The 288,358-nt window shown below is 37.0% G+C and overlaps 2 protein-coding genes across 15 annotated transcripts; both read left to right on the forward strand.

Annotated features, from left to right (window-relative positions):
- The first annotated feature begins 16,774 nt into the window (after positions 1–16,774).
- Positions 16,775–175,605, forward strand: LOC134530761 (bromodomain adjacent to zinc finger domain protein 1A). 2 transcript variants are annotated; one of them, XM_063365909.1, is made up of 25 exons: positions 16,775–17,289; positions 20,956–21,094; positions 25,696–25,835; positions 32,244–32,330; positions 34,017–34,203; positions 40,311–40,708; positions 43,080–43,233; positions 49,567–49,747; positions 56,310–56,411; positions 60,669–60,858; positions 61,501–61,616; positions 64,074–64,239; positions 64,500–65,289; positions 74,162–74,329; positions 84,649–84,744; positions 86,315–86,357; positions 96,089–96,247; positions 104,482–104,592; positions 109,220–109,359; positions 116,813–116,937; positions 121,131–121,306; positions 124,056–124,163; positions 135,518–135,711; positions 149,135–149,298; positions 166,309–175,605. In XM_063365909.1, the coding sequence occupies exons 1-25, from the start codon at positions 17,177–17,179 to the stop codon at positions 166,418–166,420; spliced, it is 4,359 nt and encodes a 1,452-aa protein (XP_063221979.1). In that variant the 5' UTR covers positions 16,775–17,176; the 3' UTR covers positions 166,421–175,605. The 2 variants fall into 2 exon arrangements, with proteins under 2 accessions (XP_063221979.1, XP_063221980.1); XM_063365910.1 differs by lacking the exon at positions 124,056–124,163.
- Positions 175,606–216,459: 40,854 nt separating this feature from the next.
- Positions 216,460–267,996, forward strand: LOC134530762 (uncharacterized). 13 transcript variants are annotated; one of them, XM_063365914.1, is made up of 14 exons: positions 216,460–216,557; positions 231,689–231,836; positions 233,972–234,054; positions 238,374–238,425; positions 238,510–238,567; positions 241,052–241,224; positions 242,338–242,393; positions 249,390–250,049; positions 255,708–255,744; positions 255,834–255,876; positions 256,697–256,818; positions 257,367–257,509; positions 265,075–265,208; positions 267,545–267,996. In XM_063365914.1, the coding sequence occupies exons 2-14, from the start codon at positions 231,752–231,754 to the stop codon at positions 267,792–267,794; spliced, it is 1,896 nt and encodes a 631-aa protein (XP_063221984.1). In that variant the 5' UTR covers positions 216,460–216,557; positions 231,689–231,751; the 3' UTR covers positions 267,795–267,996. The 13 variants fall into 13 exon arrangements, with proteins under 13 accessions (XP_063221984.1, XP_063221981.1, XP_063221983.1 ...); XM_063365911.1 differs by lacking the exon at positions 216,460–216,557 and adding an exon at positions 216,652–216,842; XM_063365913.1 differs by lacking the exon at positions 216,460–216,557 and adding an exon at positions 216,652–216,775.
- The last annotated feature ends 20,362 nt before the right edge of the window (positions 267,997–288,358 follow it).

The raw sequence follows: 288,358 nt of genomic DNA on the forward strand, positions 1-288,358 counted from the left end.
GGACGATGTGATCTTCTGGTCAAGAACGTGGGAGGAACATGCACAACACCTTGCCATGGTCCTCGAATGGCTGGCCAGACACGGACTGACCTGCACACCCCACAAATGTCATGTCGGTGCGACGGAGCTGGAATACCTGGGCCATATTGTGAGCACGAACTGATGTCGGCCTCTGCCAGCGCAACTTGATTTAATAGAGGCCAAAACCGTACCATGCACCCGCAAACAGTTGCAACAGCTGGAAGGCCTGCTCAATAGGCTAAGAGGCTTTATTCCCCACTTCGCCACAGTCACTGCGCCGATGACGGCCCTCCTGTCTCCCAAAACCAGGTTCCGGTTCCTATAATCGAAAGTCGAACTTCGTCAGCGAGAAGTAAAATAAATTAATCGATTATAGAGTATGACAAGTACGATGGAGAACCTCCGATTTTTGTCCAAATCTCACAAAATGCTCAGCAGTGAAAGGATCAAATTTAGATATAAGCTCAATAGAGCCAAGAAAATTTCTGTTTAGTGCAGATTTAAAAATTTCATTTTGACCGTGAAAGGAAGCCCACGAACAGCTAAAAACTTAATTGTTTCTATTACACGTAGTAATACATTTCGCCAATAAGTTATTTCTTCAATATATTGTTTGACTATTTGGGTATCCAATCGTTGTAAAAGTTTTCCTCTACATACATATTGTCCCAAACATTACGATGATCCGATGAATCTTTTTTAACAATATAATCTCGAAATAATCGTTTACTTGCCACAGTGCAGGGTCACTTGACAGAATATATGGCTTTTCTTCTATTAGAATTTCGTCTTCATTGTAGATCGTCGGCATCGTCGCTATTATAGTGCTAGTGTTGGGCGAAGATACTTAAGAACAGTCCGCGGTAGAGGGACCAGGGCAAGAAATCGCTGGCGATAGTGCAGCATTCGTCACTGTTTTGTTCCTTTCTGCAGAACTCGTAAAAAATGTTTCTAGTTTAAGAGTATGTTTTAAAATATTTTCAATCTTCTTTTCCTTTTCTTTTGCTTTTTTTCTGTATTCTGCTCCACTTGGCTTTTTTACTATCGAACTACTCTCATTACCACTCATAGTCTTAAAAAAAAGCACGGAAACACTAAGGAAAGGACAATAAATATCAATCACCAAATACGAATTTACTCGAGCGCGTGATATGACGGACGAACGACGATTAACGAAAGAGATAAGACAAATGAATGAAGCGCGGCAAAGTATACTAACTTTTAACCACCGGGGTGTTGATGTGTATCATCGCGTGTGGCAAACTGCACTGTTGCCAGCTCACTCACTCGCTCGACCACCGACTTATTCGAGTGACAAGTCAGTGTTTGTTTTACGCGCGCTTTTTATAATTTCAAAATTTATTGTTTAAATCAGTGAGTCGTAAGCTTTTTCAGTTCACAGCACATTTAGTTTTATTGTTTTGTCTCGGTCTAGTTGAAATATGTAGGGTAGATGCAATTATGCTAGATTAATAGTGCATGCGAAGACACGATTTCAGCACCCCCCCCCCCCCTGGCCCTCGTCAACTGCGTAAGGTAGCAAATAAGCATTACCTTGTTGGGATACAACAATAACCTATCTCGCAAACTGTAGTAAAGAACATGTCCAAACCCAATCCCTGTTAAGTAACGAAAAAAACAACTTTTTTTAATCAAACTGTTCCCTACTTCAGGCCAAGAAACTTATATTAGTCCATTAAAGTGGACATTTGGTAACCATCGATACATTTTATATGCCACATATCCTTTAGATAGCAGAAATATAATGCTAATTAAGTTGTGTAAAATTAATTTTCTCAAGTACTTTTAAAGTTGCCATTATTTGTGTTAATGAGCCTTAAATTTGTCGCGTACCCATCTCCGTAGAATACGTGGAGACGTGGCGGACGTCTCTGGGCCGTTTTCTTGTATTGCCCGGCACCAGCTCTCTCGCGTAGAGCAGCCTCCTGCGGGGAGGCAGGTGTGGACCGTCTGGCTCGTGTAGCTGCCGAGGGACGTCTCGCGCGCTGGAGAAATGTGCGGTGCAGGCTAGTTATGTTAGTCCATGTGTTTTGGCCTGTGGACACACCAGATACAAAACAACACACGCACACGGTAAAGAACACGATAAAAGAGATAATAATAAACTATAGAATATAAAACAAAAGCGATAAAAGCGGCGAGTTTATGGAGCGTCTCGCGGCCGCGTCTAGCCTCGAAAGTGGCTCGCACGGGACTGGAGACCAGGACGCCGGCGCACTGCTCTTGCGCTCACAGAGTAGAAATGACGACATTCCCAAAGCCGCGGCACGCTGCGGACAGGGCTGTGATCCAGGCTTTAACCCAGAGGCATGGAAGTACGACGTCAGACGCCCCCCCCCCCCCCTGGATAAGCCCGGGTCTAGGCCGTCCGTGCTTCCACCCGAGGCAGCAGGATAGGGACGCCCTCTCCCGCGGCGGTCGTCGGGGTTAGGGCCGCCTCTCTCGCCCCGTACTCGCCGGGTCGTCGTCCACAAGCGCGTCCAGCTCCGAGCCTGTGACATAGTCTGCCAAGTAACGTGGAGCTCGGCGACGTAGTCGGTTGCGTCTCGGGGTCGTCTCAGCCGGCTCCTCGACTGTGACTCGGAACTCTGCATCGACGAGGGAGCCACCATGTCCCCATCCGCCTCGGGTGGGGGAGAGTGGCTCAGCTGCCTCCTCCTCGTCCAGCTCGGTCACCAGAGATTGTTCGTCCACCCCATCGGCACCCGCCTCGGGCATCCCGGTGACGTCACAGATCTGTGTCCGCGTCGTGCGTCTCCGACGGCGTCGCCATGGACTGGTGGCCGAGCTTCCTGCTGTTTCCAGGGTCGCTGTTTCTGGGCTGGGGGTGGCATGGAACAGGCCCCGCATGCCTCGGGGCGTGATAGAGTCGTCTGATGTAGGTGTTTCGTCCGCTTCTACTAGAGTGACATCTTCAGAGACCAAATTTTCTCCTGGGAATGTTGTTCTCCGTATGGTGTCTCGGTGCACTTTTCGCAGCCGCCGTCCACCCATGCAGACTAGGTAGGTGCTCCTACTTGGCCGTTTAAGGATCGGGTGTGGTCCCGACCATCTGGGGCTCAACCCAGCACTGTAGTTCTTCGGCGTGCTGGACAGAGGCTGCGTGCGCACGTATACCAGTTCTCCAGGTTGGAGTTCCAGTGGCATTCGGGTCGTCTGCAGTGTTATCTGGCGAGTATAGGCCCTCTGGTGTTCGCATGCTGTTGTTATTTCTACCTCTCGCTGTTGACGGTGCTCCTCTGGGTCTTCTTCTTCATCGGCTACCCCGTGGGCTGTCCATTCTCCTGGCAAGGGCAAATTGTTGCCTTGGACCATTTCCGCCGGGGTTATTCCTGTGGCTGCATTGGTTCTGCGATGGATGCAAAACAGAGCCTCTGCAAGATGGTCGTCCCACATAGTATGGTCGCTACCCAGCCTTATGTGCATCTGGACTTTCAACTCTTGGTTTCGTCTCTCCGTCGGGTTGGCTCGGGGGTGGTAGGCAGGTGTGGTCCGGTGTTGGACGTGCCACGAGTTGCACATCTCCCGCCACTGCCTCCCGACGAATTGGCTGGCGTTGTTCGTCAGCAGGTCTCTCACGTAGCCCCAACACGGGAAGAATTCTGTTTGCAATATTGTCCCAATGGTGTTGGCCCGAACGTTGCTGGTGGGGTAAGCTTCTACCCAACGGGTGAAGAGATCGGTTACTACCACCAGGAATCTCTTGCCCCGGGCTGTGCGGGGATATGGCCCCATGACGTCCAGCGCGAAAGACTGGAAAGGGGTAGTGGAAATGCGAGGCTGTAGTTGCTCTGTCCCGTCGCTCCACCGCGCTTTCCGCTCTTAACATGTCTCACAAGTCCTCACGTACTCCTGCACGTCCCGGCCCATGCCGGGCTAGTGGTAGTGCTGACCGATCGCCCGCCGTGTTTAGTTTGCCCCAGGGTGTCCAGCCAGGTCGTGATCATGCATAAAGCGCAACACCGCTTCACATGCCTCCGGTGGGACATAAGTACGCCACTCCTGAACAGGTCCCATTCCTCGTGTGTAGAGCACGCCATCCCTCGTAGTCCAGGTCTCACATGGTTCCGCTATTTGCTTCGGGCGTCTGCGGTCAGCGTCCTGAGAGGTGCGTTGGGCATCGTGCACCCGACATTTCAGCTCGACCAGGTCCGCAGGAGGCGGGTCGTCGTCCACACCTAGAGCAAGAAGGTGGCAGGTTGGGTCCCTTGGGTGGTGGTGATCCATCTCACGGCCAGGTGGCAGTATCTCGTCCCAAGATACCTCGTCCTCCAGGCACAATCCCTCATCAGGGTCCCGTGACAGGGCATCCGTAAGCTTGTTTTCTACTCCTGGAACGTGCTCCACAACGAAGTCTAACGACTGTAGAAACAGCGCCCACCTCATGAGTTTGCTTTTCCGCCCCTGGAGGGTCCGTAACCATGTGAGGCATTGGTTGTCTGTGCGTAATACAAATTGCCTACCCTCGAGGTAAGGACGGTACTTCCTTAGTGCCCATACCACTGCCAGGCAATCCTGTTCATTGCTGTGGTAGTTTCGTTCAGCACGGCCGAACTTCGCACTGGCGTAGTCGATTATGCACCTGTCCCCATTTTCGTCTCGTTGGTAAAGCACCGCGCCCACCCCGTCTGTGCTCGCATCCATCTGAATGTACAGCGTCCTCTCGGGGTTTATCCGTGACAGAGTGTGGCATTGGATAAAAGCCGCCTTCAAGCTGTCCAGCGCCTTCTGTGCAGCCGGTGTCCAGTGGTAGCGCTGTCATGGTGACAGATCTGTCAGGGGGGCAGTGAGCGTGGAGAACTGCGGGATATAGTTCCGCAGCCAGTTGGCGAGGCCCAAGAGCTTCTGCAACTGCTTGCGGGTTCTAGGGGGTTCAGCTTCTGCAATTTTCGCCATGTGCATCGGGTGCGGACGATTACCCTCAGCATCCACCACATGCCCCAAAAACTCCACATCTCTCCATCCAACATGACACTTCTGTGTGGCACATGTCAGGTGGTGTGTCTCCAGCTGCTCCAGGACCAGGGAAAGGTGCCGCACATGGTCCTCCCAGGTCTTGGAGTACACGATCACGTCGTCGAGGTAGGCTGTCACGAACTGGCCAATGTACCCTTCCAGTATGCGGGCCATCATAGCTTGAAATGTGGCCGGCGCACACTTGAGCCCAAACGGCATGGCACAGAACTGAAAGCGTCTACCATCGGGCACCGTGAACGCAGTCTTTTCTCTGTCACCTGGGTGTATTGGCACCTGCCAATAGCCCGAACGTAAGTCAAGGGTCGTGAACACTCGTGCATTGCCCAGGCCTGCCAAGGCCTCGTCCACACTGATCTGCGGTGGTGGAGAACTGATGGTGTCTCTATTCAGGGGACGGAAGTCCACACAGATGCGCATGGTCCCATCCTTCTTGGCAGTAAGGACAATGCGGGAGTTGTATGGGCTGTTGGAGGGTTCAATGACACCATCTCGCAACATTTCGTGCACGTTGCTCGCGGAAACCATATCCCCTGGGGGCCTCAAACACTGGTTGGTCGTGCATAGTGGGGATTCGGTGTTCTGTAACCGTTGTGGGCCTGAGTGGGTCGGCAGTGGCGAAGATGCTCTGTCTTTCCCTTATGAGACGCCGAATGCATTCTGATACTCTGGGGGTACATCATTATCCACATCTTCTAACTTCGTGGGTTCTCTCGGGGGAGCTGGTGCTCTACCTAGTGCATACACTGCCAGGCGCTTATGTTTGCCGACATTCACTAGCCCAGAGGCTGGTGCTATCACTGTGTCATGCTCAACCAACCAAGGCTGTCCTCCCGGAGTCCCTCTTCTACAACTGCTGCTGTCTGTGTAAACATATCCCTCACATTTACCGTTATGATGGCGTCCCCGATGGCTGTCCTAACTCCGGTGCTTGTGGCCAGGCGCAGCGCGCAGCGTCTCGGTGTGACGTCCGCTGGCGGTACCAAATGTTGGGCCACAAACACGTGGCTCGCACCTTTATCTACGAGAGCGGCCGTCGGTCTCCTGTTCAGAGTGACGGGTACCCGCATCAGCCGGTCGCCTGGGGTGGTGAGCTGTCCCAGTGTTATGTGTGTCTCGGTCGTGGCTTCGGGAAGGGGGTTAGGTGATGTGGGGGGCAGAACTGTGGGTTCTACACCCCCTGCTGCCCGTTTCCCGCCGGTTGTCATTGGTGTTGTTGTTGTTGTTGTTGATGTCGTTTTGGGCAGTCCTGATGCCAATGGAACGTGTCCTTGCGGACATCCAAGGCGACACTGGGGTGGTCGGCCTCCGTCCCGCCGATTCCGCGCATTCCGCCACTCTGGTGCGGTGGTCTGTCGGCTGCCACTCGGTGGGCCTTCGATTGCCCGTGCTGCCATCTGCTGTGGACGTTTGGACTGCGTGTCTCCCTCTGGGAGAGCGGGCGCTCTGTACTGGTGTCTGGGCTCTCGTCCAGGAATGGTCGTAATTGTCCGGCGCCTCAGAAGGCGCTGCAGGTTGCCCTCCGTGGCTACGGCCTGTCGCACATATTCTTCAACAGACCCGTTGCAATACGGCCTGAGGAAGGGTTGTAATTCTTCCCGCACTAACACGGCCATGTCCGGCAACGCCTGCTCCGGCGCCTCCCCTGGGGCTATGCGACGATAAAGCTGCAACTTGCCCGCCAGGAATCTCTCCACCGATTCCATGTTCCTCTGCACCTCACCGTAGAAACGGGCCTTGCAGCTCAAGACTGCCTGGCGGTCATCAAATCGCTGCATGAGACGCGTGGCGAACTCCCGCCACTGCATATCGTATCGCCCCCATAGAGTCCACCACTCACGAGCTCGCCCACACAACTGTTCGCTCGTGCGTTGTGTCCACTCCTCTACTGGCACACTGCACTGTAACATACGCCTTTCACACCATCGCACAAACTCCCGTGGGTCAACCATGCACAAGCCCGCTAAACTCTGGCAACACTATACGCCCGGCCCCTGTGGCAACCCGCACAGCGTACGCGACTGGCAACGCTGCCGAGTTTGTAGGCATGTCCCAGTAAATTAGGTTCGGCGACGGTGGATTCTGGTTCGGTAACATCGACCCGACACGGTTGACCGAGCAGCCTCTACACACGTCACATTCCCCTTTTTCCTGGTACACGGCACTCGCTGTGTTCGAGGCTAACCTATGCATCTGCTCTGATGATGTATCCCTGACCCACAACAACACACCCTCAGCAGCTTCTGTCTTCACCTCACTGCACCTCAGTGGTGCGCACGTGCACATGTTCCGACACTGCAACTCTCCTGTCACAAGGTCCATGCCTTTCGGTAGATGACACGTCGCGCACGTAACTGTCAAACCGCGCGGCAGCATTGTTTACAAACACGGGGCCACGTGGCCGCTCCGTCTGCGCAGCCTGCCCGCGCAGGCTATCACCGCACCCACCCGAACAACGCCGACGCCCCACGAAGATCACCGATGGCAGAATGGTGAAAGGGGAGAAAAGGAGGGGGTACCACGGTGCGTTATCACATGTAAGGGGGAGGGGGGTGAATCAATGGGAAATATAATCCGGTTGCAGGACGGGAGACGGCGATGCGTTATCAGCTGAACCGTGAAACTGATAGGTATTGGATATGTGGGAAAGGAATGGTTGCGTCCTTGTGTTGATGAGATCAGACATACTGTTTAGGTGGATAAGTGAATCCATCCATTGTCCCAGGTGGATTTTCACGCTGTCTGATCACTTACTGTACACTCTTTTCCCGCACTGCACGCACTCTCTTGTGGACTTGAAGTTTGCCACACGTACGGGTGCAAATGTCGCATACCCGTCTCCGTAAAATACGTGGAGACGTGGCGGACGTCTCTAGGCCGTTTTCTTGTATTGCCCGGTGCTAGCACTCTCGCATAGAGCAGCCTCCTGCGGGGAGGCAGGGGTGGATCGTCCGGCCCGTGTAGCTGCCGAGGGACGTCTCGCGCGCTGGAGAAATGTGCGGTGCAGGCTAGTTATGTTAGTCCATGTGTTTTGGCCTGCGGACACGCCAGATACAAAACAACACACACACGGTAAAGAACACGATAAAAGAGATGATAACACACTATAGAATATAAAACAAAAGCGATAATAGCGGCGAGTTAATGCAGCGTCTCGCGGCCGCATCTAGCCTCGAAAGTGGCTCGCACGGGACTGGAGACCAGGACGCCGGCGCACTGCTCTCGCGCGCACGGAGCGGAAGTGACGTCATTCCCAAAGCCGCGGCATGCTGCGGACAGGGCTGTGATCCGGGCTTTAACCCAGAGGCACGGAGGTACGACGTCAAATTGTTCAAAATGTATTCCGGGATAGTTATGTCTTACGATTATCACAAAAATGACTATATACGAGTGTTTATAAATCTGTCAAATTGTTTAAAATAAGAGAAATTAAAGTTATTTTCTTTGTCATGTTTAACATTTCACAATACATATATTACATCGATTAGTAAAAATACTTTTTGCGAAACATGTATAGTTATTCTATTTTATAATACCTTTACTTATAAGTACATCCGACAGACTGGGTTGGAACTCCATGCCCAATCCAAAACAAAATCAGTTACGAACGTTTTTCAAGGGACGACAGCTCATTGCCAAGAATTCTATACTGGTCCGTGGTTTTGGAGGCATAAATTCATCTGGACAATCCTATGAGCATCGATTCGACTGTGCAACACCTCTGGATGAGATTTAAGGCATAATATGATCACTTAAGACCTTCATTGTGTACAGACATGTGCCGGAAATTTGGTATTTCGACACTTTTTTTCCTTCTTATTTTATATAATTTTAAATTATTTTTGGAAATTTTATTTTTCTTTATAATTTTGGTTACTAAAGGGCGATTTACACTTTTTTAGACTGGTGTACTCCCCTAAGTTAAACTTTGTGCCAGTAGTCTGAAGCACCTTTCCCAGAGACCTATAGGATCTTTTGCAGATCTAAGAGTTTGTTGGCTGCCAGTTTAAAATTTCCCTCGCTTACAGGCACGCCCCAGGCCTGTAACGTTACTTCACTTCATGACTAAAACCGCCTACAGCAGCTCTGGACGAGCTGTTACCATTTCTCATAGGCGAGCTGACCATAGCCTTTACTGTCACGAATACGCATTAGGTTCTCTCCTCGAAAAGTACGTCATAGATGCTTGTTCCCAGCGTCGTTGCGTTGTCTGCCCTACCTAACTCCATTCCCCCCCCCCCTCCCTTTTCATTTCCCTTTATTGGCCTTTTGCGCCATTTAAGTATACTGTCTGGAAACAGGTCTTATTCTTTGGAATTTGGACTTCTGTTTCAGACAGGGTTCCAAGTTTGGGGCAACCAAAATCCTCTGCCAGTATATCTAGAGTTGGATCCTGAGCAGAATCCACCATCTTTAGGCCTACTACCTCGATCACCGTCAACCTACAGCCCCGGGTGATACCCGCTTCATTCCATTATTTTCTTTGCGAACTCAAAAACAGTGTAACCCAGTTAATACAGCGGACAGTTAAAGCAGTTCAAGGAGAGGAAATTTATATAATGTTTTGCAAGGACTATATGTACAACCTGTAAAGTTGGCGATGTTAATTTCAGTCCTGTTTTTAAATATTGTTATTTTTGTTAAACATTTAGGGCCGGCCCGATAGTAAATAAGTTCAAAGAATATAATATAAGTGTAATTGTGAGGAATTTAATTAAGATCACTTATTCATGAAAAACAGACGTTACAAAAAAAATTTAATCTATAAAAAAGAAAGAACAAGGATTAATAAAATAAGGAAGTCTATAGACGTAACGGTTATTTATTTTTTTTTTTTTTCCTAACCTAAGTTAAAACTAAGTGTGTTTGGGAGGGGTCCGGGTTAGGGAGAGACTCTAAGTGCGTCTCAGGCCGAAGCCTATACGCTCTAATCATGCAGGGGGTACCATGCAGAAAAGGGAACATGCATCGTGTGCTAGGAGGGGGATTGGCCAGCCATGGCAGCGATTGGCGCCATGACTAACTCCCCTCACTGACTATTCTAGACTAAAACTAGATAAGTTGGGCCCAGGTAAAACCTGCATAGACACAGGGAAAACCCTGGGCACTTACATGCGGGATGCAACATTTCATGCATTAATTACATGCGGGTTGGCTACGGGAATAGAAGGATGGCTCAGGAAGAAGAGTTGGAAGAGTAGAAAATATCTACTAAGCAAGGGCGGGCACTTGGACATTTTTGTCCGCATTTGGGTGTTTGGTCATGACTGGTTTTTAGGGGGCGACTTCGTCGTTTCCCCCAGGCTGCCAGCCAGCCAGGTGAGCTGAAAGAAAGAAAGGTGCATCTTACAACTATGAGTTATATGGCCGCAGCACCCAGGTTGCCCCAGTTACCACGGCCATGTATGCCCGACACAATGTGCTGCCAGCCTGGGCATGTCAATCATTGGCTAGTCCAATGTTGATTATTTGCACCGCAGGACGTGGTCAGACACATGGTCGGACACCTATTCTTCGATAGTGAGTCTACTCACTTAATAATTAAAAATAAACATTCCTATGAGAGTGGGGAATTTGTGTGTTGGTGTATTCATTAGGGCCCCGCTGGGCCAAAAAATAATTAGGGCCCCGATGGGCCAAAAAATTCATTTTCATTAGGGCCCCGCTGGGCCAAAAGCATGTGTGTCGCCGGATTCGCTAGGGCGGGGGGGGGGGGGGGGGGGAATTTAATTCAGTCACAATGTGCTGCCAGCCTGAGCATGTCAATCATTGGCTAGTCCAATGTTGCATATTTGCACTCCAGGACGTGGTCAGGCACATGTTTAGAATTTTATTACTTAATGCTAATATTAGGACTTAAAGTTATGTCTTAAGAAATTAAAATGCTTAATACTAAGTCTGGAGCTGCCAGAAATACGAGTGTAAAACTGCGCGATTCTTAAGCAGAATTTTCTCGCCAGTCCGCAACCACAGAGTTGGGGTCGGGCCTCGGCTGAGCGCAGGTGCGCTGTGATTGGCCGGAGCCTCCAGCCAATCACGGGCCACTACGGTGGTCGATGCGCCAGGATGGATTTCGGGCGTTTGTATTTTTGTGTTTCGTCGGGATCATAATTTCCGAGTGAGGAAATATGCGGATTTAAACTATTTACGCATTTATCGTAAAAAGTTTGTGTTGTACGAGTGTAAAAGTCTTGCAAAGTCTCTGACTCGGTTTCACGATGCAATGCTTCTACAGGGCAGTATCGTGGGGCGTCTGTGGCGATTCGAATGCACCTATTCTGAATCCTCTGCAGTTTTATTAGGTGTGAGGGGGCAGCTGTTGCCCAGACTGGGGCTGCATATGTAATTATTGGGCGTATTAGAGCATTGTACAGCAGTAGGCCGGTTTTAACCTTGCTGCCGCATCGTCTACTCATTACTGGGTATAGTGCACTGATCCTAGCCTGCGCTTGCGCTCGCCTAGTGTCAATGTGATTGCGCCAGAGTAGTTTTCTATCCATGTGAACACCTAGATATTTCACTACATCCTTATGCGGTATTTGTTCGTCAAACAAACGTATTTGCGGCCTGCGTTCTACAGGCGGGAGATTTTTACGAGTAAATACAATAGCCTCTGATTTCGTTGTATTTACTTTTATACGCCAAGTCGTGCACCATTGTTCGAACTCAGTGAGCGCGACTTGCAGTCTGTTGGTAGCTAGCTGGAGGTTGTGGGACCTGCTATACAGCACTGTGTCATCTGCATAACAGCCCAGCTTTACTAGTCGGTGTGCGGGGCGTGGCATGTCACTGACATATATATTAAAGAGTACAGGGCCTAAGATGCTTCCCTGTGGTACACCTGCTCTTATTTGTTTTATGTCTGACAGAGCTCCTTCAGTAGATACTCTAAAGGTTCTGTCTGCTAAATAGGACGCGACTAGTTTAATATAACAGTCTGGAAATCCTGTTTGGTAGAGTTTGTAGATTAGCCCCGCATGAAATACTCTGTCGAAGGCTTTTTCTACGTCTATAAACGTAGCGACTACATAATCCTGTACATTAAATGCGCTTGTGATTTCTTCTGTCAGGCGCACGAGCTGATGTACTGTCGAGTGTGTACTGCGAAAGCCGAACTGTTCATCCGGCAGTATGTTATTCTCGTGGATGTGTACATTAAGTCTGTGTAGTATAATACTCTCCACGACTTTAGACACAGTACTTAGCAGACTGATAGGTCTGTAATTCTGTGGCAGTGTTTTATTTTTACCTGGCTTGTGAAAGACTATAACTCTAGCCTCTTTCCACTGTGAGGGAAAAATATTTAACCGAAACATTGCATTTATGCACTCAGCTAGATATTCGAGTGTTTCGTTCGGGAGTTGTTTGAGAACAACAGCCTGTATGCCGTCATTCTCGGGAGCTTTTCGCGGCTTCATTTTCTTGATAGCACGCTTTATTTCTTGCGCCTGTGTAAGTAGAGGCTCAGAGGTTGTGGGCAGTCGCAATTTAACACGGAGTTCGCGGTAAATTTGCGCCGTGAATATCCTATCGCAGGGCTGCATGTTGGGCTGGAAAGCTGCTTCCAGTGTGTCGGCGAAAGCTTGTGCCTTATCACAGGGCTGAAAAACTACACCATTGTTTGTTTCAAGGGGCGGGATTTTTTCCGATTTATTTAAAATCCGCTTCGTCATTGTCCAGGCACTTCCGTCCTGGGTGTCGAGTCGCGCGATTTTAGTTTCCCACTGGCTGCCTCGCCAGAGTGAGATTTCGTCTGAAATGATTGTTTGGAGTTCATTTATTCGGCGTATCGTCTCTTGTGTACGACGCCGTGTGTATTCACGCCGCAGTCGATTTTTTTGTGAAATCAAGCTGCGGATGTATTCTGGCAGCTCGTCGTGTGCTAACCTAACCTCCTTTTCTGGGTTGCACTGGCTAATACCATCCTGGATTTTTTCTGTTAGGTCTAATATCGCGGAATTTAAATTATCGCTGTTTTCAATAGTTATTTCGGCCGCGTCGGGGAGATTTACTGTTAAATAGTTTTTAAATTGTTGCCAGTCCGCGTTTTTATAGTCCCTGATTTTTCGTGGCTGGTTGGAGTCTATATTTGCGTCATCAAATTTTAAATGAACAGGGAAATGATCCGATGACATGTCGTGTACAACCTCGAGTTCGAATCCCGTGTTGACACGTTTGTTCAGGGCGATATCTAAAATATCAGGCATGTCGTTCAGTCGACCAGAGTCGTGTGTGGGCTCTGAGGGAGCATGTACAGTGTAGTTTTTGTTGAGTTGGTGAGTGTAGAGTAGTCTGCCGTTCGCTGTAGCGCGCCTGCAGTTCCACTCTATGTGTTTGGCATTAATATCGCCTACAGCAAGGAAGCTCGGGGCCGCTCCATATAAAGTATCCAGGTCTGCCTCACTGAGGGACCTGCCGGGTGGGGCGTACATCGCAATTAATTTAATTTGTTGCCGATTTATGTTTAAATTTATTCCTATAGCCTCCAGTTGTTGGAAATCAGGGAGCTGGCAGGCAGTGTGTTGTACACTAGTGTGTACAGCAAGGGCTACTCCACCGCCTCGTGCGTCTCGATCGCGCCTATAAATGACATAATTTAATATTGTCAGCCTGTCTGTCGGAGTCAGATGCGTTTCGTTTATCGCAGCTATTTTTATTTTATATTTATCCAGGTGGTTGATGAATTCCGGTAGTTTATTTTTAATGCCGCGTGCATTCCAGAAGAGGAGGGAATGTAACTTAAGACTAGTGGCTGCGTGTGTGCTGCAATTCGGTGCCGAATTATTGTAGGTCATCGACAACGACCCCAGCAAGCGCACACACGCAATCCATGGTGGCTCGTATTTTGTCGGCCATGGATTTGGACGTGTCTAGCCAGATGACTAGAAGCTGGCACAGAGGGCCGATGGCACTCCGCAGTTGGGCGTTGCCTATGATGGCCTGGTGTGAGTGGATGACCGCCTGGATGTCCGCGAGCTGCGGTGCCTGGGCGCTGGTGGACGGAGTCTGCTGGGCAGTTGGCAGCTCTGGTGCTGCATCGACTGCCATTGCTGCCACGGGTGCGGCCTGCGGCTGGGTGGGGGCTGGCGTTCTCTTCGCCGGTGTGGGAGCTGGCTTGGTGGCTGTCAGCTTGTCCTGGGCGGGCTGTCGGGGCCTGTCCTGGGCGGGGCGCGGGGGCTTTCCTTGGCCATTTTTGTGGCCGGTGGGGTTCTTCTTGAACCCCTTCTTCTTCTGCCACGGGTTGTTGGCAAGGACTGGGTAGTCCAGCTCATTGTGGCTGGGCTCCCAGTGCTGCTGCAGGGGCGCAAACCGGCTCCCGCTGGCCTGCGCCAGGTAGTCGCCGAAGCACGGCGGCGGTGGGCCCCAGGGGTTGTGTCTTGGGGGGGCGTGATGTCCCTGCGGTGTCTGCTGTTGAGGCTGGGGCTGGTTGGTGGCGCGCATGTTGTCGCGCATGTCGCGGCGGGACTGTAGCTCCCGCTTCTTTCGTTCTTGGGGGGGAAGGTGCCTCCGTGTTTCCTTCTTGTATGCACTGCACCCCTTGAAATTGGCGCAGTGCGGTTCCTCGCAGTGAGCACACTTTTTGTGCTCCTGCTGGCCCCCGTGCGGGCATTCGATGGCGCAGTGCGGGCCACTGCACCACCTGCAGACTGGTGCTGCACTGCAGCCTTTGCCCACGTGATTGAAACGTTGGCAGTTGCTGCACTGCGCAGGTCCCTTCGGTCGCCTGTAGTCGTCCACGCGAATCCGCATTCCAGCGAATTCGCGCAGAGCCTGAATGGTCGCTGAGTCGCACGACTGCGGCACCTCAATGACGAGGGCGTCGCACTTCTCCCGTCTCCGCCTGTTCTCCAGGAACCAGTGGTTCTGGACGGGCAGGTTCAGTGCGGCGAACTCCTCTTTTAGGAAGTCTGTTGGTGTGTGACGGTTTACGCCGCGCAGTACAAATTTTTTCGGTACTTCATGCTGTTGCAGAAGCACCGAATGCTGCGCACCAATGGCCTGAAGGGCCTTAACTGCGCGCGTGTAGTCCGCGATGGTGGCGGTGTGGACCATGATTTCGTCCTTCCCGCGGTTTGTGCATGTGAAGCGCTCGGTGAGGGCATTCTTGAGTGTATGGTACACTCGCGGGTACTGGTGCCCCTGGTCAAGGAACACGTAGAGTGGCTTGACGCGATGGGCCTTGGGCGCTGCCGCAGGTGGCTATTGGTTGGGGGGGGCGGGGCCCGCCTGCTCGGTTGAGGAAGAGGCCGCCATCTCGTGGTGCGACCTCTTCGCCTTTTTCGTGGCGACTGTCTGCCAGTCGCCATCGGTTGCGTCCTCCTGAGGGGAGGGCATTGAGTCGTCCATCTCTGTCATTATGTCTTTAAGTCGCGTCAGCCTCACACTCGTGAGCACCCACTGACCGTCCCCCGGGGCTAAGTTAGCCGGGTTCAGGCTAGGCTGAAGGGGATCTAACTCCCCGGGTGTCTCAGAGCTCGTTGGTCGTAAATATTACCTTTACCTGGTACCGTTACACTCTACCTGCCTGCGCACTCTGGGTGCACAGGCTACCTTTCAGGAAAACACTGGGTAGCACTGTGAAGTGCTACACACAGCTTTAGGCGCAGAGCTCCTCTCCGTACGTCCGTCCTCGGCCAAGGCTCAAGGCAAACTCCCAAAAAGAAAAAAAAAATGTAACGGTTGTTTTTATTTAATTAATCTATAATAACGATCCCTTTTTCTCCCTAGTGTTCGTAGGGAGTCTCTAAATTTGTTTTGTTTACTCTTAGGCTGTATCCGAATACATAGGGATGCGTCCTTAGCACACACATCCCTACATCCGTTAGCAAATGCAGCCACAATGTAGAGGACGCATTTCTAATGGATGGATAGTATCCGAATACTTTTACTACTAGCACCACCTGTTGACTGTCAGTCGTACTAATGTTCACGCAGCCATTTTGTGTAGGGATATCTACGAATATTCAGCAAAACGTAAATAATAAATACCTACCAATTAAAAAATAATGTAACGTGTATGTTATATATGTTAGCGATCCAAATAAAATACATTTTATAAATTGTAAACTTTAAAAATACTTATGAGTTTTGAATTATCCTTTAAGTTTAAATTCGTATTTTTATTATATTTATTAACGTCTTAATTTGTCTCTGTTTAAGTTATCACTTTCGCTTATAATGTTTTAAACAAATATTTTGCAGAAAATCTGAAGTAATATTATACACAAACAAAATAAAACCCAATTCCGAAGCTAATGGATGTAGGGACGCGTTAGTGGATGCGAGTGTCGCATCCCTAGAAATCTCGAATTAGTGGATGCGTGAAGGGATGCATCGGCATCCCTTGTGAGAATTCGGATTCAACACAAAGATGGCCGCGTCCACTACGATGCACTTTTAGTGGATCCCTTAGCTAAGGGATCCATTAGGCCAGTATTCGGATACAGCCTTAGTGTCGCCTCTGTTGTTGACTTTTTATAGTTATTAATTGAGGGCCCCAGTATTCAGAGTTTCCAAATCTTTTTACCTTCTTAATTAATTATTGTTTAAGAAACTTGGGGTATTACAGACACTTTCAACGAATTCATTCATCAACGAATATTGTTTGAACCGTACCCTGGAATTGTTTTTTTCTCACTGAGCGATCCTATTGAATTTGTTTTTTTTATAATCTTTCATCCAAAGAGAGTCCAAATGATATCGGAAGTGAAGCGAATCAAGCCGGGTCTCTGCTAGGCAACGCTTAGAAAAATACTCTTCTAATTGTCGGAATAATATTCTTGATGATTTATCAAACGCAATAAATATGACTACTTTCATTAAGGCTCAAAGCCTAAATTAGTTGACTTTTGCTTCTTATCCTCTATTTTGTATATTTAATTAAATTTCACATCTATTGACAACCGTCATGTCTATGATTCAAACGCCATTCTTTTTCATTTACCCGCTTTTTGGCACTAGTGCAGACGAGTTGTGTTTTAAGATTTTGTAGATTTATTCTTTACATGGCATTGTTTAAGCATTGCTGTTACGGTGTTTGTATACATTTTATGTTTTATTTGTATTGCTGATTGCAGTTTCAATTTTACGGATAATTTGACAGGTTCTGTGTTTTCCCTCCAACGAATTCTGTTGGTGCTTGGTGTTTGTATGGTGCATAATGCCATTGCTGCGAGGTAAACCTTTTGAGGTCTTACAGCCTACAAATGATTTCAAAGATGATGAAGAATTATTTCCATGTGAAATGACTGATGAGGTATTCAGGACATATGAGTAAGTATTTTTTCTTTGATTTCGAAACTATTGATTATGTTTCATTTGGGCAAGCATGTTTCTTTCACTAGTACCTAATTCGAATAATTGCACAAGCTTAACTAATTATTGCAGTAGGTTGCGTGGATGAAAGTACTGTCAAACTGCCTTTCTGAAGGTACCTATTACAATGACAAGGAAATGTAAGTACTTATTCGAACACAGATAATGGGATGACCTTTTTATGTTTTACGTCCGTCCATGGATTCCATACGGAAACGTAGTAACTGCCGAGCAATGAGTATTGTTAATGTGACCCGACACTACTAGAATTGAACAAAGTTTGTTGTGTACATTATATGAACATATATTTGGGTACATATACTACAGGACAAAATGAACAGACGTTTTATGTTTGAATACCAAGACTCATTTACTTGTGTAATTTAAGTCTTACTATCATAGTGAATTTGTAATGCATTCTAAGACCATAGTCATTTGTGATTTTATATAAGTATTTCGATAACAACATTAATTAGTGATATTAACTCCATGTAGGATATACTGGTACACAAATATAAAAAAATAAATTTTTATTACATAACACTTAATATATGAACAAAAGTTAATTAATCTTTTTGGCAAATATTGAAAAATTTTGTTGATAAAACTGTTTATAATTTCAGACTAGTTGATTGCACAATATAAAATAGACTACAATGACAAAGAGTACATATTAAAAATACATTATTTTATTGATTCATTCAGCATATTTATTGTAAAGAGAGGTAATTCTGTAAATATCTTACTTCATGTCTTGTCTGCATAGTAAAAATAAAATTATGAAAATACCATTTTGCAACACTAGAAATGTTCCTGTATTTACCTTGAAAACAGTGTTAATAAATTCCTATTAGTTTCTGAGCAATCACAAGTTTTTATCTTACATTTCATTACTTGTGCATTGCCTCTGCTGTAACCATAAATTGTTTACCGCTGTTAGTTTGTGTGTTTGTTTTATTAAACTGTATACAAATATTGTGAATGGTTTATTATGTAAGATTAGCTACATTAAAAATACGTACTTTCAAAAAAATATTGGATAGTTGGTTGAGTTAGTTTAGCTAAATTAAAAAAATATATGAAATGGTTTATGGTTGCTATGGAATTACCAAATAAAGATTTAGCTATCATAACCTAAACAATGGTTCATATGATTTTACAGTAGGTACCTATTTTTAATGTCGCTATACTAACCCAACCAACATTCCACAATAATTTAAAGTATTATTTTTACATCACTAACGTGATGTTACTACGTGATGTTAAAGAACACTACTTTAAATAAAATTAAAAAAAAAAGGGTGGTGCGAGACTGTGTGTGTGGACAGGCGCGAGGTAAGGGGCGACCCACCGTTGAGCCTAGCTCCAGTGAGGAGTGCGAACTGTGGAACTTGATAGACATTGAGTGACTTGAGAATAAACATTTTTTTTAGTGCCAGTGATTTGTGATTGGACTTTTGAAGTACAATTATTTATTATTAATGTAAATATTTGTAATTAATAAAACTGAAAAAACTTAATTGGGCTATCCCTTACAAACCCAGTTCTCCCCACAATATAAATTGTAACAATATGTAGAGAGCACTGGTGTTTTTAATTTCAGATTATCCGATGAAAATTTGTAAATTTTTGCTGCTGAAACCACTTGGAGTATAGTTTTTTGCAACCAGTAAAAAAAAGGTTAAATGTTTTTTGTTGGGGGGGGGGGGGGGGTGGAGGCTATATCACATGGTTATCGGTAATGGGCTCCAATAGTAGATGTGGACCCGGTGAGACACACCACACACTCTCTCTCTCTCTCTCTCTCTCTCTCTCTCTCTCTCTCTCTCTCTCATATTCTCTCTCTTAGTGCCATTCTGTCTTTCTCTCATTCTATCTCTCTGTCTGTCTCTCTATCTTTCTCTCCTATCTCTGTTTCTGTGAGTTTCTGTCTCTCTGTGTGTATGTGCCTGTGTCTCTGTGTGATGTGGCCTGTGTGAGGATGAGAATTGAGATCCCCACAGTAAATTATACCACAGTCAACCAAGATCTGGTCCACTCTGCATGTCGCACGTGCACCTCATGATGAACTACTTTGTGGGCTCTTAAGGTGTTCCACACGCCTGGTATGTACTAGTAGGTTGCCACCATGCGGTCAGTAACAAACACTGGTTTGCATGCCCGTACTGCAGAATTTATTATATTAGGTTAAAATTCCCTGTGACACAGGTATCATTATAGTAGAGGTTCGAAGATCCTCAGCTGAACAGAAATTGTCATGTTTATTTTAAAGTCACATAAACAGGTAAATATTATTTATTTATTAAGCAGTTTTCCACCCGAGACAGTTAACTTGGATATTGATAAAAAAAATTTGGTGTTAATAATGTACAAACAGAGTTAACAGATTAGAGATGCAAAGCGATGACCTCCTCGGGTGCGGAGAGCATCTTGCCTCGGGGGATGGTAGAATCAGACTTGCGGATACACAACAATATGGCGAATGGTCAGTGCCTTAGCATTATCGCTTATAACCGTTAAGTTATATTGCAATCGTGCTGCCTATGAATCCAGATAGCAGCTAATTAATAAAACTAAATACATATTAAATGTTTATACATCCAATGAAAGAACACTACCTTTGAGATTGAGAAAGGAGGAACAAATTATAATATTTATTTAACACTTTGAAGGTTACGTAGCACTGAATCTACTGTTCTCTTCCACCCTTTTCAGGGTTGGTGCGCTATCCAAAAGTGACTTGCGCACACGTCACTAGTTACACACGTCAGTCACCATAAAACAAAGCTAGGAAGGGTATAAAGGAAGGAGGAATGGGAAGTTGCATTGGGCTCTGTGGCATTTAGTTCCTGAATTATGTCATGTTGAAAGTCATAGCTTAATAGAACTGAGTTAAATTAACAAAACATTGTATCTACATGTAAAAACATTACCACATTTTTTTTTACTGGTGTGGAGATTTAAATATTAAAATTTGTTATCCAAAAGTCGAGTTCATTAATAACACCAAATCTTTGTTAAAACTATAAAGTAATTTATAGAGCAGTGGCATCATGGAAAAAGAAGGGCACACAATAACTTAAGTGAAATGTTTGTTAGGTTTTGTCAGCTTAATTAATAATACATATTTATAGATAGTTATATATATATGATACAATACCTACTGTAATGTATGTTAATTACATATTAATGTAGCTGACTTACCAAACTTCTTTCTTAAGTTTGCCTTATTTCCCAGAAGCAGTTGCTGGAACTCTACAACATGTACAAAAATGTAAAACTTTTTCTGGTATTTTAATGCCCTTTTCAGCCAAAAAATATTAAGCCATGGTGTGATAATATGTATTTAGTTCCTTAATTTATCCCACTTAGATTAAATAAACATTGACTTTGAACATTTATCAATAAAAATATATCTAATGCTTCTTGCTGCTAAAATAATAATAATTTATGTATTTAAACTCCATTTATCCCTATCTGTGGGGGGTTATACATGTCTTTGCAGTACAGAAATGAATGTGATATAAATAGTTGTAATTGGGTGTTGTGAACTTTCTAGTGTTAATATCAGAAGTAGATGGAAAACATCTCTCCAGAGGTTATGAATAATTGTTGTGTTCCCAGGGAACTGTGCGAGAGAATTATCTTGTGCAACTCTGTCGACTGGTCGTGTGCTGTCACTGGCAAGTCGGGCCTCACGTACCTGGAAGCTTTGGAGAGTGAGGAGAGTGCAGCCCGAAGCCTGGAGGATGTTCCACGTCAGGTGAGTGCTTTGGGTTCTGGACAGTTTTCAAGTGTTCTTTGTTTCAGCTACAGTAGAGTATATTGATTAACCTAGCTTCTGTTAACCAAGGTTCCATATTATCAGAGCTGCCCTAAAGCACCATTACCAGCAAAGAATGTTAAAACATTTTTTGAGGACCTAGGAAATTATACAACTGTTGTTAAAAGCCTTAAGAAAATTTATCTCAAAAATGAAGATTACTTGTTGGGCGGATCACGGAGTTATGTGAAAGAATCTAACCTGAATTAAATCTGAAAAACATTACCCCAAAAAATTATATCACCGAGCCTACTGAAAACCAAGACAAATTTTTATTGTATCTGTGTTATCTGAGATTTTGCTTATCCAAGGTTGCTGCAGTCAACATTAACTTTGTTAATTGAGGCTTGTAACATTGCAAGACCTGCCCTCCTCAGCTCTTGTGGGTGTTTTTTTTAGAGGAATAAATATTATATTTTGACATTCACAGGGATCAGCTGATTATGTAGGTTCAAGGTCATGGTACCTAGTTTTCCATATTATTTTTAGTTTATCATTCTTGTAATTGTGTTTATATTTATTTTATTTAGAAAAGCCTTTGAACTTAATTTTAATGGGTGTCACTTTTTGCAAGGTGAATAGGTATGTAAATGAATTTTTTCAGTATTTGATTCATTTTGAATATAGTTTCTATGCCTATATTTTACAGTGGTAATTATTTGCAAGTTCTTGTATGGTTCAAGAACATTTGGTATTTTCTTAGTGAAAGAGAGGCAAGAGGCAAGTGCGCAACATGACAGTGCCAAATATCCAGACTTTTTCCCAAGAAAGACTGTAACTTTATCACATCTGTATGCCAGCCAATCAGAAAAGACATCATGGTTTTTCATGTTTTATTTTTTGCAGGAAAAGCCTCGTTGCAAGGGTTAGGAAATTTGTGTACTACTTTGTCCTTGTAAGAGCTGTGTTGTGTTAGGTTGTTGAGGTCACGTGACTGCTTATTCCCTGTATGGTTGCGGGCAGTCATATAACCTCTTTAATAGTTGACCAAGTACTGTGCTGAAAGGACTTGCGGGGGCAACGGCTTACCAAAGAAACAATTATTGAGATTGGAAGGGCAGAGATTTCATGTCTGGGTGCTGGGACTGTGCTGTAATTAATTATGAACCTTTGTTTTATTCTCTTTCGAACTGTATTCAACTAGATTTTTATTATGCTCCAGGCTTACGGTGCAGGTCCTGGTGGGTCCCTTTTCCTGCGTTTATCCGTGTGTAAAGAGACATTATTTCGTTGAGGCACAGGACTGTGAATGGTGATCTACGAGAGTGAGCGAGAGTTTTCTTTCAGACATACTTAGTAAAAGACATGTAAGTTTTGATGATGTGATATGAATAAATTACCTAAATTCTTCTCAATTGATTTATTTAAAATTTCCGTTCACAGTTTTGAGTCATTTAACAGTCATAGCCAGAACTTAACACCCCACTACTTGCAGCAGTCAATATTATTTGTGAGTGAGTGTGTTTAGCCGGGCACAATTGTGACTTGTTACAATTGGCGCCCAACGTGGGGCACCATTTCGTAACAGTACAAACCTTCCCGGCTAGCTGTAGCCCAAATTGCATACACTTGAATAATTTGTTGGGTTAGAAAATACTGTTCAAATTTCATACAGTTGTTGCTCTAAATTATTCATTATGAAAATAAAGTCTCTTGACAATAATTACTTATTTGACAGCTATTTATTTCTTCTAAAAGAAATTTTACACTAGCACAATAGCTGCCATCTTCCAATCACAACATAGTTTTCATAGTTTTTCAGATTATACACAAAACATCACAAAAGGTTTGTTACTTAAAGAAAACAGTTCAAACTGCTAATGGTACTGAAATGTCAGATGAAACTGTTATTTATCACTGCTATTAAATTCTGTGATTGCACACGAAATTTCGCTTAAAGCCAAGGACTCTCCTTGGAACGACAACTAAAAACAAATTTTAAAGTCTAGTTGTGGCCTTAGAACAGATGACTGCAGTAAACAAATTCTAAATAAAAGATCCAAATATGTTAATATTTCTGTGCTGTCCAGACTGCAGCCGTAAAATTTGCTTCTCAATTACATAATTATATAATTTTTGAGCCCTCGCCAACCGCAACCTTTTGGTACCACAACCACACCACGACTAGTGGCCAACCTGTCTACCTCCATCCACGATTGAGGGAAGTGGTCACGTGCCCCCCACAACCAGTCATATACAAGCTTAGATACACTTTCAAAAATCAGCCAATCAAAACAAAAGTTACAAGCATACATTTAACTAGGAACTTTTACTTCCTTACAATTTTGATGATACATTTGTCCTTCAGTTCCCTCACTCAGCGAAGAACTACCATTTCTGCCTCTCTTTCTCACTCTAACTCAGATGTAATTCCATCACTTGCATCATCATGCTGTCAGACAAAGGATAATAGCAAAATAAGTAAAGAAAAATATATGACCATACATGAAAACTCAACCAACCAGCCAAATGAAGAATAACTTTTAGCAGCTTTAAAAGTTTACATTAAGTAAATTAACAGACATACTTACAAATATGAAATAATGAGAAATAAGAGCAAACAGCACATTGCTAACATAGGACTACCTCTGAAACATATAATCAGTCTTTATTTACATTGAAACAGAAAATCTAAACAAGTACTGAAAATGATTAAAAAAAAAATCATAAAATTATTTATGCCAATGTTATATATGTTGAAATGGTAAATGCCTGCAATGTTACAGACTGATATGTAACTTGGAAAGACTAAAGTCACCAGAAAAAAGGTTTGTGATTATTCTGTGTGTTTGGTACAGTGGCCATAATAACTCATTGCAGTACCTATCAAGTTAGTCTGGTGTAAAATATATATTTCTGATCTTGGTTGATAAACATATTTATTAAAATTTGTATTAATAAATTTAAAAAAAAAGTGTATCAAATGACAACAATTTCTCAGGGAAACAGAACAAGTTTGTAGTCATGCTAAAATAAATTCTAAAATGTGAAAAGTGTATTATTATGTTCTTTACTTTCTACAACTCTCCCTCAAGATTTTGTCAACAGATGTTGCAAAATTCACAGTAGTTTATTAGCTGACACAAATGTAGTTTACTGCTACAGTAAACACGTTTAATTTTTATCACATTAAATCACTGTGTAACAGCATTTGTTATTGGAAGTAAGTGTACCAGTTTTCCAACTTGTAATTGATTAATTAATTAATTAATGTGTAACAAAGTTTGGATGATAATTTTATTTTCAAAAAAGATTTTGTATCAATACTATATGATTTTATTAGGGCTTAATGTTCAAAAATGTTCTCATTTATTCTGTATTTGTAATAAATTTCAGTGTTAGGAAATTGCAGGTTTGTTATTATTTACACTTTTTTATCTAGGTACTTTATTTCTTTGGTTTTGTTGTTTTGTTAACATTTATGACTGTGCATTTAAACTGTTTTGGTGTTAGATATGGTTAAGTTGGTGAGGTCGAAAACATTAAATAATTTCTGCTTTTGCAATGGTTGAGAAAAAACCTAAGTATTTTAAGGAATATTTAATTGATTTTGTAGGGGCAGTTATAATTTGGAACTTTATAGTTACTAGTGTTACAGTGAGTTTTTTTTGTGTACTTATGTCATTTTATATTGGCGTATGTTGTGATAAATTTTTAGAAATGGGTGTTTACCATTCCCTGTATTTCATCTAAATCCTAAGTTTAGATAATAGGGTTTTGTATGATTTAATTTCTGAGGATAGGTATTGCATTACATTTTTGAAGTTAGGCTGTACATTAAATTTCCAAGGTTGGTTTTGCACCTGTTGAGGTAGGCCTAATAAAAACAAAGTAATAGGTTGGTTATACTATCAGATACACCAAAAATACTTGAAATTTAAAATAAAAAAGGGCAAAACTGGTAATTTTATTTTGATTGGATTCTAGAAAGCTCCAGAACAGTGCTATTATCTTCAAAAAATTTTGTGCTTTAGCAAGTTAAAAATGAGTAATTAATGATGGAAAAACAGTTAATTCACTCTAAACATGTTTTGTAAGACCTATATTTACAAAATTGTGTTTCATTGCTTTATTTGTCTTAATACTTCTATAACTTCCTAAGGTATGGAGAAGCATATTGTAAATCATTTTAAAACAATATTGTTACTTATTTTAGATAATTTTTTATTAAACAGTTTTGCTAGTCTTTTTTTTTGTTTGTACTGCTGAATGTTTCAGAATCCAGTATAGATAATTAAAAAAGCTCTTCTCAGGAAACATCAAGGAACATATGTAGTACTCTAAAACATTTTTTTTCTTCTGATTTTTGTTTTAGGAAAAAGAAGCACTTAATTGGCTTTACTGGTTATTGTAATATAATAAAAGCATGGTAATATGCTTTTATTTTTTACGAACATATTACTAATTTATTGCTTTTATTGTCTGCTAAAGTTGTCTTGAATTCATACTTAAACATTTACTATGTCTTGTAAATAATTTTTTTTAAAAGATCTTTAGTATGTAAGTGATTTATGTAAAAAAAAATTTATAATCATTTTCAGTTAAGAGTACCGCTCCTGTACCTGACTAGCTTCACTCAACGCACTTCTTTCCTTGACCTTGCTGAAGACATTTTCAGCTATGTGAGGGACAGGTACTTCATTGGAGAGTACGTCGAGGTCTGCTTGAAAAATGAACTGTGGTAAGCATGTGGTATTAGGTAATCAAAAGTCTTGAATTTATGTCAGTAGTACAGGGTTCATATGCCTCCTTAATATCATTGTCTTTAATTGAGTAAGAGCTCTTAAAAGTTCTTAAATTTATTTAATGTTCTTTTTTTTCCTGATGTGGCAGCAAATAATTTGTGCATGCGCAGTACAATAATTGATGAATTTTAATAATTGATGAATTTGATTAGAATTTATTTTATATACAGGTTAATTATAAAGTCTGTGAAACATTAAAAAAAATTGTTACAGTGAAATGGCCAAGAATTATGTGACAAATTATATACCATGTGAAAGAAAAACTCTCAAAGTTTTTTTTTCACTAGTTATAATGTTCTATGTGTCCACCTAGCGTCACACGACACACATCTAATCGATAGTCCAATTCTGCCCATACCCGACCCAGAATATCAGGAGTGATGGTAAGAGCAGCTGCTACGATGCAGTGTCTCAATTCGTCAAGGTTCTGTGGCAGAGGTGGAACATAAACACTATCCTTGATGTATCCCCACAAGAAAAAATCGCAAGGTGTCAAGTCCGGTGATCGTGGTGGCCACAGGAGTAGGACTTGGTCAGCGGCCGCCCCACGGCCCATCCAGCGATGTGGCAACATCTCATTCAGATAATCTCGTACCACATTGTGGTAATGAGGTGGAGCACCATCTTGTCGGAAGATGCAGTCCCTGCTATCAGCTTCAATTGCAGCATGTCGAGGTAGGTGATACCAGTGACAGTTCTCTCAGCGAAGAAGAAGGGGTCATAAACTGTCTTGTTTGACATGGCACAGAACACGTTAACTTTTGGCGAATCTCGGACGTGTTCGAGAGTTGCATGTGGATTCTCTGTCCCCCATATGCGTGTGTTGTGTCGGTTGACTCTTCCTGAGAGATGAAAAGTGGCTTCGTCACTGAAGATTAATTTGCTTGCAAAGTCATTGTCTTCAAGACGGTTCTGCATGGCAATGCAGAACTGCAGTCGGAGCAATTTGTCATCGTGGCTGATGGCTTGCAGAAGCTGCAATTTGTACAGCTTCACTCATAATCGCTTACGAAGAATTTTCCACACTGTTGGCTGAGGGATGTTCAATTCTGCACTAGCCCGATAAGTTGACTTCTTGGGACTCCGCACCATCACGTCCCGTACACAATCCACTGTCTGTTGTGACACGCCTGGCCGACCCGACCATTTTGCGTCGCACAAACAGCCGTTTTCCTCGAATTTCTTGTACCACTTCATTATGCTATTGTAAACTGGTGGTGTTTTGTTAAACTTGCTATGGAAAGCTCTTTGGACACTCCCTACCAATTTCCTATGGGCCTATTCAAGCACACAAAAGGCTTTCTCTGCCTGGTTTGCAGCCATTTTCAGCAACTACATGCACTAGTGCCCCTGTCGGTTGTTTTTTAAAATAGATTTTTGGTGCTACATTCAAAAAAAACTTTTGAGAGTTGTTCTTTCACGTGGTATATAGTTTGTTACGTTATTCTTTTCCATTTCGCTGTACCGATTTTATGAAATGTTTCACTGACTTTATAATTACCCTGTATATATAAAAGTTAAATAGTTTTTTGTATTTTGAATCTCACCTTAAAACCAAAAAACTTCAATGTCTTACTTTGACTTATGAAGTAAATGTAATTAGTGATTAAATTAAATGTTAGGGCTACAAATTTTAGGTAGACACTATGCTTGGGTTAGTGATGTATTAGAGAGATAATTCTGGACAGTAGAGGCTTATCTGTAAGAACTGAACTAACCAACAAAATTATTTTTTGTTAATTTACTGTTTAACATTGTTACTTTGTTGAGGGATTTTGTGATATTACAAATTATTGAGGAAAGTCCTTGAAAACTCCTTAAATTTTGATTGCATAAGAGGGTAAGAACTATGTAGTAATTTATTACTGAATAGTAAAATGTCACACATTAGACATTCTGTCATGGCCATGATTGGTTATTTTGTGTGTCATTTTTCTCAAGGTTTACTTGTGAATGAATGTTGAGTTGGAGTGAACCCTGGGCCATGCAGAGAATTTATGTGGCCAATATTTATGGTGCATACAAACAAATGACCTGCTTTGCTTGACCACTCAGCATCAATGATACACACTTAAATATTTAAATGCATTTTTAAGAAAACATTATAACATATAGCAATCAATTTAATTAAATTAATACTACTTATAACATCTATATTCCATCTTACATGTACGTAATTTCATCACTAGAGATGATATCTACAAAATGACACTATAAAAAACTTACAAGCAAACCTAGTTAATAACTTAATTTATCATATTTTTACTGAAATTTCTATTGCCCAAGTAAGGAAAACTGATGTTTTGCCTACTCTGTGGTGTATATATTGGCACAGTGAGAAGAAGCCAAAACTCTCTATATTTCTCACTATGGTGTAAAGAGTATTTAACCTTCAAATGCCATCGTACTCATATCTTTACTGCACAGAGAATAGTGGTGATTATGTATAAAAAACAAAATGTATCTTATTGGATAACCTTCATAAAAAATGTGATTAGTCTGTAATTTTTTAAATAATATCTTAACATTGCACTTGCAAAATTATTTAAAGAATATTTAAAAATAGTCTTTATAGCCATTTTGTAGTTGCATATCATGATTTGTGAAATAATGGTGATGTTTTAGGTGTATATTGACATCATTTGGTCTCTTTTACTTTCAGGCTAAACACAAGGTTTGCTATAATATAATGAAGCAGAATGAAACAGATGTAGGAAATGCTAGTTTTAGGGAAATTAAAAAATTTGTCGTGATATTTCTTATTGGAGCTGTTCACTACAAAAAACACATGGTTGGTAAATTCAGTTAAAAAACAAACCGTTGTTAATTCTAAAAACACATGGTAACATGTGTGTCTGATATTAAAAGTTGGTTAAGTTGTTACAAGAAACAACATTAAGTAAGGAACTGTTGAATTCAGTATACAGCCACCAGGACTCCTGTCAGGGTTTCTGCAGGCAAGGAAAATCTGGAAAACAGGAAAAACTCAAATAATAGAAAAGGCATCATTAAACCTAGAAAGCATTGGGAAAATGACAATATCTTAGTTATTTAATGGCACCAAATGTAATGGGGCCATTCTTTTTTATCCTTCACCACTATGTTTCCACTGGAAGAAAAGGGATAGGGTGGAATGTGGCATTTGGTAGGGGAGGGGTTCGAGATTGTATTGGGATGTGAGTTTGTGATTCTCACACTTGTCATTTAAGTAAGGCCATTTATTCACTTAACACTGTTCTGACCTGTACATGGATGGGTTGCTGGGTGCTTTTACTCTATCAGAGACTTGAACATAGGATAGAGATGTTCGATATACATCGATGCATCGAAAACATCGATGTTTTCTATTTGATGCATCAAACCCATCCGATGCATCGATGACTTTCGATGTTTAACGATGCATCGATGTATTTCTTTCGATACATCGAAAAATACGTTTTTTTTTACATTAAAAGAACGGTTTCGGACTAGGAAGGAAGGAATATTCTATGAAGTTTGTTTATATTTACTCAAGGCCCCCGGTTGGCAGGCTAAATGAAAATCCATTAGAAATATGGTCCGATTATAAACAACATTTTCCAAAATTGTACAAAGTAGCTTATAAATATTTAACTTTGGTAGTTATCTCAGTAACATCTGAAAGACTTTTTTCGAAAGCTTCACAAGTTTTGAGTCAACAACGTAACAGAATACAAGGAAAACTGGTCGGTAAAATACTATTCATGCAAAGTTTGGAGAAAGAGTACTGGACTAATTAATTTCTAATTAAATAAGATTTCCAATAGTGCAACTCTTTCAGAGAGACCCCTTTTCCTTGTATTATATCTGTTCGGAATTTTGCTGAAAAAGTGACATGTTTGATTAAACCTTATGTTCTACAGGTACTGCAGGAAGATTATGTACATGAGCATGAGGATGGAAGTAAAGTTTTGTATCCAGGATAACTTATATATCTTTTATATGATCCACACGTTTAATGATGATGATAGTTGATAATAAATTGTTATTAGATAATTATTAGCTTTCCTTGTAAAAGTAATACAAAATATTTTGTCATAATTGAGATTCTGTTTTCAGAGCACCATGCCTGAACAGCTGAGATATCTTGTTGTATGGCTATACAATTATCATGGGTGTTTATCTTTTTGTACAATTTAATGTCATTAGCATATAGTAGGATCGTTCAGTTTTTATTGATCTTGTAATGTAATTCATAAAGACATTGAATAGTAGTGGAGATAGATTACTGTCTTCAACAGTGTCTTGAGGGACACCCGACGTAATGTTAAAGTACGATGATAATGCATTAGCAACTCTGACTGATAATTTCTATTAGACAGATAGTTCGACAACCAGTCTAAGTACTGTTTGTCAATGCCTAAAATGCATAATTGTTTTAAGAATAAGATTATGTTGGCATGTAGGTATGTATTAAATGCTTTGCTCATATATAAAAAAAAAGACAGCATCAGTTTGCTGTCTGGATTTGGATGTTATTTTACTATAAGGATAATTTACATAACTAAATAAATTTGTGAGAGTGGATCTTCCAGATTGAAATCCATGTTGATTTTCACTTTTTCAGTAATCTTATTTTTCAAATGAAATTTGATGTTTCTAAAAAATAATTTTTTTGGAAATTTTTTAAAAACTACATAATAAAGAAATAGGTCTGTAATTTGTTAAGATATGATTTTTCCCCCATTTTTAAATACTGATATCACAATTGTGTTTTTCCATGTAGGTATAGGGAAAAGAGGCATTACTGAGGCTAGTGTTAATATTTGTTAATAATTGAGTGTATATGTCACTATACTTTCTTTAATTATTATGAAATTTAGGATACCGTCAGATCCAGTAGCTTTATTTGACTTCAGTTTCTTAATGACCCACCTAATCAAACTCTCCGTAATCGGTGGCACAGATATGTTAATAACATTATTATAATTATCTCTAGCTGAAATTTTTAAGTCATCGGTTAGAGTAGAATTTCCTGAAAATTTTTAATATGTCTTAGCAAAATGTTTACTAGATAGTTTATAAATATATAACTTATTTATGCCAATGTTTCTTTACGATTCATCGAAACCAGCAATGTTTTTGTTTGATACATCGGAAAACATCGATGCCACATTACAATGTATTACATAGTAAAAAACATCAATGTATTTTCAGCATGCACATCCCTAACATAGGACCTCGGTTGTGAGTACCTGTCACCCGGCACATGACTAGGTGAGGTTCATGGCCTGCTGTTCTCTACTTCTGCTGGTCTCTTAGTGACCAAACATTATCTCTGCGTAATTACTAATGACTGGCTTAACATCTGAGAGTGTCGTTAGAAGGGGGGAGGGGGAAGAACAGCGACCTGGGTGCTGCGTCAAAATGTTCACACTCTAAATAAATACTCTAATCTTATGTTCTCTTACAGTTACAATTCAGTATCAGTAATTTTTCACAATACATACATAGTATTCTATTTTCTTAAAACCTGCATTAATAATCTGTGTTCATCACTAATATTAATTATAAATTATAGGTCTACCCTGTCTACCCACCATTCAGATTTTGCATTTCAAAAGCTTCATTCTTTTCTTTTTTTGATTTTCAACTTTGTTTAAATTACACCTGATATTGTTTGTGTTTGATTATGTAATTAGAAGCACTTTTCATTGCAGTTTTGCAAAGTTAGGTCTCATCCAATCCATCATGCTTCAGAGTTTCACAATTTTTTCAGGGTTAAAAGATACAACAAATAGTTTTTTTTAAATTTATAAACTCTCAGCTATAACATAAACTTAAAGTAATACTACTAGTACAAAATCATCACCATCTATTTTATTATAGTAAAATTTCAATTTTATATATAGTCTTTATTTTATCTTTTTAATTAAAAATTCTTACAAAGAGTTTACTTGAAGGGAAAAAAAATACAGTAGCAGGTATTTAATTTACCTTATATCATTATTATTCAGTAATTTAGCATCAATTTTGAACAGTAAAATTAAATATTACAGTGATGAATTTTTTATGAATCATTATTTTACATTTTACTCATGTTTTACTTCTTTTATACATATGTAGTCTTATACAGTGTAACATGTAAAAATGTATAAATTACCCATCCCTGCGATGCATACGCACACATACACAAACACATGTGCTCAGCTAATGGCTATCATGGAGCTGATTGCATGCATTATAAATAAATTTGTGGTGTCATCGCAAAGTTATTCAATCTTTATGCCATTACCTAATTTTTTTGCTGGCATAGCTAGTGGGTAGTGGATATTTTGGTCTTGTAATTTTTTTTTAAGATATACAAAACAATTTTTATATAACAGGTTTGATTGCTGCATAACCAGAGTGATTCCACCTTCATCTCTTCGCCAGTCAATCATCCATTCTCCAGCTCGAATTGAGTATAACAGGTAATGCTTATGTTAGTTGTCACTCTTCAATGTACAAATTTAGCTCATGCTGAAATGTATACTACATATACACTTATAAAATTAACATAAATTACTTATGAGCCTTTGGGCTAGTGGTCTTCAGCCTTTCGTTAATCAAGGGCCAATTTTTTCTTAAGCTGTAGTGTTGTGGGCCGACTGAATCGTACATATAATATAGCTATTATCAGTGTGATTTTCTTCCAAGCGTGTTTGTGATTATTTTGCAATATTAAAAAGTAACAAATAACTACTTATATTTAAATAAAATATGTTTCTATATCAATATTTACTTTGGAAGTTTTGAATTTTAACTTAAAAATTTATATTAAGGAAGATAAAGCCATTATTCAAACCTAAAGCATTTAATTTTAATGGGACACTTGGCTGATTTTTCTAAGCTTAGATATCAATATCTGATTTAATGAAATTCAAAGATAATTTTTTTTTGTGTAAAGCTTTTTTCAGATGTATGTGTTGTGAAAGAGTGATGCTATGAACAAAAAATGATTTCAGGAGTTTGGAAATTGCTCTTTTTCAATTTATCTCCAAAAAATGTCAAAATATTTACATTTACAAATTTTCATATTATGTATTGGTGCTTTTTTAATATTAACACTAATCGGAATGGAAAATATGATAATAATGCACAACTAAATTGGACCTTTGGTTTTTATTTGGTCATAGAGTTCATGCAACAAATAGTTTCTACATTGCAATTGTAAGTTAAAGTTGTTGAGATACATAGAAATATTGAAGAAGTATTTAAGTCTGTAAACTGCATGCGACAACACTCACAAGTGAATGAAAATATCTAAGTTATACAAACTAACCAAGGTCTATCGTCTCTCTATGCTTGAATCAATTTTTGTTTGTATCAAGTTTATGTTACTGGCATTTATAATCTCAGAATGCTGTATAGCTGCAACTTCATAGATTATGGTTTCAAAACATTTTTATGCAATTGCATGTTTTTATTAACATTATATAATTGTTTACATTTACTTCTGTTATGCTTCATTCAAATAATATGATACCAATAAACAAATGATAACAAGGCAGTCACAAACTTGTGACTAGACATCTTTCTTACACGTAGTTCACCTCATAATTGTGGTGGTTGTAAGAAAAGTAATGATACCAAAGCATTCTCCACGGCCTGCAGAAAATCACCTGTAGGACCATAGGTTGTAGATAGCTTCTTTGGGCTCTGCATAACTGTGGGATGCAAAATCCTGCCTTTCTTTGCTTTTTTATAGCCTGAATTTATAACCTATTTGTTACCAGCTTTCTGATTTTGAAAAAAAAAAAAAAAAGGTTAAATTGTAATTCAAATTATATATACGTATATATATACACACACACACACACGGTATTATACACATTATTATAGAAAAAAAATTCCTTCGCTTTATAATTTGGCTTTAACTCCAAAAAAATAACTGAGGACTCTTATTTGAAGTGAAATTTATGTAAACTTGAAAGTGCTATTTCTTTTCCTAACTTAGTTTTGTTGTATTTTCATCAGATACACTTAATGTCTTATTTAGAGCTAGCTATCACACCTTACTGCATTTGAGCCATTAGTTTAATCTCTTGGGAAACTAAATGCAGGTTGTGTGTTACGTTGAAGATAACTTTCATTTAAGATGTAATGTCTATTCTCAGGAACATGGCAGCACTGTTTCGCTATGAAGTGCGGAAACTAGGCCGCGGCAGTGACGATGTGAGTGAAATTTTTGAGGTTGGCAGTACAAATGTAAAACGAAAGAAGAATCAGTACACTCGAGACAAAAGTAAGATGTTCCTGAAGCTACAGACTACTCAGGATGAGAATGGGATGTGGATTGTCAAGGTTTGTTTGGATTTCAAAGTATTTTTAGAATTATTATAGTTCTTTTCTAAAAGTGTTTGGATTATTAACATATTCTGAAAGTATTTGTATTATTCACATTATATTCTGAAAGTGTTTGAATTATTCACATTATACAAGATGAGTCTGATTTTGTCAGATAAATTATAGTTGCAGGTTCATCACGACAAAGTAAGTTGAAAATCTCTATAAGATTAATGGTGTTAAGGGCTTCCCAAGTCTGATATACATCTTTGAAGTTGGGTTTTAACAATATTTTTATTTTAAATAATAGGGTATTTAAGTTCGAACTTTGAGCATCTGGATTTTTTAAACGAATGAAGTTCTTAAATTGCTAGGAATTTTGTGGCTGTAGCAAAATTATTTCATTGAAATAATTGGGTAACACCTTTATGTTCCACAAATATTTTGGGAATTGTTGCTACTCCCAATATTTCATTTTGGGACTTGTTACTATTCCCAATTTTCAATGAAGTAATTCTGCTACAGCCGCTATTATTTACAATGAAAAATGTTCAGCCCCAACTTCAAAGGTGCACACTAAACGTGGGAAGCACTTTTTGACAATAAGTGTATAAGATTTTCAACTTACTAGTCATTATGAACTTGCTGACATAGTTTGTCTGTCAAATTCAGATATATCCTTATAGTCTTAAGGCCATGTTACAAGTAGACAAATATTCATACTTGTAAAATCATACTAGGAAGTGATTTCAGATAGTGCAGTTCCATGTGGTTAAAGTGCAGGTGGATATTGAAAGGTTTTTGGTTATACAGTATAGTCTTGATCAACTGAGGTTCCATATTATCCAAGCCCACCTAAAGTAATACTGCTGGAGAGGACTGTTGAAACATTTGCATGATAACCTAGAAAATATCTAACTGAAAGCATAAATATAATTACCTCAAAGATGCCACTTATTGGTTGGGCAAATCATGGAGTAGTGTCAAAGAATCTACACTGAAGAAAAGCTGTAAAAACATCACCCTGAAAAATGATACCACTGAGCCTACTGAAAACCAAGATAATTTATTATTCTATCAGTGTTATGTGAGGTGGCTGCGGTCTACAAGTTAATCAAGAAATTGCTGTATTTACATCTCTTCGGTTGGTCTGAAATCAACAATGCAAAATTATAAAAACACAAACCCATTATGTGGAGTCCAAAACTGTTTACAGGGTGTCTACCGGTCACGAAAATCCCGAAAGTCACGAAAAAGTCACGTTTTCGTGAAGGTGGTCACGAAAGCCACGAAGTCACGTTATTGAAGCAGTGGACACGAAAATCGGGGAGAGAAAAAATATTTCATGCAGTCATAAATGTCAGTACTTAATACATGCTAGAGATTTTTTTCCGGATTTGGAAGCTTTAAAAATACTGTACTCTTTAACACGTGGAAATAATTGAAAACGCAGTCAAAATATGTTTACAAACAAGAATGGAAAGCAAAAAGCCGTATTGTGAAATGTTAACTACGTCGAACCTCTTATCTATCGAACTCGCATGTATCGTTTGTCCGTGTTTATCGTATACTTGCTATGGTCCCGGCGAAACTGCTATGCAACTAAGGTTAAAAGAGTCCGCTTGTACCAATGATCAAATTATCTTTTACACGTATTGATCGTACAAACTATATGTTCCCGTCACTATAAATTATAGTCAAATATAGTTTAACCATTAGATTTTGCGTAAATATTCATATTTTAAAAAGAAAACATGTTTATAAAAGTAACGATAAAATTCAGAAATATTAAAAATCTCCCTATATCTGTAGCCATTTTGTAATAGCGACGAGTGAACACCAGTAGATGGGAAACATTGGTGCCATATCCCATATTTCCGTGAAATCGACTCGCCACGAAACGTTGTCACAGTATCAACTTGTATTTATGTATGTATGAAAGTTTTTCAAGTCGGCTAAAATGGTAATGTAAAAAACGAGAGATATCGAGGGCGGTTGAGATATCGATTCAAGGGTGGCATCATGACCAGTGTTATTGCTTGTTTTTATGCGCGGGAGAGATAGTAAGTTTATTAGGTGGAAATTATGTTAGGAGTACTTGTACAATGTCATCGTTTTGGCACGTTATAGTACCATCAACATAATTTATTGTGTCCAACTTTTTAGAGAATCTGTTTCATTACCTCGGGTAAAAAATATGTTAGTGCAACGTTTTCATCTGCATTGTGAAGTGCGTCAACTCAGTAGCTGTCAATTATGCCGGGGAAGTGTCGATTTCAATCAAATTGGTAAAAATTTTCCATTCGCAGGACATTGGAAAAAATGGTTACGGCCCGTGAATAATGATATACATCGTGCCATTTGCAGTGTATGTTGCACCGATTTTGACATTGCGCATGCTGGGGTTAACAGTGTTAATATTCACGAGAATGGAAAACATCACTCGAATTTAATGTGTCAACTTCTAAGTTCTAAACAGACGGTAATCAATTTTTCTCGTGCCAACGAAGGAGAAAAAGATGTTTGTAAAAGTGTCGCATCTGTGGAGACTGAAACAAACCTTGTGGACCAAAGATGTAGGTCTAATGTTCCAGAAATAAGTCCTGCATTAGATTCTGCTATAGTCTCAAACATTGAAAAGGAAACTGTGCGTGAAGTACCGGTAACTGTTGAACCATCATCTGCTTCTGTAGTGCCATGTGGAAGTACAGGTTTACAAATTTATTCTAAGGGACGAGGTCACAAAAGCTGAAATTATTTGGGCCCTTCACAATGTGATGAGTCATTCTTCTGCTAGGGGTGGAGGTGCAAGTAGTGATCTCTTCCCGCTCATGTTCCCCGATAGTATTGACGTCGACCGGGGCTACACCCTCCCTAAGCCCGATGTGCCTCATGCCGTCACTACCCCTCTCCTCCCACCACCACCCTCTATTTCAAACCTCCCGCCCCGGGTGCAGGTGTGTGTGTGTGCGCGTGTGAGGCTACCGACAAGAGGCGAGAGTAGTCTGTGCCACGACCCCTTTTGTTTTCTTATTTAATCTTAATGTTTACGTAATTTCTACATGTCTTTTCTTTAAGTAATATTCCCCAAGGATTATATATATATTTTTTTTTTGTGAATAAATCCATTCTTAGACATTGATATAACAAATTATTTAATATAAAAATTCAGCTTTTTTGTTGAAAGTAGTACTGAGCAACATTTTATAGTAATTATTTTTAACTCTGTTTTATTTTATTAAAAAAAAATAATGTTAAAAATAAACAGATGACACCAGAATATTTTATTTTGGAAATTAAACTGAGTTAAAAATTAAACTATAAAGTTTTGTCATGATTAATTGGACATGTTTACAGGTGTACTTTATATGCAAATCAGTAAATACTCATTAAGGCTTGTAACATTGTTTTATGTGTATTATGTGTATTCATGTACACAGCTGGGTGTAGGATTCAGAATTTTTTTTTAGTTATGGGATTATATTCTCTGCAGTCTAATTTTTTTCAAAAGTTCATATTGTGTTGTCACGGGGTCCCCTCGCGGTCACTCGTTCTGGATTGGGGCGCCACCGTGTGATTAAGGGTGCACAGACCTGGCTGAAACAACTATCTCAGGGTGCAGTGTAGCACATGTGGGAAAATGAGACAGGACCCTTTAAAAGTAGTGCCTTGTGCACGCACAGATCTGATGTTCTCTAGGCATTGGGCATGGTTGGTGAAGATAAGTTCTCGCGTTAATTTCTGAACTCCCTCACGGAATACAATTATTTAAGTGGCCGACCTTCCGAGAATAAATAAGAGTTAAAGAGTACAGTATTTAAGGTTAAAAAAAGTGAAGAGATCAGAAACATGAAAAATTAATGTCCTTGGGTGCTGCACATGTCCACCCTCTGAAAGTAATGGAGTTTGACTGGGGAATGTTGACCACGATGGCAACTGGGTGGCTTCCTCACACCATGCAAATCTATTTGCTAGTTATGGAACTACATAGTATTTATTATATTTTTATTACGAAGCAAAACAACTAATAACCTGTCTGTAATAAGTATCAGCATTTCATACGATTAATACCACTTCTGTAACAAGCAGGTAAACTTTTGTAAAGTACTGAGAATAAATATTAATCCTGAAATTTATTTTAGATTTTAAATATTTTTGTAACCTTAGGCAATTATTTAATTAATTGACTGTAAAGAAGTTTTAATTATTTTGTAGAGTCTAGTATTTGACATAAAGTTTAATAGGTTTGTTTTACATGTGTTTTTGTATGCATTATTGAGATTACTGATGGGTGTGCCTGGAAGTTGGTAGCACTGATAAAAGTTATTTTAAACCGTGTTAGTTTCGGGAGTGCTGGACTCCCATTTGGGTTAAATTAGTCCATCCTCTTAGTAAATATATTTTTTATACAACTAAAGCATCAAAATGTCTGTTTGGCCAGGAGAGAAGAAAGAAAGAAAATATTAAATGACAGTTATTGTGGAACTAAGTAATCAGGGGTGCGAAGCACTAATTCTACATTGTTGCCTCCCCTCTTCCCCGGTTGGCTGATGCGCTATCAGAAAATGGCCGTAAGCACACGGCACATGCATTCACATGCATGTTGCCGAGGATGGATGCCAGGAAAGTTGGTGGAGAGGTAGGGGGTAGGAGTTGGATCTGACTCTTAAAGCCACAGCTCCTGGACATCAGGGTGTTTTGTTTTTGATCTTTCGCCTCCATTTTGCAAGAAAACATTAGTAAACCATCCTGTCTTGTAATATTTTGGAGAGCTGCTATGGACATCCATGTGAGTTTCTGAGGGTCTACTTGAGGCTTAGCTTGACCCGCCATGTTGATTTTTTTATTGTTACTTACAGAATATTATGAAGAATGGTTTTTGTAAATGAGACTATAGAAGTTAATTTGTGTGTGTTGCCCAGCTGTGGAAATCCAGTGACCTCGATGCAGTTAGCCAAGCAAAATTTTTAATATGCTTGACTTTTTACAAATAGCAGATAAAAAGTAATGTACATACTGTTACGATTTACCGCGGGTTCGTAAAGGATAGCCCAATTAATAGATTTTACTACACTACACAGTTTTATTGATTGCCACTACACTTACAATTAATCAATAACACTTAAAAATTTTGCTTCCCAAGTCACTCGTTTTCACACACCGCACACCTCGCTGGGCCGCACCTCTGGTGCAACTCTCGCCGCAGCACCCCTCGTGGGTCTCCGCCGCGGGACTCCGTCGCCGCACTCCGCCACCATCGACGCACTTGCCTTCGCCGAGGATCCGCTCGGAACTTCACTCGGGACTCCGCCGCGCCCGCGATACTATCGCCCGGAACTGAACTCTTTGCCCTGGAACCTTCGTCCAGGGACTTCGCCGCTCTATCACCCGGAAACTCAGGCGCGGGAAAAGTCCCGACTACACTGAACTGACTCACTCCCTGCCCTGGAACCTTCTTCCAAGGACTTGGCCACTCTGCCACACCCGTGGCACTATCGCCCTGGAAACTGCCGCGGGAGAACTCCTGACTGAACTCTCCCTGAACTCAACTCCGAGGCAGCCGTCCTCGTTTTATATATCAGTCGCCATTTCCAGAACTCACGAGCACGGTCGGGGCCAGTCCCGTCATTCCGTGCCGACACGCTCTCGAAACACGTGTCGGCAGCTCGTGTAACTCCGCAGCTGTCCGGTGTCAGTTACGTGTCAAAGGCAGGGCGTCGCGCGGGGGGGGGGGGGGGAAAGCGACAATCCTTGTAATCTTCCAGGCGTGTGGCGCATCTCATGTTGCGGCGGCCGCCAGCCAGCTCTGCACCTGCACGTGTCGCGGCCTTGATCACGTTCGTAACAATATAATGACTATAAATTTGCTTTAGAATACAAAATATAATGCTTATATAATGGAAAATCCAAATCATTGTGAATTAAGATTTATGGCATCAAAATGCACTCATCATAATACGACATGTGAAGCTAAGATTTTGCATGTAACTTTTTTTGCATTAAATTTTTTTATAGAACTGGCAAAATTTTTCCTCAAAATTATATTTCATGTTTTTTTTTGTTTTTGTACATGCAAATTTTTTTCCAAAGATAACCTATCTTTTAATTTTTTTTTTTTATCACAGGATGAAGTTGTCCAAAAATACAATCTCCACAAAGTGAAATTTAGTGACATTTTTGGAGGGCCTCTTCCCATGTTTGAATGCTCTCGGAAAATCCAGAAGCTCCAGCCAAATGGGGCGGTCCCTACAAAACATGCAAATGGTTCGTTCAAGAAGGAAAAGCGTCAAGAGAAAATAGACAAGTACTTCTCGCCGAACAAGGAAATGAAGGGGGCAGTTTCCCCTGCCAAGCAGCATGGTTCGGGCAGCAAGATGTCGCCAAGGAAGTACAGCCAGGATGGCCTGGTGCTCTCGCCACAGAGCAAGCTTGCCAAGAAGTTGAAGAGCAAATACATAAACAACTCTTTAAAGGGTTCCGTTAAGAAGAACTTGTTACAAAACCATCAGCTGAAGAAACATACGTGAGTAATTATCATTTGTTTCTGGTAGTGTAATAAGATTAGTTTTTTTTGGGTAGGTGTACTAAACTAAATTGTTAATGTTTATCAGTACATGAAACACTAATTGTTTACTACAAACATATTTGTATTGTTTCCAGTTAAATTGTCTTAAACATATTAAGATTCACCTTAATACAAGATCCAATAATGCTAAGAAAATTCTGCCAGCCAATTGCAGCGTTCCTATTCTTATCTTGTCTCATCTTGTGTATAATATACATATTCTAGAATGTTCACTTTTATGAGTTTTTAGCATCATCTTTTATGTTAAGTAATAATCTTGAAAAAATAATAAAAAAATAAAATTATCTGTTTTGTTTGGAGAAAATTATACATATAAATTACTTAAAGGCGTACCTGAATAACAGCTTAGTTGATAGGACTTTCTATCAATTGCCTATGCTTATCCAGCTATACCTTTTCTGCATGTTTGTATCTCTTTTAATAGTGTTGCAAATAGGTACTGCTATTCTTAAAGCAAAACAATAAAGAACATAGAAAATTAAATGAAATAAATTTCTTCTTTTAAGTTTCACTTATAATGAAAATTTCTGGAATAATGGATAGTCCCATGTTCTTCTGGAAGATGATTAAAGAAAGTTACTAATTAAAATTCTGCAATATTGATTATTGGAGTAACTATTCAAACATATTTAGAATTAAATCTACATTAAGTGGCAAATTATGTAACATCACCTGTGTTTGTGCAACATTTTTCGAATTGAAAATTTAAAAAATTATGAATTTAAACTAACTGTTAAATCATTTTGATTTGCACATTTTCTTATATTTAATAAATAATTTTATTTAAGGTCCTTGTACATTTGCTGTCATATTATATTTAAATTTCTGACATAAAAATAATTTACTACCGAGTACAGTATTTACATATAGTTTTAAACATTTTTTTATGCAATTGAATACTCATGTAGCTCAATTATTTTTTAAAATTTGCTTTCAGTTAAAACGTTAAAAGGCTTTATCAAAATTTAAGAAGAGTCTAGCGACAGCAACTACCTTCCTGCAACTGCGGCACCGCTTACGCTCGTTCCGGGGCCGGCTGCCGCATCGCTCACGCTCGTTCCGGGGCCGGCGGCACGATCATATATGTCATCTGAAACTTCTATTCGTCAAATATGGCCTCGTGGCTGAGCGCTTAGCAGCACTATCATCTAATCGAAAGGTTGCCGGTTTGAATCCCGGCAGGTGCGAATTTTTTTTGTACTTGTAAAAATAAATACGAGCACGTATAATTTCAAAAGTAATAAATATATTTGAATAATGAATGCAAATAAAAGTAAATTTATTAATTAAATTGTAATTTTCAGATAAGGACATGATAACTAATGGTCAATTAGGTTAGGTTAGCTACGTTATAAATACTTTAAAACTTTGTGGGCGGTTGATTTGGTTAGGATAGTTACATTAAAGATACTTGGAAATCAAACATCCAGGGGGTAGGCGCTCCCGATCGGCCAACTTCGGAGAGGATCGGCATTTGCTGCCAGTTGCAGGACGGTAGCATTGCTGTCGCTAGACTCTTGTAAAATTTATGATGACTTTTCAGAATTGTTTTCTATATACTATTCACACGGACCTATATTATAACTTTTCTGCAGTAACTGGTTAATAGAAGTTCAAAATTAGGTATTTAAAATATTAATTTTCAAGTTTAAATGTTGATGTAAGTTCATAGCATTTAAAAATATGAATAATGATATTGAGATTTGGCATTTCAAAAGAAATGTAACTCCAAAATGAACTCCCTCATTTTATATAGCCGACCAGATTTATAGCACATAATTGTTAATTCACCAGGCACTTTAAAAAGTTTTCTGCAGTGATTTTTCTCAGTTAACAAATAAATGCCAAACTTGAGCTGTTTGCTATTTCTTAGACACATATACATCATTACTCTGAAAGTTTTAATCTGTTTTCAAAGACATGACTGGTTTTCTTCCTGTTATATCACAATTGGTCAATGAGTGCTAATTATGTCCCTGTACTACTGTTAAAAGTAAACTTGTATAATGCTACATGTGTTTATATGCCTTTGTACATATTAGTAAATAAAAGCTCTTTTTATCAGTGTAATTGTGATAATTTACCCTATTGTTGTTGAAAATAGTCTCAGAATGTTTTTCAAGCTTCCATAAGCAAGTTATTAAAATATTTTGACTCTTTGTTTCATATTTAATTTTCATGTGATGGTCATATATAACTTGAATTTTCTTTGAGGTTTGAATTTAAATTTTATAATGTTACAACCCAATTGTTTGAAGGTAAAAAATAATACTGTTTCTTTCTGTTTTATGTGTGTGTGCACGCCTAGGTCACCTCACAAGACAGCAGAATCCATGCTTTTGGATGCAAAGCACAGACAGCAGGAGAAACGGAGACTTCTCAGACAAGAGAAGTCGAAGTTGGCAAATTTCATGAAAGAATGGAATCGTGAGAGAGAGGACTTGGAGTGTGATGACTTAAAGGTATGTGTGTATGTACAAGCATTATATATAAATGTATTACATGTGCACGTGCGCGCACTCACATACACACACACACACAGACACACATACGAGATGGGCTTCGATTCTGATTCCGATTCTACTATTTCTCTGGATTCCAGGTTTGATTTGGATTCCAATTCCAAATTTTACTTTCTTTCTGAATTAAATTTTGGAAACTCAAGCTGAAGGGTAGTTTTAAGAATAACGCTTTAGAAGTCTAACTGCACCTACTTTTTTGACATAAAATGAGCATAATGAGTTCTTCCTCTTGGAACAATTTTTTTATTTTTTTACTTACACAATTTACCTCATTACCTCACAAATACAAATTCAGATTGCAACCAATGAGGCTCGAGTATAGTCATGGCACCACACTAAACAAGGCTCACAGCCAAACAGTAAATTAATCTTAACTATAATTTGGGCGGTGAAAGCCGAAACAGTAATTTTGACAAGATACAAGTTAGTCAAACTACGTTAAGGGCGTGGTCACCTCACACTATCACAAATAAATAAAAGTTACAGGTTACCATGACTCACCTCGTATACCTTGCCGGTGCATTCGTCGGAATACTTCTAGCAGAAGTGTACATGACATCCCAATTTATACCCCAATTAGGGCACTCTCGTGCGAGGACGAGAAAAGGAGGGGAGAGTAAGATAAGGGAGAGGTGGAAGTAGGGGAAGAGACTGACAAGGTGGTGTGACGTCTTCAGCGACTATATCAGTGAAGGTTGAGCAGTTCACAGTAAAACTTAGGCATTTCATTTAATGACTTTATGTATACGAAAATCCAATTTTTAACTAACTTATCTTTAAGTGGAAGATACGTAAAAATTTCAAAAATTCAAAAACATAATGATATATTAGTTTTAGTATGCAAAATACAAAAAAAAAGTGTTTATGATTTACAAGCAGTTGCAAGGAAAGTCTGGGATGAAGGGCAAGCACTACTTGCCTTAGCCAACTCGATAGTGGAAGAAGCGTTGAAAGCGACCAAAACAGAGTTGTTCGTGATAGTATGGGTGGAATCATTTCCTGCAATTTGTATTGTAGCTTGCCGTAAAAGTGGCTTATTACTTATTAGTAGAGACATGCATATTTCGCGATTGCGATAAAACGAATTTTTACGCGAATTTGAGTACATTTTTAAGAATAACGCGAATTTCTCACATTTTGGATAATAACGCGAAATCCTTGAATTTTCGGCGAACAGTCAGAACATTTTCCTCATTCGAACACGGCAATTCAATTTGTAAATACAGTAACAAACGTGAAACAACAAAAAACCAAAGATAACTACCCACACAGTGTATTTTATAACATGAAAAGTTGCTTTTATTTCTAAACATGTAAAAATTTAAGCCTAGGCGTGTAAAAGTCCGAGTAATTACAGCAGGAGACAATCTAAAATGTACTAGGGAAAAACGTAAACTCACGAATATAGAAACGTAACGGAAATGTCGGAAATGTCGGAAATATTACGTGGCTGATCGTAACATTGTAAGTGCTGATACTGTATTTATGTCACAACTTAGCCGAAATACTGGTACGAGACATGAACTTCACAAGATAAAATGAGTGGAATCTTGGTAACTGTTTTATACGTATTATATAATTTCGGAAGTATTATACTGTTGACGCATATTTTTTAAACTAACCATTTATTTGTGGGGATCGTAAATTATTAATTATTGGTATCAAGACATCAAGATGAACGTAAACTTGAACATGTCACGGCAGCGAGTAAGCGGGTGCGTATACCAATAAACTGGTATTAGAACTGGACAAAACTGGTACACGGGAGGTGGAGCTTATATTTTTTTCCGCTAGGCTCGCTTCTATTGGCTGGCTGCTGATGGAAGGTCACGAGTCTGGGCGGAGCATTGAATGAGTTATACTGCGCATGCGCAGCTCAGAGAACAGACGCCGCACTGTAACAACAGATGATTGAGTACAATGACCTTTCTCCGCGCAAGGCGCGCAATTGACGGTAAATTTTCATCAATTTGCGCCCCTTTTTTATTTATTTTTACTGTGTAATGTAGCCCGTTCTGAACGCGGCAGGATGCGACTGTATTTTAATTAACTTTAACGTATTTCTTACTTTTCCCTTTATTTACACTTTCCCGCTTTTTACACTTTTTTACTTTGTCCCCATGAAAAGTGCAAATAAGGGGTTTTGCTGTATTTTGATATTCGGCTCGCCTGGACAGTCGATTATCACGGTGTTTACAGCAGGTTGTTTCTCGAAGCGTTGTTCTCTTATATAGTCTTTAGCGTTGTTTGTCCATTGCGTCCATTTTTATTAACCAAATACCAAATTTAAAATGCAAACACGGTGACGATTCGTAACATTCTGTTGTGCGCAAGTTAAAGTTTAACGGGTCGAATTTTGTTACAGATAGTTTTCAACGTCTGTGAAATAAATTAAAGGTGTACAATTTAAAGGTCGGCTAAAACATTAGGCCTATTAAAATGCCTAAAGTGCCGGTAACTGCAAAACAGCGAGCCTCTGAATTTTCTCAACACGGACTTTATGCTAGTGATTCAACCACACTTTTTTGTCGTCACTGTAATGTCACCGTCTCTTGGGATAGGAAAGACTCATGTGAAAAACATGTAGGCAGTGAAAAACACAAGAAGCGTCTCTCTTCATTGCAAGGCTCATCTAGTGCGTCTGAACGCCAGTCGTCAATATCTTCAGCGTTTCAGACAGCAAAAAATAATGTCCAAAAAGACAAAAAGTTGGAATTTATAAAGGAAACAGCAGAGACCTTTATAAAGGCAAATATACCCCTTGAAAAGCTTGATGATCCTAATATCAGGGCATGGCTGAACAAATACATCGAAGGTGCTGGAGACATGCCACTTGCGAGAACAGTCCGTGAGAAATATGTAGGGGACATAGCCAAATGCAGAATTGAAGATGCCAAAACTGCATTAAAGGACAAAAAAATTGACATACTGTGCGACGAAACAACAGATAAAATGGGTAGGTGTGTATTTGTTGTTTTATTTAGAATTCTGAATCTTCAACAGGATAAACCAGAAATATTTGTTGCAGGAGTTCACTTTCTTGAAGCTGCTAATGCCACAAACTGTGTGAGGGCAATTTTAGATTCACTCAAAATGTACAATGTACAGTATGGTGATGTGCTCTCAGTAGTAACCGATGCTGCTCGTTATATGACCAAGGCTGTTAGTACTCTCGAAGTAATCCTTGGAGACCAGTTAACGCATGTCCAGTGCTGGGCACATAAGTTAAATCTTGTTGGCAATGTCTGGGTGAAAGAGTTGCCTGAGTTGAACAATGCTATGAGCAAAATAAAAAATGTGTTCAACAACACCAGGAAAAGAAGGCACCTGTATGCTAGCTTTCTTGAAGAAAAGCATGGAGAGAAACGTCCATTGTTCCCACTTCCTGTTGTTACTAGATGGAATTCCTGGTTCAACAGCGTTTTTTATGTAGCAGACTACATACATGACATTGTTGATTTCTGCAAAACAGATGAACTAAAGGCAACACAAAATTCAGGGGTTGAGTTTCTGTGTTCACTCACAGAAAATGACATTTCTCTCATTCTTTGTCAAGCTGTCTTTGTGAAAGAGCATGCCAAGAGCCTTGTAGAGCTAATACAGAAACTTGAAGGTTCTTTGTATCCAACTGCCCATTCACTATATGGGGACTTGCAAGGTATAAAAAAAAAATTTGAAAACATCACTCGTGGCATTTATTTTGAGGCAACCAGTAGAGCTTTGTCTAACATGCCCCCCGCTAAAGCTGCTGAAGCTAAAGTGTCCATCACAAGAACAGCAACACAAGCCCTTTCCAAACTGAACTCTCTCATGACAACTGACCCAAGTAGAAAGAGATTTGAAGCAATTCAAATTTTTAGTCAGGAAAGTTTGTTGCTTGCTAAATTAAACCCAGAAATGGTGCAGAAACTGAAAACTGTCCATAGTCTCTACTCCATAAGCACTGAAGAATTAACAGCTGGTTTTGGTCAGCTTCAGGACATTGTTACAAAACAAATGGAAACAGACAATTCAGTGGACGTAGTGAAGTCATTGAATGTAGTAAAGCTGTCACAGCCATTGTTTGCTTCCAGCTGCCTTGAAGCCATCTGGATGCCTTCTGCAAACGTTGACTGTGAACGATTTTTGTCCTCATATAACACAGTCTTAACAGACCGCAGGACAAATTTAAGTGAGGCTAATTTGTGTATCATGGCTACTTTTGCTTTCGAGAGCTAAAGTTTGAGGATTTTGTTCCATGTGTTTATGTCACTATTTTAGAGACTTCATATTTATTCTTGCTGGTTTAGGTACTAAAATATTTTCAATTACTGTATGTAAAAAGTGATGTGTAAATTCGATTGTAAATTACTGTTGCTAGTGCAACTGTACAATGCAAGAATGTGTCCAAAATTTCAAGGTATGCTTAGCTTAATTTTTTTAATTTATAGTGCTAAAACTATTTAAAAAATAACACCGCTTTTGATGTATGATAACACCACTTTTAAGGGTAAATAACAACGAATTTTGCTATAAAATAAACCCCAAAACTGCATGTCTCTACTTATTAGGCATCCACTTGGCCAGAACATAAAAGGAAGCATGCAAATTATACTTTGTCCATAGTTTAGCTACTTTAACATGGTTTAAATTTAGCTCATTGGAGATAATATTAGACAATTTCTTGTCTTGTAGTGACGGATCCGGACCTGTGACTAATAAAGCTCTGATTTTTTTTCAGTGTGGCTTCCCTGCAGTTTTCAGTGTGGGAATGTTCCTGATTCCCATTTGCATTGTTTCTTTTTTTTTGCACTCCTGAACACATTTCACATCAGGGTTTGGATTTGGCCTGGACTTTCAACTGTATTGCACGACAGTGAAACCATCCGGATCATGGTTGGCGTTCTGGATGTTGACACCGCTGTTAATGGCGCCATTTTTCGCACTTGAGACAGAATTAGGTCAGGGTTGTTGCTCATGGCGGCAGGAGTTCCGACACGTTCACGTACAACATTCTTGCCTTTCAAGCCACTAGATGAATTCATGACAATTTCACTATATGACCTAACATTTCCATTGTGCAAAATTAAATTTTATTTAATATAGTGAAGTTTTTGCTTAATTTCAGCAGTTTCAGATCGTGAATCAGTATATAAGGTTTTGAGAATAAAGTTTTCATTTTTAAGTTCATCAACCTTGGCACAAATAATCTCTACGGTCTTTAAAAGATCTTCTAATTTGAAAGCTTTAGGCTGAGAACTTCAATCAGAGGTTATTCATGAATGATGGACTGACTGGTAACTGTTTTCTTGGGCGATGATTTAAACATTTTTGAGTGATCAAACTGATTTGTTTCTAAAGTTAGAGCTGGGGTATGCAAGTCGAACCCCAGCAAATCTGACTGGATTCAAAAGTGACACATTAATGTTGACAGCTCACCATACAGATAAAATGTTAGACGGACTGATTCAGGCTGAGTGAGGTATGCACACGCACTCGTCCGTTGGCTGTGAACGCTCGGCCGCAACTGAATGCTCGGCCATGACTAAAACGCTCAGAAAACCAATTCAAATTTTACAATGAATCTTTTTGGCTTCATTTAAATTTTTTGTGAATGAGCCTCACTTGCCTTATGTATTGGTAACAAAAAAATAAAAACGATTATTTGATTTGAAATGTAGAGTTGAATATCAAGTTATTCACAAAAATCTAAAATTTTTTGAACAATTGCTGACCTGTAACAGTAACCAAATGAGTCATTTGTAACTGGAGAAGCACTAATCAGGAATTTAAATTATGAAATAAGTGATAGTGTGCTTGACCCATCTCTAGTTTTCTCTAAAAAGTATTGAAATACTTAGTCTAGTTAGTAATATTTTCTTGATGTGAATGAGAATCCATTGCTTCCTGCTAATTTCTGGGAACGAAGTACTGCATCAGCTGCTGATGTTTGTACCAAAATTACTTTTTATACCATATTTCTTTGGCTGGTAGGTGAGAGTGTGTAGGTATGGGAGGTTGCTAACGTCACTGTTTGTGCATCTTGTGGAGGGATGCAGCTGAGGGTTAATCCAAGCATAGTTCTTGATGTATGCTGGCTTACTGCTTGTTGGTCATACCTGTGTGGACCTCGAAGTTTGAAATTTAATGTCTGGTATTGTGGTTACTGGTGGCAACATCAGCCAACTTTTGCTGTGGCAGTTTCTCAAATGTGATGCAGATTGAAGGATGAAAAATCCTTTTTGGGTCATTGACCATTTATTCAAACACTTTGGTTGTGGATTTATTTTTCAGGAATTACCATTACCATCTATTATCAACTGTGGCATCCCAGACGAACATTTTGGAGATGTCATTATGATTTTGGAGTTCTTTAATTCTTTTAAAAATGAACTACCCGCAAAGAAGTACTTCCCTTACGGTCAGGTTACGTTTGACCTTGTGAAACGAGCTCTGCTAGCAAAGGAGGTCGCAGGTAATAGTTAGCATAGTAACTAGTGATGGCCCAATATCCAAAAATCCGATACCGATTCCGATATTTCCAAATTTACCGATCCGATACCTTATTAGAGATGTAAAATGTAAAATACCCAGGTATATATAATTAAGTGTAAATACCTTGGGTAATTACCCAGGAAAATACCCAGGTAAATACTTAAATTTCATAAATACCTGGGTATTTTCATTAAATCAATGATAATTTTAATTTTGTCGAGTTTTAATAATTTCACAAAGTAATATGTTACATACGCAATGTTAATGAAAGTATGTTGCAAACTTTAGCAGGTGATTCGTTATCAAAAACATGAAATAGTTATACCACCAATTTTTTCAAGCACAATTCTTACGGGGAAAGGGGGAAAAGCAACAGTGTGGAATATTTAGAAAAACCAGACAACTAAATTTTTATTTTGGGGAATAGCGAATAGGGTAATCTGACCTGACCTGACCTATTATTATCATGAAGGGGAGAGTTTTATTTTAAGGTCCCCCCCCCCCCCCCCCCCTTTCCAGAAGGTTGGATAATTCAACACACTAAAGATTTATCAAAATATTTTAATTTTACTCCACATCATTTTCCATACTTGTCAATATTAACCATTTAAAATTTTTTAACTACAAATTTTCCCTAGAGAATAGTACTACGCAAGAAAATGGCGTAGTGTAACTCTAAGACTTGACTACACATCAGTGTTTGAAAAGGTTTTACAATATTGCTGCAATAGAGAATTTTCTTCATATCTTCAGGACACTTGAAACACTTTTTTATATGATTTGTCATTTTATTAACATTAGAATGTTTGTATTTTTTACATCAGTATTTACATTCCAGTCCTTTACTCTTCTCTTTAAAAATATTCCAAGTTGGCCCTTATTTTCTCCCATATTGAGAAACTCTTTAACAATGAAAATTAAAATGAAAACATGGTAAATTGAACACAAGAAGTAGTGAGGTTATGTAACTTCCTTCACTGCATCATGTAACTCAATGAACAACATGGCTGCTAATCTACAGTGGTTCAGCGTAGCCATATTCTAAAAACAAATGAAAACAAAAATTTCCCTTAAGAAAAAAATTTATGTTTTAGATTTAGAATAACTAGCAAATTTTGTGAAAATTATAATCTAAAATATTGAAATACATTCTGCTATATTTCATTACAAATTTCAGTGTATTTTTTCACTTTATTTATGATTACTGAATGGTTTTATAAGGTTAATTTAGTAACAGATAAGCATAAAGTTACAGCAATAAAATCATGAATATGCCATATGATTATACACTTAAAAAGTGATTTTACTTTAAAAACCCTCATTTTGGGTATTTATCAGAGGCAGGGGTAAATACGTAGGTAAATACCCATTTATTAATACCCTACCCACCGGGTATTTACCCAACTCACAACACTATACCTGATACTCGATATTCCGATAATAGGCCTATCTCATTTCTATCACTGATTCTATAAAACTGTGGTTCTGGAGTACTGTTAGAGACAATATTGAAAAATGTTAAATATTTATAAAACATACTTATGTGAATGTGTATTATTTTTATTAATTGTAAAATATTGTAAATTCACATTAAATGAAAGCTAATAATGAAATGATCTTAATGGCCTACAAATAAGCTCTCTAAATTCAAGGACTTAAAAAATTAAATTTTTTTCAATGCCAGATAAAGCAATATTCTGGTGTAGGTATTACCTACCAGTATGCAAAAAACATATTGTAACTACAAGGAAACAAATTTCAGATTTTTGTGGAGAAATGTTAGCATTTGAATGTGTTCAGGTGAAAGGCGATTCCGTTTTTTGGTACAAATTCCACCTGCAGAGTTAAACAATCTTTCAGAATGAATTGAGGTAGGTGTAAAGCCATGATATATTCTGGCTAACAATTTCAGTCTCGGAAAGGTAGAATTTGCTTTCCAGTACACCAGTGGGCTGTCATTCCATTGTTCTAGTGTATCACATTAAAACACATTAAAAATACATGAAAAGTAATTTCAATACAACTTTGAAATGTATTGCAGAGTTTAAAAAATCACACATCTTTATTTATGTTGTTGAAAATGCTCTCAATATAGCCAACATAATACCTTTACTGCAACTTGCCCTACTTAAACACGTTTCATATTTTAGCTTTTGTAAAACTTACGTAACGTCTTTGTATAGAACAGCAGTTGGCTACCATGAAACGACACGGAAAGAAAATGCCTGTTATATCAAGCATCAAAGTTATTCTTCTTCATGTTTACTTACGTCTACACCACTTATTAAATTAAATATCGTAATTATTTTCGTTTATGTTTTCAATTTATGTACACTTAGTGAACTTTGAAAATTCATCAAGCAAAAACATTTTGCGAATATCTGAAACGAATAAATATGCACTAATGACTGGGATTTGTGTACACATGATAGAATTGTACCGTCGGGATGCATTGCAGTATCAGAAAGAAGAAATAGGCTTGAAATTGTTTCAGTGGAAAATATGCTTGGAATTACTAGGTAATATGGTGACGTGAAGAAAGATAAATTACGCCAGCGGAAAATAAGGTTGGGATTACGGTTAAGGTTATGTGAGAAGTATTATTGGCGAGAGCAAACATCGGTTATCAAAATATCGCAAGTATTTACCGATGTCCGATATTGAAAAATGTGTCGAAATTACCGATCTCCGATATTGAATATTGGGCCATCACTAATAGTAACTTAATAGTGACAGTATAAACTACCTTTTTTTCTAATTAAATTACTTGTTTAGTGATATGTGTTTGGGGAAATTAATTGTTTGTTTAAGAAAAGTTTTTGCAGTAATTTTTTTTTGTGCTGGGTTTTTAAGGGAAGGGGTGAAATACCAGCTGCTTTCCTTTTAGATTGTGTGTTATTGGTAATGGTCCGTCAACTGACAAAACAAATACAATTACCAAAATTATTGTTGCTTTCAAGTATAAAATGTAAAAAATAGTTCAGTTATTAATTATTTGTCAAATTAATTTTTTCTGCTTCCATTTCGTGAGACAGTAGCGAAGTAACTTTGATTACATTTTGAATGTTTAAAATTCTGTGTACGTATAGATCACATTCTTTTTTTGTGATTATGTTTTTATGCCATCATTATTTGTTTTGAGTTTGAAGTGTAACAGGTGAGTTTTTGACAAGTTCATAAATTTACTTACATCCAAGTGAGGTGTTAGCTTAGAAAGAATAGTTTAACAATACCACCACAAAGTTATATATACAGTAGAATAGATTTACATAGAATTTTTGACGAAAACTTAAAAGTGCACTAAGCAGTGCAATAAAGTATAGTGCATACCGTGTTTTATCGCATAATCGTCGCACATTTTATACTAAAATCAAGTTTGAAAAGTAGGGGTGTGAGATTTATGCGGGGAAAAAATTTTTTTGTTAATTAGTTATTCATAAAAACAAAACCCTTTCTTCAACTTTAAATAGAAATACAAAATCTGTGACACAAATGTGAGCCTAAACTAACGCATAACTATCGTCATAGTACACACCACGAAAGAGTGCGGGCCATCAAATGTAGTTAACTCGGCACTCGACAGAGAGCGTGCGTTGCATGCAATCGGCGCGATATCAGTATCTTTATTCGACTACGTATGCGTGCACTATACAGGAAGCAACATAACCAAACATGAATGGTGCCAACTAGTGCTGGCTACATTTTTATAAATGGTACACCGCGGCGACGCAAACGAACAGATAAAGGTTATAACGTTTAAAAAGTCTTTAAAAGAAATTTTACACATTAGAAAAGTCATATTTCCGTTAATTTAATAAGTAAGTGATAATGTCAGAATAAATATTAGATTTATACTTAAAAATACGTCATTGTATACGGAAAAAATACCCAAAGTGCTCGGAATCTAATAGTGGGACCAAAAACATTATGTGACGTTTACGCGAGAGGGTCCCCCCCCCCCCCCCCCTTCCCAATTTTGACGTCCTTAAATATTAGTGCAACGATTATGCGCGTGTGTCGATTATGCGATAAAAGAGGTTAAATGAAGCTTTTTTTTAAATTGTTAAACAACCAACTATGTATTTTTTGTGATTTGTTCATTCATGTAAATATCTAGTAATATATTCATTGACTAGTACTAATGGCTAATAAAATTTAAATCAATAACTAAGAAAAGTGTTTAATGTATCCTCTAAATGTTACATTGCTATTTAAATGTATAATTAAATTTTTGTGTGACTAAGGTTAAGTTCGTATACAAGTCTTATACAATATTTTCAGCAAAATTTTTATTTTTCTTAGCGAGATCAATAAATGTTTACCTATGATGAAATCAGCTGATTCTGTTTACCATAAAAGACAATTAAGACATTAAAAAACATTAATAGACAGTGCTTCATCAGGGTCAGTTTATTTATGATTGTGACTCGTCTTACCAAAACTAGGTATTAATAGGGGCTGGAAAAATTAGCATCAATTTTTTTTAAATGTTAAGTCTCTCATATTTTATAAAGTAGCATCAATTATTGTGAAACTAGCATTTTTAATGCAACTTTTTTAACTTAATGTTTACATTCTAAATGTTTGTGAACTAAACATCCATATATCAAATATAAAATTACTTCCAAATAATACACTAGTTCAATTTTTTGATTTTCTTTTGATCCTTTCTAGATAAAAATCACAGAAACAATTTAAATGCTTATTTTAATTAAATTGGTAGTTTAATGTGCTAGAAATTATTTAATTGCATGTTGATTAACTGGATTGATTGGGTTATGAATGTAACTTAACTGCATCACAGACACATGTTGATGTCGGAACCATGCTGGTAATGAACAATAGTGTAGAGAACGATAACCAGAATATCACCACAGGGGTCAAGTGTAATATTTGGGGGAATGCCAAGTTTTTATAGACTTGCAGTAGTTTACGTCATACTCCCACTAAAGCAAAATGTGAGTGCAGCCTTTTTTGTCATCTTAATAGCCAGTCATACATCTTTTGTCTGTGAGATGAGATAATCTGTGGCAAAGATGGTAGATATGTTGTGTCTGCATATTAACTGAAGTGCAGATAAGTCTTAAGTGACAAACAAAAATCAAAATAATTTAATTATACATGCACATGTGTCCCAGAAAAAACTGTAAGTATGGATATAAGGTGAGTTCTGCCAAGGAAAGTTTATAAAACTGGAATTTGTCATTCTAATTTTGAAAACTGTCAAAAATATGTAGCAGTTGTGTAGCATTTCATTTTTTTTTTTTTTTTTTTTTTTTCAAATTGTAGCATTGCAGTATACATGCCTTTTCTACTAATAAAATTGTTACTAAGAACAGGTTAGGTTGCCAGTATATTTTATTCTGAATTTGTAATTATTTAATAATCATGTTTCTTCTGTCATCCTTTCAATTTTGTTTTGCTACTTATATTTACCTAATATTATGTGTAATGAGTTTTTTATATTATTTATTTAAATTTGAAAATTGTATTATAATTATATATTACGTTTTTATTAGAATGCAGATGTTGCATAATGATTCTAGAACAAGGGATTGTGTCTGGGGTGATGTGTAGATAGAGAGCGGCATAAGAGGCCTGTAAGTGCGAGTGAGAACGAAACAGTGATTCCCCAGTAAGAGAGAGACTGTAACGATATCTCGTCACTGCGTGGGAACTGGAGGAGAACTACTCTTCCACGGTGTTGGAGAGAGAACGAGAATGTAAAGTCCCTGGCTCTGTGTATAGAAAACTGTTTTCAATGTATGTCTTGTATTCCTATTGGCTTGTGATTTGTAGTGTGAATGAAGCGTGTGTGTGATTGGTCGGTGAGGTCATGTAACTGCCCTTCCTGCGTGGAGAAACCAGTGCCATGATCTCACCAGTCGTCTGTCGATCGCCGCACCAGGAGGGCGTGTTCAGTAGCTTCTCATAAAATATGTAGAAATGAAGGACTTAACCTATGTCATTTTTTGTTACGTAACGTCGCCCGAGCTGCGAGCGATTCTCGACAGGCGGCTGTACGAGTTGAATGCGTGAGCAAAACATTGAAAGTGATTGGATGCGGTTGTTTCATCTTTCGGACAATAAAACTCTCGAATGAAAAAGAAATAAATTCTTTTTATTTTATATAAATAATCATAATAAAATGAATGATTGTTTATACTAACTATATGAAAAAAAGCATTTATCTATAAAATTAGCTCAAAGGTTGGAACCTAGCAAAAAAAACAGCATTTTAAGTGTAAATTAGCAAAAAAATAACCTCTATAGCAAAATGTTAACTTTTCCAGCCCCTAACTATTACAGATATGGGCATTTGCATATTGTGGTGATTGTTTTCTTTTTACTTTTATACATTTTTGTTTTTTGTTCAATTTATTCACTCGTGCAAATGGCTTTTAACACTATTGAGCATTCAGTTTTTGAATTTTATTATATTTGTTAAGTATTTTGTCAAGTTCCATAAAAATAATGGAAGTTTTTATTTGTGCAGTACTTAATTTTCATTATTCAATAGGTTTTTTATAATTTCATTTCAGGCCCTCTTTGTGACATCTTGGAGCTTTTGCTAACAACTCTGTTTGAAATGCAGTCCGATGAAGAAAAAAAAATACATGATGCAGATACTCTCAAGACTACAGGTAAAAATATAATTTTTGTTCTAGGTTTTGTTTTGGTAAGGCATGTATAAATGAGTTTGTTTTTAGTATACTTATTTAAAACTTTTTTCGTAGTCTTTGTACATTAAAATATCAAAATAGTAGGTGGCATTGATGCTTGAGTATTACTTTCGTAACTAATGATTACCAATTGAATTATTGAACATAAAACTCATAATAAGTTGTTAACTGATTTGGTTACAGTTTATCACACATTTTCAGCAAGTAAATAAAAAGCAAGTGTGTCAAAAATAAGTTAAATTTATGTATTATGAATAATGATTTATTGAAAAGTATAATTTTATATTCCAGATAAGACTAAATAAATGTAAGTTTAAATTATTTAATACTAGTACTAATAGTTGAGCAAAGACAAGTTATTATTCAGAAAGACAAACTTTCTCAAAATTTGGCAACATCCTATGTATGCTTTGGTGAATATTGTATTTTCATGCAATATTAATAAATTTAACTGTTAAGTTTGTGATGCTTTAAGATTACCACTATACATATAAATTTTACTAGTTTGGTATGCGTCTGAATTTAGTGACAACTTACATGTATTAGCAGTCACTTAATTTTTGCAAACAAAATCAGTTGTGCAAGGATTATGTTAGTAAACATAAAAATAGAGGATGTATCAAAAGTTTTTTCCCTTATCGCTTGGCAGTATAAAAATTTCAGGTGTATCCTCTAAAAATGGGGAGGAAAAAAACAGTGTGCAAAGTGTTGATTTTCCTTCAACATTTTTAAGTAGATATATGTGCAGCTCGAAAATGCATACCTCTATACGTGAGAGACTTCTTAACAGTTTGTCTTACTCTCACTCGCTCAAAGGGGCAACTGGTCTGGAGAAGTAAAGGAGCCACTACTGTAGTTTTAACAATAAAATAAAACGCTAGAAAAATAATCCTAGAATGGTTTCAGTGTTGTATCTTCAGTTTATGATGTTTTGGAGGATTGCTCTTATTTGAGTTCCTTCAGTTTTTGTGTGTCCAAACATGGATACAACATATTTTGAAAACTGTGTTGCTTCTTCAGTTGTTTACTAGGGTAAAAATTACAAGGAAAAAGAAAGCCCAAATACAAAAGATATTTTATTTTTGCAGTTAATGTGTTTTGGCATTTTCATCTTGGAAAACAAAATTTAAAATCCTTCCATTACTTGACATTCTGGTGTGTTTTTAGATGTATGTACGTAGTTCTACAATATTTTAGTTTGTCAAAACCATTCCATAATGGCACAAAAACATAAAAGCTTTTTTATGTTGCCTATAAAGTTGAATTTATGTCATTCGTAGATAGAAATTCACATAAAACATGTTCAAGTGGGGAAGGAATTGAACAAAGCATTTATATTCTAAACTGTATACTTGACAATTGTGAGACAATTTTACAGAAATGTCACAGTGTATATGTAAAGCCAAATAAATAAAAGCTGAAAGCACAACAAAGTTGAAAAGTGGTTGGCTTGGTTAAGCAAATTCGAGCATTGAGTGTACCCATCAGTGGTTTTGACATTAAATTTGTTTACTTAACTTGATGAGTCCATTGGCAAAATGTTAAAATACTTACAAGTGCTAAATTGATATTTCCTGCTTTTAACATTTTCTTGCTTGTAGTGTTTTCCATTTGGTCCCTTAAGAAACATTAAAACAGGGTTAAATTGTAGTCATTACTGGTATCAGTATACCACCAAACAAAATCTTAATATTCACATTTAGTCTTGTTAAAATTCTTGTTGTTTAAACCTGTGATGACCAACCAGCCATCCAGCCTGCTGCATAGTTTCGCACGGCCCGCCTTTAACAATCTTTCCACAAAGAAACATTGTCAGGTACACTGTTGTGTACTAGCCATATTTGTTTTCATGCATGTAGAATAGTTGTCAGTTGAGTGTATTCATAGTGCATTTCATCGTTAGTTTGTAATGTGAATTTATATGGGGATTTACTTTCTTTTACCAATGTATGATTTATGCCATTATCGCTGACCTTGCTTTGGTGTGCTCAGTTGCCAGATATACACTAATCCTAGAGCTAATGTTTGTGGTACAACTAGGTAATAAATTGAAATATTATTTTAATGTTTATGATACATTGTATTTTGTAAAGTAAAATTTGGAATAAGAATTTTGGAAATACATTTTTCTATTGTAGGTTATCATTTCTCAGGAGTCATTGTTTTTGACCGAAAAATTTTATCTATCTAATTGAATATCAGAAATTTTTTTCTCTCTTGAGTGTGGCACATAATTTCATGGAATGCCTTGTTATTAATACTGACAAACTGCTACAAATAGTTTGAAAATTTTTTTACTGTCAGAATGACTACAACTGCAATAATGTGTACTGTCAGTTGTATGAAAAGGTGTATCGTATTAACTTCCCCACCAATAAATATTATAATTAAACACTAATTTTTGGTCTTAAAAACCAACAAATAGTAAAATTAAAAAAATATATATTAAACTTATAATTAAATAATGGTAAAAAATAAGATTTTTAATGTTAACAAGTTTGATAGTATCAAACTGGCAACAGTAGTTGCCATTTACTTTGTACTGCAATCTAAGAGTGGGACTGACTAAAGAATTCTCACAAATATACTTAAAAATATTATTTATATTAAAATTTTATATATGTGAGGTTCAATAATTACAATTAGTTTTTATTTTTTGTTTCTTCATCATCATTACAATATTATTTATTAGTCACTGTACAACCCATTTAGAACATATAAAATGTTGTAAAAGTGCACTTTTAATTCATGTGTGTGTGTGGCCCTGGATTTGTTTCAAAAATGATATCTGGCCTTCAAAAAGAGTTAATTAAGTTTTAAGGTGTCCAACACTGGTTTTAACTGATGACATTTGAGATAATGTTGCACATACGTAATCAGATTGGTTCTTGATTTATTCCTACCCTAGCTTTTTTCTTTTATCTTCTACTTGGTTTTGTGCTTCGAGTGTGAATAGTTGTGATTCTTCACATGAAAAGATAGATGCAAGAGGCTAGTCAACAAAATAGTTGCTACATTGATTGTAAAACCAATTTACTTTTTTTAAAATTCATTCATGAAAGGTTTAGAATTAAATAAAAAACTAAAAGAGATTTATTGCATTACTCACCTAAGAACTTTACATTATTTTTACTTGTTTCCAAAACAGGGCACGTACAGTTATTTGTTTGGTGGGAATCAAAAGTTACCTTGTCTCTTTTTTTTGCATGAAGATCACTGCTTATTCATGTACTGATTGATAAGTAGAGTAAAAACATCTTAAGTAAATCTTAACTAAGAAAATATCTTACATTTTAGCACTTGACCTGTTAATAAATACAATTTTACTCTTTTAATTAAATTTTTCTAAGTACCTTAAGAAACTTCTTAGCCGAGATTTTCTGTATCTTGAAATTTGTATTTTCTGTCAATAGATAATACATTAGATTTTCCTGAAGGAATCATTTTACTAGCAATGAAACCTGAAAATAAAGTAGAAATGAATCAAAATCTTGCTCTTCTAAAATAATCATAATTTTTTGACATGGTTTCCTTTACCTCAGAGTTACAAAAATACAAAATACAAGACTTCAAAGCAAGGCAAAGTTAATGTTATTATTTGTGCTTAATGGCTGTCATTTTCATTTATTTAAAAGTTACATATATTACCAGGTACATTATTCTTAAATTTAATTCCATTCATCTGAAATATATTTCATTTTTCTGTGAATATATTAATATTGCTAATGGGAATAAACTGTCACATATTACTCTAATTTAGATTTACTACTTAAGGCAATTATTTTTTATCATTACTTAGCAATTGTTAGAAGTCATAAGGTGTCAGTCGGAGGCGGCTCCTGGAAGACTTTGCAAGAGGGTCTCGCGCAAAGCAGGATGCAGTTGCAAAACATAACATTAAATGTCAGAGATTGGCTTGGAATGTTTACAAATGTATGGTTTCTTTAATGGTTTCATTCAACTTTTGATAAAGGAAAATTTTAATACAGTAATTTAAGTATTTAAATAAACAGACATATCCTACAAAATACAATAAAAATTATAATTTGAACTTGGAATGGACTATCGCCCTTAGAGCCGTACCTTTGTAGCCGCTTTTGGTGGCATCCAAGTTATTTGTCAGCAGTCACCATCTCTGCAGTTATAAGCTAACACACAGTCAGCATGCGAGTAATACATGAAGTAGAGTTAAGGTGAAGCTTGTATTGGTGGTTGCAGCTGACCTGGACATAGACGACCTGGGGGATGTGACGATGGCAGAGGCGATCAAAGCTGCCACGGCGGCAGTCAAGTGGAGCCAGCTGTACCAGGGTACGCCTCTGAGCAGGCTCACTCTGGATGCCGTCACCATCTCGGAGGTGCTGCGACTGCACCTGCTGTCGTCGGGCGGTCGCTCTGAAGAGCAGAGGTGTGGCGTTGTTTACTCAGAACTACCTCTGTGCGAGACTGCACACACACCAAATATGTCATTTTACCGAAGGAAAGGTCAAAGGAAGTCTAGGATTTATTGACAATAAAGACTCTGAGACTGTACAGATTTATAATAATACTGTTCAACTTTTTGTCAAAGTGGTTAGAGCTTCTATCTGATGTGTCAAAGTCTTGCACGTTGGAGGGAATTTTTCATTTGTTCAAAATTAGCTTCCAGGATATTTCAAATAAACCTAGCTTTTTCTTTAATTTCTCCTTAAAATCTTAAAAATTTTGATTAACATACTAAAGACATTTCCTGGTGTAGCTTTCCATGTGCACAATCATTATTCCCCATGTGATGGAGGTGTTTTTAAGCGTAGTAATGTACAACTGTATATCAGAATTGCTGTCAAATGTTTTATAATTTTATGAGTAAAAAAATGCAAAAATAGGTTAATTTTTTTTTTTTAATTTGTCAGGGAGATTTGTAATTTTGGTCATGGAAAGTCCTGTGAAAATCAGGGAAATTTTTCTACAGATTTTTGTGGACATCCTGTCTTAACTAGGTGTGTATATGCATGATGCATGTGTATGCTCATACACAAATGGGATTGTGATTTATTTCCCAATATTGCAGGTACCAGCAACAGGGAGGCTACACTTTGTTGGATGATCCAGGGCTTCAATTAAGAATCCAGCACCCTCACATTTTGCGTGCTCTTAGCGTCAGCACCGTAGCAGAATTACCTATAGGTAATATTATTAATATACAAGTCCAGATTCATGAAGAATGTTCTGATGTATGCTCCAGTAGGTGATGCAATTTTCAGACTTTTTTTGAATACATAGTTTTATTTGTTAGCTTATAAAATTTATAAACTTTATTTCAGTAACAATTTTTACTAGTTATATATTAATTGCACTCATGGTGCTGCATAGAACACTTGAAAAATTGTCTTTTTTTTTATACTATTTAATACTTAGAGATTTGCATTATCATACATTTTGTTAAGTCCTCGTGATTTTTTTTTTTTTAGCTCATCAATATTAAAACTTTTTTTTTTTGTGGTTTTAGACAGAAAGTGATGATTTAAAATGGAAAAACCAGTGGTTTCTAAAAGTAGAAATTCATGTTTTTTTTTTTAATTAATTAATTTTTGCAACTTCTTATTAAGTAATTATTACTCTGGTAAACTGTGGTATTACAGTAGAACCCCGATTATCCGTGTTAATGAAGGGTACGAGTGAGTCGGATAATCGAAAATCGCGGTTAGCCGAGTCGTGCTTGCCTCAAAGATCATTAACCCACAGACAGCCATCTGTGGACATTCGGAGATTACATATATACACATGCTTTGTGTGCGTGTGCGTTGTTGACATAGAGGCGGACTTCTTAGTGCTGGGCAGCAGTGGTTTTTAAGTCTTTCGTGTGCGGAGACGTGGGCACGCGAGTCGTTGTTGCACCGAGGTGTGTGGCTAGCTGCCCGCCAGTCCGAGGGCCCAAGACAGCTGATAGCTGCCAAGGTCACGCATTCTTTTCATCGCCCGTAAGCGACGCTGCCACACTTAGCTCATTGCTCTGTTGTCAGTAACACCATCGGGCTGGTTTTTGTTTTACAGAACGACTGCCTTCAAAATTATTTTCGAGATAAGATCTTTCATACCAGTGCATTGAGACTTGATTTGATGGTTTTGAAACGGTGTCTCTGTCTCGTATAATTCACGTGTTTTTATCCCCCTTTATTTATATGAATTTTAAATGTTAGATTTTTTATTTTTAGCTTGCTGAACGTGGACTTAGTGCAAAAACGGCCTATTATGACTTAGTGTTGCAGATGGGTTGGAAATCTTATAACGACCACCTCTCTATAACGACTCTAATCTCGGGAACCGTGAGGGGTCGTTATATCTATTCTCCGTTCACTCTTAGCTGAGTTTTGAAATAAACAAACACTGTCGTAACACTGCGCCGCGTCAGCAAGTGATAGGCTGAATTTATCTTGCGTGCCAAGCACTAGTTGCAACACACACACTTCTGTACAGTCGGTGCTCATAAAATAACGGAGAAGTAATATAACAGGAATATGGTTCTTCTGTCAAGCCTAGTTTTTTTAAAAAATTTGCGTCTGCTGTGATAAAATTACGCCACTTAATGGTACACCCACCGACCTATTCTGTTGAAACCATTCAAACAAACAAGCGTCCAAGCTGCTAAATGTGGATTCTTTCGTCGTCTTGCGTTTATTTAATCCACTTGAGGTGTCAGCCTGTGAAGCAAACTGAAGGATTTTCTCGCGATTTTTTATGATGTCGCGCACTGTTGTGTTACCGACATCAAACTCAGTCGCAAGTTTGCAATCGTTTCTCCACTCTGAAATCTTTCTATAATTTTTGTTTTGCTGTCGATGGACAGTACTACTCGCTTTCTTTTCTGTTCATTTGATGACATGATGAAATGTTGCGCTCAACACTTCCGCACAACACAACGGTATAATCCGTCGGAATGCAGATCACTGTTACAATACATAAAATTATCACCACCTTCACGCTTCAACAACGTACACTAATGAAATGGACTGTCTCCATGCGCCGGGTAATCTCTGTGGCACGGCGCCGTGCTGCGCGCGGAAGTGTACAGTCCGGTCATGCGGACGTGGAATCGCGCACCAGTGTATAATCTATTCACGTAACATGGAACACAAAAATATTATGTACATACGTATGTATGTACTAGTATTTTTTTTTAAACTTTCTGTGTATTTAAACATAACTGAGTCAAAGTACTTTGACCAGCATACATTTTGCAAAGTATTTTAACATTTACATACATTTTGAATCATTGGTTATATGTAACTAAAAAATTGGACTTGATGGACATAAATCGCGGTTAATCCGCGAATCGGATGATTGAGTCGCAGATAATCGGGGTTCTACTGTAAGTATATTTTTAATAGCATTTCTAGTGGAATTTATTCTTATTTTTCTTGTAGTTTTTGGCTTAGCTATTTTATTGTATTTGGAACCTTTTCATGAGCTATGATAATGTACCTGTAAATTTTCTCCACTTTTTAAATTTTAGGCACTTTTTTTTTAGTTTTATAATGGACCCAAAATGCTGTTGCCAGTGTTTGGCATTCTTTATTTTTTTTCGGCACTTGTGTTATTATGCTGGTGAAGTATATAGTCTTTTGTTTCTGTGGCATTTTACAGGAGACAAGTTGAAAGTTCTGACATGTTTAATCAGTCAACTGTTGACGTATGATGTCTTCATGGATGTCATAGATGAAAGAACAGAAAATGTGAAAAAATTAAAGCTGGAGTTGAAAACATCACAAGCGACTGAAATGAAGCAACACAAAGAAGCAATTGCTTTAAGGTGTTTAGCAACAATTTTTCACATTTTTCTGTTTTGAATGGTTTAAATTGTGCTGTTGAAAATCAAGGGTTGTTTGAATAGTTAGGCTTTTGGCCATTTTCTTAATTTGTGGTCGTAATTTTTTTATTTAAAATTTTCAACCATTTATTTTCTACATAATATCAAGGTGTTTTCTAAATTTATATATTTTTAGAAACAGTTGATTGATATATTTTATTGTAAGTTAAGAATTGTTGTTAATTGGAAGTATTTGTTGTCAGGATGAAAAAAAGAAAGGAATCCAAGCAGCAACTTCTGACAAAAGGGGGTGACCTAAATGATCCTAAAGCAGGTCAGGACAAGGTGAAGTATGAGCTTGATGAAGCCAAAGAAGCAAAAGACTGGGAGCGGAAGAATCAAGAGTGGGACAAGAAAGCTCTTGAAATAGAAGAGCTGAAGACAGGCTTCCAGTTGCTGCCACTAGGTGTGGACAGAGCATACCGTCGGTACTGGCTTTTTCCGTCCCTATCAGGTTTGTTTGTTGAGAATGAAGAAGTGTTTCCAGGTGTCTGCCTTTCAAAGCCAACACAGTGCAATCCCTCTCTTGTGGGAGGGGATGATTCAGCATTGTACATCAAGCATTTGTTTGAAGAAGAGCGCAGCGGAAATAGCGACAAAGAAAATGACTCCTTCAATGGGCCGGTGTTGTCCTCCACCAGCCGTTCCGTCGTCCTCACTCCCAGCAAGAAACTTAATGCCCTCTCCCAGACAAACGCCAAAGTGATGTCGCCGCCAGATTCGAAGCCGGACCTTGTGATTGAGCAAAGGAAGGTGGTGCCACAGACCCTGGCGTGTACCGCCAACATTAACACCTGCCCCATTCATGGTACAAACGTGCCTCGCACGAGGTGGGCGTTCTTCAGCGAAGAGGAAGAGGTGCACAGCCTCATAAAGTGTCTGAACAAGCGCGGGTTTCGAGAAGGGAAGCTAAGGCGAGCTTTGATTTTCCAGCAGGAGCGAATACTGCAGAACCTGAAGAGTTGCCCGATCTCAAAACTGGATGAGAGCAGAGTAAGTCTAAACATTTCACTTAGCTATCATTTGAAAAGAAATTTTTGTCTTTTTTTTAATTAGTGCATTTTTAACATTCAACATTTATTAAATACAAGGTGAGTAGTCACAAATTGGAATAAATAGGGCTGAAAAAAAAATTTAGTATTAACATGGGTGTAATTGTGAGACATATGGTGTTATACCGCTAAAAACGTGCCTACGTGAAATGTGTATGCTCACATCTACTGAGTGTCCCAGATTCAGTTGGAATAAAATAGGTACTCCAATTTAAAAGATATCATAAATATGTATAATTGATAGTTATATTTTACTTATTCGCTTTACACAAATGACTAACTCGTTGAAGACATACGTACATACACACACATTAATATACAGTACCCTCCCGATTATCCACGAAATTAAGTGGCAGGGCCACCGCGGATTTTTGAAAATCGCGGATAGTCAGCAAAAGAGCCGAAAATGGGAAACAAAAAAGGAAACATTAATTTCAACTTAAAAATCTAAACATTTATGTACAGTAAAAGTTTCAATTAACAGTAAAAAAATTTTTAAATGATGCTAAAATTGTAAGAATTTACTGAATAATTAACATAAAATACATTTTTTAATGTAAACCTGAAAGTGCTCAACAATACGACTAGAAACAAAGTGCGACAGAGACAAAAATAACAACGCATGCCAGCCTACTGCAAGAGTTCTGAGAAGGCCTGTGGCATTTTACTGTATACTGCACACAATACCCTTGTCGGTAAGTTCAAATTTGCTCACTTGTAATAAAATAGAGATTTACATATGTTATTAATTTTTTCGTAGCTTGCGAGATTATAGTGAGTATACTGTTTATACATACACGCACACACACACACACACACTCTCTCTCTCTCTCTCTCTCTCTCTCTCTCTCTCTCTGTGTGCGTGCGTGCGCGCGCGCTCATAGTACATTAAAAAACACCAGGAATATAAAACTATTCCCTAAAATTTCTGCAATTACTTTAGCTTGACTTGATTTTTTAGAACTTCACTTGACTGAATAAAAATTTATGATTGTGGACTAATTCAACTCAACTCAACTCGAAGGTATTGTTTCTGAACTTGGCTGGACTCGACCCAAAAATTTGCAGACTCGTCCCTCTCTAATGAATATTATACACAAGGTGAGTAATGATGAAGTGGAATATATTAAGAAGCTGATGACTAAAATTTTAAATCAGCTTTTCTAACATTGTTCAAACACACCAAAAGAATTTCGCTTTATGCATGTGAAATGTGCGTGTTGCGTTGTACACCCGGGCATGCTCTGCGGCAACTATGTCCTCCCGGTCAATGCTGCTAGTGTGCACATTTCGTGTAAACACTTTTTAGCATCATAACTCCATATATATCACATATCACAATTACACCTATGTTGATATTAATTATATTTCTCCAAAATCACACACTTTCTTTCTGTGCCCTCCGCTAGAATTCACTGCCTGAATCTTAAATGCTGCATGCCACCAGCAGCACAGCTTCGATAAAAGACTTGAAAAAATACTAAAATCCGGCTTTTGACCTGATTTTCTACAAGTATCTTTATTAAAATACTGCCCAATCTTGTTAAAATTCACTGAACAGTTAATACTACACAGTTTTCGCACACATTAAAAGTTATACTTTTATGGCATAACCAAAGTATTAACTTGAAACTTTTTAAAACAAATTATGTAACTAAGTACAGTCAAACCTCTCTGAAACGACCCCTCACGGTTCCCAGGAATAGGGTCTTAATAGAGGGGGGGTCGTAATAGATGTTTTCAGAAATTTTCAGTTGATTACAAACCCCCCCCCCCCCACCCCCCTCCCACACCGCTACTCGCTAAGAAACCAGCCGTACAATGGCAGGATGCTGTCACTCACAATGATAGACGGCTTTGCTTTAAACCCACTTCAAACTTCATGACAAGTCCGTCGCTCTACAGGCCACCTCTAAAGAAAATATGTCAAAAGACAGTTTATTTTTACTGGTTAGTTTACATGTACGTTTTCCGCTTCCCGTAGTTAAATACACTGGAATGGACATTTTGACCAAAATGTGAAGATCAGGAAAAAAAAATTAAAAAATAAAAACAAACAGAAAGATCATTATAATATGATAATTTTAATACACAGCATATTTTTGTGTCGGCTTTAATACTTCCAATAATGTTCATGCAAGAATAACAAAAAAATAATGGGACATTTTCTTTAAAAATATGGCAGCGGTAGGTTCTGCAACGCGAGTGGGCGCACACGAAGCTCGCTCGGCTGGCTGGCGGCAGCGGCTTCATGACGCATAAGCTCACCCCTCCTCGTTAACATTCTTCAAGGCTAGCTCATCCCTCCAAGACACACAAACCATCTAGTGTCCTCCCTTATAACACCCCAACTTCACTCCCCTTTGAAAAACCTTCAGTGAGAAAATGCTCTTTTCACCCTCCCTTCTCCCGTAAAATTTGGCTATTATGAATGGGGTACTAAAGCGGTGAGGGAGAGGTAAGATCGTAAATATTTTCAGGCCCCTCCCTCCCCACCAAACACGCCCAAAAAAAAATATGTCAAAATATATCACTTTTCACACCAAGTTTGAGTTCAGTCATCTCTGGCAAGGAATTTACAAGCTTTCAAAATTAAATATAAATGTATTTTAATAGCAAGTGTCCTATGAAAAGGAATATACCAACTAAAATCAAGCTGCTGTCACCAAACAACGCATAAAACGTCCCAATGCGTGGTCGCTTCGTTATTGCTTGCACGAGAGGCGAGACGTGGAATGTTAGAAGAAATATAAATGCGGGGGAGACAGACGGCAGCCAGTGTGTTTCCTGCGTGAGGAATAAGTGGCGTAGCCTTTTTTTTATGCTGGGTGAAGCAACCTTTTTCTGTCACCCACGGGAAAAGATAATTGCTTGAGCTGTCAAAATAAACATCGCCGCGGCAGTTAAAACAAGTCGAGGCGGGCGTGCATCCAGTCGGTCGCTCTGTATATCTACTCGAAAAACGTAAAATCTCAATTCATAGCAAGATTCCTTATAACGTACACGTATTGCCGGATGTTTTCAGCCTGATCCATACAAGTTCTTTAACCACGTTTTGAATGAAAACAACTGGCGGGCTAGTGTTGTGCCCTGTTTTGCGGACACATAAAGCTTTTATCAATTTGCTGACAGTTTTAATATATTTTTACTCTCGTTAAAATGAAGCAGATAACGTGATTCGTGGAATGGGGGTTGTCAAGCGCTGACAGCGGTCGACAGGAAGTGGTATCTATTTTTAGATATGCGCTGCCTATGGCAGTACAGGACTCGGCAAGAGAAACACAGTAACACGCTACTCACCACAAGAAATTTATTTTCTGTCCGATTTTCTTCGGATTTTCGGCAATTTTTTCACGGTTCCACGAAATCGGGTTGTAATAGAGAGGTGGTCGCAATAAATTGGGTCGCAACAAAAAGGTTTTACTGTACTATATGTTTGTATATATATTTTTTTGCTTAAACGAATGAAATCAGTCTTTAAATACTTTCTACAATCAAACCCCTACCTTATTGAGCTGATTTAACATTATCATTTAAAAAATTACTATACTATAATGTTATTTAACAAGTTAAAAAAAAAATTTCAGTTGATGAGTTTTGAACCACGTTTCTCAAGCTTACAGAGGGCACGCTTTGCCGCTGTCCTACCAAGTCAGTGAACATCTGCAAGGAGAATATGTATCATAATCATTGTAATGCCAGTTTTCATAGGTATTTTAAAATGTGTGATTACATTTTATTATGACTATTTTAGTTTACCAGATATATTCCAGGGTAGTTTCACTATCAAAAAGTTTCATTTGGCACAGCATTACGTTTGGTATGCCCATAAAGTTTACGAAAGTACAGGGTTTGCCCGTAAAGTAATGAGACTAGGTCTGGGTAAAAGAATTTATTGATCCGATTGTTACATATTGTTAAAATTCTTCAAAATAGTATCCTGGGGCTTCGATATACCGTTGCCAATGTGATTCCCACACTGCAAAGGCTCCCTGTAAATCAGCTTCCGTAACCTCTTTCAGAGGCTCTGTGACAGCCCGTTGGATATTGGGAACATCTTCGAAACTGTGACCTTTCATGATTCTCTTGAGCTTTGGGAATAGGAAAATTTCTGGCGAGCTCACATTCAGGCTGTACGGTGGCTGCGGTAAGGTTGCAACACCTAACTGAGCCAAGTAGGCTCTCACAACGAAGGCGGTGTGAGCTGGGGCGTTGTCGTGGTGGAGCTTCCAGCAATCTGCCATCTCCGGTCGTTTCCATTTGACGGTTCTGTGCAGGTGCACAAGGACTTCTTTGTAGAATATAGCGTTGACGGTTTGTCCCGGAGGTACAAATTCTTTATGGACCATACCACACTTGTCAGAAAAGACAATAAACATTGTCTTTACTTTGGACTTCGACATTCTTGCTTTCTTGGGGCGTAGGTTATTTCGAGGTGTGCCACTCCAAACTTATGGCGCTTGGTTTCGGGGTCGTACTGAAACACCCATGATTCATTGCCTGTTAATACGTTGTCTAGAAAGTCCGATTCACTTTCCGACTGCTCCAACATCTCATGGGAAATGTCTCCTTGTCATTTTTGTTCATGTCTCAACACTTTTGGCACCAATTTCGCACAAATCTTCCGCATGTTCATATTTTCAGAATTAATTTTGTGAACTGTTGTGCACATATTTAGGTCTTCAGCTATTAATCTTACACTGAGACGACAATCAGGAGTCCAGGAGATTTTTTACTTTGGCCACATTTTCGTCGAAACCACTGAGAGAATTTGTGGGCCCCTGGGCAGCTGGGGTAGTAGGCCCCCTTCCTTTTTTTTGCATACCACTACTACGTAGGCCTATACCATAAATATATATGGTATCGTAAAATTGCATACTTTATTTGAACATACATAACGATTTCCTAGTTACGCAAAAAAAAAGAGAGCATTTGCATGTATTATCTCAGTGCACTTTTACATTGTTAATACCATCAAAATACAAATAATAATTAATTTTGATGTATATGTTGCTAAAAAAAAAAATCTTAAATGGTAATCAGAAATTGCATTATTATATGAGAGTTTAAAATACATAAGTATAATAATTTATTCTGAAAGTAAATATTATTAAAATAATGTAAAGTAATAATCAATTTTATTACTTCGAAAACATCAAACACACTGAACCACGTTCATTACATTGAAAAATTTGTAATACATATTAATTATTTAAAACGTTCCAGGGACGTCGGAACGTTTTCATTAGTGGGGGGCCGAACAGATGTATCACACTTACCTCAGTCATTGAGCAGGGGGTCCGGGGGCCCTCCCCCGAAAAAATTTGGAATTTTAAATGCAAAATTGTGCTATTTAATGAGTTTCCGAACCAAAATATTAAATATACCATTCCAATAATTTGATGACGTAATATGTATTAAATACTACTCTGACAGTAGATGTAGTACAATTTAAATAAAATACCATCTAGGAATTTGCAATCATTTTACAGTATATTGACAATCATAAATTTGATTTTCTAATCAATGTGATCACCAATGCAACATTTGTAACTACAGGTTGAGAAAAATACTACTACGACCAAACATTTTTTCCGGGAAAAGGAGGGGGGCGAAATGCTACTCTCGTTCCCCCATGCATAAGAGCACGGGGGCAACTCGCCCCAGCTGTCCCCCCTGTTCCGACGTCCCTGTAACGTTCCCATTTCTGCTACTAAGCAAGTATTTTGGTGTGAACTGAATGTTACAAGTACCTACTGCTCGGTTAGGTTATTGGTTATCGACTGTAGTTTTAGGAACACACAAAACAATTACATATATATATATGTATATGTATGTGTGTGTGTGTGTATGTGTATATATATATATATATATATGTATACACACATACACACACACACATACATATACATATATATATATGTAATTGTTTTGTGTGTTCCTAAAACTACAGTCGATAACCAATAACCTAACCGAGCAGTAGGTACTTGTAACATTCAGTTCACACCAAAATACTTGCTATATATACTATATATACTATATGTACTATATATATATATAGTACAAGATGTTTTAATAGCAGGGGGAAAATGTTTTTCCAGCCATTTTTTTTTCCACTTCCCAGCCGGACACCCGGGCCCCTAAGCTACCAGGTCCCTGGGCATTTGCCCCTTTTGCCCCCCCCCTCTCGGCGGCCCTGGTAAGGCGTCCAGATCGCTCCATGTCTTCAATTGTCTCCCGTACATTCTTGAACTCACTAAACCACCGGAAAACCTGGGTCCTTGTCAGGGCATCGTCTTTATAAGCCTCCTTAACCAAGGCAAGCATCTTGGAAGCAGTTTTGCCCAGACGAAAGCAAAATTTAATCACGTAGTGCTGCTCCAGTGTACTCTCCATTTTGGATGATTTCTTCCATAACATAAATTCAAATACAGCTTGTGCGTCACACGTGATCCTCGCTGCATCAGAGCTCAGACGCGACTGCCACCAGGTCTGTTGTGTAGTTTAGACCCCCACCACAAATTTCCCGGCTGGAGACCACCCACCGGGCGAATGAAGCTCCATGGAGCAGCCAATCTCATTACTTTACGGACAAACCTTGTAACTGTATACTGGTTTGTGCTACATGATGAATAGGTGTTTTTTAACTATGGATTTTTTTCTATATAATTCACTGATACTTATTACTTTTTGGCCAGCTCTTCAAAAACCATGTTATTCTTGATGCAATTTTTCTATTAGGGATTAGTAACTTCTCAAAGAAAAATAAATGTAAAATAAAAGACGCATTCTCCACAGTGCAAAGAAAATAACTGCCAAAACTTCCACACTATGAAATGTTGCACAACATTGTCTAAGAATTGTCTTATGTCTCCCATTTCAATCGGTAGTCAAAAGTATGTCTGTAGACATGAATTTGTTTCTCGATTGTCTATATACAATAGCTCGATTTTCTATAGTCATTGTCTAGATACGGAAATTGCTCGACTTTGTATGGATTGTGATCGGGTCATAGCTAAAAATCACAGATATTCAAAAGGAGCAATCACGGTTCAGCCTGATCTGTTTGTATCATCTCTAAATGGTGCAACACTTTCCTGTTCCTGCCAAACAGCATTAGTATCAATTGCTGCAGTAGATGTAAATTCCAGATAAAATATTTTACTTTCGTAGTTGGTTTGCTATGTTACAAAGCTAAGTCATACACCAGGCCATTTCAAAATGGTGTCTTTTCCAGTGTTCTGAAACTTAAATGGCAGAATAAATGCTTTACATTTTTTGGGCAGTTTAATAAGTCAATTTAATCGTACTTCAAGAAAACTGCAATAATGTAAAATGAGATTACGTTTTAAAGCGTTTGGAAAAAAATGGTACGTGATTTTATGCTTGTTGCACTTGTCTAATATGTACGAGTTACAAGAAAAAGATGGTCGAGTTGAGCTTTACCCTCTTGCTTGACTCTGCTCGAGTTTTCAAGTCTGGACCCATCTATGATATGATTGTATGATAACATTTGCATTTACTTACAAAGGATCTCAGTGGTGGGACAAAGAACTCCTTGTCATCATGGATTCTTGTATCTAATCTTTGGTTTGTCTTTTGAAGCATACTTTGTGTGACTGGTATTTGAAGCATGACGGTATATTCTGACACAAACCTCTTTATTGTACAGGGAAGTTCGAGAAAGTACATAGGTTTTTGTTTTCTATTCTTTTAAGTGAATGTACTGTGAAATAATTTGAATGTTTTGATGTTTCTTAAAATGTATTATAAAAATGTGAGAGTTCCTTTATTTTCTAATTACAGTTTTACAGTTCCCTAATTTTTTTATCTAATAAATAAGGGTGTGTGTAGACTTTTTTTTTTTTTTCCCAAATTGAATTGTAGGTAAAGTCTAGGTTGAAGCTTACTTGAAAATTTTCATCTTCAAGAATATTCCAGGTCAAAACTTTAACTGGAGTTTTGAGCACATCCTTCATACCATATACTGAATTAGAACAATATAGGAAAGATGTATCAAACTGTTCAAATGCCACTGATTGTAAGAAGAAAAAAAAAATTCATAAACTATAATTACATATGGAATTGCAAGATTAACTCATGTATCTACATTGGTTAGGTGAACACATTACGATAAATTATTGCCAATACCGAAACATACTTTTTACAGTCTTAAGCTTTATTGGTGTGCTGACAGTTCTAATCTATTCTAAGCTACTTGATTGGTTTGGGGTTTCTTCCCGGCAAAAATGCTGATATTGCAGGTGGTGTTTGTCCCTGCAACTGTGTCGAATCAGGCTTTTGTTGTGTTAAGATCTCAAAAAAGCCTCTGGATTTTATATTTTGTCAGTTGAAGAAAATTAGTCTTTGGACTTGAATTTTTCGAATCTTTGCACATCCTTAATAATAGAACCCCAGAAATTAGAAATGACATGGCCTTCCCAGCTAGAACATCAACACAGGCTAATGATAGATATTGACTCCAGGCTCTTTACTGTGACAGTTTAAACAAATCCAATATAATTTGCATACTCTCCAAACTGAATGTCAACAAATGCCATTAAAATACCTCACTTCAATTGTGACTGAATTAAATGCTACAAGTGACATTTTGCCCCTATGTTAACAACCTGTCGTACTCGAATTTCCTAAGTTGCGATATAAGAATGAAGGCTAGTGGACCTTGAGCAGTAATTTAATAAGGAGGGGTTCTGGGTGTGAGTTTGGTGTTAAGATAATATGCTGCTTTAAGAATCTAAAGGTATGTTTCATTACTGTATTGAAGTGATATTGATCTTTATGATTATGCATAGGTATTGGAGGAACGTAAGTCATCTCGAATACCCCAGCCAAAGTACGATGATGCTAACCTGAGCTTCCCCGCTGACATGCCTGTCGAGGATGTGATGGAAAATACTCTCATTGACTGCATTATGCAGCTGGAAGAGAAAATAGAGAGTGGTGGTCTAGGCTTCCTCAAGGTGAGTTGAAAATACTGTTATTGTTCATTGGATGAAAATTACACCATTCTCTTGTTTACAAACATTACAGGTTTATTTTTACATGAGAAATTTGTTTTTATTTGTTTAGTGTACATATACATATAAATAAATTAATAAACAGTTTTAAAGTTTGTTACGAAAAATCGTGCACTTTTTTTTTACCGCTTTGTGTGTACAGATAAAATTAACAAAACCATTTTAACAGTTACCTGTACTTCGTTGAATACATTTTTTGTGATGTCAAACCTAAGTCAGGGTGGCCATACGACTGGGAAGATTTGGAAAACTTTAATTAGCCAGGATTTTTTTTTTTTGTGCTGGGAAAATGGTGAGAAACGTCAGAATTTTAAAGCCATTGGTAATTAATTGTTTGTCTAGCAAGTTCAAAAGATCTTAGTCGAAAATCTGCTTGTCGTGCCTACGAATTGCATAATTTATAATATTTTTGAGTGCTGTTAACTGGCGAACCTCCAGCAGATGTGAGGAATGTGGCACGTGTTGTGATAATACTATGGGTTGCGTGTGTAAGGGGAAGAAGTCTCGACTCAATTTCTTTTCTTTCTTCTCTTGTCTTTCTTTTTTACCTTTACATCTGAAGGTTTTCACCACTGGTAACAATAAACAGAAGCCATAACTGAAAACTAATAATACCTTGATTTGTCACTTGAAAGACTGGAGCTCTATTAGAGAATAAAACAAAAATAAAATTGAAAATAGAATAAACTAGACTAGTGGATTGTGTCATAATCTTTTCTTTTTTTTGTTTCCATTTAGTGTTTTAATAAATATATAATTTAAGGGCTACCATAATAACAGAAAATATATATTTACTAAAATATTACAATTACAATTAGTTTTTTGATACATTTGTTCCACGGCCAGTATTAGTGATTTTTAGTGAATAGCAAAAAATAGGATAGACAAGTAGGGAGGTACTTTTACAACTCAAAACTGCAATTAAAAGATTCTCCATAAAGAATTAGAACTAGGAACATGTATTTATAGTTCTCAACTAACTAAAATACTTGTGAGAATTTAAATTGTGTATGTAAATTATTTTAATGTTTGATAAACTTGTTTTCATCTGTGGCAGTTGCTGAAGTAATTTTAGTTGTTCCCTTACCAATGCTTTTTTTCCGTAAAGTTTTGCTGTTGAATGCTACTGTCATAGTTAATACAGCATACAAGATCTACTATATTATGTTCAAGGTACATACAGTATTTACGCGATAATAATGCGACTCTGAGCATAGTGCGACCCCAAGCTTTTTGATTATTAGTTTATGAAAAAGAATTTACGGGTTGGGAATCACAAAATTATTAAATTACTAGATTCATTCCATAATTAATAGACCTTTTCTGGTGCTACTTTCATCAGCAGAGTGATTTACATAGTCTCTTTTGAAACACCAAGCTGCAGAAAGCTAAGAGTGAGGTGATATACGATGGTCACCTGGGAGGGTGAAGAGGAGTGGGAAGGGGTCTTCCCCAGCAGCCACAGTTAAGAGAAGCGGAAAGAACCCAGAGACAAAATCCACTTGCACCCTCTCCTTCATCCTGCATCTCTCACCTGTCACGTCTGGGCAGAGGTTTAGGAAGCCCGAGACTAAAGTGGCTTAAGCAAATACAGGAGCACAATCCTTTATCCGAAATGGTCGGGACCAGCAGCATTACGAATTTCGGAATTTTTCGGATTTCGGAATTTTGATACAGAAGGCCTAGTAAAGTCAAGTTAGGTTATGTCAGATTTATTAAAGATTTCAACAACATAGTACAAAAAAACAACAAAGTACATAACGTAAATAAACACTGCAGCATAAATAAATACCTGAAACAATCGCCAAAATAATTTGTTTTTAACAACTGATACTGTAAAACATGTTTATGGTGCGTCGTCATCGCCGCCGATGTCGCCGTCAACTCGTACGTCTCGTGATCGGCCGGGAGCAGGATTATCCTTCACAGTTGTAGTTCCAACACCGTATTCTTCTGTTAGTTGTCGTACAGGCACGCCGCGATCAAGTTTCCGCAATAATTCCACCTTCTGAGTTATTGATAATGTTAAGTGTTTTCGTTTCTTTCGCTACCACCCATCTTCATATCGGAATGCATTTTTGCCATTGCCGTCTTCAAATATGGCAACATGTTCGCGTAACAACACGGTTAACTACTAAACGCGATAAAAAAACAACTATCGTAGCCAAGCAGCAAGCTGTAACTGGCGCTAGTTTGCCGGACAAACGGTAAACACAGCGCCTCGGCATTGCCAAATTGCATGCTGCCTTGCTGACGCAGTGCTGCCAAGTCACTCGCTCGCACTAGTCACGCGATCGCGACTTGAGTTTGCCACACAACTGCGAACAATATCGCGGAAGTTGAAGTTTCGAAAAAAATTTCGGATTTTAGAGCTGTTCGGATTTTGGAATTTTGGATAAAGGATGGTGCACCTGTACTGTAGAGGGAGAAAACAGGACAGCTCGCTCGTTTTCGCGAGAAACCGACGGTGCTGCGCTCTCGCGGCTCGGCGTGATGACTACCCCTAGCTGCCACGACCACGGCCGCGCCATACGAAAACCTCAGAAACTAAACTGGCTGAAGTACAAAGAGTAACCGCCAGAATTGAAAGGAATTATTATTAAATATTTTTTTTTAAAATTCTATTGCCTTATAGAATGTAAAAATTTTCCTCAAGTCAAAATATTTCTTTTATAAAAACATACTATCGTGAGTTGTAATATTTCCCACTTCCCGCTTTCATTGTTAACTAAATATGCCTTATTTCTTGGTTTGTTGATATTATAGTGATTTTATGCTTTGTTTTATTCTTCTTATTTTCACGCAATTCCTTTTTAGATAATGTATTTCCTCGCAAAAGCATCGTTTACACCTTTTATAAAACAATTATTATGACATTAAAATATTTGTTTTACGATGAATGTGGAAGAACCCGGAGTAAAGAAAACAAAAAAAACAAAAAAAGTCATGCACATGTAAATTGTATGGAATATCTAGCATAGCAGTGGTTATAAGGTATGATCGGAGAAAATAAACTTCTTGCCACCTATTTAGGTACAGCTGGATAAAATTTTACAAGCATATTCGTCTCTTGTATATTGTTTGCCTTTTTCATTTACAATGGAAGTGAATCTTGTAAAACTTGTTCTAGCTCTGGTACCATTGTAATAATGCATTTATTTAAATATTATTATTTTAAAGTAACGAGGTATTAATACATATTTAATATTTATGGTAGCTTAAGATAATGCAATTGTAAGTTCTAATTTAAGGATTATATTGTTTATTTACATTGTGTCAAATGCTATGTACTTCTACATATTTATGTCATACTGAAATTATTGTGTATTTTTTCATCTCCCTTTAATTTTCAATATTATTTAAATGTCCATGTTATTTAATTTCATAATATCGTGCTCAAATCTCTGTTAACTGTACATATAATTATTATATAAGTATTATACACTATATGAACAACTGTACTCATTATATTGCACATATTCATAAAAAAAACTTTTAACCAATAGGCTTTTGAACGATAGCAAATAAATAGTATTTAGTGGCTAAAAAATTTGGATAATTTAATTAATTCATTAGATAATTCCCTAAAATAACGATGATTAGCAATGTAATGCCTTGAAAATTTTTACTTCAATTTTCCTTGAAAATATGCTGTTCATTGTTAACTATTTTTTACATCGAAAGCAACTAACTTTTCAGTAAATAAATTTACTTCTACATGGCCGCCAAGAATACGAGGGTCAACACAATTTTTTTCAAAAGAATCTGTTGATTATACTAGGTGCAATGACGAGTTGAATTTAATACATTTTAGGCTTGGAATGCATGGCCGTGGGTGCTGTTATCACGCCGAGCCGCTAGGTAGCAGCTCTGACGCTCTTCGCCCGCGCAGCTGTGCTATTAGTATAGAGCTGTCCTGTATTCTCCCTCTACAGTATTTGGCTTAAGTGACACATTTAAGAGGCAGAGCCTAAGTTTTTCCACTAAGCTGTTCTCAGTGGCAAAATAAAAGTTTGCAATTTTAATGCAAACACCCCCCCCCCCCCCCCCTTACTTTTAGTTTCCACTTATTTGGTAAAAATCATAGCATTATATTCAGGTTCATATGGTACTTTTATCACAGAAGTAATAAAGTCTTACAAGAATATTTTCTATTTTACATAATATTAAATAGTTGGTATTTAATATTTAATTATTATTTGGTTTCAGCTCTGATATAACCAGCATTGTTAGCTAAGTTACATATATTTTTATTAATGTAGTAACATTTTATTACATTTCTTAGAAAACATTAAAAATCTTGGGTAAAACTTGAATTTTATTTTGGTAATAGTGTGTGCCACAGTGTATATAAAACACAAAAATTGATTGTGGTAGTGCAGGGATACTCTTGGGTTAGTAGTATTATTTTCCTGAGAAGAAGAAGGAGGGAAAGAGGCAGGTCTATTATGAGTGGCTAGTAGTAATTGCTAGATTTCTTTTTTCTTTTTATATATGTTTAAAGAGTAGGTACACATTAGCTACTGAAAAGTTCAGGAGCATTTTGAAATTTTACACTTCAACTCTTGAATAGTCCTTCAAAAGTTCTTGAAAATATAACTAAAATATCTGTAAGAACCCTAAAGAAGAAGGGAAGAAATTTATGTCCGTAGCTAGGATAAACATTGGCCTGTTTACGAGATGAACAGCTGGCCATGATTTATTTCCATTTGTTCCTCTTGCCAGTTTTTTAGAAGCATAGATGGAAAATAAGGGGGAAAAATAATTAGAGAGAGACTAAAGCAAATACACCCACATCTCAAAGTAATGCCCTAATTTGGTAAAGAAAAATACAACGCTAATCAAAACAGTGCTATTCAAATATGTTTTTTTTCCATAAGAGGGCATGTTAAATAAAATAATTTGTATTACAACTGAAGTGTGTGCGTTCACTACCATTTCAATCAAGACAATGCTTCTGTTAATAAATTATACATTTCAGTACATTTATATAAACATTTAAATAGATTTGGAGAATAAACATCCTAAATAAAATATCATGGAAAGGCCAAAACCATATCAACTTAGGCATTTATATATGGATAGTTACAGCGATAGGCGTTTAAACAACTCTGAACAAGCAGTGTCCAGGCTACAGTGGTCATTATTAACACTGAATCTTTGTTTTTCATTGTTTAGTAAGAATAAAGAAGCATAAACTTTACATTTTCTATGAATATAATTTAACCTGTTAACAAAATTTTACTTTGTTTTTGAATTGTACCTGGTAGACGCAAGGTGAACTTGCCCTGAAAGCTTCTTGCTTTGCTCACCAGAACTACTGCTGACTTGCAGGATGGCATAATAAATAACATTTGCAATACACTGGCATCTAAAATATTTCTTCATGATACAGGTTGTCCATAAAGTCCCGTTACCATTACGTACTGTTACTACAACCAAACGGGAAGAGATGGAACGGTGGTGGTTTTCACCATTATGTTCCACGCATCCCAAAGTTTGTTTTCTAATCACACTGTCTCAATGTGAGCCCCTTTTGTTGCCCTCAGGATGTCCAGACGATACTCGATCTCCGCCCACGTACGGCCAAGGATAGCAGCATTGACGTTTTCGATACATTCTGTGATCCATAATTTCAGTGTCTTTATGTTAGGTACTGGAGTAGTGTACACGTAATCTTTGACGAAACCCCACAAAAAAAGTCTAACGGTGTTACATCTGGAGAGCAAGGAGGCCATGCAATTGGTCCGTCACGGCCGACCCATCTGTTTGGAAACATTTCATCAAGAGCACTTCTAACATTATGGCTCCAATGAGGTGGTGCCCCGAAAATGATGTTTGGTTGCAACTCCTCAATCTGAGGAAAAACAAACAATTGCAGCATGTCCAGATAAGTGTCTCCCGTTATGGTTTATTCTGAGGGAAAAAAAAGGTCCGATCACTTTGTCGTGCATGAGTCCACACCAAACATTGACCTTTGGACTGCAACGAATGATTTCACGGATTTGGTGTGGGTGTTCTGACCCCCATATTCGAACATTGTGGCGGTTGACGTGGCCGCTTACATGGAAGGTTGGTTTGTCAGAAAAAAGAACTTTCTTAAGATAGCCTCTGTCTTCATCAAGTGCGTTAAGCATGTAGCAGGCAAAGTCATAAAACCGACGGGGGTCATCTGGCTGCAGAGCCTGGGTAAGTTGGACTTTGTAAGCGAAAAGGCTTAAATGTTTATGAAGCACATTGTGCACTGTTGAACGTGGAATTTGCAGTTCCCGTGATGCACGACAAACAGATTTGCGGGGGCTTCGAACAAATGTGGTTCGAACATGTTCATTTGTTTCTTCTGAAACACCAGGTCATCCACTACGAGGTAAGTCATGAACACTACCCGTCTCTGTAAAGTTTTTAACCCATCTCAGGATGCTTGGCTTGCTGGGGGATGCAGTCCCATATTGACGCCGATAACGTCTTTGCACTGTGATCGGCGACTGGGTCTCCGCATACCACATCACACACTGAGCTTTCTGTTGTGGTGTTGCCATAATGTGTCATTCCTGAAACAAAAAAAAAGCTGTTACACACAAAATCTACGGACCTTCCCCAGCATTTTAGTAAAAACCTAAAAATCACAATCGTTTATCTCTTCCCGTTTGGTTGTAGTAACAGCATGTAATGGTAACGGGACTTTATGGGCATCATGGGCTCAAGTAAATAAGCAATTAAGGAAGTGAAAAGCTAATAAGTAAAGAGTAAGCTATCATTTTCTTTGCATTATGTTTAATGTTATAAAAGTTGAAAATTCACATATGTGTCTAAAAGAGAGCTACTTCAAGTTTATGATTGCTATATTTCAAATTGTGCCCTAATTCAATGGCGTTGTTACTTCAAAACTGTGCCAATTGAACATTACTTCAAGAGATGGGTTTATATCATTCAAGTATACTATCTATCAATAATGGGTTTTACCTATTTTGATTTAACAAAAGAGTAGGAAAATCTAATGTTGTAAAAGGTTAACATGTTTTCTTTTCTTACTTTTCAATGTTTGCAAACTTGTGTAAAAGGAGCCAACTATTTTTGCATCCTTGCAAAATGAGGCCACTTCCCCCGGCCATAATTTATTTGGATGAAGATAGTTGTGTTGCGTGAACTGTCAAACGATAAACATCTTCAGCAGTATATCAGAGGGTGAAGGTGGTCATGCATCTGATCAATCACTATGTATTTTCTATCCAAAAGCATGTCACAGCAGTCAGGTGTACACAAACGTGTACTTGAAGAAATTAATATTTTCTTGTAAAATTACTTATGAACTTTATTGCAGGATTTAATAACAGGGCGCCAGAGGTATTCAACATGTGACAATAAAATAATACTCTCAATAATTATTTTTATTGAATTAAACAAAGCATGAAAAACCTCGAGTCATGGAATCAACAAAACCAACAAATATTAAATAACTAAATGAGTCCAGTCTATGGGATTTCGTAGACAACCTGACTCTTAAACAAAATAAAATAAAAGTATTTAAGTATCTGAAAGTGTTCACAAAGTAAAAGTTTTGGGGTTTGCGCCGGCTTGCTCGAGCATGAAATTCCTAGCTTCTGGACCTCTGAACCTGTATGTGAATAACTTGTGGTTCTTAATTAAATTGCCGATATTTGCCGAAAATCACTGGTCACGTAATTTGATAATACTTTAAAGTTTGTCCTAATACTGTTCTATTAAGTCAATGGTAAAAATTACGTTAGCGTCCCAATACAAAGACGATGCAGGCCATACCTTAACTCTGGACGATTAAGATCGTTCAGAAAATACGTCGTAACTCGCGTAAATTGAATGCAAGCCCTCTGCATTCAATGTCAGGGCGTCGCTGACTATTGCCCTGTATGCAGACGTAATTTTCACAGTAATAACGCCGAAAATAGCCTCACCACGTATAAATATTCCCCGAGGGAATAAACTTCACCACGCACTAAATGGCGTTATTTTCCACTCTTTCTTCTTCTCTCTTGCCTAAATTAAATTGTTACTTGAAATAGGCCAATCACGGCCGCGACACGTTAGCGTCCTTTATCCCTAGGCCAATAAAATGTCACTATTACACAAGCATAGGCTCGTCGAAGCTGTTCCAAAAGCCGCGCGATTATTTATATCAGCAGTTGTCATGACGACGCAGCACGAGCTGCGCGCGCCGCCATGCGAGAAACAAAACAAAACACTGCCAAAAGTCCGGGAAGCGGAATTAACCTCGAACGTAAAACAATAACAAACAGTTTCAGTTAGTCTGATAATACGGTAGTATTACACAGGGTTGTTGAGTCCTAATGCTGTACTTTCATAGCCCCAGTATTTTACACCAGATATCTATTTAAAGGTCTTTGCCTCATTTTGAACTAAACTAATCACAGGCAGGCACTGCTTACTAATGAGTCTGCATGATTTGTTCCTACTCTTTCAACTGCTGAATGAATGTAAGAGGAGATTATCATACCTATTATTTCTCAAATGTGTTTTTTGTGGCAACACCATATCTCCCCTAATTCATCATAATTAATAATCCAAACATCGTAAAGTTTATGTTCCCTGGTATTGATGAAAAATAGACAAATAGTTTAAAATTAATGTTTTAGTAAAAAAAAATTTATTAAATTTTTTTTATATAAAGCATTATTTTCATTAGGAATTCCATCTGTTGATTTCATTCCTAATGAAAATATCTTCAACTAATATTTAGGAGGTACCATCGAATCTGTTTAACTAAAACAATAGCTGTTAGATTGTTTACATTCTATATGCAAGTGTATTCGATTACGCAAATATATCCATTTAAATCAATGTAAAGTGTGTAAATCATTATAAACTGTTATTTATAAACTAATGTAAATAAATAAAAAATAATTAACTAATTAAATCCACATATTAATTCAGGTAAGTACTCCTAGCTTCAATACCATTGATGCTGAACATATTTTATTCATAGATAATGACTTTTACAATAAGATTAATTTTTATTACTTCTGTTCAAAATAAAATATATTTCATTAATAAAAATGTGCATTTAATTATTTCGACATTATTATATTACTATTCAGTGTTTGAGTACGATATTGTGTGAAATATTTGCACGGGTCAGCTAGTGTATGTGAACTAAAGATAATGTTAAAAATAAATCTCATAAATCTTTTAATTTCCCAACATCCTGGATTGAGGTGGCCTGGAAGCTGTTCACTTCCCCACCCTTTTTGTGGGCTGGTATTTTAAGACTTAACAGCGTGTATGTTTATTTTGAAAAGGAAAAAAAAAAATTGCAGCAAGGTAGTTAGGAGCACACTTTTAGCAGTGTGTCCACAGGTCCGAAAGCAACGAAAATGTAACACAACTGAAGACCCTAAATAAATAGCCACGGTGCTGGAAGTCCCAAAACTTTAATCTCCAGCAGGATTTGGCTAACCTGTATTTTTTCATGCCCCACTTTAGTTTTCAGCTGCACATTAAATAGTCTAAAAATAGAGCAAAGATTTTATAAAAGAACAAATGTTGTCATTATAAACAGTGGTTTTCGTCTTTTGTCATTAAAAATTAAAACACTTATAATGCCAACATATTTTCAAATCTAAAGCTTACTTTTTATCACCGTATTATTTCTTCAAAACTATCAATATGAATCAAAAAATCAATGTGGAGTGAAAAGCCCACAATAATTATACTTATACATTTTCTTATGATGTTTCTCTGCCGGCATTTAGCCATGTCTGTATGGTATCAACTGTAGACTGTTTATATATATATATATATATAGACACACACACATATATATATACACATACATATATACACACACACATACATACATACATACATACATATACACACAGAGAGTAACAAGGGGGAAGAGGGGTCATTCCAGTTATTTTCATTGCAGTTTGTGTTTTGCCTTACATTTCAGTGTTATGTGGTGTATTAACTTCCATTTCGGTGTTTGGCGGTGTATTGATTTCAATTTGGCTGTTATTTCGGTTTATCGCCATTCACCATAAATAATCTTGCCTCTTTATCTGTAAATAGTTGGAGGCTGTTTACTTACATCATGTGGAAACTATCTTCGAAAAGGTTTTAGTTTTCTATTGTACTATGTTTAGTTTTGCTCATTATATGTGTAAAAATAAGGTTGTGAATATAGTTGTGTAGAATCTCTTGTTCAAGCATTGTTTCCTTTCCTTAACCCTCTGCTGTAAATGAATTGTGTTTTCACTGGGTTTCAGGTTCACAATCGTGGAGCGTGGCAAGAGGCACTGACCAAAAGGAGTTACAGCCAGCAATGTGAAAGGTTGATTTGGGGTAAAGGCAGTCACAAGGGGGTGAGTTGGGTGGTATAGTTGGTTTTAAGTTATGATTAGCCAAGTTGAATTTTTCAGTAATATTTTAGTGTGTTCCTTTATTGGAATGGTGCAGCTACTTTTTAGGTTTTGGTGAGAGCTTATCTGAATTATATTGTTTCTCAATGTTTCTCTGATCCACTCATTTTATGAACGTATTTCATTATTTAAAAGTGAGTAGTTTAAATAAAATGTGTATGTAGTATTGATTTTTAAAAAAATTGTAACTGCTAAGCAAGTCTCTTGTTTGAGCAAAATGTCTCTTGTATATGGACTGGCAGGATGTACGTACATAACACTAATTTGCAACACTTGATACCTTTGAAAGCGTTACAAGAGTGAAAATCTGTGGTTTTGTACATCAGTGTTTCTAAAAAAGTATGCAGTTTGAAAAATATTAGTATAAGGAAAGTGATTAAAAACTTTTAATTTTGTGTGCAATTATGTATATTTGGAAGCAGTGGCATAGTTTAATGTTTCAAAACATTACTTCAGGCATGTCTTTAAAGAAGTAATATAACAAGGAATTTGAGGTTTCTTTCTGGGGAAAGTCATTGTTGTATAAACCAATTGTGTTTCATGAGCATTGTATAAATTAAATTAAAAATTTAAACCCTCTGTCGCAGCCATATTACGGTAGAATTTGAATGCCAAGACAATGCACAATTCAGACTGTGCAGATAAAACAATTCAATCTTGCAATGGAAAGAGAATGGCAAAGAATTATTTTATGTTAGAAGTATAGGGATGTCTTTCATTACTAAAGTCCTTGGTTGAGACTGTATGCTTGCGTCTGGCTGGCGTAGTGCGCATTGCAACAACGCAAAGAAAGCTTGGAACTGAGCAGGCTGTCATTATCCCCTCTCCTCACTTATACCTAACAGACACCTAAGTCAAATGCGGTTTGAGTCTGGTGCATTAACAATTTAGTTTTTAAATTGTTCACCAATAAGCAGCACATGTTTGCTATGTATACAAATTCTATATTATTTGGATCCCTTGTGAGGGATATTGAATGTGCCTATATTTTACCAAAACTATAGCTATGGAAAGTAAATAGGGTATGAAAAAGAATTTTTATACCTCTAACTATAGTGTATATACAACCTATTTGTCATCTGCAACTTGATTATAAATTTTGGTATCTACTAAACCTATATATAAAAAAACTGTACTAATCATACTTTGAGTTCAACATATATAGTCTTTGATTCCTGTTAGAAATTATTCATTTCCTTTAGACAAATTACCAACCTCCAAGGAAAACATAGTAATAGTAATAATTTTTCTTTCAAAACAAATGTTTGGCAGTCTGACATGGAAGTTTTGAGAAGTATTAGATGTAGAAGTTTTCTTTTCGTAACTTTCTATTTCAGTTTAAAATCATCTTTGTTTTTAAATGAATTATCTAAACAAAACCCAAATAATTCATAAATTGTGGTGATAGTAGTGTTGAGAAACTCTAGACCAACATAGGTTTGGATATGAAAACATTTTTAACACTATGATCTTTGAAATGTTATTTCATTATATATTTTTTTGTTGTTTTCAGGAAAATAGAGTTAAAATTCCTGTCAGCAAGTTGAAAATGGAAGGTAAGGACAAAGGCAAAAGTGTTAAGTACTCACAATACAAGGAATTTTCATTGTTTTATGACTAAATTAAGTGTGTTTTTATGTACACTAGCCCCTCGAAGTAACGCTCTAATTTGTTCCAGGAAAATAGAGCGCTAATCAAAACAGCGCTAATCAAATACGTTTTTGCCATAAGATTGCATGTTATTTATAATAATTGGTTTTCCAGCCACTGAAATCTGTTTGTTTACTATTCCTTATATGACATTTATTTCGTTTAAATGTACATATTTACATACTGTTAACACATCTAAATACAAATTAAGTAAAATATAAATGTATAAATTGCATTTAAAGTTCGAATAACCTAAAATAATACTATATTTAATTCACAGGCGGCATAATTGAACTGTACATAGTCTACTAACCTCATATTTCCTTACGAAGCATGTGTATACGTCACATTTTTTAGTTAAAAATAATAGTATTTTTAACATATAAGCTCTGTTTGAATGTTTAAGAATAGAGAAGAATAAATTTTACGTTTTCTATTAACAAAATGCTATCTTTAAGGTTTAGTAATTAGTTTATATTGAAATTGATTCTAAAAAAAGAGTAACTTTGTGTACGCACGACTAGGAGTCAGCGCAGCCTGTCATGCAAGATGTGAACTAGCCTCGAAAGCTTCCGGCATTTCCCACTAGAGCTGCTACTGAGTTGCAAGACGGCGTAGTATGTATAAACATTAGCTAAACACACATGTAGGCGTCGGAAAATGAATTTACGAAATATTATTTACTATGCAATTTTTATTAGGCTTTAAAAATATGCGATGGAAGCGAATAACTATTGCATAAAAAGGTAATATCATTTTTTGATTTGTCATAATGTTTATGTTACACAAGTGCCGTCTTATTTTTAATTTGTTGCATTTTGTTTGTTACATTGTGCACGTATGAAAATAAAATAAATTATGTGGACGAGAGAGAGCGCTACTTCGAATATATGACCGCACTACTTCAAATCATGCCCTAATTAATTGGCGTCGTTACTTCAAAACAGCGCTAATCGAACACCGTTACTTCGAGGGGCTGGTGTATTTAGAATTTAATTTTATATAGTTTATGTAGATGTATAAATCAGTAATACCTATTTAAAGTAAGTTGCTGAAAACTTTAATGGCATTTAGAAGTACTGTTCTCATTGTGTAATCATAATTGAAGGGATTGTTAAGAGTGGAAGTTAAGATGTTTTAAATAAGCTACAAATGACTTTTTTATTCACTGATTCTAAAAGAAAGTGCAGTTTTTGATCAATGTTGCAAGGTTTGTTGCACTGTGATGATTGTTCTATCTTGAGTATCTTCTTGACCTGTTGAGTGGTCAAAATTATAATCAAAATATTTAACATTTTTAACCACTTAGAGTATTATTTCCCTACCTAAAGTAATTTTGCCATTATCATAATTAGATATATATGCATGCACAGGATAAACAGAATAACTAATAGAAACCAATTGTATAGAGCATCCCACTCTTAGATTGCAGTGTGGAAGTAAATGGGCGCATTCTCTCTCTAACACACTGTAACGTTTTCCACCCCCGACTCACGTTTGTTCGGGCGCCATTGGTTGTTGCACAACTCCCCAACCAAAGGGATTTTCCAGCGGTTCAGTGGTTACCGAAAAATGGCTACACAAGAGTTTGTCGCATCACTTCCACTCAACCAACTCGCAACATGTTGATCCAGTCCTTTTTCAGTCTCGCTTCCTTACTCCTCCCCTGTGCACCTTACACCCACGTTTTCTCACAGCGTCCCCCCCTCCATCTTGACCTCCTTCTCCTTCCGTCCTCTCTTCCGCCGGCAGTCCGTATCCCTCCGCCACACTCCAAATGAGGGAATTTGACTTCACCACTGTTTAGCAAGCTCATTTATTCTAACGAAGTCTAATTTCAGAAAATGTTTAACCACTATTATTGACGTCCTACAAGTTAGTTCACACGCAAAAGTTTCAAGCTAAAAAATAAGTGGATCAGGGCGCAAGAAAGTAGTTCCTAGCCAATAACAGCCCCCTGGCTGTAGACAATACTGCTATCAAAGTTGGAAAAAAGTGGCTTAACTGCCATTTTATCAGGGCATGGGGGTAAGCTGCAGTCCACCTCACAACACGCTGATTGCCGTTAGCGCTGTCCTTGTTTCTTCGTGCGTTGTTGCCAAATAGCAAACGAAATTAAAATTTTAATTTTTGGACCAAGCTTTTTTTCAGTTTGTATAGCATCGAAATATGCATCAGGCAATGCTTATTTTGAATACTTAACAATATTTGAAGTGTCCGAAAAAATTAAAAAACATAACTTAATCTCTGCTAACTATTTTGAAGTATTCTGAGATGTTTCACATCAAAAAAATAACCTCTATGTGTATTTCATTCAGATTTTTTTTATTAATAAATTAATGCCTTAGGACACCACCGAACAAATTTTAAGACAAAAACTATACAGGTTTCACTTAAATAATTTTTTTAATATATTGAAATACATTTTCTCACAAACTGACACATCAAAAAGTTGACCAGCGGAAAACTTTTTTTCTATTAAAGCTAGATGGGGGACGAAAGCGTGAAAAATGTTGACAATGAATTGAATTAGTTTTTAAAAGCAGCTCCATCTCAATTGCTTCTACAGTTTCCATGGAAATAGCTGTTAAAGATGTGTCTTATCAGTACAAGAGCGCGCTGCAATTGAGGTTTCTCTCACGAGCTGCCGTCGTAAGAGGAAAAGGGTTGTGTGTTTAGATAAGTGGGGTTCTGTCCTGCAAGCAATTTCAAATACATGGCTTCCTTAGTCAACCATGTACCTATTTCCTTAGACACGCATTTCTGAAAACCAGCCTGCCAGTTAGTATCGCGTCTCGCGACGAAGCAACGCGTTGTGTCCGATGACTCGTTACAGTTATAATTTTGACAAATTATATATTAACATACGTGATTTTATTTTCTACATTTATTTTTATTACGTAAATATAAAATATGGAAGTTAGAACACCGAAAAGAAATGATATCGGTAGGCTACGCGGGAGGGAGCGCAAGATTGTGTTGAATGTATTTGAGTATTTTTCGAAAAATATGAGTGTGTGCAATGCAATTAAGGAAGCTTACCATTCTTCTGGTCAGCTCTGTGCTACTCTTATGGAAGGGGTATCAACATTGGTCAGCGGTAGCGATAGTGATTAAAAGGTATGTGATGTTATTAATTTATTAATCAAGTTAACGTTAGATTTATCGTATAAATTCCTATGAATGAAATGTGTGTGAACAGATTCTTGTTGTAAGTTAAAGTTAAAAAAATATTCCTTATCGGCACAGAATAAAGGCGCAGGAAGATTTTGATGATTATATTTCTTTACATTAGAACAAAACGGGATTTTTATATCCTTAAACTCATATTTTTTTCTTCCCCTTGCAGTAATGGTTGTTACAAAATATATTTTAATTGAATCTTGAACATAATATGTAAAATGTATCAAATAAATACAAAGGAATTTAATAGCGATGATGGTACAAAATTTTTAATTATTTTTTTATCCTTCTCAACACCGAGCATCTTATCATTGTTTTTGACAAAGTTTTGGAAAATAATTATGATATTTACAAACAATTTAAACAGATTTGATAAGGTGTCTACTAAGGCAGTTACGTTTTTTTTTGTCCGGTGAAAATATTTTTTGAACCCATGCAATCCAGTCGTATCAAAAATTTATTTAGAAAACATTTTTTGGCATTAGGTACTCCGAGTTATCATACGTTAAAACGGATGCGATACTATTCATATTATGGGAGTTGTTGCGATTTTTCTGTTTTTCAAAAAATCTTCCCCATTTCGACCCAATTGTTCGGATTTTTCCCATAACTACTCGACCGAGAATTTCCATTACCGTATTTTATTTATCGTTTTGGACATGACTTGTCCAAAAATACGGCATTTATCGGGCCCATGAAAATGTGATATATATATGGGATTTTTAGAACATAAAAGAAAACTATAAGAATTTTTCGTCTACAATAGGTAGTTTTTATTTGAAATTTACATAAAAGTGGCATTATTACAAATTTATATGTGTAATAGTATAAAATATTATAAATTACGATATGATTTCTTAAAATGCTTCTTGTTCGATCCGAATTACAAAGACACACATCTCCTGAAATTCGTAATGTGTTAGAGATTTGGCAACAGCGCGCGCCATAAGCCGTGTACTGCAATCTAAGAGTGGGATGGGCTATAGTGACCTTCAATGTTTAACTTAACCCCAGACTTTTTCATTGTGTTAAATTATTTTCCTGAGATGCTGCAAAGTTAAAATACAGTGGCATATTACGCACTACCATTTCTCTGGTAGCATATGTTTTCAACTGGCATTTTCAGACGTGTTTACCCAAGTGTGAATGGTCACAACTGATAGGTACATCCATGTAGTGCAAGGTTAAATAAATTTTCCTGCATTTCCTTTATATAATTTCCATGTGCTGCTTGTCAGATAGTGCAAGCACATGATTGAATTAACTCGAGTTACAGTTAAATCTCTTTAACAAGATTTTAACAGGGCGTAAGTGATCGAAACACCCATTAGAGCTCCCTATCCCGTAAAGGAAATTTGTTGAAATGGTAGTTGATTTACAACCACCAGTCAAGGCTTATTGTTTAATGATACCTCCCAGCAAAATGGGTGGGTTAGGTGCCGTAGTGAATAAGTTGAACACCAGGCTACAAATGCACACAGTATAAAATGCCGGGAAGGAAGGGGCTAGAAAAACCTTTCGTTCTCACTCACTGGTAAGGAGCAGGTTGTTGCTAGGTGGAAGTGTTTTTTATGATGGAAAACTAACTACTTTTTTTTTTAAGGTATTGCTACTATCATGGTAGTAGTTTGACCAAGAAGAACGGTAAATAGATGTCACTCCTGATAGGGTTGTAGAGATAAGAGGTGAAAGTCTGAGGTTGGGGTTGTAATGCCACGTAGTTTGCAAAATACAAATCTTGTTTTTTTTGTGGAAAACCAGGTTATATGCATGTTATTGCCCTGAAAGAAACAAAATCAGAAAATTTCTTTGTAGCTCAATACAACTCACATAGCAGCCGGCTTGAAAGATCTGATCCACAGCAAGTGTGTGTGATGTAAAACAGCTTCCTCCCAAATCACATGGTTTGGTGGAGTCTCACCTAGTAACTCTACTTTCATTACAATAACCTGTAAATGAATTCTACCTCCAAAATGCATAAACACATTTTACACTACATATCATTTTACCTGTAACTACTATGAAATTAAGCATACGTTGTTTTACAATAAGTACATACATTAAAGACCACCTACAAAGGATTTTGTTTAACAAACATAAGTTTTAAAACTTACATCATTAATATCATCATATAAGATAAACTTTTCTACCACCTAACTTAGGTAATGGGTTTTTACAAGTAATATGTTTCCAATCTTATGAAGCACTAGGTTGTGAGTCTGGTCATACCCCTTACCTTAAAAATGCTTTCTTAAATGTTCACTGGCTTCTAACCAGTACTAACTAACATACCACCACACTTCAGATTCTTTAGGCGTATTTTCCAAATGCAAATCCCTGGTAAACCTTTTATTCATATCCTCATAAATTTACATTTATGTACGGCAACCATATTGAATAATCTTTACTTTATTACTTATTACTCTGCAAGGATATTTTCTGATTTTGTTTCTTGATGAACATCTCATCATTTGAAGCTATGAGATTGTTTTCCAGTAATACAGTTAATCAAGATAGATGTAAAACCTTCTTCTAACATAACAGTGTATTTAAAGTTTAGATGTAATTGTTGATCAGTGTATCAACTCGTAAACTATGTTCGCTGAAAGAGATGCCTTTGATATTCACCCGCCACTGGAAGTAACGCTGTTCAATTTGCACGGTTTTGAAGTAACGACTCCAATAAATTACAAAATGATTTGAAGTAGCGCAGTCATTGTTACAAAGTAGTGCTTTTTTCTTTTGCACACATATGTGCGTAAATGCAATGAAAAGCCAGAAGCGTTCAGGCTAGTTATCTCACACCTACTAAGATGCGCTCGTGGCAAATCATGGCAGACACACATATATAGTTGGTAAATAACAGTGTCTGGAATTACGTTAACAGGTTAAATATAAATAATCTTTCTAATTACAGGAAACATTTAGTTTATGATTTTTGAAATTTTATTATAATTCAAATACATCTCTTATATTAATAATATTATTGTTTTGTCACTCAGAAATGTTGTTACAGTCTCTCTTAGGAATGTTATGCCCAAGCCATATTATGTAAACGTAATCTTTACTCTATAATGTAAACAATGCTGTCCATGAATTTTTTTAAATTATTTTTATTTTTAATTTCAAAATGTTACTAACATTTATTTAATTGTATTTTGAATTTATTTATACGTATATTAGTGCTGTAAATTGATTTTAATGGAAGTAGTGTCTGATTACTAGGGATGGGGCGACCGAATCCAATATCCGCAGAATCCTAGGGATTCGAAGGTTCGGCGGGTCTGATATAGGATTCGTCAAAGGATTCGGTTTTTACTATTTACGGGAAAAAAATACAGTAAAACTCGCTTACGAGGTCCCGCATGGTAGGTATTTCCGTATAAAGCGTTTAAATTGCCCGAGGTCTCGTCATTTACGCCATTAAATGTGTGATATAATGTCTGTTAAAATTTTTTCTGAAACTTCTTGTCTCAAATAATGGCACACAAGGCCTCTTCACAATAGCGCGGCGCAGCGCGATGCGACGCGTAGCGATGTGACATCATTCGATACCAACCAATCAGAGTTAACATCGCTCGCGGCGAGCGATAGCTCGCGACGTGAGCACAAGCGACAAGACTGCCTTGCCGCGCCGGGCGACATAGCTGATGACGTAAGAGTAAACAGCCAATCGCAAGCAATAATTCGGAGAATTATAAGAATATCAGTTGTTAGTAAACAAACTATTGAAATAGAAGGCAATAGGTGTCTGGAAAGTGATATTGATGTAAAATAATTTCCTGATACAAGGTACCTTAAAAAAAAATATATATATATAAAAATCAGCCAAATTCAAAACAATTACAAGAAGTGTCTGTACTTACAAAATCACAATATCTGCACTAGACACGCAAGTTAGCAAGTTATACCTTAGTGTCATCGACAGTCTTTCTGCTGGGCTCAATGGTAGGCGGTGAGAATTTTTTTGTAACATTGGACCAACAATATGCAGCAACGCATCAAATTCATTAGGAGACATCCTCATGAATACGAAATAATTGTCACTGTCTCCTAATCGCATTTCTGAGATAAGATTATGGTAGTCCCCTTGACCCAATCTATTTGCATTTGTGGGCCTTGTGTGCCATCTTCTGTTATTATTATTATTATTATTATTATTATTATTATTATTATTAAGTAATAATAAACACAACAACACTCTCCGCTTGTGAACATTTACTGCATGGCGATTTCTATTCATGTCTCTTTTCACCGATGCTTAGTTACAGTATACTTGCATATACAATGCCAGACCAAAAAGAGAAAATTTTAAAATACATCCACAAAGTTTGTTTGTATTTACTTATATGTTATCAGATGTCGCCGGCAGATAGCAGGCTGTTTCCATTTTTTTTTTTTTTTTTTTTTCGCCAGTCGTATCGCGCTGCGTCGCGCCATTGTGAAGTGTACAGCCAGCGACTTCGCGTTAGATCGCGAGCTATCGCTTCATCGCGTCGCCAGATCGCGCCGCGCCGCGCCATTGTGAAGAGCGCTTTAATATGAAGAAAAGACAAATGAACAACAACATACGAAGAAATATGGATGATGTACCATAACTACAGTACAAACCCAATAGTTATTTTAAGATAATTACCATAAAAAGAACTAAAGATTCTTTGTAGAATACCATAATTACTACAGAAGCATGATAGCTACCATATTTGCACTATAGTTACCGTAACAACTGAGATGTATATTTACCGTGATAGTAATGTATTATTTATTTATGACATATTAAATTAAAGAACATTGTTAAAAAAAAAAAGATGTTAAACTTTGTTATGTACGGTTGGCACATGTTACTAAGAAATAATGCGATCTGAAAGAATGCAGTACTACTACGAAAAGTGAAAATGGTACTCGTGGATTTTTAGGTTATGGCAGTCTCTTTCGTTTTTCAGTAATATCGGCCGAAAATTAACGAGCGTACTGTATCGGAAGTCGGCAGAAATGCCGATTAAACTAAATATTGGCAAAATCGGCTTCTTCAATACAGGTCTACATTTAATGACATGAGTAAACATATTTCAGACTTCAGGATATTGAAAAAGACTTTAATTTCCATGTAGGTTTATTGTGTATATGTTTTTTTTGCAAGTGTAAATTGAATGAAGTAAAATGTTTTTATTTTTATTACTTTCAATTGATTAAACTTTAATGACCAGTTACAGATATTTATGACACTAATTTTGAGGTTAAGCAATTTTACTAAAGCATTCCAGCCAAGCAGGTTGCCAGCGAGAGACACTTCTCTTTTGCTGGAAACGTGGAAACACTATCTCCAATCGTAGAGCTAATTTAACTCCTGAACGTGCAGAACAAATTATTGTTCTGAATGATAGATTAAAGAATAGAATTTAATACTCTGTGACAATCTCTCTCAGAATTATTGTGCTGAAAAGTGGAAATGTTGAAACAATGTGAATGTACTTTTCAAACAACATGATTTTTGGTGCTAAGTTTGTTGAAGCTCAGTAAGGACTCCAGAAAAATTGACAAGGGTGAAATTTTTCCAAAGATATGTTACATTTACACAAACATATACTTGGTTATGTTAGTTGGATATCAGTTACTAATGAACCAATGGAAACAGGTAAGATTCAATGGAAAAAAATGTTATTTTTTTTCTAGCAGTGCAAAATGTAAACACACTCTGTAAATAGTTACCCAAAATTAATAAGCCCACTTCATTTTAATACTTTATTCAAACATGATATTAAGTTTAAGATAAAAATAATTTCCCAAAAGTGTAACTGTACCACAAAAGCTCGAGCTCGGCTCGAAGTAAAATTCTTAGGCTCGCAGACCTCTAGCTTATTTATAGAAAAAATCCTAACTGCTAATCTGTACTAAAACTGAAATTTCTCAAGAAAAAATTGTTGTCTTTATATACACTTATACCAGAAATGTACCAATCTACATGTGATAAAGTCAAGGGACTTTTAGTGCAAGCAGAATACATCTCACTTACATTAGATATGTGGACATCATCTATTAAAAGATTCGGGTTTGGGTTCGAGATTCGGCAATTCCAGTCGAGGATTCGAGTTAGGATTTGGATTCGAGGAAATCAGGATTCGCCCCATCCCTACTGATTACCTAAAATGTCTTGTCAGCAAGAACACTTACGTGATTGTAAAACAAATTATTTTGATTAACAAGAAAAATGGCGCTCTGTTTTCCTGGAACAAATTAGGTCATTACTTCGAGGGGTGGGTATAATGATTGGTCTGTTTTTTAGATTAATTGTGTGTGTTATTTGTAAATACATTTTTTACTATATACAATAATAATAATAATAATGTATAGTTTTGGGATTGACAACTACACAACCTAAATGTGGTGTGGTGTGTGTGTGTGTGTGTGTGTGTGTGTGTGTAAGATGCACAAGCGTTCGTTTTTTGTCGTGTAGGTAGTGAAAGCCGACCCAACACACCGAGCTCCGAAGACGGAGTGCGTTTGTTGAACCACCAGTACTCGGTGAGCCAAAGACCTGTTGTCAAAAACTTAGCCAGTGCTTTGCTGCAAGTGGCGCAGGCCATGGACCCCAAGTACCTGCAGAAACCTCTGGGTAAGTTTTGGTGTTTGGCATCTTTAATTTGCATAAAGTAGAATTCATGGCCATTGTATGAGCGTTGTCTTTAATTTTACTTTAATACCTTAAAAATAGTTTTTTAAGTATTACTTTTACTTTCAAGTATGAATATGTATCCATATACTTTTCATTAATCGTGGAATAAAATGAATGCTACTTATTTCGTAAGTTCTTATTTACATTCAGTAAAGACATGTAGGGAAGGAATATATTGAACTGTGAAATATATTTCTATATTTTTTGAGACAATCAGAGCAACAGCTTTTTATTTTCTCTTTCATTCTCCAGTTTTCTCTCTCTCACTCTATTTTTCTCTTTCTTTCTAAATTCTCTGTTTCTGTCTTTCTCCTTTTCCTTTTTTCCTACTTTTTACCATCCTATTTTTCTTTTTTTCTTATTTGCTGTTTCTCTTTCTTTCACACACTTCCTCTTTCTCTCTCCTCCTATCTGGCTCTCTTGTCTCTGTGCATGTGTGTAAATTCAACAGTTATGAAATTTCATGTTAGGAATCAAAAGTAAACATTGCCTACTTTTAATGTATGCATGTCCAAAGTAAAAATTCCACCAGTTTTATAGTCATTTTAAATTATCTAAATCAAGGTGATCTTACATTCGGATTACTGTACATCAAAGAGAATTTTTTTGAAGTTATTTCTCTAGGTGCATTAAGGGGGAAATTTTAGTTTTCAACATGCGATGGAAATTTAACAGGATGAAGTCAAGTGTGCACGAACGTTTCGTCCTGTTGTGTTCCTACACTAGATATACATGGCATGTGGTTTATTTTTTAAACAAAAAAAAATGGTTCATATAACTAACTATTTGAAAGAGAGGGAAAAATAATTTTTAGTACTGAACTACAACTACTAGTACCTATTTTTAAATTTTGAAAACAAAATTAATTTTTTAAATAGTTCATTATATTCCAGGGCTGCCACCACTTTGAAAACAATATCCTTGATTGAAATATGAAATATCCTGTAATATCCTTGTTTTCAATACAAAATATCCTGTAAAATCCTGTACATTAAAAAATACAAAAAAATATGCAATTTTTATGAAAATTACTCGATCATAATATACGTGAATTCTGCCATATTCTTCCTAGAAGAGATATACAACAAAGCATTTAGCATTGGCAATTCAAGATATGACCTGTGTCCTGTCTTGATAAGGTTGAGCTTACTAAATACCTTTCCACCCCTGCATTGCTGTGTGGAAGGATAAGTATTGCTTGCCTTTGCAAGTTTACAAAGCAGTGGAAAACATGTTATCCCATTAATTTCATACTGTGACACTTAATGCCAGGCCTGCCACCAAATTAGGTTCCTAAACCCTCTTTACAGCATTTAAAAATCCTGTAAAATTTATAGCCGTAATTGACAATTTATTTTTCGCAGTAATTTTAAATATACATTGCATTCCAAAACATAATTTAAAAAAAAATCATATGAATGTAAAAAATGTTTAAGATTTGCCACTTACATTACAAAACTAATAGTTGGTATCACAATAAAATGAAAAGTAATTTAAAAATTTCTCTTCAGTATAGGCTTTGGTGCTTTTATTTACAAACTATAAATACATCCATACAACTGAAGTTATTTACAAGTTTAAAAAAACAAATGTATTTCACATCATTAACTAGCTACTTTTTCATGTTCTGTGCTCTTTTCCGCATCTCGTCTGTGGACTTGAAAGCCAGACCTGCAGATGTTCTCATTGTGCAATGCAACAGCGCATTTAACATTGGTGATTCCATTGACGATCTGTGAACAGTTTTAACCATTTTGAGATTGCTGAAAACTCTTTCCACAGCAGATTTTCTCCAGTTGCAGCACCACTCAAAGCCATTACTTTGTACAGATGAGTTTCAACAATCTCAGATGGAAAGAACCTTCCTAACACTACAACCTGCCTAGTGACTGTCAGTTGATTCATCAATCATCAGTATGAAAAATTGTGTTTTCATTGCATAAGTAACAATCTGCAGCTGATGTACCCAAAGATTGAATAATTATCTGGCTAGTTTTATTGCGAGAACAATGAAAGTTTCTTGCGATTTCACTATCTGGAAACATTTGCGGGACAAGTTTCGTGAAATTATCACTGAGTTTCACAGATAAATTGTTTTCACAAACGAAGTTCGCCCATAACAGTTCCGCATCAATTATTTTGTTTGGTTTGGTTACAAAACGTCAAAGAACAACTCTGATCAGCAGCTCGTTGGTTTTTTGCATAAACGTACGTCTTCAAGCCGCCCTTTGTCACGTTCAGTTCCGAGTTGCAAGTCGAACAAACGGCGGAAAATTCCGTTTTGCCACGCCTAAACCATTTCAATTCTTGCTCCCATTCTTTACGATAACGCTGTTTATAAAGTGACCTGTCCGGCGAAGCCTTTCATTTTTTCTCCATCACAATCAGCTAACACCAAAACTACTATTTAAATCACGTATGAAGTTTGTAAACAAATTTCGCACCTAAAACATTGTAATGGCAAAAATACCAATGTTTACTGACGCCATGACACTTCTTAGCGTTTAACTCAACAAACAAAAAACATTTTCCCCGAAACCATAGATATTGTACTTTATGAAACGATATGTGGGAGTATATGTTTTTGGTTTGTGGTTAAACGATTGGAAGTTCCATGGCGCTACACCTAATGTGAATGTTTGCTTTACTTGTTGGATGCTTGTATGGTTTGACAACTTCAAATAGGTAGTTGAATGTAAATATTTACACGTACGAAATTCAAATATGAAAAATCGGCGAAGCGTCGTAAATATCCGTGAATGTCGTCGTTTATCCGTTAGTCCGTTTTAAGCTTCAAATATCAGTGAAAACGGATAAAATCCGTGAAAACGGCAGGCCTGTTCTATTCTATGTTTTACACTTTTTATCATCACCATAGAATCAATTGTTTCTTTAGTCTTTCTCCTTGTTTTATATGTACTTCTCTCTCATATATTGTAGAATCAGTTGTTTCTTTCAAGTCCATTCTCCTCTTGTTCTACACTTCTTATCCATAGATTGTAGAATTGATAGTTTCACTAGTCCATCATCTTCCTGGTTGTGTATCCTTTTCTTGTACACTTGACATGGGGGTGACATTGAGGGTTTGACTATTTTAAAATTAGGCAACAAAATAGTTTAGTCAGTAAATACATCTAAAAGTGGGAATTTATAACCCTCTTTGTAAATTTATATAATTTTATTTTAAATGTGTTAAACCAGCCACAAGAGAAAAAATATTTTTGTGAGATGTGAGTGGCGTTACCTGCTGCTATGTGCTCGATAATATTTTTTATTTTTTGTAGTACAATCTATAATTACTGAAGTAATGCCTTCTTCTTTGCGACTTTTGTGTTGAATTTAGATATCGGCCAATGAGAGGCAGTGACCTTATTCTGCGTGGCCATTTATTTTATGCAAGTGTGTACCATTTGTATTTTGTGCGCCTTTTTTTCTTTTTTTTTTTCGTCTTGATAGTTTGGAATATAAAGTTGATGAAGGAATGAAAAAATCTGTACTAATTGATGCAAATATGCATGTAGGAAATGTGTCTTTATTAATTTTATCATATGAATAATTTAAAAACTTAAATGGGTAGCTGGGTAGCTAAAGTTATCTTAGTCAATTTATTTTTCATGAATCATTAATACATAAAGTAATTCTTATTATAGGACTGTGAGTTGGTGAACTACAGTAAAGCCCTATTAAGAAAATGTCCTGCATGATAGGTTTAATAAATTTAGCACTTTATCTATATGGGTCATTCTCATTGAAAGGGATTACCGTATATACTCGTGTATAGCGCGCCCTTTTTTCCCATCAAGTAAAGGAAAAAAATAAGGATGCGCGCTATACACGGAAAAAAAAAGTTTGGTGGGGGGAGGCGGGGAGGAGTGGAAGTCGTTAACTGCCGGGTGACGGGTGATGTTTCTGTCCAGACCCCACACATACGCACAAGCAACAAGGCCTCTGTTTCACACACACACACACACACACACACACACACAACCTGGTCTCTCGCGCACACACACGCTCACAGCACACACACACACACACACACACACACACACACACACACACACACACACGCGCGCGCGAGCAAGCTCGCACATCATGGTCTCTTGTTTATTATTAGACCTCCCCCCTTTACAGAAAGCCAGCTCAGAAGCTAGTAAAGAGAGAGAGAGAGAGAGAGAGAGAGAGAGAGAGAGAGAGAGAGAGAATGTTGTCACCAGTTCCCCCCCCCCCCCCCCCCCCCCCGGTCACCTTCTTCGCTTCCTCTATTCCTCGTCCCAGCAGCGACCGGTGAGTCATCTAGTTCTCCGCGCCAGCTTAGCAACGTAGCGCGGCAAGCCTGCCTCCCTCCCTCCCTCCCTCCCTCCCTCCCTCCCTCCCTCCCTCCCTCCCTCCCTCCCTCCCTCCCTCCCTCCCTCCCTCCCATGTACCAGTTGTGACGATACAGCGCTTGATTATCTTCCGTCTACACAGCAGAGTTTAAGTATTTTCGTGACGCATCACCACACATCAATTTAAATAATCAGGTACCACAAAATGTTAGTAAAATTTATTTATGGGAAAAAAAAAATTTCAATTTTTTTTTCTTTGGAATTAGTTGCAAAAATCGTGGTGCACGCTATACACGAGGGCGCGCTATACACGAGTAAATACGGTATTTGATGTCCCTTAACATTTTAAAATTAATAAAATGTTTTCTACATATTGGTATTAACTTAATATAACAAGTAAAATTAGAGTGACATTTCTATGTCCAGCCAAAAAAATATAAAATTTTATTTATGATAGATAACTGGTTCACAGTATAGCTCTGTCTACCTCCGTGGACTGTCCCCCAAGACATTTTAGTTAACATTTACTGTTGTTTCAAGTATATTTTAATTTTAAATAATAAATGTATTATTGTTAAAATTAATTAGATATTACTGTTATAAATTCTACTCAAAAGCATCAATGAACAATGAAGCAGAACATTTCTTAAAATTGTTTACATTTTGTCCTTCAGACTGCGCATCTCCTCCGTGGACACAACTTAAAGTAAAAAAAAAATTACCACTCAGTGCTAAAATATCTTTCGTTTTAAGGAAAATGGAATGTCAAAAGTAGACATTTTGTGATATCACTGCTGTTTGAATAGTAAATGTGACCATTGTGTGAAGATCATTCAGTAAAGTTTGATGAATGTTTTGTGTTGAGATGAATGTGTCTCCTCCGTGACATTTTTCATAGTTGTCTTCACTTGGCAAGTTATTTTTTGGTTGAATTTTACCAACTGTTTACTAAGTTTTCTAACCTTAAAATTAATAGCTAAGAAATAAAATTTATGACTTTTTGTATCCTCCGTGGACATCTCCTCCGTGGACACTTGCTGTCCACGGAGAGGAACACATTGTCAACGGAAGAGACAAAAATATACAAAGGCCTATTATTTGACAAAAAATTTAAACTTTTTTGTAGCATTTGTTTTTATTAATTACATTAACACGTCAATAAACACATACTTGTAAGCGTAAGGGTATCAGTTTATTTTTAAAAAAGGAAAACATTTTGGTTGTGAATTTGTAATGCACCTAGATCTTCTCACAAATACTGTATTAAAAAATAACTCATTCTGTTTGATTTAAAAGTCAGCCAGAATTAGGCTGGATTGGAGAGCTGAAGAGAGAAAATCTTGAGGTCTCCTCACCATAAAAATGCATTGGGAGGAGATCCCAAGTTTTTCTCACTTTCACTAGCTGCAATGCAGACTTAAGTACAATTTGTGTAAAAAAAAAATACAAGATATAAAAAATGTTACTGTAAAACATGGTCAATTTGTAGGCAATTTTTTCTCTCAAAACATTCCGCAACTTTGTTTTCAATGTTCAGTTCCTTCGACATAAAAACTAATATATATAAATTAATGTCTCGCGTGTCTCCACCTGATTCAAGTTAACGTTCTACGGTGCCTAACTCAGAATATCATGCAGCTATTTGTAAGGTTGTTATGTAGCTTTGAAACTAAAAATAAAGCCATAATGTACATTTTACATTATTTGTAGTTGTTTACAGGAAAAATGGACAATTTAAAAAAGAAAAAACCTGGTTCTGATAAAATAAAATAAAAAGACGGGAGCAAAAGAAATTAAGTATGAGAAAGGCAAGACAAAAAATACGAGACTTTCCAGAACTGCACGCTAAAGAAACGCAGAAGGAAAGGAAAGTCTTAAAATAAAAAACATCACTGAAATGAATAGCAGAGAACAAAGAGCTACCAGAAAAGTATGGAAAGAAAAAGCAAGAAAATATTGCCAAGCAAAAGAAAAGAGAACAATTTCAGAAGAGTTTGCAAAAGAAAATATTCCACAACAATGTACAAATATTTCAGAACTTAAGAACAGTCCAGGTACTGAAAACATTAAGAGTAAGAACACTAGTAGGGTTGAAAGTGGTAGAAAAAGGGCAACGAAACAGAGGAAGAAGATGCTGAAAGAAATGAAATGTATGAACGAAAAAAAATAGGCTACTTCAAAGAAGTATTGACAAATACAAGAAGTGTAATAGTTTCTGAAGACAAGTGGTTAAATGAATTTACAGTTAGATTCATGAGAAAATCTGGCAGATGTAAATTTGTTTTTCCAGATGCTGACGACATAGCTGTTGTAGAGGGAAGTGATATTGAGAGTATTTTAAGTTACCCAATTGTACGTAAATAATCGGGATCAGTATGTATTCAATGATGATGTATCCCATTATGATCATGTATGTTAGGGGATATTTGTTAATCTGTGAAGTTTATTTCAACATGGAAAGTTAAAAACAGATATGATTGGTATGTAAGAAGGCAGTTTAATTAAAATATTTTGCCTTTTTAAAGTTAAGTCTTAGTTTCTTAAGTTAAGTATTAATTAAATGTTTCTTCTTGCACAAATAAATGTTTTTTTCCTCGCCATTATATTAGTCTTGACCACAAGTTTTCTTAAAAATCTCCTCCGTGGACACTGATGTCTCCTCCGTGGACAGTTCAATTTTTTAAATACTTTTTACTTCATTAATTTAATGGAGTCATCTTGACCATTTGCTTTATTAATGTGAGAAATCTGATGTGATCATTTATAAATATATTTCATGAATTTTAAAATAAATTTAGTTTAAAAAATTTTTAGCTTGAAAATAATCCCTTTCAATGAGAATGACCCATATATATGTACAATTTTACCCTTTTGTCCCTGTTAATAATTGTAAATGTAAATACCTTGAGAACAAGGGCAAATATTCCATGGAATCAAGGGAACTGCTGCTTCTCCGACTTTCAGGAGGGATAAAATTCCTTTTTAGTTAGATTCTGAATATGTTATTCAAATGCATAATTAGATTAGATTTGCTAGTTTTCAAATGGACACACTTAATTTTTGAGACAACATTCTTTCTTCGCTCAGTTCTTAAATGCTGCGATCCATTGCCTTTGGTCCACTTCTTACACTGAAATTCAAGAGCTTGGCTATATTCGCGTATTCCGATTGTACCCGAAGCCACGCGGCCAGACTGACCAGCACTCCGCTTCCTTTGCACCAACAATGAACGCATGTGGACTACAAATTAATCTGCAAAAACATAGACTTAATTACAATTTATTACAGCAAACATCTTTAGGATCCTTAATACAATGTGAAATGAATTGTTGAAAAGTATGTAGTGAAAAATTTTACTCGGCCCTCAGAACATCTAGGGCCATGCAGGTTGTACGGTGCAAGGTAACCAAGGCCTGACTTAGTTTCCTTCAGCCATTCAAACAGCGGAGGGAGGTGGGAGAGAGAGAGAAAGACAATCTCTCTCTCAGCATTCTAGTAATTAAGTAAGACAGGAAGCAGACAGAGAAGTACCAGCAACACCAGTGTCATGTTTCTTACGTGTTAGTAACCTGAGACGTGGTTGTTTTATCTTCCTAGCATCTTTAAAGTTGTGTGACTGATAACTGATACTGGAAAATAGGTTCATCACTACTTTAAATGTTGGTTCCCCTACTTCGAATCCCTTACCTTCACCCCTACTTGAGAAATTTCTTAACAAAGTTTTACTATATATAAGAATTTATGAATATGTGGTTTAGAGGTACAGGCTCTTTGCTAAACAATTATTTATCTACAATGAATTGTAGCTTACTCTGCAAGATAATATTTTGTACAATATTGTTTATACAGCTCCTGATGAAGTTAACGATAATTACGATTGGTCAGCGATGGAACGATGGGAGAGCTCACTAATGGCGTGCACCAGCTTGGCTCAAGTGTTCCTTCATCTTTCCACTCTTGGTGAGTACAGTTAGATATCTCTATAAAGATTCTAATGAGATTAAATACTAGACACACCATCTTTGGTGTAAGGCTGGAATATGGAAATGTAGCCATGCTGCTCTGGGGACCAGTCTTGTCACACCTGGATTGCTGCCAGGTGCCTTCTTGACAATGTGTGTTCCATTTTCTGGTCCACTTTCTTCTCAAAATTGAAACACAAAATTAAGTAGCCTATAAATAGTGTATGCACTTCAGGAACGATAAATTCTATACTTTCTAACGAGCGAGTCACACCTTTGCCAGTTTTGACAACTATATACAGTCAAACCTCTATCTATCGAACTCGCATGTATCGATTGTGCGTGTTTATCGTATACTCTCTACGGTCCCGGCAAAATTAAAATCACCTTAAATCTGCAGCCAAGTAATGGAGCACGTAAATATGAAGAAAAGACAAATGAACAACAACTTACGAAGAATTATGGATGATGTACCATAACTACAGTACAAACCCAATTGTTATCCTAAGATAATTACCATAAAAATAACTAAAGATTCTTTGTCGATACCATAATTACCACAGAAGCATGATAGCTACCACATTTGCACTACAGTTACTGTAACAACCGAGATGTGTATTTACCGTGACGGTAATGTATTTATTTATGACATATTAAAATTAAAGAACTTATTGAAAAATAGGATGTTAAATTTTTATATGTACGTTTGGCACATGTTGCGAAGAAATAATGCGATCTGAAAGAATGCAGTACTACTACGAAAAGTGAAAAGGGTAATCGTGGATTTTTAGGTTATGGCAGTCTCTCTCGTTTTTCAGTAATATCGGCCGAAAATTAACAAGCGTATCTGAAGTCGGCAGAAATGCCGATTCAACTAAATATTGGCAAAATCGGCTTCTTCAGTACAGCTCTACATTTTATGACATGAGTAAACATACCTATTTCAGACTTCAGGATATTGAAAAAGACTTTAATTTCCATGTAGATTTATAGTGCGTATGTTTTTTTTTTTGCAAGTGTAAATTAAATTAAGTAAAATACTTCCATTTTTATTTATTTTTCAACTGATTTAACTTTAATGACAAGTAACTGATATATTTCTGACACTAATTTTGAGGTTGAAATATTTTTTTAAAATTCTTAGAGTGAAGTTCACATCTATTGAATGTCCGCATGTACTGAATTTTTTTGTTGGTCCCCTGAAAAACGATAGATAGAGGTTTGACTGTAATGATATTATAATGTTTCATGTTTAGTGACTCACAGATTCTGAAAACAAAAATCTGCAGGTTGAAAGTAAAGACAGTAAAAATTAATTTAGTTCAGATTTTTTTTCTAATGGGTCATTTGGTTTGTTAAATGGTTTTTCTTGATAAACTTAGCCAAGGCAAAGTAGAAATTTAGGTATTAAGTTGGCTAAAAATTAGTGAAATGTATTAATAAATTAGAGACTCTATACATATTTAAATTTATTGTTTTGTTCATTTGGTCAGGCAAGGAGTAGGGAGGGATGTGTAGTTTTTGTAGTTTGATCATGATGTGCTAGAAAACATAGAAATTTTTAATATGTGACTATCCCAGTGAAAAGTAATATTCCCTTACTTATGAATTTGCTTTGCTAGCTTTCTAGCCTATCTATTGTGCAGAGGCCATGATGGTCGATGGTCCTATTATGACTCTAAACTTATCTCAAGTGGTAAATAGTGATTAAGGATATGGATAAAAAATGGTACTGATCCAATTACCTATACATTTCTTTAAAAGATCCGATAACCAATATAAAACTGAATCAAATCTTTTTGTAAATAATCACAGTGCTCATCTCCAGAAATTCAATATTTGAAAGTAATAAGTACGCAGTACCTTAATACAGTTAATTTTTAAAAGGGTTTTTGGTAGATGACAAGAAATGTTTTTTTCTGCATAAAATTTGTGCAGAGCACAATACACAACACAACATTCAAGTATAGCCTGAAATTACAGAAAAAGTGTAGTAAAATATGCATAAAGGACTATAACAATGACACCTAGGCGAATGAGATTGTGATTTTTTTCTCTCTCATGTGTGTCTGTTTTTTAAGTATCTGTTGCAAACAATTACATCAGAAATCCAGAATTTATTGAATATCTGCCGATACAGATTCTAAAACGATTACATTTTTATTTTTACATCACTAGGAAATACGGTGGGGATTGATTTGAACCAGTAGGTACTTTTCAGGGTGCTTTCTTTACCCCACTCATTCACTCCATCAGAGCTAAAATTTCATCTCATCTCTTTGTCTCAAGTGACTTAATGTTACCCATTCAATCTATTGTGTTATTGTTTTCCAGTAGACTCCTGATTATCTAGGGTAATGACTGGCAAGGGGTCCACGGATAACCGAAAAACATGGTTAAAGCAAAAAAGATCAATTGAAATTTTTTTACCAAGGTTATTTAGACAAACACTGTGACACCCGTCCCTCAAAGTAACAACCTGATTAGTTCCCATAAAACAGAGTACTAATTAAAACAGTGTCAAATACTTTTTTCCATAAGAGAGTATTTAAATCAAAATAATTCATTTTCATTATACGTAAGTGTTATTAATGACTACCATTTTTTAATCAAGAGATTACTCCTGTTTAGATTAATTTACAGTGCTAATACATATCTTAATACATTTGAAGTACATTAAAATAAATTTTGAATAACATTTAGATATTAAACAACCTAAAATTAAAATAAAAAATTCACGTACTGCATTGTTTGCATAACAGGGCTTAAGAATAACATTTTTTTTTTCCTATGTAGGCACTACAGAAATTTCTGAGTTACAAAATAATAATTTAATGTTATTGATATAGATTATATTTCAGTTCTAATAAGAATTTATAAAGCATAAACTTAATGTTTTGTATTATTAGAAAGCTTATTTAACCTGTGAACGTAATTCCAGACTCTGTTGTTTACTAAAGACCTGTCTGCCATGATTTGCCACTAGTGCATTTATCACGAACACATTCTAGTGGCGCAAGGTAAACCAGGCCAAAAAGCTTCTGGCTTTTCTCTCCAGAGATGCTGTTGACATGCAGAATGGCGGAATATAAAAGTTAGCTGAACACTTGGGTGGCGTCGGAAATAATTATGCAATGAAGTAAGCTAATAGCTATTTAGGAAAAGTAAAATATTGTTTTTTGTTCATTACATTATTAATTTATTTCATTACTAATTCATTGCATTGTATTTCATAGTACACAAATGCAATTGCTATTGTGCATGCATGGAAATAAAAAGTCAAAGATTATTTTTGTTTTCATGGTTTATGAAAGTGAAATATGGCATGGTTAACACGCAAACAGGATAACCCACACCCAGATAATTGGGAGTCTACTGTATTTTGTGTGATTCTTGTGATATTCTGTTATCTTTTATAGTGAACTGCTTCCTCTTTTTTTATAGTTTCTCTCATGTTGTTATTTAATTAATTTTAGGGATGTGCGGGTACCCAATATTTTTCGAGTACGGTTCGAATCCACAATTACCCGAACCCGGAATCGTTGTACTTACATGGATTCGAACAGTATTACAGATATTCACAATTTTTTTTAATTTATTCAATACAGCTCAAAAATACTAGCAGTGAAAAATCAAATTAGGCTGCTATTACGTAAGTATTTATAGGTAATATGATGTATCAAAGAAAATTAATTTCCCTGTAATTATTTATGCGATGAATAATTTCCTTATTCAACAAGTATCACTGTTGAGCACGTAGGTATATTTCAGTTTGTTTCACATGGCAGATTTTGTCATATAACCATTTATTTTAATATAAAACTTGCAGTACACTTTTAATTTTTTTTTTTTTTTTGCCAAAATTCGAAACATTTCCTGCAACTGCGATTGATATGCTCATTGATGAGATTTCCTTCCGGCGCCGCATTCCTTCAAATTCAACGTAACCTCCGTACTGGTCTTTGTATTTGAGTCTTGAATTGTAATTTACAATATTTCATGGTAAAACAGTTTTCAGATATCGGTTTAGAAGAAAAAATGAGTTCCGACAGTCATGATAGTGCATGTGCGCTGCCAGTGACGCCAAAACGAAAACACCATAGTTGGCGTAGCTTTGTTTGGAATTATTTTGCTAAAACTTCAGATTTTAAGTCAAAGTGTAAAATGTGTGCACGTGAGCTTAAATGCACCTCTGGTAGTACTTAAAGTATGAAGAAACATTTAATGCTGCACAAGGAAAAGTATTCTGAAACTTCTGAAAACCAATTGAATTAGATAGGCCAAGTAGGGAATATTTGAAACTTGCTTCATGTTTTGAATTTCATCATTTAGAGGGTTTATTATTAATTAAGTTAATATAATTATAAACATTTCAATCTCAGTGTAAGCAATTATAATTGCCAGTAATTACAGTTAGAAAAAAGAGAACACACATTATTTATAAATTAATCAGTTATTTTGAATTATTCTGTGCTTTATATTCAGAATCAGATTCATATCTCAAATCTTGCCAGGGATTCGAATCGGATTTGATCCAAACTGAAAATCAAGGATTTGCACATCCCTAATTAATTTCCATATCAATCATGGAATATATTACTTAACATGGTGATATTTATTGACAGACAACAGCATCCAGTGGCGAAGGTCTGCTATGAATGCATTTTGCCGGCTGTGCCGTGGTAGGAAAGATGCTGAAAACATGTTGCTGTGTGACGGCTGCAATCGAGGTCACCACCTGTACTGCCTGAAACCCAAGCTTACAGTGAGTATAAATTATAAATTAGAACAAGATTTTATAATTAATTGTGATAAAACTGACAAAAGTGATACCAAAACGTTTGTTGATACTACATATTACACGGAAGTACCGTAAATGGTGGTAAATTGGAGAAGTAAAAATAAAATGAAACTGTAATATTAAAATTGCTTGAATTTGATTCTAAAGCATCCAAATTTTTATTTGTGTATTTTTTATTTTAGTATGTTTTTAATGACAAAATATTTATACTATCGGGACTGTAGAAAATGGATTTTGTTCCCCAAACAGTATCTGGTGTGTACTTGGTAATCAGCTTCAATCAGCTTAACTAATAATGTAATAACTGATGGTGGGGTCTGCACAGTATAGCTAGTTTCAAAGTTGAACAAAAAATTTTCTACCTTCATAACTTGACTTAAAAAAAATTTTTCTAATGAAATGCCCAAGTCTTATGAAGGTTTATCAAGTGCCTTCAGAATTGTATGTCCAAACTCTGATACAATATGAACTATTTAGTTGTTTTTAGTGATGGCCCGATAGTGAAAAACCCTTATTCTGATTCAGGTTCCTATAATTAATATTTACCAATCTAATAACTGATATATTTTTTTATGGTTTTAATAAAATGTTCTGTTGGTTAGAGCATTTAACAAACTGTGTCAGCAAATTTTTTGTACTTAATGTATTAAGCTTAAAGACATATTAAGAACATGTTTTTAACATTATTATGTATGATTCCATTAAGAGCTCTCTAACTGAAAATTTTTTCGAACCTCACATATGTCTGGTGAATAGCAACTGGGAACAAGTTTTACCAGTAAATATTCTCTGTAATCATTTCTCTCCATACATTACTGTTTACAGAAAAACTGGGAATGAATGCTATAGATAAAGCTATGTAACAATTCATCAAAACACTATGTTTAATATGTTTTGATCACTATGTACATATTATTATGAATAAAATTCATACACACAATAACAGTAATCAAACTTTCTGCATATGCCATTGTTAACATAACATTTACAAGTAGATACATGTGGTTCTAAAACAGACAGCTTTTTAAAAAGTAATGAAATACTTTTTGATTGGTTATTCTTTCTGTGCAGTCACTGAAATTTTGAGTTACATGCATAATCTTTCAATATACTTGTAAGTACCGTGTTTTCTCGCATAATTATCGCACATTTTATTCTAAAATTAAGTTTAAAATGTAGGGGTGCAACGATTATGCGAAAAAAAAAATTTTGTTAGGTAAAGTTATTCATAAAAACACAAACAGTTTTTGGAAAGTACGTTTATTTAAAAAAAAGGTGGAGTATACAAGAGCACGCTAACCAAATTATATTAATAATTCATTTAAAAAATAACCTTCAACTTTAAATAGAAAAACAAAATCTGTGACACGAACGTAAGCGACTTCAATCTGTGACGTGAACTAACGTGTAACTACCGTCGTAGTATACACTTACCACGAAAGAGTGCGGGCTATCAAATGTAGTTAACTCTGCACCTGATAGCACGTGTTGCATGCATCGGCGAGATATCAATATTCGACTACGTGTGCGCTCTCTATATGGGAAGCAACATAACCAAATAATAATGATTGCAACGAGCGCTGGCTACATTTTTGTAAGCGGTAACCGCGGTGACGCAGATGAAGGTTATAACGTTTTAAAAGTCTTCAAAAGAAAATTTACACGTCAGACAACTTCGTATTTCCGTTAATTAAATAAGTAAGTGGTAATGTCCGAATAAATATTAGATTTGTACTTTAAAATACATAGTTTTATACGTAAAAAATACCTACACAAAGCGCTCGGCATCTAATAGCGGGACCAAAAACATCATGCAATGTTTACGCGAGAAGTTTTTTTATCACAATTTTGACGGCCTAAAATATGGGTGTGACAATTATGCGAGTGCGACGATTATGCGATAAAAGAGGGTAACTATTTAATGAATATTTACACCCTATTTTCTCCTTTGGTTTTCTAATGAATATGGAAACATTTGTTCTGGAAATAACTTTTGCAAACACTCAATTGTTGCAGCTTAGTAGCATGACAAATTGTATTCCATTAACTATTAATTAATAAATAAAGAAAAACTCTTTTGACTTGTGCTCAATATCAGCACACACATTCTTTGATCAAGAATTAAAACTTGTGGTAAGTATCACTGCTTTTTAGTTCATTGTATTTCTTAGATCATTTTTGTGTATACATGGCTCCAACTTTGAACAAAATGTTGTCTTTTTTTTCTATGATAGTAATGAAAACAGATTTGTACAAAAACTTTTTTTTTAATTCGATTCAAAGTCAACGATGAAAACTAAGATAACTTAAATATTTTTCTACATAAAAATATTCCAATTATACAACTTACAGTCTTTACAATGGTCATTTTCATCATATCCTACATACCACACACTAAACACCTGCCAAAGTTTGTAAATAAAAAACCAACATTATAAAACAAAAATTACTTTTACAATAATAATATTAACTCAGGTATGGAGTTACATTAGAAAGGTGAACACATTATCATTATAGCTTTTAGCTAAGCACTTTTTTAATACAAAAGACTTAAAAACTGGGTGTTGTGCAAATGCGGAAACGCATCAGGAATTTTGCGTTGTCGCTTTTAAATGTGTGATTATTCAGCACCAAGTAAATACAGTTAAAATTTGGCGCAATTAATCTTGCTGTTTTTCAGAATTTTAACAAAACTGAAGTAGTGTGACTAAAATATTTTTAGTACAAGTATTCTCCTTTGTTAATAGTGATCTATACCCATCAAAAGAATGCATCTTGGTTGGAAGAGAGAGGGATAAAACAGGGTGGCCACTCACCGGGAAAACCGGGAAAACCGGGATTTATCAGGGAAATCACGTTGATTGGGAATTATCAGGGAAATGTCAGGGAATTTTTTTTAATACCGGGAATTATTTGTCATGTATATTTCCGCAGAGCTGCCAACCATTACAGATTTTCCGTAATTATTACGGATTTATCACGGAATTACGGAACATCGCTGGTTTATTACGGAAACAAGGCTTTGTGCTGCATGGTAACGGAAAAAAAAAATTCCGTTTCTGATGTGCGTGTTTCGTGAACGTAGTTCGAATACATCACGTGATTGCGCAGATAAAGGAACTAATAAATGTGCGCATGTACTGTCGAAATAAGTAGATTAATTCTTGTGTTTTGTAATATAAATTGTATGGTATTACGTCCTTTGTACGATACAACTGGTACATATTCTCGGACTTATCGTTTGTTAGCTACTTACATCACGATAATTTTTGTACGGTACTTTGGCTAACCTGTGTTTTATTTACTTTCTTGAAAGCCATTTTTTTCATCAATGTGTTTTTGTCGTGTCTACAGACGTGAAACCTTTTTATGTTGTTCGATAGTGTTGTGTTCTTCAGTACCGGTTGTAGAAATGAAGCGTGTGACAGAACAATGTGTATCTGGGGCAAAAAAAGAGCACGTTATTCTTCAGAACTTTTGACCAAACTATTCAAAAGAATGGCCATGCTTGTCATTTTAAAATGTTTCGGAACGCCACGCGTTTTGTAATGTATGCACGTGTGACTTTTTGATTGCACATGGTGGAAGGGATGAACTGTAGACGGCATATTGAATCAAAGAAACATGCAGAACATTTTAAAGCCGTGACGAGCAATAAATCTATATCGTCGTTTTTCGCTACATCTGAAGAAACGAAAGTAACAAACGCAGAGTTATTGTTTACAAGTTTTCTGGTAGAATACAATTTACCGATAGCAGTAGCCGATCATTCCGGTAATTTGTATAGAGCTATGTTTCCGGACTCAAAAATTGCACAGAAATACAGCTGTGCGAGAACAAAAACATCTGCCTTAGTGGAGTATATGGCTGGTGAAACTAAAAGTGAAATTGTTGAATCTTTAGTAAGTGGACCATTTGCTTTAGCTATCGTTGGGAGTACTGATTGTAATGCAGTGAAGATTTATCCATTAGTTGTTTCATTTTTAAATCAAACACAAGGTAAAATTTGCACTGTACTGTTATCACTTGTTGAGAGTACAGACAACACATGATCTGGTATTTTCTCTGTGCTGAATAAGGTATTTGAACGTTTTGGAATTTCTTGGAAAAATTGTGTTGTGTTTGCATGTGATAATGCCAATACTATGATTGGCACAAAGATGTGGCATTTGTTAAAGAAAAACATCCCGCTATTGTTGTGCAAGGCTGCTCATGTCACCTCGTTTATCTAGCTGCTAAAAAAGCCAGTGCACAGCTAACAATTAGCATTGTGACATTTTTGGTTAATATTTTCTATTACTTGGAAAAAAGTTCAAAATGCCAGAATCATCTGAAAGTGTATCAAGAGGTATGTGAGGCAAAGTCACACAAAATCTTGAAATATGTTAGCACACGTTGGCTCTCTCTCCTAGATTCAGTTGACAGAGTGCTGGAACAATGGGATGCACTAAAGCTATTACAGTAGAACCTCGATGATACGTTCCCGTTTCATACATTTTCCCGTGTCATACGCCGATTAATTTCGGTCCCGTCGAAAGTACTATATTTACAATGGTTTACTTTCCCGGAACATACACTTATAAAACCATTAATTTCCCGTTTCATACGTTTTTGCGAAGCGGAAAAGTCCTAAAATCCACAAATTTTTTTTATATTCCTCCTTATAAACTCAGTTTTAATGCTTTTATTTTGAAAAACGATCATTGTTTACATTTGCAAACGTAAGAAAATAACTATCACACCATAGATATGGATAGTATCAGGAAGACTGTGCACTTCGCTAGTAGCATCTATGGCCAGCACCAAGCGAGACTAGTGGCGCAAACAAGAAATGATCATGAAAATGGTGCACGTGCTTTACCAAGGCACGGATCTCATATTTTGTGCAGTCGTTTATCTTTGAACTGAATATATCCGTTTGTTATTGTTTTTTTACGATTGGATTGTTTTGAATTTTACGTTTCTCAAGTTAAAATTTATTGAAAATTGTTCTGTTGCATAAAGTTGTTTGTAAAATGTAATAAACAAGCAAAAATTTCTGATTTTTTTTTACAATAGCCTAATTTTTTTAATTTCTAATTTAGTCTTGGTGACTTTTCCCCCCCTCCAAGAAAGGACTTCATAACATTTTTTAAGGCCACTGTTTCTCATGTCAGCTTTACTTGATTATGGACTGTATTTTACATTTCTGGTGGTTTTATTATATGTATAATATAATGATGAATTCATATCTTTCATTAATATAATGCAATTATTTACACATATATATTTATGTTTAATCTGGCACTGTGCTGATATGTTGGATTGGAAAAAAATTTCATTATTGCCATTCCCTTTTCATACACTTTCCCGCATCATACACCATTTTTGTGCCCTCCGTTGAAAAGTGTATGACAGGGGTTCTACTGTATTTTGTAGTGATCCTTAAAAGAGTCTTCAACTTCACAGTATGAAAATGTAAAATCTCTAATGCAGGATCCACTTATGAAACTTTACTATTATTTTCTTAGCAGTTCACTTCCTGTTTTCAACCAAGTAAATTTATTTCTCCAACAGGATGCTCCTGTGATACATGTATTGCGGAGAAAACATTTTGGTTTATTGACAATTTGCTTGTTTGCTTTATCATTATCATTATAATTTATAATTATCATAAATGAAAACTGTAGTGTGCATTTGAAATTGCTGCAATTTGTAACAAGATATGCTAGTGTGTATTTAATTAATTTTTATTTGTGATTTGTGAAGAGCCATAAAACAAAACAGACTGCAGGTCATTGAAAGGGATGATATAATGTTAAGTGACATTTAAAATGTATGTTATTTAACGAACTTCCGTATGTATATAATGAAGAAAATACAGCAGGGTGCTAAAACGTGAGTAATCTCTTTCTATAATATTATATTATTTCATCAAAAGAATGTTTTTTTTTTTGTAATTGTAAATATCAGGGAAATTTTGAATTTTTAATCAGGGAAATCAGGGAATATTTTTGGTGACTGTGAGTGGCCACTATGTAAAAGGGGGGTGGCTGGGGAGATAACGATGGCTCTGGTTGAAGGAATGACTGTTTACAGGATAAGCAGCTGCTAGCAATTCATTTCTCTCTCTTCCAATTGCAGAGCCGCAAAAACATACAACTTATTCTGTTAAGTTAGGAAAAACTAATAAAAAATAAATACAATTGTATCATGCAATTATAGAATCCATCGTTTAAGCTTTTTTAATGTTTTTTATTTAAGTGTAAAAAAAAGCTGATAGTTAAAGCTTAGCATGGTTTGTTTTCTCTTCAATGGATGCTGTTAGTTTAAAAGGTGCCAAGGTTTTTTTTTTTACCCCCTGTGACACCAGATGGCCCTTTTTTTTAAGGGTCAGGCTGGAAAAGGATAATTGTCTGAGCTGTCAGCTGGTACAATTACTACCCTATGATGGAGGGAGGAAAGGAGGGTGGGCTGGCATAAGGGTCAGCCACTGTGTATTATCTAGACTAAAAACATGTCGGGAGCATCAGGATATATGATACTTATTTCTTAGAGTTTGTGGCTTAATGTGTGTGTGTGAGTGTGTGTGTGTGTGAGAGTGAGCTCAGGCCTTTCCACTCCCCCTTTTCCTCCCCTCCCTCTTCTCTTGCATTGTATGCTAGAAATTAAGTAAGTCTGGAAGCAGACAGAGAAGTACCGGCAACAACAGTGTCATGTTGCTTATGCGCCAGTATCCTGAGCCACTGTACACAAATTTTTTCCTTGTTATCTTCCAAGCAGCTTTGAAATTATATAACAGATGACCGATAATATTGGTTTTATTTTACCAATAGCTGATATAAAGTTCAGATTATACAGATAAACAATATTTGCTATCAGATATCGGGCCATCGCTACGTTGTTTTATCAGCTGCTATTTCCTTGAATGTCATGTATAAACAGAAGTATCTTAATCTTAGTGGTTTGAATTTTATCCTTAAAAAAAATTATTTTGTAGCATATTATATTTTGTTGCTATTCTGCATACATATACTTATCATTCATTTTTATTTACTCTGTAATTGTCACATACATGTAAATAGCTTTATATAAAAGTTTGTTATTCCCAATTTTGATTGGTGTTATGTTACTAGGATTGTAATTTATAAAAAAAAAAATTTTCAATACTCATGTATAAATTTAAAATAAGATTATTAGTTGAGTTCCTGTATTGCGACAGTGTGAATTAAATTTTTCATTTGGTCCTGAGATTTTTTTTTTTTTAAATCTGGAGATGCAAAATTGAGGTGTTAATATGTTAAACTATAAAATATGTTTAATAAATTGGGTTTATTTTCATGAACAACATAACATAAGCATATTGCAGTATGTTATGAGTGGATAAAGATGCAGTTTGAGTGAAGTTTGTTGTATTTTTTGTTGTGTGATTGTCCAGAGGGTACCTCAAGGTGATTGGTTTTGTGATAAATGCCGCCCCAAGGAAAAAGAGAGATCCTCGAAAAAAGTTAAAAAACCTTTCTCTGAAGAATATGCTGAGGATAATGATACAACTGAGACCAGGTTTGTATGACTTCAACTACTGCTATCAGCAGAAATGCTCTGAGTTGCATTGGCCATAGCTTAATGTTTGTTAACATTTTAACTTTTACATTAAATGTTTTGTTGACTAAGACTTGCAGTTGTTTCATGCATTCAGTAAAATCTAAGCATGTTTTGGACCCCCGAAACCCTGAAACCATCACACTATAAATAAGGGTACCATATGCTACCTGCTCCCTTGTAATACACATTTTATAGCACTGGCCTTATTTCACTTACTAGCCACCACTGTAGTCACTAGATATTTTTGTTTACAAGACAATGAAGGAGTGAATAACACCTTTATAGTAACTATATTTAATTAGCTCAAATTCATGATATTAATTGCTCTTTGCAACTTTGAGTATAGATATGTATGTTTTTTCTCTAGTCAACTGAATGAATTTCATGTAGTAATTTCTCAGTTATTTTGACTTTGCTTGTTTATTTAAAAACACATTTTGATAACCAATAAAAACTGGGTTTACTAAATAAACAAATTATTAAATTCAATGTGTCGTGATTATGAAGACTAGTCCTATTCATTAAAGTGTTACAAACATTGCTACAGTAAAAAAAAAGTATGTATACTGCATAATTTGTTAAATATGAAAACTTTAGTTTCAACTGTAATATTAAGGATAGTAAAGAAATGGATTTGAGGCATATGCTATGATGGCTGATAGTAGTTTAGTCTCAGTTTAGTAGAACCTTTAAAACTGTGTCTTAGGGCTTCTGGCTTTGGGTGTGCATATATGTGTGCATATCTGTTCATTTTCAATGTTTGTTTATAAATAATGGAGACTTATATTTCACCCAAAATATTGTTCAAATATTAGTTCAAGGCTTTAAGTATAATCTAAAACACTTGTAAAGCCACAGGCCGGAGTGGCATACCGAATAGGATGGTGCAATGGACCCACCCTATATCACTCGTTATTGGCCCACATGAAGTGAAAACACGATAACGTGTTTGTTGCAGTAAAGTCATATTAGCGAAGTCATAGACACTAAATAAGAGCAGACATGCACAATTTTAATGCAGTATTAAGCTTCCGTCAGTCACAGCTGCGAAAGTTGGATCATTTTAAGCTGGACTTCACAGACTTTTAACATACCAAAAACCATCATGCACTGCACCTTGTGCCTCCAAACTCATTTAAAGTTTGAAGCGCCGTGCCGCAAAAGCATCAACCAGTCACATGTTGACATTCAATAATGTTAGAAAAAACTGTTAAATGGTCATTAAGTTTATAAATTGTGGTTAATGTAATAAAATACTATTTGTTTCCAAACATCACAAAATAAATAATAAATAGCATTTGCAGCACAATATAGTTTGCAAATTGTTATTTCTCACATGCAAACAAACAAAACACTTTGCAGCTGGTTGCCTTAGCGATGGTGAACCATAAAGTACTGTGTTTTATCGGATAATCGTCGCACATTTTATACTAAAATCAAGTTTGAAAAGTAGGGGTGCAACATTTATGCTGGGAAAAAAATTTATTTTGGGTAAAGTTATTCATAATAACAAAACCCATTCATGGAGAGTACTTTTATTTTAAAAAGTGGACTATACAAGAGCACGCCAAACAATTTAAATGATTAGTCATGCAACAAAAAAAAACCTTTCTTCAACTTTAAATAGAAAAAGAAAATCTGTGACCCGAACGCAAGCCACTTGAATCTGTGATGTGAACTAATGCGTAACTATTGTCGTAGTACACACTCACCACGAAAGAGTGCGGGCCATCAAATGTAGTTAACTCAGCACTCGACAGAGAGCACGCGTTGCTTGCAATCGGCAAGATATCAATATCGATATTCAACTTTGTGTGCGCGCTCTTTACGGGAAGCAACATAACCAAACATAAATGATGCCAACTAGCGCTGGCTACATTTTTATAAGCGGTACACCGCGGCGATGCAGACAAACAGATAAAGGTTATAACGTTCAAACACCTTTATAAGAAAATTTACACATCAGACAACTTCGTATTTCCGTTAATTAAATAAGTGAGTGATAATGTCCGAATAAATATTAGATTTATACTTTAAAATACTTCTTATATAGAGAAAAAAATAGGTGAGTGTACTTATGTACGTGCGTGAGAAGTTATACTTCTTTGGCATCATTAAAAAATAGTTTTTATTTACATGCAAATAATTAATTACAATAAAATAATAAAAGGGCTGGAAAAAGTTAGTCAACACAGTCAATAAAGTTCAGTTTAAATTTGAAAAATTAAATAAATAAAAATTTAGAGAATAATAAATATATGTATATAAAATAATTTTTACTAAATATTATAAGATTCTTAATTTTAAATATTTATTATTGATTATTTAATATTTTAAAAGAAAATAAATAAATTTAATAATAAATTCAAAAATTTAATTTAAGTTTATTCATTTTTTAAATATTTATTATTTTCTTAATTTAATATCCGCTTTACATTTTTATCAAAAAGTTTTCATTAAATTTGTTCTTTATTTTTTAAATTTTTATTATTTATTCAATTTAATAATAAATATTATAAATTAATACTTTAATTTGATGTTTAATTTTTTTTATCACAAATTTTTTATTGAATGTTTTATTAAATTTCTTTCTTTCTTTTGTAAATATTAAATAATCAATAATAAATATTTAACAATAATATTTAGTATTAGTTATATTAAATAATAATATTTTAATTTATATCAATAAATAATACATACGGATAGTTAACCTCAATTATATTGGAGCACTTGAAAAGAGTAAAGGCACAATTTTTTTTACTAATATTTACGAATAGTAAAAAATATTAATCAAAATATTAAATTTAAATCACTACTGAATATAATTTATTAGCACATATATAATTCGCACTTGTATGAAACTAAAACACGTGTTGTGAATGTATAAACTAGAAACATGTGGATAAATATTATAAATATGAAAACAGTGATCAGAGGCGACGAGTGTGCCAACATCAACCTGTTAATTTTGTGTTACAGTGATGCGTGCGCATCTTAAAATTTCACACTCATAATTTTTTCATAACGCGCCTAAAGAAGTATAACTTCAAAAAAAGTAAACAGAAGAAGTACCTACCGCCAAGTTTGAACCACGGCCCTTCAGCATATCGACCGCCCAGTACAACCACTGCTCTGACAGAAGGTTACGAGGAAAATGTGTATTATATTTGATGTAATACCAAAATAATGTGTTTTTTTTTTTAAACCTTGGAATTTAATCTTTACTATGTATTTTAGTTTACCAAAATAAATTCCATGGTAATTTCACTATCATAAAGTTTCATTTGGCATACCAATACGTTTGGTATGTCCCCTAATGTGGGTTTATGTTCATACACGTGGGTCCGCCATCTTCCTGTGAAAATATCGTCACATGGTGCGCGCGCAGCTTCAAACTGTTAATTTTGTGTTACAGTGATGCGCGCGCATCTTAAAATTTCACTCTCCATCATTTTTTCATAACGCGCCTAAAGAAGTATAACTTCAAAAATACCCACACAAAGCGCTCTGATTCTAATAGCGGGACCCAAAACATCATGCAACGTTTACGCAAGAGGTATTTTTTATCCAAATTTTGATGCCCTAAAATATTGGTGCGACGATTATGCGATAAAACAGGATAAATAAACCAGTTTTCCACACACTGAAATACTGTAAACATACCTAACATTGAGTAATGAGATGTGCTGTAAAAATAAATTCACCCCCAAAGGAGATTCAAGAATACAAGTCTGCAATACTGGCAATTTCAAATGATAATATGAAGATAAACCTTTTGTAAAGAACTTATCATTCATATAAATCCTGAAACTTATGTAGGTAAGGTTTTTAAATATTGAGTAGTTTTCAAACCTGTGTAATGTTAGAATTGTTTGCTAGATGGATTAGGGTGTTTCTGTAAGTGTTAGCTAATTTTGTTGAATCTAGTATTTAGCGTAAAATTTATTGCATTTCTTTTATGCAAGTTTTTTTCTGTGTGCATAAATGTAATTATTGATGAGTGTGCTTGGAAGTTGCAGCACAGTAGTCATTTAGTAATTTAAAATACAGTTGACATTACTTTAGTTAAAAAAATTATTTTAATCATTTTATTTTTTAATTTACATCAAAAATATTAGCATAATATTTGTTATTTTATTTTGTGCAATCAGACATTCAGCAGCAGTATGTGATTCATGTGGCTGTGGAGGCAGATTGCTGGCATGTGTGAATTGCTCTCACACTTTACATTTCACATGTATCACTCCCAGTCTGAAGAAAATGCCAAAGATTTGGAAATGTGATAGATGCCAAAATAAAGCTCACCGTTCCAGGAAGAGGAAAGCAGGTACGTTTATCATGGTTCAGTTATAATTATGTTGTACTATACAGCACTGATTAAACTTGATATACAGTCCACACACATTGTCTATTGAATTAACATCGCCCATTTGACCCACTTTGCTTCATTATGATTTTTTTTTTCTCTTCAAATATTGTATATTATAATATCATATTTAATTTAAGTGTGCCATTCATAACCTTCAGCAAAACTTAACTGTCCCAAGTTATTTCTAACTAAAAACTGTTTTGTGAAAAAAAAAAAATATATATAATATTTCAATAAGCTACGTATTCATGAATTTTTCAATGCATCTTTGATGGTATGAAAATATTAGATTATCATCATCAGAAACTGTGGTTGTAATATATTTAATATAAGTCCAGTTATAGTAATTTATTAATTTATTCTGTGCGGATAAATCTGCGCAGATATTGTTAAATTAAATATTATTTGTTCAGTTTTACCACTTTCAGTAATTTATATTTCTATTAAACATTGTGTTAGACTAAGACAGTTCTAAATAATGTATGCTCTTTGACTTAAGATGATCCATTTGAACTGCAATAATAAGACTGTTCTGAGGACTTACAAACTTGGCAACAAACTTTTTTTATTTTTTACATATAAACAAAAACTATTTCAGTATGATTTTATTTAACTTTAAAGACATTTTAGCATTTTCATGCTACTAAAGTCAGTGTTGTCTATCTGCTTCGTCTGGCGATGAGTCATTAGCAAGGCAGAACACCAATCAGCATCAAGTATTTTAAATTTAAGGAAGTTTCAAATTATTTGATTTACACTAATCATAGTCAGTGTTTCAACATAAGACATTGTTTAAACTACATCCTTACCAAAATAATAACAATCAGTAATCAGGGAATTGCATTGAACTTATAATTACTTGTGAATTTTGAGTATAACTCATATTACGTTAAATGCAATGAAATCAGCCATGGACTAACGGTTTTCAACTTCTCATGTAACCACTGAAACTATCTAGCCGGAGCAAAACATATAAAATTTGTGTGAATATTGTTACGAACGCAGACAGGACCACAACACGCGCCAGGTTCGGAGCTGGCTGGTTGGCCCGCATGGCCACTGACGTACGCGCCATCCATTGACGTAAGGCATGCCACGTGTGCCTGCCCGGAATACAAGGGTCATCACTACTCCCTCCCCCCTCTTCTCCCCGCCGTTATCAATCGCTGAGCGACCTTTGGGAATTCTGCAGGCCGCCACATGAAGTGGCGTAACATTATGATATGAAAAATATATGGTAACAGCAATTATTTATATAACTGTCCCTAACATCCAGGGTTTCACAAATTTGCCATATAACCATATAACAGCGAGTAACACAAACAGATTGTTGTATAATGATTAATGTTTTTATTATTTTACTTTTTTGTGTGATGATATAAAATTATTTTATATGTAGCCTTTGTGCCAAAAATATTTATGTACGTGTCACTTCAAGAAACATCTTCCTTGTTAAAGTTAAAATTATTATTCTTTTTTAATTAATGTATATTTGCAACATGCCCACCGACAGTTGGAGAACTTTTGAGATGGACACGACATATATACAGTCAAACAAATGGATATGATTAGCATTGCCTTGACTGATAATACTAATATTCAAATAAAACGGACCGTAATGGTAAGGAATCCTAGTTAATAATCACACTTGTCTATTGTCTCTAATTAAGTAAGATGGTTATACATAATACACATAGTGAACTTAGATACATAATGTTACTCTCTATTTACAACTATTCCTATTAATATTAAATTTCCAATTGTGGTTTTACATAAATCACAATACAAATGTTCTAAACTGGTATGTAAAGCACGGGGAAAAAGACAATCTGAGAAAATATATGTTTAATTAACCAACTGTACAATGGTTTTGTAAAGAATATATAGTGGTAAGCATTAAAAATTGGTTGCATATTTGTCAGTAAGTGGTGGTGTGATTGTTATAGAATTAAAGGGGTTTTCAAGCTCTCTTAGCTCTGTAATAGCGTTTTTAATTTTTGCAATTATTTTAATGTTTTTAGACTTTTTTTTAAATTATTAATTTAACGAAATGTACATTACTACACAATCCAATAAATTGATCAAAATGTTTAATAACCATGCTAGAACAGACTGCATTTTAAGTACGTACTTCCAAACTAAAGTCTGTCCCTTAATTGTTGTTTTTAAATAATGATTTTTAATGCTGTAAATCAACATTGCTTTTGAAGTAAAATTTTGTATGGTTCTACTTAAATACAGAGAAAGTTGTTTTGTTATTAAGTCTCAGTCTCGTACACCAAGTTGTTATTCCATTTTTATGACATTAGTTTGTTAAAGGCTATTCCTGCAAATTAATTATTATAGCATTTTTATAGACATTAGTTTCATATTTTGCCACCCTATTAACTGAATGTTATTTGGGAGCTGTGAAATGTCACTGAAGTGATGATTTTTTACTGCTATTAGATAACACTTAGTAAACATCTGGTGGCAATATGAAAGAAAGCTATTGTGGTGAATTGACAGAAGTATACCTTCAATAAAGGCAATGATGAGAGAATGAAATAACTAACATATGTAGTGTGTGAGACTAGTGTTGTTGATTGGTAGTACTTGGGAGAGTGCAGGTGGATGGTATGGACCAGTTGTAGTAGGGGGCTTGCATGTGATGCTGGACGAGTAGTGGTAGCCATAGTTTGTGTACTGTTGACTTGTTGCTCTGCAGGAAATGGGGAGGAGGAACCCCTCCCACGCCAGCGACGATGTTGTGCAGCTGTCGCTGTTGCCAACATTTCAAAGTTTGCTCGGCGACTCCGCAGCGAATCATGGGATGGTTAGTCCACCATGTTGATCGTTTCAGCACCCTTTATTTTTTCGCATTTGGTGGCTGTCAGCTTCTTTAATTTTTTTCCCGTTCTACGTTCAACTAACCCTTTTGCAAACCTAACAATGTTTTAATACCAGTGTTGTGATTTTGGTTTTTTTTTCTTTTGTATATTAAGAGTCTTGTGATGATACTACAAGTTAAGAAAAGGATTTGGGAAAGGGGGGGGGATTCCTGGATGGCTGTTTTCTTTTGCTGTATGATATCATTAAACTATGGTTTGTTCTGAAGCTCTGCACACCGTATGTGTCCAGAGCACCATAAAAAATGTGCTACAAAATTTTTTTAACCATTATCACCTGAACTTAAATGGTGTAATTAGGCATACATAAGTGAAAGAGACAAGATTGCAAGTGGACAGTTGCGAACAGTCACAGAAATAAACATGCATGCTGATGGGCTGGGTGTGTAAGGGTTGCATTTGCTATCCTTTAACAATATACTGGAGCACTGCACTGTGTATTTGTGTGTTGCTGTAACATGTAGTTAGTTAGGTAACTTTGCCTCTCTCAGGATACTGCTGTGTTGCCTAAGTGTTGTGCTCGCAATTTTGTTGCAGATGTTCTCCAGTTATAGTACATTCCAGCAAATCTGAACTTTTTTTTTGTTTAATCTTTCTAAGTTGATTTGTTTTAGGTCTAGAATTCTTTCAAATATGAAATACCTTGTCCCAATATGTTTTCAGTATGACAGGTAAAGTTCAAGTTTCAGGCGCGAATATTCCATGCCACCAAGGGTATTGTCGGTTTCCCTACTTTCAGTAGGGATAAAATTCCATCTTAATTTGATGCTGAATCTGTTATTTGAATACATTGATTCGATAGAATTACAATGTAGCAATCCATCGTCTGTTGTCCACTTCTTACTCTGAAACTCGGAGCTCTGCTGTCTTTGCATGTTCCAATTGTAACCAAAGCCATGCAGCCCGACCCTAGAACCAGACCAGCGTTCCGCTTCCCTTGTGCCAATAATAAACGGGTGTGTGCTACAAATTAACGTTTTGTTAAAGACTGGTGTTTTCTAAAAATGCCAACTTTATAATGGCATAATGCAGAAAACATCTTTACTATCTTCAACGCGCAAAATGGATTGTTGAAAATTGGTGATACATGTAAACTCATCCATCAGCGTGTCTTAGTCACACGGGTCATACAGTGCAAGGGGACAAAGAGCTGACTTTGCTTCCTCCAGCCATCCAAACAGAGTGGAGGGGAAATTAGGCTAGAGCAGCTGTAGCTGTGTTTGATAAGTTTCTCTCTACATCTTATGAGACATTTGAAAATGAAAGTTCTTAAATTTTAAGTGTGAGACCAGCTCCTGACATAATGCATATGTTTACTAATGCTATTGAATATCAGGGATTTCGAAAAACATTTAGAAAAAAAGATTTTACAGCTCTCAACTACCTTAAGTGTTGGGGAACACAATAACACAATATAAATTTAAATTTTGTGGGCCTGGTTTAATGTGCACTAATCAGAAAAGATGTACTATATTAATTTATTAATTGTTGGCATAAGTTGGTTAGTACAATTTTTCGTTTTGTGGCATTGTATAATGCTGACATTATGCATACCTATATATTATATACATTTATAAATATATTTAATAATAATTACACTTTTGCACTTTCATATTTACTGTCATGAATTATTATAAAGTATAAAAAACGGTTAAGTTATGTATCTTGAAGCTCAGCCATTTACCGATGAATTTTCCTAATACACCTATCCCTCACTTAGCACAACTCATTCGTTCCTAAAAATGCCCGTGTTGTTTGAAATTGCGTATTCTGAAGCATTAGTTTCCATAAATAACAAGGCTAATTTAATTAGTGTGTTCCAAAATTGTCTAGGAAAATATACTTTACATAATATAAATCCGTAGAATAACTCTCAACTATAAATATGTCACACCATTAATCTTTATATGCCTCCTATCGCACTTTGTATGACAAATACGACACCGCATAACAGGAGATGCGTGGTTATGTACTTTATCGTCAGTCGGCTAGCTGACTTGCCCACCCGGGCGTGACCTTCAACTTAAGCCCTATTATACAAAGAACTAACGCATTTTACAAAATAACAATAATTTATTTTGCCCCTCAGATTTTATAAACCATGTCCATAGGTTACAAAGAACGGTGACAAAAACAAATAGTTCAAGGCCTTATACAGTTTTTAGTTCGTGCTAGAATAATCCCTAACCGACCTAAGTGTCCGCCACTGTTACTGACGATTTTGTCGATCCCACCTCAATATTGCTATTTTCCGGGCGCCCGCGACAATGGGTTCGTTGCGGCAGAGTTGCTGCTGTTTACGATGTTCCTCTTCGGCTACACGGCTGGGGCGGTGTGTTCTCGACAGATCTCTCCTTCCAGTGCTGCCCTGATGGGTCAACGACCAGGATACCCATATGCTTGTTCCCCCGATGACACGACCCGCCCTCCTGTGGAACTGTATGGTTCCCGGGTCACCCTGTGTATGCTGCACGACTTCAGACCTGGTCTGCACGTGCCATGTCACAGCCATTCCCTGGTGACGGTCCATGCAAGCCGACCCTTGACCATCACTCGTCAGCCCTACACCGCTATTCTGCCGGTGACCACTGCGTCCTTCCGCCGTCGCTCCGCCACCTTCTCTCTTTCTTGCTGCTACAATATGGCCCGGCCTCCGCCAGACTGCGCATGCGCCGTAGCCACCCGCCTGCACTCACCTCTACTGACGTCACTGGTCCCACGTGACGATCAAAATGAAAGGTATCAGTTTTATCCTCCCCCCACTTAGCGAAAAAAAAAACCTGATTGAACATAGCACTTCGCTGTACTTAGAGGTGTTACATGTTTTACAGCTCACAGAGGTGTTATACATTTCACTAACTTAATTATATACTACCACTATTGTTTCATATAAAAACCTTGCCCAGAACACAATATTGATCTCTTAACCTACTATTACATTTACATCAAATATATTATATACACATTTTGTACAAACCAGCACATAGGTTACATACATAAAGTTACCCTGACTTAGACATAACATACAGTTTTATGTGGGAGACGTGTACTTTACTCACTATAGTACCATCTGCTTGGTCACCTAATTGAGCCGTAACTGGCGTAAGCCATTTCAAGACCTTGAAGGGCCCAGCGTACTTTGGGGCTAGTTTCGCCATAAAGTTATTAGTTTTATTACTCAAAAAATGTGTTTCCACTAAAACCAGATCTCCCTTCTGTATCATGGTTTCCCTTTGTCCCTTGTTGTACTTGTCAGTGAGTTTCATCCTATATTTTCTCAAATTAGTTAAGGCTCGTCCCCAATCTTGTGTCGTAAAGGTACGATCGTCCTCATCACTAGAGATTTAACTAAAACACCAAGCGTTTAGTAGTGGATGGTACAACTGCCTACCAAAAAACATTTCAGATTAAGTTACTCCTGTGGCACTACACCTTACATTATTTAGGCACAATCCTATCTCATAAAGTCCACGGTCCCACCGAGTATGTTTGCTTGCGTCTGTTTGATAGGCCTTTAAGGCGTATTTCAAATCACGATTTGTCCTCTCCGCTACGTTTGATTCAGGCCGGTAGGCACTAATTTGGATAAATTTCACTCCCCAATTTATAGCTAAACTTTTCATTTGCTGTGAAACAAAATACGAAGCGTTGTCCGTGACCATACTTAACGGCGAAACCAAAAATTGTAAAAACTCGTTCCGTCAAATCGCAACCACATCTTTGGATCGCGTCTGCCTCATAGAAAACAATAATACAAATTTTGTACAACTATCGATGAGTAACAGGATATATTTAAATCCCGTCCTGCTCCTAGGCAAAGGTCCGAAGACATCCATATATACCCGCTTCCACGGTTTATTAGCCACGGTAGCGTGGTGTTTCCCTTGTCGCTTTTCATTTCTCGGCTTCGTTCGTTGGCAAATTTCACATTCGTGAACCCAGCACTGTACAACCTTACTAATTCCCGGCCAAAATAATTCTCGTCTAATTCTTTGCAGGGTACGTTTGCGTCCTTGTTGCTCTCCGAAAAACGTATAATGGTATTACTGGAAAGCTAACCTTCTCAACTCCCACGGCAAAAATATCACGAACTTTCCTTTCTTGTCAATTTTCTTATCAGACCACTTTTCACTACATACTCCGGGCTCCCTGTTTTCATTTTCTGGGTTATTTCCGTGCATTCGGAATCGGTGCTTTGTTTCCCCTTTAAGTCCACAAAAACCTCTGGTACTTGATTTAGTACACATAAATTCCCGATGTCGCCATTAGTTCCGTCACTATCATCCGTGACATCATCACTCACATCCGTATGCACCTCTGAAAACATCCTAGACAAACAGTCCGCGACTTTGTTATCGGTCCCTTTTATATACTTAAGCGTAAAATTGAAACGTGTTAATCGCATAACCCAGCGACTAATCCACCCTAGAGGCTTCTGGGATTTTAGTAACAACTTAACGCCTGATTATCCGTTTGAACTTCAGACGTCTTTGGCTCTAAATACTCGCTAAACTTTTCCATAGCCACCACACATGCGAAACATTCTTTTTCATACACAGTATATTTACGTTCGTTCGTATTTAGTAGGCGGCTAGCGTAAGCTACAGGTTTTTAATTCTCCATTCACCCGCTGATTTAAAACGGCCCGACCGCAATACCACTAGCGTCTGTCTGCAGAACAAAATCATTGTCATTATTAGGCAAGGTCAAAACTGGTGGTGTAGTTAGCACACGTTTTAGAGTTTTAAATGCCTTTTCCTGTTTTTCTGTCCAGATAAATTCTACTCCTTTCCTTTTCAGTAAGTTCAAGGGATCGGTCACATCCGCATATTCAGGGATAAATTTAGCATAATATCCACACATGCCTAAAATCTCCGTACTGCCTTCAAAGTTTTCGGCTGAGGGAAATTTATTACGGCTTTACCTTTTCCGGATCCAGCCTTAACTGACCTTTCGCAATAATAAATCCAAGAAATTTTGTTTGTTCCTGCACCCAGGTTACCTTCCTCTGATTTACCATCAATCCTGCCTCGCCTAAGGACTTCAATACCTACTGTTTCAATGTGCGTTTTATGATCTTCCCACGTGTTACTATAAATACAAACATCATCAATGTAGTTAAAAACAAACTCGTACTGATATTTTCCTAACATATGTTCCAGTACTCTTGACAATGTCTGTACCCCATTATTACACCCAAACGGCATGCGACACCAGCTATTGTGCCCCCACGGCGTGACGAACGACAATGGTTCCCTAGAATCTGGGTGTAACTCTATTTGCAAAAAAGCCTGGTTTCAATCCAATATTGTAAAGTACTTTGCCTTCTGCTAAGTCTACACTCGGTACTGGAAACGGGTCCAGGCATAATTTAAGGTTGACCCGTCTCAGGTCCATAACTAAACAATACCCTGAGGGTTTCCCCTTACCTTTCGGTACCAAAAACGCCGGACTCGCGCATTGACTAGTAGATTTAACTATTTCACCTTTGTCTAGCATTTTGGAAATCATTTCAGGAAATGGTTTCACCTTAACTGCCGCCACCTTATACGGTGCGCAGACCACTGGATCTCCGTCCTTTAAATGAAAACGGTAAGGCAAAACTGTACAGTGACCCAACTTGTCCGTCAAAACGTTTGGATACTTTTCCTGAAAATATTCCATCATATTTTCACGCTCTTCGTTTGCTCTGACTCCATACACTTGTCTTTCACTCCCTCCCCTTACCAAATCTACCTCCTGTTCTGGATTTTTGCTAAACTCAAAACGAAGTCTGCATGTTCGAAAATCAATTATTGCTTGGTTATGAGTCAAGAAGTCAATTCCTATAATTACTGGATAGTTGATGCCATCTAGCACGTAACACTCGTATTTCCACGCAAATCCACCGATGCTAATCAATACACGCGCTACGCATTCTGAGGCCAACAAACCCCTATCAGCTGTGGTAAATGTTACCCTAGGAATTTTCTTTATTTGAATTGTTCCAATATCATTCTCCCTGAGTATCTGATTACACCAATTTTTACTTATTAGCGTACCCGACGATCCTGTGTCGACAAGACCATTCACGCAATTTTTCCCAATTGTAATGGGTACTTTAATTGAACCTGATTTTTTTATTTTCAATGATCCCGACCCGTTTTGTACTACAAATTTTTTTAAATAACACTTATCTTGCCTATGGCTCGTATCACCGCATTCCCAACATTCACGTCTCCCGCCGGCGTTCGTCACTGACGTCCCTACACAGTCCCGACGTACATGATCAGCCGACCTGCAACCCCAACAGCCTTTCTGCTTGCTTCTATGAAGCCTTCCTACTTCATGTACTGCTAGTTCATGTTTTTCCTCACGGCTTTCCCGGCCGTCCACCCTCGATTTTCCCTTTAATTTACAATTACATTTCCAATGACCTAATTTTCTGCAATTCCAGCATTCAAACCTTTTACTTTCTTGACCTTTCGTTTTCGAAAAATCTACGCCACGTTTCCGTTCCCTTGCCTCTATAGTAACACTTTGAAGTTGTGTGATTACTACGTCGACAAATGCTACACGGTGGTCTCAAGTTACCAGGGACCGCTTCTACCTTGGGCTGCGCGTACAACATTGCACTGTCCAATTTTTACATTTCTTTCTCATCCGCGAGCTGTAGTAGAGCTGCCAACGTAACCGGCCTTGCTACTCCTATAAAATATCGGATGTATTCCTCATGGAAATTATTCATGACTATTGCTGTATATTTTTCCTCTACATCCGGCATGCCTAATATTTCGACATGGCGAATAATGTCGGCTACGTGATCCGACAAACTCTTGCAGTACCGTAACCGTACCTTTATTAACGTACAGTTTGAACAAACTTTACTAAGCCACACTTTGTACAACTTATCCGCGGGCCAAACCTCTAACGTAGCTTGGGCGAATATTTCCCGAATTTTTTCCGGAACTTTAGAGATCATTCCGCCATACCACATTTCACGTGTTCCGATGCCTAACTTTAACATTTTATTCAACTCAATCAAAAATTGTATAGCATGGTCCACATCCATGTGACATAAATCTGGTATTTTATCAATCAACAGCATGACTCTACCGTATACGTTAGTGCTCGCAGGCACGAACAGACCCATGCTGCCTGCCGTCGAAGGATCTTTGTCCCGGCGTATAAGCTCCTGAACCTTGGCCCATAATACCTCGATGCCATCCTCCGAGCCGTACTCGACTCCCGCCTCGCTCAGCATAGTGCCTAACGCAGCCTTACTGAGCTTCTGCGTCCAAAACATGGCTGCAGACATGTTAGTAACGATTATTAACACAAATGCTAGTGACACACTATGGTACAATAATCTTTTTAATTTTTCAGCCTTACGTATTTGAACATTGCTCTGGCCCTTTCTACCCTTCCATTTGACACCGCCTCTGCTCTGAGGGAGCAGAGTGGCACACCTACGTTAAGCCCTATTATACAAAGAACTAACACATTTTACAAAATAATAATTTATTTTGCCCCTCAGATTTTATAAACCATAGGTTACAAAGAACGGTGACAAAAACAAATAGTTCAGGGCCTTATACAGTTTTTAGTTCATGCTAAAATAATCCCTAACCGACCTAAGTGTCCGCCACTGTTACTGACGATTTTGTCGATCCCACCTCAATATTGCTATTTTCCGGGCGCCCACGACGATGGGTTCGTTGCGGCCGAGTTGCTGCTGTTTACTATGTTCCTCTTCGGCGACACGGCTGGGGCGGTGTGTTCTCGACAGATCTCTCCTTCCAGTGCTGCCCTGATGGGTCAGCAACCAGGATACCCATATGCTTGTTCCCCCGATGACACGACCCGCCGTTCTGTGGAACTGTATGGTTCCCGGGTCACCCCGTGTATGCTGCACGACGTCAGACCTGGTCTGCACGTGCCATGTCACAGCCATTCCCTGGTGACGGTCCATGCAAGCCGACCCTTGACCATCACTCGTCAGCCCTACACCGCTATTCTGCCGGTGACCACTGCGTCCTTCCGCCGTCGCTCCGCCACACCTTCTCCCCTATTTGCCGCTACAATATGGCCCGGCCTCCGCCAGACTGCGCATGTGCCGTAGCCACCCGCCTGCGCTCACCTCTACTGACGTCACTGGTCCCACGTGACGATCAAAACGTAAGATATCCGTTTTAAACTCACGTCACATACCTTTCCAAACCATCCATTACTGACGGTGAAACTGATATTACTGTCCGGATAATTACATTTTAATTTTTCAAAAATTGAAGTTGTGTCTTATCGCATAATCGTCGCACAATTAATGAGATCAAGTTTGAGTAGTGGTGCGATTTTTATGCGAAAAAAAATAGTTTTTGAGTAAAGTTGTTCATAAAAACATAATCCATTCATGGAAAGTACATTTATTTAAAAAGTAGAATATAAAAAAGCACCCCAAACAATTTAAATAAATAAGTCATGCAATAAAAATCTTTCTTTAACTTTAAATAAATAAACAAAATCTGTTACCCAAATGCGAGCCTGAACTAACGCATAACTATTGTCATAGTACACACCACAAAATAGTGCGGGTTATCAAATATAGTAAACTAGGCACAAGACAGAGAGCGCGCGTTGCAATCGGCGAGATATCAATATCGATATTCGACTAAGTGTGCTGGCTCTATACGGGAAGCAACATAGCCAAACATGAATGATGCCAACTAGCGCTGGCTACCTTTTTATAAATGGTATACCGCGGCGACGCAGACTAACAGATAAAGGTTATAAGGTTTAAAAAAGTCTTTAAAAGAAAATTGTGCGCACAGTTGACTTGCTTAAAACTAAAATGTGACCAACATAAGCGTGGCCTTCATGTCAATCTGAGCGCCGTAATACTTCTAGTTTTGTTTCAAATACTTGAACACGATGCATTATGAGTGATCAAGCACGTACGGTTACCGGCAGGTGAATGGGCAGACGTTGCTTTTATTTGTGTGATTTCCTTGCCACTGGCTAGACTGAGTTCACGGCCCGGTCTGTAGCCAGGCGACAACTGTATGGCATGGGGGCATACGCGCGGACGTAACAAAAATTTGGTCCTTTACACTCCATAGCCGCAATTTAACATGCCATAGCTGATGTTTGTACAACAGCCGATAGCGTAGACAGACCTGTTCGTGCATCTCTTTCCCCCTTGTTTAGCTAACTGTATCCTACGGCACATCACGGAAGTTGAAACAGACTTCGTGACGTCGTGCTCGACTTTTTTTTTCCTGTGGAGATTTCGCACTAACTGAAATTTACAGACGTGCTATTCAGGAATATGACAGTAAAATTTACATTGCGCTAAATGAATCCGTGCAATCTGAAGATGTGCTAAGTGAGGGACAGGTGTAGTACTTAAAATATACCTACTTTGAAAACCAACCTTAACCGCTGTTAATTTCAGTTTTGTGTAGTTAAGCCAGTGTTGCTAGGTGCTCATTTTTGTTTCCCAGTATATATCAAACCAAAAATTGTTAGAATTAAAAAAGGGAAAGAGAGAGCTACGAAAAAATGCATTCTTAATTTGTCCTTGTATATACTGACTATAAAAAATTCTATAAATATTCATCTGGAAACAAATTGCTATAGTGCGGTACATATCAGTACATATTCTTTGCAAGTATTTCCTGGATTCAGAATTGTACATTGGAAGCATCATATTAATCTCTATCCATTAAAATAACTAACATAATTGAAAAATGAAAATATAAATCTGGGTCCTTTTTGCATTAACATAAGTAGTAGAAAGACATGCAAATATAATTTTTTTTTATGCCACTTAGCAGATGGGCAATATCTCTAAGTACTTCAATATTGCATTTATTTTAAAAACATCCAAAGAAACTATCACAAAAAACCCACGTTATTTCAATAAATCCCACTGACTAAGCTGCTACAATCTACCAGGAAAACAGCTAGCCACCGACTGTGGGATTTAAACACCCGCTAAATCTATTGGGAAGATGACTGACGTGGCAACAGTGAGTTCAGCTTAGCTGGAATAAACAGGGATATGCTATTGCTTTCTGCTAATGACAGTTTTTTCTTGTTTCATGACTTGTTAGTGTTTGTGGTTCATCTGTATTGTGTTTAATGCATGTTAGAGAAAATGTATATGTGCAGGTATTTTAGTGCTTTTGCTAATTGAAGTTGCTTATTACAAGGTTTTGTTCTTGATTATCATATGCATGCATGTGCATTATGTTCAGTTCAATACTAATTATTTATGAACTAATTACTGTATTTAGTTATATGTCATGTTCATATAATTTTGTGTTTTAAAGGGTTGGTGTGGTGTTCCTGTTAAGGTTTTAATTTTAATTGAAACGTGTTGCAAATAGATAAAGAAAATACATAAAATTACCTGGACCAACCACATATGTATTAGTTTTTGGGGAGGGTTAATAAACAATTTGGGAAAGACTTGAAAAAATTTAATTTCACATTCCATTTTTGCAATGTAGTCTGTCGCTTCTTAGTTCATGATTGTAGATTTCAATAATAAACATGATGTAAAGATTGAACTAGTACTATTTGTTCTTTGTGATATATTTTTGGGGACTCACCTGCCTCCTACTCATGATTTAAGTGAAGGCCAACCATAAATGATTCTGCTAACTCTACACACTTCCAAAAATAGTCTTACCACACAGCCAAAGCTGACAGGATAAAGCTTCTGACTACACATGAAATGGTGAAATGGGTAAATAAAATCTTGTAAGGGTGGTTAAAGGTCACAGGAAATGCCAAATTGGAATACTTAATGCCAGCTAGCATACCACTCCTTCCCGTGTCACCCCTCTTTCAATCATCTCTTTTACCTAGTCCAGCAAGGGATGTCACACAAGTGTGAAACATACAACATGTATATTTGAAAAATCAATACATATTGAATATATCTGTTTAAAAAAAAACTAATTTAATTAATATTTTGAAGGTTAGTTTGTTTATTACTTTAGTTTTCTTCTTGGCATACATAAGCCATATAAGTGGAATAGAGGAAGTGCATTTGACTTGTTGACACGCATGCATGCATGGTACGTGAGGATGTGGATGGCAGGATGGAATATCAGAGTGTTTACTTTCATGTGTAGAGACGTACGTACATTACATGTAGGTTGTGAATCCAACTTTACTTTGGAACTTCCTCCATCCCACCAATGTATTTGCAGGTCTCGTACGTCGCATTACCAGTAGCATGCAAGCGGGAGGTCACATCCATCTGATAGTTGCTAAGATTGTGTGGTGGTTGCAGATGACAGTAGTGTGAAGGAAGACGAAGTGAAGAAGGATGAGGACGAGTTGCTTCCATCACGCCGTAGCCACAGGCGTTCGCACGCTCTGGATGAGTCCTTGCCGTTGGATAACGCAGTTCTGCAGGACTTCCTCACTGAACTGATCCATCACAAGGACGCGTGGCCCTTCCTCAAGCCTGTCCTGAAGGCACAGGTAAGTCGAATCCTTTTTGGGTTGCTTAAGTACTGTGTTACTTAGCAGATTTGTTGGTTCCTAGTTCAAAAAATACTCATAGAATGCTAGTGGACCTATCCTTATGTTCTCTCCTATTTCTTTTTCATTTCTTTCCTCATTTTTTATTACACCCTGCCCTTCACTCTTGTCTTCCACTCTTGCCCATCCTTCTCTACTCAGAGGTTCTTGGTAGCCATAATAGCTTAGTTGTCACATGTACAGATGATGTCTCATGAATTAAAAGAAAATAGGATGAAAACTTACTACTAATTAAGCATTTAAAATATGATGAAAATATATTACTTTTTTCAAAGTAATTTAAATTTTATAAAATCTTTTTTATCGGATATTGAAAACTTCCTACTTGCTGCCATGCTACAATTTTGTGAATAAAATTTATTTTAACAGAGATCTCTTACGTGTGTGAAAAAAATAGTATCATCTCCTTTCTTTAAGAAATTATTTTCACGTACAATTTTTTAGCATTAAGCATGTCATTTTTATTAGATGCATACCTAAAAATTTCAGTCCAAGCAGAAGCAAGATTTTTAGATACGTAATTGGTGTGCTAACAAACTAAAACACCTGTTTTCAAGATGGGGTTCAGATGGTTATAAGTTGATGACACTGGTATGGGCTTTAGTAAGGAACTCGAGTCAGACAGAGTATAATCTGGGTGTTATGCTTTGCTTTTAACATTCAACTATGGCTTTAGTTAAATATTTATTTTAATTAATCTTTTTTTTTTAGGTACTATTACACTCCTCAGTCATAGCAGAGTAAACCCAAGTTATGTTACAACTTTGTTACAATTCACTCTCCTGATGACTGGGGGCAACAAGTGGATCTTTCAGTTTCAAAAGGCAAAATAATGATTTTGTCTAGATATTAGTACCTCTGTTTTTATTTTACTTTTGATTATTTTCACAGTAAGATGATATTTTATAAATTAATTGACAAATATATATATAGCATGAATTTATAATCACATTATTAAAAGAATGGGCCGGCCCTTAGTAGACAATTAAATGGATCTTTAACATAATTTAAATAAAATTCGTAGCAATAAACTGCTTCGCAGTGCTAGGATCTTTTAAGTGTTAATTATACATTTATGGCTGTCAGATATGTTCAATGTCGTGGTTCAATGCTAGTCCAAAAAAGTTTTTAAAAACTGAAGGGCTGGCGGGTTGAAGGTTGCTGGATGAAGTGGAACAGCTGACGGGACGTCAGAGGGCCTTAGTCATCCGGCGTGGAGACTGATCTGGTCCTTGGAATGTGTCCGGTTCTTGTAAACTGGTTTGGTACTTGTACCCTGGTCCGGTACTTGTTCCCTGGTCCAGTACTTGTACCCTGGTCCAGTACTTGTACCCTGTCTGTGAACAGAGCCGAAACATATGTTCAGGACTAATTCACAGACAGTTGGTGGAGTAGGCAGAAAATGCCTTCTAGTCACGATGATGGTCGGGGAGTAAAGGTAGTAAAAACTCGCCAAACAGGGTAATGTCTTTCAGGATCTGCCCGGGCATTGAGAAAACTTTTCATGATTTTATAAAAAAAATTAATTATTTATGATGACTATAACACGACTACTCGAGCTAGATCTACACGGACTGACTAACACCTAAACACTACCGTTATGGGAATCATCCCTTGTCTAGTTGATCACATCTTAAAAGACAAACGGAGAGGCATCCTGATAATGTAGATGCGAAGTAGCCAGTCCAGAATCGCGGTGCGCAATAAATTTGGGGCAGAAAAAACTCGTAATTAAAAGGCGACGTTAAAGAAAGAAAGGGGGGGGGGGAAGCTTCGGCTTGTCGAGAAAAGCAGACTTCGATATCTCAAAGTTGGTGGTACTGCCCGATGTCAGCGCGACCTACTGAGGTGTGGCTGAACCGAGTAGAGGTCAACTCGCACGAGGCCACAGCTAGAAGCATGTGGCTTATGGAGCGGACTAGGCCAGCGCCCTGGTGGCCTGGCAAGGAATTACTGGGTACTGGTTGCTGCGGGAGAGGCCAGAGGGCAGGCGTTCAGCGGGCGTTCAAACTCCCATGGGGAAGTGATTCGCAAAACTACCGCTAGGTTGCATAAGCATGTACTTTTGGGACTAGAGTCGTGGCCTTGGGGAGAGGCCGACCCTGGCGGGGTTAGTGGCCGGTCAAAGCCCTGGGCCGGTGTTCCCAGGAAAACTTGAAGAGGTGGGGATGTGTGGGGGCTGCTGATGACAGTGGGAAAGGGGCTCTACAGGACCCGGAGGCGTGACTGTACTTTGCTGAAAAAGGCTCACGTCAGGCGAGGTCTTAGAATTAGCCTGCCCTGAGAGCTTGCAGGGCATAACAGTTCTCGTCACGGATCGGAGGTGAATTACAGGCGACATTGGTGCGCCAAGGCGGGAATAAACGGATACCAGTCTGACTCGCAAAGACTAGTCAAAAATTGAATTTACGGCTGGGTAAAATTGGGGAGACAGGTCTGACAAAGGTTGAATGGGAGTGTACAGGAAGAGGAAAAAGTTGAAGTTCTTGCAACAAAAGAATGACAGGTGACATTATTTAATTTTTAAAAAAAATTCAAATTTAAAATTGTGCGAAAATACTAGTTGGCGGCACAGTACTATGTAAATGCTACTAAATTATAAGCACGAGAAATACTTTATAGGTATATTAATTTTTAATTTACATGAGTATTATTTATTTTAAGGTAATTTTTTATGGGATAAGTTTCCATTAAGTCATTACTTCATTAGTTATGAACATTCAATGAGACAACTTTGAAAAACCTGGAAAACACTTGGAATGTTGTGCCGGAAATTAGGCATTTCGTCACCTTTTTTTAATTTTTTTTCTATAATTTTAAAATTTTTGGGATTTCTAATTTTTTTAATTTATCTGGTTGTTAATGGGGGTGATTTACTTTTTGTTAGGCGGGTGTACGCCACCGATTTAAACTTTGTGCCAGTGGACCGAAGCCCCTTCCCAGGGGGCCAATCTGATATTTTGCTGTCTAATGTGGACATGGTCAGCCCGGTTGAAATTTCTCTCGCCTGCAGTCACGCCCCGAGTTTGTAATTTTAATTCCCTGCATGACCAAAACTGCTTTGAGCAGCTCCTGGGCTGCAAGCTGCTACCTTGTAGAGGCCTGCTGAGAAAAGCATGTCTCGTCACGAAGCAGTCTCCAGTGGAGCTGCGTTCCCACCTTAGTGGCTATTTCTGCCCCCCCTTCCTCTCTCTCCTCCTCACTTTAGTTCTGAGAAATTAAGCTAAGAGCAGTGACCGGACGGGACGATGACCTGATGCAAAAACCTTCTCCCGGGTCCGACAGACACATCCCTGACATCTAGCGGCAAAAAAAAGTAACCGCGGGCCTGGTCGCCAGCGTGCAGAGCTTACCCTCATGACACCTGGTGGCAAGTCTGCTCACCACCTCAAGTAGTTCCCCCTTACGCCGCTAGAAGGCAGCGTCGCGGTGCCATAAGGCACTATGCTTTCCTCTCGCGGCCCGGAGAAGTCGATTGTTCTTTGTTTTCGTTTCGGTCCGGTAGAGAGCGCGCATGTCGTGTTGTTGCCACGACCGCCTCGGACTCCTTCGGAAATTTTCGGCTTAGAACCGAACCTACCCCCTCCTTTGACCCGGGGCCTTACCGCCCGATTTAATTAGGGGTTTTTGCCGATTGCGGGGCACTCAGCCCTCTGACCTCGGCTACTGACCTCGTCTCATCTACGTCCTCTGCGCCAAGAGGCTTTTTGCGGGAACGGTGATTTTCGCGTGCACGAGAATGTAGTCAGTTTGCTTAAGGGATGTGATCCCGTTTGTACAGTAGCCAGGCAGAGGTAGTTTTTAGAAAAGTCATGCGTAGTTAAATTTTTATTTCTTCTTATTTAATTCTAAAAATTCCGGTTTCATCCGCGCATCCTGATTTCTCGGTCCGCGGCATCCTGATGTCGGCGCGAGACACCTAGTGAGCTCCGAACTCTACACCCTGGTTGGTGAGTAATTTTTTTTCTTTTCCCCCCCCATTCCCGTTTGTTGGCCTTTTGCGCCGACGGTATAGGACTGTCTGGAAGCAAGTCTAATTCGTTTTGAATTTTATTTGGGTTTCAGACAGGGTCGAAGTGCTGGAGAGAGAAATCGCTCCCAGCTCGTGGTCCTGCACCTCCACTGCGGGTCACGTTAGAAGAGAGGTTTCCGCGACCCGACGTTATTTTTCGAAGACCCGGGTGGTAATGTGAAATCAACATTCCCCCCCCCCACTTTCTAGCTACGAACTACATAAATCGAATGAATAGCCTACCAGCGAACAGTGCTTTTCTCAAGAATATGTAGAATCAATAAAACTAATCAGCGATGTAATTGTTGGGACATTCAAATTTGGTGCAATTTTTAAATTTTAATTATGTAATAATTTTTGCTAAGGTGTAACATGTACTGTTTTAATTACTCCTGGGGCGCCCCCTTTTAACTTTGTTATTTACTAAGATTTTTATTGTCAGGTTTGAATAATACGAACACAAAATTCCTTAATAATAAAACAGGGAACCTATAGACCAAGCTACTTGTGTAGTGTTAATTTATTTATGATATACCTTGTTCCCTTAAAAGATCCACCAGCTCCCCAGTTGCTTGTGTCAGGGAGTTCCAAATTATCTTGTTCTCCACCTCGTGCCACCTCTGGTCAATAACTTAATTGTCTCATTTTTCTTACCCAGCAGTTTCCACGGCTCTTTTTTTAATTAATTTAAAATAATTCAACTTTGAGGCACGAGGGGCGTTCCAATTGGTAGCAGAGCGTGGTTTGGTCTATAGGCATACCCAAATCGAGTAGGCATACCTAAAAAATATATATATATATATATATATATATATATAAAAAATTAATTAAATTTTGTGATAGCAATTTTGTAATAATCACATTGTGAACTGATCGCTGGTACACCCGGTAGTTATATTGCTTTTCTATTTTAAAGTTATGATTGAGTTTTAAAGGCCCGTGTGGACTTAGTCTGCGCGCGGCGCAAGAAGTCGCGGCGTGCGGTCCGCTAGCAGGCCGGCAGCGAGACGTGTCTTATCTCTCGCCTCAGCTGGCGTCCCCCCCCCCCCCTCCATCACCCCGCTTGAGCCAGCGACACGCCCGTTATCTGAGGGCGACGACACGGCCCTGTTCCTCCTGCACACCCCTCTCCCTTGTCCATCGTGGGAGACGACCTTGCGAGCGGCAGGTCAGTCCCCCTGTTGAGTATACAGGTTGGCAAGTCAAACTGACAAGGGAAGCTCGCGCAGTTGTCTGAGTAGTACGGCGACTCTTTACGCAAATAAGTTTGGGCACATACCCCCCCACCTTGAAAGTGTGACTTACTCCCCGCGCATTGGGGCTAGTTGGTAGTTTATATTAATATAGGAAGCCTTAGGAGGTATTTAAAATTAAGATAGTTTTTAAGGGAGGAGTATTTATGGTGTACGTTTGAATCGTACATGTGTGTTAAAATTTTGTTTTAATTAGGAGTAATTTAAGTCCGAGCAGTATGTTTAAGCCGGAGTTATTGCTGTCAGACGAGCTGACCTATGAGTTACAGCTACGCAATTTGCCCTCCAGTGGCAATGTCCAAGTCCTCAGGAAGAGGCTCAGGGCCGCCCTTCATGATGGTGTGCCCACTAGTGTATCGAATTTGGATTTAGATGTAACTGAAGAATTCAACCTTGCTTGCGCCAAGTTTTATGATATATCGGCTTTCGTAAGCTATCTAGATGTGGAGGAAAATTTACCCAATGTCGAGCGACATATAGTCAGGCTAAAACATGTTACCCGACGTTTGCAAAACCTGAAACAGCTTTCGGCAGACCTTCTCCATGGAATTTATATAAAAGAGATAGAACGATGTTTGCAACAGACGGCAGGTTTCCATACAAAATTGGCGGCGAGAGCAGCCGTTTTGGAAGGCACACGACGCAGTCAGCATTATGTGGCTGAGGCACAGGCTTTAGGCATCGATTGTCCCGCCTTCCCGGAAGGGGACGCTCCTAGCTTGCCCCTGGGAGTAGAGCAACCCGACACGCGACAATCTGAAGTACGGGCAACGGTAAACAGACAGGAGACGGAAACAAAAAGATTACCAGACGCAGCCCCTGACTCACAGCCACTAACGTCGCTTCCAAACCAACCGATACACGTATCTACCACTCATTCAGAGCCGCTTGTGCAGCCGACGACAGCGGCGACAAACATTACGAGTCATGTGACAACCCACCCCGTCACTAGCGTGACATTTTCACAGGGATTACCAACCATGGCACACCACATGACGCAACCATACCCACCAAACATGTTTTTCCCGTATCCGATCGCTCAGGGCTATTTTAATCCTTATGCTTAATTTCAGCCACAGTTTCCTTCATGGCAAACCACCCCACTTCCGAGTGCTGGTATTCTGCAGCCGCCACTCACTACGCCCCAGCTCACCCCACCACAAATCAGCCCCTCGGGTGCGACTCGGGAACAGACTCAGTCGCACCCGGTGTCACACCAGCCTTCACCTCAGCCGGCAGGAGCCGCGGCTCAGCCCCACGACTCAGTATTGCGGAGCACGACAGCCCCAGAAACTGGCTACAGTTTCTACGGAAAAATCACCCATCCTGTAGAAAGGTTACTCAAGGATTTGCCAGAGGCGTCGGGTCTGGACGCACACAAACTGATTGATTTCCTTCGAGTCTTGTTAAAGCTACGGCAAAAGGGAGGTATTCCCGACAAACAAATTTTTGAAATTGTTTACCCATACACCCAAGCTCCCTTAAGTGAGCGGATCATGGCAGCCATTGAGAATGACCTCACTTTCGATGAGTTTCATGAAGACGTGTTAAATTTTTGTATACCGAGTAGGCTACTCACAAACATTCGGTTGGAGTGGTTTAACCGCCTGCAGCAGCGTAATGAAGCCTTGCCAAATTACGTGGCTGACATACGCAAAGCCAACCAGGTACTCAGGCTAAAGGTTTCCGAGAGAGAGGTCGTGAGTACGATTCTAGACGGTTTGAATCCAGCGGAGCGCTCGCGCTCAGTGTTCCAGGCACGCCCCCAAAATTATGCTGAACTAGATAAACTTTGCGTACACGCCACAAACATAGAATACGCTGACTTTCAGCGAAATAAACAAGCCACATTCGCTAGCCAACAAGGTAGCAGCGCGGGAACGGAGCGCAGTAATTCGCAACATAAGAATGCAGCACAGAAACATCAGGGCAATACATTTTTCTCTTCAAGGCCACAAGGGAGATATCAACAAAATGCACATTGTACTTTCTGTAAAAGAGACGGACATTCCCTGTCCCAGTGTTACCACAAAAACAACAAACAAAATGGCGACACTCCAAAAAACGCATAACGCGGTGGCCTGAACAACCTTATTCAGGGCCACCGAAAAATTCAAGTGTTAAAAATTTTTCTTATAAGTGGGAAGTTCAACTTGCGCCAAGTAATGGCCGTACACAAGAAACACCATTACACAAAAACAAGAATCCTAACAACAAGGAGTCCAGGAATAAAAGTAACAAGCGAGCTCACAAACATAAACAAAGAAAGCACAATAGCAGGAGAAATAACAAAAATAAGGGAAATGGTAATTCAACGCACACGTACTCATGTAAAACGTGTATTGATCCTACAAATAAGGGCAAGAGAAAGTGCCACCAAATTTTTGGCAATATTCCTACAGTAATTCCGTATGCAGTAACAACGATTGGCGAACACACTGTATCGGGACTAATTGATACAGGATCAGCGCGCAGCCTGATTTCTGGGCAGTTATTTAACAAGTTAAAACAGAGCAAATTAATTCTAAGAACTGAGACCACTAAGTTACAATGTTTCACAGCTTCAGAGCAGCCATTAAATATTACGTTAGCAGTTGTGATCAAGGTGAAGATTGATTTATATTCATGGAATTTCCCATTTTTGGTGTCTGATCAACTTGCCACAGACCTAATCTACGGGTCTGATTTCATTGCCAAGACAGGTCTAATCATTAATCTTCAGGCGAAGAATTTCGTTTTCAAATTCAACATGGGTAATCCTATTCCTTGTGGGACCCCTGAACAAATAGTTTCAGTTCCGGCCGAGCCAACGGCAGCCATCTTGGATCAGGGTAACACCACTTCACACGAGCACCTTAATACACAGCAGCGGGCCGCCATTGATAAATTATGCAGTAGTTTTCCAGATGTCTTGAGTAGTAAACTAGGTCGCACAAATTTAGTCGAGTACCAAATTGAGTTAGCGGATAAAATACCAGTGAGATCTCACCCTTATCAATTTTTAGGCCCTAAGATGCAGACGATGCGCAATCATGTTCAGGAGCTTTTAGAAAAAGGGGTAATCGAATCCTCGACCTCCGCCTACAGTTCCCCAGCTTTCCTGGTGCCTAAGGGCAAGGATCAACAACGATGTGTAATTGATTACAGAAAAGTTAATGAGAAAATAGTGATACAAAACATACCTTTGCCAGACCTAAACACTGCTTTTCATTGGTTCAGTAAAGCCAAATATTTTAGTGTGTTTGATCTAAATTCTGCCTACCACCAAATTCCCCTTACTGCGGATTCAAAACCCATCACAGCCTTCTGTGTCCCTTGGAACTTGTACCAATACACAGTAGTACCTTTCGGACTTGCCACGGGAGCCCAAGTACTAACTCGACTCCTGGATCAGATACTAGGAGATCTAAAATTCAAAACAGTGTACAACTACCTAGACGATGTCGTCGTATATTCAGAAACATTTGAAGAACACATCAAACATTTAGAGGAAGTCCTAAGTAGATTTCGTAAAGCGGGGTTAACTGTCAACACAAAAAAGGTTAAGTTTGCAGTCCAAGAACTGTCTTTTCTAGGACACCTGGTTTCTAGCAAGGGAGTCACCATTGATCCTTCACGTACTCAAGCTATTCGTGATTTTCCGCCTCCCACAAACCCTAAGGGTATTTCACGTTTTATCGGTATGGCAAATTTTTACTCAAAATATATTCCTAATTTCGCTGAGCACGCAGCACCACTAAATACGTTGCGTAAGAAAAACACACCTTTCACATGGGGTCCGGAACAAGAAAAAGCTTTTAATTTCCTGAAACAGGCGATTTCTTCCCCGCCTGTACTCCGCATGGCAGACTTCACCAAACCTTTCATTTTACAGACTGATGCGTCCAGTGTGGCTATAGGCGCAGTACTGTCACAGGAAGTCGAAGGCTGTAGACAGCCCATTGCGTTTGCGTCGCGGACACTTACCCACGCCGAGAGGAAAGCCTCCTCAATCTACGAATTAGAATGCCTCGCCGTGGTATTTGGCATCGACAAATTCCGTCAATTTATAGAACACAGGGAATTCCTGTTAGAGACAGATAATCAGGCATTAGCCTGGCTTTTGGCACACCCGAAACAATTAGGGAAACTCGGGCGATGGATTGCAAAAATTTCCTCTTTAAAGTTCAAAATCCAACACATTCGTGGCACACAGAACATAGTAGCGGACACACTGTCGCGCATGTTCGAAAGTCCAACTCAGGCTCCGCCCGAAGGAACACCAATCTTATGTCAAGCCCTATTGACAGAGTTTCCGTTGGCATTTCAGGATTTACAGAGCCAGCAGGAAGCTGATCCCCACATTTCCAGTATTATTAAACTTTTTAATTTAGGAACGGCGCCAAAATACTTTAGGATGTCTAAGGGGCTGTTGCAAAAACGCACCCCCCAATCAAAAACATACAAAATTGTGCTCCCACAAAATCTGCGTAATATGATTTTCCATTATTATCACACCTCGCCGGTGGGCGCACACCTCGGTATATATAAGACCATTCAGGCTATCCGACGTCATTTCGTGTGGGACGGCATGCACAAGGACATCACCGAGCAGGTGAAACTATGCAAAATCTGTGCGCTGAGTAAGCCAGCGCAGAACACTCGTTTCGGTTATTTAACTTCAGATGTGGCCGAGCGCCCCATGCAAAAGATGTTTATCGACTTTGTCGGGCCTTTCCCGCGCTCAAAGACAGGAAACACTATGCTGCTGGTGTGTATCGACGCCTTCACAAAATTTGTCTGGCTCATCCCCATGCGAAAAGCCACCGCAGAAAACACTGTATCTGCGCTACGTAATCAGATCTTCAAGACGTCGGGAGTCCCGTCTATAGTAGTGTCAGATAATGCAACCCAGTTCAGGGCTAGGATTTTTAAGAACATGTGCTTCTCACATGGCATTCTGCACGTCACAACCTCGCCTTATTATCCACAGCCCTCGCATGCTGAGAGATTCAACCGCAATCTCCGGTCTGCTTTAATAGCTTACCATGCGCAGGAGCAGGATAAATGGGATTCGAATTTGGTGTGGCTGCAAATGGCCTTTAATTATGCACATCATGAAGGACACAAAAGTACTCCTTTCGGACTCATGTTCACTTACCGACCAAATACCCCTCTTTCAAATCTTTGGTCTTTGAATGACCTATTGCCCGATGATCCGAGAGACATCAGGGAGATTTGGAGAAGAGCTCGTAAAAATCTCAACCTGGCTCATGAGAGCAGAAAAAAGAAATACAACGAAAACCGATCTCCTAACCCTTACAGGGTAGGCGATTTTGTGCTTTGTAAGGCACACCCACTCAGCAAGGCAGTGGATAAGTTTTCCGCCAAGCTGGCGTACCGCTGGAGAGGTCCTTTTCAAATACAGCGATTTTTAACGCCAGTTACGGTTAGCCTAGCTGACCCCAGTTCAGGAGAATTCGTGACCAGAGCGCACATCTCCCATCTAAAGAAAACACATGCTGACTTAAAGTAGATGTGTTTAATTTCTTTACCCTAACATAGGGGACTCTCTAATATTAGGCATGCCAGAAATCCTCGAGGTCTTAAAAATCCATGGTACTAGAAATAAGAATGCTAGCTTTACGTTGTATTAGTTTTAAGTGGCCACTTAGTTAATAAGCTCTTAGTTAATAATATTGTTTAAGGGTTATCGATATGTTGTGCCTGAGAGGCGGACGCGTCTCAAAGGTGTTAGAATATAAGTAGTAGGATACAGGCGAACCTGGTACTAGTTTTACTGAGCAGTGTAAGTGTTTTTTTTTATTTTTTCCCTATATGCTCCGCATTCAAGCGGGGGAGTATGTGCCGGAAATTAGGCATTTCGTCACATTTTTTTAATTTTTTTTCTATAATTTTAAAATTTTTGGGATTTCTAATTTTTTTAATTTATCTGGTTGTTAATGGGGGTGATTTACTTTTTGTTAGGCGGGTGTACGCCACCGATTTAAACTTTGTGCCAGTGGACCGAAGCCCCTTCCCAGGGGGCCAATCTGATATTTTGCTGTCTAATGTGGACATGGTCAGCCCGGTTGAAATTTCTCTCGCCTGCAGTCACGCCCCGAGTTTGTAATTTTAATTCCCTGCATGACCAAAACTGCTTTGAGCAGCTCCTGGGCTGCAAGCTGCTACCTTGTAGAGGCCTGCTGAGAAAAGCATGTCTCGTCACGAAGCAGTCTCCAGTGGAGCTGCGTTCCCACCTTAGTGGCTATTTCTGCCCCCCCTTCCTCTCTCTCCTCCTCACTTTAGTTCTGAGAAATTAAGCTAAGAGCAGTGACCGGACGGGACGATGACCTGATGCAAAAACCTTCTCCCGGGTCCGACAGACACATCCCTGACATCTAGCGGCAAAAAAAAGTAACCGCGGGCCTGGTCGCCAGCGTGCAGAGCTTACCCTCATGACACCTGGTGGCAAGTCTGCTCACCACCTCAAGTAGTTCCCCCTTACGCCGCTAGAAGGCAGCGTCGCGGTGCCATAAGGCACTATGCTTTCCTCTCGCGGCCCGGAGAAGTCGATTGTTCTTTGTTTTCGTTTCGGTCCGGTAGAGAGCGCGCATGTCGTGTTGTTGCCACGACCGCCTCGGACTCCTTCGGAAATTTTCGGCTTAGAACCGAACCTACCCCCTCCTTTGACCCGGGGCCTTACCGCCCGATTTAATTAGGGGTTTTTGCCGATTGCGGGGCACTCAGCCCTCTGACCTCGGCTACTGACCTCGTCTCATCTACGTCCTCTGCGCCAAGAGGCTTTTTGCGGGAACGGTGATTTTCGCGTGCACGAGAATGTAGTCAGTTTGCTTAAGGGATGTGATCCCGTTTGTACAGTAGCCAGGCAGAGGTAGTTTTTAGAAAAGTCATGCGTAGTTAAATTTTTATTTCTTCTTATTTAATTCTAAAAATTCCGGTTTCATCCGCGCATCCTGATTTCTCGGTCCGCGGCATCCTGATGTCGGCGCGAGACACCTAGTGAGCTCCGAACTCTACACCCTGGTTGGTGAGTAATTTTTTTTCTTTTCCCCCCCCATTCCCGTTTGTTGGCCTTTTGCGCCGACGGTGTAGGACTGTCTGGAAGCAAGTCTAATTTGTTTTGAATTTGATTTGGGTTTCAGACAGGGTCGAAGTGCTGGAGAGACAAATTGCTCCCAGCTCGTGGTCCTGCACCTCCACTGCGGGTCACGTTAGAAGAGAGGTTTCCGCGACCCGACGTTATTTTTTGAAGACTCGGGTGGTAATGTGAAATCAACATCCCCCCCCCCCCCCCCCCCCCCCTCACTTTCTAGCTACGAACTACATAAATCGAATGAATAGCCTACCAGCGAACAGTGCTTTCCTCAAGAATATGTATAGAATCAATAAAACTAATCAGCGATGTAATTGTTGGGACATTCAAATTTGGTGCAATTTTTAAATTTTAATTATGTAATAATTTTTGCTAAGGTGTAACATGTACTGTTTTAATTACTCCTGGGGCGCCCCCTTTTAACTTTGTTATTTACTAAGATTTTTATTGTCAGGTTTGAATAATACGAACACAAAATTCCTTAATAATAAAACAGGGAACCTATAGACCAAGCTACTTGTGTAGTGTTAATTTATTTATGATATACCTTGTTCCCTTAAAAGATCCACCAGCTCCCCAGTTGCTTGTGTCAGGGAGTTCCAAATTATCTTGTTCTCCACCTCGTGCCACCTCTGGTCAATAACTTAATTGTCTCATTTTTCTTACCCAGCAGTTTCCACGGCTCTTTTTTTAATTAATTTAAAATAATTCAACTTTGAGGCACGAGGGGCGTTACAATGTGATATTGCCAGGAGTGTGGTCATTCTGTATACAAACTTACAATTATTAATATGTCTAATAAAGACAATTTATATGACTAAATAGTCATAAAATACACTGAAAAAACCTGTGCAAAGCTTGTGAAACGAAAACCTTGTCTTTGTAATAATTTTAGAATGAATTATCTTTTTGGAAGGAAAAGTTGTTTTTTGATTATTTCAGGGTTTCAGAAGTCATTAAAAATGTAACTATTTTATGATTTATTTACTGTTTTAAATTCAGGCACCTGACTATCATCTCATCATCAAGAACCCAATGGATTTTGGGAAGATGAAAAACAAACTCAACATGCTTCAATATACTAACAACAGTGAGTTTGTTCTGGATGCCATATTGGTATTTGATAACTGCTACACGTACAATGATGATACTGCAGAAGAGTACAAGTAAGTAATGATTGAAATTACTGTTCATTACCTTAGTATTAATCTGTGTGGGAGGCGCGGAAGACTGCCATACTGGAAATACAGTAAAACCCCTTATTTGCACTTTTCAAGGAACCCCAAGGAAAAAGTGTAAATTGCGGGAAAGTGTAAATTGTGGGAAAGCACTTTTATTGGCAGTTAATGCTAAATTTTAGCTTAAAAAATGTATCAGCATTTACCTATTTTTAATTATTGTGTTTAAAGTACTATTCTCCGTTCACTCTTAGCTGAGTTCTGAAATAAACAAACACCGCCGTATCACTGCGCCGCGTCAGCAAGTGATAGGCTGAATTCATCTGGCGCGCCAAGCACTAGTTGCAACACACACACTTCAGTACAGTCGGTGCTAATAAAATAACGGAGACGTAATATAACAGGAAGCACCGTAGCACTTTGTTCAGCGTAGGTGGTTCATTTGCGAAGAAAAAACTATGCAATTTACGCCTAATAACCGTCTTCACAAAATCATCACAAGTTTTTATAACAGGATACTCAAGTTTCCTTTTCTTCCCGGAAGATGTTAATGTCCCGGTGTCCTGTAATTATTTCCTTGCACGAAGCACACTGCTCTTCGAAACACGCCTAAATTCCGCAATTAAACTCGCGATATCGTTCACACGACAATCCGGATATTTGTCTGAAAATGTTTTAAAAACATTCAACACAATAGTTTTCTGTGCACTTTTCAAAGGCTTTCCCGTTATGTGTTTTACAACACTCGGTCCGACGTCAGCCATAACAAACCGTGCGCGCGCGAATCCGAAATGCAACTGTTGCGCCGGGCATCAACTGTACACTGTACAGTACTTTTTGTCTATGCCACCGTACACACGGCGTCTGCTAACATAATTGTAAGTACATACTTGCTGACACATTAAACTGTATTGGAAATTAATGATGAATCGCTATAATGCTATATATAAACAATTGTTATAAAAAATACAGTGTAAAAATACTTACAAATGGTACGTAACCAAGGGACTATTTCTTGCGCACGAATAATGTGCGCGGCGGCCGGCAGCCAATGAAATTGTTTGTTTACAAGAGGCTTTGTTTATTCCAAAACTCAGGTAAGAGTGAACGGAGAATAACAGGAATATTCAGTTCCTTGGCCAAAACCACTCGGGTACCCACATGCTTGTCAAACTTCTCAATAATTTTAATTTTATCTTCAATAGATAAAGTATTTCGTGGAACTTTATACCTATCCATCTTCAATCAAAATCTTTCCATAAATAATATTGTGAACGATAAAAAAACACGTGCTAACCAAAACGGACGTTGACTAATGTAAACAATGAAAGCCATCATAGATATGTACTGTACATAATGCAGCACTACTAAATATACGTACTGTGTATCAGCGCTTTCCGGTAGTATCGATAGCTCAGCGCTTCGGACTATGCTCTGCTACGAGAGTGCTCTATGACACCATAAATAAAACCGTTTGTGGTTCTGCTACGAAAGTTCTCTATGGCAGCAAAGATTAAAACGTTAGTAGAGGAGAGGCACCATAGAACTTGTCGATACATCAAAACGAAAGGTTACAGACAATAGGCGAACTACTTCAAACTTTTCACATCTATGACTAACGTGACGAGTATTTACATTTTTACCGTGTTTTGAAACGTACATTCCGGGTTTTTTGGTTACGTAGCGGTGTAATTTCAGGGAAAATGCAACACGAAAGTTAATGTACAATAAAACGGACCTACATAAAATGACGTTATTTGCGGGAAAACGTAAATAACGAGAACGTAAATACGAGGTTTTACTGTATACCATAATGGAAATCTGCCATAAGTTCAAAGGATTAGGCTGAATTCTACCATATTTCCTTATACACTCCATGGAATGAGTACAGCTACTTTGCTCTCGAAGTAGTGTATAGCATACGTCGCTAGGTAGCACTGCGAACCCCCTAGCTGTTTCTTAGGTTAACTTAAAAGGCTACAGATAGCGCTTCTGACGGTTACTTTCTGTAGTTCCACTCATAAATCAACTCAACAGATTGCGCACTAATAGAAACAAATGTTTCCAAAAATGGGTTATAGGAAGCAGCACTGTATACTTATAACCGCGATCTGTAAAAATAAAAATATGGTAGTTTTTCATCATGGTACTTTTCCTCCTGTTTACATCAACCACCCTGTTCCGCTGTGACGCACGGGATTCCATTCCCCTTCCTCCTAACGACATTCTTCACCAAAGACACGACCTTGAGCTGGAACCAACAACAGTAGAACGGAAACTCGGCGCCCCGCTGACGGATTACTGTGGAACACTTAAGACATGCAAACATAGCAAGAGGCTACAGGGCTCGAACGTAGTGAAAAATTTATAAGTTTCTTGCTCATCCAAACTAGGTCAATTGATGTAAAAAATATATACTTCAACATTCCAGAATTATTATTTCAGTAAATATTTTGGCAAATAAAAACATTATTTTGCTGAAAGGACACTGACATCACAAACACACGGAGGCAAACTGAAATTTAACCCAGGGATTTTCCGTACAACTACCACTTTCATTTCTCTAAAACTAATAAAGCATTTTGATTACAGTTCAATATAATTTTTAAATTATATATTTTGTTTGCATCATAACTTGTTTTTCAATGTTTTCAAACATAAATCATTACAGTGGAATCCGTTTATAATGACATTGAAGGGAATTGACAAACACGTCATAATTAGCGGACGTCATACAAAGCGTTTTGTGGGGGGGGAAAACATTTTTTAGGTGAATACTTATGTATTTTAATAGAGAAACTTAGCATATAAACATGTGTACAAACATGATACATATATAAGTACATATTTTTCATTTTTAAATTAAGAATTATGTAATTTTTGTCTGCTTTTTTTTTTCCTCCATTTTATTGTAATATTAGTCTCTAATAGGTACTATTGTGTATAGAAGACATCGCCATGGTCAAATTACTATCATTTTCAATATTGCTATGAACAAATCGTGATAATAATTCTGCAGCCTTTAATGCCTCTTCTGCAGTAGATAATGGTGCTTCCTCAGCTTCCTCTTCCCTTTCACCATCAGTTTCTAGGTGTTCCCCAGCACTAACGTTCTGTACGATATTTTCATCGGTGGGTTCTTCGAATGTGAGAAGAGCACTATCGTTGTCAACATAATCTTCCCACATTTCCGGTGCTGCTAAAGAATCTGAATTTAGGTTTTGTGACCACAAAGATAAAGGGACCTCATCTTCTTCATCAAATTAATGTTTTGCTGTTTGAACAGGTAAACCGTCGTGGTTTACAATGAATCCAGCATGTTTGAAACAGTTGTGAATGGTACTTTGTGACATTTTATTCCAGGCATCATTAACCATCAGAATTGCATGTAGCACCGTTATTTTCGTAGAAGAGTTGTTTTCATTAGCATCAAGACAATCATTTTGAACACAATGTTTTTTTCTAAAATTAGTTTTGAGTGATCATATTATTCCCTGATCCATTGGCTGTAGTACTGATGTTGTATTCGACGGAAGGAAAGCAAGCTATATAGACTTTCAATCGGTAACTTTTGGATGCTCCGGGCAATTATCAACCAGCAATAAAATCTTTTTCTTCTTCTTCACCAAATCACGATCCCAATTTCGAAGCCATTTCTCAAAAAGCTCTGACATCATCCAAACTCTACGATTGTTAGCATAATCGACAGGTAACGATTTGACACTGCTAAAACATCTTGGTTTTTGTGACTTTCCAATAACGAGCAATTTCTTTTTCTCTTGCCACTCATATTTGCTGCTACCATGACAGTTTTTCTGTGTTTCGACAACTTGCCTCCACTGCAATTCTCACTTTTAAATTTCAAAGTTTTGTCCGGCATTAATTTGTAAAACAGTCCAGTTTTATCAGCATTAAAAATCTCATCATCAGAAAATTGTCTTCGTAGATTCGGCCACACAGACGTCAACCAGTTTGTTGTTGAATTTTGATCAACAGACGAAGATTCGCCGACAATTTTTCCCGCCACAATGTTATGTCGAACTTTAAAACGACTGATCCAGCTTGCAGAACAATTGAAGTCGAGAATACCAAAACATGTGGCAAAAATGTTTGCCTTTTTCTGTAGCATAGGGTCACTGACAGGTATTCCCTTGTTTCTCGTGATTTTAAACCACTAAATTAATGCTTGATCAACATTTTCTGGTCGTGATTTTCGAAGCCTCTTCGGTTTTAAAACATTTGAATTGAACAATTGCTTAATCAGGGTCTTGTTTTGAAAATCATTGAGATTGTCGAATGACCCACGCCAAATTCCTTTGCGAGAGAAGAGTTTGATTCTCCATTTTCTAATCTGCATATAATTTCACCTTTCTCCTCAATCGTAAATGCTTTACAGCGTTGAGATGACATTTTTTCCACAGGATATCACAAACAATGTGACCTTAAACTGTCAATTACTCACTGAGGTTCAAAACATAAACGAGCCACTTGCCACGTCATCGGGAATTAACGAACATTGACGAAGGTGTAAAGAATAATGTCGGTCATTATAACCGGACATGATTTATTAAAAATGGGTCACAACAAGCAACATGTCACTGTAAGCAAAGTCATTATATCCAACTTATTTACAAAGAATTTTATATGAAAACCAAATTTCGTTGTGTTATTACGTCAAAGTAGGCGGTTCGTCAATATAGGCGGAGTCATAATAAACGGATTCTACTGAATATAAATAACTTACATATAATATTTTTTATATTTATTTACAGACATAAAATCTATAATATTAAAATTTAAACTACCATATTATGCTTTGCTTACAGTCACTAAAATTCGCACTTTGCCTTTTCACCAATTGGTTCGGGGTTTCATATTGAAAATTATTTATAATTTATTACCACACAGATTTACTTGAACATATGGAATAACGGAAAGATGTATTTACAATATGTATATTTTATACTTTTCGATAAAATAGTCTACTGCCCCCCTCTCCCCCTCCCGTGGGTAGTCACAAACTGAAAATGCAGGCAGCAATATTTTTACATACAGTAAACTCCCGGTATACCGCGCCCCGATAGATCGCGGAATCGGGTATATCGCGGGTCAAACCATGTCCCCCAATCAGAAATTAATAATAATAATAATAACACAGTAGAACCTCGTTAATTCGTGATGGTCGGGACCGAGATAATCACGGATTACCGAATTTCTCGGACTAGCGATTAAAGCCCGGAAGGTCTTGTCAAGCTTCTCAGATACCGGCGTGCAGCTGGGTTAAGGCCAAGGTCATGTGACGTAACATCTACCGAGGCTTACTGCGCCATGGCAGCAGATGGATAAAAAATAGTAAACTCTCCATTATTCGTGTTAATTGGGACCCGCCGATGCCCGGCTAATTAAAATCCTGTAAAAAAAAAAAGTAATAAACCCGGATAATCCGTTCACGGTAAAGACCGTCTTCGAATTAGTCTCGGCTTAAAAAAATACGGCACTGCCTAGCCATTAGTTCACGGTCATTTACAACAGCCGAAGAGAGAAAGATAAGATCGTGCTGAACTTGCACACATAAATTTTGGGTAGCCCCCCCCCCTTCCCCCTCAATCTTCCCACTTCGTCCAGCCGAATGCCAGCCAGACACGTCACTCGCCAGGCGCCTGCCGTGCGTTGGCGGGTGGAAACAAACAAAGGGAGACGGGAAGCAGAAGTCAAGACATCCCCCTCAAGTTTAAAGAGTGACAAATGTGACAGCTGAAAGGGGGACGACACAAAGGGTCGGTACAAACAGCGTTGCAGAGTTTGGCGGCCCATGCGAAGGCTTGCAGTGTTTGCCGGCCGCCGGCCCGCGTGACGTTAATTTTAAGCGCTGACAATTTTTACTTCTCTTTTTTTTCCTGCACTTTTAAATCGTCCCGGATTATCCGATTCCCGAATTAGCGCGTCACGGATTAACGAGTTTCTACTGTAATAATAATGGAATAAATGATTGACAGCCGATTAGGATAATTTTGCGTTGTAACTCACAAACTAAGCATCGGGCAGAAAAAAGCCTAGGCGTAGAAAATGTCCGCAGTGAAATTCTAAACAAGATATCTCCGTACATTATTCCTCTATCTTGTAGTGTTTTCAAATTATGATCCAATCCAGACCAGTGTTATTTTCTGAAACATTAGTTCTTAAAATTTTTTTAACCCACAAATAAAGCATCGGACAGGGGACCCGATAAAGCCTACCGTCCAGCGACATTATCCAGCGTGACTCGGCTGGGGATTGATTTTGGATAGGTTTGGTTGACGGCAAGCGCTTGGAGGGGAGAGGCGAGCCGAGAATATGCGACCAAGACACCCGGGTAGACGGAGTGGAATATAAGCACCAGTGATGAGAGGGGCGATTAAGCCGAAAGGGGGGAAGTCTGGTGACCTTGAGTAGTTCACTCATTTCCGTCTGCACACTTCTCGTGGTCACGTGTGTTGACAAGCGGAGACATATAAATGTTTTGTTACAACTTGAACCTACAGACGTAATATTATTCGTTGTATTATACACGTTCATCTTTTTACTTTGGTATAATGTTTTAACATTAAATAATAAAGTAAATCAGCTAGCGTAATTTTAATCTTTGCCGAGGAATTCCCAGTGGTCCAATACTTACGTGAACCATACTGTACCACTTTTGCCGTGAGGTAGTAAACAAGCCCCGGATATGTTTATGTGTAGCGGCCTCGCGACCTTTAACCAGAGGCTGGGGAATATAACACTTGCCGATCCGAGCCACACACACTTAGCAACTCGACAAAGCGTTTGATGGAATAAGTAAAGACCACGTTTAACAGACTTTTTAATACGGCGCCACTGATTGCGCTAAAATTATTTTGGCGCAATTTTTGTATCCCACATGTGACCATTTATAATTTACTGTAAGCATGGATAACAAAGTTTAACCACTTTACACGATAGACGATTCTTTATTTTATATTGTACGAATGCTAGAATAGTTTTTCACGTATCTGCTGCATACTTCTGCAAAAGACACGCTATTTGTAAGTACGTAAATCTAGAATTTTTATTTTGTCAATCAAACTCGGTACTTTGCGATTCATATTCGGTTTGAAGTATTACTATGGCCTTTCTATTTAGAAGACTTTGACCACAAAATCGTGTGTAACCGCACACACTGCACTTACTTTGTTACGGACACTCAGACGAAGCAGATACTGTGGCTGACACCACGAGACTGGCAGCAGCTTGTGTGCCGCACGTGTGTATGGCGGCGTGTGGCGCGCTCGTAGGCCGTGCGACAAACAGTGCGCGGCATGCGGAAAAATAAAAAATAAAATTCAACATTTAATATTTATATTTACAATTTATTATTTTTATTTTTTCACCCGCGTTTAGTGAAAACTGCGGATGCAAAGTCCGCACAAAGGCGGGCCGTCTATACTGTGCGTGCTTGCCGACCTATTAGAACACAGGCGGTGTTTTATGCCTTTTGACCTTGGTCACATCGAAACATCGCGGTTATGCAACAACGCGGGTAAAAGTTATGTCCCCCGACAACCGCGTTAAATAGGGAGTGTACTGTATTTCTTTTTCAAAGGGTGGCAGCAGCTGATTACATTAGTTAATTTTTCACTTTAATCTAATATGTCTTATTTTCATTCATATTTTTAATTTGTATGTATTTATTTAAGATTCTAATATTTCAGACTTGGATTCAGGCACTAGTAAGCCGTGCCATAATTTTCTATGATGTTCCAGCTACCACTTCATTTAAATAATGGTTGTATACCAATTCTAAGTGTTCATCCATTTATCGGTATATATTTTCTTGAAGTATTATTGACAGTTAAAATTTAGATACAAACTATTAACCAATATCTTGGTTATGTAGTATTTTAGAATTTTTCAAAAAAAAATATTTATAGGCACATGAATTTTTTTCCTAAAAAATAATATTTCTGAAAAACCCCATCGTTTTCAATCAGGAAGATCATCTTTAACACACACATGTATTATATATATACATTTATATATAATATGATTTGTGTACCAAATATAATTAAAAATATTCTATTTATTTCAACATGAGCAAAGCTTTTGATACTTTCCAACACAACCTTACGATTAAAAAATTATCAATTTTAGACCTGGTCAAGCAATACGTGATGTGTGTGTGTGTGTGTTTATATATATAATGTGTGTGAATATGAAATGCTGATCCTTGGTGACTTCAACGTTCCTGATATCGACTGGTCCAATTATAACTTACAAGTGAACACTTATCGTAAGGCACAGAGTCTTCTCAATTTCGCTTCTAGCCTCTGCCTTATCCAGTACAACAACACTCAGCCTCCCCCTAATCTTTTAGATTTAATTTTTTCTAACTCATCAAACTGTGAAGAGTCTCAAGCAACTGATCCACTCGTAAAAGAAGACTTCTATCATCCAGCATTATTTATAAAATTAATTTTAGACTCTTTACCATATAAGTCTAAAGCTTCGACTAATTTCAAAAATTATAAAAATGGGGATTATCTTGGTCTCTTTAGTTCCATAAAAAAACTTTCATTGATCTTTATTGTATAAATCTACCGATGTTAATTTTTTTAGTGGCTCAACTCTCAAACTGCATATGTAACAGTATGAATGAATTTATTCCTGTTATTTCTAACAAAGCTACTAAATACCCTTGCTGGTTCTCTAGTGAATTAATATTTAATCTAAAAGCTAAAAAACACTTCCATAAATTACAGAAAAGAAACATGACCTACTATTCCCAATTTATTTCTACAGGAAGCAAGTTAAATATCTAATCAAACGTGACAAAATCAATTGGACCCGACATATTAATAACAAAGTAAGGTTTTACCCTAAAAAGTTCTGGCACTATGTAAAAATAATGAGAAATGGTTACCGTGAAGAGTACTCTCTCAAGGTTAATGATGATGTGTTTTCTGATCCTGTTTTGCTATCTAATATAGTCTAAGAGCCCGTGGGCGGCTACCTATATGTATTTGACCAGACTTGAGTTTTTGTACATAGAAGCCCTTATACCTACCATACATGAGGTGGGGACTCACTAAGCCTAAAGTGGTGGACGCGACGGGCGCTCAGGTAAGACAGGTATCAATATTTGGTGAATTTTAAATCCATTTGACCACGTCTGCCACTTTCAAATTTGAAAATCTATTACTATCAGAAAATAACAATGGCAGACCATTATCGCGCGGTTAACATTAAAGCAGACAATTTTGAAAATGCTGAAAAATATAAAATTTTGAAAGTAATTGACCAGATCTGCCATTGATATATTTTATTCCTTATACTCTTAAGAACTTATATTTATTACGGCAGACGTCTACATGGCGGACACAGATCAACAGATAAAAAAGTCTTAGCTATTATCCGGCCAGGTGGATATGTATTACGTTCGCTGTTTTAAATTAATATAACTTACTTGTGATTTACTTTATCACTGTGTTTATAAAAATTAATATTGTTTTGTAATCTATATACTGACCTTTATAAGTTCGATGATGAAAATGTAGATTTGTTACGAAAAATCATAAATATTAAGGTATTCAGCTAATAACAAAAAATAATTCAAATCATTATTTTATATTTTTCTTTTTCTTTTGTTAAGACAAATATCATGATAGAATATTTCACAAGTTCACAAGAGAGAACACTTTGTATTTTTGTCAAAGTTTCGTTATAAATATCTATATCTGGCCTAAAGTTTGATAAAATAGATTTTTCAAATTGATTTTTTGCTGAAGTACGTAATGGCTCATTCTTAGACAGATATTGATTCTTTTTTTTTTATTACAAAAAAAAACACAAATTCAGGTTAGCTGCAGCCACGGTATCAGAAGACTGAACAGTTGATGATTCTGCAGGATTCTCCAATGACTGATCTACTTCAGCTTCAATATCTTTTTCTACGACTTCTGTCTCAAGAACGTTCACATCTTCTACAAGGGAATCATTTATTATTGTTTCATCAACTATAGAGCTATTAGTTGATGTTGATGGTTGTTCAATCGTTGACGAAGAAGTACTAGATTGTGATGAAATTTTTTTGGGGACATCTGTAGAAAAAAATTTATTTTTCAGAGCTGTAAATGCCTTGTAACAAGAACTAAAATAAACACAATCGAAAATTTCATTCGGTAAAATAATATCTTTATATTTTAGGTTATGAATTTTCCTTAACCTTAAAATCTTTCGACATTTTGCCATAGTCTCTTCCGAAAACTTAAGTAATTTCTCAGTTTTTATCGTAGCACAAAAAACACATTTCGCTTTTTCGTTTTCACCTGACATAATGTTAATAATATTAGATAAATAATGGACAAATTTGTTAAAATAAAATAAAGCAACACTACGTAAATATTTTAATACATTCACGAAACACGAGGTATCTCTATGAACTTTCACAAGTATACTGAAAACATCTGCCAAAAACCGTTACGTTGGAATTATAACAGGGACCTTTCAGGCACAGACCCTACATTATTTGAATAGCAGTAACTATAAGGGAACATACTATAGGCTAGAATGAGTACAATAGATATACCAAGGAGAAAGAAGAGAGATAGCTATATGAAATCTATGTATACCCCTCTACCGGATAAATAGCTAAGCCTTTTTTATCTGTTCATCTGTGTCCGCCATGTAGACGTCTGCCATAATAAATATAAGTTCTTAAGAGTATAAGGAATAAAATATATCAATGGCAGATCTGGTCAATTACTTTCAAAATTTTATTTTTTTTCAGCATTTTCAAAATTGTCTGCTTTAATGTTAACCGCGCGATAATGGTCTGCCATTGTTGTTTTCTGATAGTAATAGATTTTCAAATTTGAAAGCGGCAGACGTGGTCAAATGGATTTAAAATTCACCAAATATTGATACCTGTCTTACCTGAGCGCCCGTCGCGTCCACCACTTTAGGCTTAGTGAGTCCCCACTTCATGTATGGTAGGTATAAGGGCTTCTATGTACAAAAACTCAAGTCTGGTCAAATACATATAGGTAGCCGCCCACGGGCTCTTAGACTAATACCTTTGCTGAATATTTTTCAAATGTATATTCATCTACTAATCACAATCATAATGTTAATGTATCAACGTCAAATCATGATACCATTTTGGTCCCCGTTATTTCTGAAAGTCTTGAGCTTTGGGGTATTAAATCCCTAAAATTTTCTGTCATGTGGTCCTGATGGAATACCTAACTTTGTTCTTAAAGGCTGTTCATGCATATTAACACCACTTCTTAAACATTTATTTAACGTGAGTTTGAAAAGTCAAACGTTTCCCACCAAATGGAAAATAGCAAGGGTAATTCCCATTCTCAAAAGCGGTTCTAAATTAAAGGTATCTAACTACCATCCTATTTCTATCCTTATTGGTTTGTCTAAAATATTTGAAAAAATTATTTTTAAATTCTTAAATTTCCGAAATAAAAACCGACTGTCTCCTTCACAACATGGTTTTAGAACTGGTATGACCACAGCAACCAACCTTGTGTCCTTTCTAAATCCTATCTACTATGATGTAACGAATAGGGGTCAGGTAGATGCCTGCTACTTTGACCTTGCGAAAGCATTCGACACTGTTAACCATGATATTTTACTCAGTAAACTTGCAAAATTTGGTTGATGTGGCAATTTTGTAACCTGGTTTTCTGACTACCTTCATAATAGATGCTTTTTTGTTTCCATCAACAACAGTTCTACATATTTTAAAGTTCCATCTGGGGTCCCGCAGGGTGGTTGGTACTCTCTCTCCATTACTTTTCAATATTTTCATAGATGATATTACATTTGTACCTAAACATTTGAGTGGTGTATTGTTTGCCGATGATTTTAAAATTTCCAAGAGTATTAACTCTATCAATGATTGCATGTTACTTGAAATTGATATACATGAAATTAATAATTGGTGCTTATTAAATTTAGTAACTCTTAACACAAGTAAAACAAAAATTATCTCCTTCACAAGGAAATATCCTGTAAAATATGATTATGTTCTTAACAATAAAATAATCCTAATCACTTCTTCTATTCAAGATTTAAGTATACTACTTGACTCAAAATTATATTTTCACTTGCATGTAAATTACTTAGTTACTAGTTCCAATAGAACATTAGCATTAATCAAATATATTACTTTCTATGCTACAAACAGTGACTCTCTTCTTTGTATTTATTTATCACTTGTTAGGTCTAAGTTAGAATATTGTTCAATTATTTGTAATTCAATTAATGCTTCTGATAGCAATAAATTAGAATCCATTCAGAATAAATTTTATAAAATAATTAAACTTGAAAACTTCTCTCAGCTTACAATAGATTCTCTTTCTGAACGCCATATCTATCTGGATTATGTATTTATTAGAAACTGTTACTGTTCAGAATTGAATTGTAAGTTCATTCTTGATAATACTGACATTAGAATTCCCCAATTTAACAGCCGTTTAACATCTACCCTATGTACATAACATAAAAAGAATGATATAATTTTTAGACTCATTTCTAATTTCAATAAAATTGATAATCTTAATCTGTAAAAGTGTAGCTATATAATGTAATTATTTTTTACATAAGCCTATAATACATATGTGTTATTTTCTTATCAAATTTATTACAACATCGGCAATTAGTAATTAGTAATTTTATTTGAATGTCTATATTTTGTATTTCTTTTATGTGTTTTATATTTTGATGTTTATCCTTAATAGGTATGTTTTAAACTTCATTTGTTTGTATTGCTTATATGTTGTCGTATATATGTGCCGTGCCCACCGCTAAAGCCCTCAGCTGTTGGTGAGCATGTTACAACATTAATTAATAAATATATGTGTGTATATATATATATACACACACAAATATATATTTTAATTATCTTACAAATAGATGCTTTTAAGTGAAATTTGCAAATACACGTGTTTTTTATCTCCACTACTCTTTAATATTTAATAAATGATATTCCAACTTGAATCAAGAATTGATGACGAAAAGATGCTGATGAAAAAATATATAATTGGGAAATATGTTTGTGACACTATTCAGCAAGATATTTCAGCTGACCAGATCTGGTTTTCAAGTTAAAAAACGTCTCTGATTTACAATAGTATTTATTGTATAACCTTTAGTAAAAAAAAAACTAATTCAATTAATTAGAATTATCACATAGCAAGAAATGACGTTAAGCGTGGTGTCCACTTTTAATACCTTCGTGTTATATTGGATGCCAAGCTATTTTTTGTCGTGACGTCTAATAAATCGATGAACACCGGCTGCACGCATGAAAAAGTGTCCCGTAACGCACATTGTCCCACTACGGATGTGTCCTGTTATGCTCATTGTACGCATGCGTGGCATCTCTCTTCCACTCGATTGGAACAACCATCGATTTGACTTTTCAATCATATTTCGTCGTTTGAATTATTAATATTATGTAATTTAACGATCGTCCACCGATTTTCAGCACAATCGGTATGGTTATTTAAAAGTAATGTTGAATATTCAAATACGTTTTTAACGAACAATGGTGTTTTACAGTTACACATAATAATTCAAATTACACCTGGTATTTTTTGCACAATGTTTTAAAAAATATTGTAACACATTATAAATAAGTTTGGTGTATTTGGGATGCGTATTTGTTATAAAATCGTGTTATTAAAACGAAATAATATTATTCCCCTCCCGTGAACAAAATTTTTTAATATATATATATATATATATATATATATATATATATATATATATATATATATATAAAAATACGGCGCACGCGACACTACAAAAGTAATAAACTTATTTGAATTAATGAGTTCAAATAAAAGTTAATTTATAAATTAAATTGTAGATTTCATTTCACTCCTTTGTATCCATACAAAATAGTGATAATTCAATAAAAATTATTCAATTTTATTCATAAAAGTATGCAGAGGTAGATTTTATTATACAAAAGATAGAAAAATTTAAAAAAAATTACTTCCTCAATGAATAACAAATTTTTAACGAACAATGGTGTTTTACAGTTACATATAATAATTCAAATTACACCCGGGATCTTTTGCACAATGTTTTAAAAAATATTGTAACACATTATAAATAAGTTTGGCGTATTTGGGATGCGTATTTGTTATTAAATAGTGTTATAAAAACGAAATAATATTATTCCCCTACCATGCTGCTATCTACGGTGACGAACGCGAACCGAATGAAACGCGATATCTATCCGCTATCGCGGGAAGTAGGCACGGCGAGTGCAGTAATAATAGGTTATGTTACAATTGACTAAAGAATTATGGTGATTCATATAATTTATGATATATATTTGATTATAGTTTATTTATATGAAAACTTGTTCATAATTATATTTAAACTTTATAGCTAAATGCCAGTTTTTAAAATTAATTACAAGTCATCTACATGTGAACTGTTTCGTCGACTGTTTATAAAGTGAAGTGAAAAAATGTGGTTTTCATTGTTTATTACAACAAGAATTTTGGCAGTAAAGGTTAATTATTCTTGCATTTTAAAAATCTGATTACTACTATAATTTCAAGTATTTATTCTTTTATTATTAAAATAAAAATGATTCAATTTTATTCATAAAAGTATGCAATCATTTCATCAATGTTTTTTTATGACGTCACGTTAAACTATCGTCCGTAAACCGACTTTACAGACAACCAATTTTTTTTCCACCAACATGTAGATAATACTATTAGTTGCACTTGAAGATCTTCTTAGGTCTTATTAAATTTGTAACTTTTCTGCATAAATACCTGATTCTATACTTTGTTCTTCAAATTGATTAGCTATAAAGTAGAATATTGTGTCATAATTTGGAATTAAATAACTAATTTTGATTGTAATAGAATTGAAAGTATGCAGAAAAAAATTCTTAAATTAATATTTTAAAATTTCAGGCTTTTAAATTCATTTTAAAAATGCTACATTCCTATATAAATTTAATTTGCATTATCTATTTATTAGATGTTCAATCAGTGATGCACATTTTATTGTATACGTTTTATTACCATTTTTGATGCTTCAGACATATATCGGTTTGGATTAAGAATTTCAACTTGCAATTATAGAATTAGTGACACTTTTAAAACCATTAGTAACTATAAAATTTGTATAAAAAAAAAAAATTACAACTCTTTTTGAATAATCTAGAAACATTCATTGTTAAAAAAACGTAAGCAAAAAGTTATTTAAAACTTTTATAATCTACATATTTATTTTGTATACACCATTTTAGTTTCTGTTTAAGATTTTTGTGAAAACCAAAGTAACCAATTATAACCAATTAGTTAAAATTAACTTTATCAATCTTTATTTATCTGTATGTTGTGTTGTTTCTTGTTTCGTATTTTGTCGTAAAGTTATTGATATGTATCAATGTAAGTCTATTGTTAGTGTGTTTTGATTGTTATTCTTTGTGCTTATATCGTACCTATTTTTTTAAATGATGTGTCATATTTCGTTTATAAGTGTCGTAAGGCACAAAAACAGAATTTCGATTTGATCTGACAGTTTTAAAGAAGCAGAATAATATGCTACACATAGTAATTTTTTTTATTTCTTAATAGAAAAATTATTTAAATTTTAGCTGAGTTTATTTTTGGAAGACTGAAAGCCTGTGCAAAGCCCACCAACATTCGATGTACGAGCCTATGTCTCCCCTAGATTGCCTGTGCTGCTTGACCTGTGCCTTCTAGACTACTACCCTCGAATTTCAGCATCTTAAAAATACATTTTGTAGACTTTAAATAATTTAATATGGATATTTAAAACCTTAATATCTGAGTTTTTTTGAGTTCTATCACCCTAATAATGAAAACATTACATAAGAAAACCCTTGAATATTTGCGTTGGATTTGCACTCATTAAATTATGGTCTACAATTACTTCAATTATTCCATTGTGCAAAAATGTAAATTCTATGACGCTAGTTAAATTACGATTTTACAAGTAAGGCCGTTTTCCTCATTCCGTAGAATGTATAAGAAATGTTGGCAAAATAGAATACTGACTTTTTTTTTTTAATTTTTTACATACCAACAGTATATCAGATGAATTAGCACGTCAAAGACTATTAATATCTTTCCTAAACGTTATCATGACTTATTATGATTCTAAGACACAAGATACAATTATTTTACAACTTCACTTGATACAATGACTCAAATGTAATATTTTAATTTACATTTGTCCCAATTGCATCGTAATTAGAATACAGTTTTACCTATAATACATTTTTGGAAACATTTCTTGCTTCTTGTCCGCGATCTGGAAATGATTTGTTATTGCAACTATCACCGTCATAAGCGCTATCTGTAAGCTTTAAAGTTAATCTGAGAAACAGCTAGAGGGTTTACAGTGCTACCTACTGAGTATTCTATACACTACTTCGAGGACAATGCTGCTATACTCATTCCATGGAGGGTGTAAGAAAATATGGCAGAATTCCATCTCGTCCTTTGGACGTATGGCAGATTTCCGTTATGGTACTTTTCTGCCTTTTTCGAAGAGGCCAGGTGGAATACTGCCATCATGGTAGTCTTCCGATATGGTAGTTTTCCGTCACCCCTCTGTGTGTACATGTACTTAATACAGTAAGGATTTGCCTTATATGTACATTTTACTTTGTAATATCTGTAACGGAGATACAATTATCCAGCAGAAACAAAATGGAAGTAGGGACTAAAAAAATGTACTTCTTGTTTCTCTCAACATGTGTTGTTAAAGGAAAGTATTGAAGTTGAAACATATTTTGTGTTCACACTTAAATTGTCTTTTAGACCATCAATTTTGTAGAGAGGATACCAAGCTAGTGCTGTTTGGCAGTACCAATAAACATTTGGAACATATTACTTCATTTCAGGTTTGAGTAACATAGTGAACATGTTTACTAAAATGTTGGTGGTTAAGCTTGCTTCCTAAAGCAGCCTTTCTTGTTTGCAGGGCAGGCAAAAGGTTGAGTCGTTTCTTCTTCAAGCGGTGTCAACAGCTAGGATTGAAAATCCCTGATGATGCGCAGCCTTCAGATGCCAAGAGAACTCGTGCAAGCACCTAATGCTGCGGAAACTCTTGCAAAAAATAAAACTTTTTATTTTGTTTCTTAATCACAAATCCTAAAATTATACAGAAAATAAAACTTTCCAATAATTTATTATAAAAAGTTTATGTTTATAGTTCTTGATATTTTCTTTAAAGTTTCATTTGATTTTTGGTTTTCTCAAATGAGGTGGTTAAAATGTTCTAGATTCTATAATTTTAATGCAAGGTGTATTTTTTTTATCATTTATTTTGTTGGCATATATTGCCATGGATTCCATTAGATAATTCAAATAAGTAATTTTATATTTGGTTTTAAATGTTTTTTTCTGCATTTTGTATATTTTTTTTTGCCTCTGCAGCTTTTTGAAGCTTAGGTGAAAGTTTTCATAAATTAAATTGCCGACTTGAAATTGAAATAAATTCTCAAACAATCCATTTGTATTTTTACAACTTTTGATAGATTATGGATGATGGTACAAAATAGACCCTAACTTAACCAGTAAATATCTATGATTGTCTACAGAAAAGTACCACATGAAATTTTGTGTAGTGTGTAGTTTTGGATCAAGTAGAAATTTTCTGTAAGTTTAACATTAACAAAGTGGCACAGTGTTTACTGTCCTAAATGATTGAGAGAGCTTATTTACTTGCATAGGGCAAATGTTTTGCTAGTGTTGTTACTGGTTAAAATAAATTTTGTTTCACTCTGCGAAAATATCAGTTTAATCAGACTATTGAATCTCTGTTCATGTATAACAATATTAGTTCTTATATTCTATGTCACTGGAAAAATATTCAAGAAGCTTAAGCATAGGCTGCATGTAATTTGATTTTTTTATTTTTTTAATCTTATGTAGAATCAAAAGTAGCAGTGTTAAAATTTAGTTGTGTATAAAAATATTTTGCAACACTATCAGCAAGGTATATGTTAATCCTCTGAGTGATGCAGAGCATTAGATTACATTTTTCACATTAACTATGTATTTGACCAAAACACACCCTATATTTTGATTGTGCTATTGTTCCCCCTGGTGATGGCAGTTGAGAAAATGGTGACTAAGGACACTTGCACACAATGTTTTGTCTGTGGATAGCTTCTCTGTGATAGTCTGTTTAATTAAACTTGAGAGAGATAAGTTACGAATAAACGTATGCGCACACTACCCACATGCGGATATATTTTGATATCAATAGCCATGGGTTTTCATTAAATGTGATACTAACGAACCAACACATGTATTGGGAATGTGGAATGTGTATCTGCTGGGTAGCCCGGTGGCACTGCTAAAACTTTCTATTTTTTAAACTAGTGTTGAGTTGATTCTGGATTCTCGTATCTGCAAATTCTATTGTTTTCAAGGATTCAGAATCCAATGGTTTTGGAATCAAAGTTGATCAATTTTTCCCTTTTAGCTAATTCTTAAAATTTAGATAATTTACTATTTTAATTTAGGAATCTAAGTTGATTTCTTAATACATTAAATAAGGATTTTCGCCAAAGTGTTCAGGCAATTCCAGACTAAACAGGTGATCATCACTTATTGGGTGATTTTAGATTAATCTGTCAATTGAGTTTTTTGATTCATTGGGTGTTTTCTCTGATTAAGTCAGGGTGTTAGGCAAATTCACCAGATGTCTTGTTTCATTTAATAGAAGTATGGTTCAGTTAACAGAGATTTGGTCAATGAATAAGGGGGTTTGCTTAGTTAATCAAGGTGTTCTATCAGTTATGTATGTAGTATATCAGATTACCAATTATCATTGTTTCTCATTTGATGCATTAGGATTGTCTTTTGTTAGATGAACACAATTCTTATATTTTATTTTCTTGAAATACATTTCAGTGAAAGCTGTGTGTGATTTCTAAATTAATAAACATTTATTTTTCATTTTTACAGAAAAATTTGTAATATCAAGTATGTATTATCAAAACATTTTTTCATAATTGTCAATACCACAAAATTCCATAAATCAGTTGATGTTTTAATAAGATTTTGTTTGATTTTTAACTAAATTACTAAACACAATTTTGTCACAGTTTAGAAATACAGAAAAAAATATGTTTTACTTACATTATTTTTATCCAATTTTAAAAATGTGTATGTTTTAATAAATTATAACTTTAATCCCCAACCGTGCCAATTAATATATTGTGGGGCTCTCAGTCACTTGAATTTAGTACCCTAACTTTAGAAGCAGTTTATTAATTCAAATAATAAAGTGCATTCATTTACAATTACATTAGTAAATAACAAACAGGTTTTTGTATGAGTATACAAATCAGGGATAGTTTGACAAGTATTATAGTAAAAAATATAGAATCATAATAAAAATTGAGGAGTTGAATTCCAAATATGAGAAATAAAACTGGAATTGGATCTGTGTCTGTATATTTTTTTTTATATTTTGGAATCAACCCAACACTAGTTAAAACTTCTGCATATGCTTCTTGCCAGTACTATTATTTACCATGACCATGAAAAATCAGGATTTATTCATCCTTTGTTTCTTGGGTTACTGTGTTGGTAAGTGTTGCAACGGAAATGCAATATGACAGAGCTAGAGTGCACAAGTAGTGAGTTGGATTGAAAGTATAAACTGTAATTAATGAGCATTCCATCATAATTTCTTTTGTGGGTTAAGTTTATAACCAGTTGTAACAATAATGAGATGGCCTGTTAACCTGTTTGGAACACACTAAATATTTAATATTTTTTCCTGGAAAATTTTGTAGGTTGTAGTAGGTATCCCAGGACCATAGAAAGCTCTTCTAAATATGTATGTTGAAATATAGTTAACATTTTTTAACTATTGTAAATACATTAAGCTCTCTATTTAGTTGTAACTAATTTAAGTCATAATTAAACAGAGCTGGTATTATACTAATTTTGTAGATACATTAATGTATTACAGTCTTGTAAATAACACATATTTCAGTATTGTAATATGTCTTTAAGGTAATGGTGTGCATATATAAAGTATTGGAATTTTGTGTACAAACACATTGACAAGTGCAACAAATGTATGTTTTCATGTATTATTTATTGCTTATTTTTTAAATTCAGAATGTAAATTTACATAAACAGAACAGCATTAGTTATTTTCAGTTTACCTTGCCTTCATCCTTATTATTGTGGTCATAAAAAAGGGTGATTTTGTGATTGATTGTAAGTTCAAGTAAAATATCTCAGTTTCTTTTCATGTTATTTTCGACTAAGGGATTATCATCCATAGCTTAAAACTTTCAGTGATCGTATTTCTGGTTTTGTGTATTTTCTATGTCCTGCCAGGTTGGCCGCATGAGCGGAAGTATCAGAAAACCAGAAAAACATGCCTGTTCAAGGGTTTCTTTTTTTGCGTGCTTCTTTTTGCCTTCTTCCAGTTTCCAACAACTGAAAACTGCAGTGGCAACACTATTTTATAAAGTAACAAGTGATTTGATATTTAAAAAATTGAAAGAACTCAATCTATGGAAAACTCTCAAATGTATCGAACACTGTTAGATTTTGCTGATATCATTTTTCTCCTCTTATGTTGTTTTATTTTAAAATCCGTGCACGACTTCTAGCCAGTCACGTCTTTTAGTCGGTGAGCAGCAACAGAAACATTATTGACAAGTCTCCTCTGTCAACAGTAGTCTGGTACTGCGCACCACCTTTGAGCAGATGCCTTCTTAAGAATATTTATCACAGCAGAAGCAAGAATTGTAATAATGTTTTCAGAGAAAATTAATCCCTGCTGTTTTCAAAAGGCTTGGTGAGAGACTGCTTAAAATCGCTCGTCTTGAAGATGGTAATTGAACCAGTGAGTAAAAGGTTAGAAGTCAAGGAGCCTTATATCTATGCATCTATGATCAGATTTCCAGCTGTAGTGATAACTGCTGGGTACTTGGGTAGTGGTAAGTGTAAAATTATATGTTTTGCTATATATTTTCCACTGTTTGGCATTTGGTAAAATAATTCTTTCAGTTGGTGTTTCATGTTCAGGAAAAAATTCATATTCATCATAAATTGATTTTATTTATAGTACAGCCTCTTTTAATGTAATACTTTAAAAAGTATTACTAGCTATGGACTTTTGTTGAGATGATTTAGGGCGCGGTTACACGGGAGTCTGAACTAGTTCAGGTGGACATGTTCAGCTGTTGAGTGCGGTTACACACAGTCTGAACATGTTTCGTTCGAGGCCATTTCCCATTTAACTTAAACAGGTTGGCAAAGTAGTTCAGATCGACATATCTTCTACATTAGCCTCTGATTGGCTGTTTAGAATATAAACAGTCCTTTGTAAAAATTCAAGATGGAAAGTGTTTCTGGCACAAGTTCAAATAATATTTTACCGAATGCAACAAAAAAAAATCAACAGATAATTATACATATATATTTTTTAATTGATCCTGACCTTAATTTTCTTAAAACTGAGATAGGTACTCTCGCTCAAAAAATAATAAAAAATAAGTTTAAAAATTTTACTGTGCATGTTGTTAGAATTCCCGATTTGTAAAAAAATATTGAGCAATATGTAAACACATTCCATTTCTGCTGATAATGCTGTATAAACAAGTGAGAAAATCCCGCGTTTTCTGGATACAATTACAAAATAGAGATCAACAACACAGTCATTCGTTGACAGTAGAAAATCGGTTTTAGAGCTAAACACACTTTTCAGCAACTACCGTGTAACCGTACACTTTCGCGTTTGTAAACGTGTTTACTTAAACATGTTCACCTGAAGTAGTTCAGGGTCCCGTGTAACCGCGCTCTTAGAAACACTTTGAGGGGAAAAAAAAATGTAATTTGATATTGCTGGAAGATTGTCCACACAACCTGCACATAGTTGAGTTGGCAAATTTGCAAAATTACTTTTATTTTTTGCATCATGTTAAATTGATAAGTTTCACTTTTAGTTACATTAATATGCTGCCAGTTATTCATTTTCCATGGTAAACAATTGATTGTTTCATTGTACTAGGGCATTCTTTCTTCTCTTACACTGCTGTCCCAACTTGAATTACGGGATTGGGATGTTGGAATGCTTTATAACAGGAAATATATCAAATTTGTGAAAGAGACACATGCCTGATAGAGTATCCACTTACCTAACATGAGTAACATTTTTAATGATGGTAGGTTGTTTACTGCAAGTGTGTTTCACATGTGAGCAACAATTGGAAACTAGCAGAATTGTCACATAATTTTTTTATATGTTGTTTCAAATTTCTGTCACAGCTAATGTATTTCTTTCTTTGTGGTTTGTTTTAACAGAGTGTAAAAGTAATGTAATACCTGACAGTCACTTGAAAATAAATTGTGATTTGAGGCTGCTTGTGTCTCTGTGCATGATAGAATGTGTATGGTGTTTTGTATGCAGTGTAATTTTTTTTTATTTTTAGTAACTTTGTAGACATTAATACTTCTATATGTATACCAAATGTACTGTTTAAAATTACGGTAAACAGCTGGGTACTTCATAATTGTATTGGAATTTTTTGTAATGCATTTAAATCTTAAGTGACCTATTGTGTTGTACAGTTTTTTTAATTGCTTTGTTAGCATTAAGTTGTTAGTACTCAATTATAAGCATGTTGCTGTTACTCACTGTGTTCACAGTTTTTTGTTGTAAATAAGGAAGGTTCTCAGTATTATAACAAAAGCTGGCCAGTGTTTCAGGAGGAAGTGAAAGGATATTTAAACAACTTTGCTGTTTACATGTAGATACAATTTTATATAAACTAACCACACATTACTAAAAGTTTTCAGAAGTTGAAAACCATTTATCTGTGCTTTTATAATAGTATCCAGGAAAAGAGTTTGTTAAAAATATTACAGAATTATGTATTATTGAAAGTAAGTGTGTGGAAAAAGTCAATTTGAACTGTGTTTGAAAACCCGCTATTGCATTAAAATGTCATACCAGAACCACTCATTATGAATTATTAAACTTAATTTTAAACCTGAAAAGAATTCCGAGTATTTGTGCTATAAATTCAATAAATTATTAGCCTTAAATTAATGCGAGATGAATGATGTATATTCAGACTTGCCAACCTTTACGATTTTATCGTAAAATGTACGAAAATCACGTCCGTATTACGATTGTACGAGGATGTCTGCATTTTTTACGAATTTTAAGTACGAGACGTTTATTAAAACACGTATTTTTCGTTGTCTTAAATGTTTTATTGTATGGTTTGTGAAAGCTTTTGCCATGTGTTGTTGCTGTGGAAACGAGTGCGGTAATTGTGTTATATTATTGGTCGAAGGCCAGCGAACCACGTAATTTGTTGTTCGATTGTATATCTTTCCTTATTGGCCGCCTGAGTTACATTGATGCGCTTACAACCAGTCACGAACCAGTTTAAATAGCATTTTTAGTTTGGCAAGATGGTGTCGTGCACAAGCGTATGTTGTGATTCTTCAGTTAAAGTTGAGCCAATTTTGATTTTGTTTATTACAGGTTAGGAAACAAATTTATTGCATGTTTTTAATAAAAACGTGTTATGTGCACAGTTAACGGAAGTGGAATTAAGTGAAGAAGAAAATGCCCCCGAAACGTGATACGCATTATTCTCAGGCATTTCGTGATACATACACGCGGGATTTTCAGTGTATTCTTAAATCAAGCAAAGGAACACAGTTCGCAGTTTTTTCAGTGTGTAGATGCGGCATCAACATTGGGCACGGCGGAAGATATGACATCAATCTCCACGTGAACTGTTCAAAACATCTCGTAAATGTTAAAAGTGTCGCAGTCAGTTCAAAGGTTAGTGATTAGTTCCCTAAAATTAACAGCACAGAAATGCTAAATACGTGCAGAATGCATGTTTACAAACTTTTTGGTTGAACATAATATTCCTTTAAATGTTTCGGATCACGCCGGCCCGTTATTCAGAAAAATATTTTCAAATTCTGAAGTAGCAAAAAAAATTAGTTGCACAAGAACAAAGTCGACGGCTATCGTGAAAGAAATGGCAACAGATGCAACTATAAAATTGTTTGTAATTTACAAACTGGCATTTTCAGTCGCGACCGACGGCAGCAATGACTCTGAATCCAAATTATATCCACTAGTAGTAACATTTTGTAATGCAAGTTTGAAAATGATAGTGTCAAGGTTGCTTTCATTACCAGTACTCCAGGGAGATTCTACTGGAAGTTAACTGATATCATTGTATATTGTAACAAAGGTACACTCTGTTGATTTGTAGGGTACCACAAGGAACAAAGTTTTTTTCTTTGATGTGATACTAAGCAAAAATGTTTCCATAATGGTAAATAATGAGAATGATTGTTGGTCTGCAATGTTAATGTATGTTAAAACGATTACATAATTTCGATTACTAGAAAAAAATGTGATATGAAATTTTATTAATTTTTCAATTGCCGCGAGCAGTTTACGCGTATTATATTATTTTTTATGTATTGTACTAATTGGGGGTTTCAAAAGTTGGCAAGTCTGTATATTACATTACAAACATTTAGTAGCAGGTTAGTGATAAGATAAAATGCATCATTCTGGTATTTGTGAGTGAAACATTATTGGTGAATACTATGTGTGATCACATAATCATCGCACATTTTGTACTAAAGTCAAGTTTGAAATTAGGGGTGTGACTTATGCGAGAAAACATTTTTGTTAAGGTCAAATTACTCATAACAATAAAACCTATTATGGAAAGTACATTTATTTAAAAAGTATATTATACAAAAACACGCCAAACAATTAAAATTAATAAGTCAATACAAAAACAGTGACCTGAATGTGAGCAGGAACTAACGCATAACTATCGTCGTAGTACACACTAACCACAAAAGAGTGCGGACACTAGACAGAGCGTGCGAGTTGAATGCAATCTGTAAGCTATTGATATTGATGTGCAAGTACGTGCGTGCACTCTGTAACCAAACATGAACAGTGCCAACTGGTGGTGGCTACATTTTTATATGTGGTACACATTGGCGATGAAGACGAGCAGATAGTTATAACATTTGAAAATATCTTTAAAAAAAAATTTACACTTTTATAACTTCAATTTTTGTTAATTAAATGAGTAAAGGGTAATATCCAAACAAGTAATGGATTTAAACTATGAAATACGTACAGGAAAATAAGTTTATGGAAAAAAATAACATATATCTTACTGAGAAAATGGTGGGACTGAAATATTTGACCATTTTGGACAGAAATCGTATTGTGCGGGTATATCTTAAAAGAGTTTACTGTAATTGTAATTACTGTATTTTCCCAATGTAACTACCACACTACCTGACAGCTACTTGAAAACCAATTGCTGTTTCATGGTGCTTTATATTGTCATGATTACTATCTACACAAAGCGCTCTGAATCTAACATCAGGACCAAAAACATTGTAAGACTAACATCAGGACCAAAAACATTGTAAGATTTTTTTGCAAGTACTTTTTCCCCCCAAAATTTTGACGCCCCAAAACAACGGTGCGACTATTATGTGATAAAACATAGTACAAGTCACGTAGCTTCGAATATTTACATTAAAAAATTTGTTTTTAGTACTAAGTTTTGCAGTGGTTTAAAATTGTGCAATCATGTTAGCCAAACATTTTAAAGTATCGAAATTTAAAACTTTTTAACAATTTTTCATGTTAGCTGAATCATACTAAAACATACAAAAACATTTATTATTTTTCTTAGTTTTTTAGTTATCTGTTATTTTAGTTCGGCACTTACAATATTGAATAAAATATTGACTAACATATTGTAGAGATTTCTTCGAGTCACAACTGTATTTGGATTGCAAGCTATGAATGCATTTTTTTAATTCTTTTTAGATTTGCTATTAAAATTTCATTTATTATTATATAATTTTATTGACAAGCTGTATCTGCAGTTTGTGAGTACGTTGCTTCAATACATTACAAGTTAGAAAGTTTAAAATTATATTTTTGTGTCAATTTCCTTTAGTTTCCATAAATAAACTACCAAAAAAAATAATTTTTCCTGACACTAGATACCTGGCGCTGGTTTAGAAAAAAAAATTAATAATTTGAGTAAATCAAATGTCATACAACTAAATTTTAATGCATTTCTGTAAAAAAAAAAAACAACCTTTAACATGAAGGTGTTCTTCGAAGGTTTGTATGAATAATATACTTAGTAACTTTTTGCAATTCTGTGTACACTGTTAGAAATATTTTATGTCAATAAAGTAGTTTATTTCTAAAGTTTTTGTCATTTAAATTTAAAATTTAAAATACAATGTACTCATTGCTCAGGCCATTTTTGTATTATGCTGCAGTCTTTTTGTTTTCATCAAATTATCATCAGCCCCAGGTTGGCCACTCTTTTGGCAAAACAAAATTCCAGATTTTTTTTAAGGTTTTTCAAAGAATTTTCATGAAATCTTATTTTTGTTACATCAAAGCCAATAAAAACAAAACAACCAATCAACTATTTGAGTGCTGCGATCGACTCTGGTCGACTGCTGCCCTTTTAGTTTGAAGCACTGCGATAGACAAATGTTGATTTGCAATACTCAAGCCAATGAGGAAGTCTATTTATTCTCATGCTTTTTTATCATTGCCAGCGTTCTGAAAAAAATTAACTACTTGGGTAAGTTTGACTGTGGTTCGGTTGGTAGAAATTAATTTGTCCTAATGCTAATGTTGTCTCCAAGTCTGTATTCGTGATATTTCTGTTTAGATTTTCTTATTAAAATAGAATTTATTTTGTTTAATGCAAATATTTATGCAAAAATTATAACTTAAATAATTTTTTTATACATTTTAATTTACATGCAATAAAATTAAGGCTCATTTTTTTGCTTAACATTTAGTAGACAGTCCAAAGTAATACTGTTTTGTGTAACCAAATATTGTTTCCATTTCTTTTTATGGTTTAGATATTGTTTCAAATACAAGAGGAAATGCATTTTTATAACAAGAGAGAATTTTCATGGCAAATGAAATTACAAAATTTGAAATTTAAAAAAAAAAAATAGTTAAAACTCCCTTAGAAACAAATTTATTTTAAACCATATTAACATCGTAAACCTTGGTCAAAATAAAAATTTTATCAACCACATATTAGTATAAGGGATGAAAAATAGTATTTGAAGGTCAAAAATAACTACCTTAGGCATAATATGAAGACCGTTGACGTCAGTCGGGGCTTCGCCCCATCAGCCTGGGCATCCTCCGTTTCCCTCCCCATCCCTATCCTGCCTGGCATTTGTACAGATACGTACATAGTCATGTGTGTTTGAATTGTGCACCACAAACTGCCGCAAGAGGGCGCTTAGCTTCAATGCTTCGTACCACTAAAACACCTAAATTAATATTGTAAGCCTTCATCTTTTAACCCCAAAGTAATGTTACGGCAGGTCAGCCGAGTGAGTGTTCTTTTGATTCTTAATTAGATAATTTTAATAAAGTAAGTGCAAGCACGGTCAATGACACTCCCTAGCGGACAACAACGAAACTAATATAAAACTTTATTAAAACTGTTTTCCATGTACAAGTAGTTATTACAGAAAGTCTGGTCGTGGGTATGTATGTATTAATTATGTAAGAGGTTCATGTTATTCTTTCTAATAACCCGGGGCACGCAGTCTTACAAATGATGGTAATTGTGTTCGGCGCGAAGGACACCATGTTTCCCACTGCGAGACTTGGCTCGCTCCAGTCTCCTTCTTCAGCCGGCTGAGGGCGGACGTCTCTGCAGACACCCTGGAGACATCAACGTTGATTCACTGATAGGTAGTTCTGTATATTTAATTAATCTAAACCGCTTTATTAGTATCCTCAGGGCCTCTCGGTCAGTGGGGCTGTGCATTAAATAGTTTTTATACTCCCAGGAGTTTTTAGCATTCACTCTACGTAAAAGCTTGAGGCAGCCACGTGTGTGGTCCGCATCCTCAATCTATACCAATTCGCCTCAGGCATTTCAACCGTGTAAAGAGAGGAGTGTAAGAGGGCGTGTAAAGTTTAAATAAACCAACTTAAACGAGTCACGTGTTATTGTGTTTGGGGGCCACGTGGGTCCTTCTCCGGTCAGCGGCGTGTGGGACGCCCTAAGAGCCCACTGCGATGAGGTAGAAGCGTGCCCGACGGGCTAGGTGCAGGTACAGGTGTCAACGCCGGAGTCAGGAGGGCCAATATCTCGCCCACACGGGCCACGTGATGCCCTGAGTAAGAGTTTCCAGTCGGGTCCACGTACCCACCCACTAATTCTGCAATCAGTATAAAACGCAACAACGGTAGGCCCTCACCATTCTAAGCTATTCAATGTTGGATGCATTGAATTAAAAACACTCAAAATACTATAGTTGCATGAAATACGAGAAAATATTTCATTGATAATTTTTTAATATTGGAGAACATATAGGATTATGTTCTTAAAATGTTCTAGGAGTATATATATAAAGTTTCCAAAACATTTCCAGGAGAAATAGGTACTTCGAAATCTACCTACACCTATAGGCTGTGCCGAAAATTTTTATTTTATTTATTTAACTGCTGAACTGATTTAATCCCCACTCCTACAATAGCCATTCCAGATGTCTGCCTTTTCCAATTTCCACCAGTGAAACATGAAAGTTCAGTCACTGTAAGGAAAATGAGATGACAGATACCGTATTTACTCGCATAATGTCCGCAGTAATTTGGCTACATTTTTGACAAAAAAATATGGGGTGCGAACATTATGAGGTGAAATCCGAAAAAAAAAAATTTTCCTCAAAATTTTACATTGTGTGTAGAGTAAAAAAATTGTTCTCTCATAATCAGTTTACTAGCAGAGCGCTGGTGACTGGCGACCCTCCGCAGCGGACGTGACAGGTGTCAAGATAATTGGGTGCCGGCGATTAGTGGAAAACGCCACTCATTTTTTTTTTGTTCTCTCGTGTGTGCGCTCTTACGTTCAGAAACCGCAGCCAGCCTACAAAAAATAAACGCTTTGCGTGAAAAGATATTTTTTTAATCTTTCATTGAGATGGCCACTGATGGCACGGGGCAGATGTCTAATGTCTGCATTAGCCGGCGCCGGCGAGCCTCCCTCCCTGTCCCTTGCCCACTGTGTGTATAAAAAAACTGTGCGCATGTACCCCCACCACTTCTCCACTACCTCCCCTAATTTGTGACATAGTGTGAGTTGACGTGTACTGGCTTGTGCTATATATAGCCCATTCCCTTGCAACTCGCGTGACGTCGCAAGCTGCGTAGTAGAGTGCGAGTTTCTGAGTCCAGACTGTTTCACCACGCTACAAACCCTCTCAGCGACCGCTCCGGAGAAATGAACAACTCAAGGTCAAAGCATTGTTGACAGCATCGGTAAATTTCCATCCCGTTACTGTGCCTTTCAGGGGTGGCCAAGGTTGCTTCGTCTGGTGCGAACTTTATGCGGATTTTTAAAAATTACATTTCAAGTATTTAAAAAGAAATGTGCGGACATTATGCGATGGCGGATATTAAGCGATTAAATACGGTACCTCCCATCTCTTCAGTGACCGGTTTTAATGACAATTTCCTGGCCCCTCCCACAAGGGACTAGTTAATAGCTTTCACATTTGTGTAGCAGTATGTTTGATTGCTGTTTTTCCATGTACAAACAATTTTCCAAATATGCTAATTCAATCAAAGTATCCTTAAGATATTTTAAAAAAAGCTCAAAAATAGGTCAACATCATTTAGTATTAAGCATTTAATATTTTACATTTCTTGATTTGTTTATTCCAAGATATGGGAGGATTGTTTACAGAAACAACTGATTAACAATTGAAAAGATACCTCATTTTATTGTTTTCAGTTACAAATTAACGTAACACAAAACACTAATGTTTGCTATAGACAGAGATCTCCCTCAGACTGGTGACAATGTTAACGCTGACTAACAAATATACAACACAATTCCAATACACATGATCGGACAGTGCATTACATAATGCTATATGCCTGGTCAGCAAATTGTAGACATTGCTGTGTTCTCAATGGTGGGCTTCAGCTTCCTTTTTCCTGATCTCTGCCCACTTGACTTTGTTTGCTGGCGAGTTTGCTGGAATAAAATCATAAATGTAATCTCAAATCGTTGAAGTACACTACAAATTTGTAGGGGTATGTGAAAACCATTTTGTTTATTTGAACTGAAGACAAAACCTTAATCTTTGCCAAAGTCTAACGTTACTGAAATATTAAGCTACATTATAAATGTGTGAAGAATTTTGCTGCCTGTCAAAGACCAAAAATATTAGCTTTTTATTTGACTTATTTCTGAAGCTTCATGCCCTCCCTACAAATTTGTTTATGCGCTAATAAGTAATAATATTACTGATAAGACATGCCAGAACATAATCCATAATAGTCTACTCTGTAAGCAGTTATTTTATTCCTTCATCAAATACTTAAACAGTTCTAATATTCATATGTATAAACTCATCTCAGATACCAACACTCACCCATTCTGTCAATGTACATAAATACTGGGAATGCTGCAATTATGCCAAAAGCCCAATACCGAAACACCCATTGGTTCTGGAAGTAGAATTTGTATGGAAACTGAGCAATCTTTGCAGAGAATGTATACGGGTACTTCATGGGGCGTGCTGGTGGTTTGTCTGCCATCTGGAACTCACTACACACACAAATTTGAGGTAATAAACTTAAATCAGAGCCAAAACCATGCAAAATAGAAAACAAACCTAAATGATGTGTCTGAGTACTGTCATTAAGTACCGTTTAGCCCAAAGGATCCTTGAAAAGTTCATTTAAAAGTGGGCATTTTTGTTGACATTCCAAGTTGAGAGTATCCTTAAAGAATTGCACATACATTCTTCCGAACATGTTTGAAACACTATCTTTTAATTAAAATGTAACCATACTCTGTTGCAAAGCCAGCCAACAACTTTTTATGTCTATCTAGTACAGAAAAATGATTGCACTTAAATGTGTAGAAATTGAAAATTGCATGAAAACAGTGTAAAAACTTGTAAAAACAACCAAACAATAGACTCCTAAAAAAGTACTTCTTTGCTGATCCACCAGCTAGCATGAATCCTTTCACTGTTAGTTTCTCACTGAATGCAGGGTGATGATTCTTTGGTTAAGGCTGCATACGTAAAGGACACATTATAACTATACAGAAAAAAATTAATTTTAAAATGCCAAAATTTATACTTTGTGATTGAGATGTAATTTGTATACTGACAGTGTCTATGATGTGTAAACATTTTAGCTCTCGTTATACCAGTGGCGTGTATTCAATAGACGCTAGGTAAGCAGTGCTTACCCTGTTGTTTTATGTTGTTGGCATAATGTAATAATTTTTGCTATCTGGTAATTTCATCTCGTGTGCCAATGCGATGCTATCACGTAGCGGGCGCGTCGGTTAGCGTGTCACCGGGTTGTCATGGTAACGTGAAAGCCGGGCGGGTGAGGAGGCCGGGCGGAGGGGGGGAAAGGGTTCGTGTCTCTTTGAGACTACTTTGGTAATGTTCGCTCAAGGCCCGCTGTAGCCAGAGCAGCTGGCCTTAGCTGTGTGTGCGCGCGCGTCGGCAGGCAGAAGTTGTGTTGTGTTGTGCAACAAACAAATACCGGTACAAATTTTATTTTTACAACTTATAAGGCAAGTTTTCATTGCGCAACAGTGTCCATTTTAAGAACATTTTATTCTGTTTTGGTGTTTACTGTTTTCGTTTTAAGTGCTAGCCAGTGAGAATGTAAACTTTATCTGCGACTGCCGTCCATGTGCCGAAAAGGTAAGCTGTGAGTTCCGCAGTGTATGCTGTCCGGGATGGAGCAGGACTCTCAACCCGGCCCCAGCCGAGAACACAGCCACTGCGTTGTTTGCAATTTTTTGAGTACTGATTTTAATTATTTTTCTTTTGAAGATAAAAAAAAGTGTTTGGAATGGGGAGACCGACTCCAGATTTAGACATAAAAACAACAGGAAAATCTTTTGTTAGACATTTTAATTGTAATTTATATTCGAAAAATGAGTGGTTTACAGGCTGCCCATTACTTGGAAAACTATTTTGCTGGCCATGTATGCTTTTTGCCAAAGAAAAAAATGTGTGGTGCAAAACTGGATACAGTGACATGGGCAATTTGCACAAAGCTTTAAAAAAAACATTGCTTGTCCCATACCCATATGCAAGCTATTCTTTGTGAAAAAACCTTTGGCAAGATTAGGATAGACCACTTGCTTGACGATCAAAAAAAAGTCATAAAAAACACAATGAATTGGTTAAAAAGAACCGAGAAATCTTGAGACGTTTTGTAGATGTTAGTTACCTATCAAAGCAGGAACTTCCTTTCAGAGGTCACAACGAAGAACATGACTCAAAAAACAAAGGGAATTGTGTTGAACTAATTAACCTCATCAGTCAGTATAATTTAATTTTGAAACATCATCTTGAAACGTCCTCAGTTTTTATAGGACTATCAAATCTAATACAAAATGATTTGATTTCCAGTGTAGCCACCGTAGTCAGTGAACGCATTAGAAATGAAATTGAAAAAACTACATTTGTTTTTATCAGCCTAGACAAAACAACAGATATAAGCAATTAAACTCAACTTTCGTGCATATTTCGGTACATTGGGGAAGATGGTAAAGTACAAGAAAGGTTTATAGTTTTTTTTTATGTGTCTGAAAATCGCTCTGCTGAGGCCATTTACAACATTGTTGACCAATTAGTGGCTGATTACAGCTGCGAGAAAAGACTGGTAGCTCAAAGCTATGATGGCGCTGCTGTTATGGCTCGTCATTTTAATGGCCTGCAAGCGAAAGTAAAACAAAAATATCCTCAGGCTACATTTGTTCACTGCATGGCGCACAGGCTAAATTTGGTGTTATCACAATCTGCATGTTCAATAAAAGACTGCAGAATATTTTTCAGTACATTAAGTGGATTGGCTGCATTTTTTTACGAAGTCCACAAAACGTACAAAGGCCCTTGATGATGATGTAAATAAGAGATTTCCTCGAGTTTCAGCCACACATTGGAACTTAAAGTCGCACTTAGTTGGCTCAGTACATGCGTACCGAGACAAACTTATTTGCCTGTTAGACAAAATCTGTGACCCTGAAGAAAACTGGAATCAAGAATCTGCCATTAGTGCCAAAGGCTTTCTAGCTTCATTGAACAACTTCAACTTCAATTTTCTGTTAAAGGATTTTGCTGACATTTTCCCTCACACAGATGTTTTGTTCAGTATTCTGCAGACTAAGCTGCATGACATTGGGTACTGCACTTCAAAAGTAAAGGAGTTATCACAACTTCTTTGAATAAAAAGAAACAATTTTGAAACTATGTATTTGGGAGAAAACAAAAGCTGAAGTAAATTCCGAAGCACAAGAACTCAAAAGGAAAAGTTTTGAGCACAGTTATAGTAGTAATCTCAAAACATTTTACAGGCGTTTGTACTGTTATTCAGCAAATGAGCGACAGATTTTCCAATTTAGAATCTTGCAGTTCCTAGAACTTCTAGAACCAAACAACTTTACAAAACATCGAGAATGTTTTCCCGAAACTAGTTTGCAGTCTGTATTAAATCTGTATGGTAATTTCTTTGATGTTTCACTGCGAGCACAACTTGTTGCAGTTTATATGGCCCAGGTATTTTCAGGTAAAAATGTATGTTAAGTTTTATTATTCATACTTTTTAACTACTTAGAGGTAGCATATTCAGAAGTGGTTAAGTTGTGTAAACTGACATTAACTATTCCTGCTACTAGTGCCTCCACAGAACGAAGTTTTTCAGCACTGAAGCGAATAAATACATACAGCCGTAGCACATAACAACAAGACTGACTTTCAAAACTGGCATTACTGTCCATTGAAAAAGATTTGCTGTGTGAAATGCAGAATGAACAAAATTTTCATGACTGTAATAAATGAGTTTTCAAAAAAAAAGAGAGGAATCGAGAATCGAGCTTAATATAACTTTTTTATTTGGTGTCTTGTACATATTATGTTTTAATTCATTTTGCACAAATTTCAATTTTCAATATTTTTTTATAAATATGTACCAATTAATTTATTATTGCATATTGCTTATTTTAGTCTATAATAGATATTGTGTTTCTAGGCCTTTATGGTCGTTAGTGCCTTGTACTAAATTTTTAACTGCACTTAGTGTGTTTCTATAGATAAAAATAAAACTATTGTATGTATTTATAGTCTGCCACCTTATCCGCGGACTTCGCATCCGCGGTTGAAAAGTAAATAAATAAAAAACCTAAAAGCCAAATATGAAATGTTTGAGAAAAATATCGCGCTTAGTTAGTTCTAATGTAATCAGTAGCTAAATTGTAAAAACAAAAAAAAACTGTTTTACTTATGTCTTTATTATCCAATAGAAAATGTTTCCCTAACGTTGTCTTTATTTTCTAATTTTAAAGTCGTGTAAAGTTTTTCCTTGACATGTGTGGAAAAACACTCTCGTTAGGTTTACCCCACACATACATTCCAGCGTTTCTCAGTTTCCACCTCATTCCCCTGATCGACGGAGCTCTGCCTAAGGATAAGGCGTTATTATATTTTTGTGAGCGTATTTGTATGTTATGTTATGTATTAACCCTCTCTTCATATTGCAGTTTATCTTTAATAGTTTTCTGTCTCCGAAAAGTTAATAATTTTGCTCCTGGTTCTAGCAGTTGGAGTAATTTGACAGGTACAAGAATGTACTGGCCTACTTAGAATAACGTGCATTTTATACTTCTACCAGGAAAACTGCAAAAATAGCCCCATTTTGCACCTAGAAAACCAAATTTTTTCCGAGGTAGGGGATGGGTGAGACAGCTTACCCACACAATAACTCCACCACACGCCACTGCGTTATACGTTAATTTTGTGAATGGAACAGAAGTCGAAATAAGATGGTTAATCAACATGTAGCAACATAGTCAATTTCATAAACATAAGGAAACATACCAAACATATTGATGTGCCAAATTAAACTCTATGATAGGGAAACTAAAATACTCATAGTATAAAGTAATTTCAAGTTTAAAATACCTAAGAAAACAGGTAATACAATGATTATAAATAAATATTATTTTCTAATTTTCAGTTGGCTTAATAGCACAGCGGTAGAGCGTGCACTGTTAACCTCAGAGGACATGGTTCAAATATTGTCACTTAGAAAAAAAAAAAATATATATATATATATTACTTTTTTTAATCACTTAACATAATCATATAATAATGTTGAATTAGCTTAATAAGGTAAAGGTTTCCTTGTAGGAATATTTACAGACTGATTTCAGTCGTTTAAGTATAAACTAATATAAAAACATATACTTACTGTAGCAAGTAGACCGTGTTAAGTTGTCATAAGAAGGCTAGTATTACAATATGTGTTTTAAAATTTTTCAGGTAAATATTTTAGTGATGCCATAAAAGTAATACGTCTAACATGTGCAAAAACTTTATAGTTGTCATGTAGGATGTATGTAATGGAGAGGGTGGTAGCCTGCGGTTGTTGTCAGCAATATGGCACTTGTGAGGTCGTTCGGTTGTGTGTGTTGAAATTGGGTTCGGAAGTAGTAGGACACAAGGACATGATGTCGAACAGTGGGTGAAGTGCCAACAGCATGTCAGGAAAGACAGTCTAGAGAGGACACAATAATAGTACTGACTGTTTCATGAATTCTAACAAGATGGATAGTATTTTAATAAAATTCCTTGTCGAAAATCAGAACCGTTTATATTAGTTTAAAAATTTCCGGTTGTTTCCTGCTGCTATAAGAGGTGAGCTGTATTTACAATAACTGGTATATTCAACGGTTATGAAACAATACTATTTCTTTACATTGCTAGGTCTTATGATAACCAGCTATAGAAGAAAGTGGTAGCACACACCGCCCAATCTAGTGAGTAGGTAAAATACTGTAACATCAACTCTTTTGCAGTCAATAGATATTGCAATATGTGCATTTCATTAGCGAAAGACCAATTCTTGCTACGAAACAGCAACAACTAGTTTCAGAACAAAGCTATCTATACCTTCTTTCCCTTCACACAGTTCTCGGTCATAAAATAATTATTTAGCAGTTGTCATTTTTTAAGTATTCAAATAATTAAGCAATTTTTAAATGCTTCAAGTAATAACAAATCTTTAAAGTAACATTTTATAGGCGATTGACAAAAAGTTCTGTGCTCTTTATCAACAGAAAACAGGTCTTTGCGATCAACATAAACTGTTATGTTCTCTCGATTGGCATTTTAACCAATTCTCAGTTATTTGAACAACTATCAGGAAGTGACAGTTATTCATTATTTGTAATTGTTTGGTTTTCACAGATTAACTGTTTAAAGTTATTTCATGTGGCATTCAGTCAGTAAACATTTCTTCATAATTATGCAAATAAATAAGGTGCTTCAATCAAATTATATATAATTACATCTACAACTGCAACAAAATATTATTTTCTTTTGAATAAAAAAAGGATAATATAATGCCAGTATTAAATTTATGCCATAATTTTGATGGCTGTAATGATTTTTTAGTCACTCTGCAATTTGTATAGTGAATGATTGAAAACAGACCTTCATGCCCAATAAATGATAACATTAACCATCTAAATAACCCGTTATTCAATCGGAACCAATACTGCCACAACTGGTATTGGAAAATAACCATTTCATTCATACCTAGCTACTATCTGCTTCATGGTGGGAAGCAATGTTTAAGATTCAGGCAGCAAATTCTAGTAGTGAGCAGAGAAAGTATGTGTGTGACTTGCACCCAGAAATTTTGGTCTTTGAAAAGCAAATATTTTATTTATCAATTTATTTTTCATACTCAGCATTATTTTAATGAATTCTACATTAAATTTTGTGTCAGAGTTTTGTATTAAAGTTGATTTGCAACATAAACATGAGAACACATGAATTTGATGTTACAGAGGTTAGATGTTTACACATCACTGGCGAGTACTGAAAGACTCGCTCACAATTTTTTTTATCCTTAGTATGTTCCACACACATCACATTGCAGAAACTAATAAAGATTTGGTTCTTAAATTATTCACACTATTTTAAGACATTAACCATAAACAGCTTTGTACAAATAGGGAATGTTATACAGCATGCAAGTAGGAGGAAGAGAAGGAGAGAGTATTGGGGGAATATATTCTACCCCAAAATTATGAAAAAGATTTTAGATATTTTGGTGAAGGCGGTATGTTATTTTGGTGATAAGATAAGCTGTCACAATGCCTGGTACAAGCTACACAGAAAGTTACTCATGTTGAGATTTGTAATAGTCCGAACCCCTTAACGTAAGTTTTTATTCAGTTCGATAGATTTATGTTATACTATGTTATATTTTTTTTTAGGAGTACTAACTGAAAAAGTCCCTTAGTATAGTCGAGCAACATTAGTATATTCCCAAAAAATACCAAGTTCTGAAATATTTTTAAATTACCATAACTTTCAACATTTACCAAATGCCACTCTTAACCGAACTGGAGATAGCATGGACTGTTTGACAAGTCAAAGTTAATGTTTCAATATGGAATGAAGTGAAGATAAAAGCAGTCAGGTTGAACTGAACATAAATGAGATAGTGTTTTGTAGCTAAAAACTGTTTAAAATGGTGAGTGAAGAAGCATTGGAGTGTGTCAAATTCACAACATTTTATACTATTTGTCAAACTGTTTCCGAGCATCATTTTAGACATTTACAACTGTTTCTACTGACAACTTCCATAACTAGATCTTTGACACCTTTCAAATGGCTATAGCTACATTCTTACCTTTGTCTGTGATTACATCTACTTATTACTTGTTTTTATCTAAAAAATTCTACATTTAATAAAAACATTTATAAAATAACCACTTTACATGCCCCACTCATAAAACTAGCCTTGCAAACCAACCCCCCCCCCCCCCTCCCCACAGCATTTTAGTTACTAAACATTTACAATAAATAAATATTTTTAAAGACTGCTTTTTTATAGAAGAAATTTTAAAAAAATGTTCCTTATTGCATAACTATTTGTATTTTAAAATAAAATATTAAAATAAAAAGGAATTAGTTGTGTTTATGATGCAAAGCTATATAATTACCAAAATATATATTTTATTTCTAAAATATGTATAACATGTGAAAATGTATCAATTGTATTTTAAGGTAACTATTAAAATTATGCAAGCAGTTGAATGTGTTTGTAATGCAAAACTGTACCATAAGAAAAATAAATTTTATTTTTGAAAATATAAAATAAAAACTTTTGACATAAACTGGATACACACTAAGGAACAATACCTATTTTTGTACATTAGATAACTTGTCCAATAATCTTGTGCCATATTGAAATAAACTGAACTAAAAAATAATAACATAATAAACTAGTCATTTTCAAAATGAAGCACATTTTGTTTCAGTTTTGCTCCACTGTGATCCTATATGTTTAAGCCTGATCAATGTCATAGTAGTCAAAATAGTCACAGTCATATTCAGTCCATTAAAAAAATACTATTTACACTATGTACAATGCACAGTTTTAAAACCGGCTCACTTTGAATCACTACATTCTCGGGGTAGCCATTTTGCTAGACTAGTGAAGAATATTGAAAGATATTGAAAGAACAATATTCACTTGAAATAGAAAACCAAATAGGGTGGAACATTGTCTCGGCCGTGCCTGAAAGTACTGACATTAAATATCCCTGTCATTTTGAAAACAGTCTCAGCTCCGCTATATTCCTATGGATCTCTGTAAAACAACAGGATAAAGTTGCAGCTAGTATCAAGAAAACAATAAGTTGGCGATAACAGGATCAGGGATATCTCTTGTGTAAATCGCAAAACAGTGAGATGGGTGATGAGTATGTGGTGGATGGAGAAGGGAAGTCAGAGGGGAAGATGCATAGACCATGATGATGGAGCTAGGGTGGGGCACACTGCAAATGAGAAGACTAGTGAAACTGTTTGAAGTGATTAAAAGGAGAGCGGTTGGGGAAAGCTAGGAGGGAGGAGAATCATGAGTAGAAGATAGATAGGGAGTGGTGACGAACAATAAAAAGGGAGGCATGTAGTCGTGATTAGGACAGGACAGGGCAGGGCAGAAGTTGAATGGGCTTGGGGGGAAAGATGTTGGTTGTGAAAAGAGTGAAGGACTTAAGGAGGCAGCTTCAGGAATTGGGAGAATAAAATGAGGGGGGAGGGGGAGCCAGCCATGTCACTGCAAAGAATACCTAATTTAACCTATAACTGTAGTTTCTCAGAATCCATTAAGAATTTTCAAACATTGTTTTCATGGTAAATGAAGGAAGGTCGCTAGTATTGGAAAAAGTTACTTTCAAAATTATATATATATTTTTTTAAGGAAATCCAATGACTCACGTTTACCCAGATTTTTGCCTTCTTGTTCTTACTTCACATATCTTCTCATCAAAGTCATTTAAATTAATGCTGCTCAAGTTGATATACCTTAACTCAGTCATGCAAACATTATAACCAAAATTAATCATATTCTACACAATCTAGTCAACACACACACCATTTCTTATTTATTGAATGAAGTTATCCAATGATGACGTATTAGGATATTCATAGCTTCTGATTGGCCGAAAACATAAAGTTTTAGCAATAACATGAATTAAGCTAGAGCTAAAGCTACTTTACTTAATACTAATACTGTACTTATACTTATGTATATGCTTATTGCAATATACAATTGTACCTAGTCAGATTGAATTACGTGGTTACATGATACTGTGTCCTGCTTGTGAAAAGCTGATGTTGGCGGTGGCTGGGCCCTTACAGGTAACCGCTTCCTCCACATTACTATTAACCAACATTCTTCACCTACATTTGCCCTTTCTCACACCTGTATCATTTAACATACTAGGAGTGATTCCTCCTCTCTGACCTCTACTGTACCACCAATGTAATTTCCTTTGGACAAATTAAATGGATTACGTTGGATTAAATCACACCAGTCCCGGTGGATTTTTAAGTAAAATTTTCAATGAAAGGTTTTAATTCCATATTGTGTTCTATATGGATTGTAAAATAACTATAATCGTATGCTTGCCAGCGATCTTCGGTGTATGTAAAATTACAATACGTAAATTTAAATAACTTCGTGGTTAGAATTACAACAAAAAAAAACACACACACAACTAAGATAAAAGAAAAAAACTTAAATTATGACAGCTCAATATTAAAACAAGAATTTTACACATATTGACATAATTTTCTACAATAATATATTACCAATGCCTACGCTTACGGCTGCTAAAAAATTACCTAAAGTTTTCGTCTGCTGAGTGAATTCAAGAACCAAAAGGTGGAGAACGAGACCTAAGAAGACAACCAACCGAAGACAATTATCATACGACCAATTAAAGCCACAAAACGAAGTAACTTTTGAAAAATAAAAGTAACCCAATAAGCAGCACCATCGCTATGGTAAAAATTGTACTGAAACCAGTATATAAATATTAGCTGTCGCCAAACATTAAACTACGAAGAATAATATTTAGTCTCAAACGAAAAACAGTAGTGATTAAATATTCATTTTAATTTGGCAACATAATGTACACAATTTAGTGGATATTTTCGAATTTAATTCAAGTTTGGCATTTTATATGTTATCTTAAAAAACTTGATGTGAAAATCAAACGCCCCTCAGTTTCCTTATAAGATATTATGACTCTTCACCCACAAAGTGCCTTAAATTCCTCAATATTCAGAGTTGCACCCCCCCCCCCCCCCCCCCCCCCCCCTAAAACCTACCACAAATCAGCACACCCAACGAACTCTAAAAATGATGCAAAAGTAATCTTTAAGCAAAAAATAAATCCAAACAGCTTCGAACCACCACACCCCTTGTTAATGTGCAATTTCCTAACCTTCTTGAAAACTTTGTAGAATGTGGTGAGATGGGAAACGGCTGGCAGAAACCACCCTTGTAACTCTTCTCTGTACCAGATGATTGTATGATTGTTGTACAATAGAAAGTAGCACTGTTATACAGTAGGTACTGACAATGAGAAGGAAGGCAGTGATGATCTGCTGGTCATGCGACAAATTGTGTCTCAGTAACTAAACCTCTACCACCATCCCACGAACACTTTTAATTTAAGCTCAATTATAAAGCCGAAATGTGGTAGCATATGCTGCTGCACCTCGGCCGACTGGGTCCCAAAGAAGGGAGCCTCAAGAAAATCATGGTGCTGCTCAATAAGCAGCAAATAAACTTACTAGTTGATGCGGATGCCAACCACTCTTGGTGATGTTTTGGAACCAAATGCATGCAGAGGGACTGCTGCAGCTGGCCACACTGGAGAGATTGGTTCTATGGTGCATGAAGTTGAACTCACCATTCAGATCAAGACCAGGCTAGTACCAGAACTGCACTTGTTGTACCCTTATGAGATATGACCTCATATCTGGACTTCCATGACTGGTGCCAGAGTATGACACAATCGAATTGGAATGGTAAATGCTAAGTTCGTCTTTTCACACAACCTAAAGTCATAATATTGGCAGATCTGGTAAAGCCTGACAACAGGCCCAAAGAGACATTCACCATTCCAGATAGGAGATGCTTTCATTTCAGATCCATTATGTTTGGACTCCAGGATGTCCTAGTGGCATTCCAGGTTTTCATGGAACTCATCCTATGACGTCGACTCAAGTGTCTCCCCGGCTCCTTCAGCCGTTATGCCTCGCCAGCGCCATCTCTTGCGTGTGTAGTGCGACGCAAGTGACGGTGAAGTGCGATGTTTTGTTTCCATACAGGATTTGACATATTATTTTATTGTAAATATATTTTGTTTTACATTTTTTGTATATATTTTGCTTATATTTTTATTATAATTAATTTCGTATTGAAAGGTTGTGTATTTGTGTAAGTTTTAATTGTTCACCGGGCGCCAAGACCAAGGCTTCCGTCTGTGACCAATCAGCGTGTTCAGCGGGCTCACGGGGAGGGGAGGAGATGCGGACGCTCAGGCGAGCCAGGGGAGTGGAAGTTAGTCGTAGCCAGGACTCGGCAGACAGTGGTCACACGAGTGTCATCGCTCCGCGCTAGCGGAAGGGCAGTCGTGGACCCGGCACGAGAGGCGGCGGACGTGTTTGTGACGTCGCTCCGGGACAGTGAGATTGAGCGGGCGCTGTTATTTGCAGTAGCGTTAGGCTTTGCCGTGCGGAAGCGATTTCAGCTTTGCAGTCGAGTTTGTCACTCTGTCAATCAGTCGCGTGCTTTTATCTTGTTTTTTGTCTCACGTGTTGTCTTCTGCTAGTTTTTGCGAGTCACAGTTTATTTTTGCAAATTGGTCATTCGCAGTTGTATGTTTTGTGCTCTTTTACTTTTCTCCGCGGTCATTGTGGTGTACAACCGGGCAGACATCCTATTGCGCGCGAGTCGTAAATACTTATATTCCTTACAGAGTGGTAATACTCGTCACGGACGGGACGTCCTGTATTTTCATTACCATATTAGTGCGCGGAACCGGGTTTCGACCCACATAGAAATAGTCACAGGTGGAAACGCGGCAGCCCCATGTAAAGTGTTCAGCGTCTTGAGTATAAAGGACCATCAAACTTTATTCGAGTTCTCATTTCATCTCTGGAGACTAAGGGCCGAATTCAGAGAGCTCTTTCGACGGTCATCCACACACCGAAAGGCTTTTCCATTGAAGCTGCTCGGCAGAGACTTTTTTCAGTTGTTGGTTGACTGCTGGATAAGGAGAGCCAACCACTTGAAAGTGAATGTGGTCTGAAGCTCATTCGAATGCCTGTTCAGTTGAAAATCGGCGGAGCAGTTGATGGTTTTAATATATAATTCCCACATAAAAACGTGTTCATGTATGTTTGTAATTGTTTAAAACATTTTTGTCATATGGCAGATATGTAAAATATGTTTTAGAATTAAATATGCGTTTTCAAAGAAATCGTTTCGCCCGCAAAGTGTGCATCAGACACGTGTTTTGTAGCGATGGCAGAAGATTTGGATGAATTTCCAAATCACATTGACGAGGTTTTTGAATTTTTTGATGATCTTAAAAATGAAAATCCAGTTCCGCGAAGGTATATAAGAAATTTAGCAGACTCGTTTGATTTTTGTCGGGATCGAGAGTTCGAAACACAATTTTTTTTCTCCGTAAGAAACTGCATCTGTTTTTTTTTTGTTTTGTTTTCGATTACGGTTTTGTGCTTTCTCACGAGATCAAAAATAATCGCTTTTTCATCTGGAGAAAAAAACTATAATTTTAGGCAACGTATACATTTTAAGAAAATTTCTCAACCTCGTGTAGGGTTACCAGACGTCCGGCAAAAGGAGAACATGTCCTCCTTTTTATGTATTTTTTGCGTCCGGCCAGATTTTCCTTAATGCTCCAAAATTTCCGACTTTTTTTATAAAGTGAGATAATTCCTGCAGTTATACTCTGGGCAAAGCGCGCGCTGTCCGCAGTCATCCCACTAGTAAGTAGTTCTATGACAGCTTGACAGGTAGCAGCACATGCAGAAGCACGTGTTTTTAATATGCTGTATATGCGTAGTTTGTTTGATTCTTTATACTGAAACTGTATTAAATGCCAAAACATTGTAAAATATGCCGTCGTCCGGGGTCTCGGGCTCGAGTCCCGGTGTGGCTCCTAGTGGGAAAAGGCGGTTCTTGATCTGCGTTGTCCGGGTGGGCGCCAGACTAGCTCGTTTCTAGTCGTGAATTTGGGGTCGTGGATGTATGTGCCCCTGCGTGGCCCACTAGGGCCGGCGGCGGTGTTGCGTGAGATGATTTTAAATAAGAGACGTGGAGTTGAGGTGGCGGTGTCGTACCTTTTATTCAGAGGAGCGAGTCGTACACAATACAACACTCTACAGAGGTCCCCGGGGGGGGGGGGGGTTTACTTGTTATTCCGTGGCGCCGTATTGTTTGTGTTCCGCGTTACGTGGTCTCGGATGCTGTTATGTCTCAGACGTCTCACTGGGTACGCAGGTAACGTAATTTCGTAACACAAAGGCGGGACACAAAATACACTGAATTAAGGGGGCGCGTACAGGTTACGTGGCACTCGTTACTCGGGTAACGTAAGTTAGCAGTACAAAATACGGGATACAAAAATACACTGGATTAAGGGGGCGCGCACACGTTACGTGGCACTCGTTACCCGGGTAACGTAAGTTAGCAGTACAAAATACGGGATACAAAATACACTGAATTAAGGGGGTGCGCACAAGTTACGTGGCACTCGTTACTCGGGTAACGTAAGTTAGCAATACAAAACACAGGATACAAAAATACACTGGATTAAGGGGGCGCGCACACGTTACGTGGCACTCGTTACCCGGGTAACGTAAGTTAGCAGTACAAAATACGGGATACAAAATACACTGAATTAAGGGGCGGGCGATTGGAGACGGCCAATCCCGTATGCAAATGTCTCGGCGCGGGTGTTGTGCCCACTGTGGTGAAACACGCACCGCAATTAAGTTTGTCCAAGTTCGCTTGCGGGTTTGTGGTCAGCGCCGTGCGCGTGACCCTAAATAAAGTTCTGTACGTTGCGGGAGACGGCCCGTGCCATATGCTGAAGAGCAGCCCCGCTGACCAAGTGTGGTGCGGGGTGTCCTTAAGTTGATGCAGCCGGATTAGGTCCTGGACCGAAAAAAAGGGACCGGGTACTCACGGAGAGGTTAAGTAATAAAAGGGGTTTTGTTAATTAGTGACCTTATTTACCGGACGTTACTTTCAATGTAGACAAAGGATGTTGCCTCTCCGTGGGACGTAGGTCCGCCCCGGTCCATGAGCTGCGCTGAACTGCCGAACTGGCATGGCGTCCGAGGGAGGCTCGGCCTCTCTCGCGCCAGGCGTGACCTCATTACGCTAGACTCCAAACGGGTGTGTCTGGAAGAGATTTTATTGTCGCTAAAATCCTAATTTAATGTTTCAGGAGGAATGGGTACGGTTCTTCTCTTGTCTACTCAGGTTTCCGCGGTTTTGCCTTTAATTGCTGTTCGGCTCGCCTGACTCGGGTGGGCCATGGCCAGGGGTGTGTTCCGTTAGCGGGAGCGTATACTGGCGGGTGCAGGTCGGGCTCTGGGGTGGTCGTCGGCCGGACGACGTCAAATATCGTACTCCATTGAAATTAATTCATGGCTTTTTTAAAATATATATATATTGTCCTCCTTTTGCGAGATGAATGTGCTTCCTTTTTTATTATCAGTGTCTGGTAACCCTAACCTCGTGTCCAATCCAAACAAAATATTATTTTCAGCGGGAGAGCAAACAAAAGACAATCGAAATGTAATAGGGCGCTTTTCCACACACACTCCAAGTACTTGATCTAAGAAAATTTTTGTGCCATGTTGCCAGATCTTCACTGAAAGTGGATGGGAACAAGCTTTCAGCTGGCAGTCATTCGAAAGGCGTTTTTGAAGTATGAGAGGTGGAGAGTCTGCCAGATGAATGAGAGTTGGATGCGCTTTCGAAGGTCAACTCTGAATTCGGGCCTAAGTCCCTCGGCTACGCGGCCCGGACCCCCCTCTACCGAACCCTGAGTAGCCGGCAGAACAGCAGCATTGTCAGGGACTAGTCGACCAGCCTGCGACACCTATACATAGGACAGTTTCCGGCATCATATATGGACCATGGCAGCCCACATCTTGAAATTAGTGCTTGAGTGCCTTGACAACCATGGACTCACCTGACACTCGTAGAATTCCACAGGAGAACTACTGAATTTAAGCACTTGTGGCACTTAGTAAGTTCTGAAGAAAGATGCTCCATCTGGAGTAGCTGGAACTGATAAAACAGAACTTAGTTACAAAACCCAAGAAGCAGCTGCGAACAATTATATCAGAAAACTTTACAACAATAACAACAATAATGACAGAACTAATGTCTCCAAAGTCTTGCTACACTTATAAACTGAGGAGTTAAACGTGTCATTCTAAACGACCAAACATTGGGTTTGATCTCAGCCAGGAAATCATATGTGCTGTCCAGGCTACAGATGGGCTGTGATGTGTATGTGCAGACTGATGCTAGCCAGGAAGGCATGAGGGCAAAACTGTACCCAAATCATGATTCCAGTGAAACCAAGTTCATCAAGTACAATATTGCCAAGTGTAAAAATGCAGAGAGGCACTACCATGTTAATGAGAAAATTTCTCATGACGATTTTAGTGCCTGAACAGCCATCGCCACTATCTCAAAAGGTGCAGGTTTACTGTGCACACAGAGAGCCAATGCCTACTATAGCTGGGAATTGTATAAGGCATAAAATCAAATTTCACTATATAGGATCTCCAGCTTCAGACTATCTGTTTCGATTCCAGGCCAGGATAACCAAAGAGTAGACTAGCTTTCTCGGTAATCTTATCTAGACAAAGAATTCAATAATAATATATAAAAGGGCATGCTCCCATAGAAACTGTGCAGTTTATGGACCAGACTGCAAAGGCAAAGATCGATTTATTCAGCAGGCTGGAAAAAGCAAGCTACCGTTTCTTGAATTGTACCTGCAAAGCCACCAACCAGAGAATGGCAGGGACTTATGCATGCATGTGTCATCTTCCAAATGCAGTAAAAATTTTCCAATATTTTCTCTCCCTAGAACTGGCCAGAAATACCCTAGGTAAAGGAAACCATACATGAAATTGGCCAAGTATTTCACTAACTAGGTATGGCTGTGATAAGCCATAGTTTAGTAAAGGACTGAATTCTATGCCAGCAAAAATGGTTAAACATACTGATGACGATGTGCAGCAACAACCTAGGCATCCTAAGCAGGCATTCCACATGGCATCTCTCGACATTATGAGCTGTATTCAAGAACATAAAAATGTTAACAATTTCTGGTTGTGATCAATGGCCTATTTACCTAATGTGTTCAGGAGTTTGTGGTAACCATCATGGTAGCAGGGACAATAGCCAACCTGATAGACACAAAGGTCATATCTTGGTTTGTGTACCTAAGGGTCCTGCTCACAGAGAAAGAATCTCAGTACTTCAGTAGGCAATGGTGCACAGATTACTTTTAGTGGAGCATGGACCACAACAACACTAAGAAGTATTACCCGGGAACTAGCCCTATCGAATGAAACAACCGGGAAATCAAATTCCATTTGAAGTTGTGGGTCGAGGAAGATCACAGATTCATATTCCTAAAAGCTAGTACTGCATTTTCGGGAGCACTAATGATGCTAATTAGGATGATTTGGCAGTATTACTCCAAGACCACAATCTGCTGCAGTCAGGCCAGCTTCAAGTGGACATTGGATGCCGTCAGCCGGAATATCGTGCTCGATTCCCGCGGCGAGTCTAAGGGGCTGGTTGTGGATAATGGTTTGATTTTCCAGGAGGGCGCCAGGCTAGCTCGTGCGTCTAACCATTTGTGTGGGTCGATCGGCCCCAGCGTGCGTCCCTAGACTCGGTGGCTTGGATTTAATAGTGTAATCTAGCTGCTAATGAAACATGATGGCACTCCCTATTCAGCATAGTTGGCTGGTGCCTAACTATGCAGCACAAACACTCATTTGCACTCGTGAACGTGGGTTACACGTATTTATTGACGAACATGGATTGTACACGGCACTAGACTTGATTAGTTCTTTGGACAGAAATGTATACACGAGAATTACACGACACTATACTCTTTATTGTGTTACGAATATCTGTCCCTAGGGCAGTTCGTCGTAGGGGAGGTTTAGTGGTCACTTGGAGTCGGCCACGTCTGTATATTAAAGATAACAGGCGATAAGCCTAATTCGCGTGTGCGAATTATTCACATTAAATTAATCCCGAGGGGAGATGGTTGAGGTTCGCAGATGTTTGCTCGGCTGCGTTAACTAAAGCTCTGTCTCCTGCAGCCGGCCAGGTCCGGATAATGGCTGTCCTTAAGGCAGCCCTGTGGCCCGTGGCCCGTGGCCGGGTTAATTCCTGCACCGTAAAAACCGACCTGGGGTCGCGTGGAGAGTTGACTTTAAAGAATGTTTGATACATGACTATAATTACCAGTGTGAAGAATCAGAGAATTGCAAGTTGAAGGCTCCCCACGGAATGAACACTTTCGCCCCGGGCCGCGAGCTGATCAGAACTCCCGGAGGGGGCTGGCGTGCATGGTGAGGGGGGGGGGGACAGTTCCGCTGCACGCCATACCACGAGTGAAGAAAAGAAGTTTCTGTTATTCGGTTTTTAATTGAAAACTTACTTGTTAATTGTACATGACACTTGTTTGAATATTAACGCGGACATTAGATGTATTATGAAATACTGATTAAAGCTTTAGTTTAAGAATTTGAACAAATATTATTTAAAAAGATGAGTCAACTTAAAGACTACTGACTAGTTGGTTAAAACCACTGGTTATGTTTATGTTTGTAGGTTTGATCTGGATATTGCTTCAGCACCTTGTTTCGTACTTAAATTAAGGCTCCAAGCCGCGATGAGAATTAAGGGCATTCATTAAACACTGTGCCTGGAGGGGGCTAACACTCGTGCTCTATGATGCACATTTCTTATCACGTGTTAATTTAAGGGGATAGCTTGATGAGCTTACTCCGTGAATTATTATCCGTTGTTTGCATCAGGTGTAGTTCTGTGAAAAAATTTATACAGTGAGAGTACTTGCATATCTACTCTGCATTTAACCTGGGTTGAGTTTGCGAGGGGTGTGTTCCACTAGTGGGAGCCAATACTGGCGGGTCGAGGCCGGGCTTAATGGCCTCTGGTCGATACGACGTCATGATAACTGTAATACTACGGTATTATCAGACTAACTGAAACTGTTTGTTTATTATTTTACATTCGAGGTTAATTCCGCTTCCCGGACTTTCGGCAGTGATTTGTTTCTCGCATGGCGGCGCGCGCAGCTCTTTCTACATCGTCATGACGACGACTCGTGTAAATAAATCGCACGGCTCTGGAACAGCTTTGACGGGTCTATGCTTGTTTTAAAGTGATGTTTAATTGGCCTATGTGAAAAGGACGCGTACGTGTCACGGCCGTGGTTTGCCGATTTCAATTAACAATACTTTTAATCAAGAGAGAAGAAGAAAGAGTGTAGAATGACGCGTTTAGTGCATAGTGAATTTAATTCCCTCTGGGAATATTAATATCTGGCGAGTTTATTTTCTGCGTTCGCATCGTGAGAAGGACGTCTTTTACAAGGTAAATTGTCAGAGCCGCCCTGACATTGAATGCAGATGTCAGGCATTTAATTTCCGTGAGTTGCGACGGATTTTGTGACGATCATAATCGTCCAGCTATAAGGTATGGCCGGCATTGTCATTGTGTAGGGACGCCAACGCAATTTTACCGTTAATATCAATAAACATTATTAGGACCAGTTTTAATCCATTAATAAATTACATAATCAGTGACTTTTCGGCAGAGATCAGTACACAACTACGAAATATTGTAAATTAACTACACACAGGTCCAGGGGTCCTGCAGCTAGGAATCTCGTGCTTGAGCAAACCGGAGCAACCCCAAAACTTTTACATTTCGAACACTTTTAGGAATTTAATACATTTTATTGTTTTCATATATTTATTCATTTTTGTTTAATATTCAGATTGTCTGCAAGAAACACATAGACTGGACTACTTTAGCTATTTCATATTTGTTTTGTGTTAATATGACTCGAGGTTTTTCATGCTGAAATGAATAATTTAATAATATAATCATTATAATTTTTGTTAAGAATTTTTTTTTTCATTTCACATGTTGTATTCCTCTGGCGCCCTAAAAACAATTCCTGCATTGAGAGTTCAAACGTATTTTAAAGAAAATTTTAATTTATTCAAAGACATGTTTGTGTACATAACTATTATTTCTTCAACCTAAACCTTCTCTATTAGTACTCCCCATGTGTTCGCTAACTGCGCCACCATGTAACCCTTCCGCCGGGTGGTTCCTGCTTACAGCACTGGCCAATTCCAAAACCCTAAGCTTCTCCATCCAGCCTAATATACAGTCACTGTGTATGTTGTAGAGCCAGATGTACACATGTGAGCTAAATAGCTTACCGGGTCGGCTGCACCCACTCTATATCACCCTTTCGTACAAAGACTGCCACTGGAACTAACTTAGAGTTTTCAACACCAGTGTAGTATGCAATGTGTTGTATAATTTCAAGCGTTTTTTTGTATTCTGTCTACATACTATTCATACATGTCTAGCCAGTACCTCGTGTGAAGTCAAAGCACCATTCTCCTCAAGATGTTCTACCATTATTTACTGTTCTCTTGGAAAGCATTCTAGCTAGGCTACAGTGCACTTTGGTGAGTAGGGCATGCACAAATAAGTCAACAGTTTGTCTTATCCCTGGTTGCATGACAAGGCAGTGGTGAGTCACAAGTTTAGGAGGGGGGGGGGGGACCTCTCTGGGTGTAGAGCGCTCATACATCGTCTCCAAACAGCTCCTTGTCTCTCTTGGGGTGCCTCTTGCTGGGCATGGGGAAGGGTCGGGTAAAGTGCGCGGAAGGGGGATGGGGGTCAGCCAGAAACCTAGAGCGAGCTCCCGAAGGCCGTTCCAAGGGGGGGGGGGGATCTAGAGCGAGCTCCCGAAGGCCACTTCAGAGTAATTGGGGGGGGGGGGGGTAATGATTCTAGAGCGAGCTCCCGAAGGCCGCTCCAGAGGGAGGGTGGAAGGGATTCTTCAGCGAGCTCCCGAAGGCCGCTCCAGAGGAAGTAAGAAGAGGGAGAGAGAAAGGATGAGAGCGCAATGACTTTTACACTTCAGTATTGCTTTCACAGTTTATTTAGCCAATTCACTTGGTGGGGAGCTCTGGCTATGTTTTTTTTTCCTAGCCTAAATTATTCTTAGCTTGTAAGGGGAGGGTCCATGTTAGGGGACGACCTAAGTGTGTCTCAGGCCGAAGTCTATACACTCTACCATGCGGATGTTTAACCATGCAGGACAAGGGGGCATGCATTATGTGCTATTAGAGTTTGCTGGCGAGCCTTTTTTTTTTAAACATCATCACATATTGAACAGACATTGACCCCCGAACAGCTGGGGGGACAGCGTGTCCCAGCGGCACTGCGCTTTTACACGCTTGCAAGCTAATAATACACATAACACAGCACACATTATACATAACAATACACCAAAAAAATAATGCTAGGAAAAGTATTAATTACTTAAAAACCTAGCGCACAGCAGAAGTTTGTGGGCAGCAAATAGTAACAAGAACAATATAAATATTAAGCAATACATGGAATTAAATAACAAGGTAAGCAGTATTACAATACATTAGAACAACAGATTACATACTACATACAGAAAAACAATACACATAAATACAAAAAGGGGCAGATGTGTCAGCCGGCGAGGGCATGTGGTCAGCCTGGTGAGCCGCCCCATCATCAAGGAGGCTCACGAAGGACGTAGTCCCATATACGCCGGTGAGGGTGGGCAGCCAACGGGTCATAAGCTGCGAGGGCGCTGAAGACCGGGTTCCGATGCCGGCCGGCCCGACGAAAGGAGTCGGCGATCCGCAGCGTGATGGAGGCTGGCGAGTCAACACTGGCCATCTCGTACAAGCGGACGACGGCCGTGCGGTGTGGGCAGCGGACCAAGCGGCGCAGGCACCAGTTGTAAGTCGAACGGGCCGGTCGAGAGGAGAACGCCGGCACGTAAGCCCAGACGGCCACCGCGTACAAGAGGATCGGCAGGACAAGGGACTGCCAGAGGCGGACCTGCAGTTCGAGCGGCATCGGGCAACGGTACGACAGAACGGGCTGCAAGGCGCGCATCGCGCACATCTGCGCCACGTGACCGGTCCACAGCAGGGCGGAATCCAGATGAACACCCAGGTACTTGGCCGTGGCAGCCCAGGGCAGAATGGTGCCCAGCAGTGACAGCGGTGCGGGAGGCCTGCTGCGGCGCTTGGTGAAGAAAATGGCGACTGTTTTTCTGGGGTTAGGCAGCATGCCCCAGGATTGAATGTAGCCACTCAGCACGCGAAGACTGTTCTGGGCCCGGGCGCCCAAGGACTGAGCATCCCGACCAGACAACAGAAGGGCGTCGTCATCCGCATATTGAAGCACCCGATCAGACAGAGGGGTCGGGAGATCGGCAATGAATAGGCTGAAAAGCAGAGGGCTGAGTAGAGCACCCTGAGGAGTCCTAGCCCCCACCCCACGCAGAGTGGACAGATACGCGTCCACCCTGACACGGAAAGTCCAGTCTGCGAGAAAGCTGTCCAGGACAGCCAAAAACGACTCCGGGATGCCAAAAGAGCGGAGTTTTGAGAGCAGAAACTGGTGGTGGATGCAATCGAAGGCCCTGGACAAGTCCAACAGAACGAGGACCGAATGCTCCCGACGGTTGAAGGCGGCAGTGGTCATCCACCGCCACGGAGACCGGGTGGAGGGCCGAGTATCGCTGGTGAAACCCAAACTGAGTCGGCGGAAAGAGCTGGAGCTGGTCGGCCAGGAGCTGCAAACGGCCTAGAAGGATCCTCTCCGCCACCTTCGACAGCATCGGCAGCAGCGATATGGGCTGGTAGGCAGTAAGCAGGCGAGTCGATTGGCCAAGCTTGGGGACGGGCACGATGATGGCTGACTTCCAAGGCGCCGGGAAGTGCCGCAACAGGATCCTGATGTTGAGCAGCTGCGTCACGTACACCACCACCTTTCTGGAGAAAGCGCGGAGGAGCTGCACTTGGACACCGTCGATGCCGGGAGCAGTACCGCAACGGAGGCGGAGTGGTCAAAAATCGCCCCGGGCGATCCATCCCATCCATGGGCGGCGGATCAGGGAGGCGTGGCGGAAGGTGGCCGGGAGGCAGGTCGTGGTGTCGAAAAGTGCTGTGAAAGATGTCCGCCAGAACCTCGGCCTAGAGGTTGGTCGCAGAGTATCAACCTAATACTTTGTCACTGATACGCGCCTGTATCAGGAACGGCATACGATTACACTATTCAAGTATCAAGTACTTTAGTATCAGTTCAGAATTCGCCTTGAACAACACCACGGCCAATGTGCGCAGAACCCGATCGCAGATGACGGTCACTTGGGCGGAGCTTGTAAAAAGGGGAGGGAGCGGCACGACGAATAAGGGATAAAGAAGTGAAAGAATGTAGGGGAGGAAGCGCAGGGGAAGGCGTTGAAGTAGAGGCGCAGAGCGAAATTGTTACAAGTCATTTTGTTTATTGTCCTACTCCAAAGTACGCTCAGTCATCAGTGCGTGCTTCTTGCGAAGACTAAAGTCTCTAGTTAGTACGCTAATAGCGATACAAGACCAAGGACACTGGTTCTAGATCCATCATTCTTAGGTGATAGATATGTGGATCCACAATATTAAAAAGTACATTAATAAAAGATATAATATTAATATTTGTGCACTTAACAACTATGAAAATGCAAATAAATTCTCAGTTTAACCATAATAACATATGTAATCAACATATGGACTTTCTTTTTTGAAAACAATTAGTAACTAGTGTTTTCATACATTAAAAATTTACGATTTTATCAAAAATTAAAAATAAAAAAACAGATAGGTACATTAGTGAGCATACTATATCAATGTTTACGTTTCAAATGTTTCTTCAGATTAGTCGATGATGATTTATAACTCAGTTTTTGTTTACACAAATTACAATTAGCAAACTCATTATTTTCCGTAAAAAAATTCCACACAAATGAAGTCTTTTTCGTGCACTTATCCATTCCTTATTTCACTATAAAGATACTAACTACAAAGCATGACAGCCCGCAACAATGTACATGGTGATACACGGCCAGGACGAACTGCAGTGAATATTGAACTGATTGATACTGGCTGTATCAGGCGGGCATGAGAGTAATTGAGGTAGAGAATTACCGGGGGTGATAAATAATGTATCAAATTCTCCTTCCGGTCGCACGGTCTGCGTACGCGGAGCTTTGTTGCTTCCTCGGACCGTCTGATACAGAAGTATCAGAGACTTGTACCTAGGTACATTACTGTATCAGTATCAGGTTGGAACAGATTCCGAAAATTGCTGTAACAACCCACCTCTACTTTTTATGCTGGTGATGACGGCGCGGAGGATGTGTACCCTGTAACGAGAATGCTGATATCTTGTCGCTTCCTGGGACCGCTACTGCTCTGTTACAAAAGTATCAGAGACTTGTAACTAGGTCCATTACTGTATCAATATCAGGTTGGAACAGATGCTTGGATTACTGAGGGATAATCTACTAATTAGGAAAGTTTAACTTATACAAAAGGAACACATGACAAAAACAGGCCTTTTTCTGTCACCCAGAAACCAGCAATCAATGTCATTATTTAACAATTTAAACCACATAGCACTGTCAAGCATTTAACATCGTACATTAACTATACAATAAATTATATATATATATATATATATATATATATATATATATATATATATATATATATATACACTGTAACAAATGACAATAACGATTCGTGCCACCTAGGTATTGTTGTGGTACCAATCTTCGCCTAGACCACAAGGCTTGTGTAGAGAAGTTTGTAGGATACTGCTTGCTATGGAGAGGCGGCCATGTTGGTATCAAAATTGTTTCTCTGCCTTGAATATCGGCCGAGGCCATAATGGTGGATGTGACAAGTTTAAAGGGGCCACACTCGGGCCGACGACCCACTCCACAGCAGTAGTTAGTTTACAGGCTAGCCTAGTGCCTCCCCGGACAAAACAAAACTTGAACTCTCCCCAGCAACCACTAAGCTGCCTCGGGTTTCGAACCCGAGACTGATGGTGACAGCAAGTTATTATAAAAAACTAGTGTTCGAAATCATAACAGACTTTTTGAATGAACAAACATTACACAAAATAATTTTTACTTATCGACTTCAGAGATTGATTGTATAAAGAGATTTAAAATAGGATTAAACTTAAGCAGATTTGTTTGGTTTAATTAAAATGTCTTTAAACTATCTTAGTGTACATAAATTCATAAGTATGTGAATCTGTGCTCTTTTTGTAAATAATTTTACAATAAATTTTAAGTTCACGTGTTAATTGTAGATGCTTATGGGTTTTGAAACAAGGGGTTGTCGTCGCTCCGCTCGCCCTCCCTCGTCGCTCGACGCCCAGTTCCTCAGTTGTACTAGGTAGAGTGGGGTTCGGCCAGTGTGGCCAGGGAGGGACAAGCTAAGATGTAGAATTAATATCCACCAGTCCGCGACGAACACCCGATTTATTGATACAAAGCCCTTTACATGGGGCTGTCCCACCTGCCTGCGACAGTCTGGTTGGCACGCGGCGACACGAGGGTTTATTCCCTGTCTGGGTACTCCACATTATGCTCTGGATAACCTGCACCGTACTAAGTCCGGTAGTTCAGAGGTACCCGGAAAGGTGGCGCGACACTAACACACTATGTCACGGGCTACTGTCTGTAGACCTAAATGCCCCATCAAAAAATAAATGCTCTGTAGAGGCCACTACTCCTCGCCACATAAAAGAACATGCTTTAATTAGGAACTGTCGCCTATCTGCCCCTATGCCTGCGTCGCGATGCACTTACTCCTGGTTGGCTTACAGCTCAGCGACCGTCTTGAGGCACGACTCCTCTCGTGACGCGACCGTTCCTCGCGCCTGCTTGGCAACGACTCCTGATGCCTATAGACCGTCTCGAGGCACGACTCCTCTCTGACCGTCTCGAGGCACGACTCCTCAGCGACGCGACCGCTCCTCGTGCCGGCCAGTTTCAACTGGCTTCCCCTCCGCGCTGCGGCGCGGCGCACGACGGCTCATCCCTTTCCCTCCCCCGCGTCACGCGCCGCCCCTGACGTGTCGCAGACGGTTGTGATGTAGTCGCCCAGTGAACATGATGAGAACAAAACATAAGCATTTCAAATGAAAGGATTAAATATTAACAATAAAAATAATGTTAATAAATATTTACAATGATTTATCTTGCTGTAACACAGCGTCCAGTCTTTACGTATCTTACAATTTATTCCCCTGGTGTGAGCGTATCTCTCTTGCCCCCCCCCCCCCCCCCTTCCTGACCTAGATGCACTGCACTATTCGGCGCACCCACGACACAGGGCAGGTGAAGGCGTTGGCGTGGCATAACGGGCTGTGAGAGCTGGGTCGACACTTGGGTCGACGTCAGGGTTAAAGAGGAAACATTGCGTGACATGTTATTCCATAGAATTTCAGTAACTACTGCCCAACCTCTGCCATGGTAGCCTAGCTAGCATTTTTGTTGGAAGCTTCTAGCTGATCATGTACGAAACATTCTATCGTGTGAAATTGGTTTTACAGTGAATTGTTCAACTGTGATAAACTTTGACTTTAGGTATAAAGTCTTTAAATATATCGACATTTTACATTTTTTAAGACCTAATATGACTTTAGAATGATAATAATGTTATTAAAATCGAGTTTTTGCGTAAACAAACAGCTTGAACTTAATCTGTAAACTGTTTCCGCTCATGTTCTTTTATATATTTTTTGTAGGTTTTACTATGTTTAAATTGCCGTCGTCCGGGGTCTCGGGCTCGAGTCCCGGTGTGGCTCCTAGTGGGAAAAGGCGGTTCTTGATCTGTGTTGTCCGGGTGGGCGCCAGACTAGCTCGTTTCTAGTCGTGAATTTGGGGTCGTGGATGTATGTGCCCCTGCGTGGCCCACTAGGGCCGGCGGCGGTGTTGCGTGAGATGATTTTAAATAAGAGACGTGGAGTTGAGGTGGTGGTGTCGTACCTTTTATTCAGAGGAGCGAGTCGTACACAATACAACACTCTACAGAGGTCCCCGGGGGGTTTTTACTTGTTATTCCGTGGCGCCTTATTGTTTGTGTTCCGCGTTACGTGGCCTCGGATGCTGTTATGTCTCAGACGTCTCACTGGGTACGTAGGTAACGTAATTTCGTAACACAAAGGCGGGACACAAAATACACTGAATTAAGGGGGCGCGTACAGGTTACGTGGCACTCGTTACTCGGGTAACGTAAGTTAGCAATACAAAATACGGGATACAAAAATACACTGAATTAAGGGGGTGCGCACAAGTTACGTGGCACTCGTTATTCGGGTAACGTACGTTAGCAATACAAAACACGGGATACAAAAATACACTGGATTAAGGGGGCGCGCACAAGTTACGTGGCACTCGTTACTCGGGTAACGTAAGTTAGCAGTACAAAATACGGGATACAAAAATACACTGAATTAAGGGGCGGGCGATTGGAGACGGCCAATCCCGTATGCAAATGTCTCGGCGCGGGTGTTGTGCCCACTGTGGTGAAACACGCACCGCAATTAAGTTTGTCCAAGTTCCCTTGCGGGTTTGTGGTCAGCGCCGTGCGCGTGACCTTAAACAAAGTTCTGTACGTTGCGGGAGACGGCCCGTGCCGTATGCTGAAGAGCAGCCCCACTGACCAAGTGTGGTGCGGGGTGTCCTTAAGTTGATGCGGCCGGATTAGGTCCTGGACCGTAAAAAGGGACCTGGTACTCACGGAGAGGTTAAGTAATAAAAGGGGTTTGGTTAATTAGTGACTATATTTACCGGACGTTACTTTCAATGTAGACAAAGGATGTTGCCTCTCCGTGGGACGTAGGTCCGCCCCGGTCCATGAGCTGCGCTGAACTGCCGAACTGGCATGGCGTCTGAGGGAGGCTCGGCCTCTCTCGCGCCAGGCGTGACCTCATTACGCTAGACTCCAAACGGGTGTGTCTGGAAGAGATTTTATTGTCGCTAAAATCCTAATTTAATGTTTTAGGAGGAATGGGTACGGTTCTTCTCTTGTGTACTCAGGTTTCCGCGGCTTTGTCTTTGATTGCTGTTCGGGTCGCCTGACTCGGGTGGGCCATGGCCAGGGGTGTGTTCCGTTAGCGGGAGCGTATACTGGCGGGTGCAGGTCGGGCTCTGGGGTGGTCGTCGGCCAGACGACGTCAAAATAACCATTATTTCAATTTTTGTCTACACACACATATACTCGAATTTATAAATGTTACTGCATTTTTTCTTTGTTTTTGTACATTATTGTAATGATAATAATGTATTTACAGTGAGCAATAATAAAATAATTTTTTTTTTTAGCTGTACATGTGACGCCGCCGTTGGTGCTCCCTCTGAGATCACAGGCCTTTATGTGTCCTAAACACCCGAATTAGCTCAAGTGTAACGAACACGCCCGCACATGCCAAGATGAGTAGTGTAAGGCAGTGCACCGAACGACGTGATGCTATAGTCACGGCCGGCTGTGTTGCGCGAGCGCCCGACCGGGCGTGGCAATGTGCAATCACAACACAGTACACATACAATTATCATTAAGAGGAATAACTAAAACTTTTTATGTATTAAATATTAATGAATAATTATTACATGTTGATTGATATGTTTTGTGTCATAAAACTGGCTGTCAATATCTTCCCGGGCTCTGTATCTTTCCGCGGGAAACCGAGCCCTCCCTGGCCGGGTAGCCAGGGAGAGTCGTCATAGCCTTCCAGCACTCACCAGGGGCGGCAGCTCCACGCACGTGGAGCCTTCATCTTTCGCGCCTAAACCAACATGTGTCGTAGCCCCGGATATCACCCCCGTGATGCGGGTTGCGTAGCATTCTCAGGGAGGTTTCAGGCCTCGTGGCAGAGAAAATTATCACTATCCGAGCTACAATGATGTTTCGACAAATTGACCACAAGTATTTATTGAGCCCTTCGTGTAATCTAGGTACATGGGAAATCCGCGGCAAAACACCCCTCCCTCCGCGGAGTGAGGCTCGGCTGCACGTGTTTGGGGTTGGGCAGGCGCCAAGTGCGGACTGCACCCCCTGGTTCTTTATGCGAATGATGAACTGTCTCTGCCCCTTTTCTATGATAGTGAGAAACTAATTAAGTTGGAATGCCGTCGCCAGCAATGTGAAGTCTGTCCCGTTGCGTCACGCACGTGTCCGCCGATGCGCGCAATGTCCCACCTCAACAAAACCAAGAAAATACTTATTTACAATTAAATTAGTTACAATGACGACCGATAGCGTAACGCCCATGAACGTAAAAGTCCCGATCGCCCTGATCCAATATCACCAGTCGTGGCTCACGTATCACTGCCGCACTCGTCTCGCCGTGCGACCGCCTTGCTCGGGCGCCTTATGACTACTGCCCCCTCCTGCTGCGTCTCTTCTCACCGCCTGTCATCCCCCCCACTTCGCGACATGTGCAGCGCTCGGAGTGATTCCGGGTGTTGGCCTCGGCTTCGTCGCCCGGTTACAGCAATTAACATTATACTTTAGAAAGACATATAATTATAAAACAAAAGTTCACGAAAAAATTATAATATATACGAATAATAAAAATGACACGTTGTTGAATATAAAATATGTTTCACACAACAAACATTCACTGCACGGGGCAGGGGAGGATTAGAGGTTGGCGCAGCATAACGGACTTTATGAGCAGGGGAGACACTTGGGTCGGCGTCAAATGCCCCCTCCCCACTCAACGAGGCCGCTATGTGCGCCAACGCCCCTCTACCATGAACATATTTACAAGACACAATCAAGTACGTGCTGCGTGCCGGCTGGCCGCCCTAGGGATGTCCTGTCTGTGTTACCCCTGTGCGCGAACCAGGGCAGCAGATTTATCACGCTGGCACGTGGCGTCTCATCACGAGTGACTGTCTGTGTAGGTACCTAGTGGGTAATAATGGAGACCGTGAAACTGGAGGTAGCTAGGCTGACGTCCACTGGCCAGATGGGGCTGTACCAGTCCCCTAGCGACTCCGTATCATCGCTGTCCGCTTCTGGCTCCATGACGGTGCCCTCCTGCTCAGTCCCCGTAAGCTCGTGGCTGGACGGCCACACTACCATGTCCCTCTCCTCCACTTCTGTAATCTCAATCTCCTCACCTTCCTCACCTGTCAGTTCCCGTGCCTGCCCTATGTAGTGTTCCCCTTCCTGCCCCTTAAGACACGCCACCTGCTCTGCTTTACCGTGACGCGGGGATGCCTGTCTTTGGCCCGCCCCTTATCACACGCTACCCCTTCCCCGCTAGCAAGCGGGCTCCTGTCCGGTTCCCTACCGGAGCTCGTGTCCTCTGTCCGCGCGGCAAATGCTCTCTCCTGGCTCTCGTGTGACTCAACATCCACGTCCATCTGCACCCCGCGTCTCCCCTGGCCAAAACTTCCCCGCGCATTTCTACGGGGCGTTTTTCTCTCCCGGTCCATAGAAAGGACCTGCCTTCTGTTCCCCGGTGACCCCCCTTGCACCTCTGTCGTCTCAGACCCCGCCTGGTCGCCTCCCGCCCGCCGAAGGTCGTCCCTGTGTATCTTTGCAGGTCGTCCGCTCGGCGTCCGTACCAGGTACGACGTGGACCCGAAATTGCGGATGTCCTGCCTTGGCTCTGACCATTTAGGAGCCAGCCCCGCATTGAAGTTCATATTCTTGGACGAAAGGTGGTGCTGCCGCACATGCACCATGTCACCGGGATCCAGCGGTGGAGAAGGATGTCCCGCCAACGGCGTCGTCTTTTTAATGTACACCTCTTGGCGCTGACGTGCCTGGTCCGCATTATGGACAACTCTGTCCTGAGGGTCTCCCCCAGCTCCCCCTCCGTCGCCGCGGCAGCCACCCGGAACTCGCCCGGTAGGGCTAAGTTCTGGCCCTGGACCAGCTCCGCGGGCGAGTACTCGGTAGCAGCGTTGGTCCGACGTCTCAGACAATAAAGCAAGTTAGGGATATGTACGTCCCACTTCGTGTGATCGATTCCCAACCGGAGTTGGAGTTGAGACTTGACCTCCTGGTTCCGTCTCTAGATTGGGTTGGCGCAGGGATGGTACGTGGGGGTCGTGTGGTGCTTGACCCCCAACTTCCTGTATGCCTCCCGCCAGTGGGCACCACTGAACTGTCCCCCGTTGTCACTCAACAGCACAGCCGGGTAGCCAAACCAGGGGAACACCTCCCCCTCCAACAGCGCCACCAGTGTACCCGACCTTACATTGGACACTGGGTACGCCTCCACCCAGCGCGTGAACAGATCGGTCTCGACAACCAGGAACTGTTTCCCCTTGGCTGTCCGTGGATATGGCCCCATGATGTCCAGTGCTACCGTCTGGAACGGCTGCTGTGGGCGGCGTGGTCGCTGTTGCTCCTCCCCGTCTGATCACTGTGCTTTGCATTGTTGCCACGTCTGGCACCGGCGGACGTAATCACGGACATCACACATCACCCCTGGACAATGGAATGTCTTACTTACCCCCTCTATAGTCTGGCCAGCCCCAGGGTGTCCAGCTAAACTGTGATCGTGAAAAAACGTGAGCACAGCGGCTCGTGCCCCCTTTGGTACGTACGTGCACCAGGTCCCCATGGCCCCTGGACTCCGGGTCTGTATGACTCCGTCCACTCACCGCTGAAACGGCGAGAACTCCGCCTCACATGAATCCCTGATTGTCAGTGTGTCTGCGTCCCCTACCTGGGTCTGTTTTACAGCCTGCACCAGGTCATGCAGAGTGTCCACCGGCCCTGGATTCACCTCCGGCACGGGCTGTGCTGTAGTGTACAGTACTGCGGGTGCGTTGTCGTCCGCGGTGTCGTGTCTCCTGCCTTCTGGTGGTACCAGGTCGTCCCAACTGCCCTCGTCCTCGTATTCTACTGTCGTGTCCGGGTGTCGGGAGAGCTCGTCGGCCAGCTGCTTTGCTTTTCCCGGGACATGCTCCACCTGGAAGTCGTAAGTCTGCAGTGTTATGGCCCAACGCGCAAACTTGGACTTCCGTCCTTGCATGGTATTGAGCAACTTCAAGCACTGGTTGTCAGTGCGCAGGGTGAATTTACATCCTTCTAGATGGTGCCGGTAGCGGCCAACTGCCCACACCACGGTCAAGCATTCCTGCTCGTTGACATCGTACCTCTGCGCAGGCCGGGCCGAACTTCGCGCTCGCGTACTCAATCACGCGCCGCTCATTGTCGGGCCCGACTTGGTACAGTACGGCCCCCATACCCACTTGACTGGCGTCAGTCTGCAAGTACAGGGACTCGTCCGGGGTCAGTCTCGCCAAAGTACGACAGTCGCGGAACAAACCCTTGACTGCGGTCAGCGCGCAGTCCGCCGCCTCCATCCGCTGGTACTTTGTCTTAGGTGATAGTAGGTCAGTCATTGGTGCTGTCACGGTGGCGAAGTCTGGGATTAATGACATAAGCCAATTCAGTAGCCCCATGAGCTTCTGCAGTTGTTTCCGTGTCTTGGGTACTGGTTTTTTTGCAATCAGGTCCAAGTGTTCGGGCAGCGGCCAGTACCCGTCCGCACTGACAAGGTGCCCCAGAAACTGCAGCTCTGCCACCCCGACATGGCACTTACGTGGATTGCAGGTTAATCCATGTCTGGCCAGCCGCTTTAAGACCAGAGACAAATGTTGCGCGTGCTCCTCCCACGTGTCAGACCAGACAATCACATCGTCCAGGTAGGCTGTGACGAAGTCGCCAACAAATCTGTCCAGGATGCGGACCATCATGACATGAAACGTCGCAGGAGCATCCATTAGCCCGAACAGCATGGCGCAGAACTGGAATCTGCGACCGTCGGGAGCGGTGAACGCCGTCTTGGGGCGGTCCTCCGGGCAGACTGGCACCTGCCAATACCCGGACTTTAGGTCAAGTAAAGTGAAAATTCTTGCCCCCCCCAAGGCCAGCCAGGGCATCAGCTATGTTAATTAGTGGCGGCGGGGCAGGAACAGTCACAGAATTAATAGGCTTAAAGTTTACACAAAATCTTAGTGAGCCGTCTTTTTTCTTTGCCATGACAATGGTCCTATTGTACGGGGACTCGCTAGGTTCTATGACTCCCGTATGTAACATGTCCTTAATTTGTTCCTGTATGACCCGCCGCTCACCTGGACCAAACTCAAACGGTTTCACAAAAATAGGGGCATGGGTCGAGTCGGGATCTTGTGTTCTGCGTACGTCGTGCGCCGCACGAGGTCCGCCTCTTCAAACACCTGCTGCTGCTGCTCCAACACATCCTCGAACAGGCGCACGTACTAGGGCGGCACCTCGTTGCGTATCCCTTTAAGACCTATGGATGGGGGCGTCGGGGGTGGTCGTGGTGGTCCGACAGCGTACAGAGTACGTTACCTTTGCCGGCCCACATGCAGCTTACCATCGCCGATGTTGATCGCTGCGTCCTCCTGGATTATCCAGTTCAGCCCCAGGATCAGGTCCTCGTGCAAGCCTGGGATCGCCAATGCGGTGGTCTGACTGAGTTTGTCTCGTACGGCGATGGTTACCTGCACGCGCCCAGACGTGGGCGCGTCTACTCCCTCCGTGGCCAGCTGGATGACGTCCTCCCCAAGCAGTAGCTGGGCTACCAGCACTTAACGACGTGATGCTATAGTCACGGCCGGCTGTGTTGCGCGAGCGCCCGACCGGGCGTGGCAATGTGCAATCACAACACAGTACACATACAATTATCATTAAGAGGAATAACTAAAACTTTTTATGTATTTCATATTAATGAATAATTATTACATGTTGATTGATATGTTTTGTGTCATAAAACTGGCTGTCAACATCTTCCCGGGCTCTGTATCTTTCCGCGGGAAATCGAGCCCTCCCTGGCCAGGTTGCCAGGGAGAGTCGTCAGTAGCCTTCCAGCACTCACCAGGGGCGGCAGCTCCGCGCACGTGGAGCCTTCATCTTTCGCGCCTAAACCAACATGTGTCGTAGCCCCGGATATCACCCCCGTGATGCGGGTTGCGTAGCATTCTCAGTGAGGTTTCAGGCCTCGTGGCAGGGAAAATTATCACTATCCGAGCTACAATGATGTTTCGACAAATTGACCACAAGTATTTATTGAGCCCTTCGTGTAATCTAGGTACATGGGCAATCCGCGGCAAAACACCCGTCCCTCCGCGGAGTGAGGCTCGGCTGCACGTGTTTGGGGTTGGGCAGGCGCCAAGTGCGGACTACACCCCCTGGTTCTTTATGCGAATGATGAACTGTCTCTGCCCCTTCCCTACGATAGTGAGAAACCAATTAAGTTGGAACGCCGTCGCCAGCGACGTGAAGTCCGTCCCGTTGCGGCACACACGTGTCCGCCGATGCGCGCAATGTCCCGCCTCAACAAAACCAAGAAAATACTTATTTACAATTAAATTAGTTACAATGACGACCGATAGCATAACGCCCGTGAACGTGAAAGTCCAGATCGCCCTGATCAAATCTCACCAGTCGTGGCTCACGTCTCGTTACCGCACTCGTCTCGCCGTACGACCGCCTTGCTCGGGCGCCTTATGACTACTGCCCCCTCCTGCCGCTTCTCTCCTCTCCGCCCGTCATCCCCCCCACTTCGCAACATGTACAGCGCTCGGAGTGATTCCGGGGTTTGGTCTCGGCTTCGTCGCCCGGTTACAGCAATTAACATTATACTTTAGAAAGACATATAATTATAAAACAAAAGTTTACGAAAAAATTATAATATATACAAATAATAAAAATGACACGTTCTTGAATATAAAATATGTTTCACACAACACACATTCACTGCACGGGGCAGGGGAGGATTAGGGGGTTGGCGCAGCATAACGGACTTTATGAGCAGGGGAGACACTTGGGTCGACATCACATGTAGCTTCCATAGGTAAATCTTGCAATCCGTTTTCATCCGCTCCACGGCCGGCCCTAAATCGACCGTACAATGTGTCGTGCAGTTATTTTATTAATAATGTGTGACTCAGCCCTGAGTCGTTTCGCGTAATATACGTAAATCTTACCGTTTTGGGCAGCACGCCGATGTGCCCACGCTTCACGCCATAATTCCTCCGTCAGGAGATTTGAACTTTGTCCACGCAAGGCAGCTCTGCGCCAAACGCGAAGAGTGACTTACTAACAAATCAGTTCCTGGGACTTGCCGCGGTCGCGAACGAGTTTCCGTGCCCCGGTACCGCCGCGCCCGCGCCCACCATTACGTGTCCCCACGCCACCACGAAAATTGACTCTCTGTAACTATATTAATTTAATCTGAGTAGTGTTCCTGTATCAGATTCTTCCGGCCAATGGGACAATTCCGGGTCAGACTCTTTTCACCGGTATCGATATTAGTATTAGTTTTCAGCCCGCAGCCTATCACGTGCGGATAACTCCAGTGGTTCAACTAAGTCATTTATTAATTATTAATTGGAGTGTTCCTTTGCTGCACCGTTTTGATTATGACTAGCCGCAACCTTCAGACACGCCACACGCCTTCATCGCCACTACTACTACTCCCAGGGTAGCCTGCAACCCTCGGTGGGGTTTTCCTAGGGAATTCCGCAAACCATGAATCAGTACCGCCATTCGAGGGCTTTGTGTGCGGAGATGAGAAGGTAGATGATGATACGGCCAGTTACATGACATCGTTCTTAATCATGTGACGTAATGTACAGTGTGACGTATTAATAAATCTAGTTATATTTATGTGTTATTTTAATCATACGGAGTCCTGGGTGGCCAAAACAGCCCGGGGAGTCCTTGTCGATTGTCCCTGCCTGCAGCCATGAGGCAAAGAACCCCGCCCTTGAGTCAAAATCCTAATTTTTCTAACTTATATTCATTAATTTTAAAACAGGAAGCGGAGACGTCGTCACATGATCCTGCGTATAGCTATTATTTTACACATATTTATTCCAGTTGCATTCCTTAGCATCTTAATTCCATGAGATAGTCGATCTTTATGGGAGTGAAATGTTTTCCATATATGTTGACATCTTGTATCGAATAATTTTTGAGAATATGTCTATTTACTGTTTTTATTTTAATTATTGACTTTGGTTAAAATAATTGTTTTACTTCCCAACAATAATTGCACATAGTTGGTTTCAAAAAATTACATTTAAAATCGAATGTTGTTTCGTCCTTTTTGGGAATGGTTGCAACTTTTTATACTGTAAATAGTTACATTTTTTGATGCCACTCCCGCTGCCTGATTAAGTTTAGAATAAATATTGAAGTGAAAATTATCTCACTGGGAAAGGGGGGTTCGACCTAGTGGCTGCAGGCAGGAGTGTGTATTTAGTTGAAACTACCTGGGCTGTTTAGGCCACCAATGATGCCTTGAAATAAAAGGGAAATGACTGAGAAAACACTGTACTTTATTACTGCTTAATACACTTGCTTGTCCAATGCCTGGCCGAGTCTGTTGTCAGATCGTCGCTTCACGATCGGTTCAACACATTGAAGTTGTGCGCGAACATGTTAGGCTGCAAACACGTGTAGGTATAAAGTTTTATCCTGAGACCGATACTGATAAAACGAAGGCGGTAGCAAATTATTGTAGAACTGATAAGTTGCAACTATGTTTATATGGTAATTGAAGTTTACAATGGCAAAAGTATACAATCAAACGTTCTTAAACATGATTGCAGTCTAACCTACTACAATACGAATGTTTCAGATTTTGCATAAGCTCGGCTAGATGAAAATTATACTAGAGTCACAGCAGCTCCTTAAAGGTTGACAAAGTTAGTACTAGGTTAGATTGCCAATACATTTATTACACAGTCAAAATTAGCTAAATCGGAAACACGCTTATTAAAGAGTTAATACACCATGACACTAAAGGCTTACCAGAAGCCCTCATCAAACGATTAACTGGCGTCGAAGCCTGGAAAAATGCGTAAGGCTCAAGTCTGCTGTTCGAGTACTTAGAACATAAAATTTACGTAATATGCCGAAATATCCCTGTTGGGATTTAAATTATTAAGCGAAGAGCCGCACATAAGAACATACGGCTAAGTGGGGTCGGGCGCAGAGCTAACTGAAAAGATTAGGTAAACTTACGACTATGGCGATGAACTGGAAAAGTGGCGCGAAAACAGTAGGCTCTGCGTTTGCAGGGGAGCGACCCCTGTGAGCTCCCGGCGGCAACTGGCGCTGGAGTGCCGCGCGACCCCGCGCCAAGACGCGTGTAGCGCGGGAAAACAGCCCTACCAGTTTTAGACTTAGTTATTATAATTGTTATTACATCATTATTTTACAACTGCACATAATTCTCATATTATTTCAGTATCTTTTAATTGTTATTATTTTGGTTTTGAAAAGAGGAAATACTTATTTAAGTATATACTAGCACATTTCCACACCCGGCCGGGCGCTTCGGTCGGTTTGACGTTCGTCACGGCGCACATCATGCACGGTTGTGTTCGTTGCACACGCAATTCGTGTAAGTGTTGTTGGGACGTAACGGCCTGTGCGACCCTGAGGGAGCACCGGCGGCTGGCGTCACTTTTACATTTTTAAATTTTTTGAATTTTTTATATTTTCATGGTGTGTATCATTTTCAAATTTTTTATTGTAGGAAAATGTAACTGAACAAAATACTATACCAATATGCCGTATTTCGGTTTTGCGTTGAAGTAATGGCGCTGCTGTGCTGCCATTTTGTAAATTAAAGATATCATTCTTTAAATCTTTTTTGTTTTGTTTTGTGTTATGATTTAAAAATTTAAATGAAAATGGCCGTTGTTATTGTAAACTTAGTAAGGGTGATGTATGGTTTAAGAACATTTACTTTTGTGTAAAGTTTAAGTGTGACATTTATAGAGAAATCATGTAATTCTTTGTCGTTTTCAATAATTTAGATTAGTTTTTCTTGAATTATATTTATTTTTTATGTTGCATGTATTAAATTCTTCTAAGATACTTTTACATATGTCATAGCTTCTGTTATTATATACACTAGCCAATTAAGTTATATTTTAAAATAAGCTAATTATTAAGGTCATTCTGAAGAAAGCCCCCTCGGAAAAAAATTTAATAATTTAATTTTCAAAGATGTTTTCCAATTCTGATGAGTATCGTTAAGTAGTTCACCAGTAATATACCGTTTTAAATATTGGTTAGTTCAATTAAAAATATATGTACAATTCTGAGAATGTGTCGTTAGGTTAAGGTGCGGCCGCAATCATCTTAAGCTTTTCACAAGCACAACACATTGTTTTACTTAACAGTTGAACTCCACATAATTTAAGCTGGCGAGTTACAATTGAACAGTGCGATTAGTATTTACACAAGCCTAGTATTAGCATTAAGTAGAGTACGCTCTACGTTAACTCTTGCTTAATACTATGTTATTGCTAAAACTGTGATATGTTTTCTGCCAGTAAGAAGCAGTGAATGGATTTTGTACTTAGTAGTTTAGAATTTTATTTATTTAGAATTATTGTGTGTTGACTAGATAGTGCCAATTATTATTTTTATTATGTTTTAATGATGGAGTTAAGCTATAAAGATCACAGTCCAATTTTCTAAGAAGAAAAAATTTATTTCTGCATATAATTTTACAATTCCTGTGCAAATTGAAGAATGTATTCTGTTAATACTAATCTTTTTCCATATAATTACGCACTACTAACTACAGCAACATTAATTTTTTGACAGTTAAAACAACAAATAATCAAAGGAATGGGGTTAAAGCTATGCTCAAATTAGCTGGGGCACTAAGTTTGTTTTGTGTTATTAAAGTGCAATAAATAATGAATGATAGCATTCTATAAACTTTATTGTTTTGTTTTGTGCTATGATTTAAAAATTTAAATGAATATGGCTGTTGTTTTGTAAACTTAGTGCTACTGTAAGGGTTATTTATATTTTTAGGACATATTATTTTGTTTAAAGTTTAACAACAAATTTTTTTATCTGAATTAAGTGAAAAGAGTTTTGATTTGGTTTAAAAAAAAATGCTAAATGCATTGGAATTTACTAAAGCATGAGATGATTAAGTTGGCAGTATGATTGTAAAAAAAATTATTAGGTTGACAAAATTTTACATTTGAGGGGGTGTAAAAAGGGGGTAGGTTTTTTTCTTTGTATTTCATATATTGCATGTTTCATTGAATGCCATCCATGAAAGGAACAGGAAAGGAGTGAAATGTTTTAGTGTTTGGCTTCATTAAGTTTATGCATGTTTTTGATTCCACTAATACAGACGAGATAAAAACTTCTAATGTCTAATCTGCATTAGAAATAAATATAATTGTGTTTCATAATTTGTAAACATTTTATTCTTATTGAGAGTTGTGAGATATTTACCTTCTCACCCCACTTAAAGAAATGTTTTGGTGGGTAGAATTTTTTGTTAACTGAACATACATACATACAGGACATAAGTTTTTATAAATAAAATAAAATTACAGATTTACAGTACACCTATCCCTCACTTAGCACGACTAATTCGTTCCTGAAAATGATCATGTTATTCAAAATCACGTATTCTGAAGCATTAGTTTCCATAAATAGCAAGGCTAATTTATTTAATGTGTTCCAAAATTGTGTAGGAAAATATACTTTACGTAATAGCCTACCTATAAATGCGTTGAATAACACTCAACTATAAATATGTCACACCATTTATCTTTATATGCCTCCCATTGCACTTTGTAAGACAAATACGACACCGCGTAACGGGAGATACGTGGTTATGTACTTTATCATCAGTCGGCTGGCTGACTTGCCCGCCCGGGCGTGACCTTCAACTCACGTCGCGTACCTTTCCAAACCATCCTTTACTGACAGTGAAACTGATATTACTGTCCGGATAATTACATTTTATTTTTCAAAAAATTAAAGTGCTTATTCGCGTATCACCACCTGGTTCTATCCAATCCTGTCAGGCCAATGATTTTTTTTTTTTTGCCTGCGGAGATTTCGTGTTAACTGAAATTTACAGACGTGCTTTTCAAGACTGGGGCAGTAAAATTAACACCGCGCTAAATGAATCCGCACAATCTGCAGACGTACTAAGGGATAGGTGTTAGAGGTGGGTTGTTATAGCAATTTTCGGTATCTGTTCCAACCTGATACTGATACAGTAATGGACCTAGTTACAAGTCTCTGATACTTTTGTATCAGAGCAGTAGCGGTCCCAGGAAGCGACAAGGTATCAGCATTCTCGTTACAGGGTACACATCCTCCGTGCCGTCATCACCAGCGTAAAAAGGTATCTGTGTCTCTGATACGTTATTTATCACGCCCGGTAATTCTCTACCTCTGTTACTCTCATGCCCGCCTGATACAGCCAGTATCAATCAGTTCAACATTCACTGCATTTCGTCCTGGCCGTGTATTAAATACCACCATGTACATTGTTGCGGGCTGTCATGCTTTGTAGTTAGTATCTTTATAGTGAAATAAGGAATGGATAAGTGCAGGAAAAAGACTTCATTTGTGTGGAATTTTTTTAAAGAAAATAATGAGTTTGCTAATTGTAATTTGTGTAAACAAAAACTGAGTTATAAATCATCATCGACTAATCTGAAGAAACATTTGAAACGTAAACATTGATATAGTATGCTCACTAATGTACGTATCTGTTTTTTTTATTTTTTATTTTTGATAAAATCGTAATCTTTTAATGTATGAAAACACTAGTTACTAATTGTTTTCGAAAAAAAAAGTCCATCTGTTGATTACATCAGTTATTAGTGTCAACTGAGAATTTATTTGCATTTTCATAGCTGTTAGGTGCACAAATATAAATATTATATCTTGTATTAATGTACTTTTTAATATTAAAATTTCATTAGTTTTATTATTGAACGAGACTGTGCACGCACTGCGCACTGAGCGTACTTTGATGTGGGACAATAACCAAACGACTCGTAACAATTTCGCTTTGCGCCTCTCCTTCAACGCCTTCCCCTGCGCTACCTCCCCTACATTATTTCCCTTCTTTATCCCTTATTCGTCGTTCCTGCTCACTCCCCTTTCACAAGCTCCGCCCAAGTGACCGTCATCGTCTGCGATCGGGTTGTGCGCACGCGCACATTGGCCGTGGTGTTGTTCCAGGCGAATTCTGAACTGATACTAAAGTACTTGATACTTTTCAAGTGTACTCGTTTGCCGTTCCTGATACAGGCGCGTATCAGTGACAAAGTATCAGGTTTATACTTTTCGACCCACCTCTAATAGGTGTAAGGTAAAAGCACCGGTAGTGGACACCCTTAAGAAATTATTTTTTAAAAAATCTGCTAAAAAAATTCCTGAAAGCACAAAAGTGGTTAAATGTTATTAATGTATGCATTGGCCAATTCTCCAATCCTTCTTTGTCATCTAGAAATGTGGATTAACAATGAACATAGCATAGTTATTAATATACTAATTTTTAAAAATAATAGTGTTCTCATACCAGTAGTGGACATGCAAAATTATACGTTTTCCTAGTAGTGGACACAACATTTAACCAGTGGTGGACACACATTGAAATGTGCAGAAACATTTGCAAAACTAATTTTATATTTACATAAATAAAGAAATAGAGACTAACACAGTAATTTAACTTATTGGGATTAAATTTAATTATTAAATTTTTGAGCATAAAATGAACTTAACTTAATTGTATAAGACAAAACTTGAACTTAAGCAACATTCTACACAAAAATCAAAAGATAAAAATGCAAACTGTCTTCAAAGTTTAGGTAATGTTACCTGGGGTATGAGATTTACAAGACGAACAGCAAGACAATAAAAAAAACACAAACACTGCAGCTTTTAAATTACATTTAAAACACATCTACAGGTCCACTGAAGGCTTATTTCATCCTGCCTCCATGAAGTTAAAAGTTTGGGTTTGGCAAAATGCCCACAATTTGAGTAACGTGAACATACTAAATGTCATTGTCCTTAGGTGCAAAAATTTTCTTGGATGGACCAACTGCTCTCATCCCCATTACTTGGATATCAGCACCTTCTAATGTTTGTATTATGCATACATATCTGTACTTTGTAGCCAACCGTTTTCCTCCCATAAAAGTTACAAGCACAAAGGCTCCTGGTTGTACATTTCTCTCATTTGGCTCTTGCAATATGAGTTCTTCTTCAGACACTTCACTCATAGCGTCCGACGAATCTAGCAGAACGAGATCCCGATCATCTTCGGAAGATGATGTATAGTCTTCATTGCTGATAGTTTTGCCAGTAGGCATTAGTGGCTTCTTTTCCAATTTCTTCCTATTCCTTTCTGCAATTCTCTCTTCCTTTTTCTGCTGAAGTTTAACAGATCATCCTTCGTTACAGGAAAGCCTGCTTTAGCAGCAGAAACAATCCACTCAACAAGAATGTCCTCTTCCTCTGGTGTAAGCCAGGAATCTGGACCCATTCTCCTTGCAACTGGGCTTTTCCCCGAGATTTTGCTATGTAGAGTAATTCGTGGTACTCCATGGTTCGTAGCTGCTCTCTTGATGCTCAGACCATTCTGCACATCTTTTATAGCAGCTTCCATTGCTGCATGTTCATATCGCAGGATGGACCGTTTTGACATTGTGGCCTAAAGCAAAGAAACAAGTAGAATTTTTAATATCTGCATTTTATTATTCAATACAAATTTGACATTGTTGTATAAAATAGATCTACACACCAAGCAGTATGTGTTAGATGTATGTATACTCTGCCCTAATTATGGGAGACCTTTAGAAAAATAGATACGTAAATTTTTATGTTGTCAAAATACAATTATATAAATATTTACCAAAGGTGGACACACAAAAAAACCAGTGGTGGACATCTGTGTCATCTATTGGTAATGTTACGAATTTTAAACTGGAAGTCATAGCAAATTGTCAATGTTATATAAACATAACTTTTAAGTGAAGTTGCACATGTTTTAAATTTAAAATTAAATTCACCAGTAGTGGACATGTGTGTCCACTATATGGAAATGAGAGGTTACGAATGCCAGTAGTTGACACCCCTCATAACAGGGCCATTTTTAAAAATATTTGATCATACGAACATATATTATGTGCCACAGAATATCTATATTACTATAAACACAAGACATCTTACCTACATAATCTAATACTTAGTAAAAACGTGTCTAACAGCACTTACCTCCTTATCACTTTTGACAACAAATGGCAAGATTTCTGGACTTCCTCTACCGCCACTCAGATTTGGCGCAATTAAAAAGTAAACATGGGGTGCTTTCCGAAAACAATCATATCGGTTGTGTCACAAAAGTCGACTTGTAATTATCAATTTTTTAGGTACGCGATATATAGACCCAACCTCTTATTTTTTTTATTCAAAGTCAAAAGTGTCCATTACTGGGTGGGGTGTCCATCACCGGTGTGTTTACCTTAGTTGAAGCTAGGTCTGCAAGCTGTGCTCATGATAGTTGCAATTTTTTTTACAATAACAGTGTCACTTGATGTACATACCTGAAGTAGGCTTACTTTAAGTTCTTTATCAATGTAATCTACGGAGAAGCTGATTCCATTTTGACCATTTTGATGTAATTTTTCTCTCACTCATGGATGTCAGTTTATAATGCACCCTTCCAACCTGAGTCTCAAGTTCCGGAACATCAACATTACAAAGAGAATGTTGACTAATGGCACCCAGCATGAATCTTCCTGGCCATAATTTCGATGTCCTTGCCAGTAAAATAATTTAGCTGGCTAGTGAGGATGTATAAACTTAATCATTTCATCTTCATCTTCTTTTTCAAGAACTAACACAATATAACACTTATCTTCATAAACTGAAGACACACATGAATTGTTTTTAATTTTGAGGCTTTCCGATTTTTCAGTTAAAGAGTACTCTAATGAACAATTCTCATCTGAGCTAATTCTCTTAGCTGTCATTTCAGTTTTAGATAGTGGGATGAAATAGTGCAAGGACCTTGGTCCAGGCATATTGTGAACTCCGAGAAATGCTTATTAACCCTTTTAGTGCCAAAGTCCGATAAATCGGCTTTGCCTTGTTGTGCGAGAATTGCCAGGGCCGAAAAATCGCCCCAATTTTTTTTTTCCTTTTTCAAGACAGGTTTTTGTTACTAGCAGCTCATTCTACCTTTGTCTAATGAAGTGTCTTACTATCTAGTTCCTTTTTCTGTAAACAGGTAGCGAATTTGCCCTACTATTTAGTTATTTTTTCTCACAACAGAGAGTATGAGTGTCATACTGCTGGACCGCGCACAGTACAGGAAACCGCGTTTTGCTGCATTTTTTATTCTCAAGAAACAGTTTTCCTTTTAAAAAAAAATTTGTTTCTTTTGTAAATTCTTTATTTTAATTCTTTTATATCATGAAACTGTTTTCCAGAAATTTCTACAAATGTATTTTTTTCAAAGTTATGACAACAATTGTTCATTTATGTAAACAATATATGTAACTACCAGTTTCGTGGATATTACAAATTGCGTAGGATTTATACCGTTGGTTATTCTGCGTTGAAAATTATTATTGTAGTATTCATAGTAAACACGTTTTCCCGCATATTTCTCAGTGGAAAGTGATGTTACTCTGTTTCAAACTAATACTACCGCGAAACTTTGTGCGATCAAGGCTTTTGTTCTCGTTTTCATAATAATGTCTCGGAAAAGAAGTTACATTGCGGGTAAAGATGACAAAGAAATACTCGACTATTTTTATTCGCTCGATAGTGATATTTGTGAAAGTGATACAACAAGCGACAATGATGCAAGTACTGATGAGGAAGAGCATTTACCATCTACTTCAAACACACCGAGACTTACTCCAGTGGCTGCGGGTAATTATATTCCAGCCGGTGCATCACTTCGTACCAATTCAGGCAATAGTTCAAGTGATTTGTCGGATGAAAATAAACAGACTGACGAAAATAATATAATATGGTCTTCTTGTGAAAACTTTTCACCACACCAAAACACAACATACCCCAGTTTTTAGAAAATGCTGGACCAAAACATTTACCCCCTCGAAACTTGAAGCCCATAGCATATTTCCAGCTAATGTTTACTTTTTCCTTACTACAGCTTCTGGCAAAGGAAACCAATATATATGCTCAGCAGTTTTTATCACAGAACAAGGGTAAATTAGGTACAGGTTCGAGAGCTATTTCGTGGAAAAAAGCTTCAGTTGTTGAAATGAAAGCATTTGTAGAATGTATAATAAATATGGGCCTCATAAAAATACCTACACTTTCCTCATACTGGTCTACTGTTCCTTCTCGCAGCATGCCATGGTTTCGAAAAATGTTTTCTCGCAATAGATTTCAACTACTTCTAAAATTTTTCCACCTATCCGATAACAAAAACCTTGGTCTACCAGGTGAATCAAACTATGATCCAGAAGGAAAATTCAAGCCAATTATTGACCATGCAAATAACGTTTTCAAGCACCACTTCACTCCATACCAAATACTGAGCATTGATGAAAGTTTGGTCGGAACAAAGAGCCATACGTCATTACTTCAATACCTTCCCAACAAACACCACCACAGATGGGGAATAAAATTTTTGGATGCTTTGTGATAGTATTGTCAATTACTGCATGGGATTTTATGTATACCGTGGTGCTAATGATCAATTAGATAAGACTAGCATAAAACTATATGGTCTTGAGTACACTGTGATCATGAAGCTATTATCAGGTGTGTTTTTACTACAAAAAGGTTATCACATTTTTGTTGATAATTTTTTTACAAGTGTACCAGTTGCACAGAAACTCTATTCTGAAGGGACTTACCTTACTGGCACTGTTAGGCGGAACAAGAAGCATCTACCAGCTGAATTACACAGGCAAAATAAATTTCAGGTTGGGGAGAAAAGGTATTTCAAAAGTAATGAACTGCTGTTATTAGCATATCGCGAAAAGAAATCTCAAACAAAACTAGTAATTTTACTATCAACAAATGGAAAAACAGAAGATGTTCAGTGTACTAAAAAAGGGCACGGACAACAGAGAGTGCGTGAAAAACCAGAAATCATTCACAAATACAATAAATACATGGGTGGTATAGACACAAGTGATATGATGCTGTATTGTTACCTCGACGAAAGAAGGTCATTGAAATACGGGAAAAAAGTATGTTTCAATATATTTGGCCGTATGGTACTCAACAGTTATATTTTGTACAAAATGAATACAGATGGTAACATTCTGACAAGATATGAGTTCGTCTCTGCTGTAGTGGACAGTCTCGGCAAAGAGTGGCTAGAACAGCAACACCAACAAACTGGTGACACTAACGAAAGTGTGGCGTCAACAGGAATTCTGAAACTGCCATTGAAGAAAGAAAAAGAATGTTGTGTTTGCAGTGTATCGAGTAAACGTCAGGGAGGAAAAAGAAAGTGTTCAAGGACAGTTTGTGCAAAATGCCATAAAGGGTTGCATGGTGTTTGTTTTAGTAAACACAGCTGCTAGGACCAGTGAATATGTATTTGACTATAGTTGTGATGGATTTATCGTTGTTGTTATCATGAACTACCAATTAATTATATATTTTTAATTGAAAAAAAAAGGTGATAATGCAAAATGCTGATCAAACCAAGACAATATTTTTCTTCTAAAATTTGAAAGTCAGTTTCACGTAAATTTGTATAAAAGCATACAATAGTTATGCATAATTTTTTAATTACATTGTTTACTTTTTAAATACATTAATAACAGACTTATAATTATTAAAACATTATAAAGATTCAAAATACACTATATAGTTGGAGTTACGCTAAGAAAAGATTTCATTTGAATTGTCACACAGTTAGAAATGCAATGTTTTTTTTTTCTTTTTCTTTTTTTTTTTTTTCAAAAATTATTATTATTACAATAAATATTGGAAAAAATTACATTACTATTAGACTATCATATAGAAAAACAATTAAATATGTAAAAAAAATTCAAACCAAAGAATATTACTGTCAAAACTACTCCCTATCCACATTACAATCCAAAAAAAAATTAATAATTATTTCTTTAAAATTGAAAAACAACAAAAATAATATATGATGAAAATTTTTATGTTTAAACAAGAGAAGTGACAGAAGAAAACATTTATCTATAAACAGTAACAATTTCATAGTTATAACAGTAAAGGATAAAAAGTTATTAAAATTAAACTCTAGAGATGCAATTTAGTTAAAAATGACCTGGCACTATTAGCACTACTATCCTAGCAGAGGCTGGCACTAAGAGGGTTAAGCTTTTCTTCCACTGCATGAACATCATCTTTGATCAGCTGAAACTTAATTTTAGTAAAGTATTCATTGCAGAATTGAAACATCTGCTCAGTTGTCAAAATTTGATCTGTATATGGTCTTTGCAAGCTCAGTCTACTGTCTTTTTAACACATCCTCCAAGCTGTTTTGCCATGACTTGTTGCATGAAAGGTCCAAGAAGCTTTTAAATCAAAATCTTCCAAGTGATACCAGAGGTTGACCAAACTTTTAAAATTATTGTATATTGCTGCACTACTATCTGTGATATACTCTACTTGATTTATGTTAAGGGATTCTTCATGAATTAATAAGCTCAATCTTCTTTGAACCTCATATACAAAGAGAACATCATGGTTTAGGTAATCTGAGATAAAGCACAATGACATATTACATGTTTTTTCATCCTTTCTGAAGTACAGAATTACTGGATGTAATGTGCAAGCAGAATGCACCCAATAATATGACTGAATTTCATCTTAGATATCAAAAAAATATTTTTCTGCAAAGTCTATGAAAACTAGTATTTCATTTGGCTGGATGTTTTCTTTCCTTTGTTTCACATAATTTGACTGCTGTTTAGACGAATGAGTGTGGTGTTAAAGCTGCCAGTTTCAAAAGCAGATCATTAAACTCACATAAAGGAAGGACCAATGTTTGTAAGTGGATGCGATCAGTAGTTACCCATTGTGAAAACTGAATTTTTATCTTCATCATCAAAGTCAGTAAAAATGTTTCTTACATATTCTTGTACTTTTTCAGAATTTGGACAGTGAGGACATATTCTTAACATGCTATCAGTAAATTGATTAAGTCCTTCAGCCTTGATTTTTCTAACTTCATAGAACTTAAAAGAAGGATTGGATTCTGGTGTATTGAGCAAACACAGACAGACTACGTAGCTGGCTAACCAACTGTGATGCACCATTTTGGCTGCAGCTGACAGAATTTAGAAAATCTTACTTTATCGCAAGGAAATTTCTCTCTGTATGCTGTGTGTAGTTCGTTAATATTGTAGAGTATTAGGTGCTTTTGTTCATAAACATTTTTGTATACACTAACCTTAGCTTTGTCACCTTTTTTTCATCTGCTTGATAAAAATTGGTAACTTTATCAACAACTTCAGCAGAAATTTTTTGACCTTGCAAAGGCTCAGGATATGAAAGAATTACTTTTTCTTTCACCAACTAGCATCATTTTCGTGCTATTAGGTGCAACTGATGAAATGTGTATGTAAATTCTCCCTTATGGTTGTTGCATATTTCAATTTTTCTTTCATTTGACTGATTAGAAATTTTAAGTCTCTTGCATTCTTCAGACTACAATTCATCTTGTGGTAGCTTCAAAACTGCTGCTACTTTTGATTTCACTTTACTTTTGACTTAAACTATCTTTCTTTTATCATACACTAATTTTGAACGCTTTGAAAGTCCTTTTAGTTTTAAGGGTGATACATCAAGAGTACTCATGCTTAAATTCAAATGTCAAATTAGTGTCACTAAGGTCTTCCTTCATAGGTGTATTTGTTAGAATTATTCTGTGAATTTTCAAACTCTATTCTTGAAATAACTTTGTATTACAGTCGGAACACAGCTTTTGTCCAGGAACTAACAGAACACCAGCTTTCCTTTTCACATCTTTGGCCATTTGAAGAGATATAGGCCTTATGCCACTTTTTATAGACCTTTTGTGTTTCTTTGCTGTGTCACAGCATTTTTTAAAAGCTTCCTTAAAATAATATGTAATAGTGATGCATAGTGGTGTGAACATATACTTGAATTTGGATGCAGTGTGAATCCATCTGTCCTCCAAAGCAGAATGGAAGTTCAGCAATATTAAGAATTATCTTCTTGTCTGTGCATGTATTTATATGAAATACAGAATTAATAAAAAGACCTACACTACATATACTTTTCATATAAACTGGTAGCCATTGTAGAAAGTGTAAAAAAAAACTTAGTTTTACACACTTCAGTCAGAAAATACAAAGCAAATAACTTATCAAAAGCAAATAAATAAAACCAGCTACATGTCAACATCAAACATTAACAGTCATAGGTTAAACTATCCCAGACAACTTGTTGAAGTGCACAGAAAAATAGCAGCTCCTAAGACTCCCATACACTCGACAACTGGTGACTGACTAATTATCTTCTATGAGATCACCATATTGTAAACATTTAGATGATGCAATATATTAGATTACATCATCTACATTTAAGCAAGAAGATGCAATATTATGCAAACTGATAAGTGACCAAACATTAATTGAACCACAACTTTTCTTCAAACATTTTCTTCTCCTTTTCATTTGTATTTTTCATATATAGGCCTACAGTATATTAAATGTGCATTTCCAACAAGGCTAAATCATTATTTCAAAAATTTTTGCAATAAAAATTTTACTACATAATTGCTTTTACAGCTACAAATTAGTTTGTAAACTTAAAACTGATTAATAATCATCTCAACCACTTCTTTCACAAATAACTTGCGTTCATAAAGAAGGAAGGTGGATATCCACAAACTTTTATTTCACCACTTTGTAGCAAATTTTGTGCTCTTTCTAATGGTGCCAAGCCTGAGATTTTAAAGATTAATAGAAATAAGTTATAATAGGATTACTGAACTGATGTTTACAAATTGTAATTAAATTTTTCCACTTCTAACATAAATTGCACTTACTTCTGGGCATTTAATTACATTTTACTTGTGATATTTGAAATCTTCGTAAAATTCTGAATAATTAAGTATGGTGAATTTCACAATTCTACATTAATAACTGTTATTACAAATGTAAGTTGAAACAAGGTATGTCACTTGACTTTTGTTGCCAAATAAAAAAATTCCACTGAACAGAGGGAAACTTTGAAGGGGTTTAAATTCCAAACTAGAGCCAATATTTCACAAATGAAAAATAAGGGTTCTTATATTTGTCTGAAGATACCATGTACTGTACCAAATTTTCATCCAAATCTGAGATACGTAGTGGGGTGAATGATCTGGCATGGAATGCCCGTACATTTCATTAAGCTCATAACTATGCTACTTACAGACCCGATACAGTGGTACCAAGATGTTAAGATGTACAGTCACTGGGGAAAATTCTGGCCCAGTTTACTGATACAGTTTTCTGTGTAGTCCTAGCTATCAACATTTTAATAATTATGAGCGCATTAATAGTAGCAGGGTTTCATTGTCTTATTTCTCTGTATGTTCAGCTTCTCTGATTTATATATAGGTTTGAATATATGTATGTGTATGTACTGTAGAGCTGGACTTACAACGATCTGTTGTGTACATCTGTTTCCCATTGGTCCGTCAATCATGTGACCTTAAGCCAATCAGAAGGCCGGAAAAATTCCGTCTTTTCAGACCACCAAAATCTTACCAAGCTTTAACTTTTCTAACGTACGGATTAAATTATAACCTCCAAAATGTTGAAAGGTTTTGAAGTTTGTTTATTTTTTTAACTGCTTCCGTGAAATGTATTGAAATTAGTACATTTGAACAAATTTTAAAGTTTGATATAAAAATTGACTGTGGCAAAAAATTGTGAAAATTGAGTTGAATGATTTGGCAGCTTCAAATTAGAAAAGTACAGTATCTCCATAAAAGAATGTCCCAGTTATAAATTTTAATAGTATCAATTGCAACCATTGTAACGTGTTGGTTAAAGGTCACCATTAAAGATTAACTCAAAACAGTTTTAGAGTACTGCTTTGATGTTTTCTTGCTTGCAGCACCACCTACACAAAATGGTGACTCCTGAGCGTTAAAGCATTTTGTGTTCTACAATTTGCTAAGAATGAATCTGTAATTTCAGTTCAATGTGCAAATTGTGATGCCCCAAGTGGGAAAAACATCCACCAATGGTATAGGCAATTCAAAATGACCGGATTTTTTTGTAAAGGGATATCATGGGACGACCAAAAGTGTCTGTACAGGATGTTGACCATGTCAGAGCATCTTACCTGCGTAGTCCTAAGAAATATGTTGGGAAACCATGTCTTGAACATAAGTTGCCAAAGATGACAGTGTGGAAGTTTTTGAGAACACTTTTACACATGTGTCTATACTGGTTACAGTTTCTATTATGCTTTAAAGCCAGATGACTATGTTGTATGTTGTAACTTTGCACTTAAAGTGTTTGAGCAGGAAAATGACATTCTTGATCGTGTGGTGTTAACTGATATGTGGGAAGGTAAATACCCATAATGTTCATATCTAGGGGCAGAAAATCCTCATGAACTTGTAGAACACCAAAGAGATTTCCAAAAATTAAACATTTTCTGCGCTGTGTCCCAATGTGAAGTGTACGGACCATTTTGTTTCACTGAAGCTACCGTAACATGGATGGCTTATCTGGCTGTAATGAAAGAATGGCTCTTTCCCTAATTAGTAGAAGGTGAACCTGTAAACTTTATTTGGCAAAATAATGGAGTTGTTCCCCATTGGAATCTCTTTTAACAAGTGTAGATGAACATCCAAGTCCCTGACCGTTGGATTGGTCACAATGGTTGAGACAACAGAGCTCTTTTTCTCTGGCTTCCACGTCCACCTGAAATAATGCCATGTGGTGTTTTCCTTTGAGGCTTTATAAAATGTGTCTACGTTCCGTCACTACCTAATGATTTGCAGAGTTCAGACACAGAATTGAAAAGGCTATTGCTTCCATTACTCCAGACGTGTTAACCAGTGTGAGAAGAATTGGACTATAAGTTGGATGTGTGCCGTATGATAAAGGTGCACATATTGAACATTTGTAAGAAAAACTAAGTTTATCTACAGTTTGATGTATGATTTGTTGTAAATAGTCTAAATTAAGAGCCAGTCTAATTGGGGTGTGTGTTAGTCAGGCGGGATAATAAGCGCGATGCTCACTGGTGCTTCTAGCGTGGTATCTCCTCTAAGCGCAAGTATCTGAACTGGTGCACAGTCTTCTCGTCGTGCATAGGACAACTGTGAAATTTGTGCGATGACTGTAACTTTATATGGCATAGAATTGAAGGTAAAGGTATAAGGCAAATCCCTTAAGTGCTTTCAAGAATCTGTACCAATTGTTTTACGTCTAAAAATTACTCTGAAAACATGGCTTTTAGCCATTTTAACTCCTTTAAAAATACAGTTAAAAAACTTAATCCGAAATCAAAAGTACTTTTTCGCCATCAGCGAATTATTAAATGCTTTTCGTAAACAGACCCCACTCTGATATCTTGGGTAGTTTTGAAATCGCGTTGTTTTTCCTGAAGCTCTGCACACATTTTTTTTGTCAGTTAGACAGTGCCCTTAAACTGTTACAATCTACCTTTTAATCTGGGGCATTCTTTTATGGACACCCTGTATTTGACAGATTTGCGGATCATTAAGATTCGCTTTACTTGGTGCCTGACTTAAGGGCGGACAGATCATTGAGAGTCCACCTAAGTGTTAAATATTTTTGTGTTTGGCCTTATGGATTGTTATTTTTTTTGTTTTGTTACAGTGGTTTATAACAAAATATGAAATGTTTTTCTGATGCTATGTAGAAGTGCCATATTTCTCAGCCATGCCCCCTGACTGGTTGACAAGAGTTTCCGTCAGAGTCAGTTCACATGGACGCTTAATTATACCACCATTACACTATTGGAAAGGTGAGATTTTATTTCGAGATTCAATCAGTTTCATGATTTAAGTTATTTTGGGGTTCAAGTAGTCCAATCATTCGTTAGCCTCCCACTAAGGCAAACTGGATTCAATTCTTCGTGGCAGGATTAAACCCAGATTTTTCATGAGTGAGAAACGTGACTGCCATTGGCATGAGTTTGTGTTTTTTTTCCCCCAGACCTTTAATTTTTTCCCACATGTGCATTCCATTGTTACTCCACCTCGTAGTTAACACCCCTCATGTGCCTCTAGTGACCTCACTGTCAACATGATATGAAATCTTAGTTCATTTGTTTTTTAACTTGCTGTAATAATCCATTGTTGCTAGATGAAAAGAGAATTATGTCAAGTTTTTACTTATGCTGACTAATATTACTAATACTAATACCATATGAGTAGGCTTTTTGTGTTAACAAATATTTGACTTAATACTATTTTGTAACATACTTTTTTTTTTTCCGAGCAGACAAGAATTATTTCTGAACTTATCTTTTAGAAAATCTCTTTATATATTTCTTATTTTTCACAGCTGAAACTTGAAAACTAAATAGCCCCAAAAAAATAATTGGTTAACATTTTAGGTTATTGTCTGTTATTTATTTTGGCTGGTATTTTGGGATGTATTGTACAAATGATGTTTTGCAAACTTAATCTAATTGGTTTTGGAGCCATGGTGTGTCTGCTAAAACTTCATCATTTCAATATGTGTATCTAATTTAAACAATAAAATTAAACATTTCTAAAAATCGGCAGACCTGAATTTTAGCAATCCATGCACATGCTCAAAATTTCTAGTGGTACTTTTAAAGTGAATCTCAGAGGGGAAAAAAAAAACTATTTCAAGGGTAGCGATACTGGGTCATCTTACAACCCCTACCTCCCCCCCCCCCCCCTTTTTTTTTTTTTTCATAGTTTGAGTTACATTTTTATGTTTGCTATGATATTTCGTTCGTGGATGTGTAACTCTTGCATTTGGTTGGACCTCAAAAAAAATGTTTTTTGCCAGTTCTGGTACATATTGGTAGTATTCAGTTAGTAACAGAATTATTATGTTAATATTTTCTACAGTCAAGTAAGAGATACGTAATCAATCATTTTTAAGAACAAAGTTGCATTTATCTTTGTTTCGCAAAAGTTACCCAATATTATTTGTATATGTGTAGTAACTTTTAAATTTATTTGTTGACATCGTTAAAATATATCACTAAAATATGTTTGCATTTTGATGATACTATACTATCATAAAAATGAATATTCAATGCCCCTTGTTGTTATCTGTAAACTGTCCCAAAACTGTAATAGAATTTGTAACTGTTTTGATGGAACCAAAGAGCTACTAGCCTCTCTAATTTAAAATAACTTTGCCTCCAATAATAATGTATTTTTTTATGTATGATTTGGAAACTTGTTTAGCTAGGGTTCCTACAGACAGGTAAAACTCAGTGAATTGAAATGGTGTATTATAAACCTAAAAACATTAGGAAATTGACACTATTTTGGTTATCAATCTGTGTCGGTCATTTTTTCTTATCAGTGTGTACCTTTAATGTCTCAAAACCATAATGCTTTTAATCATAAGTTCATGTGCAGATGAATATCCTATTTATTTTTATTAATGTTAATTAGATATTGTAAACTAGAAAAATGTAAACAATACAATCAACTCTGTATTGATTTGAAGCACAATCAAATATTTTTCATCATTCACCTGGCTGCGATCAATAAAGTATAATTCCAATGTTTGGTTGAATAATTTTTTTAATTTTTTTTTCCTCGGACTAGCATTGTGGGAATGGAAATTATAACAAACAGTTCATTTGCAATAACAGTTTATTGTGTGCAAGAAAAGAAAAAAAAATATTAGTTCTGCACACATTGTGTATCCTTGTTATATTACAATATATACTCACTAAGCTTGCAAGATAACTTGATGAGACATTGAAAAATGTTAGGTTGGACATGGAACACAGTGAAAATGCAGGAATTTTTAAAAATATTTTGAATGTTATAATTTTCAGTATCTAATTAGTATTATAATTTTTGCATGTTTTTTTCACTGTTTACATGCAAAAAATGTTCATACATAAATAACTCATGCAATTTTTATTTGTTATAACTTTAGGTGAAAGCATTCGTGACCTACATCAGTGCTACAGGATAAACACGCATGATGAGTTTTGTTGCAGCGGTTTTGAATTAGATGGGGTAAGGACAACTATTTGAATGAACCATCTATTTATACTACTTGGTCCGTTGCACTTCATTGCGATGGAACAAAACTAACATAGTACAGTAAACTCTCAATCATCCGGGCCCGGATTATCCGGTTTTCGGGTTACCCTGCTTAAATTTACTTTCATTATTAGTTTGTTATATTCTGAAGCTGTTAAAACACACAACGGCATCTCTCCGGCACATTTCTTCACCCTGTTAAAGTGTCAGAAAGCTGTTTGGTCTGGCCATGTCGCACCCTCTCTCAGCTGTCATGCTTGTCACTCTTTAAACTTGTGGGGGATGTCCTGACTGCTGCTTCGTTTCCAGTGTCTGTCAGGTTTGTTTCATGTGCCGCCCACCGGCCCGTCAGACGTTGCGAGTGACGTGACTGGTAGCCCAGGAAGAAAAGGTTTCAACCTGTGAAAAATTTGTCTAAAGCTGAATTTGTACACAGTGGTAGAGTCGACTAAGCGTAATAACATACTGATAGTTTACCGCTGTAGACTTTGAGTGTATCACCAAAAATGTAGAGTTAAGTCCTAAATGACGTTGACTTACAGCAGTCCATTAAAATGCTTCCTATTTATGCACTTTTTAAAATATAATCTTCAAAAACTTATTACAGTAATCTAGAAACACTATTACATGCATTTCTATTGAAAAAGGTCCAGAGTGTTAGTATTAAAGGTAAGAAATAAATTGATTAATTAATAAAATAATTTTGTTTTTTATCTCAGTCATAGAATAAGAATATGATTAACATAAAAATGAAGGATCTGACATAATAATTACATATACAAATGTTGTCACATGTTTCTTGGGTTTAAAAATGACATTTTCAAAGAGGCTAGTATTAATGATTGCATCACTAGAGTGTTTTAAGCACAGCAGTGTTGTGTACGAACTGCAACAGTGCTACAGCAGCAAGCGCTGGGGCAACTCTTCGTGCCCACAAAATTGAGTTTTTTTAGGTCTGTAAAAATTCTAAACTTTCTTAGTATCAGATTTGTGTGAATTTATTTCAAACCATCTTAATATTCTCAAACCTTGGTTCGAAGCAAATTTTTTCATGACCACATATTAGTGCAAGTGATGAAAAATAGTGTTTGAAGATAAAAAAAAATCCATAACTACCTTAGTAGGCATAATATGGAATTTTTTATAAGCCATTCAATGCTAGATGCATCGAGTTTAAAACATTCTATACATTTTTGGTGTATAAATTATTAGAACATATGTGTAATCAATCATTTTGGAATGTTGGAGAATATATACATAGTATGTTATGTACATTAAGGTTTTAAAATTTTCGAGAATATTTCCACAAGATATAGGTACTTCTAAATCTACCTACGCCTGTAGGCTGTGCTGAAAGTGATATTTTATGGACCCTTGTCATATTTCAAAATGTATTTTATCTACTTTTGAGTGTTTTCTACTACTTGCACTTTGCTTCTCTGTGACCTAAGTTCTTCATTTGTAGTAGTATTTGTTGCCAGCATAAAAATGTCCTTCGAAAGATATTTTATAAATAATTTTTAATGCTATATTTTACCCAGTCAGCAGTATCCATATCTATCATTGATGCAAGAATATTACGCATAAAAGTTGTTGAGATGTAAAACACAATTTTTTATTTAGTATAGAGTAAATAATTGATATATTTTACTATTTGTCAAAAAAATTTAATATTTTTGTTGTTTACATTTTTATTCTTAGGAAAAAGCGTTGGGTCTGAATGGCACTATTATCTGTTATTGCATGCTCGTAATAAATTGGTGTGTAATTACACCTACAGCTCAGAAATAACTCATGATAGCATTCTTTTTTTGTTTGAAAGCAAGAGTGATTTTTTTTTAATTTTTTTTATTTACTAAGTCAACAAAATTTTAAAAATATATGTAGGACTGGGATTTTTTAAAAATTTTTAATACTTGTAATAAATCATTAAGAATAAAACCATATTGTTGATGTAAGATTGAGAGTTTCAATCCTTCTGATTTGGCAGCAGTGGAATTTTGTTTTGTTTCATATCATATCGGTTACATATTTTTGTTTGAGGCATGCCGAAATATTGAAAGAGTCCTTGTGGGTTATGTGCTTGTGAAAGAGAACCCCAAAAAAAAAAAAAACTAGACTGTTGCTAGCTCATGGTGGGACATTTCCTTCCCAATAGAGCAGTCATAATTTGTATCCACTAACAGTTGGTTTTATGGCCTTTGGTTAAACCTAAGGCTAAAATTTAACTGCAAGGTATCTCTCATTTTTGTCTTACAACCTCCAGTTAATGTCTGACTCTGAGGTATAAAGTTTCAGTTAAAGTTTGCCGTGGATGAACTAGTGGCTAGCTGGTTAACCTAGAGCTAACAAGCTTCAGAAAAGAAAATGGTGAGATATCAGGCGAGGTTGTTGTTGACAGTGATAGTGAGGACGACTATTTGGGAAATTTAAATTTAGTTTAGTGCAGGATTCGATGAACTAATTTAATAATGCACACAAAATGCTTATTTCCATTCATTGAAGGTTGGTTAAAAATTACGTGATGTGATTGATTATCAGGGACTGGAAGTAACGTGCTACTAGTAACGACGTTATTAGTAACAGTTACTTTTTATGGTAATGATCGTGGTAACGCAATATACTATTAAGTTTTCAGTAACTGTAACTGTAACTAAATTACATTTTTCTGCCTTAAAGTAACGATAATTGTCGTCGACTATCTTCCTGCCATGCAAGTAGCATGTGTGAATAATATCATTGAAATGAAAAAGGCACATCAATAAAACCCACAGTGAAATAAATTAAATTCGCTATGTAGTTTCCTGAAGCAGGGTTTTTATGAATGGATTATAAATTAAACAATATGTAAGAAAAGAATAATTGCTCTGTAATGGAAATTTATTTTTGCTATCTCTATAATTTTTGTGCTTAGAGACTAATTTCTGTTTGCTTTGTCTTAAATTAACCTACCAAAACCTAACAGAGATTGTGCTTTGAAATACAAGAGTATTGTTGGAAACAAGAAAACAGACGTGGTTGCGTAGAATGCAAAGAAAGTTAAATGTCAAAGAATTTATTTTGTTTCATTTTATATAAAACTGTTGCCAATTAAAGTTTAAGACAAAAATTTTTTCTTGCAGCCGTCATAATTACAATAAAGAATTCACAATATCACACAAAAAACAAAATTTAAACTAATGCTATCAGACTATAGGAGAGAGATGTATTGAAATACTTTAAAAAAATGTAACCATTTTCTAATTAATTTTATTACCAACACATCTAATGCCACACACCACATGCTTAGTCAGGTTTCAGTTAAACATAAAAGCAACATCATTTTGACTTGTGATTTGTATAAACTATCCAGTTTAAGGGTACAGTTACGTTCTATTACAAATTCATCTTTATTATTGCTTGTCAAAATGTTTGCCAATTGGAAAGTTTTAACAATATTGATAAACCTTTGACAATTCATGCTTAGATCAATGTTGAGGATTTTGACTAGGACATACATTAAAAAATTTAAATTCCTGCACATTGCTCCGAAATATTTTTCAGCAGACAACAGGAGACCACATGTTGAACTCATGTAATAACCTAAATATATGCGATAACCATATATATATTTAATGTAAATGTGATGGCTTAAGAACATGTAGTTAAAAATGTGCAAAATGAGTGTCATTTCAACCAATAAAATTTGTGTGTTCATGTGAAATAGCTGGTAAATTAACTACGAGAACTTGTGATAGGGATAGCTAACATCTCAATCACTAAATTTGATATCATCAGTAGTTAAAAACTATGCTTGATTTAAAATTATTTCTAACTAGTTTGTATGTGTAATCAAGGTGTCTGAAACATTGCTAAAAGAGTAGGAAAATGCATATATCACTATCATACCTGTTATAACTATTTCTCATGTAAACATACTGGAGCTGGAATTTGTATTTTTACATGTGAAGTGTACGTTACCAACGGTGACTTCCATATAATTTTCTGCATTGAAAAATAACATTTATTGTATTGTTAAAGACTTTTTAAACACCAAAAAATTTAATTACTAATGAAATAAATTTTCATTTGCTTAAAAATTGATAAGAATTTTCATGTAACTGTAAAAACTATTTAACAGTATATATTAATTTTTGGAAGTAAAAAATATTAATGAAAAAAAAAGTTACTTTAAGGTGATAACAGAAATGTAATTTTAGATTTGATATCTGTAAATTTGATTGAAGTATGTAAATATTGTGTAGTTTGGGGAAAAAAAACTGGTATTCATTCTGTATTCCTATATTTTACAGGCTAAGGTACTAAACAAATTTGTGGCAACTGAATCAATACAAAATGAAATTGGTAAGTATTCCTTTGTATATTTAAAAGTGATTCTCAAGGAAGAATATAAGCATGAGTTTCAAAAATCAAAACATTGTGTTTCAGATGTGAAGAATGAGCAGTTTATGAGTTCAATGCCTGAGTCCCAATGTGAACGAAAAAGGTAAGCTGATTAACAGTATAGTTAATTTTTTTCTTCTTCATAATGGTCATACACAACCACTTGTAAGAAACCCTTGTTAAGTGATTGCATTTACATTTTGTAAGTATTCAAAAATACTTAAAGTATTTCTTTTATGTATAGAATATTCATATAATTATTTTAATACTGCAAGTTTATGTTCAATCTCTTCTGAGAGATATTTAATGAAATACTGTTAGTGTACCCAGCATCGCTACAATCCATATCCATAATTTTTATTATGTTTTTATTAATTCATATATATTCTTTCTGGTTAATCATTTCATTTTTTCTGAACATTATTTTATAAATCTGCATATTTTCATAGTTTTTTCTCACTCCAACACAGTTATGCTAGCTACAGGATAGGCAAGTTTTGTCCTATATGTTTCACGTTGGTTTGAAAGGTGACACATACCCAGGTTTTAGAATACAGAGAGAAAGTGTCGAGCTGTGCCATTGAGAAGACAACTTCTGCGGAGGTGAGGTCAGCTTCGCACTGACATCACACATTGGAGTCAAGAAGTGACTGTCATCCGCATCCTAGCGATTGCTGCGATGATATTAGCTAGGTTTTCTGCAGTCTCAGTGCAGAACTAAGAAGTATGATGTAATTTGGATGGAACATCTGTGACTTTCAAATTTTGTTCTTAGCCCGCCGATAGTTCCAGCGGTGGCGCCTTCGCCTTCCTACTTCTCCTGTGCCTAGCAGCAGTGTTTCCAGCTCCTCAATTTGATATGTCTTCCAGTGTTCTACTATTGTGTTGCTATTTTTTGCTTCCAGTTTTGAATTGCCCAACCTAAACCTCTACCCCACCCATGTCAATGACAATTTATTTTAGGTTATACAATCAAATGGTTTTAAGCAGTATTTTTACTACAGCCTGTTTTAGTTAATGACCTGTAATATCACAGTTTAAAAAGTTTTACACATAGGTTTTTATTAAGCCCATCATCTTAGTTAGACCATTTACAGACATATTAGTTAATGTTGTGAGTAGTCAGTATGTGTGTCTGCTTAGAAGTACTTCTGACCTTTACAGTTGTGGGCCCAAATGTAAAATTATGATTAAAAAATAATTTGGCAATACTTCTATATTTAAATTGGTTTCTTTGATATAACCTAATGTTTCAAGTCAAACTAATGGCTGTATACCCAATTTATTGTTGGGAGACAGATCTCTTCAGTGTCTGTGTTCCTTCATTAAATGTTGGAATAGTGAAGGCAAGCTCTATCCTACCGGTTAGACAATTCTGTGACTGTCTGAGCCAGAAGAGGTTGATATAAATAAGTTCATCATGTAACTTCTTGTGATAACAACCATGGTGGTTGAGAGGTCAGACCTGTAGCATCTGGGATTGATTCCTGGTGTGGTCAAGCCCTGATTTTGCTCAAATGGTAAATGTGACTGATTCATTGAGCGGATGGGTTTTCTCAGTCGACTCATGTTTTTCCTACCAATTCATTCCATCACTTCTCTATCTCACAATTTCACCTTTTATTCATCTGAAAAACTGATTTTAATGAGATGTTAAACTCATTCACTTCTACTGTATTAAATTGAGCCTTTTTAAAAAATCTTTTAAGGTGTAAAACTTTTATTTATTCCTTTTTTGATGTCTTTGACATAATTACATTTTTAATTATTGAAATAAAACTATTCTTATTTGAAAAAAAATTGTGAGTCTTTCAGTACTCACCAGTGATTTATAATATAGAACCTCAGTAACAGCAAATTCATGTGTTCTCTGCTAGAATATGCTGTCGGAGAAGCCACCTTGACTATCAGATCATTCCATTTGCATACCAAAATTTTAAACTATATAATGAAATGACTCTGATAAAAGAAAAAAAGAAAAAAGACTTGCTAAACCCTAGCTTTGAATCTGATTTTCAACAAGGGATTTTATTTAAATACTGCCCATGTTGTTAGTATTCATTATACAGTTATTACTATAAGTTTCCCTTTGGCTTTGTAAACTTTTGTTTGCACCATCCGCCACAGGTGGCAGGACCATGGTTACACATATTCGTTCCATGCAACATCCGTTCCATTCACAAAATTACTCCTACCAAATGCTGTATACAGAGAGATAAGATGTTACACATAGAAATATTTATACTCTTGGTCACAATTTGTAAAAGTTAACGTAAGATCATAGACTTGTGTACTTGCAAATAATGGCATTGAAAAATTTGAAGTTATAAGTGAATGAATAAGATTTTTGATCAAATGGCATGTAAATGTGTGAGAATCACATTGGAATTTTTTCGCAAACAATCCACTCTATGCCCTGCTTAAAGCAAGCTTAATATTATTTATAATTTGAGTAAATTTTTTAATGGTAATTTTACTAAACTTATCACATCACAGTGTATTTATTGTTGTTAATTTTTGTAAATTGGTTTTTATTAAACAAATGGTTATTGGTTATTGTTGGTTATTGATTGGTTATTTTTTGTAGAAATGGTCAGCATTGGTCTTTGCCGGAGAGATCTGTCAAAAACGTTTTAAAAGAACGGCAGAGTGAAAATAAAGTGATGAATGTTCACTTTAAAACAAGGTTTGACAGACAAGAATTTGAAGCAGTCCCACCTAAAAAAAAAGTAAAAACTGCGGAAACAATGTTGGATACACGTAAGTGAATGCTGATTTCATTAGCTAATAAAATATTTGATTGCATGTTTAACTTGTTTGTATTTTGTTGTATATAATATGCACGTATGTACGTGATGAATGTGCTTGTGGAGTATGCGTGTGTTTTCCTGTGAAATTGCACATACAGGTTGTATTGTGAATTGCTGCAGAACTAAGGAAGGGTTGTGGAGATGTTTGCTTAGAGCCGTAACAGGCTGCTACATCAAAATTGGCTCATTAAACTTGAGTTGACCATGGACATTTTGCTACAGATAGTTTGGATGCTGGTTGTCTTCAGCTTGAAAGTAGCCTGTCTTTACACATATCACACATGATGTGCTGCCCACAGCCACCTAGCTGTGCTTGATACGTATACTCAGCCATGCACTGCTGTAATTTGATGAAGTTCTGTTAATGTGTTACAAGAATAATGACTGAGGTACTGTAGAAGCTCTTCAGATGTATTTCTCTTTTTTTCTTGTTAGGACAATGCAAACTCAAGTGAGTGTGTAACGTGTTTACGTACTGTAGCATTTACTCTAAATTTCTTAACATTGTATACGTTACCATAGTTGTAAACATGTGGTAAACAACTTGCTGCAGCCGTATACAGTAGGTTTGCATGTGTGCTGAGTCATTTATCTGCCTTATTCAGGGGGGTACGCATGGGGGAGGATATATCCCCTTCCCCAAATCAAAAAAAAATCTATAAAAATCTAGCATTCCTACCGACAAAAAAAAAAGAAAGAAAGAAAACTGCTGGCAAAACTGTTTTTCCCCCATTTCCCCCCCCCCCCTTTTTTTTTGCAAAAAAAATTGATAATAATAATAATAGATTTCTGCATATGCTTGTTACCTCATTTAAGCTTCACTTTCCAAGTTGTAATTTACCGAGTGAAACAAAATTGTGTTTCAACTCTTTTGCTACTTTTCTGCAGTGAATCTTCTCCTTAGTTCTGTAACTTTAGTTATAATAACCTTGCATATGTTTGTGTGTGTATGTATGCTACCATCCACACACATACTTATAAATGTTTTAAAAATTCATAACACTTTTTGGGAATACTATAATTTACAGGAGCAAGTTTGACCTAATATTTATTTTTGTAACAGGGTCAGTTGAAAACAAGTGTCTTAGAAATGACAGTTATGAAAAAACTTCAAACAAGGTAAGTGTTTTTCGTATAATTCATTGATATACAAGTATTCATACCTACAGTATTTAGTTATCCTTACATACTATTTAAAGTTTTTTCCTGTTTGATTAGTTTCCTGATGAACTTAATTCTAATATAACCGTTTTTTCTTAGTAGTTTTTTTTTCTAAATCATATTAATAGGATATAACTGAAGTAATGATTTTCATAACAAAAAGATTATGATGGTTAAATACTACTAATATTATAAATCTCATGGCTAACTACAATTAATTGTATTCTTAAACAGGTAATTCCAGAATATGAAATAAATATGCACCAGGAAATTGTAGTTATCCTAGTATTGATGTCTCACTACCAATGCCCATGAGAATAGAGCTGTGCTTGCAGCATTGATGACTACCTCTGCGGGTGGTATTTCCATATAATTTGTTTGAACGTTCTGTTACCTTCAGGTAATCGACCCTCCACATCCTACATTTTCCTCTTGAATTCCTTGTTCCTTAATTATAAACAACCACCCATGAATAAACTGCTACCAGTATTTTGATCAAACTAAAGCTTACAACTTTGCTTTTTTTCATGTATATCCCTCAGTGTATTCATTCATTAGTTTCATGCTTGATTAGCGGGGATGGAGAGGGGGTGCAAGATGGGCAGACAAATTTTTGTAACAAAAAGTGTGAAATATAAGGCAAATATAAAAAAGTTATACAATATTTACTAAGAGGCTGAAATCGTTGCTGTATGTCTTAATTACCTAATGTTATGTGTATGTATCTTATCAATTTAATATTGGACCTCAAATATGATTTTTGTAATACAATAGTAGAAGTATGTTTAGTTTCTGTACTTTGTCAAATAATTTTTCAGTGTTGTAATTTTAAAATGTAACACTTTTTTTTAATCTTTTGTGTTGCCATTGAATCTTGGACACTATGTTATTTCTTTAAATACAGTGTTTGTGAAATAAAACATAACTTAAATGCCGGTAAGTACATGGGTATGAAATTTTTTTATTTAAAACTTTGCAAATAATGTTTATGGATGAAAAAACAAATAATTCTTGGTATGCTTATTGCTGTTGTGAAAAGAATGAGGGTGCTAAATCACAATTTCTACCCTGAGTGAAGGAAAGTGTAGTTCTGTCCCTGATGATTAGTTTTAATTCTGTAGTCATTTCTATATAATGACGCTTAGCTTGTTATTCAGTTGCTAATTTATACCAGATATAATATTTCTGGTGTTTTAATAAACTTCCAAATAAAGTCACATTAGAAATTTTTTAGGTAGTGCCTAATATTGATGCATTGTTGAAAACTATAATTTTATGTACAAAAAGCCCTAATACATTATATTTCTGCTTATGTAGTGAAAAAAAAAAGATAATTGTAGTTTCCAAGCAATTTTGTATTACTTTTACGGATAGAGGCGTTTTTTACGGATTTACGCAGCCTATATTTTTTTGACTGATTTCAAAACATTTTTAATAAATTTAGAAATTCGCTGAATAGGTAATTCTGAGTTTGTAACCATGAGGTCTGTATGAGAGAGACAACAAACATGGACGTGGATGCCAAACAAAGAAGCATCTTTGTTCTTGACATCGTTGTTCTCATTGGCTCTTTCCGACGAATAAAAATATTTACTTGTCCGTTTGGAAAACAAACACCACTCAGCTCTAGTTTCCAAACATGGTGGAACGTAGCAAGCGGTAAATAATTGCGATGAAGTATTCCGAAAAGTTTAAATTGTTCTGTTCTTTTATATTTCCTATATATCTTAAACCAATACGAAAATGGACGAGTAATTAAATATAGTTTACTAGTTACGCGGTGTTTTCCATCTGTTTATTTTATTTATTTTCATCCATCTGACCTTACAGACATTTGCACAAATGGTATAGGACACTTCAAGAAATATAAGAACAACAATAATAACTAGGAAGTCACACAAAAATTTTAATAAATGTGCTTGAAAGCAAAGAGAAACATGTGTTCTACAGCTCAGTAAGGAAAAATTTCACTACTGCATATGATTACATGATTAATAAGTTTCCTTTTAAGAGTGAAGTTTTAAAACATGCAGAAGTGGCACAATTTTCCTCTGTGCGTTACTTTGTCAAATTGTTCCCCATTATCTTGCCTGTGAAAAAAGAGGAAACTATTGTTTTGGCAATAGATGAACACCATAAACAATTTACAAATGTGCAGATTGATGACATTTCGGCTGTTGTGGACAAAGATGTGTCGATTGTTGTGAAATGGGCAGAGTTATCACATACACAAGGAGTTGAAGGGGTTTGTAAATGTGACAGAATATCAAGGGTAATGCTTTCCGTTTTAAGTATACCACACAGTAATGCGAAATGTGAACGTATCTTTAGCTTGGTAAAAAAAAAAACCTGGAAAAGAATTTAGGTCATCTCTATGTCAAGAGAAACACTCCAGTCATCTCTGTTTTCAAATGCAAGAGGTCTGGACCATGTTATCAACAAACCTTCAGCATTGTTTTCCTGCAAGAAGCAAAGAAGGCCACTTCATCATCATTACAAATTAAGCAGATCACTAAAGATTAATTTTTTGTCACATAAAATTGCATGTATCATTCATTCATCAATCCAACATTTTTTTTATGGTAAGATGACCTTTATGTTTGGTTTATTGTTCTCAGTGTAAGTTTTTTGTGTAGTTGTTAACATTGTTGTGCTAATTTTTAAAAAAATATTATTACAGCAGCACTAGAAATTATATTTTTAGAGTTAATATCTTCATTGTAAGTAAATAGGTCACCAAAAAAAGTTAACCATTAGTAAAGTGACTAGAATTTTTTCCATAAGAATTTGTTTTCATTTGAATGTTGTGGAGAGTTACTATGCTAATGCTGAAGAAAAAAAATGAAGGTGCAGGTGTTTCTAACTGAAGTTAAAAAAATAGCTGCTAGAATATACTTGTGTGTTAGAAAATATTTAGTTCATTTTTATGATCACCTTAACTGCTTAATGATAAAATCTTAAAACACTTGTATCATCGCTATCAAATAAATATCTTATTCGACTAGGACTGTTGGTGGGAATAATGGTGTCTTACAGTAATTAAAACACTAGGAAAATTCTCTTTATACTCTGATTCAGTGTTTAAGAATCATTTGCTAAATGTGTACATATTGCTGATAAATGGTACTTCTAAAAATTTTAATTTATTATTTTTAATGAATAAAAAATTAAAATAAAACAATGTTCTGAAGATTTGTGTTGATTGTATTGTTTGATAAAAAAAACTCCAAAACTTATACAGATAATTTTTAAAAAAATATAAATTATAGTATGCAACAAAAATTTATTTTGCTGTGAGTAAGAATGAATGAATTGGAGTTTTATGTGTCGTCGACATCAAGGTCATTAGCCACGCTGAGAGGTGAAGTGGGGAGTAGTAATAAAATGCATTTGGTGGGGAAACAGAAGTGCCCTGTGTAAACCCACCAGCTCGCTCTAATGTTAGCCACTGTTTCCACTTGTGAAAAATCTAGGTTTGACCCACCGAGTATCAAACAAGTATTGCCTAGGTAAGAGGCAAGTGATCCGACCACTCAACTAATAAATCTTAAGCTGTGTCAAAAATGTACTAAGTGCAAAGTTTTATTTATTATTTATGTTTTTTTCCTTATCTAAAAATCAAATTAAATTCAGAAATTAAGTAGCATCTGACAACTTTTGATGAGTTGCAAATTTTTTTAGAATTTTTTTAAAAAAAATTGGTTGTGTATACTTATGAATGCACATAGAAGTTATACTTACTTGGCATACTTAAAAACTACCTTCAATTTCACATGGAAATAATTCAAAATAATTAAAGTACTTGGTGATATAAAGTTAAGTATAAATTCAATCATATTAAATAATTTGAATAAATACTCAGTATTTAGTATTAATATAATCATGTAAACAAAATTAATTATTTAATTTAGTAAAATGAGATAAATTTTAATTAATAATAAAAATAAATAAATTTACTGAATGTTTGTTCTAATGTATTCATTTTAATAATTTACTAAATACAAGTGTAATATATAATGCAACTAAATTATACATACATGAATATAACCTCCCTTTTATAATTACACTTGAAAAAGTTTATTAACACAATTTATATCACTAATATTCACAGTAAATTAATGTTTTCAATTATATGGACCAGTATTCAATATTAATCACTAAAGTATATTATTTAAAAGGACATAAAATTTTTGTATGTAGCTTTTTTCCATCCTGTAAATTTTTGTTGCATGGTGCAGGTGCATCGTAAAAATTCACTCATAATTTTTTTCATAACATGCCTGAAGAAGTATAACTTCAATAATCTATTGGACAGAGATAGGAACTATCCACTACACTATCACTACAATATCCACTATCATCTCCCTCACTTCACTAAATTTTGACAGACATTGTGACCAACAAAACAGTATGTCCACCTGCAGAGCCAGAGCTGTGACAAGATTTCACTGGTTGGATCATAAACCCGTGGTTACACGTCTTTAAAAGAGTCGCTGACTTAAGCAAAAAAGGAATTACAAAATTACAAAAATTTAAAATTATATTTTTCTTCAATGGTGTCACCTGAAAATGACCTTTTTGTATAAGATCTTTAAAACCAATCACAGAGTCTCTAAAAAAATTTATAACTATTTTTCAAAATACTATACACCAAATTCCAATCTTTTGAAAGGCAGTGTGATAGATTTTCAACAGAGAAAACGCATAATTGAAAAAAAAAACACCCTTATTTAAGGTTAAATTTGCCATTATAATTTGCTAAGTGTAAAACCTATTATTCTAATCATATAATCAATTACAAGTTATGAAAAAATTTACTCTCCCAGCAAGTACTAAAAAAATTCTATGTGGTATGGGCACCTACAACTGTTGCATCAATTCTTCAAATGCCACCCCATGATATGCTGCAGATTGCAGTAATAAAAGAAATTAGTTGCTCAGTGCTATGGTTGTTACACCCATTATAAATGTGTAACTTCTGAATTTTGCAAATGAGAAATTGGTTCAATCTAAACTAATGGCTTGAAACTAGCTTGTCGTCTTCAGGAAATTGTGAGAAAGCTGCAACGTCCAGCACCGCACCTAATGCCAGCCAACAGCTGATATTAGAAACTGTGTCCTTCATGTCTTCATCAAACATGCTTGTGGCTTACCGCCCAGTGAGCCACTGAACCGCAAGCTGTTCTCTTCGTACAGGTCCGTGTGACACCAAGTCTCATATCCCCCCGCTGCCAGCTGGCTTGATGGTCAGCCGCTCTACGGTCATGCCGCTAACGAAGAGCATGCAAAACATACCCCAAGTCTGAACAAAATTACAAATGTTATGAACCTTTTAAAAATAAATATTTTAAATACAATATTAGTACCCTAAATAAATATAAACTAGACTAATGAAATGAAATACAGTTTCAAACATGTCCAAAAATTTGTAGTAAATCTAACACAGAATTTTACTAACCTTAAAAATACTATTCAGGCCTGAAATATAGTGTTACAATTAAAATTGTGTAACCTATGAAGGAGAAACAATGGAATGTGCCTCAATAATTTTGGAATCATATATTTCCAAAAAAAAAAAATACTATTTGTTGAAACTGGACACGTCATGTGTTGGACTGGCGTGTTTACATTGTCAGGTTGTCGCACAAAAATCTTGTAGCTGTCCAGTATTTATCTGCAGCATATTTGATGAAATGTCTGCTGTTAAGTGTGAAATATTTTTATATAAACGCCTATTAGTTCACGTGAGAATTCACAGAATGCTATTCCCATGGGATAAACATACAATTATAGAATATTAATTGTCTCTTTGCATTATGCACAGCATTTAAAAAGTAAGTTGAACACAACAGATAACAATCCCAAGTGTTTTTATTAAGGTTGTGAGAAGATAGCTATTTCTTTAAGTAAACAAAAATGAAACAACTATTAAAGAACTTTCATGAGATGAAACAAATACAAAAAATGTTTGTTGAGTTTCACCTTGAAATGTAAATTGTATTCATATTTGTGAAAAATTATTTTTTTTATGAAATATGAAAATAAAATGTAGACTAATGTTAGCGCCGGGTTCCAATCCTGATTTTGGTTTTCCGTGGTTTCCCTTAATGACTCCAGGCAACTGCTGGGATTTTTGCTACTACGAGCCACGACCGATCATTGTCCCAGTGTCTCAGGCCTGTGTCATGCATTATCGTCTTTAATTACCTCGCTGTCAACAAGATACTAAAAGCAGGTAAAAAATGTTTGATGTTGTCCTACATTAAATTATTTTATATTTGGGGGGATCTTCATTTCAAGGGCATCTTGTACATCTGAATGGACTTGATACTTAACATTTATCATTAAAGATATTTAGTTTAAAAAATATTAAATTTTTATTTTTAAAAGAAAAAATGTGTATTCCAAACTAGTAGTCTTCTTTAAACGTAATTAACATTCATTAGGCACACAAAGATTCATTTAACTCAAAAATGCTAATTTTGTTGACAAACATTAAAATAATTTTTAAAAATAAAAAATGAATGTTTCAATACTGATTGCAGTACCAAGAAAATTCACAACCCTATTATGTAGTTTATTTCTATATTGATTCTGAAGGGATAATTTCTGTTTAGACATCCTATGTAACATTCAAAAATGCTGCTATCTACGTGCGTCTTACAGTGCTAAATACAGTTACAGTTTGCCTTTTGCACATGACGATGCTAATGTTCATGCCTCTGCTAAATAAATATATTTTGGTTTATTGACAAAAGTATACATCTTTGTGAACTACTTTCCCTAAAAACTGTCAAAATTTTGTGAAAATTATGCGAGATAAGCTTTATAATATAAAAATAAACTATGGATTTAGTTAAGTTTAGTGATTTTTTTCTATTGGTCTTTCTAACCAATAATTAATTAACTCTTTTAACCAATAAGTAAGTAAGTAACTGTAATTTTATTCTTCAGGATCATACAATCACCAGATCCATCCACAGAAACTTTAAAAGTGAGAGACATTCGTGCATAAAAAATTGCAACTTTTATTTGGACAAAAACATGCAGTATTGTGCAGTTTGCAGTGACAAAAGAAATTTGGGGAAAAGGACTTCTGGCAGAAATCATTGTGATGTAATTAAGAAAGACAAATTTCTGAAGATGTACCCAAACTTGTTGGATCTCAGGGTGAAGCTGGTTGACCTGAGGCACTGGCAGTGCGGCAAGTTGCTGTCTCTGGGGAGGTTTCCCGAACATCCGAGCCAGGGAATTGGTGAGAGAGTGCGTGGTGGTGTGAACAGTTGTGGGTACTGGTTGCGACAGGTGAAGTTCACCATCCCCCCGGCCCTTATCCCGGCGAGACGACTGCTTCAGCAGCAAAGAGAGAAAATCTCAAGCCCGGGGAGTTTTGTATCGCAGCAAATTGCGGCAGCAAATCCTGATTCCGGTGCGAGGAAGGCAGCGTGTATGAGGAAAACTGCCTCTGAAAACAGTTGCTCTGAAGACTTGCTGCGGTTGCGGATTCGTGACAGTAGAGTGATTTTGTCGCCTCTTTCAAGTAAAGATTTGAAGTTGTTACAAAGAGGTGAATTGCAGCCAAGGACGGTGAAGGATTCCAGATTAAACAAAATGGTAAGTAAAAAAAAATTATGTGATTGCTTTGTTAATCCCATTATGGTGTGTTTCATAGTATTTTAATTTCCTGCTTCAAGCAGTTATAATAAAAATATTGTGGGAAAATAAATTAAAGAACCATAGTAGTAAGACTGAAATCTTCCGTAAACTCTCTAATTATTCAACTTGAGAGTAACTCAAAAAACTCATTTCATCTTTATCAATAGAACACTTATTCAAGCACAATGATCTTGGGGGATCTTCAGTTCAAGGTCATCCTGTACAACTGAATGAACTTGACACTTACCATTTATCATTAAAGATATTTAGTTAAAAAAAATTAATTTTTTTTATAAAAGAAAAAAAAATGAATTCCAAACTAGTAATCTTCTTTAAACCTAATTAACATTAATTAATTACTCAAATATCGATTTAACTCAAAAAATTGAATAAAATAAAAAAACTAAATGATTTTCTTTTGTTCTAAAACCATTCTATGGGTTTTAATTAACTAAAAATAAGTTAAAAGTGGTTAAAATAACATTTTACTAACAAATTCTTAATTTACAATTATTTATATAATTTTATTCTGGCAATTGAATTAGTGTTAAGATTTAAAAATTTAAAATTAACAAGTAATAACTCGAAAGCTCACAATAGAACAGTACAGTTGTAACTTCATTTGTATAGGCCCTACAATAAAATTATTACAAGTTGTGTCATTGGTCAACAAGTGGAGGTTAATTTTTTCCGAATTATCTTTGTACAAAATAAGAAAAAACTTGTGTGGAATGCATGCAAAAAAAAAAAACACCTTGATTGACTGGTATTGCAAATTGAATTGATGTATTTCTGCATAAATGTATTCAAATGCCTTAAGAGTAATAGACTATGGGGTATAATTAGCCCTCTAATTATCTTATTTTGTAAGTTATTGTTGTACTGTAAATGTATTTTTCTACTTAGACAAGGTGTTGACTAGAATAAATGTGTTAATGCCCCAGGTAAGCAATAATTTTCTAAAAAATAATTCTGTATAATTTAGCAAAGTTCTCTTACAGATCATTTCCAGTGTTTGTATTATGTCCAATAGTACCTAAAGGATGTATTATTTCATTTAGCCTTCATACAAAAGTAAACTGAGAAAATAACAATTATAAAAAAATAAATTATTCGAGCTTGGTGCGATTGTCAAAAAAACAATTTACCAAATTAACTATAACTAGACTATCTCTTGATAAAAAAAATTCTTAATTATTTATTTGTATAAACATATTAATTGGATTAACGATGTTCTAAGGAATAATAATTCTTTTATGTTAGTTTATAGGATATTTTTCTGTCTTAATTTTATGCAGAAGTTGCAGTTAACTATGGCTTATAAATATAACTACCCATTGTTACTGCCAGGATACATATCTCAGCTGCTCAGAAAAACCTTTAATTGTTTTACTTTACGCATGCCTTTAGTTTTCTTTGCAGGCCATCTCTACATTGTCCTCTTGTTGAAGGAAACCTATCACCTATCCTGAGCATCATTTAGAACTTCAGAATGCACAAGCGCAGGCTTCGTTGCTTCTGCAAGCAACAGACGAAAATAAATTGTTTCCTATTGTGGCACGTTAGTTAGGCCCTCCCTTTCACTGAGATGAGGTAATAAGAATGTAAGAATGTCTTCATACTTAATACTTTTGGATTTTTGCAGCAGCCTATAGATTTTTTTTTATAAAGTATTCTATATAGCTGATCTCGAATAGAAGCCATTTCTTTTTTAAATTCATCCTCTCTACCTATAACAAAAGAATTGTAAAAAAAATTGTATTAGGTATATTGCTACTGGAGATATTTTCAAGACCAAATTTTTCAGCTATAGGTTGGAAAAATCAATAGTTCCTTCTGTTGTCTACGATTCCTGCAGGGCACTAGTGGAGGTAGGGTAGATGGGGGCACAATGAAACAATAAAGTTACAAAGCTGAAAAGAACAAAGTTTTATGCATGGATATTAACAGAAAAATTTTACACTACTTGTGTATGAATAGGTTATCAAATTAAAACACAAAATTGAAGATAAGGCCACAAACAGTTTAACAAAGTAATATTTTATAACCCATTGCATTTGTTCCATTGTGCCCCATGATAGGGGCACAATGAAACACATTAAGGGGCACAATGAAACATTATTTCTGTGAATACAATAAAACAGTAGAAAAACATTTTGACACTACTACAAGATATGTACACATTACAACAAAATTAAATTAAATATTTGTCCTTAGAAGACCTCGCTTTCAATTCACCTACTTAATATTCAAATGTGAAAACTCAAAATCAAAAGAAAGATAACCCTTTTGTCTCTTTGTCTGCCCATAGCATGTAGGTTGTGAGAAAACATGTCGTATTTGAGAGATGTTGACTGCTGCTCTATCTTCGATTTGAGGTTTTATGAACTTATTGGCCATTTTGTTGCTTTTACGAAGAAAACTGACTTCATAATCATTCTCAGTATTTTTATCCTTCATCACTTTTCCTATGTAGAAACTACTTTTCTTTCCCGGAATATCATATTCAACGAGAACAAAATTTCCAATGATGGGTTTACACTCAATGTCTTCAAAACTTTTAGGACACAACTCTTCTCTCAGATCATCAATACGTTCTTCATCATTTTCAGAGTCTGCGTAAGGAACCTCCATTAGACTATCTTCGTCTGTGGACTCAGTAAAATTTGCCTTGAACAGAGCTTTTCTACTTTTCTTTTTTGTCACATTCCTTTTCTTTTCAAGCACCTTTTTCTTTTCTATAGGTTTATTTTTCTCTGGAGTACTAGTGACAATCATGCTTTGTTTTTTAAGTTGATTACATTTTCGTTTCCGGTTGTCAGCTTTCGGATAACCCTTGAACAACTCTGGGCTTTTATAAGTTGTCCAATTGCCATTTTTGCTAGGTGTGATTCTTTGTTTAGAACAATTACATGCAAGTTCCTCTTTTTCAGCTTCAGAAACAACTGAATTATCTGCATCTTCATTCACTGAAAGCTCAACCATTTCTGTAGACTGAAGGGATGCTGATGAGTCCATTTCTATAGAATGCAGAGAAGTTGTTGGTAGAGTTTGCTCATGTTGTTCCTGTTCAGGTGGTGCTCTGTCACTGACAAAACTGCAGAGGAAATCTTTGTCTGTGAAGATATGTCGATCAAAAGGGTAAATTCCTGATTTTCGGAAACCTGACATAATGTTTCCTGGTGTCAAGCCTCTTTCGTGAGCGATTTTCACGATGCCAGCTGTCATATAGTGTCAGTGTGTTACCAGGGTGTTGCATCATCCAGGTATCAACCGCTGCATTGTAGAACGACTTGAATGCTTTGTATACAGCAACATCCAGAGGTTGTAACCTGTGAGAACAATGGGGAGGGAAGGTTACAATTGTTACCCCATTGTCCCTGGCAATATTTATCACTTCAAGAGACAAGTGACTCTCATGATTATCAAATAAAAGTAATGTAGGAGAATCTTTAGAGCTGTTCGTATGGCGAACGAAATGCTTCGTGACTTATATGAAAATCTCTGAATTCATCCACCCTGAGGGTGTGGCAAGTCCTAATGTACCAGCTGGAGCATCTTTTATCATGTGTTGTTTAAAATGCACCCTGGGAAATACCATTACAGGAGGAACTGTATTTCCACTAGCACTTACAATGCAACAAGTAGTAACAGTTGTGCCCCTTTCAGCACTCATGCATTTTGCTACTTGCCGCGACCCTTTTTCAGCCAAGACTTTCTGCGGTTTTTGGACTGTAGATGTAGCTGTTTCATCTAGGTTGAACACTCTAGTTCCATCAGCAAATTCAGAGTGTGCTTTGTACACTTTTTCAAGGTTGTCAAAAAAACAAATTCACATTCATTTTGTTGAAAGAAGTAGCTCTTGACAAGCTGCATGTTTCTGGAGACCGAAGACTTATATCAGGATGCCTCTTCATAAAATTTGAAAAACAGTCTATGCCTGCCAAATGCTTCTCTTCCCAATTCTTTGGACAGGTTATTCCATTTACATTTGCCATTTCATAAGCTAAATGTCTGCAGTCTTTTGTTGTCAAGCCATAATACATCTTGGAACATTTCAACAAATATTTCGCTAAATCATCTTCTTGCTCTTTGGTAAAAACCTTTCTACAGTCATAATGTGGGCACATCCTAATGCTTACCTTTGGGCCAGCTAATTTTTTCTTCTTCACATACCGACAAAGTGTTGCATATTTTAGTCCTTTGGCAGTCGCAGCTTTGCGCAAGCTGAAACCATTTTGAACTAACGCAACAGCTTCACACGTTACCTTCGGAAAAGTTCCCCTTTTCCGTTTTTCTCACTCTGTTTCGAACCATGATGTTATCTGAAACATACCAGGTTTGTTTTATTGCAATTTGTAAATATTCACCATTTTACATTAATTAGATATCGTTTTTAAATTTACCTACTATAAATATAAAAACAAGCATATTGCAACTGGGGCACAATGAAACAAAACAATTATAAAGTGTTTCATTGTGCCCCTCCAAACACTCTAATATTAAACACACCTAAACTCTAAATTAATATAAACACACACTTCTGATACTTACGTTGATTAAAAAGTGATCTACACCCTTTCCAACAGTCTCTTCAACAAACACATGTTTTCAAAACAATATTTGTAAAATAAAATTAACATAAATACAAAATTTTTACTTTTGAGCTACCAAAACAATTAAAGTCACATGCTATCCATAGAATACATGATAGCATCTTCTACTTGCTCCAATGTTCTAAAACTTCTGATTCTAAAACTAATATTAAATGAATACTGATTCAACCCAAAAGCCTTTATAGTTATGCTCTGTAGCAGTTGTTTGTTAACATTGGTAGGTTGTATTAAAATATATATTTTTTGGCAACATTCCTTGTCAGTAAATCAGGGAGAGTGTGTTTGCAGCAGTGCTGAAAATCTTTCACCAAAACAAATTAGAAACTTAATTTATTCAGAGTAGCTTTAACCTAGTACATACATACCATGTTGAGTATTCAAACTATGTTGGTCACAGCAAAAGAAAATTCACTCTATATGTTAATATGTTTGTTTACAAAACTTTTCAGTAATTTGCTGATCTAAACCTCTTGTAGAACATATTTTGTGAAATATTACGTATTATTTTGTGAAATATTACGTATTATTTTGTGAAATATTACGTACTATATTTATAATAAGCTAAAAAATTGAGTAAATTAGAAGTTGGAACTAATAATGTTATGTGTGTTTTGTTGAGAGAAATATTGTAAACTTTTAGGAAATGTTGCGATGATTTCTAATCAGCAGCCGTGGCCCATTCCTACGAGTTAATGAATTAGTTCATTCATTTATCTTGACTGCCTTTTATGTATTTAACACTGTACTCGTTAATATTTTGAGCAGTTGTAATATTGGTGGTGTAGGAATAATTTTGTTTATAATGGAGTTGGAAGTAAGCTGAACTTCTTTCAGAACTTTCCATAAAGTGAACATATACCTGTAAGTTCAGTTGCACCATTCCTGCTAGCATAATTCGAAGAGATTTTTTTCTATCCTATTGATAGTTTGGGTTTGTATTATAGGTTGAATAAAACGTTTTATGTTTGTATAAAAGCTTGAAATTACTTTTTTTTTGCAGGGGACGAAAATGGTCTACAATGGACATAAATTAAAGAGTAAGTTATTTAACTAATATGAGCATCACTTTACGTAAAGTGTTAATTATGCAAGTGTTAAATAAAAATAATAATTTTTTTGTTTACAGGACGAAGTGCTCGCTCACCATCTCCAACTACAAAAAGAATAAGGTACAAATAATAAAATAATATATTTATACTACATGACCTGTTCAAACACATTGATTTATCTTACCTAATACAAATATTAATTTTGACATCATCTTGAATTTTGCTCTGCAATGCTTCCACTGTGTAGTTTTTTTATAAAGCAAGAATCCAAAACATTTTGCACTTCCATTGCTTATGGTTCGTAAATCCTGTTGTATGTAACCATGTAAACATAGCATGCACAGATGCTTACTGCAATATTTTCAATGTCGCTCAAAGTCTTGTCCCGTCCATGTGCTGTGAAATGTTTAACGTGAGCATTACTTATCAGTTTTTAAAATCCCCTGCTCCCTCTGGGGCCTAAGAAACTCATTACAGAGCAGCTGCTCTCTGTTTTTAGGGACACTGCTGCTTGTTGCCAACTCTTAACTAATAGTATAACAATTATATTATTTAAGTAACATTCTAGAGGGTTTAGTATTTACTGACACATCAAAAATAATATATTCTAAATGTATGTAGGTTTTTTTTTGTGTACCTGCTGCACAATACATTTATATTTTGAAAAACTCATAAAATTGGAAAATATTTGATTTGTGTCTTTATTTTTTACACCTAATACTGTAAAAAATTATATTTGTCACTGGCACAGTTTTTGAAAGAAATAAATTATTGGTATTCTTGGTGCCATAGTTACAGTTTTTTTTAACATAATTGGAAGCAGATCCAACTGTAATTGCTAAATATGCTCTTAACAACGTGTATGTACTCACCATGATGAAGTGATGATAGAAAAAAAGATTCTTTTTTACCATTGACAGCAGAGTTTCTAAATTTTCAGAGAAAATTTGTTTTGCAGCAAGCAGAAGGAAAAAGTAAGCAGTCCAGCCAACTGTAGTAAGATGGCACGAAAATCCAAGCTTGTCCAAGGCATTATAACACCTACGAAGAAACAGCCACTGTGTAGGTGATATGTGTGTTTTATTTATACTTTAATGTTGTTCTTGGATTGCAAGCTGTACATCATCCATGATTCATATATTTATTGTTCTTTCTGGACCTGTGTTCTATAGGCTCCAAGTACACATCTTGGTCCGTCTATTGTGATTTGTGCTTTCCAAGGTTTCCCAAAGTATTTCCAGGGAAATTGTGAAATTTGTGCCTTTGCCTGTTTTTAATAGCTTAGGTTTCAAGGAGATGCTAAGCCCTAATTCATTCATTCAATCCTTGTATTACTTGCAAACAGAAAAGTATTGATTCCATCATTATTCTTTACTAATCCTCTGTGAATTCCTAATTGGAATATGTATAGGTTATCTGATACAACATAAGCAAAGCAGATTGATAAATGAATAAAAAAAAAAGCAAATTATTTATAACTATACATCAAAGAATGTGCACACAAATGTTGACCTAAGAAAACATTTAAAGCTTTATCTGTAATAGAAGAATCTCTTGATGTACTATTTGTTACTTCTTGCCTTAACTACAAAACAAATATATCATTGCAGCTGCCTACAGCCTTTCACAAAGGAAGAAAAATGGTTGTGCCCGGAAGAAAAATCAGAGGAGAGGTAAATGCAGAGGTGGTTCATCCGACCTGTTCGAAGACCCATTATATGCATGTTTACTGAGCAGCTCTGAGTCTGAATATGTGAGTGCTCTTTATATATATTCTGTTTCCAATTACTTTTATGTGAAGATTGACACTAACCATTGAATAAGACCTACCAAAATATCCCTGTTGCATATTATAAGTATGCAAAAATCGAGATTAATTTTGTTCAAAATCCGAACTATGTGTCACTTGTATTATATTTCTCCATTTTAGTTTATTTTGTTAGTGAATTTGAACAATAATCATCATTCTTCTTTATTTGCTACAAAGTTCTGGTGTTCCGGAGGGTGGTACTTAGTCACCAATATTCTTTAACATCTTTATTAATGACACAACCTATGTTCTTAAGTACTCTTCTGATGATTTAAAAATATTTAAGAAAATAAACACACACACTGATTATTTATTACTCCAAAATTATATTATTGAAGTTACAACTGGTGCACTAGGAATATGGTTACCCTCAGTACTTAAAAAATAATAATAATAATAATTTTTACCAGAAAACTTTATATTGCAAATTTTGTTTATAAGAGATAATTTTTTAATTTGCATATCATCCAATATCAAAGATCTTGGAATCAGTTTAATTTCTAAATTGTATTTTCATAAAGAAGTCTATTTTTTATATTCTAATTCTCGTAGTATTATTGCCCTAATCAAATATGTAACTTTTTATGTCAAAAAATTCTGATTTAATTCTTTCTCTTTATTTTGCATTCATCAGAACTAAACTGGAAAAATACTCAATCATCTGGAATAACATAAAGTCTACTGATAGTAATAAAATTGAAAGTGTACAGAATAAAATAATTAAAATAATAATTTATTCTAAGTCTTAAAAATCCACCTTTGACACTCCTTTCTGATCGCAGAACTCAATTAGATGCCTCTTCAAAAATGTACAATGTCAGAATCAAATGCAATTATATTCTTGACTATACTGGTTTAGGTGTCCCTCAATTTAATAGTTGATTGCTATCTTCCTTGTGTACCCTCCATGAGAACACTGACTTAATTTATAGATTAGTCACAATCTACATGCAATTTAGTTAAGTAGCATATTAAATCTGTTTTTTAGTTATCTATTATTTTATTTTATTCTGTAGTTATTCTTTGGTTGTAATCTTCTCTGTAAATGTTGAGTTGTTTTGTGTAAATTTTTTTGGTGTTACTAATTAATGTATTTATGGTTGTATTTATTCTTTTGTCTCATTTGTGTTGTCTTTTCGTACATATTGTGTCTTTCTATATTTGTTGTGCTTACTCCTTGAGTGTCGTACTGTTAGTTAGTAGGTATTTTACAGATTAAATAAATAAATAAGTATGTAAGAAATGTAATTCTAAATGGGAAATTTTATCTTTCACATCCCCTTAAACCAGTCTTGGAGGCTGGTTTTAGGAAAACCGAGTGCTCAGTTAATGTATATGTAATATAAAGAACATCCCGGTCAAGTTGCAAGTCTGTAGGAAATATACTTAAAAGACAGGAAATTTTTTATCTTTAATGCCCCAGCAATCTGCCTTGGTAGCTGATTAAGTTCTGAAAGTGAGTAAAGAATTAAAATGTAAAAGACATCACCAGAAGATGCAGAAGGCATCAACAATGCAATATTTCCTCCAGATTTCAAATCTCTAGGGCTGCCAGTTTAGGCTGTGAATTGTCAGTCAGTCAGTCAGTCAGTCAGTCAGTCAGTCAGTCAGTCAGTCAGTCAGTCACGGTACTATTTTATAGGTATAGAAGATTGTTTTAAAAATATATTTACCTCTTTTTCACCCCTTAAGGGTAGCTTTTACAAAATGGTAAATTTTTGTTGGTAGTTTTTGTATATTTATTAATGGTACTTAATATATTTTCTTATACTTTATTAGATTCAGAGATATAATTATTTATCTTAAAACCATATTTACTCCTTTTTGAACACTTTGGGGCAGGGGTCACCAATTAGTTTCGCTCGGGGTCCGTTTTAAGAAATGACATAACCATCGCGGTCTGCACAACATTTTATAGAAAAAAATATTTACCAAACAAATGTAATTACGGAAATAACAAAGGTATTTTTTTTACATATCAATGAGAAAAATGACATTTTTTGTTGCGGACTATCTGTCTGAAGTTTGGAGTAAAATTGATGCAAGCTATTGACATTAAATCCTGGAGATGTTCATCAGTAAGTTGAGATCGAAATTTATTCTTAATGAAGTTCATCTTCAAAAATGCTGCTTCACAAATATATGTTGACCCAAACAAAGTAAGAAGTTTCAAAGCTAATTTTTGTAGTTCTGGATATTTATTACCACACACAAATTTTATCCAGAACTCTTCATTGGAAACTTCCGCATGTTTGTGTTTTAAAACTGTGTTTTCTTGGAAATCGATCATTTCCATTTGCAGAGTAGCTTTATCACTCCCGAAAACAATTGCAGCTTCGTTGCTCCATTCATCATCAGGATGCAGAGAGTAAATGCTGCTGAGGATTTCTACAACATTCTCAATTTTCTTAAAATCTGTGAACCTGTTTTTAAATGCAGATTTAAGACCCGTAATGAACGTCTTGTATTGGCCGACATCAATCTCGTTGTCACTGCTTATTATTTTATTTAAATTGGGGAAGTGTAAGCATTACCAAGATCATTTATAAAGAGATCGAGTTTTTGCGAAAAACCTTTTACCTCTGACATGAGCTCCCATACAAGCTTTCCCTTGCCTTGAAGTTTAAGGTTCAGGTCATTGATATGTTTAAAAATATCCGTCAAGAAAGCAATGACAGCTACACTTTCTTTTACGTTTAGAAAACTTAAGTGGGCGTTTGCTGAAGTCTGATCACTGTTGAAAAGATATGTCTTCAAGTGTTCTAAAATGCTGAAGAATCTTTCTAAAACACAGCCTTTGCTTAACCATCTCACGTTACTATGCAACAGTATATCGTCATATTGTGCATCAACTTCTTCAAAAATTGATTTCTCATGAAGAAAATTTACTATTTTCTACACTTCTTGCATAATACGCTCAAAATTATGATTGAGTTTGCAGCAAAGCACAGTTTGGTGAATAATATTGTGGTAGGAAATCAAATTTTTATTACATCTTGCATTGCTACTCAACAAGTAAACTACAGTAAAACCTTTATGTTGCGACCCCATTTATTGCGACCACCTCTCTATTACAACCCGATTTCGAGGAACCGTGAAAAATTGCCGAAAATCCGAAGAAAATCGGACAAAAAATAAGTTTCTTGTGGTGAGTAGCGTGTTACTGCGTTTCTCTTGCCGAGTGCCGACTTGTTTTAACTGCCGCAGCGATGTTTATTTTGACAGCTCAAGCAATTATCTTTTCCGGTGTGTTGATAGAAAACGGTCGCTTCTCCCAGCAAAAAAAAAAAAAAAACTACGCCACTTATTCCCCACGCAGGAAACACACAGGCTGCCGTCTGTCTCCCCCGCATTTATCTTTCTTCTAACATTCCAATCTCTCGCCTCTCGCGCGAGCAATAACGCAGCGACCACGCATTGGGCCGCTTTATGCTTTGTTTGGTGACAGCAGCTTGATTTTATTCGGTACAGTAGAATCCCACCGATGCGACCCCCCTCTGATGCGTCCATTCCGTTTATACGACCGTTTTTTGAGATACCGTGAAAAATTAGAGCAGAGAAAGTCGAAAATTTGAGTAAAATCGGCTGCAAAACAAGTCTGTTACACTTTGTTGGGCGCTATGTGTTCACGTTGATCTTGGCGAGAACTGGAATGTCAACGCGGCAGTGTCTAGCCAAGCTCGGCGCGTCCACTATCGCACGAAAAGCCGTCTCAGCTGTCATGTTATCTTACCCGCCCGCACGAAAAGCCGCTGTGGTAGCTTCTGCGAGAGCGTAAGAAACTCGTCCGGCCAGCATCCTCCTCCCCTCCCACACCGCGTGTGACAAAAGATAAGTTGTATAGTCCATTCTCGGTAAAATAAATATTTTTATGGGCTTATACGACTGTCCTTCCCCGTTAATAAATACTTTATAAGTTTAAGTTATTATGATACAATTTGTTTATTAGTCACACAGCAGTTTCTGCTGAAAAATCACTAATACCTCGAATTTTATTGAATAGAAAAATTTAGCAGGGCCGTAAATATATTTATTTTACTGCATAGTTACTTTTCCATCTGCATTCCGTGTTTTTTTTTTTTTTTTTACACTGCGAAGGGACGTGGGAAAGATAATTGCTTGAGCTGTCAAAATAAACATTGCTGACGGCAAGGGCGGTAGCGCATCCTGTCGGTCTGTCGCTGTGATTATCTACTCCAAAAACATGTCACAGCATTTCAGGATAGCATTGTTCTTATATCGTTCGTTTATATCCGAATGTTTTCTACCTGATCCACACAAGTTCCTTCGCCACGTTTTGAACGAAAATAACCACCAGCCGGCTAGCATAGCCGAACTCGCGTGACGCGAATTCCTTTAAATAATGTGAACGTGAGGAGGGAGGGGTGAGCTTATGCGTCATGAAGCCGCTGCCGCCAGCCAGCCAGCCAGCCAGGCGAGCTTAGTGTGCACCCACTCGCGTTGCAGAACCTACTGCTGCCATATTTTTAAAGGAAATGTCCCATTATTTTTTTTAATTCTTACATGAACATTATTGGAAGTATTAAAGCCGACACAAAAATACGCTGTGTGTTAAAATTAACAGATTTTAATGATCTCTCATTTCATTTCGTTTTTATTTTTTTTATTTTTTTCTGATTTTCACATTTTGGTCAAAATGTCCAATTTTTTTGACGGTTCCTGAGAATGTATTCGTAAAATCACTGCTTCGTTAAATCCGCGGTTCGTGACATCGGGGTTCTAGTGTATTTAACTACGGCAAGCAGAAAACGTACATGTAAACTAACCAGTAAAAATAAACTGTCTTTTGACATCTTTTCTTTAGAGGTGGCCTGTAGGGCGACGGACTTGTCATGAAGGTTGAAGTGGGTTTAAAGCAAAGCCGTCAAGCATTGTGACAGCATCCTGCCATTGTACGGCTGGTTTCTTAGCGAGTAGCGTTTTTTTTTGGGGGGGAGGGGGGGTGAAATGAACTGAAAATTTTGGAAAACATCTATTACGACCCTATTCCTGGGAACCGTGAGGGGTCGTTTCAGAGAAGTTTGACTGTAGTCCTTTTTTACTCCCAACCATTGCTGGCGCACCATCAGTAGTTACTGATAAAAGCTTTTTCAAGTTTAACTCATCTTTATCAAAATAATCCATCACTGCTTTGATCATGTCTTCTCCTCGGGTTCTTCCTAATAGCAGCAAAAGAGCCAATATCTCCTCAACAAAAGTTTCTCTCGTTTGGTCCAGGTAGCGTACAAAAATAATTAACTGTGCTGTATCAGTGACATCGTATGATTCATCCATAGCCAAGGTGTAATAGTTTGCATTATTTAACTGCCGCTTCACATCACAATGATTTTCTTATGCCAAAACGTGTGTATTTCTGGTGCTAGTAGAAGCAGATAACGGAATTTGTTGTATCGTCTCAGCAACATCCTTTTTGTTCTCAAATAAAGCATTACCCGCCTCGAGAAAGCATTCTTTAACTACGACAGCATCAGTAAATGGTTTCATATGCTTAGCAAGAGTCCAAGAAATACGTAAAGAAGCCTCACCACATTTTTCTTGCTCAGTCATTGAGTGACTTATGATCTGGGTCAAAGATGAGTACCGTGATAGTAAACTTGCAATTTTAAACTTACGCAGATCACTACCAAGTGGAAAGTTTTCAGCAAATGATTTGTGTTTGGTATCATAATGTCGTTTTATATTCGAGCTTTTAATTAACGCCACTGTTTGGTTACAAATCAAGCACATTTCTACTGCTCCAGCACAATTTGTCAGCGTAAAACAATATAAATTGGTCCATTCTGGCAAAAACTGTATTTTCATCTTCAACTTTTCTTTTTTTTGGTTCCATAGCAATAAAACTCGCTAATGTAAACAGGTAGGTACTTAAACTCGTAAAGTAAACAAGCAAACGTAATATTTCAAGCACATGGATCGTCACGGCGTCCGTCACTTAAAATTAAAACAAAACACTTACCCCCTGGCGGCCGGCAGCGCGATCGCATAATTACTCCCGCCCTCGCGACGCCCCTCGCGCTTCCCCACCGCGACGATCAACATTTTCGCAATCCGCGAACTCTTTCTCGCTTGTTAGCTCGTTACTTCGCCTGGCCATTTTTGAATTGACGTCAACAAAGATAGTGCGGGGGATGCATTTTTATTAAATTATGTACTCTGTAGTGCAAGTTGCTGTGTTCTCGCGGTCCGCACAAAATGGGTCGGCGGTCCAGATGTGGATCGCGGTCCGCCATTTGGCGACCCCTGCTTTAGAGGTTGACTTTCGCAAAATACTAAAATTGTAGCTGGTATCATTCGTATGTTTATTATGGGTACCCAAGATCTTTTCTTGTGCTTTATTAGATTCTGAGATATAATTAATTATATTTAAACCATATTTACCTCTTTTTCTTTCTTTTTGGAGGTGAATTTTGCAAAATAGTAAAATTGTGGTTGATAGCTTTTATATGCTTATTCTTGATACAATGATACCTAATCTGTTTTCTTTTGCTTGATTAGATTCAGAAATATAATTAATGATCTTAAAAACTTTCCCATGAGTAAGCAGAGTTAAAGAACAACTCACCTCGAATTGGCCCAGTAATGAAGAAGCCAGTACTATGAGAGAAATGGCTGATTGAGAGCAACCGATGCGTGCCGAGTCAGGCTGAAGACAGTGAGGGGAGGAAGCGAGTTCCAATTCTGCTGAGACAATAAGGAAGAATGGTTTCAAACGGAGAAACCTGTTGCGAGAAGCAAGGAACAGTTCTGGACTAATAACGTAGATTGGCAAGCAGAGGAAAGAGAGCGAGTACCACCACGGGCTGAACGAGTACTTGCTGGGGTGAGTGCCGAGAAAAGGGCACGACTCTATGGCAGCAGGCAGCAGAACACACATAACATTTTGAGTGTGAATGTTACAAAAATGGCATTCAGTGCATCTTTCGAAACGAAAGAATTTTTACAAAGTGTTTCACACATATTATCTACTTAATAAAATTCTTCACGCTGACTGACAGACAATGCACAGCATAAACCAGGAGGTCTAGAAGCATGAAATTTTGCACATGAGTTCCTTAAATAATGTAGGTGAGCACTAAGAAAGTATTTTTTGAAAATTCATCCCTTGATGGGTTGAAAAGTGTTGGGAAATCATCTACAACAATCGTACAAAAAGTCTAGCCTCTTTAGTTTTATTATATATATTTATCATATAGTTTAGTAGTTTCAGGTAAATAAATTTTACTAACTTTATACTAATTCTCATGCAGTCAGTTCTTCTTAACTTTTTTGGTTTGCTAGTGTTTTTTAAGTAATTTTATTTAAATACTATGGAGCCAAATGTAAAGTCAATGATTTATTTGATATATTTTGAAGGGTTTTGACCAACTTTAATTTTAACATCCTCTCATCATGTAAAAGGTTAATTCTTAGATTATAAAAATTGTTATTAGCTGATTACACTGCTATGACATGTGTCTGTTATTATCCAGCAATACTCTCTGTTTCAGTCCATCAACTTGGATAATGGCCAAATATGTTATAGTGAAAAACAGTCAACGCCATTGTCCAAGTATTTGGATGTTCGAGATGAGTCTACGGATAGGGTTTCTGTGAATTCAACGCCATCCAGATTCCATTCCAAGTAATGAAATATAATTTATATTTTAAAAAAATGTAATTCTAGTCCTAGTGTAATTTTTTGTTTGGTTTGTATTGTTTTCTTTCTTAGCTCATTCATTCTTTTATTGTGTGTTTTGGCTTATATTAAACCAATTACTTGGGAAAATTGACAGGTTTGTACACACCAAGACACTAAACCTTTGTTTACATAACATTTATTGGGCCCACAACTTTACAGTAAACCAATTCATCTTCTAGAATCCAACTAAGCATCTACCTTTAAGCAATTCAGTTGTGCCCTGTACATATGAATTAAAACAAAATAACAATTAATAGGACATCTCTATGATGAATGAATTCACCTCTATTGCTTGCCAAAACAATCAGAGTAGAGGCTCTACAATTAAAATATATTACTCAAGTGACAAACTTACAGGCCCAGAAAAACCTTCAAATAGATTTGGGCTGCTCTTCCATTAACATCTAAAGAAAAGTTAAATGTTCTCACTAGAGGTCACCACTATCATATTTCTACAGCTTCCACTAATGTTTGTGAAGTGCAATTTGTATTCTGCAGCACATAAAGTTCTTAAGAACCAGATGGTTTCATGGGTGAGTAAAAATGGCACCAAATGATGTGGTGCTACTGGGAGCTGTGCACTTGCCTGAATAAACGCAGTAGTGCTCATCTGGCAGGGTTCTCACGTCTGTTAATGCCCCAGCGAGTACTTGTCATAATTAATCCTGTATGCTTATACATTGGCTCCCAGGATGACCCCTGAATCCTCGTTGGTTGTCCTGCCCCGGCGCCAGCCACTTACTCGCGACTGCCGTCTGCTGCCACAGAGTCGCGTCCTATCCTCAGCACTCGCCCCAGCGAATACTCTTTCAGCCCGGGGTGGTACTCGCTCCCTTTCCTCTGCTTGCCGATCTACGTTGCTCGTCAAGAACTGTTACTTGCTTCTCGCAACAGCTTTCTTCGTTTGAAAACATACCCCTGATCGGGGGGTGTATGCCTGTCTCTTATTGTCTGAACAGAACTGGAACTCACTCTCTCCACTCACTGACTTCAGCCAGACTCTGTGAGCGTCGGTTGCTCTTATTCAGTCGTTTCTCTCATGGCACCGGCTTCTTCATTACTGGGCCCTCTTGGGGCGAGTGGCTCTTTAACTCTGCTTACTAATTTGGGGAGTAACTCTGCAAACTCACATTGTTAGTGTTGCTAGCTGGGCCCTGATGCCTTCTCCTGGAATCATGCTGCCCAGTTCTTGTACTTCAAATCACAGGACTAGCGAGATTGGACACTCTCTCTCTGTCTCATCCATCTCACCTGGCCTTCTGGCCGACAAAGACTTGTTCTGTTTCTCCACATAGTCTGGCATAGTCCCCACTTCAATGACTCTTGATTCTGGTTTATGTCTGTGCTCTACTTCGTGTGGAGTTCCTGTGTGTTTGTAGATATGTATGTGTATAGAGATATACATACATACAATCTCTCTCTGACTATCCCTCTCACTCTCACACCTCTGACATCATGATGTATTTCTTGCTGTGCAAAAACAGTGCATTGACTGGGGTCTCAACCATACTTGTACTTGGTAAAATGATTACACTGGGCCAGTTTTCAGTTTTCTCCACTCTTGGTGGAACTTTGGCTATGCCTATGAACTCCAGAGTGCATGTAACGAAGTGTACGCTCTGCTACACTCCAATGAAAGTGTCTATCCATCCCCTCTCCCCATTCATAATTTATCCTGTATGTTTATACATGTTTTTTAGGAACTTAATATTTCAATATGTATCTTAATTTTTCTGATTTTTACTATGGATAAAGTTAAATTTTGTAGTTGATAAAATGGTCTTGCCCTTTTCGTCAATTAATTTATATTGACTTATCCTACAGGAAGATTTTTTAATGGATACTTTATAATGCATAATAAAAAAAACTTTGTGTAAGAAGTTAAACTTAACAGATAGAGGGCTAAAAAATTTGTAGGGTACACAAATATACGCAAATATATTGAACAAATGTACAAGTGCACAAGTGTGCTACAACACACAGACAAACATACTATTGAGTTGTGCTGCTGCATAGTCATAGTGTGTTTTTGGCAAGTAATTTGATAGCTAATAAAATACACAATGGAGTTCACAATTGTAACAAACATGGCCATGAAAAATCTTCAAATAATCTTACAGTTTTTTGATGCTATGTTATTTGCTCTGAGCATTACTTTTTTTGCGCTATGATGGCGTCATTGCCTCGACTTACCCCATGCAGGCTGTAGTTTCACTTTGAAAATGTTTTCTTGACATGCACAAATACACTGCATGTAGTTACACTGATGTGTGTTTCAGGGCGGAGCTGAAGCAGCACGTCAGCAAGGTGAGGAGAAGGCGGGCAGAGAAGCTGAAGGTAAATCATCATAAAACTAGGAAAGAGCCAGAGAAGTGCTTCTCGAGTGTGGACAAAGTGGAAAGTGTGGAGGAGCTGTCTGCATTTGAGCAGTTGAAGAGAGCACTCGGTTTGATGGACAAGGTGCAGAAAAAAATATGTGAGGATGGGTATTTGGAGGAAGAGCGCTATTTTGGCGACTCCGACGATTGACACATTTATTCCTTCCGCTATCTTGTCTTTGCCTCATCAAAGTATGTTGAGATGTGATAAGTTGGTGTTCTTCTAATGGGGATAGTGTTAAAGTCTTGAACTGTACCAAGGAAATGCTGTTAAGAAATGGGTAGTAATGCTGTTACCGATAATTGGGGTCAGGGCTGTAACTTTTACCATGAGTTAAAATATTTCTAATTAACTTTTTTTGAGTTATATATTTAATATTTTCTAACATTAAGTCATTATTTTCTAACTCTACTGCAATTGTATTTTCATATCTGGGTATTACAATGCAAAAAACCGTTAGACAAAGTAGATTTTGTAAAATTTTATGAAAAAAAGGGGGGGGGGGGGGGAAGTTTCCAAAAAATTAATTAAATGTACAAAAATTTTCATAAATTATTTTTAAATAATAAGATTTTTATACGTTTATTTTTGATATTACTCTGAAAATTGAGATTTTGGTTGTTGCCTCAGTATTTATTTATGAATTAGCTTTTTATACCGTAAGGTAGTGAAAAGTTGGAAAACATAATATTTTTTAGAAAATTTTTACAAGGATTTCCCCCCCCCCCCCCCCCCCCCCCCCCCCTTTCTTACGTTTTAACTGTACAAATTGTTTCCCAGAGGTTTGCCAATACCAACTGAAACATTCTGTATTTCGCAGCTTCATTTTTTTTACCAACAAAAATGAGAATATTTTAAATGGTGGACACATTCTCTTGTTATGACACATCAGTGTCAACTCAGCACGTGTACATGTGGCATTTAGTAAGCTCAAAGTGAACTCTGTCCCAGTGACAATGTCTTACCCTCCCACCCTTTGATAGATTTTTTTCACTGGTTTATTTGATTTTTCAGGGAAAAATCTGGGTAAAATGGGTTTATGAACACATCTCCTCCTTTCTGTCTTAGCCACTGCCTCTTTCCCATGTATAGTTGTGTACTTTAGCTGAGACCTTGTGTTGCATAATGATATAATGCAGGACATGTATTTAATCTGGCATTCTACGGCTCAGCACATACTGTAATCCTGCACCATTCAAACCACTTGCATTCATATTCTTTCGAGTGTAATTCGGTTGGTGACCTTGGCCACCAGGGTCTCATTACTGCGCTGCTGGCATTTTTTTTCGCTCAAAGTTTATTGTTACTGTCTGTTGGACTGGTGGACTCTGGACGCTGCTGAAAAGTTTGGGTATCGATGCGGATAACGAAGATCTAGTAGAGATCAGACGAAGATGGAGTAGTTGTCATCGTTCTAATTCCGCACACAGGAGACAGTCTAAGTCGTAGTTTCCAAGTATTCACGATGTTCTCGACAATACACCTTTTTAAAATATAGTAGAGTCCTGCTTTTCCGAACTAATTGGGACCGAACACTGTTCGGTTTAGCGAGAATTCGGAATAGGCGGATTTCGTGAATAATATCAATTGACTTGTTAAGGTGTAAATTAAGTGTGGGGACATTTGATAGTGTCAGATCTATACAGCATTGATATGCCCGTGAACAGGTTCAGTGAAAGTCGGAAGGGAAGGGCAGTGACCTTCGACGACTCATAGCGCAGACGCCCTACCTACTCCTTTCCCTCCTGCATTCCAAACACATGACTCACTGCACTGAGCACTGTTCTAGTCGTATCTTGTTCAGAGTTTACTCTAGCATAGTTTTATGAACTCTGTGTGCTTATTTGTTCCGTGAGTGTTGTGTTACTTTACCGACTCACTGTGCCTTTTTTATTTATTTTTGTAGTCCTTGACGTCAACTATTAAACATTAAACACGGAAAAAAAAAACAAAATTTCTCTTTGTGTAATTTAAAAGAAAAACTTGAAGTATTAAAAAGACTGGACAAGGGAGAAAGTGCTACTAAATTATCACTCGAAAATGGTGTTGGAAAAAGCAACAATTAGTGGCTGGAAAAAAATTGTGTTAAAATTGAGCAGTTTTGTTTTGCTTCAAGTGAAAAACTTGAAAAACTGCAAAAAAAAAAAAAAGACTGTGTATTCATAAGAAATATTTTACGAGGCCTTATTCTTGTGGTTCACTCAAGAAAGACAGAAAGGAATCCCCATGTCTGGTCCTTTGGTAAAAGAAAAGGCGCTTCAACTAAACAAGCTTATGGATGGTGATCCATCATTTTCAGCTAGCTGTGGTTTTTTGGATTGTTGGAAAGGAAAAAAAACAGAATTGGACAGCTAATGTTTGCTGGGGAGAAGCTGTGAGCTGACAACGAAGCAGCTGCCAATTACCTAAGAGAATTTAAAGACCTTGTTTCTCCCCAAAACTGCTCACCGCAGCAAGTTTACAAAGTGAATGAAACCGGACTGAATTTTAAAACCTTGCCTACCAAAAGTCTTGCTTTACAAGAAGAGAAATCTGCCCAGGGTTTAAAATGGACAAACAACATCTAATTATCTTAGCTTGCCGCAACGCCTCAGCAACAAAAAAACTTCCGCTGGTGGTAATAAGCAAATCAGCGAAACCACGAGCGTTCAAAAACATGTGAGTATTATAAGAATAAAAAAAAAAGCTTGGATGGAACACGACTTGTTCAAGGAATGGTTCGAGCACCAATTTGTCCCTAAAGTGACTACGTTAAGTAGAGAAAATGATTTGCGTAATGTTCTGCTGTTTATAGACAATGCTCCGTCCCACCCAGAAGAAATGAAACTTGTTTGTGGAGACATCAAAGCAGTTTTTCTGCCTCCCAATGTAATTTCAATTCTTAAGCCTATGGACCAGGGTGTGTTGCAGGCCATTAAACAAAAATACAGAAAAATTCTGCTTCAGACCTTACTTTGAGAGGATGAAAATGAACTCACAATTCTGCAAAACCTTAAGAAAATTACAATAAAATATGTGGCTGAAGCATGGGATAACACCACTAAAGGTGCATTACAAAAATCATGGGAAAATCTGTGACCTATATTGGAATTTTTTGAAACAACTTTTACACCAGTAAAAGACTGACCATCTTCCACTAGTCAAGAAAATCTTTGGCTGTGAAGACACAGAAGAAAGCTGTGTTGAGGAGTGGACTGCTGTTGACGACAATGGCCACCAGGAGTACGGAGATGAAGATGACGTAGCAATAGTGCAGGGCTCATCAGCTCAGATCTACTCGGAGAAAGCGAAGAGGAGATGAACGTTCAAAATGAACTCATATCACACACAGACGTGGCAAATGCTCTTGACCTCACCTACGGTACGTCGAACAACATGCTGCATCAACACCAAATGATGTTATGTTCATGCGGTGATGGGGGAACATTGCATTCTCAAGTCGATTCAGCGCTCACCGTCAGAAAAAAATCACTGACTTTTTTGTGTTTAGCAGTGAGTAAAAGTAATTCTACAGAATTGTATACGTAAATGGAGCCGACGTGTGGTGTAAGTAACCAGCTTTCATTCCAATTTGGTTTCAGACTTTTTCAACAAGCTTAGGCTCTATGTATGTCTCTATTTAACTTCTTTGTATAACAATAAATATAAGTTTTTTCACAAACGTCTTTTTCATTTTATTTCTTCTGTTTTTAACCCTTTAACTGCTATGATTGAGTTAACTCGATGTGCTTGAACATGCACACCAATGCGATGATCAAGATAACTCGGACGCGATCATTGTGATGCTGCATCAACTGTAGATTAACATGTAACATGATTTCATTTCTTTTTATCGTAGGAGCCGTATACGTAAAGCTAAAAGCTAAACATATACTTCTCCATTCCACAATTATTTGGTTAGCACTTTCTCAAAACATAATTTGAAATCCACATTTCTTGCCAACCGTATGTACGCAGCTAGCCTGCGCGCTAAAATCGTTCCTCGTGCGGCTGTCTGGTAAACGTGAAAAAGTATACACTAGTGCTATCTGTATGTGTCTCTTGGAAAGAATTTGTCTGTTCACTTTTTTACTAATAGAGGGCACTACAAGTAACTTTGGCGGCATTCCGCCCGCTGAGCGGGAAAATTATTGTGACTAGTAGTGACAGATAGACTGTAGTGGCGACAGTACATCATGGCAACAAAGAGATGTGCGGATATTTTGCAGCCTAATTAAGTTATAAATTACTTCAATGAGTTAGGATCGGATCTTTCAAGTTTGGAAAGTGAAGTAAGCGAGTTAGAAGGTGAAACAAGCGATAGTGATAACGAAAGTGTAGAAAATGTAAATTCATGTGTAAAGAAAGTCAAAACTTCTTATGTGTGGCGTCAAGGCGGTGCTAACCATTTAGTTCATAATTTCGATATTAGTACTGCTGGCATCACAGGTAGTGTCACCTCTGAATCCACAGAGATTGAATTTTTTGAGTTGTTTCTCACTAACGATTTTGTAACAGTTGTTTCTGAAACAAACCGGTTCTATTTACAGACAGTAAAAAACACTGAACTCGGCCCACACTCGCGACTTAGAAAATGGCTTGACACAAGCAACAACGAAATCTATGTTTTTGTTGCTGTGACAATGTTGATGGTAAAAAACAAACATCTTTCAATTACAGAATATTGGTCAACAGATTCACTGATGCATGCTCCAATATTTTCACAAATAATGTCACGAGACAGATATTTGTTATTGTTGAGCATGCTTCATTTCTCTGATAACGAACAACCTTCAGAAAATGACAAACTAAAAAAAATAAGGCCTGTGGTTGATCTATTGAAGAAATGTTTTGCTGAAAATTAGGTACCGTTTCAAAACTTATGCATTGATGAAAGCCTTGTGTTGTTCAAGGGCCGCTTGTAATTCAAGCAGTACATAAAAACAAAACGCCATCGTTTTGGTATAAAACTTTTTGTTTTGTGTGATGTTGAGACTGGTTACATTCTGGATTTCATTATTTACTGTGGAGCTCAAACAAATGTAGTTGATCCACAGAATTTTGGGATATCAAGAGCTATTGTAAATGAACTCATGTCGCCATATCTCAATAAAGGCCACTCTCTCTTTGTTGACAATTGGTGCACAAGTCCGCTATTATTTGATTTTTTGCATGCAAACAAAACAAATGCATGCGGTACTGTACGTAAAAATAGAAAAGGAATGCCAGATCTGTCCAAAAAACTGTCCAAGGGGGGAAACTGTAGCCAAACACACAGACACACTGACAGCACTAAAGTGGCATGACAGGCGTGATGTCTACATGCTTACAACAATGCATGATGACAGTATGGCAGCAACTGGAAAAGCTCATCACAAGACAGGCAAACAAATTGTAAAGCCGTCTTGTGTTAATGATTACAACGTGAATATGGGAGCAGTGGATAAAACTGATATGTTACTCAGTTCATTAGCATGTGTGAAAACATCTGTGAAGTGGTACAAGAAAGTTTTTTTTCATTTAGTCGACATGATTCTCCTGAATGCACATGCTTTGTACATGACAAAAACTGGAAAACATGTTCAATTAGCTGATTTTCAGTTGCGTGTGGTACAGAGCAATTGTTGGAAAAATATCAAGAGACAAACATCTCCACAGAACCACAGACTACCTTCTGGTTCTGACACACCATTGCGGCTCACACAGAGACATTTTCCATCCCTTGTTCCAGCTACAGAGAAGAAGAAAAATCCTACGAGGCACTGTCATGTCTGCAGCAAAACTAAAAGTAAAGACAAGAAGAGATGAGAATCTCGTTACATGTATGATTTGTGCGGAGTGGCACTTTGTGTTGTGCCATGTTTCAGTGATTATCACACACTAAAAATCTATTGATTTGTAAAAACAAATAATAAATTTTAGGATAGTGTAAATAAAGTGCAAACTTGTTTTAAGAAGAGAATATTAAAAAACAGAACAGAAATATAGCAACTAACTAGTGTAATTTAATTTTTTTTAAATTTTTGTTATATTCACATTTTTGCTTTAAATACTCCAGCACTGAGGGGTTTGCAAAACCATCCAAGTATATAGCAGTTAAAGGGTTAAGTTAAATTTAACTCCGTTCAGAATAGGCGGATTTTTAGAATAGCAGGGTTCGTAATATTGGGACTCTACTGTATGCTGATATTTCTAGTCTAGAAATTTTTCTAACTTGTATTATTCAAACGATTCTTATTGAAACTGAAAGGCTGAAGTAAAATCTTAATTTCCGTAGATGATACATACCAGTTTTAAAGTTTTAAGTTTTAAATATATGTTAATTCTTTCTGAAGTATCAATCTTCCATATAATAAATATTTCTTCAATTAAAATAGTTTAAAATTCATCTATGTAATGTTTTGTAAATTCTTTAGAATTGTGAGCCACTAAAACGTTCCAAACATCAGATTTCGTCTAAAACTTAACTGCTCTGTATGGTGCCTGATTCTTAACTAACTTTTGAAACAACTGCTCTCGGATACCTACAATGTCCTCAGTAATTGATTAGCCAATCAGCATTTGTGTTACAAATTTACCTAATTGTTAAAATGGTTTAAAACATAATTTATAGGTGGTTTTACTGGTAGAAAACTATGTTATCTACTAAATCATAATTATCTGTGAGCAGTATTATACATTGATATACTCTAAAAAATATTCATTTTAAAATTATAATTCAAAATATTACTAAAATCAATTACTATTGGTTGTCAAGAAAATTTAAAACAAGAGGAAAAAAATTGCTAACACATTGAATAAAGTTTATTCAAAATAAATTCATAGAAATAGTAGTCAAAAACTTCAAATAAAAAAAATTGGAAAAGATATTAAAACATATATCAGCAATTACAATTCCATAATCACATGACCAAAAGAATGATATTCCTCACACTAACTTGATAATCCGGCAAGATTGCTATCTGGCATGGCAGAGTTCGGAAAGAGCCTGATTACATATTGAATGTAGGTATCACTTATAGTTTGTCAGAAATAGTGTAAAGATAACCCAAACCAATTTTCATAAAACCATATTTTGTACGTACTGGCTTACAGAGTGAGCCATTATCAGGTAAAAATACCATCCTCTTTGCCTATTACCACTTTCAAACTCTGGATTCTTATCTTAGAGTTAGCAAGATGAAAGCAGGTGTTTTTTTAAATAGTTTTTCACACACACACACTCTCTCTCTCTCTCTCTCTCTCACACACACACACACACACACACACACACACAAAACCATCCCCTCTATACTTTAACTTAATTCCTCATAAAATTTCATGCAACTGTTTTTAGCAGGGTTATGTTACTTTCTTTCATGCTGAAGACCAATTATTTTTATTTCCGAATCTTCATTTCTGTCATTAAGTGTTGTCGTCTATTATGGTAGAAACCACATTAGACTGTTTAGGTGCCCAAACTTTGTTGTGGATGTGGTGAAATGTATCGTTATCTCCTGAGTCTGTAGTTTTCACATATATCAGATGTCCATCGTTTGAGGGAATGAAATGAGAGTATATTGTCCTTTACTGCACAAATTTTTGTGTTTCAGTAGTTTTGCTCTTGGTTACTGTTTTATGGTCATATTCAGTGAGGCTGACACGTAAGAAAATAATGAAACTAATGCTTAAAAGCTGTATTGAGGCATTTATATAATTTTTTAATTAAAAGTTTTACTTAGTGGATGGTGGTATATGCGGTTTTTGTGTGTTCTGTTTATTTTAATTTTTTTTAGAATCAAACCAGTACTGGTTTTCACTTTTGTCTTAAAACATTACTTGTTTCTACATGGTTGATACAGTTATGTTATTTAATCTTTTTTATTACAATTTTGATGAAATTGTTCTTGAGATCATATCTTTATTGCACATACAAACTTGTAATTGTAGAGTGTATAAATTATTTGGCTTAGGTATATGTACACCAAAAACTATTGTAAATAAATGTCCAGATTAAACAAATAAGTGAATGCCTTGCAACTTTTTATGTTGTCCTTTTTAGTAATGTACACTTACACTAGTTTGTGCATTTTTTGACTGTCTTATAGTTTATTTTTAAAAAAATTAGTTAGTAATCATATTTATAAATAACTAAGCTGAATCATTTCTAGATTTCTACACTGAATTCTGCGATGTCATTTCCTGTTTGTATTATATTTAATAATTTAAGTTCTATATGTTTAATGATTTTAAAAGTTTTGTGTTTATGTAATGCTATTTGTATTTTTTTTCCTCCAAATATTTTGTGTTAATGTCAGAAATTAATAATGCACATAATATAATTTGAAAATTGTATTCTTTACCATTAAATCCCTGTATGTTTTTATGCTGGTGATGCTCTTCCAAAAAACAATGAATTTTATGGTATTTGTGTACGTATGTATATAATGTGATATATAAGAATGTTACATAGTGACTTTAACTAAAATGATGTTGGTGCCAATTTTTTGTATGTGTTACATTTTTTGTATAATGTTATGAATATGTTTTCAGTGAAAATCATTTGTACAATTTCCTGACTGCTGACTTACAGTTTTTGTGTATTTTGACCACTTCTCCCCTCCGCTCTCACTGTGGATCAAAGCGTTGTGCCGCATTTTCATGGTGCAGTCGGTGCTCTGCAGTCTGGCACCCTGTTAGATGTCACAGCTGCCGACGACCCATGGTTTAGTATGGAAGCATAACAAACGCTGGAGATCCAGAAGTGGTCGAGCCACTCGCGTTCAGATTTTTTTTTAGTTGGATTCGGGTGTTTGTTGACCACAGAAGCAATGTCATACCATAGATTTTTTTTAACAGTAAAGCTCATGTGTATTTTTTTATTGCCATTAAGCAGTTTAAAACTTTGTATTTTAATTTAATATATTCATTCTTTATTAATTTTTCTTAGTTATTCCCATTAAAAACTAAGTTACAATTTGGCCTTAGAGACAAGTTTCATGGTTTTATTTTTTTTGCCAAATTTTATTTTTTAAAACAGAAAATTTCTGTGTTAATGTTTTTATTTTTATAATATTTGTTTTGTAATACTTATTCCAACACAATAGTGTAACTTTTTGTCTTAAACAAATACATCAAAACTATAAAAATTAATCAGCGGGCATTTCTAGTTAAAAAAGGATTTGATAAGAGATTCACTGTCAAACAAGTTAAATTAATTTTTCCAACCTATTCACTTTGGTATAAACTTCATTCAGAAATAATGACATTCGTTGATGTTAAAACATTAAAATGTTACTTGTTTTGTGATTTGAATTAAGTTTTGTTTAACTGCTCCTCATTATCATGATTTAACTTGCATTTTGGTGCTACACGGTGTATATGTGGGCTTTTCCGTGCTATTTCAGTTTTATCGCAGTTCACCATATAACCTTGTCCTTGTTACCCGGCATGGCCATGGTCGTGAACATGCCGGATTAAAAAGACTTTGCTAGTTTGTAAAGTGTAACAAAGGGGTTTCATTATAGTTTTGCTTTATGTTTTCTTCTAAAATATGTGTATAGGTACATTACTGCATTCCGTTTGTTGTGTTTGGGTAGTCATTTGCTTGTAAATACTTGAAAAGCTATCTTTTGTTTGTAAAGTGTTATTATTATTATTAATGGTTTATTTGTATGAAAATACAGCTTGTCTTTGCTAATTAAAAGGTGCTTGTAAATATAGTAGTAGTGTGTGTGAATATTTTTAAGGTATTTTATTGTAAAACATTATTTTAATCTTTTTTATTAATGTAATGAAATAATTACATTTAAGAAAATTTTCAATTGTTTGTATGTGATAGGCTATGTGCTAATTTTTTTTGAAGGTCTAAAATAGATTACTTATTCCTGTTACTTTTCTTCTTTTTTTACTTTATTCTATTCCTCTTCCACCTCCCACATAAATATTTATTAAATATATTGAATATCGCTGCTAAAATCTGAGCAAGATTAGTTTCTTTTAAGTTAAACTGACTCTGTATTAATTAAATTTTTTTAATTTTTAAATGAAAGTATTATTTTAAATTGTGTATTTTTTTTAATGATATTAACAATCTTCCTTTGCCACTTGTAGAGGGACAACACTTATATATAATTATCAGTTAATATTTATATATATAATGCAACAAAACTGTTTAGAAGTTGACATTATTTTGTTTGATTTTAGAAAACATTTCTGACAGCTGCAGTGATTTTATGATTGACCATATCATGATCTAAGTAGCTTGTACCAAATTTTGTAGGAATGTATCAAAATTCTTTAGTGAAACAAAATGAGTTATTGCATAAGCCACAATGTTTTCAATTTGAAATGCTCATGTTCTGTGGGAAGCATTTTTAAATTTGTGTAAGTTACAAGAAAATTTTTTTTAAATTTAATTATTACAGTTGGCTAAAAAAAAAAATTAATTTTTCTAGTTTCCTTCTGAAGTAATATCAATTTTGTTTTTAAATTCTTTAAAATAATTGTTTTGAAATAGGTATTGCTAGTAAAATTAGGAAGTAGTAAAGCAAAGCTTGTAGGTAATAAAGCTATGAATTTAAGAACTTTTTTTATTTAGTATACCAATCCCTCACTTAGCACGACTAATGTATTCCTAAAAATGTTCGTGTTATTCGGAATCTCGTTTTCTGAAGCATTAGTCTCCATAAAAAGTAAGGCTAATTTACTTAATGTGTTCTAAATGTGTAATATGTTCCAAATATATGTCACACCATTTATCTAACGTTTGATAGAGTCCTTATTTTGTATGATTGTGGGCAAAGTTGACTTGCTTCAAACTAAAGTGTGACCAATATAAGTGCGGTCTTCATAAAATTCTGAATGCTGTAATACTTCTAGTTATGTCTCAAATACTTGAACACGATGCATTATGCTCTCACTTGGAAGCCATGATTCCAACTGCAGGTGCTTGTGCACGTACAGTTACCAGCAGACGAATGAGCAGATGTTCCTTTGTATTTGTGCATGCGAGTTACCTGCCACTGGCTAGACTGAAGTTCATCATGGCCTGGTCTGTGGCCGAGCGACAGCTGTACGGCATGGCAGCATACATATGGATGTAAAAACATTTTGATCTTGCCATATCTGATGTTTGTACAACAGCTGATAGCGTACTAAGACCTGCGCGCACATCTCTTCCCCGCTCGCAGGACTAACTGTATGCCACGGTACATCTGTTGTTTACTGAGTTGAAACGAACTTCGTGGCTTCATGCCCAACTTTTTTTTTGCCTGTGACGATTTCGTGCTAACTTAAATTTACAGACGTGCTATTTAAGCCTGGGGCAGTAAAATTAACATCACGCTAAACGAAGTCGCACAATCTGAAGACTTCCTAAGTGAGGTATTGGTGTACTAGATTCACTGCAATGGTTGATTTTAGTAAGCTTAGTCCAAGCTGCAGTTAATTTTAACTGTGTGTTTACATGTTTTCTTCACCTGCATACCTTGTAAAGTGCTGGTGATCCTCTGCAGATTCGTGCTTCCTTGTACACCAGTCACGCCAGTGGTGGTCTCTGAGAGGAGCAATCCCCTTCCCCTTCACTTTTCCCTTATAATAAACCACCTACAACTAAACTATAAGCTGGAGAAATATAAAAAAAATCTACTGCAGGCATCTGAGTTTTGATTTAGTCTTTTTTTTTTAATATATCCAGTTTTATGGTACTGTATAGTGTGTGTTTTTTTTATAACTTTAGTACTCTTAGTAATAGACAAAGCCCTAGTTTTGATAATGACCTTTTAATATGATATAATACATTAATTTTTTTAATCTGGCTATTATTATTCAAAATTTAAACTGGAAAGATATAAAAAAACATTTCTTTACATTTGAATATATACATATTATATATATAAATATATTATATATATGTGTGTATGTATATATATATATACATATATATATCTTGTGATAATGGAGCACTTGCCGTTTGAACTCTCGGAACTCCTGTGGAGGCCGTCGTTGCCTCTTTTGTGCCCTTGGCAGACTTTCTGGAATCGACTGGAGAGGTTGTGACAAGGGATGTGCGAGTACCCGATATTTTTGGGTACGGTTCGAATCCACAATTACCCGAACTCGGAATCGTTGTACGTACATGGATTCGAACAGTATTACGAATATTCACAAAAGTTATAAATTAATTTAATACTGCTCAAAAATATCAGCAGTGAAAAATAAAATTAGGCTACTATTACGTAAGTATTTATAATATGATGTATCAAAGAAAGATATGTAAATTAAATAATTAACACAGTGACATTAAAAGAATTTTGAGATTTCGAGAGCTTAAACTATAATTACGAATTTCGTCGTATAGCAAACTATAAACTAAAAACAATTACATACATACCTACAGAAAAAAAACGTCATGGCTATTTATTGGAGAAAAAATGGTTTCGTTTGCTGAAACGGTTATAAAACAGATTTCCCTGTGGCGTGCAGTTCATTACGATTGAGTTGGAGAATCGAATATGTTTTGGTTTTCATATTTTAAAGTGTTTATTATTAATTATGTTTACATAATTATAAACATTTCAATCTCAGTGTAGTAAATAATTGCCAGTAGTTACAGTTAGAAAAAAGAGAACACACATTATTTTTAAAATAATCAGTTATTTTTAATTATTCTGTGCTTAATATTTGGAATCGGATTCATATCTCAAATATTGCCAGGGATTCGAATCGGATTCGAACCGAACTGAAAATCAAGGATTCGCACATCCCTAGTTGTGACGTATCTCGTCATCCCGAGCCGACCCGACGCTCAAAGGCTCCAGAATAGCGGTGCGTCATTCATGCCACTCCATGCTGCGGCCCGCGGAATCCCCAGGCCACTAAGGGATAAATAACAGCGTGGGGTAGGAAAGGTGGCTAGGCCGGGCTGCTTTAATCCCACGTTTGTAACAATAATGTACAATAAACAAAAATAAAAACACCTTCTTAAAGCACGCCACTTTTTGTAAAATTTGAAATCGAGAAATGTATTTATTTATTTATTTATTTATTTATTTATTTGAATGTGTTTAAGAAAATTTTTAAAATGCTTACGGACAGTTGAGGAACCATAATGGTGGGTTGGACATACAAAAAAACCAAATTCACGAAAATACAGTCGCTACACGTGTCCAGGCACCGCAAGCATGTTGGCACTACGCAAGGTGAGCATCGCCTACAAGGAAGACAATCCATGCAAGTAGGCACACCCATAAGCAGTCACAACAAAACAACACAACATGTTAAGGGACCCCGTAACAAAAAAAAGAGATATACAATAACATTAACTTGGTACTTAAATTAAAAAAAAGACATACAAGGACATAACTTGATTACATTAAACAGCTAGTCAACAAATAAAACAAATATTAAAACAAATACTAATAGGGAAGAAAATTTAGAAAAAAATGATTTAAATTTATAACCAAAAATTAAATAATATAAATTAATGAAACTTAAAGGTTGGGCAGATAATAGAATTTTTTTAAGGTGAATTTTATTACTAGTTAACTGTAAGCAGCTCTCATATTTGTTGAAATAATTTATGAGTCAGTTGTATACCAGTGTATGAAAAAGTTTGTTGATCTCACAGCTCTGCCAAATAAGTATATACACAAGGACAAAAATAATTGCTGAGTGGTTTTTAAAATGTGTTAATAAAATTAAATGAGTAGCATGTGTTTTACAAATGGTTGTGTTTCGGCAGTAATTAAGCTTGTTGCCTCTCATTCGTTAAATGTGTTGCAGTAAGTGGTTGAATTCATACCTTGAAAAGATAATTTTTTTTTTTGTAATTTTTGGTTTTTAAATTATTATTAAAATTTTATAATTTTCACATAAATATGTTTTTTTAACCAGTTTTATCGACATCTTTTACTCAGAATTTCAATTTGCAAAAGGATATTCATTGTGCATATGTAGTACATTTAAAATTTTTAAAACTCATTTGTTTTCCAATGGAACTGTAGAATAATGTATTATATAGTTTTCTTAATATAAATTTTGAATATGTTAGTTTGAAATAAATATTAATGTTTGTAGTAAACCACATCATTTTATGATGCTATCATTAATATAATGAAGTATAAAAACTATTTTTATATTTGATTATTCATAACTGCATTTCTCCATATGACATGAAAACAACTGGGGTTTTTCTGTAGTTTTAGTATTTTTATTTGTACCATACAAAAACATTGAAATTATTACATATATTAACAGTTATTATCATATATAATTTTTATGGATAATAAAGAAAAAGATACATGCTTTTGGAGTACTGATGCTAGCAAGATGTTTAAGTGGTCTCGTGAGATGGTGTACACAAACTTTGATTTATTTCATATGCTAGGCTTTTCCAACAGAGATGGAATGTTGGTGTAAGTGATGTGGGTTTTTCTCTGCAATGCCTTAAGTCCAATATGGAAAGTAGAAAACATTAGAATATTTCAGCGGAGTCACATTTTATCATTTGAACTAACCTTTCAGTGCTGTGATGGGTGCTGAACTTCAGTAACTCTGGAAGCTAACAAGCTCATAGCACACAACATCTACAGAAGTGTGTGTGTGTGTGTGTGACACTGCACAGCCCTGGTGGTCTCCGTAATAATGCACATGCTGTAGCCTGAAGCCAGGAGGCCCTTGCAGTCTCCAGGAAGAGAAGCTTGGCAGGTCTGGTGAGGTTGACGAAGGCTCGCAGCCTTGTGAATGGTAACACTTCACCTGATTGGACTTCACAATTAGATGCGACCGGCTGAAGCACCTTGCAGTGGAAGGAAGAATGGGCTGACTAAAATGGTAAGCAGCACCTCACATAACACCTTAGATTTTTTTTTTTTCGTAACCTAGGCTTTCTATCTACAGCTCTGTACCTCAGAAGCATGAATCGGTATGTCAGGAACTAAACTTCTCAGGAAGGCAGAAACACTTCCTTCCCAGCTTCTCCATTAATTACACATCTGTTACTAACATTATCATAATTTCAGTTCAGTTTCAGTGAACTATCATTTTCATCAAAATACCTTTTACTTTAGTATCCTTTATTTAAAAAAATTTACTTGATATGCTTGCCTTTACTCTATAAGTTAACTTAGATTTGAAAAAATGTGTAACATAATGGTTATAATAATTTTGAAAAGTGCACTTGGCACTGTGAGATACAGAACTGTTTCAATTTTTTGTTGAAAACTTTACTTATTTTCCAGAAAAGAAAGTTTCAGACACACATTTTAATATTGCAGGAACACTGCAATGTTTCAGCTAGACAACTCTATTTTCTCAACTGTATCTGAAGATTATGTGCTAATTGGGATGTTCTGTATATTTGAGTTGAATATGAAAATGGTTCTTTTAATTGCCTATTTAAAGAAAACTGTTTCTGTTGGAAGAACAAACTTTATTTTGTTATGTACAATTTTTACAGTGTTTCTTTACAAATAAATGGTGTTACATAAACATATAAACACTAGAATGTTACATCCCACAACATTTTCTATTTTCAGCAGTACAGTAACTATGTGCTAAATCAGAACTTGATAATAAATACAACATGGATGATATGACATTGTTTAACATTTTTATCTGGTGGTTGCAAGCCATAATACTTAAAATACCATGCACTAGTTCATAAAGATTGTGATTACAATATTTGATATAGGTACAGTAAGTTATTAAATTAAATATTTTAATGCAATTATTAAACTAGCTAATTGGAAGTAACCAGTGTGTTGAAACTTATGCATGAATTTTTTCATCTATAAAAAAAAAGTTCAATAACTTAAGAATTTGGTTGTTTCAAATTGTTTTATTAATGTGGAATCATTACAGCTTGCAAAGCACCTTACAAAAAATTATCATTTTTTACAGCAACAAAAACAGGAATAAATACAGGAGGAAATAAATTACTTAGATTTTGTAAACAATTTATAGGCCTGATATTTTTTCATATTTGTAACATGAATGAAACTTAATTATTTACATTTTCTTAAAAGCATTCTAATACCTTATTAAAGTTTACTATAAATAATCATTCAAAAATATACAATATAGTTAAATTTCATTTTTAAAAATAAATTACACTCTCCAATAAATTCATTTAATATATAAAATGACTTGATGAATGGGGAATCAGTGACCAAGCGGTTGGTATGCTTATCTCCCTCTGTGGTGATCCGTGTTCAGTCCCTGGCGGACAAACTTTGAGTTTTGCGTTCCATCACAGCTTCATCACAGTCCTTCATCCTACGTCACTGTTCTTATATTTTGTTAGTTTTAACACTTGTTTTTAATTTTCAGTCACATCAGGTACTAATATTTACATTCAGACAAGTTTGTAAACATTAAGCATAGTTTTTGCTCTGTAATATGTACTAAGTTGATACAGCGTTGACATGTAACAGAGATAGTTTTTATTTTAAGTATTCTGTTTAAATTATTTGTTATAAACGAGTTTGAGTCTTTTAAATAGCAACATCAAATTATTTCATTAAATCAAAATAGATATTTCCCTTTTTTATCATATAGGCTAATATTAATACAGGAGCAAATTAAATGTTTAAATCAGTTCATATACATATTGTGTAGTTTATGACAATAATTATGTAATATAGAAGTGTTTATGGAAAAATAATTGAGTAGGTAATATATACATGACATCTGTCAACAGTGACAAAGTAAATCAGTGTGAAACTTTGTGGTAGGGATCTTCAGGCATATGTATAATGATTGCAGTACATTCTACAGCTGTTGATGATTATAAGCAAGTTTGAAAAAGCATGAAGAATCATTATTACATATCTAAAGTTGAACTTATTGTAATCTTTGTGTTTTACAAACACTACTTTGGTTTCATAAAGTACTCTTTGTGTTCTTTTACAACTAAACTTCCTTCTCTAATGACCTTACTGCCATAGAGACATTTAGCCCAAATAGTTATGTATGTATATATATGGGACTTACTTATACCTATTTCATACATTTTGGGTCACATATTGTTTACTGTTCTATTTGTACAGGTATCTTAGAATTATTTTTACATTATATCTATTTGGCGACAATTATAAAGTGAAAACAGTGATATTTATTTCACACACAGACACACAAGTATCCAAAACAAAATTACATTATTTGAGATGGTTTCCTTATATGCAAATTCATTAAAAATGATATGTTGCTTATGTACATAGTTTACTTTCAGCTATATTTATTTATTGTGAGTCTTTTTCTGGAGTTTTTATGTTTTTCCTATATTTACATTAACTTAATAAAAACCTTTTTGTGCAACTTGACTCTCAATGTAATTAAATACATTTTACAATAATACTCCTGCATTAAAAAAACTTCATTTTAACTAATAACATTTTTTTTTCTAGAAGTACAAGTCACCACATATAATAATAATATATACTTATTTAACATTTATGATGTAATTCACTGAAATGCTTTTTACCTGTGTTCATGAAAACGAGTTTTCTTCAAACCCACATAGGTATACTTAAAATCAATAAATGTTATGCGAATGTAATGACCGAATTGCTTCATTTTGATATTATTAGTAACAAACACACACACTTATCAGATATAATACTGCACTATCTAAAATAAAGACTAGACAAAGACTAGAATATGCCTATCCACGGACAGAGATCAGGTTAATGGCGAGGCCCACCCTCTTTGACCGCCACGTCTGGTGTAGCTTTTCATTTCAAGTTTCTCGCGATTATCGAACTTAAGCACAACGAATGAGAATTGTTTATCATTTTTAAGTAATGAAGATGTAAATAAACGATTGCAGGATTATCTCCTGTAGGATGTCGACCGATGGCCTCCGACGCGGCTAACGCACAGGCCAAGTGACTCCGGGCAGAGGCCGCGGGAGTCGGCGATCCTCGCCGCCAGCACGTGGGTCTGATGCAGTGCCGTGTCGCGACGGGAGGACGACCTGCCCTTTGATCACAGAGCTGTCCGGGGCGACCAGAGCTTCAAAGTGCCCCGGCGGACGGCGGAAATTGACCGACGGGCCCCGGCGGGGGAGGGGCGGTCGGGGAGAGAGGGGAGGGGCCTCTGAGCTGTGTTGTCCGTGGTTCACTACTTCATGACTAGATCACACTCGATCCACACAAGGCGGCGCTGCCGACTGAAAGACATGCGGCGAATCTAAAACTACGTACGTAAAAGTAAATAAATAAAATACACATGGCTGTATGTAGCCAGGCCTGTCCCGAGTCCGGTGGTCAACTCGAGGCCCGTGAGCCTCGTTGAAGAAGCCCATCATTGAAGAGCACACGCAGGACACGCGTTCGCTTTTACACACACAGCACACTGAACAATTTATAAACCAAATTTGCACTACAACTATCACTAAACACGAGAATTGTTCTGTGGTGGTGTGTAAAAGAGGGCTGTAAAAGCTGTAACTATAGTAAATATGTATAAAAACAGAGTCCTGATTTTGCAAATAACTCTAGATTTTTTTTGGCCTCTTTTGAAAATTTTACATTTTTTGACAACACTTTTATCCATACCACCACAGAGTTCTCCATAAAAGAAATTTGCGTGTTTGCAGGTATGACATAACCAGCTCTGTATGCACGAAGGAAAAATATTATATTTAAGACATAGCTTTATATATGTCTTCTCAAGGCTTGATTATGTACAAAAAGGTTTTTATGTGTTTTAAAAAGTGCTAATTTTGGAAGTATAATTACCTATAGTAAAGTTTAGAAAGTTTTTAACACATTGCTGTCCCTGAAAGTTTCTGAATTGTTCATTTCTAATATCTTTACCATTTGGTTAGAACGATAAAGATTGCATCTTTCAAACAACTTTCCTTGTAGTACTGTATTTGCTATAACGTTTAACTATAATAGATATGTCACTATTTTGATAGGTAGGCCTAAACAAGCAAAAAACCTTGCAACAGCAAAAATAACTGCATCTGGCAGTATTTGTAAATTGAATAGACCTTTAAATTAACCTGCTATAGAGATGAATCTTTTATTTTTAATCAGCGAACTACTACGCAACTAAAATTCAGTAAATAAGAAGATACTTACGGCGAACAGTTGAAGGCACTGGGAATCAATGCGCCAAAGGGTAGTGCTCACGTTATAAGTGAATAGCAGCCGCTGGAAAATCAGTATGATTTCAATAAATCGAGTTAAGCCGATTATACCAGTATGTACTTGGATTGAAGAATAGCTGTACTGATTTTACCGAGTTTCACTGATTCCGTTTTTAAGGGTAGTCTGTTTAATGGTAATACTGGGCGCACATTCAACGAAAGAAATATCCTTAAAAGAGTTTGCAACAATTAAAAATAATAAAAAAAATACCGCAAACAGTTACAAAATTATAAATAATATTTTCAATATTTCTATGAGAATATTGTGGCGTCCAAACAGTGTACGCTGACAACTGTATTCTACATGCATGCAAACAAAAGACGGCCTGACACACGACAGTTTAATTTTTTTGGAAGATCCTTCAAGCGGGCCGAGCGAAATGACACGGACCCGTGGATATTTCATCTGTTAAGCGCTTCCGTTTGCAAGATTCGGCTTTCAGCTGGAGAAGTTTGATGAGTTAATGTGTTGTTAAAATAGTAATGCCTGAATGATTGTTCCCTGAAGTATGTTTACCGGTGTCGCAATAGTTGAACAAGTGATTTATGTTCCGAACATATTAACGTGGGTATGAGTAGCGAACGGAGCTCAAACGACTCGACGAGGGGTGATGAGGTTGTGGGGAGGACGGGGGATGAGAGAGAATGTCCGCCAGGCTTCTCGCTCGTGGGCTGACCCCGCTGGGAGTCGAGGCTGTGATCGCCTGGGTGGGAGGTGCGCCTCCACAGCAGGTGGTCAGCGCGTGGCCGAAGGAACGGTACTGCACCTGCCCCCGCGGAGCTAGCGCGCCGCCACGCAAGTCGGCGGCAATGGCGATCACTACCCGCGATGGAAGCAGTGGCCTGCTCCTTTCCCTGACCGCATCTCGACTCATATTCGATTGAATTACTTTTTCGAAAAAACAAAACTGGGGTTTCTGACAAAGGTGTCCTCCGCCTCTCGCAATCATTCTTTAATTTTTCCTTTGGTAGCTTGTGAACCTACCGCCGGGCGGAAGACATCTCAGAGGACAGACTGGAACTACGCAGTTCTTTCGACGGTTCCTGCTTGCAAGCCACTGTGCCTTGACGGCACGGCAGTGTTCATGGGCGTCGCAAGAATATATTGGGGGGGGGGGGGGGGGGGACTGCAATTGATTTAGTTGTTGAGGAATATTCATCCCCTGGAAAAAAAAAAAGCGGGGGGTCCGGGGGTCCTCCCCCGGGAAAATTTTGGGTTTGAAGGTGCAAAAAGGTGGTTTTTAGGCATTTTTCTTTTTTAAATATTCTAATTATAGTTGGTTGCAATATATAATTTATTTTTTATAAAAAATATTTTCAGAGAACAAATTTGTAAAAACACAGTGCTCACATTACCACGATTGGACTAAATGCACCACGCGCAACATATGGGTTATATCACAGAAATCATATTTTTAATATAACTACGAAACTAAATATATTATTGGAGGAGACGAAATTGAAGACTTTTATTATTGAGGGGGACGTGTCCCCCCCCGTCCCCCCCGGTTGCGACGCCCATGGTGTTGCAGAGTGGATGTTCTACATTTTTTACGATATCAAACTAAGCTTTTATTTTACAATAAAAGGGGCTAAA

Source organism: Bacillus rossius, chromosome 3 (genome assembly GCF_032445375.1).
Source record: "Bacillus rossius redtenbacheri isolate Brsri chromosome 3, Brsri_v3, whole genome shotgun sequence".
Lineage (NCBI taxonomy): Eukaryota > Metazoa > Arthropoda > Insecta > Phasmatodea > Bacillidae > Bacillus > Bacillus rossius.

Excerpts from the sequence above, each read along its gene's own strand:
- LOC134530761 (XM_063365909.1), top strand. The coding sequence starts at position 17,177 with ATGCCATTGCTGCGAGGTAAACCTTTTGAGGTCTTACAGCCTACAAAT. Across the intron at positions 17,290-20,955 it reads GAGGTATTCAGGACATATGA|GGAACTGTGCGAGAGAATTA; the intron begins GTAAGTATTTTT and ends TTGTGTTCCCAG. Across the intron at positions 104,593-109,219 it reads CCTTCATCTTTCCACTCTTG|ACAACAGCATCCAGTGGCGA; the intron begins GTGAGTACAGTT and ends ATTTATTGACAG.
- LOC134530762 (XM_063365914.1), top strand. The coding sequence starts at position 231,752 with ATGCCCCCTGACTGGTTGACAAGAGTTTCCGTCAGAGTCAGTTCACAT. Across the intron at positions 231,837-233,971 it reads ACCATTACACTATTGGAAAG|GTGAAAGCATTCGTGACCTA; the intron begins GTGAGATTTTAT and ends TTATAACTTTAG. Across the intron at positions 250,050-255,707 it reads ATTCCAGATTAAACAAAATG|GGGACGAAAATGGTCTACAA; the intron begins GTAAGTAAAAAA and ends TTTTTTTTGCAG.